The 288,358-nt window shown below is 38.9% G+C and overlaps 3 protein-coding genes and 1 long non-coding RNA gene across 7 annotated transcripts; 1 reads left to right on the forward strand and 3 right to left on the reverse strand.

Annotated features, from left to right (window-relative positions):
* Positions 1-9,011: 9,011 nt before the first annotated feature.
* LOC100139549 (DET1- and DDB1-associated protein 1) lies at positions 9,012-9,933 on the reverse strand. Its single transcript, XM_003587982.5, has one exon. It carries the CDS (start codon positions 9,916-9,918, stop codon positions 9,562-9,564), a length of 357 nt encoding a protein of 118 aa, XP_003588030.4. The 5' UTR covers positions 9,919-9,933; the 3' UTR covers positions 9,012-9,561.
* A 9,055-nt stretch (positions 9,934-18,988) lies between these two features.
* Positions 18,989-133,327, reverse strand: RTKN2 (rhotekin 2). Of its 4 annotated transcripts, XM_059882569.1 has the most exons (14): positions 131,988-133,091; positions 127,235-127,441; positions 123,705-123,901; positions 102,577-102,632; positions 86,455-86,508; positions 85,101-85,218; positions 82,458-82,655; positions 69,997-70,091; positions 56,095-56,201; positions 55,084-55,215; positions 31,311-31,476; positions 24,863-24,970; positions 23,497-23,627; positions 18,989-21,693 (listed from the first exon to the last, which is right to left on the reverse strand). In XM_059882569.1, exons 2-14 carry the CDS (start codon positions 127,325-127,327, stop codon positions 21,685-21,687), a joined length of 1,464 nt encoding a protein of 487 aa, XP_059738552.1. In that variant the 5' UTR covers positions 127,328-127,441; positions 131,988-133,091; the 3' UTR covers positions 18,989-21,684. The 4 variants fall into 4 exon arrangements, with proteins under 4 accessions (XP_059738552.1, XP_059738551.1, XP_024842495.1 ...); XM_059882568.1 differs by having other exon boundaries at positions 18,989-23,627; positions 131,988-133,327; XM_024986727.2 differs by lacking the exon at positions 127,235-127,441 and having other exon boundaries at positions 18,989-23,627; positions 123,705-123,893; positions 131,988-133,323.
* Positions 133,328-139,899: 6,572 nt separating this feature from the next.
* LOC132344132 (uncharacterized) lies at positions 139,900-210,329 on the reverse strand. Its single transcript, XR_009493252.1, has 5 exons — positions 210,247-210,329; positions 179,405-179,523; positions 178,533-178,674; positions 175,954-176,021; positions 139,900-140,081 (listed from the first exon to the last, which is right to left on the reverse strand). It is a non-coding gene; the product is annotated as an uncharacterized lncRNA (long non-coding RNA).
* On the forward strand, positions 209,696-235,370 carry ZNF365 (zinc finger protein 365). Its single transcript, XM_059882666.1, has 4 exons — positions 209,696-210,438; positions 225,510-225,690; positions 231,817-231,854; positions 232,584-235,370. Exons 1-4 carry the CDS (start codon positions 209,696-209,698, stop codon positions 232,837-232,839), a joined length of 1,218 nt encoding a protein of 405 aa, XP_059738649.1. The 3' UTR covers positions 232,840-235,370.
* Positions 235,371-288,358: the final 52,988 nt, after the last annotated feature.

Raw genomic sequence — 288,358 nt, forward strand, 5'->3', positions numbered from 1 at the left:
TAAATACAAATATTATACATGTGATGGAATTAATACAGTTTCTTATTAAAAAATCTGGTCTGTCTCTTCTGTGTGGGTGGGTTTTGTTGGATTGAGTGGTGCTTATTTTTGCCTACTGAGTCATCCAGTCCTGAGCAGTGAAAATGTAAGGTTCTAGAAGGCCAATTAATTTTAAAAAAGAAAAAAAGTTAATCTAAAGCTCATCGTCTTCTAAAGTAAATGTCCAGCAATACTTCACCGACTCAAACAATACACTAGATGAGCCATTCTCCAACTGTTTTGGGGAACCCCAAGTTCCTAGTCCCAAATAGCAAGAAGAGATGAGAAAGCCTTCCTCAGTGATCAATGCAAAGAAATAGAGGAAAACAACAGAATGGGAAAGACTAGAGATCTCTTCAAGAAAATTAGAGATACCAAGGGAACATTTCATGTAAAGATGGGCTCGATAAAGGACAGAAATGGTATGGACCTAACAGAAGCAGAAGATATTAAAGAGATGGCAAGAATACACAGAAGAACTGTACAAAAAAGATCTTCACGACCCAGATAATCATGATGGTGTGATCACTGACCTAGAGCCAGACATCCTGGAATGTGAAGTCAAGTGGGCCTTAGAAAGCATCACTACGAACAAGCTAGTGGAGGTGATGGAATTCCAGTTGAGCTCTTTCAAATCCTGAGAGATGATGCTGTGAAAGTGCTGCACTCAATATGCCAGCAAATTTGGAAAACTCAGCAGTGGCCACAGGACTGGAAAAGGTCAGTTTTCATTCCAATCCCAAAGAAAGGCAATGCCAAAGAATGCTCAAACTACCGCACAATTGCACTCATCTCACACGCTAGTAAAGTAATACTCAAAATTCTCCAAGCTAGGCTTCAGCAATATGTGAACTGTGAACTTCCAGATGTTCAAGCTGGTTTTAGAAAAGGCAAAGGACCCAGAGATCAAATTGCCAACATCCGCTGAATCATGGAAAAAGAGAGTTTCAGAAAAACATCCATTTCTGCTTTATTGACTATGCCAAAGCCTTTGACTGTGTGGATCACAATCAAACTGTGGAAAATTCTGAAAGAGATGGGAATACCAGACCACCTGATCTGCCTCTTGAGAAATTTGTATGCAGGTCAGGAAGCAACAGTTAGAACTGGACATGGAACAACAGACTGGTTCCAAATAGGAAAAGGAGTACGTCAAGGCTATATATTGTCACTCTGCTTATTTAACTTATATGCAGGGTACATCATGAGAAACGCTGGACTGGAAGAAACACAAGCTGGAATCAAGACGGCTGGGAGAAATATCAATAACCTCAGATATGCAGATGACACCACCCTTATGGCAGAAAGTGAAGAGGAACTAAAAAGCCTCTTGATGAAAGTGAAAGTGGAGAGGAAAAAGTTGGCTTAAAGCTCAATATTCAGAAAATGAAGATCATGGCATCCGTCCCATTACTTCATGGGAAATAGATGAGGAAATAGTGGAAACAGTGTCAGACTGTATGATTTTGGGCTCCAAAATCACTGCAGATGGTGATTGCAGCCATGAAATTAAAAGACGCTTACTCCTTGGAAGGAAAGTTATGACCAACCTAGATAGCGTATTCAAAAGCAGAGACATTACTTTGCCAACAAAGGTTCGTCTAGTCAAGGCTATGGTTTTTCCTGTGGTCATGTATGGATGTGAGAGTTGGACTGTGAAGAAGGCTGAGCGCCGAAAAATTGATGCTTTTGAACTGTGGTGTTGGAGAAGACTCTTGAGAGTTGCTGGATTGCAAGGAGATCCAACCAGTCCATTCTGAAGGAGATCAGCCCTGGGATTTCTTTGGAGGGAATGATGCTAAAGCTGAAACTCCAGTACTTTGGCCACCTCATGTGAAGAGTTGACTCACTGGAAAAGACTCTGATGCTGGGAGGGATTGGGGGCAGGAGGAGAAGGGGACGACAGAGGATGAGATGGCTGGATGGCATCACTGACTCGATGGCCGTGAGTCTCAGTGAACTCCAGGAGTTGGTGATGGACAGGGAGGCCTGGCGTGCTGGGATTCATGGGGTCGCAAAGAGTCAGACATGACTGAGCGACTGAACTGAACTGAAGGTCCTACGAGAAGGTTCTAGGCCTGCTAGGAAGTGCGATGGATGACGAAGTAGGATAGAAGTCAAGGACCCTGCACTCCCTTCCCACCCCAGGGTAGCTCCGCTTTGACCTATTTTACATATTAAAAAGCCTACAGAAGATTTTATATGGAAATGGGGCTCTGAGGCTGAAACAAAACTAAACCCACTGTACCACTGTTATTTCAATGCTGGTTATTGGTCAGACAAATACTTTTTTTCCCTGACAGGAACTAAACCCCATGAATCAATGCAATGAATCTATAAACTCTGTGAGGACAAAGACAAGCCTTCATCCTCCTCTTCATACACCCAGGCAGCTAACGAAGTCCCACCTTTAATGGGGACTAGCAAAGTGCTGGCTGAATTCATACCTTTATTCCCCCCCTCCCCAAAATAGTATATAAATTGTACAACTTATCAACTGATTCCCAGGAAGTTCATGGCAGAAAATTAAACAGACTATTTTCACTGGAATTGATAAGACTCATGGCACATTTAGTCTAACCCTTTCTGGGTTCTTCAGTCTAAGTACTTTATTTTAATAATTGATTTGGCCGAAATCAATCTCAAGCATAATCCTATCTCCAAATTTTCATTGAATTTACTTTTTTTGGGATGTTGCTGCATGACTTCATAAAGGTGTTGAAATATACTGGGCATATTATTCTCATTTTCCTGAGATACTCTGAGTGATTCTGGGATGATATGATAGCAGGCCTGCTCTCACAAGTCACTATTTAAAAAGCACTTTTGGTACCACAAATTATAAAAACAAGCAACAAAAATCCAGCCAAGTCAAACAAAATACACAGTTGAATTTCCCCCAGAGGGGAATAGGAATCATGGAATCTATTCAAGTGGACACATATAAATGAGGTTTGCCCTGAGCCCCTGAATAGTTTCCTCCTTTCAATCTGATGACTGCTCTGTCACTCTTCACAGCCCTCTAAGGCTCTCCTTCCCTCTTGCCTACTGAAGAGAGAGTTTGATAAATCTAGTCATACTAAGATGTTGCAGGTGAAAGCAATTTAATGTGTCACCATCTTCTTGCAAAAAGGCTGGCAGGTAAGAAAAAATCGAGTCAATGGTGTCACATTAGTGACCTGGATACATTTGAGAAGTTTTTCTCTTCTTTAAAAAATATCTTTATAAACCCAGGGGAGGCTTGATCTTCTCAGCACCTTTATATTGACAAAGCAGGACTAATGAAGTGGTCCTTTATTAGTCTTTCATGAACTTAACACGTAGGGGTGGCATTTATAGGTTATTCATTTTTCTTCTTCTAAAGACTTTATTTTGGGGGGCTCCAAAATCACTGCAGATGGTGAGTTCAACCATGAAATTAAAAGACGCTTACTCCTTGGAAGGAAAGTTATGACCAACCTAGATAGCATATTCAAAAGCAGAGACATTACTTTGCCAACAAAGGTCCGTCTAGTTAAGGCTATGGTTTTTCCAGTGGTCATGTATGGATATGAGAGTTGGACTGTGAAGAAAGCTGAGAGCCAAAGAATTGATGCTTTTGAACTGTTGGAGAAACACTGTGGTGTTGGAGAAGACTCTTGAGAGTCCCTTGGACTGCAAGGAGATCCAACCAGTCCATTCTAAAGGAAGTCAGTCCTGGGTGTACTTTGGAAGGACTGATGCTAAAGCTGAAACTCCAATACTTTGGCCACCTCATGCGAAGAGTTGACTCATTGGAAAAGACTCTGATGCTGGGAGAGATTGGGGACAGGAGGAGAAGGGGACGACCGAGGATGAGATGGCTGGATGGCATCACTGACTCGATGGACGTGAGTTTGGGTGAACTCTGGGAGTTGGTGATGGACAGGGAGGTCTGGCGTGCTGCAATTCATGGGGTCGCAAAGAGTCAGACACAACTGAGTGACTGAACTGAACTGAAAGACAATTTAATGAGCACGGTCCCCAATACTAACTGTAGCTACTTCTGCCCTTTCTACTCTAACAGTGAATAAGCCAGATGTGATCTGCACATACTAGGCCCATATGGCAGATTTCTTCAGCTACCAAATAAAAGGCAAATGCTTAGGTCTGACATTCAAGGCCTTCCATGAACTGACTACTTGTCCAGTCAATCTTATTTCTCACTAATTCCCAACCATACACAATTCAACCATTTCAAGCCCTTGGCATACCCACACTTGTTTTGCTTTTTAAAAATATACACTGCCATGGAAACAAATCCACCCAAGCCTACTGATTGAAATAATAGGGTTCTGATCTGGAATTTCTCAAGAGGCTGCCATTACCTAGGCTTCTGGATCTGCATGTGAGTACTCATTCAAAACTTGGTGTTGGTTGTTGAGAGGAAGTCTGTTTCTCTTCACATGGGTCTCTTCCAGGAGTGTAACTGCTGCTTCCCTCAAAGTGAGTAATCCTAGACAGACTGCTTAGGTATGAGTTATCCTTTCTCCCTAGCTTCACAAGATCTCTAGATTTAAGGGACTAGATCTGATAGACAGAGTGCCTGATGAACTATAGATGGAGGTCCATGACACTGTACAGGAGACAAGGATCAAGACCATCCCCAAGAAAAAGAAATGCAAAAACTAAAATGGCTGTCTGAGGAGCCCTTACTACTGGCTGCGAAAAGAAGTGAAGTGAAAAGCAAAAGAGGAAAGGGAAGATATACCCATCTGAATGCAGAGTTCCAAAGAATAGCAAGGAGAGATAAGAAACCCTTCCTCAGGGATCAGTGAAAAGAAATAGAGAAAAATAATAGAATGGGAAAGACTAGAGATCTCTTCAAGAAAATTAGAGATACAAAGGGAATATTTCATGCAAAGATGGGCTCAATAAAGGACAGAAGTAATGCGGAACTAACAGAAGCAGAAGATATTAAGAAGAGGTGGCAAGAATACAGAGAAGAACTATAAAAAAAAAAAAACCTTTATGACCCATATAATTACGATGGTATGATCACTCACCTGGAGCCAGACATCCTGGAATGTGAAGTTAAGTGGGGCTTAGGAAGCATCACTACAAACAAAGCTAGTGGAGGTGATGGAATTCCAGTTGAGCTATTTCAAATCCTAAAAGATGATGCTGTGAAAGTGCTGCACTCACTATGCCAGCAAATTTGGAAAACTCAGCAGTGGCCACAAGACTGGAAAAGGTCAGTTTTAATTCCAGTCCCTAAGAAAGGCAATGCCAAAGAATGTTCAAACTACCACACAATTGCACTCATCTCACACACTAGTGAAGTAATGCTCAAAATTCCCCAAGCCATGCTTCAACAGTATGTGAACAGTGAACTTCCAGACGTTCAAGCTGGTTTTATAAAGGGTAGAGGAACCAGAGAGCAAATTGCCAACATCTGTTGGATCATCGAAAAAGCAAGAGAGTTCCAGAAAAACATCTGCTTTATTGACTATGCCAAATCCTTTGACTGTGTGGATTACAGCAAACTGTGGAAAATTCTTAAAGACATGGGAACACCAGACCCCCTGACCTGCCTCTTGATAAATCTGTATGCAGGTCAGGAAGAAACAGAACTGGTCATGGAACAATAGACTGGTTCCAAATTGAAAGGAGTATGTCAAGGCTGTATACTGTCACTCTGCTTATTTAACTTCTATGCAGAGTAAATCATGAGAAATGCTGGGCTGGATGAAGCACAAGCTGGAATCAAGATTGCCGGGAGAAATATCAATAACCTCAGATATGCAGATGACACCACCCTTAAGGCAGAAAGCGAAGAAGAACTAAAGAGTCTCTTGATGAAAGTGAAAGAGAAAAGTGAACAGTTTGGCTTAAAACTCAACATTCAGAAAACTAAGATCATGGCATCTGGTCCCATCGATTCATGGCAAATAGATGGAGAAACAGTGGAAACAGTGACAGACTATTTTTGGGGGCTCCAAAATCACTGCAGATGATGACTGCAGCCATGAAATTAAAAGACGCTTGCTCCTTGGAAGGAAAGTTATGACCAACCTAGACAGCATATTAAAAAGCAGAGACATTACTCTGCCAACAAAGGTCTGTATAGTCAAGGCTATGGTTTTTCCAGTGGTCATGTATGGGATGTGAGGTTGGGACTATAAAGAAAGGTGAGCACTGAAGAACTGATGCTTTTGAACTGTGTGTTGGAGAAGACTCTTGAGAGTCCCTTGGACTGCAAGGAGATCCAACCAGTCCATCCTAAAGGAGATCAGTCCCGAGTGTTATTGGAAGGACTGATGCTGAAGCTGAAGCTCCAATATTTTGGCCACTTGATGCGAAGAACTGACTCATTTGAAAAGACCCTGATGCTGGGAAAGATTGAAGGCAGGAGAAGGGGGCAACAGAGGATGAGATGGTTGGATGGCATCACCAACTCAATGGACATGAGTTTGAGTAAACTCCGGGAGTAGGTGATGGACAGGGAGGCCTGGCATGCTGCAGTCCATGGGGTCACAAAGAGTCAGACATAACTGAGTGACTAAACTGAACTGAACTAGCTTCACAAGTCACATAGCACCACTTCCACCATACTCTATTTATTACAAGTGAATCCTGGAATCCAAATTAAAAGGGAGGAGAATCAGTCTCTACCTTTGAAGATGTGTCAAAGCATCTGTGAAACTGAAAATGAAAGTCGCTATACAATCCATGAATTCTCTAGGCCAGAATACTGGAATGGGTAGCGTATCCCTTCTCCAAGGGATCATCCCGACCTGGAATCGAACCAGGGTCTCCTGCAATGCATGCAGATTCTTTACCAGCTGAGCTATCAGGGAAGCCCTCAAAGTGTTAGGGGAAGCACACTGGTTGAATCCGCCCACCCTGGCTAGGCACCATAGTAACTATTTGCATGAGTTGTTTTACGACAGGAGGTCCTGGTAAGGAACAGGGAACTAATAAGCCTCCACCAACCAGAAAAGTTCGGGAAAGGTCAAAAGGAGACACCACCTGTCCAACCACCTCCCAGAATCCTTCTCTCTGACATCCATCTTGGCTGAACAAGTCAGAATGATTGGCTAAGGACAACCTGGAAATTAATCCCATCACTATAAAACCCAAGACTGCAAGCCATGTGACAGAGCTGTTCTCCTGGGTTCCCTTACCCTACTGCTCTCCACCCGGGTGCCCTTTCCCAATAAAATCTCTTGCTTTGTCAGCATATGTGTCTCCTCGGACAATTCATTTCCGAGTGTTAGACAAGAGCCCAGTTTTTAGACAAGAGCCCCCTTCCTGCAACAAAAGCATCTGTGGACATATGTTAAACCACCTCAATGCTCCTGCCCCATTGTTCTTTCTGTTCCCTTGCTCAGAAAACTCTCTCCCGTATCTGCAGAGCCCAATCCTACAAGACTTTCATATACATTTAACAGCATTCCTGGTCTCTTGCCACCAGACTCAAGGAGTATTCTGAATCCACATGAGGGCAATCGAAAATGTCTCCAGACATTGCCAAATTTTCCATGGAACACACATTACTCCTGGCTTAGAACCACAGTTCTTAAGATCTTAAGTTCTGTATTCATTTTTTCACCTCAATATTAAAATATGTTGATGTAGTCAACACTCTAGGAAAACAAAACTTTATTCTTTCAATCAGTATCCTGCTGAGGACCCCACTTTTCCTGTCCAAACTTTCTTAGTATCCCTTCACTCCTCTGGATTATTCAGCCAACTTATTTTTCTTATCTTCTGCTGTTTTTTTTTTTTTTAAACAATTATTGTCTCTTGCTTTTTTACCAAAAAGAAATGCAATTAATGAAAACCAACTCGTATTTTAAGCCTGGCTCAAATACTCATTCTCCCAGAAGTCCTTAGATGGAATCTTTTCCTCCCTTTCATATTTCTATTGTAATGCTCTCCATAGCCTGCTAGTAGAGTTAGGTTTATAAAAACCCAGACCTTCCCTCCCAAATGCCTCCTAGGGCCAGACATGATACCCAAATAGTATAGGCTGGATCTAACTGTCAATGACACTGATTTTCATTAGGGTCTTTAATATGAACAGATACTTCAAGTGATCACATCACTAGGGAAAAAGAGTTTAGAGGTTAGTATGGCAAAACTTCCTCTCAATGCTTTTTTTTTTTTTTTTTTTTGCTATTTCACCTTTATTAGAGGCTATAGTACAATGAAGTTGATCACTCACTTTGGATCATTACTGATTACTTTCAAATCCTGTCTCATAAACCATGAGATCGTGGGCAAGTTACTGAATTGTTCTGTCCCTCAAATCTCATCTGTAAAATGATGGCTTTTATAATACTAGCTCACGGGGTTTAATCACAAAACAGATCAACTTAGAGCTGTTCCAGCTGAATTAGGAGGAGGAGAAACACTTGGCATCACCCCCACAGACTGCAGTCTCTAAAGGCATGAACTCAGGAACCTACTGCTCTCTAGATTTGTTGGAGACAAACACCATTTTAGCGGTTCTACTGATAAACATATTGAAAAGGTAAATAATAGCTCAAGACAACATGGCTAGTGATTTTTTCCAAGGACTAGAATCCAGTTCCCCAATTCATAAACTAAGTGGTCTTTCCACTAAATCTGCCAACTGTGGTACTTTCCCAGCATCAGGGTCTTTTCAAATGAGTCAGTTCTTCACATCAGGTGGCCAAAGCATTGGAGTTTCAGCTTCAGCATCAGTCCTTCCAGTGAATATTCAGGACTAATTTCCTTTAGGATGGACTAGTTGGATCTCCTTGCAGTCCAAGCAACTCTTGAGTCTTCTCCAACACCATAGTTCAAAAGCATCAGCTCTTCGGTGCTCAGAATTCTTTATAGTCCAACTCTCACATCCATATACGACTACTGGAAAAACCATAGCTTTGACCAGACAGACCTTTGTTGGCAAAGTAATGTCTCTGCTTTTCTTTTTTTTTTTTTGGGGGGGTAGGAAAGATCCTCTTATTGGGGTGGACACGGAGCACGCACTAGTCCATGATAAAATGACTTAAGAGAAAGATCCAGAAGGGCTGACTTCTCCCCCTTACTCGAGCTCAGAGCAAGGTCTGGGCACAGAATAGGTCCCGGTGGAACTCGAGACAAGGCAAAGTCTTTAAGGCCCGGACCGGGAGGTGGGCGCTGGGAGAAGGGCCCCCACCCTTGCCGGCCGGCCGCAGCGGGGTCCCGGCTCTGGACCCTTGTAGACACGCTCCAGTTTTCCAGAGGAGAACTGGGGGGCAAGAGGAGGAAGGGGAGGGGACAGGGGGAGGTGAGTAACAACGTTTTTGTTTTTGTTTTAAAGCGTCTACCAACATCACACTACTGGGTCTGGCGTCCCCTGTAACCATCGCTTGGTGCGTTTTACAGCATAAATAAAAACTCAAGGAAAATAAATACATTGGCTCCTATGAGGTTGGAAGTGGTGTGGAAGGGGTATGGGCGGGCCGGCGAAGGGGTGGGGCGGGGTCGCTTACACAAGGCAGGTGGGCAAGGAGCAGACAAGATGGGAGGCGCCTGAGGGGGGCGTGAGTCTTAAGTGTCCTCGTGCATGTCCGGGCTGTCGGTCCGCGCGACCTTGCGGGGCGGCGCCGAGCTCTCGCCCGCTAGCTCCACTTGCTCCTGGTCTCTCTTCTTGGCGGCATTCTTTTTGTCCCATTGCTGATGTAGGTAGCGCAAAAGAATGTTTGTTTTCTCTGTCACGATGATCTGTTCAGACGGGTACTCCCTAGTGGGCAGGTAGACTGAGGGACGTCGGTTCGAGGCTTTGCACACAGAGTCGGCATGAAATCTACTAAAATTGCTTGGAGCAAGTTTCTTAATTTCATGGTTGCAATCACCATCTGCAGTGATTTTGGAGCCCCCCAAAATAAAGTCTCTCCGAGTTTCCATTGTTTCTCCATCTATTTGCCGTGAATTGATGGGACAGATGCCATGATCTTAGTTTTATGAATGTTGAGTTTTAAGCCAACTTTTTCACTTTCACTTTCATCTTTCACTTTCATCAAAAGGCTCTTTAGTTCTTCTTTGCTTTCTACCATAAGGGTGGTGTCATCTGCATATCTGAGGTTATTTATATTTCTCCTGGCAATCTTGATTCCAGCTTGTGCTTCTTCCAGCCCAGTATTTCTCATGATGTGCTCTGCATGCAAGTTAAATAAGCAGGGTGACAATATACAGCCTTGAAGTACTCCTTTCCCAATAAGAAACCAGTCTGTTGTTTCATGTCCGGTTCTAACTGTTGCTTCCTGGCCTGATTACAGATTTCTCAGAAGGTAGGTAAGGTGGTATGGCATTCCCATTTCTAAGAATTTTCCACAGTTTTCTGTAATCCACAGTCAAAGGCTTTGGAGTAGTCAATAAAGCAGATGTTTTTTCTGGAACTCTCTTGCTTTTTCTATAACCCAAGGGATGTTGGCAATTTCATCTCTGGTTCCTCTGCCTTTACTAAATCCAGCTGGAACATCTGGAAATTCTCAATTCATGTACTGTTGAAGCCTAACTTGAAGGATTTTGAGCATTACTTTGCTAGCGTGTGAGATGAGAGCAATTGTGCGGTAGTTTGAGCATTTTTTGGCATTGCCTTTCTTTGGGATTGGAATGAAAACTGACCTTTTCCAGTCCTGTGGCCACTGCTGAGTTTTCCAAATTTGCTGGCATATTGAGTGCAGCACTTTCACAGCATCATCTTTTAGGATTTGAAATAGCTCAACTGGAATTCCATCACCTCCACTAGCTTTGTTTGTAGTGATGCTTCCTAAGCCCCACTTGACTTCATATTCCAGGATGTCTGGCTCTAGGTGAGTGATCACACCATTGTGGTTATCTGGGTAGTGAAGATGTTTATTGTACAGCTCTTCTGTGTATTCTTGCCACCTCTTCTTAATATCTTCTGCTTCTGTTAGGTCTATACCATTTCTGTCCTTTATTGAACCCATTTTTGCATGAAATGTTCCCTTGGTATCTCTAATTTTCTTGAAGAGATCTCTAGTCTTTCCCTTTCTATTGTTTTCCTCTATTTCTTTGCACTGGTCGCTGAGGAAGACTTTCTTATCTCTCCTTGCTATTCTTTGGAATTCTGCATTCTAATGAGTGTATCTTTCCTTTTCTCCTGTGCCTTTCACTTCTCTTTTCACAGCTAGTTGTAAGGGCTCCTCAGACAGCCATTTTGCCTTTTTTGCTTTTCTTTTTCTTGGCGATGGTTTTGTTCACTGCCTGTACAAAGTCATGAACCTCCATCCATAGTTCTTCAGGCACTCTGTTAGATCTAATCCCTTGAACCTATTTGTCACTTCCACTGTATAATCGCAAGGGATTTGATTTAGGTCATACCTGAATGGTCTAGTGGTTTTCCCTACTTCCTTCAATTTAAGTCTGAATTTGGTAACAAGGAATTCATGTTCTGAGCCACAGTCAGCTCCTGGTCTTGTTTTTACTGACTGTATAGAGCTTCTCCATCTTTGGCTGCAAAGTACATACTCAATCTGATTACAGTATTGACCATCTGGTGATGTCCATGTGTAGAGTATTCTCTAGTGTTGTTGGAAGAAGGTGTTTGGTATGACCAGTGTGTTCTCTTGGCAAAACTCCATTAGCCTTTGCCCTGCTTCATTTTGTACTCCAAGGCCAAATTTGCCTATTTTACTCCAGGTATCTCTTGATGTCCTACTTTTGCATTCCAGTCCTCTATAATGAAAAGGATGTCTTTTGAGGGTGTTAGTTCTAGAAGGTTGTTGGTCTTCACAGAACCATTCAACTTCAGCTTCTTCAGCATTACTGGTTGGGGCACAGACTTTTATTACTGTGATATTGAATGGTTTGCCTTGGAAACAAACAGAGATCATCCTGTCATTTTTGAGATTGCACCAAAGTACTGCATTATGGACTCTTTTGTTGACTATGATGGTTATTCCATTTCTTCTAAGGGATTCTTGCTCACAGTAGTAGATATAATGGTCATCTGAATGAAATTCACCCATTCCCTTCCATTTTAGTTCAGATTCCTAAAATGTCGATGTTCACTCTTGCCACCTCCTGTTTGACCACTTCCAACTTGCCTTCATTCATGGACCTAACATTCCAGGTGCACACCAGGAGAACCTCGAGACTGAGCCAGACCTGCCTTTGAGTGTTTGTTTCCTGTGGAGGTACGGGTCAGCAGTGGCTTGCCGAAGGGACAGGTGCTCTGGGAGCAACCTGGGTATGGCATATGGCATAAGCCCTCTTGGAGGAGGTCGACATTAACCCCATCATAGAGCCACTAGAACTTACACAGGACTGGGGAAACAGACTCTTGGAGGGTACAAACAAAACCCTGTGAACACCAGGACTCAGGAGAAGGGAGCAGTGACCCCACAAGAGACTGACCCAGACTTGCCCATGAGTGTCCAAGAGTCCTACTTAGTTTGACTTATTTTCTTGAGCTGGCATTAGCGCCTTGCTCATGGTCCAGCAGATGGTAACCTTTCCCTACTTCCATTTTTCCTTCAGCTGTACCAATCTGCTTGTTGATTCTTGCCTTAACAGTAAGTTAACCGCCCTATCCAATAATTCCTTTCTACAAACTTCCATGACAACTCATCTCCTTTAAATTTGAATGGTATAAAATTAAACTCCTATAGCCTGTTGAATAAATTGACTTCTACTTATTTCTCCTAGATGTGAAAAATCTTTTTGTGATATATTCTGACATCAAAGATATTCATAGTATGTAACTGTACACTGCTTAATTCATCATTTTAGTAGTAAAAAGATACAAAGGCCTTCTGCACTTGTTGAAAAATTGCTATGTACAAGTTGTCATACTCCCTGTGGATCTCTCACAGCACTTAAAATCAGATGCATAATCTTATTATTGTGATTGTTCTTTTATAGTACCCATCATTGTTTTATGTTTTAATCTTTTCAACTGATTTGTTAAGTTCGTTGATGGTAGGTAGAAACTGTTATAAGTGTCTGTATACAGATATGTTTATTATATATACTCGTGCTCAGTCACTCAGTCACGCCTGACTCTTTGTGAACCCATGGACTGTAGCCTGCCGGATCCTGTCAATGGAATTTTTAAGGCAAGAATACTGGAATGGGTTGCCATTTCCTTCTCCAGGGGATCTTCCCGACCCAAGGATCAAATCTGTGTGTCCTACATTGGTAAGTGGATTCTTTACCACTGAGCCACCTGGGAAGACTGGTTATGTATATATATGAGGCAGGCAAATTTAAGCAGTAAGCCATACCAATAGTCTCTTATAGTTGATCCCACCAACTAAACTGTGCACTTCTCAAGAATACGTATTTTTTTAATCTTATAAACTCCGAGTTTTATTAGAAGGACAATAAGAATATGGACATATGTTAAGTATCTTTTAAATTTTTGTTCATGGGTTTCCCTCGTGGCTCAGCAGTAAAGAATCTGCCTGGAATGCAGGAGTCAGAGGTTCAATTGGCAACCCATTTTAGTATTCTTGCCTGGGAAATCCCATGGACAGAGGAGCCTGGTGGGCTACAGTCTCTGGGGTCGAAAGAGTTGGACATGACTTAGCAACTAAACAACACGACAAATAAATTGTCATGCACTGTAATTCCAGTATGCGCTCATCAAGCATAAAGTGAAAATGAGGCAGGAGTTATCCTTTCTTTTAAAATGATACATCTGTATGTATGTACACATATCACACACACAAGTACCAGCTCTTTCTTCTCATTCCTCTTTTTTGTTCCTATATTTCCTATATATTCCTATATTTGTTACATGCTACGTGTCAAGTTTTAAAAACAATGGAAGAACATATGCCAGGCCCTGGGCTATGCGTTACATGCATTATCTTATTTAATAATCACAATTATCCTAGGGCAAGTCTTCTACATTACATTTGTTTAGTGGGGTCACTATGAGAACTATTTAAGGATTAAATGAGTTAAGTCACATGCTTAGCATAATACTTTACACATAATAAATACATAATCATTCTCCCTCATTATTATCATGACAGGGTTAAAAGTCAAATAAGACATGCTCCCTGCCCTTGAAAAATCTAGCTTGGGGTAGGTAGAATTTTAAAATGGCTTCCAAGATTTCCTGCCCTATTAATATGACATCATGCCCATGACTATATCATAGTCAAGAGATTTTTCCAAATGTGATTAAGCTTACTAATCAGTAGACCTTGAATTAATCAAAAGAGAGATTATCCCGATGTGCTATATCTAACTACATGAGCCCTTAAAAAGCAACTTTCTCTAGCTGATTGGACAGAGAGATTCAAATCCTCCTGAAGGAGAATTTGGATGTGTCAGGTTTAATGAGCTACTGCTGACTTTGAAGACTGAGGGTCCACATATAGGGAATGGAGAGTGACCCCTGGCCAATTAACAAGCATGAGGAATGGAATTCTGATGACAATCTGAAAAAGACTGGAAGCAGATTTTCCCAAGAGCATCTAGATTACAGTCCAGCCTGGCTGACACCTTGATATGAGTTTTGTGGTATCCTAAGCAGAGAACCCACTGAAACTCATACAGATTTCTAATTTAAAGAAAGGTGAATTACAATATATTTAAAGTGATGAAAGCGAAGAACCTACAACCAAGAATACTTTACCCAGCAAGACTCTTGTTCAGATTTGATGGACAAATTAAAAGCCTTCCAGACAAGCAAAAGTTAAGAGAATTCAGCACCACCAAACCAGCTTTTCAACAAATGCCAAAGGAACTTCTTCAGGCAGGAACCACAAAAGAAGGGAAAGACCCACACAGAATAAACCGAAGACAATTAAGAAAATGATAAGAGAATCATACATATAAACAATTTCTTAAGCATAAATGGATTAAATGCATCAACCAAAAGATCTATAGACAGGCTGGGCAGATGAAAACACACATGCATGTATGGACTTCCATTTACCACATCACTCTATCTAATCACCTAAATTGTATGTAATTATTTTATATTAAGTTAATCATGTTTCCATTATGGCTTGCAATTGTAATTATCTTTAATTTTTGTCTGGCTATTGGTGTAAAAACTGATAAACATCTTTTACTATTGTGATTATACAAATATTATTCACTTTTAGAAAAGGCAGAGGAACCAGAGATCAAATTGCCAACATCCGCTGGATCATGGAAAAAGCAAGAGAGTTCCAGAAAAACATCTATTTCTGCTTTATTGACTATGCCAAAGCCTTTGACTGTGTGGATCACAATCAACTGTGGAAAATTCTGAAAGAGATGGGAATACCAGACCACCTCACCTGCCTCTTGAGAAACCTATATGCAGGTCAGGAAGCAACAGTTAGAACTGGACATGGAACAACAGACTGGTTCCAAATAGGAAAAGGAGTACGTCAAGGCTGTATATTGTCACCCTGCTTATTTAACTTCTATGTAGAGTACATCATGAGAAACGCTGGCTGGAAGAAGCAGAAGCTGGAATCAAGATTGCCAGGAGAAATATCAATAACCTCAGATATGCAGATGTTACCACCCTTATGGCAGAAAATGAAGAGGAACTAAAAATCCTCTTGATGAAAGTGAAAGTGGAGAGTGAAAAGGTTGGCTTAAAGCTCAACATTCAGAAAACTAAGATCATGGCATCTGGTCCCATCACTTCATGGCAAATAGATGGGAAAACAGTGGAAACAGTGTCAGACTTTATTTTTTGGGCTCCAAAATCATTGCAGATGGTGACTGCAGCCATGAAATTAAAAGACACTTACTCCTTGGAAGGAAAGTTATGACCAACCTAGATAGCATATTCAAAAGCAGAGACATTACTTTGCCAACAAAGGTCCGTCTAGTCAAGGCTATGGTTTTTCCAGTTGTCATGTATGGATGTAAGAGTTGGGCTGTGAAGAAGGCTGAGCGCCGAAGAATTGATGCTTTTGAACTGTGGTGTTGGAGAAGACTCTTGAGAGTCCCTTGGACTGCAAGGAGATCCAACCAGCCCATTCTGAAGGAGATCAGCCCTGGGTCTTCTTTGGAAGGAATGATGCTAAAGGTGAAACTCCAGTGCTTTGGCCACCTCATGCAAAGAGTTGACTCATTGGAAAAGACTCTGATGCTGCGAGGGATTGGGGGCAGGAGAAGAAGGGGACGACAGAGGATGAGATGGTTCGATGGCATCACCAACTTGATGGACGTGAGTTTGAGTGAACTCCGGGAGTTGGTGATGGACAGGGAGGCCTGGCGTGCTGCGATTCATGGGGTCGCAGAGTCGGACACAACTGAGCGACTGAACTGAACTGAACTGAACATTGTATTAACAGTCAAGAGAAAATAACAGAATTCTATATCACTAAAACTACGATTTCGTGGAAAAAAACTGTAATCATTTTTTAAAATCCAGATGCATATCAGAATTATTTTGGAATTTTTGAAAAATACAAATGCCCAAGTATTGCTTTTATTCTCCAAAGCTCTAGATTTGTTTCTAATGAGCATCCATGTTTAAAAACAACTGGACTATATGATGGTTTTTTACTTTTATCTCGTTTGTTTTACTTTTTCTATTTCATATTGTTTTACCATTTCATTTAGCTTATGTTTTCCAATTTCTTTTTATTTTTTTGCTGTTGTTCTTTCTCAAGCCTGTATCAAGCATAGTAGAAAAGCTTTTGCACACATACGTATATATAAATGGTATGTATAATATATATATTTTAGAAAACTTGTGAATGTTTGCCTGGCTAAAAAAATTTATGACATATTGATTCCACTTGTTGTACTTAGTATGAATAGAATGCCAGATTTCTAATTTATATTTACTCAAAACTTTGATATAGTTCCATGTATTTTACATCTATTATTACTGCTAAAAGACTAGAAAGTTTATTATCTTCATGATTTAAAAAAAAAATTGAATGAGGCTGGAAACATCTAATCCAATTCCGAGAATATAAAGAAATGCTATGTTGTAAAACAAAACAAAACAAAAACTAACATGTGATATAGTATTATTAACTAAATTACAGATTTTGTTCAAATTTCACAAAATTTTATGCTAGTATCCATTATTTGTTTTCATACCTTCCTTATTCAAGATTCCACATTGTATTTTAACTGCATTGAGCAGCTGCAGCTGCACCCAATAAATTCTGATAAATTTTATTTTTGTTGTTACAAATATTTTCTGATTTTCAGGTCTACTATATCCTTCTACGTTTCTGTATATTCATTCTATTTATTTTTGAGAATTTTATATTGAAACTCCAACTGAAATATTCTATAAGGGTGTATCTATAGCTTCTTAGATACACCCATCATTTAAAAGTGGACACTTAATTTCTAAATACATATGGTTTTTAAAGTATCTTTGATATTAATTTCTCATTTTGATATTAATTTCTTATGTAAATGCTTTCTTCTCTGCAATCACACTCTGTTTTTTTAGTCTTCTAACTTTATTGAGGCTTTCAACGGCTAAGTCAAAGATCCCTCTTGGTAAATGTCACATAGAACTTGAAAATATGCGGCTTACTTTCAAATATCTTCGATATTGATTTCTAAACATAATTCTACAGTGTTAAGAGAACACACTCTGTATGATTTCAATACCTGTAGACCATGGAAGTTTTGCACCTTAAGTCCATAGATATGTTTCAGTGTCTTATAGTCTATTGGAATTTGAATAGAATTTGTATCCTACTATTGTGTGAAACAGAGAAGGCAATGGCACCCCACTCCAGTCCTTTTGCCTAGAAAATCCCATGGAGGGAGGAGCCTGGTAGGCTGCTGTCTACCAGTTCTACCCCAGTTCATGGGGTCGCTAGAGTCGGACACGACTAAGCGACTTCACTTTCACGCACTGGAGAAGGAAATGGCAACCCACTCCAGTGTTCTTGCCTGGAGAATCCCAGGGACGGGAAGCCTGGTTGGCTGCTGTCTATGGGGTCGCACAGAGTCGGACACGACTGAAGCGACACAGCAGCAGCAGCAGCGCAGCAGCAGCATTGTGTGAGTTGTATAAAGCTTAAAAATGTTGAATTGGTTCATGACGATTTTCAGGTCTATTACATCCTACTTTTCTGTATATTCATTCTATTTATTTTTAAGGATTTGATATTGAAACTCCAACTAAAATTTTAATGTATCTACTTAAAAAAAATAAGTATAAGATGTAGTGGAACTACATGTAACTCTGTTATGTATTTTCCAAGCCTCCTTCTGTAAAGGTATTACCATACTTTCATAATTTAAAATATAAAAGAGAAAAAATAAAGAAATGCTAGATAATGAAAAGGATTTTAAGTTGATGATAATGTGTTATGCAGAAGCAGCACATAACATTAATATGTAGGGGAACACAAAATACAAACAAGGACTCAGGCTATAAATGGAGTACATAGAGCACAAAGGAAGGAGTGTAAGGGCACAAAGCCTTTGTGAACTTAGTGGTGCTACTACTTGGAAAAATGAATAAAGTCTGCTGACTGTGGGTTGAGAGGAGAATGTGTGAAGAAGAGGAGAGGAAAGAGGAAAGATATTCTAGATAAAGAGAGGACAGCACAGATTGTTGAGGCCGTGTCCAAAGATGAGGACTACAGGAGGAGAGCACCGAGTAGGCCACGGTCGTTCCTGTAAATTGGGAAAGGTTTGGACTTTAACTCTGCTAGCACTGGCAGCACATTTTTAAAGAATCTTTTAAAATTAATTGGAAATATCTGGATTGAAGACTTGACAGAGTACAGACACATATGTATGTGTGTATATATAGATATATATATTTCTATTTCTACATGTAATAAATATAAAATAAATGTTTTAATACTTAAGATTAATAGATGGATAACTTAATACTTTTTCTCCCCTGTAAAATTAAAATCACTCCAACTAATTAAGCTGAAAACATGTTTCTAAACTGGCTAAATTCAACAAAAATACATCCATTCACAAAACCAAATTTTGTTTTCTTTTGAGTAAATAAAAATAAAATATACCCTGATACAACACTCAGGAAAGTATCCATTTTCAACAAAATTATCTATTTGGATATCTTGAAACATGTTTATGACAAAGCATAATTATGTATATATATCTTTTCAATATTTCTCTCCTTTAGTAGTTAACATTAAGAGATTACCACATCTCTCAAAGCAAATTGCTGCCATTTAAAACACAAGTTTAGCAAGATAGGAGATGATTTTGCCTATCAAACACACCAAGATTGGTATTTTTCCTATCTTGAGATAAATAAAAATGTTGGTTACTATTTCTTTAATAGTTAAAGTTATGTTATTTGAACATTAAGGTACTTTGTTCATTTGAGTACATTTCTTAGCACCAGCTGCTGGGTATGTCTTTTCTCTGTTTACCCTGATTTCACAACACTGTTTACTTCTATCAGTTTAGACTAGAGGACGTACCTAAAGGAAAAAGTCCAGAAAATGTTTTCATGAATCAGTCTTTTAAAGTATAGAAGTTTTAATCACATGACCTTGGTTTATCAATTTCTAATAGTTAAATATATATATGTGCATAATTAATACTTTTTTAATCCAGAATCCTGACCCACATTAAAAAGGTAAAAATTTTAAACAATGCCAATTATACAAATATGCCACAGAAAATAACATTCTACAATATTTTCAAATGAAATCTTGTTTTTAAAAATTCAAAAAATTCTTGTTTTTAGGAATTCAAAATTCCTAGTATTAACCAAGTAATAAGCACGATACAGAAGAGACCATTTTCATTATAACTATTACTAGCAACAATGCAGTTACACATGTGTAAGCATTTAAAAAGAGGAGTGTCTTTGAAATGTAAATGCAAAAAGTCAACTCTACTTACATTATAAGTTTAAGACCAATAGAACACTGAAGACAACTATGAGAATATAAAAGGTCACGAAAGTTTAAATACTGTGTGATAATTCACTCTTTAAAAAGACAGTTTTGACAAATTCTAACCACAGGGACAAATATTTTTCCTGCCAAACCACTTCTCTCATTCATGGTGCAGCATTTTACCTCTATCTAGTATGGTTGTTCCTTGTTCATGGTAACACAGGTGACTGCATTCAAATGGCATTTACCATAAATTGCACCGAAATGCCCTATAATTTCATTTGGACTGAATTAATTAACTTCTCAGTAGGTGGCTGAGGTACTGAACATAAGCCTAAAGAAATATTTGACTGCTTAACCTACCTTCCATGAATTGTCTCTAAATCAAGGCAGCTTCCATTTTAATAAACAGTACCAGGTAAAATATATTTAGTAGGACCTAAAGGGTAAAGATAAGGCATTTATAATAAATGGATTTAGTTTTCCACAAGCATGCATGTCCATTTAAAAGAAGTCAGGGGGCACGGCAGACAGTTAGGATTTAACAAAACTAATCAAGAGTTGGCATGCCTGATATTTTGAAAGTCTGTTTACCTTAGGAGGTATGCATTTATATTAACAAAATGCCTTCTCTGTCCTTGCAAGATTTTTAATAAAAAGCTCACTACTTTGTAGCAATTAAAATACTACTTTAATGCTGTTTTAAGTAATTTATATCTCAGGGCTTGAAATGTAAATCTAATTTTTAAAGATATTATCAGATCATCTGTATTATAATATCATAAAATACCTATTCTATTTATGATTCTCCAATTATAACATTATTAATATATGACAGTGAACTCTTTGTTTCAAATTTACAGTCTTCATATATCAAGAAGCAAATTAAAAGGACAAACAAGGAATGTGAAAAGTCAGCTCATAAAAAGCTGAAATGTTTTTTATTACGTGGCATATTTTTCTCTGTCATAAACTTCCAGTTTAGGAAAATGAGAAAACAAATAGTTCTTTTGGCAAACTCCTTGAAAAAGTGTTTAACTCAGTATTTTTAGATTTTTTTTTTAACTGTGGAAGAAAGAAAAGGAGGGAGGAAGAGAGGGATGAAAGGAGCCCCAACTTTGTATCATACCTTTTGCTGGGAATGGAGAGTGGGAAGAACTAACACTTAATGAGCAGTAGCTCAGAAGTACAGCTTAAGACTTCAACCTGATTTTAAAGGCTTTGTAACATATAGAAAGATGGGACCCCAGAAACAGTCTGAATAATTTTGGGGGAGATGGCCCTTGGTCAGGCTTCATCTAAATGGTTCTAGGAAGAAAGGCTTCAGCCTTATTTCAAAGTGCCCACTGAGGGCACAACTGCTAGGTAATTTCTCTAAGAACAAATTCTGGTTTCTGTACCATTTGAATCCTTCTTGATAATAATATGCATAAGCAGAAACAACAAGAATATAATTTGGAAGTTTTAAAACTGGTTTATTCTAAGGAAGGCTTTAACTTAACAAAAAAAGAATGCGTAGATGTCAGTTTCAGAAACAATTTTTCCTGCACATCTTCTAGCTTAGTAATTTAGTGGCAACAAGAGTCATTAATGCTGTCAAAAACAGCAGTGAGGTTTAAAAATAAAAATTCAAACAATAATATCCTTCACGTTTTTAATATGTCATTTACTGAATTGGCAATCACAACTGAGATTTACGACAGCCTTCTAGTTAGAAAAAACAAATGAATCGTACCTTTTTAGGTTTTCATTGTCTCTAAATTTTATCATGCAAGCATATAGGATTTCCTCCTCATCAAATGCTGTGTCTGTCCTGGTGTCTCCAGTCACAAGAGACCTTTTGTACCACTACTCCCTTGAGTCCCAATTCTTACTAGGAGTCCTGGGCAAACACAAAAGTAACCTGGCAGTTACATCATGCTACATAAATGAGAAAAGACTCTGCTATCTAAAAATAATGAAGGGATCCATTTAAATTAATGTTATTTTTTGTGAAGTAGTCATTTTACTTTGTAATAACATAATTCTGATTCAAATAGAGTTCTTATGAGCTTTAAAAAATCTCTAGAGATTATATACAAGGCAGTAATTTAATTCTTATATTTTCATTTCTTACAATGATATTTGAGATTTTTAGTGCTGCTGCTGACAGCTTACGGAAACTGTTTTATTTGGAAATTCTGATTTTTAAAACTGTCCAGCTCTTATTTATAAGAAGCATAATTATTAAGAAAAAGGTTTTTTTTGTTCCTTTAAGGTATTCATTCTTTTGCTATTTATTCCTCACTTGATTTCATAATTCTGTTTGTGTCACTATGATTAGTTGCTATGGAAATTACCTCTATGGAAATGATTCCAATGTCATTATTGTAATAATATGACTTTAATGACAAATATCAATAGCAGACACAAACCCCTGCTAGAAAAAGGAAATCTAAATAATATTTTTAGAAGGATTAATTCTGAAATTATCACGGCCAAATTTTCTGGTATTTTTAATAGGTCATCTGCTTTTTAAATAAGTATTAAATGAATTTTAAGGTGTTAACAGCTACTCATTTCCCCAAATGCCAACGTCACAATGGAAATTAATACCATGCATAGAAAAGTGGAAGTAAAGAACATTTCATCTACCTGTTACCTAAACTTAAAAAATGTTTTGCTTTACATATGAAAGGTAATGTCAATAGCATTTCAGGGATCATCAAGGAAACAACTTTGAATAACACATTACATATTCCCTTTAAAGATGAAGAATTTAATATTCCAAAATTTATCCCAGGAATTTGAAAGGTCAGTCAACTAGTGAGTAAAACAATAGATGAGAGCCAGTGGACTATTAGATGAGAATTCCAGAATGCTAAGAAGAAATCTTCTTGGGTGGATTCTATAATTTGTGGTTTGAATGAAACTTTTGAAACATTCCATTAGGATTAAAATTCTCACAATGAGAATATGGCTCTCATTTAACACATTTTAAATTACTAGACAATCTCTCCCCAAAGAAATTTTAATGCTTTCTTCTGCCTAGTGCTTGTTCACCATCTAGTACTAATTTAGGAATACATTAACCCTTCCAACAATTGAGATATTGTCTAGAAACTGCCTCTTATGCTCTGCTAGAGAAATAATTCTGAAAATTATAAAAGAGAAATCCATTTCCTAATTATAAAATATTTTATACCTATTAATTATTGATTTAAGTCACTATCATATTTACCTACATAATTCATATCACTATATCTACAGTGCTTCTGAATCAAGCTTCACAGTTATAGGTTTGTAAAATGTTTTGCACATTAAGGGTTTTCTATACTTGCGTCCACCACCATGATCTAGGGTCCAAAATGTCTTTGATAGTTTTCTGCCTTGGAGCTGGTACTGGCTTGGCTTCAATACTGGTTTTAGTGTCTGTGTGTTCACCATCAGTTGAACTACTTTTCCTGGCAGGAAGAAGTTTTCGAGGAGCAGCCACCGGTTTCTGTAAGTGATGCATTGGGGTTGACAGTTTGGTATCCAAAGGCGAGGTCTGAGATACACTTGTTTTTTCCCAGTTGCCCTGAACCAATTGATTTTTGTTGCTCTGTGTTTTTAAGTTGAATGGCACTTTATCAGAAGGAGGAAGGGGAGCTCGTCTCTTTTTCCCTTTCTCTTCATGTAACTGCTTGCTTGCAGGAGATAATACCTTTTTCAGTGTGGCCCAAGAAGGAGATGAGGATTCTTCATGCTGGCCAACTAGGAACTCTCCATTTGTCTCTTCAATTTTTTTTTGTATTATACCAGTTAAACTTTCAAGTTTCATAGGTGAATCAATGCCTGTAATAATTATTAGAAAAAATACATGGAACAAATTCTGAAGCAGTAAACCCTTTACCCAAGGACGTTATTCCACTATGTTATCTATATAATAGTTATCCAAACCAGACCAGGATAAGTTTTTTTTTTTTAATATGTTTACTTATAAAAATAACCATACTAATGGAACCAAAAAATAAGATCATGTACTGCATGCATGCACACACACACATACACACACATGCATAAGTATATTCCTAAATATACGTGGAAAATCCAGTTTTCAAAGGAGTTGAGCATCATCAGAATTTTTTTGAATTCTGCAGATTAAGTATTTATTAAATAACTTTTGTTGGGTTTAAAATCTATTCTGACTTATAGGTAAGAGTGGATTCCCTTTTATAAACCCCTGATAGGTAAACTAGGAAAATGTAACTGGATTAGTATTCCTTCCTGTAGACCAGCAAAGTCTTTGTAATAGGGAAAAAATCCAAAACAAAACCCCCATGGAAACAGAGTGAAGCCTTAATACCACTTTGGTGATTTTCCTTGGGAAAAATGGGAGACATTTATGTCAATTACATGATATTTTCAAATGTGTAAGCTCAAATGTTTCATTTTAAATCCAACATTTAAAGGTATATGTAAGTGTAGGAACACTGGTGGTAAAATACACTAGAATTTAGCACTGATTTGTGCTTGTTCACAACACTGCTCACTGAGGCAATCACACAAAGATAAATAAATACACTTCAAACTGTGGGGAAAATGGAATATTTATGAGTCTAGAAATCTAAAATTTTCCAAAGTATTAAACTTAACCAATTTTTTTGCCTGAGAGGAAAACTTCCATTTATTAATATTCATTTATCAACACTACTTTAAAACAAATTTAATAAAATATGGAAAAAATTACTGAACATAATTACATTTTAAAACGTCAAGGTTTATATCTTCAGAATTTTCATCAGCTACTCAGCTAATATTTATTTTCAGTGTACCCTTATTCATTTTGAAGTCTTAACATTTTTGTTTGATCTTAAGCATTCAAACTATGAAAAATGTGTATTCATTAATTTTGTATTAATTCATCTTTTAAACATGAGTTTCTTAGTCTATAATCATAGTCTTTTTTCATTCATTTTTGACTGTGGCTTGAAAATTTTAGCATTTTAATGTCAATAGAATAAGCTGCTTGTTTGAGGACAATGTCGTTTTTGTTACCCTGAAGCTTAGAAAAGACAAACCTCACTTACTCATATCATGATAGACTGAGGTTGCCTCTTTTGTCAAGAACAAAGGTGGTTTCCGTGGTGACATAATCTCAATTTTCATAAGTTCTTCACAACAATGCTTCCATTGGCCTAAGAAAGAAAAAGGTAGGCTAGTTTAAAACAAATGTGAAATATATATTTAATTTTTAACAGATTATCAACACGTTTTTTGCTTTGAAAAAATAAGTGAATTCATGAAGTATTAGCTTAAAGAAGTTATAAAAACCTAGTACTACCCATTATTTCTAAGTCTAGGCACAAATGTACTCTATTTTAAATATAAATCTCTATGAACAGATATTAAGCTAAGTTCTGTAGGCTACTAAATACTATATTACTTCTCTAAATGGTCAATAACTAAAATGTTTATGGTAAAAGTTTGTGTAAGTTCTCTTAAATATTATATAAAAACATTCAGTATTTAAAACAGTTGAAAAGTAAAGATTAACTGAAATATAGTTAACTTGAAGGAAGCAAAAAAATATATAAGTAGTATTTCTCAGAAAATGATTTTAATTTTGAAAATTTTAATTAAGAAATAAGAATTGCTTACAAAAAATTCTTTTAAGATAATAATCATGCCCTCCTAAAAATCAGGAAAACTAGAAAAATGCTGTATTTTCATTTTATTTTGGGTACATAAAAACCTGTTACTATAAAGACAGATCATTCAAAATTCTAACTGGACGCGATGGACTTGAGTTTGAGTAGGCTCCGGGCGTTGGTGATGGACAGGGAAGCCTGGCATGCTGCACTCCATGGGGTCACAAAGAGTCAGATATGACTGAACTGAAATGAATTTATTTTAGGAAGGACACTTTAAAGCCATTAGGCATTCAAAATAATACTCAATAATAAAAATACTCTTGAGTAAGTTGTTTTAATATTTAAAATTGAAAAGTGTGGACCATAATAATTTTTCTTGTAATTACGGTTTACTACGTTCATCTCAAAATAAAATTCTCAGATTTATTTCTCCTGAGTGGATATAAAAAAATATTTAGCCTTTCCATCTTTATTGTGGACTTGTATGCTGAGTTTTGCCATTCTTACATGCTATTTTACATTAGCAAAGAAGTAAATGTAATAAACACGTGCCTTTTTATACTGATTTATGATCTGTATTTCTTTTTATTATATTCTCAACCTCTACATTCAACATCCAGCTTATTTCCCATGGCTTAAAAATTAAAGATACTTCATGTTTACTCAAATTATCTATTTTTGTTATTTTATGTCTAATTTATGTCATGTTAATATGGTAATATATACATAAATTTTAGATCCATCACTTTAAATAGTTAAGAAATAAAAAAAACCCCTTTCAATATGTTTTATTACAATGCTAAGTATAGAATATGGTAAAAAAATTTCAAAATATCTCATATAGCAATATATAAAGGGAATAAAATCTTGAGTTTAAGCCTCAAAGGTTGCTTTGTAGAATTTAAATCTAGTAGGATCTGAGATTTGATAACTTATTCCTCCTTTCTACTTCCTTTTTTAGATAAATACAGAAGCGCCAGCCTTTTCTTTTGGGGGGGCATGAAAAAATGGCCTTAAAATGGAAAAGTAATGAAACACTTTAAACCAGCAAACAATTCTCTGTCAAACCTTAGATAAGGAATATAGTACAGCATTGTTTCAATATTGATAGTTCAAAGCTTTTCATCGTTTAACTGATAGCAGAATACTATGTTGAAAACTGCAATATAAAGCCACATTATCCCATGTGTTACACAAGTCAGAGATATAAATGTGGCATGTTCACTGATCAAGACATTACAATTAAACACTTTACCAGTAAATAAATTAGCAAGCATAGGTATATGTAATATGAACATGCTAACAATAAAGGCCCAGTATGAGATATTAAATGGGTATATTTTGCTCACATAAAATCTGTATATTGAAGATGTTTCCTACCACATATACTATTATAATGCTCCCATTCAAAATAATCTATTATGTTGAGCTGCTTATGAATGTCAGGTCCATGAATCAAGGCAAATTGGAAGTGGTCAAACAAGAGATGGCAAGAGTGAATGTCGACATTCTAGGAATCAGCGAACTCAAATGGACTGGAATGGGTGAATTTAACTCAGATGACCATTATATCTACTACTGCGGGCAGGAATCCCTCAGAAGAAATGGAGTAGCCATCATGGTCAACAAAAGAGTCCGAAATGCAGTACGTGGATGCAATCTCTAAAATGACAGAATGATCTCTTTATTTCCAAGGTAAACCATTCAATATCACAGTAATCCAAGTCTATGCCCCAACCAGTAATGCTGAAGAAGCTGAAGTTGAACGGTTCTGTGAAGACCTACAAGACCTTTTAGAACTAACACCCAAAAAAGATGTCCTTTTCATTATAGGGGACTGGAATGCAAAAGTAGGAAGTCAAGAAACACCTGGAGTAACAGGCAAATTTGGCCTTGGAATACGGAATGAAGCAGGGCAAAGACTAATAGAGTTTTGCCAAGAAAATGCACTGGTCATAACAAACACCCTCTTCCAACAACACAAGAGAAGACTCTACACATGGACATCACCAGATGGGCAACACCGAAATCAGATTGATTATATTCTTTGCAGCCAAAGATGGAGAAGCTCTATACAGTCAGCAAAAACAAGACCAGGAGCTGACTGTGGCTCAGACCATGAACTCCTTATTGCCAAATTCAGACTTAAATTGAAGAAAGTAGGGAAAACCACTAGACCATTCAGGTATGACCTAAATCAAATCCCTTATGATTATACAGTGGAAGTGAGAAATAGATTTAAGGGCCTAGATCTGATAGATAAAGTGCCTGATGAACTATAGACAGAGGTTTGTGACATTGTACAGGAGACAGGGATCAAGACCATCCCCATGGAAAAGAAATGTGAAAAAGCAAAATGGCTGTCTGGGGAGGCCTTACAAATAGCTGTGAAAAGAAGAGAAGCAAAAAGCAAAGGAGAAAAGGAAAGATATAAACATCTGAATGCAGAGTTCCAAAGAATAGCAAGAAGAGATAAGAAAGCCTTCTTCAGCAATCAATGCAAAGAAATAGAGGAAAACAACAGAATGGGAAAGACTAGAGATCTCTTCAAGAAAATTAGAGGAACACTTCATGCAAAGATGGGCTCAATAAAGGACAGAAATGGTATGGACCTAACAGAAGCAGAAGATATTAAGAAGAGATGGCAAGAATACACAGAAGAACTGTACAAAAAAGATCTTCACGACCCAGATAATCACGATGGTGTGATCACTGACCTAGAGCCAGACATCCTGGAATGTGAAGTCAAGTGGGCCTTGGAAAGCATCACTACAAACAAAACTAGTGGAGGTGATGGAATTCCAGTTGAGCTATTCCAAATCCTGAAAGATGATGCTGTGAAAGTGCTGCACTCAATATGCCAGCAAATTTGGAAAACTCGGCAGTGGCCACAGGACTGGAAAAGGTCAGTTTTCATTCCAATCCCAAAGAAAGGCAACGCCAAAGAGTGCTTAAACTACTGCACAATTGCACTCATCTCACATGCTAGTAAAGTAATGCTCAAATTTAACTTAGTATATATTATTAAATATTTGAAAAAATCTTTCACTATTCCAAGCAGTAACCTATTTGATGGTCTAAAACAGGTGTCATTCCTCTTTTACATGTTAGCTCTCAGATATTAAAAATTAGCGATTACCTCCCCACTGCCTCCCAACCTCCTTCTCAAGCTGTCCTTCCACAGGCTAAACACACCTAGCTCCATTAGTGTTTTCTCATCATTTCCAGTTTTCTCAGCCTCATGATTTTCTAACTCTCAAGCTAAGTCAAGTAATTGAAATATGTTCTAAGTATTACATTACTCTTACTTTATTCTGCCCTAGATATTTATCCTCTATTTTGTTGCATATATCACATTTCACTGAAGATTACAAGAGGCTACACTTATTACGAGGAGAGTAAAAATTCTAAAGCACAAGTCACTCTTTGGGATAATATATGCACTTCCATTTTTGCTTCAGATCTTCATATCTTACACAATGAATTCTAAACAGCAAATGTAATACTATTTATACTTTAAAAATTAGACTGGCAGATTTTATCTCCAAAGCATTAAATACTAAAGAAGTAGCCAGACCTGAGAACCTAGTTGTCATCACTTTATTACTTTGACAGTACAAAAATGTCATGAGATTCTTTAAGTTAATTTTTATTGGAGTATAGTTGCTTTATAATATTTAGTTTCTACTGTACAGCAAAGTGAAAGGACAGAATATACATATACGTATATTCCCTCTTTTTTGATTTCCTTCCCATTTAGGAAGGAACCATAGAAACAACTGAGTAGAATTCCTTGTGCTATACAATAGGCTCTCATTAGTTATCTATTTTATACATAGTATCAACAGTATCAATCCCAATCTCCCAATTCATTTCTCCTCAGATGTCATGAGATTCTTACCCCACCAACTGCCTCTTTTAGCATAATAAATTATTTTACATAATTTGAGGAATGAAAACACGAAATCATCTAACAGTAGTTGATATCTAGACTATATATACTATTCTCACATTTTTACTCCTCTTTCCTGTTTTTGTCTATACAAAAATTTTAAAATGCCAATGTGGATGTGTGCATACTAAGTTGCTTCGGCCATGTCTGACTCTTTCCGACCCTATGGGCTGTAGCCCACAAAATACTGGAGTGGGTAGCCATGTCCTCCTCCAGGGGATAGTCCTAATCCAGGGATCAAACCCATGTCTCCTGCAACACCTGCATTGAAGGCAGATTCTCTAATGCTAAGCCACTGGGGAAGCCCTTAAAATGCCAGAATCATTTCTAAAAGTAACACGGTCTTCTATAAGACAGACTCTATAAATCAAGAGCAGTTAGGTAAGTAGTTAAAATTTTAGCTGTAATCAACAAATGAGAGGAAGTTGTTGTCTTTTAAGTTACATACCTAAGATCAGCTAAAATTTTAAAATAAAGAAATGCAGTACATGCAGGTAAATGTATAACAAATATTTAAACATCTACTAGTGTTAGTTGCTCAGTCGTGCGCAACTCTTTGCAACCCCATGGACTGTAGCCCACCCAGTTCCTCTATCTATGGAATTCTCCAGGCAAGAATGTTGGAGTGAGTTGCCATTCCCTTCTCCAGGGGATTTTCCCAACCCAGGGATCAAACCCAGGTTTCCTGTATTGCAGGCAGATTCTTTACCATCTGAGCCATCAGGGAAGACCCATTTAAACATCTACTGAGTGCCAAGGGACAATACTTAAGGAAAACAAGTTCTGAAAAATCCAAGAAAGCCCTGGAAGGAGTCCTCTGGTTCCCTGCAATAAGCATGAAACCTATTCAGGATTCAATTTTCTCATCTTAAAAGCAGAGAGAAATAATTTCTACTTCACTGGGTTGTTATGAAAAATAAATGAAGCCATATGGTATTTGGAAGCTAATCAATAAATTTATTTCCCTTTTCTGCCCCCTCCCCAACCATCACTGTAATAACTGGCCAAGCCATGGATCAGAGTATGCTTACAAAAATTAACCTGAGGACTGCAGATATTAACTATTTTAGAGAATTCTCAGCAACAGCTCCTAAAATGTCTAGGATTAGGATCTAATCCTAGATCCTAAAATAACTCTAGGATTATCTCGAAGAGCTGCAGAAATAACTTCCTATTGTTTAAAAATGGTTTTACTTTGCAATTCTATAGAAAAGTATCATAAAGACAGAAAATACTGATTGAATCTAACAGTAGGCTTAGTTTGCTTAGAAATAGCCATTATCAATAGTCTACATTTTCAATATACAGTTTCAATATTTTTGTTGATAAAATTCCTCCTTAAATTGAGAATATTAGAACCTCGTATATTTTACATACTATAACTCCATTACATTACTATCACATTGTTTTTATAATCCATGCCATTGAACTGTATTATTGAAACTGAAAAACCGTATGTGCTGTTTAAAAAAAAAATCTCTTTGGATGATGTCCAAAATGATAGAATGAATCGGGAGTTAACAGAAGTCTACATAAAAATGAATCTCCTTCTGAACATTTCACTTATTTTATGATCATCACTATCCTAGAGAAGCTTTTTTTACTCATATAGCTTATTATCCTTTTGATTGGAGAGACTGCCTTAAGCCATTCAACCTAATATTTTGAGAAAAGGTGGTTTACTTGTTTTAGGGACCAGAACTTAAAAGTAACAGGCAATGATACTAGGAATTCACAGGTATTATCAGTCATGCACTGGGGAAAAATGGACAGAAAAAAGCATCAATGCATTGATGATATACTACCATTTTATTCAAGAGCATACAAATTCTTAATACAAACTATACAATTGTAATTTTAATATTTAGTTTGCTATGTACATCCTTTCATGCTACATGAATATACTATTAGAGAATCCAAATGTCAGCTTACTAAGATCAAAGAAATGCTGCCAGAAGGCTTCCATCCACTTCTGAAGATCTTCTCTATTGTCAGCTGAAAATATATGAGTTTCAGCCTGTCCAGCAACAGGGTTGATGACAGAGAAATTATTAATTCTTTTCGTTTTATCCTTATCCACTGCCCGAATTCTGGTTTCCTAAAAATAAGACAAAACTGATGTTTAACAAGAGACTATTTCTGTAATGATCAAATAAATGTGTTATTGCATAGCTACCATGTTTATACCAGATGCAATTACAATCTTATTGCTGATCAGTTGAAATTTAAAATACGTAATTTTGAGAATTTTCAACATACAAGCTCAAATCAAGAAAGTTTTTAAAAAAATACTTAAAAATACTGAGTAATGTTTCAAAGTATACTACACGTAGCACTAATGTTAAATTACATGAGATTAAAACATAACCTCTGTTGATCTCTCAGTTTAAGTAGGAGTTTGCTGTCTTTTATATACATCTTAAAATTTGTAATAAAACAAGTAAGCATGTTATAACTGTAATAAGTTATGTTAACTGTACTTCCAACAGTAATAAAATAATCAGTAAAGTATGTTTCTTACTCTAATATTCACTCATAGAATACAGTGTTATCAGTTAAAGCAGTAAAATCATAATGTAACATTTACATAATGTAGTAAAGTTAGGCTTTCATCATTAACATTTATTTCATATGTAACATTCATTTACCAAGCTCATAGCTAAAGATCCATAAAGTAATATAAATTTGAAAATGGTAAAAAAATTATTTTTTAAAATGATGAATGCACCACTTTATAACAAAGGCAACCGCTTCATACATACTGATACTCTAAACCTTTTCTTTAAATTTTTTTCAGTATTTATTTTTGGCTGTGTTGGGTCTTGTACTGGACATGGGCTTTTCTCTAGCTTCAGCAAGCAGGGCGGAGGGAGTGGGGTGTTAACTCTTCATTGTGGTGCACGGGCTTCTCACTGAGGTGGCTTCTCACATTGGGGAGCACAGGCTCTAGGCAAACAGCATTCAGGAGTTGCAGCTCAAGAGCTTTAGAGCACAGGCTCGGTTGTTCCATGGCATGTGGATTCTTCCCAGATCAGGGATCAAATCCATGCTTCCTGCCTTGGCAGGCAGATTCTTATTCACTGTGCCACCAGGAAGTCCCAAAAAAGGAAAGTCCCTTTTTTCTGAGCGCTAGTAGGTATGACACCGTGTGATCCGTCTTGTGTTTATGGGTAGAAGAGACTATTCCCAAGTCACATATATGCATTGCTATGTCATGTGATAAGCTAGCAACTACAAGTAGTTTCCAAGGAACTATGGAAAAAAAGTCTGAAATAGACCTATAAAGCAAAGATAGTGATCTGGCTGCCTGGATAATGACTGACACTTACATTTTTCTAGCACAATGCTGTTCACTAGAAATATGTTGTGTGCCACATAAGGAACTTAAGATTTTCCAGTAACCAAATTTAAAAAAGGTAAAATGAAACTAGTGAAAATAATTATGTAATAATTAATATATTATTTTAAAATAATATATTTTTGTAACCCAGATATTGAAAATATTTTAATATGTAATTAACTAAAAATGTTGAGATATTTTACATTGTTTTTTTCATACTAAAGTCTCAAAAAATTCCAGTCTGTATTTTTAGTTACACTATATGTCAACTTGGACTGGCCACATCTTAAGTACCTAACAGACACAAGTGGCTAGTGGCAACTGTACCGAGTAGAGCAGTTCTAGAGCTGGATGGCTAAGCCTACTGTAATGAATGCAGAATACTTGGCTGGCAGTTACAAAGGCTGGTTCAGAGTGGGAAGACATTATTCACTTTATACTGAATATAGAATGAAGAGAATCTGTGTGTAGAGTCACACACCAAAACCGATATATACATTTAATCATGTCCTATGTAGACATTTTAGAACTAGCAAAGAGTTTGGAAGAAAAGCTATCCATTCTCTGACAAACAGATAAATATGAGCAGGTGAACACCATACAGATGACATAAATTCTTTTCTGAAGGAACTCCTATTTAAATATCATGAGAAAAAATGTATGCTATATAAAGTAGTTCAGTTCAGTCGCTCAGTCGTGTCTGACTCTTTGCAACCCTATGGATTGCGGCACATCAGGCTTCCCTGTCTATCACCAACTCCCGGAGCTTACTCAAAATCATGCCCATCGAGTCAGTGATGCCATCCAACCAATCATCCTCCATTGTCCCCTTACTTCCTGCCTTCAATCTCTTCCAGCGTCAGGGCTTTTCCAATGAGTCACATCTTCGCATCAGGTGGTCAAAGTATTGCAGTTTCAGCTTCAACATCAGTCCTTCCAGTGAATATTCAGGACTGATTTCCTTTAGGATTGACTGATTGGATCTCCTTGTGGCCCAGGGGACTCTCAAGAGTCTTTTCCAACACCAAAGTTCAAAAGCATCAGTTCTTTGGCACTCAGCTTTACTTATAGTCCAACTCTCACATCCATGGAAAAACCATAGCTTTGACTAGATGGACCTTTGTTGACAAAGTAACGTCTCTGCTTTTTAATATGCTGTCTAGTTTGGTCATAGCTTTTCTTCCAAGGAGCAAGCATCTTTTAATTTCATGGCTGTAGTCACCATCTGCAGTGATTTTGGAGTCCAAGAAAATAAAGTCTCTCACTGTTTCCATTGTTTCCCCATCTATTTGCCATGAAGTGATGGGACCAGGTGTCATGATCCTAGTTTTCTAAATGTTGAGTTTAAAGCCAACTTTTTCACTCTCCTCTTTCACCTCATCAAGAGGCTCTTTAGTTCTTCTTTGCATTCTGCCGTAAGGGTGGTGTCATCTGCATATCTGAGGTTATTGATATTTCTCCTGGCAATCTTGATTGTTTCTCATGATGTACTCTGCATATAAGTTAAATAAGCAGGGTGACAATATACAGCCTTGATGTACTCCTTTCCCAATTTGGAACCAGTCTGTTATTCCATGTCCAGTTCTAACTGTTGCTTCCTGACCTGCATATAGGTTTCGCAAGAGGCAGGTCAGGTGGTCTGGTAGTCCCATCTCTTGAAGAATTTTTCAGTTTGTTGTGATCCACAGAGTCAAAGGCTTTGGCATAGTCAATAAAGCAGAAATAGATGTTTTTCTGGAACTCCCTCATTTCTTCAATGATCCAGCGGATGTTGGCAATTTGATCTCTGGTTCCTCTTCCTTTCCTAAATCCAGCTTGGACATCTGGAAGTTCACAGTTCATGTACTGTTGAAGTCTGGCTTGGAGAATTTTGAGCATTACTTTGCTAGTGTGTGAAATGAGTGCAACTGTGCAGTAGTTTGAACATTCTTTGGCATTGCTTTTCTTTGAGACTGGAATGAAAAATGACCTGGAATTTTGAGCATTACTTTGCTAGTGTGTGAGAGGAGTGCAATTGTGCAGCAGTTTGAACATTCTTTGGCATTGCCTTTCTTTGGAATTGGAATGAAAACTGACCTGGAAAATGTTGAGTAGAAGGACATGTGCTCATTTTCTCCTGTAAGAACTCCAAAACTACAACTCCTTGCTGAACAACTGTCGACTGGAGAATGTTGGATCCCACCAGAAAAGATACCCCATGTCCAAGGGCAAAGGAGAAGCCCCAGAAAGATGATAGGAGGAGCGAAATTGCGTTTATAATCAAACCCCTTATCCACCAGAGACGCTCAGAGGGCTCAAACAAACCTTGTGAGCACCAGGACCCATAGACCCCACAGAGACTGAGCCAGAACTGTGTTTTGAGTGTCTCCTGCAAAGTGCCTGCTGCAGGGGCAGGGGCTCTGGGTGCAGCAGACCTGGGTATGGCATAAGCACTCTTGGAGGTCACCATTAACCCCACCATAGAGCCACCAGAACTTAACACAGGACTGGGGAAACAGACTCTTGGAGGGCAGAAACAGAACCTTGTATGCATCAGGACCAGGAGAAAAGAGGAGTGACCCCACAAGAGACTGACCCAGACTTGCCCGTGAGTGTCCAGGAAACTCAGGCAGAGGCGTGGGTCAACGATGGCCTACTGCAGGGTCGGGGGCACTGAGTGCAGCAGTGGGTGCATGGGACCTTTAGAATAGTGGGTCACCATTACCTTCATTACCACCACCATTGGCCTCAGGTCAAACAACTGGGAAGGAACACAGCCCCACCCAACAACAGAAAATTGGATTAAAGATTTACTGAGCATGGCCCTGCCCATCAGAACAAGACCCAGTTTCCCCCTTAGTCAGTCTCTCGCATCAGGAAGCTTCCATAAGCCTCTTATCCTTATCCATCAGAGGGCAGTTCAGTCCAGTCCAGTCACTCGGTCCTATCACACTCTTTGTGACCCCATGGACTGCAGCACGCCAGGCCTCCCTGTTCATCACCAACTCCCGGAGTTTACTCAAACTCATGTCCACTGAGTCAGTGATGCCATCCAACCATCTCAACCTCTGTCATCCCCTTCTCCTCTTGTCTTCAATCTTTTCCAGCATCAGGGTCTTTTCCAATGAGTCAGATCTTCGCATCAGGTGGCCAAAGTATTGCAGTTTCAGGTTCGGCATCAGTCCTTCCAATGAATATTCAGGACAGATTTCCTTTAGGATTGACTGGTTGGATCTCTGTGCAGTCCAAAGAACTCTCAAGAGTATTCTCCAACACCACAGTTCAAAAGCATCAATTCTTCGGTGCTCAGCTTTCTTTATAGTCCAACTCTCACATCCATAGATGACTACTGGAAAAACCATAGCCTTGACTAGACGGACCTTTGTTGGCAAAGTAACATCTCTGCTTTTTCATATACTGTCTAGGTTTCGATCCCTGGGTCAGGGAGATCCCCTGGAGAAGGAAAAGGCAATCCACTCCAGTATTCTTGCTTGGACAATCCCATGGATGGAGGAGCCTAGTGGGCCACAGTCCACAGGGTCGCAAAGAGTTGGACACGACTGAGCGACTTCACTTCACTTCAGGTTGGTCATAACTTTTCTTCCAAGGAGTAAGCATCTTTTAATTTCATGGCTACAGTTACCATCTGCAGTGATTTTGGAGCCCCCCAAAATAGTGTCTGCCACTATTTCCACTGTTTCTCCATCTATTTGCCATGAAGTGATGGGATCAGAGGGCAGACAGAATGAAAACCACAATCACAGAAAACTAATCAAACTGATCACATGGACCACAGCCTTGTCTAACTCAATGAAACTATGAGCTATGCCCTGTAGGGCCACCCAAAATGGATGGGTCATGGTGGAGAGTTCTGATAAAATATGGTCCACTGGAGAAGGGAATGGCAAACCATTTCAGTATTCTTGCCTTGAGAACCCCATGTAGTTACAAAGCTTTGAAATTTTCAAATATCGTAAAATATAAGGATTGGTAACTTAGAGACAGTCTATCCTGTAGTTTTTTTAAAAAGAATGTATCTTCAGAGGATTATTATTTATGGCCAATATTGTAATTTTATTGTAATAGGATCTTTTTACACTCTTATGCCTTGGAATAAACTTCAGGAGTTAAGTTCATTAAGTAATTACTTATACAGTATTCAATAATGCTGCCCTAAATGGCATCTGGAGCCTTTGAATACATGTAATCAACCTTTTCAAATATAAACCTTATTATCATTAGCAGAGAATGACTTAAATCTCAAAATAATCTTTGATATATTCCTTTCAACCTAAATAAAAGCTGTTGCAGATATGGAGGGCTGCAGTGACAACCCTCTATTGCTGTTAATATTTAAAAACAAACCTGAATGATAAAACACAAACTACTCTTATTTCGCATTGTTGCTGAAACTGTGATTCCCTCCATTCAAATCGATCTTAATACAAATTCTGACTATCTTTTGTATTAGGTTGGTACAAAAGTAATTGTGGTTTTGAACCATGAACTGAAAATCATTATAACTAGGCTTAAACACATCTTTATTAATCAAAATAGGAACCATTACAATAACACATTTTTGCCAATGAGAACTAAGTTTGTTATTCCTACAAAGTAAAAATTCACGCTTTACAATTCAATGAACTCTTGGAAAGCATTTTCTGCCTCCTACTGGTTGTGCAAGTGTTTTGCCTGCAAAAAGTTATCAAGGTACTTGAAGAAGTGGTAATCTGCTGCCAAGCCGTCAGGTGAATATGGCAGACGAGACAAAACTTTATAGCCCAATTCATTCAACTTGAAGCACTGGTTGTGTGACGTGAGGTCGGACGCTGTCATGGAGAAGAACTGGGACCTTTCTGTTGACCAGTGCCAGCTGTAGGCATTGCAGTTTTTGGTCCATCTCATTGAATTGCTGAGCACACTTCTCAGATGTAATGGTTTCACTGGGATTCAGAAAGGTGTATTAGATCAGACTGGAAGCAGACCACCAGTGACCATGATCCTTTTTGGGGTACAAGTTTGGCTTTGGAAAGTGCTTTGGAGCCTCTTCTCGGTCCAATCACTGAGTCAGCTGTTGCTGGTTGTCACATAAAATCCACTTTTTGTCACATGTCATAATCCAGTTAAGAAATGGTTCATTGTTGCTGCATAGAATAAGAGAAGCTGAAACTTTAAAATGACGATTTCTTTTGATTCGCGGTCGGCTCATGAGGCACCCACTTATCAAGCTTTTTCACTTTCCAATCTGCTTTAAATGCCAAATGACCATAGAATGGCTGAAACTGAGTTCTTCAGCAACATCTCCTGTGGGTTTAAGAGGATCAACTTCTATGATCCTTTCAACTGGTAGTCGTCAACTTCAGATGGCCAGCCACTGTGTTCCTCATCTTCCAAGCTCTCGTCTCCTTTGCAAAACTTCTTGACCTACCCCTACACTGGATGTTTGTTAGCAGTTCCTGGGCCAAATGCATTTTGTTGATGTTGCGAGCTGTCTGTGCTGCTTTCTGATCCACTTTGAACTCAACCAAGAAAAAAAAAAAAACACTAGAATTTGCTTTTTGTTTAACACCATTTTTATAATCTAAAATAAACATAAAATAAACAAGTAATGTCATTGGTAAAAAGATATAAAGCAAGATATGCACATTAAAATGATGTATAACCTAACCACATTTATTTAAGAATGTATTCCAATATCAAATGACAAAGTTCAACAATGCAAAACCACAATTAAATTTGTACCAACCTAATATACAGACTTAAAATGGATTTAATTTTTAAATAAGATTTTTATAGATGAATAGGCAGAATTTTTAATAATACCAATATACAATTTCAAACAAAAATAGCTATGTGGAAAATCTGACAACTTGATCATTTATATCCTTCTACAAGAAAACAGTACAACATAGAAATACTGAGCACTCCATTAACTCTGATAGCCATCAGTTCAGTTCAGTTACTTAGTCGTGTCTGACTCTTTGCAATCCCACGAATCACAGCACTCCAGGCCTCTCTGTCCATCACAACTCCCGGAGTTTACCCAAACTCATGTCCATCGAGTCGGTGATGCCATCCAGCCATCTCATCCTCTGTCGTCCCCTTCTCCTCTTGCCCCCAACCCCTCCCAGCATCAGGGTCTTTTCCAATGAGTCAACTCTTCACATGAGGTGGCCAAAGTATTGGAGTTTGAGCTTCAGCATCAGCCCTTCCAATGGCCGATAGCCATAAGTACCACTAAATCTTTATAACACAAGAGGATTTTTAAAGGTACAAATGAAACAGAAGATATCATCTGAATTAACTTCAATATGTTATCATCCAAAATAATTTAACTAGTGAGAAACTTTTTTCAACCAAGAAAGTGTATATCAAAGAAAAAGTGATTAAAAAGTTTCTGATAATGTCAGAAAGTTCATGCAATCAGTTTTTCACTGTGGAAAAAGTATCAGTAATAGTGCTCAGGACTTCACTTCCCAACAAGGAATGAATTAGAAAATACATGGTGCATTTTAGGCCTGGCAGTCACTACGGGCTTGCACAATGTGTACATGTGGTGAGTTTCTCCTCTCAGCAGGGTGTGAAGGCGAACAACGTGGGTATTCTTGCCCCCATTATTTACACCAACTAAAACACTGCCTGGTACCCACTAACTGATTGAGAAATATTTGATGAATAAATGCATAACAAAAGAGTCACTCTGATAGCAATTAAAAGTTTGCTACTGAAAGACTCAGATCCTAGAGATAATCCATAGTCAGTCTTTATAGATGAGCAAACATGTTCTGAGATAAGTGTTCTCTCCTAGGTCAATTTCTTGTTTTGCTTTTGCTAATTCCAAAACTTTTAGCTGATCTGAGAGGCTTTAGAATAATACAAATACAATCTGAGAAGTCAATTTTGTAACAAAATACAATTAACTCAAGTCAAAAAGTTTTTCATTATTTTAAGTTAAAACTGTACTTTAACTTCTCTGTTTCTGTGGTAATGGAAAAATACCATATCAGAAATAGATGTATAATTTGTTTATCTTACTTTTGAATATGTGACTTTTAAAATGTCTACTATATACTCCGATTTTTATACTATATACTATGATTTTTAAATACTCTTTCCTACTAAATGGAATCAGAGTTCTTTAGAGAAATGGTTCATTTCCAGCCTGGCTCAAGAAATAGAATAAGCCTGGAACATCTTTCCTACCAGAAATCAAAGATTACTAAGGTTGTATCAAAAAGACTCAAGACTAAACTTGAAGACGCTTCCAGTAGCCAATTAGAGGGCAACTGAACGTCAATAAGAATTACTACAGAAATGGTTTGATGCATGGAAAGTCTTAAAATCCACAAATTCATGATATTTAAAAACTAATTCATTGATCACCTCTGAAGGATGCTTGGGAACCACCTCATAGTTTTGGTAACTAGTGTATTAACTGTTGGAGAAGACTCTTTAGAGCCCCTTGGATTGCAAGGAGATCAACCCAGTCAACCCTAAAGGAAATCAACCCTGAATATTCATTGGAAGGACTGATCCTGAAGCTCCAACACTTTGGTCACCTGATACAGACAGTCAACTGATTAGAAAAGACCCTGATGCTGAGAAAGATTGAAGGCAGGAGAAGTGGACGATAGAGGATGAAATGGTTGGATGGCATCACTAAGTCAAAGGACATGAGTTTGAGCAAGCTCTGGGATATGGTGACGGATAGAGAACCCCGGTATCCTGCAGTCCATGGATATGCTGCAGAGTCGGACACGACTGAGTGACTGAACAACAATGAAGTATATAAATGCAAAAATACAAGCGTTTATCCCGCCTTTCCTTTAAGAATTGTCCTTCAACCTAATAGCTGATAAAGCTGAGATATGCCAGCAAATAAACGAAAGAATGTTAAAAACAGCACCAGTTTGGAATCCCTGATGAAATAAAGAATTTATATAATGTTCATCAACAGACATTAACATGACTGGAAGACCCAGACAGTATTATACATCTATTGATAAAAATAGTCACATATATTCTTACCAACAAACCAACTGTTGTTATTGCTTAGTCACTAAGTCATATCCGATTCTTTGTGACCCCATGGACTGCAGCACACTGGGATTCATTTGTCCTTCATTATCTCCCAGAGTTTCCTCAAACTCATATTCATTGAGTTGGTGATGTCATCCAATCATCTCATCCTCTGTCGCCCCCTTCTCCTTTTGCCTTCAATCTTTCCCAGCATCAGGGTCTTTTCCAATGAGTCTGCTCTTTGCATCAGGAGACCAAAGTATTGCAGCTTCAGCATCAGTCCTTCTAATGAAAATTTAGGGTTGATTTCCTTTAGGATTGACTGGTTTGATCTCCTTGCTGTCCAAGGGACTCTCAAGAGTCTTCTCCAACACCACAGTTAAAAAGCCTCAATTCTTCAGTGCTCAGCTTTCTTTATAGTCCAACTCCCACATTCGTACATGACTACTGGAAAAACCATTGCTTTAACTACACGTACCTTCGTCGTCAAAGTGATGTCTCTGTGTTTTAATAAGCTGTCTAGGTTTGTCATAGCTTTTTTTCTAAGGAGCAAGCATCTTTTAATTTCATGATTGCAGTCACTGTCCACAGTGATTCTGAAGCCCAAAAAAATAAACTCTGTCACTTTCTACTTTTTCCCCATCTATTTGCCATGAAATGATGGGACTGGATGCCATGATTTCAGTTTTATGAATGCTGAGGTTCAAGCCAGCTTTTTCACTCTCCTCTTTCACTCACCCTCATCAAGAGACTTTTTAAGTCCTCTTCTCTTTCTGCCATTAGGGTGGTATCATCTGCATATTTGAGGTTGTTGATATTTCTCCTGGCAATCTTGATTCCAGCTTGCGATTCATCCAGCCTGGCATTTCACATGATGTACTCTGCACAGAAGTTATATAAGCAGGGTGATGATATACAGCCTTGATGTATTCCTTTCCAAATTTAACAAGTCTGTTGTTCCATGTTCAGTTCTACCTGTTGCTTCTTGACCTGCATAAAGGTTTCTCAGGAGGCAGGTAAGATGGTCTGGTATTCCTATCTCTTCAAGAATTTTCCACAGTTTATTGTGACACAAAGGCTTCAGTGTAGTCAGTGAAGCAGAAGTAGATTTTTTCTGGAACTCTCTTGCTTTTTCCATGATCCAATGGATGTTGGCAATTTGATCTCTGGTTCCTCTGCCTTTTCTAAATCCAGTTGTATGTCTGGAGGTTCTCAGTTCACATACTGTTGAAGTCTAGGTTGACAGACTTTGAGCATTACCTTGCTAGCATGTGAAATAAGCACAATTGCACAGTAGTTTGAACATTCTTTGGCACTGTCTTTCTTTGGGATTGGAATGAAAACTAACCAATGAACAAACCTAAACCTACTTCAGAAACAGAAAGAAAAAAGACAACTTGAAGATGCAATCAGCAAACTCTGGACTATAAAAACTGTGTAAGATAAATGACCAAATTTCTTCAACAAACAAATTGTGTGTAATTGTGTGTGTGTGTATATGTAAGAGAGAAAGCAGGGTGATGGTGGAATGAATGCCAACTGATTAAGAAATTTAGGAGACCTAATCAGTCAACTGCAGTATATGGGCCTTATTTGGATCCTGATTCAAAAAGCTGTTAAAAAAATCACAAGACAGAAATTTGAACACTGTCTGGATTTTTGATAACACACTATCTTTATATATAACTATAGATTTTCTTAAGTATGGCAATAGTAATATTTACAAGTAAAATGATATGATTGCTAGAATTTGCTTCAAAATAATCCTATGGTGGAGGTAATATTCTTTCTACATTTTGTCTTGAAATTTTTTCCAAAAAAAAAAACAAACCATAAAATACAACTACAAAAATGAACTGCCTGCTTTCTTACTTATAATACAAAGATAAGATTGCACTCACATCTTCCTCAGAAACATGTTGTAAAGATAAATGAGTTCTTTGAAAGATGTCTGGGCTAAAGTCTTATTAATCAGGCATGAAGACAAAATTGTTGATGGCTAAAAACAAGCTTTAGAACTTATACATGCTCTAATGACAAAGAAGGCATACCTTCTACAAACATATGGCAAGGAATGTTTGAAATAAAGCATAACCATAAGTTAAAATAAGTACTGGGTGTAATTAGCATTAGTGTGATATAATTATTTTCAATTTATGTCAGTGAAATTAGATGCAAACTCTGAAGAAAAAGGTTGCTTAAAAAATTATTTTTGCTGTATTTAATAAAGGAAAATCTAAATAGTTGATAGGGTTCATACATTAAAAGGACTAACATAATCAGAAGAAAATCCCGTGTGCTTCATGATAATTTTACTTGCTAGGGTCCATGACAAATATAATGGTTAAAAGCCATTTCAAGACGTTTAACAAAGGACTATCACACCAACTAGTGTTATTGACTTGTTTAGTACAGATTTTATTATTCATTAAAATGAAGTCATGCATAGTATTTAAATCAAGAAAAGACTACTGATCTCAAAGACTCACACTTCTTTTCCATTCCACTCCCCACCCCACTGGCAATGGATAAAACTTTGGCTAATAAAATGCTTTCAACAATGTATAGGAGATTCAGTGGCTCCAGTTAAGTACCCTTTATTGAGGATGTCTAGCTCAACAACATTCATAGGGAAGTTTTTTGAAGTTAAACAATCACTTTGAAGTAAATCATCCTTTCAAATTTGGATTGAAAAGAAAAGGGGAATAGCTTTTAGGCTTTTCTTTTCTTAATGTGACTATTTCCACAGATGGCTCCCTCTGAAAATTAATGAACTGACTTAGCCTTACAGGAAATGCCATTTAGAAGGACAAGAATTATAGTCATAGAAAAGATCCTATGATCAAAATAGCAGAGCTATTATTTAAATACCTTAGCAACTGTAAAATTTATGCTTTCACATAATTTTTAAAGCAGCATTAAGCAAAATTACTATTTTCTAAATCATGAGAGAAGACAATCAAAAGAAAGGAATTTTGCTTTGTATTTAATATTTAACATTGTTAAGCATAAAAAGAAAGATCTTAGAGACCCAGTATTGGAAATACACTAACAAGTGAAACAGAAACACTATTCTTAAAAGTTTTATGTGGTGCTTATCTGCTCTACCTATGAGAAAATACCAACTTGGCATTTATCAATGATCCTATTTATTTAAGAACACATTAATAGCACATCTTCCCTTAGAAATTTACAAATTAAGCAAAATAATTAAAACATCTACGTTATACTTCCCTCACGGCTCAGACAGTAAAGAGTCTGCCTACAATGTGGGAGACCAGGGTTCAGTCCCTGGGTCAGGAAGATCCCCTGGAGAAGAAAATGGCACCCCACTCCAGTACTCTTGCCTGGAAAATTCCATGGATGGAGGAGCCTGGTGGGCTACAGCCCATAGTGTCGCAAAGAGTCAGACACGACTGAGCGACTTCACTTACTTACTTACCTTATATTTAAAACCAAGGGAGGAGGGTTCAGGATGGGGAACACATGTATACTAATTAAATAAAAATTAAAAAAAAAAATGCTGACTTACTTTCCTGAAAAAAATAAAATAAAATAAAACCAAGTAATTTAAAACACTGAGTAGACTGCATGGATTGAAATTTATGAGTTTATCATAATATTGGAGGTGGGACAGGACAATAGAAATGACACTCATATGCTACATCTGGGGGAGGTAATTCTACTCTAATACATGTTGCCAATGTCAATATAATGTCAACATGTAAGACTAACTCCTTATTCTGAAAATTGGTCATTAACATTAAACATGAATCTAGCCTTTTCAGGAGTGACATAATTCATTCTTCTTTAAAAAAGAGCATCAGCTAACACATATAGAGGAAGCACAGTAGGGAGAAAAACATATGCAATCTCCAAAGTAATAAGTGATCTAGATAAGGGCAATCAGTTCATTAAAACCATGTGAAAGGTTGTTGGACAACAAACATATTTACACTCTGGCTAAATCACCGAACTGACTACTTGCTAACTATAAAGACAAAAGTTAACATTTACTTTGAAGACAGCTAGCAGTCATCACCTTAATCAAGTCATTAAACTTGTCATTGCCAACAGTGAGACAACCTGACATCATGTGACTCTGAACATAATGTCCTATAAAGTATTTGACATTATCCCTGAAATATTTTAATAAAAATGTGTAAAATGAATTTAATCAAGTCTCTAGACCTAATTTACAGTTTAGAAGAAGTTAGGATGCATAACTGTTGAAGTGGCCTAGATTGAAAGTGAAAGCTAAAAAGATGTTTTAGCGACAATTGGGGAAGCGTGATTATGGACTGGACACTAGATGATACATAGGAAACCCTCCTAATCTGCCCAGCTGGGGTGATAGAATTATATATACACACATAATTCCATACATATAAATATAAATTACATAATTTGAGAGGCTCCTGTTTTTAAAAGGTGCGTGTTGAAATATTCAGGGATGAATTAACAATACTGGAGACTTACGTTCAAATGTCTCCAGAAAAAAAAAATAGATAAAAGATTTTATAAAACTTTCAGCTAAATTAGGTCCAATAATCCAATGTAAAACATGGTGACTATAGTTGATAACAGTACTGTATAAGTGAAACTTTCTAAGAGAATAGACTTAATGTTCTCCTAAAAAATATCTAAACAAACTATAATCCAATAATGATTTTAATAATGATTACATAACTGTATCTTATTTGTCAAAATTATCAAACTATACCCTTAAAGACTTCCCTGGTGACTCAGAGGGTAAGGAGTCTGCCTGCAATGCCGGAGACCCAGGTTTGATCCCTGGGTTGGGAAGATCCCCTGGAGAAGGAAATGGCAACCCACTCCAGTATTCTTGCCCGGAAAATCCCATGGACGGAGGAGCCTGGCAGGCTACAGTCCATGGGGTCACAAAGAGTCAGACATGACTGAGCGATTTCACTTCTATACCCTTAAAATTGGTGAATTTTATTTTATGTAAAGTATACAACCATAAAGCTGACTAAAAATTAAATACTACAAAAAGTGTTTAACCCACTCCCAAAAAAAGAAAAATAAAGAAATAAAGCAAATATGACAAAATTGTTAATGGGTGACTCTAGATGAAACACAAGTGTTCACTGAGGTGTTTTTTTTACAACTTTTCTATAAATCTGAATAATCTTATAAGTTGAAAAAATAAGTAAAAATTGCTTTAATAAAAAATGTATCTACCTCTATTTAATTTTGTATATATATTCTTTCTGTCTTTTCTTTCCTCTCAACGTATTTGTTACTTTTGTTTGCATTGCTTTATTCCCCACTTGGCACCTTGCTTTAGTTTTGTTTTCCAGTTTGTGCTTTAGTTAGTTTTGTTCTTAACTGGTAGATGTAATTTTTGATTTCCTTTGTTTGCCAGGTCAATCTACTGTACTTTATTTTTGCTGGACTGTTTTGATTTTGCTTATGGGTGTGTGTATATATATATATGTATATTCCATTATTTTAATTATTATTTGACTGATTTTGTAACTGCCATTTGTATGGGATTCAGCTTTGGTTTCTTGTTTTCGGGTATTTGTTTTAATCTCACTTAATGCCATAACAAACCATTTCTGAAATCTTCATTCCTGACCAGAGATCAAGCCCTGAGCCTTTGGAGTGGGAGCACTGACTACAAAATCCTAGACTACCAGAGAACTAACCCTCGGGAGTATCAAATAGTGAGAACTCACACAAAGGAAACCCCTTGAATACAAGACTTGGCATCACCCAACCATCAGTAGCACCCTGTGCAGGATGTCTCATCTAAACAACAAACGAAATAAAAGTACAAACCCAATCACCAAGCAGACAGGATCACCACCTCACTCAGCCTTGCCCACCAGAGGAAAAACAAAACAAACAACAACAACAAAACTCAGCACAAATCTTATGCTATAGGAAACTCACACAAACCAATGGACCAAACTTAGGAGGGCAGAAACCAAAAGGAAGACAGAATTCAACCTTGAAGCCTGGGAAAAGGAGACCTCAAATCCAATAAATTAAAAAAAAAAAATGTAAAGACAGAGAAACACTACACAAATGAAGGAACAAGCTAGAAACACAGAAGTCCAAATAAATGAAAATAGGCAAACTACCTAAAAAGGAATTCAGAATAGTGATAGTAAAGATGATCAAAAACCTTGAAAACAGAATGGAGAAAATGCAAGAATCAATTAACAAAGACCTAGAAGAATTAAAGAATAAACGGAGAAACAACACAATTACTGAAATTAAAAATACTCCAGAAGGAATCAATAGGAGAATATCTGAAGCAGAAGAACAAATCAGTGAGCTGGAAGATAAAATGGTGGAAATAATTTCTGAAGAGCAGAACAAAGTAAAAAGAATGAAAAAAACTGAGGATAGTCTCAAAGACCTCTGGTATAATATCAAACACACCAACATTCAAATTATAGGGGTCCCAGAGGAAGAAGAGAAAAAGAAAGGGTACGAGAAAATTTTTGAAGAGATTATAGCTGAAAATTTCCCTAACATGGAGAAGGAAATAGTCAATCAAGTCAAGGAGCTACAGTAATCAAAGCAGTACGGTACTGGCATAAAAACAGAAATACAGACCAATGGACCAGACAGCAAGTCCAGAGATAAACCCACACCTCTGGTTGAACTAAGCTATTACAGACGAGACAAGACTATACAATGGAGAAAAGAAAGTGGCTTCAATAAGTGGTGCTGGAAAAACTGGGCAGCTACATGTAAAAGAATGAAATTACAATACTCCCTCACACTATACACAAAAATAAACTCAAAATAGACTAAAGACCTAAATGTAAGGCCGAATACTGTAAGACTCTTAGAGGAATACACAGGCAAAACACTCTCTGACTGTAAATCAAAGCAATCTTTTTGAACAACACCCTAGAGTAATGAAAATAAAAACAATAATAAACAAATGAGACCTAATTAAACTTAAAAGCTTTTGTATAGCAAAGGAAACCATAAACAGAACTAAAAGAATACCCACAGAATGGGAGAAAATATTTGCAAACAATGAGACTGACAAATAGACAAAAAAAACATGCAGTTCAATTAAAAAAAAAAACACACACAACAAAAAACCCAATTAAAAACTGGACAGAAGCTCTAGACAGACATTTCTCCAGAGAAAACAAACAAATGACCAAAAAAGCATGTGAAAATATGCCCAACATCACTAATTATTAGAGAAATGCAAATCAAAACTACAATGAGTATCACTTCACACTGGTCAGAATCAAAGTGAAAGTGTTAATCGCTCAATCGTGTAAGCCTCTTTGCGACCCCATGGACGGTAGCCCACCAAGCTCCTCTATCCATAGAATTATCCAGGCAAGAATACTGGAGTAGGTAGCCATTGCCTTCTCCAGGGTATCTCCCCCAGCAAGGATCAAATCCCAGGTCTCCTGGATTGCAGGCAGATTCTTACCATCTGAGCCACCAGGGAAGCCCCCACTGGTCAGAATGGTCACCATCAAAAAATCTACAAACAATAGATTGGAGACAGAGTGGAGAAAAGGGAACTCTCCGGTGCTGTTTGGGAATATAAATTGGTAGAACCACTGTGGAGAACAGTATGGAGGTTTCTTAAAAAACCAAAAATAAAGCCATCATATGATCCAGCAATTTTGCTCCTGGGCATCTACCCAGTTCAATTCAGTCGTTCAGTCGTGTCTGATTCTTTGTGACCCCATGGACTGCAACACACCAGGCCTCCCTGTCCATCACAAACTCCACGAGTTTACCCAAACTCATGTCCATTGAGTTGGTGATGCCATCCAACCATCTCATCCTCTGTCATCCCCTTGTCCTCCTGCCCTCAATCTTTCCCAGCACCAGGGTCTTTTCAAATGAGTCAGCTCTTCGCATCAGGTGGCCATGTATTGGAGTTTCAGCTTCAACAATAGTCCTTCCAATGAACGCCCAGGACTGGTCTCCTTTAGGATGGACTGGTTGGATCTCCTTGCAGTCCAAGGGACTCTCAAGAGTCTTCTCCAACACCACAGTTCAAAAGCATCAATTCTTCGGCGCTCAGCTTTCTTTACAGTCTAACTCTCACATCCATACATGACCATTGGAAAAACCATAGCCTTGACTAGATGGACCTTTGTTGGAAAAGTAATGTCTCTGCTTTTGAATATGCTATCTAGGTTGGTCATAAGTTTCCTTCCAAGGAGTAAGCGTCTTTTAATTTCATGGCTGCAATCACCATCTGCAGTGATTTTGAAGCACAGAAAAATAAAGTCTGACACTGTTTCCACTGTTTCCCCATTCATTTCCCATGAAGTGATGGGACCAGATGCCACATTGAGCTTTAAGCCAACTTTTTCACTTTCCTCTTTCACTTTCATCAAGAGGCTTTTTAGTTCCTCTTCACTTTCTGCCATAAGGGTGGTGTCATCAGCATATCTGAGGTTATTGATATTTATCCTGGCAATCTTGATTCCAGCTTGTGCTTCTTCCAGCCCAGCGTCTCTCATGATGTACTCTGCATATAAGTTAAATAAGCAGGGTGACAGTATACAGCCTTGACGAACTCCTTTTCCTATTTGGAACCAGTCCGTTGTTCCATGTCCAGTTCTAACTGTTGCTTCCTGACCTGCATATAGGTTTCTCAAGAGGCAGGTCAGGTGGTCTGGTATTCCCATCTCTTGAAGAATTTTCCACAGTTGATTGTGATCCACACAGTCAAAGGCTTTGGCATAGTCAATAAAGCAGTAATAGATATTTTTCTGGAACTCTCTTGCTTTTTCCATGCCAACGGATGTTTGATCTCTGGTTCCTCTGCCTTTCCTAAAACCAGCTTGAACATCTGGAAGTTCACGATTCACGTGTTACTGAAGCCTGGCTTGAAGAATTTTGAGCATTACTTTACTAGCGTGTGAGATGAGTGTAACTGTGTGGTAGTTTGAGCATTCTTAGGCATTGCCTTTCTTTGGGATTGGAATGAAAACTGACCTTTTCCAGTCCTGTGGCCACTGCTGAGTTTTCCAAATTTGCTGGCATATTAAGTGCAGCACTTTCACAGCATCATCTTTCAGGATTTGAAATAGCTCAACTGGAATTTCATCACCTCCACTAGCTTTGTTCATAGTGATACTTTCTAAGGCCCACTTGACTTCACATTCCAGGATGTCTGGCTCTAGGTCAGTGATCACACCATCGTGATTATCTTGGTCATGAAGCTCTTTTTTTGTACAGTTCTTCCGTGTATTCTTGCCACCTCTTCTTAATATCTTCTGCTTGTGTTAGGTCCATACCATGTCTGTCCTTTATTGAGCCCATCTTTGCATGAAATGTTCCCTTGGTATCTCTAATTTTCTTGAAGAAATCTCTAGTCTTTCCCATTCTGTTGTTTTCCTCTATTTCTTTGCATTGATCACTGAGGAAGGCTTTCTTATCTCTCCTTGCTATTCTTTGGAACTCTGCATTCAGATGGGTATATCTTCCCTTTTCTCCTTTGCTTTTCGCTTCTCTTCTTTTCACAGCTATTTGTAAGGCCTCCCCAGACAGCCATTTTGCTTTTTTGCATTTCTTTTCCATGGGGATGGTCTTGATCCCTGTCTCCTGTACAGTGTCTCAAACCTCTGTCCATAGTCCATCAGGTACTCTGTCTATCAGATCTAGTCCCTTAAATCTATTTCTTACTTCCACTATAAAATCACAAGGGATTTGATTTAGGTCATACCTGAATGGTCTAGTGGTTTTCCCTACTTTCTTCGATTTAAGTCTGAATTTGGCAATAAGGAGTTCATGATCTGAGCCACAGTCAGCTCCTGGTCTTGTTTTTGCTGACTGTATAGAGCTTCTCCATCTTTGGCTGCAAAGAATGTAATCAATCTGATTTTGGTGTTGCCCATCTGGTGATGTCCATGTGTAGGGTCTTCTCTTATGTTGTTGGAAGAGGGTGTTTGCTATGACCAGTGGGTTCTCTTGGCAAAACTCTATTAGCCTTTGCCCTGCTTCATTCCGTATTCCAAGGCCAAATTAGCGTGTTACTTCAGGTGTTTCTTGACTTCCTACTTTTGCATTCCAGTCCCCTATAATGAAAAGGACATCTTTTTTGGGTGTTAGTTCTAAAAGGTCTTGTAGGTCTTCATAGAACCATTCAACTTCAGCTTCTTCAGTATTACTGGTTGGGGCATAGACTTGGATTACTGTGATATTGAATGGTTTGCCTTGGAAACAAACAGAGATCATTCTGTCGTTTTTGAGATTGCATCCAAGTACTGCATTCGGATTCTTTAGTTGACCATGATGGCTACCTCATTCCTTCTAAGGAATTCTTGCCCACAGTAGTAGATATAATGGTCATCTGAGTTAAATTCACCCATTCCAGTCCATTTTAGTTCGCTGATTCCTAGAATGTCAACGTTCACTCTTGCCATCTCTTGTTTGACCACTTCCAATTTGCCTTGATTCATGGACCTGACATTCCAGGTTCCTATGCAATATTGCTCTTTACAGCATTGGACCTTGCTTCTATCACTAGTCACATCCACAACTGGGTATTGTTTTTGCTTTGGCTCCTTCCCTTCATTCTTTCTGGAGTTACTTCTCCACCGACCTCCAGTAGCATACTGGGCACCTGGGGAGTTCTTCTTTCAGTGTCCTATCATTTTGCTTTTTCATACTGTTCATGGGGTTCTCAAGGCAAGAACACTGAAGGTTTGCTATTCCCTTCTCCAGTGGACCACATTCTGTCACACTGAAACCATAATCACACAAAAGTTGCCAACCTGACCACACGGACCACAGCCTTGTCTAACTCAATGATACTAAGCCATGACAGAAGTTAGATATTTAAAAATAAATGTCATATGGTGTTGCTTATTTTGGGAATCTTGAAAAGTGGTACAAATGAACTTATTTACAACACAGATAAAGAAGTAGAAAATAATCTTATGGTTGCCAGGAGAAAAGCAGGAGGAGGGATAAATTGAAATATTGGTATTGATGTATACACACCTACATAGAAAATAGATAACTAATAAGGACCTACTATATAGCACAGGGGACTCTACTCAATATACTGCAAATGACCTATATGGGAAAAGAATCTAAAAAAAGAGTGGATATACGTATATGTATAACTGATTCACTTTGCTGTACACCTGAAACTAACACAGTGTATAAATTAATTATACTTTCATACAAAAATTTTTTTTAAGTAAGAAATGCAAAGGAAAAATTTCTACTGAGAAAGGGCAGGAATCAGTGCTGGAATCAGCACTGGAGAAAATTAAGATGGAAATATTGCAAAGTTAGGTAATTTAACACTTTGTCATCAATTTAATTTTTGAGATAAGCAACTAAATTACATTAATCTTCCCAACCTTAACCTTACGATTTAATATTAAAATTCTTTTTGGTACTTTAGACAACAGTCATATTCACTGGTGGAGAAGGCAATGGCACCCGACTCCAGAGCTCTCGCCTAGAAAATCCCATGGATGGAGGAGCCTGGTAGGCTGCAGTCCATGGGGTCGTGAAGAGTCGGACACGACTGAGCGACTTCACTGTCACTTTTCACTTTCATGCATTGGAGAAGGAAATGGCAACCCACTCCAGGGTTCTTGCCTGGAGAATCCCAGGGACGGGGGAGCCTGGTGGGCTGCTGTCTCTGGGGTCGCTTAGTTGGACACGACTGAAACGACTTAGCAGCAGCAGCAGCAGCATATTCACTGGAAGCAGTAATTGTGTCATCAGTCCTCAGGGTCAAATACAGCTCATGTTGTACCAAGCCTAAGGCTGAGTCTATACAAATTATTAGATAAATAATATTCCTGTGAATCTGCAATGCTTAATTGTGGAGCCACCACGGGATTTCTAAATATGCTGATTTCAGTGATCATAATAATGGAGCTGATTGACTACAGAATCCCATCAGTTGCCAGGTCATCAGCCTTTATTACCACAGGAAAAATGAGTCAATTGAAAAAGGTCAATTTAGTCAGGCCATGTAAATACTGTTAACCACTTTTTGGAAATAGACTCATCATCAAACAAGAAAATACATATGCACTGACTACAGTAACCAAGAAGTTCTATTATAATTGTCCTCTTAAATTTAAATCGTAAAGTTTCAATAGATTCATAAGTTACTGCCAACAGGTAACTTGGCTTTGGACTGAGAACCTCATTTCAAAGCTACTTTATACTTTCAAAACTGATTCAAAGTGGATTTGGAGATAGGAAAGTTTAATTTTGCTTCATTAGCAGTATGACTATGAAGAAAAAAAAAATCCATGAATTTTTAATCTATGTTTTCTACCCATTAGGAAAAAAGTGACCCATACAATTTTATTTACTAGCTAGACAAGTTCTATCTGATCTCTGAGTACGGGTTTTCACTTGTAAAACAGAAATAAGATACCTGTAAAACAGGGTTGACCTACCTGCTCTGCCTCCCTTAAAGGGCTGCGATAAGAAAAATGAATACCCTGAAGGCTGTTTTCAAATCTAACTTTTAAAATATCACTTGTTTGGATTACATTTTAATTTAGTTTATAGCTATCCATATTCCACTGTACAACATACAAGAAAAAAATTGGTAGGATTTCTTTTTTATTACTTAACGACCTAGTGAAAATAAGGTTACACAAAATCATCTATGTATCAGAAGAGTTCTAGCCAAAAGTATTTAACATGAATAAAGCAAAACAATTAGTCAAAAACAAATTTGGGAACTTGCCTGGACTTTTCAAAAATGTCAATGTCATGATAAATTTTTTTAAGAATGGCAAGTGAAGGGTACAATTTAGATAAAAAGGAAACAAATGACATGGTGACCAGATGCAATCTGTAATCCTTGATGGAGTCTTGGATAAAACAAAAAATAAAAATTGGAACATTTTGGAGACAATTGAGGCAATTTGCTCGGTATATTAGATAGCATTATTTCATCAACAATAAATGTATTGACTATGATAATAATATTACAGATATGAAGGAAATGTCCTTGTTTTCAGGAGAAACATGCTAATACATACTAGGAAAGAGATTTCATGCTGCTTGCTGCTTACTTTCAAATGGTTCAGAAAAAAATTTTTTTAAGTATCTAGAGAGAAAGCAAATGTGGTAAAATGTTAAGAACAGCTGAATAATCTAGGAGATGGGTACCAGGTTTTATTTTTCTATTCTTTCAACTTTTCTATACATCTGAAATTTTAAAAAAACTCTGGCGGGGAAGTGAACACTATGTTCAACAAAAAGTTGACAAACAAAGGAATAATTACATCAATTTTCCAATAATAAAAAGACACTGTAACCTAATTTTTAAATGAAAATAAGTTCACTGTTATACTATTTGAGGTGTATTATTTAAGAGCAACATTAATCTTTCTAATACAACAGATAAATTAAGTGGACTTAATTACATAATAAAAGGTCTCACTATAGGATTTCCTTTAAGAAAAAGTGGCATCATCTCTAAAAGCAGGGCAGAAACAGATCAAATGTCATTACTGGAAAGATCATAGAAATTAACTAAATCTTTATACACTAGCAGACCAGTATCTACATGTTTTTTCAGGACATATACTAACATTTTTTCTCAAAAGATAACTTACAGGCAAGTAGAACATGTATATTACAGTTAACAAATGTGATGGCTCATGTTTTACCACACACTGAAGGCAAGCAAAGTTAAACAACTAGAAACAATTGAAGTTCATGGGCAGAAAACATGATCTTCTAATCTAGAAATGCTAATTTAATTCTAGAGTTGGAATGCTATAAAGGAGGAGGAAAAACTCTCTAATAAACCCTAGACTTGGAGGATAGACAAACTTAAGATGGTGAGATAAAATAAGTCTGCCTTAGACTGAAAAATTTTCCTGCAGATTTCTGGGTAAAAACTTTCAAACTAAAATTTTATAATCTCCTTTTTATCAAACCAGTATATTTATATGTATGTGTATTCTTCTGGCAGAAGGCTGAACAACTGTCCATCAATCCCATAAGAAATCACAAAGTATACTCAGGAATTTCTTTTTATGGGTTCATTTAAGCATTAACTAGAAAGAGCATATTACTGTAACATGATGTTTATATGATATCTTAATTATACATTCATAAAAAATTTAAACCACCTGTTAACGTCAGGTCACCTTCTCTGCTTTAAGATCTATTTGCTGGTATAGATCTCCAATTACTACACTTTCTTAGAAAATATACAGTACTTCCTTTACCAGATAAGTTTTATAAATAGAAAAATAAGATTAAATTATCTTTATGAACTATTTTTAGCAGTTCTTCCCATTTTTATAAATAAGATGACAACAGTGTGAACTGTAATAGAAAATAATTTTATAAAATATTATACCTTTATCTTCAAAATAGCATTTTATTTACCTTGTTAATAGACACTATCAAAGCTGGTTCCACTTTAGCTTCAATTTCTTCTGGAGTGTAAAAACAATAGAGTTTACCCCCTCTTAAAACACAGTACAACCTTCTCCAACGAATTAGACCTCCTACCATTTGCTGAAAAAGAAAAATCAAGAAATTCTCAACTTTAAATCATTATTTATCATCTTAACCCTAAACTCAACAAAATACTTGAATTATCAGTTAGTTTTTAAAGATGTTTTAATATGATAGCTACCCAATTAATTTAATATACAATAAGTTAGTAGCCCAAAGTCAAAAAGTTAGTATCAGAGAAGAAATGTTTTGAATTCTCAAAAACATTATACATAAAGGAAGTAATGATTATCACATAACTCATACACATAAAATCATAAATCAACGCAATTTAAGAGAAGCTAGCCTATTAAAAATTAGTGCTTGGAATTCCACAGAAATTCACCGAATGACTCAGGAAAATTATAAAAATAACTCAATGTTCAAAATATAACTTTCCCTTACTGTTCTCAGAACACGGACTTCCCTGTATAAATGCAAATTTTCTTTCCCCTTAATGGAATCTTTTTTAAAAAGCTATTGATTGACGCCCATAATTAATTATTTACTGAATATAAATAACTATAGTTATAAATAAATAAGGAGTAGGTTGCACAGAGGCAGCTTTGGAAGCCTAGAGGCCAAAACTGTGCTGAAAGCTGTCCTCATCAGTTTCCCCAAGTAGTCCTCTGTTACCGATTATCCTGTTGCTGCTATTAATGAAGCAGAGGAACCTGGAGAGGCAGCTCCCTAGCCATCAGAATTGCATTAAGACCCTTCCCCTTCCCGCCTTATCACTCCCAGCCATAACTCCTATTCTAACAATGAGGAAGCTGCCATTCAAGAGACAGTTTTATATACAAAAAAAGAAAATACTTCTCAATATCAAAATGCCAAACAATTGCCACTGAGATCTAAATTAGAGCTATAATTGTTGTAGGATATTTAAAGTCTTCTAACCTGCTCATTAAGAAATCCCACAAATACATCCTCAGCCATACAGGTTGGTTGGGCGACTAGTCGGCAGCACATGTTACCATATAAGGGAAGCCAAAATGAAGATTCTTCTATTTAAATGAGAAAAAAAGTCAAGGTATAAATATGTGTTTATTTAAGGTCATTATACATTTCAATTATTTTTACAATTTTTTTTGCTTTATATAAGAACATATGTAAAGGTCCCTCCTACTCATATTACCATATTCAATGACAACATCAAATGAAAGAAAGCAGTCAGGACAGGATGATATTAAACTAATAGTTTGTAGTAGTGGTCCCCAACATTTTGGGCACCAGGGACCGGTTTTGTGGAAGACAATTTTGCTACACACTGCGAGGGTGGAATGGTTTTAGGATGATTCAAACACATTACTTATATTGTGCATTTTACTTATATTATTATTATTATTATTACATCAACTCCATCTCAGATCATCAGGCATTAGATTCTGGAGTTTGGGGATCCCTGGTTTATAGCATGCTGTCACCTGGAATAGACATGGAACTTTTAGTCTCTTGATCTCTTTCTTCTTAAAACAATTAATCAATGGAGGTAGTTCAGGGCATATAAGTAAACTCAGGTAATTTAAAAAAAATCCTAATAAAATGATTTTTGTATGTCACATTCTACTTTTTACTCTGGTTTTCATTATAGTAATTAGCAAATTGATCCTCTGAATAAAACACTTCATAGCACAACTTAATTTAATAATAAACCTTTAGGCCCTTCCCCTTCTCCCTTTCCTTACAGTTGTAAGCCATTATGTGAAGCCCACCAAGATGGGGATCTGTGCCAAGAGTTGGGGGGAGGGGAACAGTAGTGGGCAGAGCTAGGTGCTGGAGCCAGGCAGGATAAGAAGGGTGAGTGAGAAAGCTTCCTGGCATGAGGCGGCAGAGCCTAAATGGGCTGAGGACGATGGATCACATGGGCAATCTAGAACCCAAGGGGAATCTCTTTTCAGTGGTTGGCCTGGCATGGAGAGTTGGGGTCCAGGTAGAGCAAGGAGGGTATCTATGCGCAGTGGCTGACCAAGTGAGGTGTCAGAATCCAAGGAGAGTAAGAGAAGTGTGCACATTTCGGGGGTGGTCCAGACATGGGTGTCAGCTTGAGGAGTGAGGAAGCCGTTCACACATCTGGTAAACCAGAGGAGTGCATCAGAGTCCAGGAAGAAGGAAACCCAAGCACAGGGGCAGCTGCGTATGGGGTGTCAGAGCACAGGGAGGCTGACGAGGGTGTCCACATGGGGTAATGAGGGCAGCCAGGCACGTGGGGTTAAAACCCGAGTCAGGTGAGGAAGGCAATTATGTGAGGAAGATGGGAAAAAGGTTGCTTTTAAGGAGACTAATCAAAGAATAAAAGACAGTAGATAATATAAAGATAATAGAAGACAGGTTTCTCACTATCACAGAAAGGAAATACAAATATGCAGAATGAACTCTTTGGTATTGGTTTAGAACTAGATGTACTGGTATGAACTCATGGTTTTCAACATATAGAGATTAAGAAATCCATGACAAAAAATATATACGTGTATGTCCACTAAGAGGGCCTAGGAAAAGTGACAGCTAATGGTGACAGTCTAATAGCGGTGAATTTACCTAAAGCTCCATGTCTTCTAAATAGTATTTCTATTCAAAAGAACCAGTCTTCTTTGGAGAAATGGCTGATTCCAGGACTGGGGCAGGTAAAGTACATGAAGAGTCTGAAATATTTTGTCATGCCTGAAGCAAGGAAGTACTCAATGAATGAGGAGGACATGGAAAAAGACAGAGACCCATCTTGAATGTAATCCCACTGGCCAAAACGGAGACAATTTTAATCTCAAAATAAACAAGATGTTAACAGATTATAATGCACTGAGTAAAACTATAAAACACGAATCCATGTTATTATATAAATAAATCAGTGAATAAGTTGGAAGTCTAATAAATATTATACTTAGTTTCAAAGTATCCTCATTCCACACACAAATTATATATTAATTACAAAAGGGGGAAACAAAAGGAGTAACTGTACAGTAGAGAAGCTTGACAGACACCCTAAATCAAGCGACCGAGGCGCACATCATCAGTAATGGGATGAATCAAAATATGCCACCTGATAGAGCAATGAGAATGCAGCACTTCTGTGACATTTCTGCCAAAGACGCATATCCTGAGTCTTAGCACCAGAAAACATTCAACAAACCTAAACACAGAGAACTTCTACAAAATAACTATGATATTTTAAAATGTCATAGTTATGAAAGCCAAGGAAAGACTGCAGAACTGATCTAGATTGAAAGAAACTAAAGAAGCATGATGATTAAATGCAGTAAGTGAATCTACACTGGATCCTTTGGTCATAGGGACGTTACTGGAAAAATATTTGAATGGCGTCTGTTTAATAGGAATAACAGTAATACATTAATATTCATTTTCTGACTTAGATAGCTGTAATGATGTAGCTGGATGTCTTTTAGCAGGAAATAGATACTAACATAGTTGAGAGTAATGAAGCATCAGGTAAGCACCTTGCTCTCATATACTTCTTGAGAAAAACAAAAAGACCTTGATATTCAACTTTTAACTTTTCTATAAGTTTGCAATTGTTTAATATTCCGTTCTTTCAAAAAACATTAAGATATTCCTCTAATGTGCAGGTGGGTATACAGCCTTTATAACTGTATGGAAGGAAAGCACTGTATAATCTATTGTGTGTATCAGGGTATAAATAAAAATGCAACATATGGCCAGTCCTTTTTCACACTGGACCACACAAAAAAAGATTTATAAAGTTTTCACTGCACCCCTGTTGGTAAATGCCTATTAAATGACTAACCATTGGCTGTTACTATTATTAACCAAAAAGTAAGTTCAGAAAATAAAATACTTTTGGTAAAAATACAATTATTTAATATATATTTAATAGATGTAGCCAAGGTTTGGTACATCAGTTAAAAGAAAAAGACCAGCCTAAATGAAGAGCATATGTGTGGATGCTAAGTTGCTTCAGTAGTGACCAATTTCTGTGCAACCCTATGGACTGTAGCCCGCCAGGCTCCTCTGTCCATGGGATTCTCCAGGCAAAAATACCAGAGTGGGTTGCCATGCCCTCCTCCAGGGGGATCTTCCTGACCCAGGGATTGAACCCCAGTCTCTTACCTCTAACCTGCATCAGCAGGCAGGTTCTTTACCACTAGCACCACCTGAGAAGCCCAAATGAACAGCACAAAATAAAATAATTGTTATCAATGTACCTGCTCAAGCTTCTACTAAAGAATAGCACACAACAAAATTTCTGGGCCTATTCTTTTTTATTATTACCTCGTTAAAGCTGCTATCTTGTAGAAATGAAGGGCTTCATCTGAGAGAATTAAGTGTATAAATACAACACAGCCAATGATTTTAAAATGAAGATATAAATAAATGAGAATCTCCTTTCTTAAAATAGGCAGGAAATGAAAGAAACATTATATAAAAGCATGGATTTAAGAAATATATCTGAAATCAAATTTGTGATTTATGAATTTAAAGTTTCAAAGTGAATTTCTTTACATACGAGATTTATGGATGACTTGTCTTTAAGTTAGGATGTAACTCCTAAAGAAATAGAATCATAAGTGATTAGTTTTTCAGACCAGTTCATAAAGTTTGTTCAAACAACAATGTACCTGGAACCTAAACACCACATGTAACAGTTTCTCCAGCAAAATAACTTCAGATTTCATGGCACACCAAGAAAAATAATTCCTTCCTAGTTGTAGTCCTTGAAAAAAGATATTCAATGTAAAATTCTTTGCTCTACAGATCACATGCCACATAGGCTGCAATCAGCTGCTACTTCCCATGTAGATTTCTCTACAGCTCATGACCACTGGAGAATAAAGCACAGAGCTACAGCTTCTACTTTTAACAAGAAGGATGGCATCTATGCTGGTCACTTAACTTGCCCAAGTATCAACTCTCATTCTTAAAAATACTACCTATAAAGTACTAGGGTTGTGAAATCAAATAAGAAAATGCATATATATGACATTTATCACTGTATCCGGCATGTAACAGATGCTTCTTATAATTTCATATCCAGGGCACTCTCAGTCCCGAAGCCATATCCTTTCCATTTTTCAATGCTGTCTTTCCAGTCTTGTGCAACACATTTAATCAAAATACTTTATTCTTCTTTTCTAACCAAGGGTGATATTAGGGCAAGATGAAATGAAACAGGAAGTGAAAGAACAGTTTGACTTTTCATTACTCGAGGATTTTATCTAATTCATCTGTAGTTTCAGAAGGGGAACAAAATGGAGTTTTAAAATGACAGCGACAACAAAACAAAGGCAGAGAAAGAATCCAGATAACATCTCAGTTCCATGTCAGTCAATCTTTACAATGTAACGTCATTGTTTTATAAAAAGTATAAAAATTTCTTGATGACAAATACAAGCCTTATGATACCATTTTGGCTTTTTCCTTCTTGGGAGAAAATAATAGCAAATGAAGCAACTGACAAACAACTAATCTCAAAAATATACAAGCAACTCCTGCAGCTCAATTCCAGAAAAATAAACGACTCAATCAAAAAATGGGCCAAAGAACTAAATAGACATTTCTTCAAAGAAGACATACAGATGGCTAACAAACATATGAAAAGATGCTCAACATCACTCATTATCAGAGAAATGCAAATCAAAACCACTATGACATACCATTTCACGCCAGTCAGAATGCCTGCGATCCAAAAGTCTACAAGCAATAAATGCTGGAGAGGGTGTGGAGAAAAGGGAACCCTCTTACACTGTTGGTGGGAATGCAAACTAGTACAGCCACTATGGAGAACAGTGTGGTGATTCCTTAAAAAACTGGAAATAGAACTGCCATACGACCCAGCAATCCCACTGCTGGGCATTCACACTGAGGAAACCAGAAGGGAAAGAGACACGTGTACCCCAGTGTTCATCGCAGCACTGTTTATAATAGCCAGGACATGGAAGCAACCTAGATGCCCATTAGCAGATGAATGGATAAGAAAGCTGTGGTACATATATACAATGGAGTATTACTCAGCCATTAAAAAGAATACATTTGAATCAGTTCTAATGAGGTGGATGAAACTGGAGCCTATTATACAGAGTGAAGTAAGCCAGAAAGAAAAACACCAATACAGTACACTAACGCATATATATGGAATTTAGAAAGATGGTAACAATAACCCTGTATACGAGACAGCAAAAGAGACACTGATGTATAGATCAGTCTTTTGGACTCTGTGGGAGAGGGAGCGGGGGATGATTTGGGAGAATGGCATTAAAATATGTATAATATAAGAAACAAATCGCCGGTCCAGGTTCGATGCAAGATACAGGAAGCTTGGGGCTGATGCACTGGAATGTCCCAGAGGGATAGTATAGGGAGGGAGGTGGGAGGGGGGTTCAGGATGGGGAACACGGGTACACCCGTGGCAGATGCATGTTGATTTATGGCAAAACCAATACAATATTGTAAAGTAAAATAATAATAATTAAAAAAAATAAAGACAGCTTTGAAAAAGAAAAAAGAGCAATAAAATTGAGTTATAAATTTCAAAAATCTTGTATATCCTCTTTATAGTATTTGGGAGACACTGACATAACTTTTTTTGGGGGTGTTAGTTCTAAAAGGTCTTGTAGGTCTTCATAGAACCGTTCAACTTTAGCTTCTTCAGCATTACTGGCTGGGGCATAGGCTTGGATTACTGTGATATTGAGTGGTTTGCCTTGGAAACAAACAGAGATCATTCTGTCATTTTTGAGATTGCATCCAAGTACTGCATTTCGGACTCTTTTGTTGACCATGATGGCTACTCCATTTCTTCTGAGGGATTCCTGCCCGCAGTAGTAGATATAATGGTCATCTGAGTTAAATTCACCCATTCCAGTCCATTTGAGTTCGCTGATTCCTAGAATGTCAACATTCACTCTTGCCATCTCTTGTTTGACCACTTCCAATTTGCCTTGATTCATGGACCTGACATTCCAGGTTCCTATGCAATATTGCTCTTTACAGCATCAGACCTTGCTTCTATCACCAGTCACATCCACAGCTGGGTATTGTTTTTGCTTTGGCTCCATCCCTTCTTTCTTTCTGGAGTTATTTCTCCACTGATCTCCAGTAGCATATTGGGCACCTACTGACCTGGGGAGTTTCTCTTTCAGTATCCTATCATTTTGCCTTTTCATACTGTTCATGGGTTTCTAAAGGCAAGAATACTGAAGTGGTTTGCCATTCCCTTCTCCAGTGGACCACATTCTGTCAAATCTCTCCACCATGACCCGCCCATCTTGGGTTGCCCCACAGGCATGGCTTAGTTTCAGTGAATTAGACAAGGCTGTGGTCCTAGTGTGATTAGATTGACTAGTTTTCTGTGAGTATGGTTTCAGTGTGTTTGCCCTCTGATGCCCTCTTGCAAAACCGAACGTCTTACTTGGGTTTCTCTTACCTTGGGCATGGGGTATCTCTTCACGGCTGCTCTGGCAAAGGGCAGCCACTGCTCCTTACCTTGGACGATGGATATCTCCTCACCGCCGCCCTTCCTGACCTTCAATGTGGGATAGCTGCTCTAGGCCCTCCTGCGCCCGTGCAGCCACAGCTCCTTGGACGTGGGGTTGGTCCTCCTGGCCAACGCCCCTGGACTCACGTCCATCAGTCAGTGATGCCATCCAGCCATCACATCCTCTGTCATCCCCTTCTCCTCCTGCCCCCAATCCCTCCCAGCATCAGAGTCTTTTCCAATGAGTCAACTCTTCACATGAGGTGGCCAAAGTACTGGAGTTTCAGCTTTAGCATCATTCCTTCCAAAGAAATCCCAGGGCTATCTCCTTCAGAATGGACTGGTTGGATCTCCTTGCAGTCCAAGGGACTCTCAAGAGTCTTCTCCAACACCACAGTTCAAAAGCATCAATTCTTCGGCGCTCAGCCTTCTTCACAGTCCAACTCTCACATCCATACATGAACACAGGAAAAATCATAGCCTTGACTAGACGAACATTTGTTGGCAAAGTAATGTCTCTGCTTCTGAACATGCTATCTAGGTTGGTCATAACTTTCCTTCCAAGGAGTAAGCGTCTTTTAATTTCATGGCTGCAGTCACCATCTGCAGTGATTTTGGAGCCCAGAAAAATAAAGTCTGACACTGTTTCCACTGTTTCCCCATCTATTTCCCATGAAGTGGTGGGACCGGATGCCATGATCTTCATTTTCTGAATGTTGAGCCTTAAGCTAACTTTTTCACTCTCCACTTTTACTTTCATCAAGAGGCTTTTGAGTTCCTCTTCACTCTCTGCCATAAGGGTGGTGTCATCTGCATATCTGAGGTTATTGATATTTCTCCCGGCAATCTTGATTCCAGCTTGTGTTTCTTCCAGTCCAGCGTTTCTCATGATGTACTCTGCATATAAGTTAAATAAACAGGGTGACAATATACAGCCTTGACGAACTCCTTTTCCTATTTGGAACCAGTCTGTTGTTCCATGTCCAGTTCTAACTGTTGCTTCCTGACCTGCATACAAATTTCTCAAGAGGCAGATCAGGTGGTCTGGTATTCCCATGTCTTTCAGAATTTTCCACAGTTGATTGTGATCCACACAGTCAAAGGCTTTGGCATAGTCAATAAAGCAGAAATAGATGTGTTTCTGGAACTCTCTTGCTTTTTCCATGATCCAGTGGATGTTGGCAATTTGATCTCTCATTCCTCTGCCTTTTCTAAAACCAGCTTGAACATCAGGAAGTTCACGGTTCACATATTGCTGAAGCCTGGCTTGGAGAATTTTGAGCATTACTTTACTAGCGTGTGAGATGAGTGCAATTGTGCAGCAGTTTGAGCATTCTTTGGCATTGCCTTCCCGGGAGGCCTGGAGTGCTGCGATTCACGGGGTCGCAAAGAGTCGGACATGACTGAGTGACTGATCTGATCTGATCTGACAGAACTTTATTTAGGAAAACCTTATTAAACATAGATTTATTAACAAATAAATCAAAGGGTGACTTTTTCCTGCATAAAATTGTGTTTATTTTTAATTACGTACTTTTTTTCCCAAAATATAATTGATTTACAAGATTTTCATTTCCATACATTTCTAGGAATATACCTATCACATCAAAAGAGTTTGGCATATAGGCTAGTGTTCTTAAATTTTCTCCAGTGGAAGCTACAAGTTTGGTTGTCAACCATTTTGGGGTGTTACTGCTGTAAGCACAGGCCTTTTCATAGTCTTTAATATTCTCCTCGGGCTTCCCAGGTGGTACTAGTGCCAACTCAGGAGACAGAAGAGATGTGGGTTCAATCCCTGGGTCAGGAAGATCCCCTGGAGCACAGCATGGCCACCTACTCCAGTATTCTTGCCTGGAGAACCCATGGACAGAAGAGCCTGGTGGCCAACAGTCCACAGGGTCACAGAGTCAGACATGACTGAGGCGACTTAGCGTGAATGCTCAATATGCTAATCTCTATTGTGTTTCTCTTAGAAAGAAATATACCACATAGTCCTCATGCTTATTTGCTCATGAGCATTTTTATTAAAGGAAAATCTAGTAATATCTTAAAGAACACTAACTACAAGGGACACTGATGAAATAGATGCTTTCTTGTGAATTTTATTCATTTCAACGGTCTTTCTGATGATTTAGTTGAAAGAATAGGATCTTTCATCATCAATTCCATTATTAACAAATCGATAGTATTTTGAATTTTCAGGTGCTTTATCAGTAATAATATATGCCTAACCAGAACACGATAAAGGACAGAAATGGTATGGACCTAACAGAAGCAGAAGATACTAAGAAGAGGTGGCAAGAATACACAGAAGAACTGTACAAAAAAGATCTTCATGACCCAGATAATCACAATGGTGTGATCACTGACCTAGAGCCAGACATCCTGGAATGTGAAGTCAGGTGGGCCTTAGAAAGCATCACTACGAACAAAGCTAGTGGAGGTGATGGAATTCCAGTTGAGCTATTCCAAATCCTGAAAGATGATGCTGTGGAAGTGCTGCACTCAATATGCCAGCAAATTTGGAAAACTCAGCAGTGGCCACAGGACTGGAAAAGGTCAGTTTTCATTCCAATCCCAAAGAAAGGCAATGCCAAAGAATGCTCAAACTACTGCACAATTGCACTCATCTCACACGCTAGTAAAGTAATGCTCAAAATTCTCCAAGCCAGGCTTCAGCAATATGTGAACCGTGAACTTCCTGATGTTCAAGCTGGTTTTAGAAAAGGCAGAGGAACCAGAGATCAAATTGCCAACATCTGCTGGATCATGGAAAAAGCAAGAGAGTTCCAGAAACACATCCATTTCTGCTTTATTGACTATGCCAAAGCCTTTGACTGTGTGGATCACAATCAACTGTGGAAAATTCTGAAAGAGATGGGAATACCAGACCACCTGATCTGCCTCTTGAGAAATTTGTATGCAGGTCAGGAAGCAACAGTTAGAACTGGACATGGAACAACAGACTGGTTCCAAATAAGAAAAGGAGTTCGTCAAGGCTGTATATTGTCACCCTGTTTATTTAACTTATATGCAGAGTACATCATGAGAAATGCTGGACTGGAAGAAACACAAACTGGAATCAAGATTGCCGGGAGAAATATCAATAACCTCAGATATGCAGATGACACCACCCTTATGGCAGAAAGTGAAGAGGAACTCAAAAGCCTCTTGATGAAAGTGAAAGTGGAGAGTGAAAAAGTTAGCTTAAGGCTCAACATTCAGAAAATGAAGATCATGGCATCCGGTCCCACCACTTCATGGGAAATAGATGGGGAAACAGTGGAAACAGTGTCAGACTTTATTTTTCTGGGCTCCAAAATCACTGCAGATGGTGACTGCAGCCATGAAATTAAAAGACGCTTACTCCTTGGAAGGAAAGTTATGACCAACCTAGATAGCATGTTCAAAAGCAGAGACATTACTTTGCCAACAAATGTTCGTCTAGTCAAGGCTATGATTTTTCCTGTGTTCATGTATGGATGTGAGAGTTGGACTGTGAAGAAGGCTGAGCACTGAAGAATTGATGCTTTTGAACTGTGGTGTTGGAGAAGACTCTTGAGAGTCCCTTGGACTACAAGGAGATCCAACCCAACCAGTCCATTCTGAAGGAGATAGCCCTGGGATTTCTTTGGAAGGAATGATGCTAAAGCTGAAACTCCAGTACTTTGGCCACCTCATGTGAAGAGTTGACTCACTGGATGCTGGGAGGGATTGGGGGCAAGAGAAAAAGGTGACGACAGAGGATGAGATGGCTGGATGGCATCACTGACTCGATGGACGTGAGTCTGAGTGAACTCCAGGAGTTGGTGATGGACAGGGAGGCCTGGCGTGCTGCGATTCATGGGGTCGCAAAGAGTCGGACACGACTGAGCGACTGATATGATCTGAACCAGAACACATGGCAGAACAAGCACCGCCTGTCCTCGATTATTTAAAGTCTGGCTTGAACACTAGCTAGCTACACAATCTGGCACATTACATTCTCTAAGCTATGTTTTATTCATCTGTAAAATGTAAATGATAACAAAATAAGGAACTTCGGAAGGTCAGAGAGTTAGCCAGTGGTAGAACTAGAATACGAATCCAAGGCTGATGGCTCCACAGTCTCCATTATTAATCACTTCATTGTAATGCTCCCTAATAACTATATCTCACAGAGACTAAAAATAAAAACTGCTTTAGCATAAGGACATGTAATAGGATACCCCACTCAACAGATTTTGGGGAGAACAATACAGTATTGTTAGCCTATGTCACATGTTGTACAGCAGATCTCTAGAACTTATTCACCTTGTATAACAGAAGGTTTATACCAGTTTATTAGCACCCCCTTTCTCTTCTTCCAAACCCCTAGTCACTGCCATAGTAACTCCCATAGTAAACTACGCTCTGCTTCTAACAGTCTGTCTATTTGAGGGAGAAGGCAATGGCACCCCACTCCAGTACTCTTGTCTGGAGAATCCATGGATGGAGGAGCCTGGTAGGCTGCAGTCCACCATGGGGTTGCTAAAGACACTTCATATAAGTGGAAGCAGGTAGTATTTGTCCTTCTGTGACTGGTTATTTCAGTTAGCATAATGTCAAAGATCATTCATGAGGTCACATATTACAGAATTTTCTTTCTCAAGGCTGAATATGTCTGGAACATAACAGGCACTCAATATATGGTGATAACATCAATAATTCTAGAGAACTGACACAAAATGGAATTAAAACTTAATTTGCCAAGTTTTCCAATTTGCCAACTGATAATGCTAATACTATTACAAACTTGAAGTTGTGGGCGAAAGAAAGCTCAATTGAATTGTTCAGACCAATCCTCCCACTGAAAACTACTATAAAATGCTGAACCAAATCTATTTAAAAAACTTTAGAGCAACAAAGAGGTAACAAAACTAAAAGAAACTACCAGTACAAATCTGATAAATGAGAACCAGTAAGTTAAATGAGCACAGAATCTGTTTGTCTTGAGAGCATTTGCTAATCCCAGCAAATCCAATTTATGATTTAAAGATCCTGCAAGATGAGGGAAATAGATCAGAAATCAGCCTAGGACTTTAACAACAAAGGCAGATTAATGGGAGGATTCCTCATATTAAGCTGAGAGCCCAAAGGAATCACCAACGGGTAGTGAAAGTAAAGTCACTCAGTTGTGTCCAACTCTTTGCAACCCCCTGTGGACTGTAGCCTACCAGGCTTCTCTGTCCATGGGATTTTCCAGGCAAGAAAACTGGAATGGGTTGCCATTTCCTTCCATAAATAAACCAGTCTAACTGCCCAGGATTCCCACTGCCTGGAAGTGGGGATGAAGGGATCCAGAGAAATTCAGACATGGTCTTTGGATAAAGTGAGCCTAGTCTCTCCAAGTTCCTGCCTGAAGCAGACACTAAGCATTAATTTATTCTGCTTTGTAAACAGTGAATTATAATGACTAGTACATGAAAATAACTATACATGAAGAAACTGAGTGGTAACCATTTACAAAAAAAAAAAAAAATAGAAACTGACCAAGAAAGACTTTATATGTCTGAATTATTAGCCATAGACTATAAAATAGCTATACTCACTCTTTTAATAAAAACCTGAAAGATAATATTAACAGTGCATGCAGGGAATACAAAGTGGCATAGCAGATTTAAGAAAAAAATCAAACAGAACTTCTAGAAATAAGAAGTACAATAAATGAAATGAAGAACTTGGTATACAGATTCAACAGCAGATCAGACAGAGCTGCAAAGAGAATAAAGGAAATAAAAGAGTGCATTAAAAATTCTAGGAAAAGTGGCAAAGGGAAAAAAAGATGAGGAATAGATCATAAATGATAATAAAAATAGAGAACACAGTCAGAAAGACTAACATAGGTTTAATAAGAATGCTAGAGGAAGAAAGGCAAAAGAATGGACCAGAGGCTGTCTGAATAGACAAGAAGTTCAAGATTTCCAAAAACATCATAAATAAAACTAAATTCTTCACCTATAGCATGGTGAAGCTTCAGAAAACCAAAGACAAAGAAAAAAATGAAAAGTTACCATCACAGAAGCAACATGCTGACAAATGATTTTTAATAGCCAGTTCAAGACCCTGATAGCTCAGTTGGTAAAGAATCCACCTGCAATGCAGGAGACCCCGGTTCAATCCCTGGGTTGGGAAGATCCCCTGGAGACGGGAAAGGCTACCCACTCCAGTATTCTGGCCTGGAGAATTCCATGGACTATATAGTCCATGGGGTCACAAAGAGTTGGACACGCCTGAGCCGCTTTCACTTTCACCTTTCACAAGACACCAGAAGGTAGTGGAACTGTAGCTTTAATGCTCAAAAATAAAAATATTAAAGTGCCAAGCTTCTACACCATGTAAAAAATGCCTTTTAAGAGTGAAGCTAAGCAAAGTCATCTTCAGACAAACACAAAGAATCAAGAGGTATGATACTAACATAATATACTAAAATAAATACTAAGGATTATACTTCAAGTGGCAGGAAAATGATCCCAGATGTAATAAGGTATTATATAACACACAAGGATTTTTAACCTCTGAGCCACCAGGGAAGCCCCATTCATATCATAATTATTTGTTAAACTGCACATTTACATTTTATGAACTTTTCTCTATTTTTAATGTAATATTTTAGTGTGAAATTTAAAAAATGTATAGAGTCTCTCTCCTTACAACAAAAAGTATAAGTAAGGTAGTACATAATTTATATATTCTACCTTGAAAAATGAAAAAATAAATAACCCAAATCATATTTCTAATCTACTTTACCAACACTACTGTATATGTTTCATCATAGGTAAAAGTAATCTGGGAGTGTAGAGAGTGCTTATGGTAAGTTTTACAAATCTTCCTAATCACTCACCTCCCTTCTTCACCCTGCTATCTATTTCTATTTAACAAATTTTAACTACCAATTATCATCTAGAGAAAAATGTTTAAGATTAATTTAGCCCCACTTTTCCCTTATATCCTCTGCTTTCTACCAACAGACAGGTTGGTTTCCTCAATTACAAATTCAAAAATAAGATAGGTCTTTGACAATTATTAACAGAAGAGTGGTGAAGTCACCCATTTCAAGTCAAAGAAAAGGATTCAGAAAATGCAAAACCTTTCTGTTCTTAACAAGCAAGCCTCACAAACAAATCTCTAGCAAATAGGAGACAGAGAGAAAAATAAACTTTTCACTTTTGGGGAAAAGGGACACACATATTTGAAAGAATCCACAGAATCACTCATGCCTATGTCCTAGAAGCCAATAGTCACTTCAGAGGAACACATTAAAATCAGCAATTATTACTGTCACACGCATATATTGACATAACATTTATAATAAGTAAAATAAACACCATACGTACCATTCCCATTAACAGAGAGATTGTGGGTCTTGAAGCCATCCTCAGCGCTTTCCAAGCTCAGGGTAGTATGAGCTAGCAAACTGTACTTTGCATCACTAATAGTGAGAAAAAAGACAGGTGTCAAGAAGTGTAGTGTATTTTCTACTACATAAAATATTTAGATGTTCAACAACAACAAAATAAACAACCTGATTTAAAAATGGCAAAGGTCTTGAATAGACATTTCTTCAAATAAAATATACAAATGGCCAATAAAAATATGAAGCGATACTCAAGAATATTAATCATTAGAAAAACACAAATCGAAACCACTTCACATCCATTGGAACGACCATTATTAAAACACAACAAAACAGAAAGTAACAAGTTATTGGCAAGGATGTGTACAAACTGGAATCATTCTCCATTGTTGGTGGAAATGTAAAATGTTAACCACTACGGAAAACAGTATGGTCATTCTTCGAAAAATAAAATAGAATTACCATGTAAAGTCTGATGAGAATTTTTACTAATTGGGCCAGGTGATATGTTTCATAAATCTTCTTTGTCTCTTACTATATATGTAATAAAATAAACATTACAAAAAATATGTATAAATGTAGCAATAATGCAACACATGCATGCACTTCATTAATAAATAATGGCACACTCCACAGAATGTTGTTCCCTGGTGAAGGCGTCTTGGTTTTGGATTTTTCAGTTTTATTGAAAAACAATTGCCATACATTACTGTATAAGTTTAAGGTTTATAGCACTTGATTTTATTGGTTTGGTTTATCTGGACAGAGAAGCCTGGCAGGCCACAGTCTAAGGGGTCTCAAAGAGTTGGACACAACTCAGCAACTGAGCATGCACATGGTGGTTTTCAATATACACCCATCATAGACAAGAGATACATCTTACTAGCCAATGTTTTTCTGTCAGTGTTTACATAAGAAAATGGATGCTTGTCTCCAAAACTTGACCAAATAAAAAAATTAACAAAACAACTCGTAAGTACATTTTTAAGTTACATTCTGAATACAACTGGTATAATTCAGACTTCTATTCAGAGTATTGGGAAGGTTGCTAGAGCAAAGACACACTATGAGAACCTCATTTTTAGTGTGGGCATTCTCTGCTATTTTCACTTGTCCTGACAAATTTCTACAGTGAGTTTTATTATTAGCTCTTATTTTTCCCTACTGTTACATAATAAGTGCCCCACAAAAGTTGAGGAAGTATTTTTTTAAAATGGTGAAGAATAAAAGCAATTGAGAACAACAATTATAATAGAAGAGCAAATATTACTACACACAAAATTGCCTATTAACAATCATATGAGTTGCTTGGTGATGGGGCACAATATTTAAGCACTATCTCAACATAATAATTGGTCATTGATACATGGATTTTATGCAACTACAATTTTTCCCATGCTAAACAATGGTAAATAGACTCCCTATTAGTGTTTTAGTGCAAAATGTGTTATTTTCAGGAAGAGATTATTGACAAGAAGTGGATAAGTGATGCAAGAGAGTGACGCTAGGTGCATCTGACACACAACAAGGCCGTCAGTGCGGCAGGATTACAGTGACAGAGAGGGAGACACAATGTCTACAAGCCGAGGACAGGCAGACACCCTACACTGCAGGAGGGCATGCCTTGTAGGGCGTGATGAGGCCCTTGGATTTTATTCTCAGTGAGACAGGAAGCAAGTGGTAGGTTTTGAGTAGAGGCATGTGCTATGATCTGACTTATATTTTTTAATGATCCCTCTGGGGCTATGTAGACAAAAGACCAAAGAGGCCAAGAGAGAAATGGAGATGCCAACCAGAAAGCTACTGCACCTCACCAATCAAGAGCTGATGTAGGCCTGGAATGGGGTGGTAGTTGATGGGATGGTGAGAAGTGGTAAGATTTTTGATATATTCTAGAGTTGACCCAATGTGGACACGGGATGCAAAAGAAAGGAAAGAATCAAGGACAACTCCAAAGAGTTTGGCCTGAGCAACTAGCAAAAGCGAATTCTTATTAACTGCAAAGAGGCTGACTGAGAAAAGAAGGGATATGGGGAGTAAAAATTTAGTTTTGAACAGATTAGGTTTGAGACTGGGTTGTAGAGTAGGCAGGTGGATAATGAATCTGGAGTTATGAGAGGAAAAAGTATTAAAGAATGAAATTTGGGAGTTACCAATATATAAATGATATTTAATAAAAGTTACATAAAATGTGACAACTGAGTATTTGGACACAAGTACTCCATCATTTCAGATTAAGTTGAAGCACAATGAACAAAGGAGACAGGCAAGCAACAGTCACTGAGGCAGAAGAAAAATCACAAAAGTGGTGTCCAAGGAAGCCAAGTTCAAAGTGTTTCAAGGAGGGTGATCAACTGTGTTGAATACTGAAAATTCCAGGAGGAGGAACACTGGTAAATGACCATGGTATTTGGCAACATGAAGATCACTGCTGACCTTGATAAGAGCAGTTTCTATAGGATGGGATAGAAGTTAACATGGTGAAACCTGACTGAACTGGTTCAAGACAATGAAGGACAGGAAGTGGAGACAGAGTATGTAAAAACTTTTCTGTAAAGGACAGCTGTTCAATGGGGCAAGAGAAATGCGAGGAACTTCAGCATGTTTATGTTTTTGGAAATGATGTAGTAGAAGAAAAACTGATGATAGAGAAGGGGGGACATGTGCAGGAGCCAACTTTTGAGAACTTGAGAAGATGATCGAATGCATAGGTGGGTGGTCTCAGATGGAGTAAGGGCAGTTCAAAAGGAAGGAAAGCAGCAAATGAAGATAAAAATGCAGGTAGGCTGAAAGATACGGTTGACAGAGGATACACAAGTTCTTTTCTGATTACTTCAGCATCATCAATGCTGTATCAAATGAAGTCATCAGCTTTGACTATAGAGACCTCTGTCAGCAAAGTGATGTCTCTGCCTTTTAATACGCTGTCTAGGTTTGTCATTGCTTTCCTTCCAAGGAGCAAGTGTCTTTTAAAGTTATGGTTTTTCCAGCAGTCACATATAGATGTGAGAGTTGAACCATAAAGAAGGCTGAGTGCCAAAGAATTACTGCTTTCAAACTGTGTGCTGGAAAAGATTCTTCAGAGTACCATGGACTGCAAGGAGATCAAGCCAGTCAATCCTAAAGAAAATCAGCCCTTCACATTCATTTGAAGGACTGTTGCTAAAGCTCCAATACTTTGGCTACCTAATGCAAAGAGCTAGTTCACTAGAAAAGACCCTGTTGCTGGGAAAGATTGAAGGCAAAAGAAGAAGGGGTCAGAGAGAATGTGATGGTTAGATAGCGTCACCAAATTAATGGATACAAATCTGAGCAAACTCCAGGAGATAGTGGAGCACAGGGGAACCTAGAGTGTATGTCCATGGGGTCACAAAGAGTTCAACATGACTCAGCAACTGAACAATGACAACAACATCAGCTTTGAATCAGATCAGATCAGATCAGTCGCTCAGTCGTGTCTGACTCTTTGTGATCCCATGAATTGCAGCACGCCAGGCCTCCCTGTCCATCACCAACTCCTGGAGTTCACTCAGACTCACATCCATCGAGTCAGTGATGCCATCCAGCCATCTCATCCTCTGTCGTCTCCTTCTCCTCTTGCCCTCAATCCCTCCCAGCATCAGAGTCTTTTCCAATGAGTCAACTCTTCGCATGAGGTGGCCAAAGTACTGGAGTTTCAGCTTTAGCATCATTCCTTCCAAAGAAATCCCAGGACTAATCTCCTTCAGAATGGACTGGTTGGATCTCTTTGCAGTTCAAGGGACTCTCAAGAGTCTTCTCCAACACCACAGTTCAAAAGCATCAATAAGGAGTAGAAAAAGAAGTTCTATAAGAGAGAGTAATGTAATGTGAAATACTATTTCTGACAAGAGGTAAAGTGAAAGCCTGTGGACACTTCGGACGATTGCTCATATTGGAACTCACTTAAGATCAGTGATCCCTCTAAAGTGAGACCAGACAGTATTATTATTCTTATTTCCTCATCTATTCCTCATGAGTGCAGGTGCAGAGGAGCTAAAGGCAGGATTTAACCAAACCAGTCAATCCTAAAGGAAATCAGTCCTGAATATTCATTGGAAGGACTGACGCTGAAGCTAAAAAGCCAATACTTCAGCCATCTGATATGAAGAACTGACTCACTGGAAAAGACCCTGATACTGGGAAAGATTGAAGGCAGGAGGAGAAGGGGATGACAGAGGACGAGATGGTTGGATGGCATTACCAACTCGATGGACTTGACTTTGAGTAAGCTCCGGGAGTTGGTGATGGACAGGGAAGCCTAGCGTGAAGCGGTCCATGGGATCACAAAGCGTAGGACATGACTGAGTGACTGAACTGAACTGAAGTTTCCCCAAAGTAAGTATAACAAAAGGAGAGAAATAATAGAAAATAATAAAATGGTAAATCAAGGAATTTAAGCTAATTGGAGTCAGAATATTGAACAGAGAAAGCTGGAAATGTGAGAGGTGGTAGATATCATTTGATATTACTACACAGACCATGTGCAATTATTAGTAATGACAAGATCTAGGGTACAACTGTGGGATGGATGGCTAAAACAGGCACAAGATCACCAGAGGCAAGGAAGTCATGAAACTTAGAGGTCAAGGTATTAGATGAACAGTCTGCATGCATTTTAAATTCATCAAGAAATATTATCTGAAATGGTAAGAAGCAGAGACTGGGAGAGAAAGAATGAAGATAATTCGGTGTTTTACTTTTAGGAGTGATGTAATTTATTCTTACTGACCACTAAAAGTATTAAAGTATTCTTCACTTCAAGAACAGCATCATTTCCATACACAATGGAATATGAAATACTGCTTTTAGTGTACACAGGAAGTAGCGATGTTACAGGCTGTGCATTTGTACCAAGTGCATTGCAGAGGTGGCAACCTGTGTGGCAGAATAGGCTAAAATTGTGTGATGATCCAAATATCTGTTGATTTTTTTCTCAGGCCTTATAAAATAATTGTGGCTAAGACATCTTTTCCTCAACTATTTGAGATAAACATGTAATACATTTGCCTCTGTTTCCAATGAATTACACATCTTAAAATAACAATACAAAAAAAAGTTATTGATAACCTCCCCCAAGAATAAAGTATGATAGAACCAATTGATAGATAATGTGGTCTTTAAAATGATCATATAAAGACTCTGTAATAACTCAAGGAAAAAACGTGTGTGTGTACATATATACACATGTATATATATATGAATGTATAGCATAATTATGAATATATATATACCTCACAAAGCTAGTTACTTTAAAACCTGGAGGAAAAATATCAGTTCAAAATTATAAAAACTATGCACAAGCTGGAATCAAGATTGCTGGGAGAAATATCAATAATCTCAGATAAGCAGATGATACCACCCTCATGGCAAAGTGAAGAAGAACTAAAGAGCCTCTTGATGAAAGTGAAAGAGGAGAGTGAAAAAGTTGCCTTAAAACACAATATTCAGAAAACTAAGATCATGGCATCTGGTCCCATCACTTTATGGCAAATAGATGGCAAAACAATGAGAGACTTTATTTTGGGGGGCTACAAAATCACTACAGATGGTGACTGCAGCCATGAAATTAAAAGACACTTCCTCCTTGGAAGAAAAGCTATGACCAACCTAGACAGCATATTAAAAAGCAGAGAAATTACTTTGCCAAAAAAAGGTCCATCTAGTCAAAGCTATGGTTTTTCCAGAAGTCACGTATGGATGTGAGAGTTGGACTATAAAGAAAGGTGAGTGCCGAAGAATTAATGCTTTTGAACAGTGGTGCTGGAGAAGACTCTTGAGAGTCCCTTGGACTGCAAGGAGATCCAACTGATACTAAAGGAAATCAGTCCTGAATGTTCATTGCAAGGATTGATGCTGAAGCTGAAACTCCAATACTTTGGCCACCTGATGTGAAAAACTGACTCATTGGAAAAGACCCTAATGTTGGGAAAGAATGAAGGCAGGAGGAAAATGGAACAACTGAGGATGAGATGGTTGGAGAGCATCACCAACTCGATGGACATGAGCTTGAGCAAGCTCTGGGAGCTGATGGACAGGGAGGCCTGGCGTGCTGCAGTCCATGACATCGCAGAGTCGGACACAACTGAGTGAGTGAACTGAACTGACTGGATCTATAAAGTAAAAGTGAAAGTCACTCAGGTATGTCCAACTCTTTGTGACCCCATGGACTATACAGTCTATGGAATTCTCCAGGTCAGAATACTGGGGTGGGTAGCCTTTCCCTTCTCCAGAGGATCTTCCCAACCAAGGGATCACACCCAGATTTCCCGCATTGCAGGCAGATTCTTTACCAGCTGAGCCACAAGGGAAACCCAAGAACACTGGAGTGGATAGCCTATCTCTTCTCCAGCAGATCTTCCTGACCCAGGAATCGAACTGGGGTCTCCTGCATTGCAGTCAGACTCTTTACCAACTGAGCAATTAGGGAAGCCCAATTGATCTATAATAAACTGAATACACTTTTTTCTCTGTCTAGGTTCTATTTCTAAAGTTTATATTACTTTTATAATGAAGTAACTGGGTTTCCCCAATGACTCAGCAGGTAAAGAATCCACCTGCAATGCAGGAGACACAGGAGATGCAGGTTTGATCCCTGGGACAGGAAGATTCCCTGGAGGAGGAAATGGCAAACTGCTCCAGTATTCTTGCCTGAAAAATCCCATGGACAGAGGAGTTTGGCAGGCTACAGTCCGAGTCGGACACGACTGAGCAACTAAGTGCACACACAATGAAATAAACAATGTTGTAGGATTTGTGAAGTAGCAGGATGAAAACCCTCCCCTAAAAATCAAAACATGCAAAGCATTACAATACTACATCTACCTATGTGCAGTTTAACTGACTTGCCTGTAGTTAGCAAGTAGTACACTGGAAACAGAATCCCATTACACTATACTTACTACCACTACCCTTTATACTTCATTAACAGTTTAATTAAGGTAATTGTCTATTAAAACAGATACATACTATCTTTTACTATTGCAAGAATTCTGAGTGCAGGAAACATGGCTTACTAAGCTTTAAATCCAAAGTACCACATGATACAACTGCTGAATAATCATTTCTAAAATGATTAAACGAATAAATAAATAAAATTATACCCCATAGCTGAGTAATTCCTTAGTTAATCTTGAACACTGCATCATCTTTCACACTACCAAACCATCAACATCACCGTTTCTCAAAACATAAATAATCCAGTTATTCTGCACAAAGATATTTGCTTAATTAATTTAAAATGTAGTATAATGGCCTATTTTTTTAGTTAATATTTAGTTATTTTTCAGTTAATACTTTTCTGTCAAGTAAATAATCACTCTCAATTATACTAGTTTCCACAAGATAATTGTTTAAAATGATGTATATTTATACAGTGAAGAATAATGTACTAATTGGTTCTCAAGGTACATAAAATAGTTAATTCAGCTCTTAGAAACACTGGGAAAAATCTAGTTACAGGAATTTCAGTAAGCTAAATTCCACAAATAAAACGAATAAATGAATCACACCAGGGAGCATGCTAAGAATTACCAAAAATGTTCACTGTCTTCTTTCAGATCAAACAATACTTTATGATGATATTTCAAGTTACTTCATTTTTAAACCATGACTAATTACAATGCCAATGCTTCCAAAATCAACAATGATCTCACTTTTAAAGCATTCTTGTCAGGATAACATTTTCTTACTAAAACATTACACTCATTCTTTTAAGCCAACCCTAATATTGAGTTCCCAAAAGTTTAATCAGCTACATTTTTTTAACAAATAGGCCAATTGTTGTAACATTTGATGCAGCAAGGGTTCCAAAAACATTATGAAAAAATAAATGACTACTTTAAATGGAAGTCTGAAAAAAAAATGTACTCTTTGTAAGGAAGAACAGCTATATTTGGTCACATGACATATTACTAGAGAAGATATATTTTGCCCATTTTGGTTAAAAATTAAAAGCTATGTTAGGAATCTTCTCATTCAACTAAATCACTATTAAAGAAATAAAAGCTGATCCTTTTAGGAATTTTGATCACTACTGCTATTCTGAAACTCCTACCAGGGTGCTGAAGTGGTCAGTTAAGGAAGGATCAGGTAAGACTGGTCCTGGGCTATGAGTTTAACTTGGCACACTCAGCATTCACACCAAAAGCTCAAAAGAAATGCTGGTATTAAAAGAATATAAATTGGTAAAATGCTATAAAAGGTTTTACCCTATCTTTTGATCAGCTTCAATGATATAAATAAGCAAATTCCATACAAGTTTCATGGGAAATGTTGATAAGGAAAACTGATATTTTGATTTAGGAATAAACCAAATAGAATTATCCTTGGGTCAGGAGGATTCTCTGGAGAAGGAAATGGTAACCCACTCCACTGTTCTTGCCTGCAAAATCCCATGGACAGAGAAGCCTGGTGGGCTACCGCCCACAGGGTCACAAAAGAGTTGGACATGACTTAGCGACTAAACAACAACAAAACAGAATGACGAACCTGAATAGAATAATGAACACTTCAAGACAAATATGTCAGTCCCTGTTACAAAGAACTTAATATCAACAATGTTATTCTCAAAAACACTTCTAGTCATTGAAGAAGAGTATAGGTTAAATATAAGTTATAATATCACTTAGATTCAATTCATTTCAGTCGTTCAGTCATGTCCAACTCTTTGCAACCCCATGAACTGCAGCACACCAGGCCTCCCTGTCCATCACCAACTCCCAGAGTACACCCAAACCCATGTCCATAGAGTTGGTGATGCCATCCAACCATCTCATCCTCTGTCGTCCCCTTCTCCTCCTGCCCTCAATCTTTCCCAGCATCAGGATCTTTTCAAATGAGTCAGCTCTTCTCATCAGGTGGCCAAAGTACTGGAGTTTCAGCTTCAATATCATGCCCTCCAATGAACACCTAGGACTGATCTCCTTTAGGATGGACTGGTTGGATCTCCTTGCAGTCCAAGGGACTCTCAAGAGTCTTCTCCAACACCACAGTTCAAAAGTATCAATTTTTCAGCGCTCAGCCTTCTTTATAGTCCAACTCTCACATCCATACATGACCACTGGAAAAACCATAGCCTTGACTAGATAGACCTTTGCTGGCAAATCACTTAGATTTATTCACTTAGATTATCTTCTGTGAAATTATAATCATTGGATTTAAATGTTAAAATATCTGCCTACATTTTTAAATATAGTTGTATTTATTTATTGGCTGTGCTGGGTCTTTGTTGCTGTGTGGGCTTTTCTCTAGTTGTGGTGAATGGGGACCACTCTTCACTGTGGTTGGTGGGCTTCTCATTGCCCGCGGTGGCTTCTCTTGTTGGGGAGCACAGGCTCTGGGGCACACGAGCTTCAGTACTTGTAGCAAATGGGTTCGTGTGTGGTCTTAGCTGTTTTGCAGCATGTGGGATCCTCCCAAACTAGGGATCAAACCCATGTCTTCTGCATTGGCAGGTGGATTCTTTACCACTAAGCCACCAGGGAAGACCCTGCCTACATTTTATAATCCTAGCAATGTTTCTTCATGCAGTGCTTCAGCATGAATTTTTTTAAATAAAATTTTTCAGAAAAAGCATTGATCGCAGAACAGTAAAAACAGTAACAATAATGGTAAGAGCTACATTCATTAAATGCTCACAACATACCAAGTTCATGAATTATCTTTCTGAATCTCATAATGATCCTATGGAGTTAAATATTATTCCATTATTATTATTCCCTTTTTACAGAGGGAAAAAGAAAAACCCAGAGAGTAGATTAACCTGTCCTGGGTCACACAAATAATAAATGACAGGATAAAAAATCAAGTACTGAAACCATGACGTTTTGAACTGTGTGAAAAGCCCAAGTATTGTTTTTACATGCTTGAAAGGTCCAGGAAACCCTAAAATGTCTCTAAGGAGGCTTCTATACTTGATCTTAGCCAAAAGGCCAAGAAGCGATCTAGGGAGCCTTCTTAAAATAAATGATTATGCCTAAGCATCCTTACCTTTCGTATTAGAAAACTGAGGCCCAGGAAATACTTGTTCAGGACACTGCTAGTACTGCCATTTTCTAAATAAAGAATTTTGCTGCTTAAAAACATTTTAAAACTACTGAATTTGGTGATTATCTCTAAGGTCTCTTTCAATTCTAAAATCTGTGTTTCAAACTAGAAATATAATTGCTCATTTATTCATCAAAAAGTATAGTTTCATTACCTTACATTTGAATTAAAACATTTTCTAGCAAATATTTGATATAATCTTAATCTAGAAAAGTTTTAAGTTGGCCTTAAAATTCTAAAGAGGGAAAATTAAAGGGTCTCGCTTCCTCCTTTTTAATGACATTTATATTATAAAGACATATCTTCTATGACTGTTCTTCAATAGATGGCACCCATTCAAGAATCATGAAATCAATTTACTGATTCATAAACAGCATTTTAAAAAAACTGAAGATACCTAGAATAAAAGAAGTCTAATGGCTATACTATAAATAGCAAGAGCTAAGTATTGTTTCATGAAATCTGACTGCTGATGGTACTGTGTATTCAGTAATGATATAAAATGCATTTTTTACTCGTGGTCTCAATCAAAATAAACTGAAAGCCACATTGCTGAAGTCCCAAGGCATTTTTCACATGTAATATAACTGATATGAAAAGCTAATTAGCTATATTCTGATGACTGAGATTTCCAGGTTGTACGCCTAAAATATTTTGCTTTATAATTATAGTAAAATTATTGACATGCTGAAGAGCCAACATGCAAAGAAATTCTAGGAATGCCGCCTGTACAACAGTTTTCCTAAGGAAAAAAGATAAAACCACTTGTAAAGCAACAAACACAATGTTTAAAGAAAGTATCTGAAAGAAACCAGGGCTCCTTGTAGAGGTGGTGATTCTAGTGTGAGCTGAAAAATAAAACATGAACACGGAACATGTTCCCTGGTCACAAAGCAAAGAAGCTAATTAGAGATTGTATGTGCCTGCTGAGTCGCTTCAGTCATGTCCAACTCTGCGACCCTATGGACTGCAGACTGCCAGGCTCCTCTGATTAGGCTGTGGCAAAAAGATGCTGAGTCAGCTTAGGGGTTCCTATTGATCAAAGATGGGGCAATTTGCCTTCGAAGAGAATAACAACTGCATTAGATTGAAACACAAATAAAACTTCAGGAGTTCAAATAAAACAAAACACTAATCACCTCCATGCAAGGATATCAAATTATTATTCTAAAACTGGGTAAATAAGGCTTCCCTCGTGGCTCAGACAGTAAAATTGGGTAAATAAAAGAATCAAGTATATTTTTTCCTCCTTTTCCTTCATCAATTTTTTGCATTTATACAGAGTTCATGAAGGAAAGTTATTGAGAGAATTCCAGATTTAAAAATAAATCCGTGATATTGGAAAGCAGTTATCCTTCAACTAAAAATAAATAAAACTTTTAAAAATGACTGCATATAGAAAAATAAATAAATAAATGTAGGACAAATTTAGAAAGCCACTAAATTATAATCCTTAATGTAATAATGATCAGTCACAGCTGCTAAAACTATTACATGTAACATTGATAGGGAACTTGACAATGGATGTATCAGGCTAACAACACCTGAACCCACTGATCAGTTTTAACACACCTGAAGGTGAAACAAGACCTACAAATGGGATACAGTAGAAAGTACATATAATCAATATGAAATATTACTGCCCTAAAAGAGAATCTGAAACTAATCAGTCCTCTAGATCTAACTGCAAGCTATAGGAGCACAAGGGATAGAAAAAGATGTTTTAAAAAGACCACAAAGATGTAATCAGATAAATTGAAAATTTAGGAAATCTACAAGATCTAGCTTCTTCAATACATGTTGGCAAAGGAACAGAAACTTGTTAAAGAGTACAAGAAACTTAAAAGATTCACGTAAATGCAATGTTACAGACCTTGTTTGGACCTTGACTTGCACAAATCAGAAGAGAACTTCAGAATTGGGGCAATTTGAACAAAAAATTGGCTATAAGATCATATTTAGGACTAATTTTTTATTTTGTTAGGTGTGATAATGGTAATGTGATTTTGCTATAGTAAGATATTTTTTAAAAATCTGTAAGACTGAAAGCATGACATATATTCAGAAATTCAATTAGTAGACTGATACGGAGCAAACAGTTTGATTTATAGCTAGTTCCTTTTCAAGAAAAAAATGTCATCTTTCTGGTAGATCTTGGAATTTCAAATCACTAAAAACACACTGTCACCCAACTTTCTACTTTCAAAGGAACATACCACCTCAGCTGGGTAAATGTCAGACAACCAAGTTTTGTTACTGCTTCAGGATGTCTTTTCCCATTTAAAATGTAAACATATTCACCACATACAATACTCTAAAATGTCACAAATACATAATTATACTATGTCTCTATAAATACTGTATTAGAAAACTTACTAAATTGAAGAACTGAAGGACAAGCACGTGATTTCATGATCTTCTTGAAGCACTGAACTGATTTTCTTCCCTGTAGCTTTGCTTATAGATGTTTTCAGTTTCTTAGCTAATTTTTTTGGTGTATTAGTTATAGAAGATGCTTCTGTACAGCAACTATATACTTCCACCTTTATCTGAAAGTCTGGCCCTGCTTCATTACTAAAAACAAGGACAATCATAATGTTAGAAATTTAACTTAGAAGAAAATAAAATTACAACACCCTCTGATGTTTTTGTAACTTCTCAAAGCAGCATTTGGAACAGGTTTATGTTAATATATATTAATAAGATAGAATCTCCCTGAGTTTATTTAGTATCTAAATGACTTGAGAGGGTCACTGCAACTTCTAGAGCTACCAGCTTCTGAAGTAGGGCGATTTTAACTCAATGTAAACAATATATTCAGGCAAATTACTTAAAGAAAAAGAATAAAATGCCCTGGTCGTTTTGTTGCCAATGCTATTGTTCCTTTTTGTTCCCTTAATATAATTATTTTAAGGCATTTACATTATATGTGTGATTTCCTGAAATGACCATTCCTCAAAAGGAAAAGATGTGAAAACAAAAAGGAAAGAAAATTAAACAAAAGGCTTCTTCTGCTGAAACCTTGAGTTTTCGTTATCTTTTTCATAAAGTGCTTACAGTCCACTCAACAATGTGCCCCTCCTTCCTGCTCCACCTTTGTACCTAATAACTCTAACATTTCACTACTTGGTTATACAGGAGAAAACAAACGAATATAAAGAGATATACTTCACCAAACATTAGATGTATCTGTAAAAATGCACAATGCTACAACAAATAAACTTTGTGCATTAGCACCCAGCATAAATATAAACAGTACCAATCTTAAAAAAGAGAGAGAGACTTCAAGGCATGAACTCCTTGAGGTGGAGTGAAGTCTTGATAATATTTGTATTCTTAATCTAGCATAAAATATATTCAGTATGTATTAAAAAAATATGCATAAAATATTCAATGTCAAGACTGGCTTTGTTCTTTCTCAGACACAATGAACTATCTTTACAATAAAAGACTGTGGTGATATTACTACTAATAAAATATACTTAAAATTGCAAAAGAGGTCCATCAGCAGATTTTGCCTGTAAAGGAAGATCCATCAGTCTCAGAGATTTTAAATACACAGAATAGACTTTTTAAGATTTAAATAGCCAATCTATAGTTTGAATAAATCCAAGGAATAATTGAATTTGAAATACTTTTATAGTTTATTATTTGGCAAATTTTAAACATACAGTATTCCTGGTAATGACTAACAAATGTCAATATTTAGAGAAAAACCAGGGATTCATAAATACTGAATACTTATTAAAACAATCATAACAAAAAGCACATTTTAAAACAACATTTAGAACATTTGTGAGCAGTTATTTTTAGAACAATTTGAAATATTTACAGAATTATTAAAAAATTATAAATCATGAGTTGTCTTCCCAAGGAACTTGCACTATTCTGTGAAAAAAATTATGATTTTTTTCCTTTGTGGTGAAAATAAACAAAAGCAAATTGTTGTGAAGAAGAGTCCATTAACAGGACAATTTTGCCATGAAAAAATGCACTATAATAGTTGATAATGGAAATAAATATATTTAGATATATAATAAAAATTAATTTTTTAGTCTCCATTATGTAAACATGTGGTAATATTTGGGGGATCCTAAGTAAATTCCTTTGGTTCAACAGAGCTTATAAGATGGTCTACACTACTAATTACACACAAAAAAAGTACTTTATTTTTCTGTGTTGTACAATTACTTAGGGAACAGTGAACCAAAGCCCCAAAACATGGTTGTAATAGTTCTTTTTTTAATGCTACATGCGTGGCAAAACTAGTACTTTCAATCTCAACTGTATATAGTTCCATAACTAAAGATTGGAAAAATCATATATATGGATTTCATTTTAATTGATAAGTAGTTAGTAGTATTTCAATATGAAGATACTGTCTTTGAAACCCTGTAAGAAATATAAATCGCATACTGATTTAGGCCAATAGAAAAAAATGCCAGGAAAAACTTATATTAGTTAAAAATGATTTCTATGGCTACCAGAAGAGTTCTTTCTGGTTCTATATTATGACCACAATAAAATAAGCTTGTAAAAGAGCAGGGCAATAAAAATGGCCCTGAGGATCACCCAATTTTTTATTGTTTTGGAGTACATGAAAGAAGTGTACCATAAGAAAAAGAACATCTTGAAATTTTACTAAAGTGCTTTTCCTACAGTACATATTTCAGAACTATCTAATAAAGTTGTTACACTATTTTAGTATTTCTGTAAGTAAACCTCCTATATGAGATGTAAGAATCTGTTTTATGCTCAAACTCATTCTATATAAAATCATGTTATAATGATATGCCACTGTATTCATAGTTTTACTACTAATATTATATGATTTCCACTTTATTTTACATTGGAAAAATTTCAAATCCAGAAATGGCTTATAAATAATGCAACGTTCAAAATCAATTTGAACAGTTAAAGATTTTAATGCTTCAAAAATAAGTCAATAACTTTGCCTTCCTCTGAAAAAGGTAGAATTTTAGGTTCTTTTCCTTCAAATAAGATTAAAAAAATACTTACAATATGGTCACATTTTCAAAACATATATCTGTGATTGTTTTATCCACAATCACCATCTCAGTATCAAAAACTTCAGCTCCCAGTTTGAATAAACAAAAAATGGCATAGTGCTGTGATCCTAGAGAAGAAAAACAACATTAAAACGATGACTCATGTGATGAGTCATGCCTATATTATGTTAAAATCTACTTGAAAAAATAGCCTAAATATTTGCTAATAGATTCTTATTTTCATACATTGTACACTGTAGTCCTTTAACTTTTTATTGAGACTGTTTTGTCAGTATATATTAATTGCTTGCCCAACTCAAATACAACTAAACTACGGAGTATCAAAAAATAAAGTTAAAAATATAGGCCTCTCAGCAGTCTAAAGTAACCACCAAACTCATAAATTGTATTCCTAGGAAACTCCTTAAGCTTTAATTAATAGCAAATTTAGCACTACATATATACTATTACCCCTGTCATTTTGGCTTCCAAATATACTTAATAAAAATAAGTTTTCTATTTTAAGAGGTTAGGAGCAGACACATTAACAACAAAACATTTTCCACCAAATAGAGAGGGGGGAAACTACAAAAACAATAAAAAGTAGAGATGTGAACACAAAAACCATAGCTGCTGGACTTTCTAATTTAATATACATATTTTTTAAGTATTAGGTGATTAAAAGACTAAATCCTCATTACTGAGAAAATGGAGCTCTTCAGATAAACTTAATTCTCTATAGTAATCAGAAAGATACACTTAATTCCCACATGTATTCCTTTATAAACTAATATATTTCTTAAATGAATAACAAATATACTAACTTGATTTTGTATTTTTCATATAAAACTAATTATGCTCAATATGATTCAGGCTTAAAGTATGAGGAACAAAGCTATCATAATAGACAAGAAAGATAAAGGATTGTCATAACTTTTCTGCATTGCCTCTAACAGCTACAAATCATTTGAGGTTAATTTCCACGACCCAAGCCATGCATGGATTTGTTAAGACTATATAAAGCTATATAACGCTGAAGGGGAAGAAAAATTAGATCAAGATAAAAATCTTTTTCTCTTATATCCCATTAAATAATCTGAAGGAAGAGAACAAGGCAAAAAAAATCTCCAATATTTCTGGTCAAACAATGTGGCCTTTACTACTTCACTCAAACATCTCCTTTTGTTTCACAATTTCCTTCTCTATTACCTGTTGGCATCCTTGCACAGGTTCCTATCAATAAGATTGTGCTTATTCCGTCAAATGACATTTATTTCAGTGTGGATGCAGCTTTTTCTCCCAATTATCTCAAATTTACTACATACTAAAGAAAATACATCAATTACAATCAAAATCATACATACGTTCTTTATTGCTGAAGTGATCAGAGTCTTTCCACATTAGTGGTATACGAATATCTATAATGGAGGGGAAAAAGAAATGACAAGGAATAATTTTGGTAAATATCATTTCTTAGCATAACATAAACCTCTGTATTCCATAATGGATTCTGACCATCAAAACCAATATTTATTTATTATTAAATATACTAACATAGTAATATTTTCTCTTAAACATAGCTTAGACTATGAATATAAAATCTTACACTTAAACCTCACCAAGTATTACTCAAGAAATTAATTTATTAAGTAGCACCTATAATAAGCTTTTGTTATAAAATTTTTGTGATTTACGCTTTTGAAACAGGCAAAATTTGGGTAACCTAGTGTTGAATTTATATTTTGGGTAAGCAGTAGCAGCACATGTAGTTAAATAAATTTCAAAATCATAGAACAGAAGAGGTAGAAATGACTTTAGAACTAACTTTTATCCACTATGTAAACTTTAAAGATGAAAAAAATTAAGTGACTTATATAAGATTACTGGTTTCTGGAAGAGACCCAACTCTTGACAAACAAATCCAAGATCTTTCCATTAGGAAGATTTAACTTGTCTACAAAAGAATTTGCAGATCTTTATATATTCATGCTACAAACTGTAGCATTTTCCTTAAGAAATAAAACTAAAAAGAGGAATGTATTACTTCTTTCAGGCCAAGAAAGGGCCTATATTCTAAAAGTGATCTAAACATACTTCTCTCATTCACATATTCTTCAAATTCTAAGTTTAATAAATAATAAATTTATTCCAGAAATTAATCTAGAGCTTTCAAATAGTCAACATTTGTTCTTCCTAGTTTCCTCCATTCTTCCTTTTACTTTTAATACTAAGTTAACCTTATGGAGTAACAACTTTCCTTTGACATTCTTATGCTATCTGCATATTTTCAAAGTTTGAGAATTAAGATTTTACCAAATAGATTAAGATGAGCAATTATAGCATAACACAGCACAGTAGAGATCTCAATGGTAAAGTTAAGTTAGTTTTAATTTTGTACTCAGAGTACAAATTTCCAAATTTTGTGGAAATTTTCTGTTTAAAACATTTCCCTATTACACTTTGGAGTTTATGTGCCAATTTTTTCATACCTATTAATTAAGCCACTTTCAAATAATTAAATTCTTTATGAACATAAGCTATATGGCTATCTTTATGCTGTGCTTCACTTTTAGATTCCATGATCTTTTGTCTACAATTTTGTTTAGAATTCTTTCTAAGGTTCTTAGTTCCTATTTTCAATTTCCTTTCTAGAAAAGCTTTATATTACTCTATTCTTATGCTTCCTAACTAGGTAGACATGTATGAGTGTTATTCCCACTGCTGGTTTAGCACTAATTTTTATCAAAAAGTGAGAAAAATAAAACATTATTCTATTGAGTTCTTCTTGTGTCAAACCAAATACTTTACATATATCTCATCCAACAATAATTTTGAAAATATATCTACTAATTTATGATTGTGTTTTCACTGTCATTTATCTCAAACTATTTTTTTATTTCCTCTTTGATTTCATCATCAACCCATTAGTCTTTTAGTATCATGTTGTCTAGTCTCCATCTAATTGCTTTTTCTTGTTTCTTTGTGTGGTTTACTTCCAGTTTCATGCCATTGTGTACAGAAAAGATGCTTGAAAAAGTTTCCATCCTCTTAAATTTGTTGAGGCTTGCTTTGTATCCAAGTATGTGGGTCTATCCTAGAGAATGCTGCATGTGCACTTGGAAAGAATATATATTCTGGATTTTTTGAATATAATATCCTCAAAATATCAACTAAGTTTAACTGTGAAAACACAACCATACAAAGTCTATAGGATGCAGCAATACAGATCTTCCTCAAAAAAAACAAAGATCTCAAATGAACAACCTCATCTACCAACTCAAAGTATTAGAAAAAGAAGAGCAAACAAAACCTAATGTCAGCAGAAGGAAGAAAACAATAAATATCAAAGAGGAAATATATTAAATAGATATTTTAAAACTATAGGGGAAAAAATCAATAAAACCAAGAGCTGTTTTTTTGAAAGGGTAAACAAAATCAACAAACCTCTGGTCAGGCTCACTAAGAAAGAGGATCCAAATTAAAAAAAAAAAAAAACAAGAAATGAAAGAGGAGAAATAACAGATACTGCAGAAATACAGAAACCCATAAGAGAACACTATGCACAATTATATGCCAACAGATTGGACAACCTGAAAGAAGTAGACAACTTCCAAAAACATACAGTCCACCAAAATGGAATCATGAAGAAATATAATTTGAAGAGATCAATCACTAGAAGTGACATTTGTTGTTGTTGCTGTCAGTTGTTAAATTGTGTCCTACTCTTTGCAATCCCATGGACTGCAGCTCCCCAGGCTCCTCTGTTATCACTATCTCCCAGAGTTTGCTCAAATTTGTGTTCACTGAGTCAGTGACACTATGTAACCATCTCATCTTCTGCCACCCTCTTCTCCTTTTGCTGTCAATCTTTCCCAGAAGTCAAACAGAATCTGTAAAAAACAAAATAAAAACTCCCCACAAAACAATCCAGGACTGGATGGTTTCACTGGGGAATTCTACCAAACATAAAAAGAACTTACACTGATCCTTCTCAAACTCAACCACAAGACTGAAGAGGAGGGAATACTTTCAAAGTCATTCTATGAAGCCACCATCACCCTTATATCAAAATCAGACAAAGACACTAACAAAAGAGAAAGTTACAGGCCAATAACTTTGATAAATATAGATCCAAAAATTCTCAACAAAATGGTTCTGATGGTAAAGAGTCTGCCTACAATACGGAGACCCAGGTTCAACCCTTGGGTTGAGGAGATCCCCTGCAGAAGGGAATGGCCGCCCACTCCAGTATTCTTGCTTAGAGAATCGCATGGAAAAACAGTCAGACACAACTGAGTGACTAAGCACAGAGCACATCCTTGATAAACACAGATCCAAAATCTATCAACAAAATACTAACAAACCAAATCAAACAACACATAAAAAAGATCATACACCACAATCAAGTTGGATTTATCCCAGGGTCACAACGATGGTTCAACATATGCAAATCAATCAATGTGATACACCATATCAACCAAAGGACAAAAACACATGATCATCTATCTCAATGGATGCAGAAAAAACACCTGATAAAATTCAACATCCATTTATGATTAAAAAAAAAACAACTCTTACCACAGTAGCGGGAACATAACTCGACATAATAAAACCTATTTATGACAAATCTATAGCCAACATAATATTCAACAATAAAAAGTTGAAAGCCTTCCCACTAAATTCTAGAACAAGACAATGCAACCCACTTCCACCACTTAGTTTGTTTTTTTTTTTTTTTTTTTGGCTGCACCTCATGGCTTGTGGGATCTTAGTTCCCCAACCAGGGCTTAAACCCAAGTCCATGGCAGTGAAAGCACTGAGACTTAACCACGGGACTGCCAGGAAATTCTGTCACCACTTCTATTCAACATAGCATTGGAAGTCCTAGCCACAGCGATCAGACAACAACAACGAAAAGAAATACGAGATATCCAAATTGGAAGGAAAAGGGGTAAAATTATCATTATATGCAGAAGACAGGATACTACAGAGAACCTTAAAAGACTCCACCCAAAAACATTAGAACTAACAAATTCATCAAGGTAGCAGGATACAAAATTAACATAAAGAAATCTGTTGCATTTCTCTACAATTAACAATGAAATATCAGAAAGGGAAAGTTTTAAAAAGGTGCTTTTAAAATCACATCAAAAAAATAAAAATATTTAGAAATAAACCTGATCAAGGAGGTAATTTATATGCTGAGAATTAGAAAAATACTGATAAAGGAAATTAAAGATGACTTAAAGAAGTGACCTGGAGAAGGAAACGGCAACCCACTCCAGTATTCATGCCTGGAAAATCCCATGGACTGAGGAGCCTCGTGGGCTACAATCCATGGGGTCTCAAAGAGTCGGACATGACCGAGCGACTTCTGTGTGTGTGTGTGTGTGTGTGTGTGTGTGTGTGTTAAAGTGAAAAGGTATACCATGCTCTTGAATTATAATTTATAGTGTTAAAATGGCCTTATAGTTAATGTAAGCCCTGTCAAATTACCCATCATTTTACACAAAACTAGAAAAACCCTAAAATTTATATAGGACCATAAAAGACCCAGAATTGCCAAAGCAATCCTGAGGAAAAAGAACAAAGCTGGAGGCATAAACCTTCCAGATTCAGATGAGACCTCAAAGTTACAGTCAAAAACAGTGTGGCATCGGGACAAAAACAGACATATGGATCAGTGTAACAGAAAAGAGTCCGAAAATAAACCCACACACCTATGGCCAATTAATTTTCAACAAAGGACGTAAGAATATGCAATGGAGAAAAGTTTCTTCAACAACTGATGGTGGGAAAATGGACAGCTACCTGTAAATCAACGAAACTCGAATACTTCCTTCACACCATATACAAAAATAAACTAGAAATGGCTTAAATACTTAAACATAAAACAGGACACAATAAAACTCCTAGAAAAGAACATAGGCAAAACATTCTCCGACATTTATTGTACCAATGTTATCTTAGGTCTCCCAAGGCAGTAGAAATAAAAGCAAAAAATAAACAAATGGGACCTAATCAAACTTTAAGCTTTTGCACAGCAAAGGAAATCGTAAAAAAGAAAAGAAAAGGTAACCTACAGACTGGGAGAAAATATTTGTAAATAATATGACCAACAAGAGTTTAATTTCCAAAATACACAAACAGCTCATACAACTCAGTAACAAAAAAGCTAAACAACTCAATCAGAAAATGAGTAGAAAATCTAAATAGACATTTCTCCAAAGAAGACATACAGATGACCAAGAGGTGCATCAAAAGATGCTCAACATCACTTTTTATTAGAGAAATCTATGTCAGAACTTAAATATTATCTGACCAGTGAAGTACTATCTCACCCTGGACAGGATGGCCATCATTAAAATGTCTACAAATAATAAATGCCGGAGGCAGTGTGGGGTAAAGGGAACCCTCCTCACTGCTGGTGGGAATATAAATTGCTGCAGCCACTATGGAAAACAGTATGGGAGGTTCCACACACAAAAAAAATAAAAATAGAGTTGCTATGTGATCCAGCAATTCCACTCCTGGGCATACATTCAGACAAAATTATAATTCAAAAAAAAATACACACTCAACAATGTTCATAGCAGCACTATTTACAATAGTCAAGACACAGAAGCAGCTTAAATATCACCAACAGATAAATGGGTAAAAAAGATGTGGTGTGTGTATATGTATATATATATTTACATGTATATACACACATACATAATGAAATACTGCTGTTGCTGCTGCTAAGTCGCTTCAGTCGTGTCCGACTCTATGCGACCCCATAGACGGAAGCCCACCAGGCTCCCCCGTCCCTGGGATTCTCCAGGCAAGAACACTGGAGTGGGTTGCCATTTCCTTCTCCAATGAAATACTACTCAGCCATAAAAAGGAAATAATATAATGCCATCTTCAGAAACATGAATATATCCAGACATTACCATAAGTGAGGTAAGTGAAAAAGGGAAACACAAATACTATATAGTATTACTTACACGTGGGATCTATAATGACACAGATGAACTTATTTACAAAACAGAAACAGAGTCACAGACATAGAAAACAAACTTGCAGTTACCACAGGGGAAATGGGGCGGGAAAGGGATAAATTAGGAGTTTGGGATCAGCAGATCCCATTATAATACAAACTATATATATATAAAATAGATGAACAAGGTCCTACTACAGAGCCCAGGGAACTATATTCATACCTTATATGGAGCAGAATATGAAAAAGAATATATAGAGGGATTGAACCCAGGTCTCCTGCATTGCAGGCTGATTCCTACCATCTGAGCCACCAGGGAAACCATGGTTGTTCAGCCAGCCAGTCGTGGCAGATGCTTTGCGACCCCATGGACTGTAGCACGCCAGGCCTCGCTGTCCCTCACCATCTCCCAGAGTTTGCCCAGGTTCATGTTCATTCTATCAGTGATATTGTCCAGCCATCTCATCTTCTGATGCCCTCTTCTCCTTCTGCCCTTGATCCGTGCCAGCATCAGGGACTTTTCCAGTGAGTCATCTGTGCGCATCAGATGACCAAAATACTGGTGCTTCAGCTTCAGCATCAGTCCTTCCAGTGAATATTCAGGGATGATCTCCCTTAAGATTGGCTGGTTTGATCTCCTTGCTCTCCAAGGGATTTTCAGGAGCCTTCTCCAGCACCACAGTTCGAAGGCATCAACTTTTTGGCATTCTGCATTTTTTACGGTCCAGCTCTCACAACTGTATGTGACCACTGGGAAGACCATAGCCTTGACTATACAGACCTTTGTCAGCCGAGTAATGTCTCTCCTTTTCAACATACTGTCTAGGTTTGTCATAGCTTTCCTGCCAAGCAATCATCTTCTGACTTCATGGCTGCAGCCACCGTCTGCAGTGATTTTGGAGCCCCAAAAGAGGAAATCTGTCACTACTTCCACCTTTTCCCCTTCTATGTGCTGTGCAATAATGGGACCAGATGCCATGATCTTAGTTTCTTAACATTTAGTCTTATGTTTAGCCTTAGCCAGTGAAAGCTGGCTCTTTCACTCTTCTTCACCCTCATTATCAAGAGACTCTTTAGCTCCTCTTTGCTTTCTGCCATTAGAGTGGTACCATCTGCATATCTGAGGTTGTTGATGTTTCTCCCACTTATCTTGATTCCAGCTTATAACTCGTCCAGCCCAGCATTTCTCATGATGTGCTCAGTGTATAGATTAAACAAACAAGGTGACAGCAGACAGCCCTGAAGTACTCCTTTCTCAATCCTGAACTAATCAGTTGTTCCATACAGGGTTCTAACTATTGCCTCTTGACCTGCATACAGGCTTCTCAGGAGACAGGTAAGATAGTCTGGTATTCCCATCTCTCTAAGAGCTTTCCACAGTTTGTCATGATCCACACAGTCAAAGGCTTTAGTGTAGCTGATGAAACACATAGATGTTTTTCTGAAATCCCCTTGCTTTCTCTATAATTCAGCAAATGTTGGCAATTTTATCTCTTCCTTTTCTAAACCCAGCTTGGACATCTGGAAGTTCTTGGTTCACATAATGCTGAAGCCAAGCATGCAAGATTTTACGTATGACCTTACTGGCATGGGAGATGAGTACAACTGTCCAATGGTCAGCACATTCTCTGGTACTACCCTTCTTAGGAACTGGGATGAGGACTGACCTTTTCCAGTACTGTGGCCACTGCTGGGTCTTCCAGATTTGCTGACATAATGAATACAAAACCTTGATGGCATCCTCCTTTGGGGATTTGAATAGTTCTGCTAGACTTTCATCACATTCACTAGCTTTATTAACAGCAGTGCTTCTTAAGGCCCATTTGTCACACTCCACAATGTCTGGCTTTGGGTGACTACCATCATAATCCAGTTCATTAAGATCTGTTTTATACAATTCTTCCATTTACACACACACACACACACACACACACACACGCAGAGCTAACACTCCTTCAGTTACAAGAACAACAAACTATAGGGAGACTGAAGTCTTTGGAAGCTCTTATAAGGCAGCTAAAACTGGAAAACTGTGTATCTGAAGAAAATGTCAAGATTATAGAAAACCATTTCACAACAAAAGTTACTATGATATGGACTAAAGAGGTTTTAAAGTTTGTAACTTTTATGCAAGGTTTGTTTGCCAAATTAAATTATATGTAAAGTAAACCTTTTCCTGTGTAAAGTTCTTAACCTTAATGAAGCTAAGCAAGTGCTCTAATGTTATGAACTGCATCCTGTTCTCATTATGCTCATTTTTGAGAAAAACTAGAGAGTTGCTGGGCAGAAGACATTTCATTCCTTGTTAATTTTCCAAATTTAAAGGAAAAATGTAGTGAATAAATAATATGATTAAGTTTTAAAATGAGAGAACACAGATACGGTAAATAAGAGCCCAGCACGAGAGTCAGGCTCAGGCATCAGTCCTGGTTCTACACTGAGAAGTGGCTTGGACAAGTTAGTTACAAGACTGAGTCTCAGTCTCTAATTTGTAAAAGGAGGGCATTTGACTAGATCTCTAACACAGTCTGTTTCTTTATAGTTCCTTCTCTTTCCATATGATAATCTTATACTTACACAAAACCACATGCTGGCTAGAATTTTATATTATTAACTGTTGGATTCTTCTCAATATTTACTAAATTCCATGTTACATAACCTTTTATATTGTACAGGAAAATACTCCTGTTATCATTTTATTCCAGTAGAACTAAAAATAAGGAATCAACCATTAGCCCAGTCCTTAGGAGAGGTACTTTAAACTTCAAAGAATATGTACCTTATATGTGGCTGACCATCATTAGTTCAGTTCAGTTGCTCAGTCGTGTCTGACTTTTTGAGACCCCATGAACCGCAGCACACCAGGCCTCCCTGTCCATCAATTCCTGGAGTTCACCCAAACTAATGTCCATCGAGTTGGTGAGGCCATCTAACCATCTCATCCCGTGTCGTCCCATTCTCCTCCTGCCTTCAATCTTTCCCAACATCAGGGTCTTTTCAAATGAGTCAGCTCTTTGTATGAGGTAGCCAAAGTACTGGAGTTTCAGCTTCAACATCAATCCTTCCAATGAACACCCAGGACTGATCTCCTTTAGGATGGACTGGTTGAGAGTCCAAGGGACTCTCAAGAATCTTCTCGAACTCCCCAATTCAAAAGCATCAATTTGCTGGCACTCAGCTCTCTTTATAGTCCAACTCTCACATCCATACATGACCACTGGAAAAACCATAGCCTTTGCTGACAAAGTAATGTCTCTGGTTTTTAATATGCTGTCTGCTGCTGCTGCTACTGCTGCTAAGTCGCTTCAGTAGTGTCCGACTCTGTGCGACCCCATAGACGGCAGCCCACCAGGCTCCCCTGTCCCTGGGACAATCCAGGCAAGAACACTGGAGTGGGTTGCCATTTCGTTGTCCAATGCATGAAAGTGAAAAGTGAAAATGAAGTCGCTCAGTCGTGTCCAACTCTTTGCGACCCCATGGAATATGCTGTCTAGGTTGGTCATAACTTTCCTTCCAAGGAGTAAGCGTCTTTTAATTTCATGGCTGCAGTCACCATCTGCAGTGATTTTGGAGCCCCAAAAAATAAAGTCTGACACTGTTTCCACTGTTTCCCCATCTATTTGCCATGAAGTGATGGGACCAGATGCTATGATCTTACTTTTCTGAATGTTAAGCTTTAAGCCAACTTTTTCACTCTGCTCTTTCACTTTCATCAAGAGGCTCTTTAGTTCTTTTTCACTTTTTGCCATAAGGGTGGTGTCATCTGCATATCTGAGGTTATTGATATTTCTCCCGGCAATCTTGATTCTAGCTTGTACTTCCTCCAGCCCAGCATTTCTCATGATGTACTCTGCATGTAAGTTAAATAAGCAGGGTGACAATATACAGCCTTGACGTACTCCTTTTCTTATTTGGAACCAGTCTGTTGTTCCATGTCTAGTTCTAACTGTTGTCTGACTCTTTGAGACCCCATGAACCACAGCACGCCAGGCCTCCCTGTCCATCACCAACTCCTGGAGTTCACCCAAACTCATGTCCATCGAGTCGGTGGTGCCATCTAACCATCTCATCCTCTGTTGTCCCATTCTCCTCCTGCCTTCAACTTTTCCCAGCATAAGGGTCTTTTCCAATGAATCAGCTCTTTGTATCATGTGGCCAAAGTACTGGAGTTTCAGCTTCAGCGTCAGTCCTTCCAATCAATATTCAGGACTGATTTCCTTTAGGATTAACTGGTTTGATCTTCCTGCAGTCCAAGGGACTCTCAAGAGTCTTCTCCAGCGCCACCATTTAAAAGCATTAATTCTTCAGCACTCAGCTTTCTTTATAGTCCAACACTCACATCCATACATGACTTCTGGAAAAACAATAGCTTTGACTAGACAGACCTTTGTTGGCAAAGTAATGTCTCTGCTTTTTAATATGCTGTCTAGGTTTGTCAAAGCTTTTTTTCCAAGGAACAAGCGTCTTTTAATTTCATGGCTGCAGTCACCATCTACAGTGATTCACCATCAGAAATATACCCTTCCAAACATACTGTTCTCACTTGCTAATTTCTTTAAGTAAATCTTAGAAATACTGTGTCAGAATCCCCCCTCCAAAATGTTTTATTAGAATTCTATTACCCAAAATGGGCTTTCCCAGGTGGCTCAGTCATAGAGAATCGCCTGCCAATGCAGGAGACGCAGGTTCGATCACTGAGTTAGGAAGACCCCTGGAGGAGTAAATGGCATCCCACTCCAGTATTCTTGCCTGGAGAATCCCATGGACAGAGGAGCCTGGTAGGTTGCAGTCAAGAGTCACAAAGAGTCAGACACAACTGAGTGACTGAGCACACATATTAGCCAAAGTCACTTGGGAACTGTTAATTTTACAAATATACTACTTACATAGAGTAGTATAATACAATTACTCTTACATCTTTATTAAGGTTATTCTTGGGATATTTATTATTTGTTTTTTTTGCTGATTTTATTGTAAAGGAGATAATTTTTGCCATCATATTTTATAACTAGTTTTGCTGACTCTGAGAGCAACTACCACCTTTTGTAAATGTCTCAGTAAATTCCCTTTGTTTTCTAGGTCTGCAATCTATTATCTTCAAATAGTACTTAATTTATCTGTATCTTTTCAGTAGTTTCAACTTTCATTCTTAGTATTTTAGCTAGAATTTCTAAAACTCTGTTGTAAAATTGATATAATACACATGCCATTTTGTTCTTGATTTTAATAGGATTGCCTTTATTGTTTTCTATGACTTCACTGATGTCCTGTCAAAGGGCTTGCTGCTTTCTTGACCATAGTTGATGACTCACTGCATTTCACAACTGTTCTTTTTCATGGCTGTTCTTTTTCTTCTAGGGTGGTATTAACTACTTACACCACCTTGAAAGAAACACTGGACCCTTGCTTCTCTTGCCATACAACCACAGCTATTTAGTCAGTGTGCCCTTTCCCATGCCTAGCTATGTCAGATCCTCAAGAAGAGAAGGTGGACATTTCTTATCTATTTCCCAGGCGGTCATGTACTGTTCAGATGGCAAAAAAAAAAAAAATGTATAAGTTAGTAATTATTTTTAAATTCAGTGTCAAAGAGTAGAATTCCTTCCACGTTCTTGTAAACGATTGACTCAGTTTTAGTTTACAGTACTCTTACCTTCTTTTATAATGTCTTAATTGACACTTTATTGTTGAAACTGATTAGGATAGCTAAATTGATGCTATTAGGTCCTAGAAGTCTGTCATTTTCAAAAGTGAAATCCAAGTTACTTTTGTGAACTGATTTGGCTTTAGTCATGAATTAGTAGTCTGCCTATTTACCATGTGCAAGTTTTTTATGTTTAGCAGAAATAATCAGGATAAACCTCAATTACTCTTCTAACTTTCCTAAAGATCTGGCCTACAAGACCTTTTAGAACTAACACCCAAAAAAGATGTCCTTTTCATTATAGGGGACTGTAATGCTGGAGTAACAGGCAAATTTGGCCTTGGAATACGCAATGAAGCAGAGCAAAGGTTAATAGACTTTTGCCAAGAGAACACACTGGTCATAGCAAACACCCTCTTCCAACAACACAAGAGAAGACTCTACACATGGACATCACCAGATGGTTAACATTGATTGGTCTTCATCAATCAGACTGATTATATTCTTTGCAGCCAAAGATGGAGAAGCTCTATACAGTCAGCAAAAACAAGACCGGGAGCTGACTGTGGCTCAGATCATGAACTCCTTATTGCCAAATTCAGACTTAAATCGAAGAAAGTAGGGAAAACCACTAGACCATTCAGGTATGACTTAAATCAAATCCCTTATGATTATACAGTGGAAGTGAGAAATAGAGTTAAGGGACTAGATCTGATAGATAAGAGTGCCTGATGAACTATGGACTGAGGTTCGTGACATTGTACAGGAGACAGGGATCAAGACCATCCCCATGGAAAAGAAATGCAAAAAAGCAAAATGGCTGTCTGGGGAGGCCTTACAAATAGCTTTGAAAAGAAGAGAAGCGAAAAGCAAAGGAGAAAAGGAAAGATATAAACATCTGAATGCAGAGTTCCAAAGAATAGCAAGAAGAGATAAGAAAGCCTTCTTCAGCAATCAAGGCAAAAAAATGGAGGAAAACAACAGAATGGGAAAGACTAGAGGTCTCTTCAAGAAAATTAGAGATACCAAGGGAACATTTCATGCAAAGATGAGGTCCATAAAGGACAGAAATGGTATGGACCTAACACAAGCAGAAGATATTAAGAAGAGGTGGCAAGAATACACAGAAGAACTGTACAAAAAAGATCTTCACAACCCAGATAATCATGATGGTTTGACCACGCACCTAGAGCCAGACATCCTGGAATGTGAAGTCAAGTGGGCCTTAGAAAGCATCACTACGAACAAAGCTAGTGGAGGTGATGGAATTCCAGTTGACCTTTCAAATCCTGATAGATAATGCTGTGAAAGTGCTGCACTCAATATGCCAGCAAATTTGGAAAACTCAGCAGTGGCCACAGGACTGGAAAAGGTCAGTTTTCATTCCAATCCCAAAGAAAGGCAATGCCAAAGAATGCTCAAACGACCACACAATTGCACTCATCTCACACACTAGTAAAGTAATGCTCAAAATTCTCCAAGCCAAGCTTCAGCAGTACATGAACCGTAAACTTCCAGATGTTCAAGATGGTATTAGAAAAGGCAGAGGAACCAGAGATCAAATTGCCAACATCTGCTGGATCATGGAAAAAGCAAGAGAGTTCCAGAAAAACATCTATTTCTGCTTTATTGACTATGCCAAAGCCTTTGACTGTGTGGATCACAACAAACTGTGGAAAATTCTGAAAGAGATGGGAATACCAGACCACCTCACCTGCCTCTTGAGAAACCTATATGCAGGTCAGGAAGCAACAGTTAGAACTGGACATGGAACAACAGACTGGTTCCAAATAGGAAAAGGAGTACATCAAGGCTGTATATTGTCACCCTGCTTATTTAACTTCTATGCAGAGTACATCATGAGAAATGCTGGGCTGGAAGAAACACAATCTGGAATCAAGATTGCCAGGATAGATATCAATAACCTCAGATATGCAGATGACACCACCCTTATGGCAGAAAGTGAAGAGGAACTAAAAAGCCTCTTGATGAAAGTGAAAGAGGAAAGTGAAAAAGTTGGCTTAAAGCTCAAAATTCAGAAAACTAAGATCATGGCATCTGGTCCCATCACTTCATGGCAAATAGATGGGAAAACAGTGGAAACAGTGTCAGACTTTATTTTTTGGGCTCCAAAATCACTGCAGATGGTGACTGCAGCCATGAAATTAAAAGACGCTTACTTCTTGGAAGGAAAGTTATGACCAGTCTAGATAGCATATTCAAAAACAGAGACATTACTTTGCTAACAAAGGTCTGTCTAGTCAAGGCTATGGTTTTTCCAGTGGTCATATATGGATGTGAGAGTTGGACTGTGAAGAAAGCTGAGTGCCGAAGAACTGATGCTTTTGAACTGTGGTGTTGGAGAAGACTCTTGAGAGTCCCTTGGACTGCAAGGAGATCCAACCAGTCCATTCTAAAGGAGATCAGTCCTGGGTGTTCTTTGGAAGGAATGATGCTAAAGCTGAAACTCCAGTACTTTGGCCACCTCATGCAAAGAGTTGACTCATTGGAAAAGACTGTGATGGTGGGAGGGATTGGGGGCAGGAGGAGAAGGGGACGACAGACGATGAGATGGCTGGATGGCATCACCGACTCGATGGACTTGAGTTTGAGTGAACTCCGGGAGTTGGTGATGGACAGGGAGGCCTGGCGTGCTGCTATTTATGGAGTCGCAAAGAGTCGGACATGATTAAGCGACTGAACTGAACTGAAGTGAAAGATGTGGCCAGTGAGTGGTGAAGCTGGAAACAGAAAATCCAAGTATCTTCTGGAAAACAATGTAATCTCAGAAACGCTATGAAATTTTGTTGCAAATATTCATTTTGACCAAAACGAGTCATATTTTCATTCCCCTATCAAAACAAAATGGATTTATAAAGGTGAATTCATTTTTAACGTTCTTTGTTTTTATCTTTTACAAATACAGAGACAGGGTATGATTAAGCCTAAGCAAAGATGAGAAGAAATTTTGTAGGAGAAAATGTATCCCATTTTCTGAGAATTTTGGCTCCTTAATTTAAAATTATCATTTATAATAAGAACACATGAAATAAGATTAATTTCTACACTCAAGTATTCATGGTTAAGAAAATAGTTTTCTCTCTTAAATGGTTTTATTTAAACACTCTTCTAAATGGACAGTTAATGCTAATTTCATGAACTGCTGCCGTCAATAACCTATTATGAAATGACAATAGAGGCTAACTCTATCATGGCATTCAGTCTTCAACAACAATTTAACACATCTCATTTGTGTACTGAGTGGTACTACAGCATAAGCAAGGAATTATATTTAATTATTTAAGGATTATATTTAAGTATTTTTAGAATCCTCTTTAAAAATCTGTAATATTTTGTTTTTTCACATTAAAATTTATTGAACATAGTTAACAACAGTATAATATGTAAAAGTGCTGTTTGGCATCAGAAGCATAAATAAGATATAAAACATGTTTTATTCCACTCATAATTTCAAAGAGGAAAACATAAATAACTATACAGCAAACAATAGATTTTTATATATAGTTATTTTCTGAAGAATTTCTGCTAAGAATAATTCCTCTGATTTAGGACAATTATGTCATATGTAAAATACAGGTCTACCCGTCCTGTAGTAGAATTTTTGTTTATCATGAAGACATTTCTAAAAACAGTTCCTTGGGTGACATGGCCTGAAATGCAGCAGCAGGCTTCCTGGAGCTAAGAGAATAAGGCTTTCAGCCAATGAAACAAACTAGTTATTACTTAAGGACTGCTGGAGGTCTGTTGTTTCTAAAATGTATCAGTGAGATAATAATTATAAAAGATACATTATCTAACTACCAGACACATGAGTCAGTCATGTATTTATTCACTCCAATCTGTGGTATCTCCAAGCCATTGTCTTTAGCTTCCTTAAACACTTTGGAGAAACTGAGACAACACTGCATAAGTGCCATCTAGTGGTAAAAGGTTTCCTAACTGCATTAAGAATTCAGAGAAGGAAAACATCATTTCTAGGGGAATGATAACAGGGAAGGCTTTATAGGTGAGCTATTAGATCCTGAAGATACTATAGTTATTTCAAGAGTTAACTGGGGGTCAGGAGCATACGGTGTATTTACAGAATACAGAGAAAAATATATGGCTAATACAGACAGCTTATGTATAGGAATAGTGGACGATATGACTAGAAAAATAGTTGTGAGTGTGAAAGTCACTCAGTCGTGTCCAACTCTTTGCAACCCCATGGACTACACAATCTAAGGAAAAATGGTTGGATCGAAATATAAAACTCTGGTGGGGGAGAGTCTACTCTCTATCCTATGGGCAACAGAGTGCAGTCATCATCCAATCAATATTCACTGAATAGTAACTACGTACGAGCGCTGTATTCGTTTCTGGGTATACAGTGACAAACCAAGCAAACACGGTTCCAACCCTCATGGAAATTTCAGGGTAGACAGACATTAAGAGGAAGCGGTACTCAAACTTCCGAGCAGAAAAGGAACGGAGAGTCAAAAGACTAGAGTTTGTAGCCCAGCTCAACTACTTACAGGAAGTCATTTAACCTCTGCTGCTGCTGCTAAGTGAGTCTGTAGAAAAACAGAACTACCCTGCTTATTTCACAGTGTTGCACTGAAGAGAAAACTACATTAATGTATGCAATATACATGAATCAGTTTTCTCAGACTGTAATAGTCTACACAAATGTAGAGCATAATGATGAAAACAGTGTTTTAGAACAAATATTCTGGTAGAGGTATGCAAAATAAAATGAAAAATGAAAATGGATATAAGGAATTAAAAAAAACCACTAACTCTAGGAAGTTACTTTATAGAATTTACTCAGCAATATAAAAATGATCCATTACAGCATACCTGATATGGCAATCTTTCCTCTACAAGCTGTCCGTTCTTTACTTTCAAAATTCTCACTGTCAAAAGAAAATGAAAACCTAATGAAAAAACAAAGATCTTCTCTAATAAGCAATTGTTTTAACAATCTTTCATAAATGCCTAAATATTAAAAACAAACACGTATCCTGGAATAACAATGACTTCCAGTTAATATAAACTATTTGACTCAAATTTTGTGATGTTTAGTCAACAGCTAGCTGACTTTAAAAGAAATAGAGCCATTCTCTCTTTGATTTTTTCATTTAACCTGTACTTTCCCTGATGATTGCATATCAGCTTACTCTACAATGAAAGTCTTTTGTGACCTCTTACATTTATAAACAAGATATGCCATATTTACACAAGTCCTAGGAAGTATATCTTGGGTAACCATTTCATAAATTACATTTCTAGCTTACCAGATTATAGTCATCTGAAAAAGTTAATAAATAAACTTTCTAACCATGAGCTTGCCACCAAAGAGTATATTATCCCTATAAAATCTCCAACAAACATTTAAAAAATTATTCTCTGCTACATATTCATGTGCAAGTAATATTGTAATTTATTTCCTTGAAGCTTTAAACACTAAGCATATATCAAAACAATAAATTAACTAAGGTGGCAAAGGAAGGGAGTGGCCCTCTAGAGAGAATAAATGTGGAGAGGAAAATATTAGCATGACAATAGAAAATGTCTCAAAGGAAATTCTTGGGATATAAGACACTTCCAGGTTTGAATGTAGACTATACTATTATCACAAATTTTTTTTTCAAAATAATTATTTCCATGCAGTTCAGTTCAGTTGCTCAGTCGTGTCCGACTCTTTGCGACCCCATGAATCGCAGCACGCCAGGCCTCCCTGTCCATCACCAACTCCCAGAGTTCACTCAAACTCACGTCCATTGAGTCGGTGATGCCATCCAGCCACCTCATCGTCTGTCGTCCCCTTCTCCTCCTGCCCCCAATCCTTCCCACCATCAGAGTCTTTTCCAATGAGTCAACTCTTTGCATGAGGTGGCCAAAGTACTGGAGTTTCAGCTTTAGCATCATTCCTTCCAAAGAAATCCCAGGGCTGATCTCCTTCAGAATGGACTGGTTGGATCTCCTTGCAGTCCAAGGGACTCTATTTCCATTACACCAAATCAATCCCATCTCTAAACAGTTCTCCAATATCCTGTTTCCTAATAAATAACCTACATTTAGAGATTAGCATTCCATTTCTAGAGCAATGTATCCAGGAGTAGTCTTCTGTGCACTGTTTTTTTCTTTTTCTTTTTTTCTTTTGTCTCTATTCAATTTGGTTAGCCAATTAACTGCCAGTTAATTTAATTAGGTACCTCAAGTATGTGATAAGATAGAAGCTTCATTTGAATACTGTTTTGATTCTAAAAGGGCTTTTGGAGAAAGATTGAGTGGGAGTGTGAAGTGTATCTAAGTTTCAGAAGAGTATGACACATTTTATACACATCAGTAGCCTTGCTAAAAAGACTGCACATAATATTCATTATCACGCATCAAATTTTAAAACAAAATATATCATCCTACTTTTTTTTTAATTCTTTTATTGGATTAAGCCCATAAGTATTACAGCTGAAATATATTCCAAAGGAGCAAAAATAATTTACTGAGGTACTTATGGTCAGTAAGCCTATATGGGACATTTATATATATAGTTATTTATAGAATTTATATATGTAGAATTTACAGAATCTAGCACTAGGTATAACTTAAGTAATATAGTAGACTTAAAGCCATAAATTCTCAGGATCCCATCTAATAATTTTGTGGTTACACTGGTATTTAAATTAAAACAGGGAATTCACTCAGTGAAAAATAAAAGTACTCATTATTTCAAAATAATGTTTTGTTGAATCATAAATTTTAGAGAGTCAAGTTCAATATTTCATAGACAAGTTCAGTTTGTCATGTTGGGGAATACCAGCTGGCTTATTAGGTCATCAGAGTGAAAAATTCAACTGAATAGTCTACTATGCTTTGAAATTATATACTGAAAGGCCAACTAGAAATCAAACACAAATCTCAATTTCCTCAAATTGGTACAAGAAATATAGTATAAACACAGTTGGCTGGCATTTGTAAGTAAATATTTCTAAAAATATCTCCTATATGAGCAATGCATAAATTCTTCAAATTATTTATTTCAATGAAAAAATACAAGGAAGCTCTAACACAGTGAGTAACTTCAGTATTATGGAATAGATCATAGATTATGCTAAAATTTAAATCCATTAGGCATTATTAAATTGGATTAAATTTAAGGCTTTGGCAGACAAGTGAAATTCTAAAATACTAGAAACACCAAAAGCAACTGGCTGAATATTTACCAAAAAAATTTTCCCACTCTAAATTATTCAACCACCTGGCAGGGTATAGCTTTTTCCCCCTATAACTGTAAATTACTTGAATAGAAAAGTCCTTTTCAGGACTAGTCAACACATTTATTATACACAAATATTATCAAACTATAATATAAATCCAATTAACCATATAATCTTACAGAATAATTAAGTCTGCCTTTAAAAAATTAAGAGATGAAGTAATCCAGCCTCATGTTTCACAAGCTTGAATTATTTTCAATTCAAATAACTCAATTGCTATTTAGGGTGCTAAAACGTTATGTTTTTCTAATTAATCCAAATTGACAACAAAATTGTTAAACATTATCTATTTAACAACGAGCTACTGTAGCTAAGAGTTTGCTACAGTTAAATAAATACTTGCTTTAAAATCTGCAATGTTAATGCCAATTCTAAATGCTACAATTAGCCAGTCTGAAGAAAAAGCAAATAACCATAAAAATCACTCACTCAAAAGCACAGCTATATAACAGTGTACCTTATTCTTACAAACCTGGTTTAGAGAATTATTTTGGTAAGATTTGTAAAAGCTAATTTAAAAGACAAATAAAAATATAAAAGTCAAATTTTTAACTATTTTATTAACATATTTCTGCCTGTAGGTAAATAAAATGACCAACAGAGGGTGCCAATCAGCCACTTTGTTGCTCTGTATTAAAATTAGCAGAGTAAATACAGATTACCTTATTTTATATTGTTCCATATTGGAATTTACAGTAACACTGCCTTCCAGAGTTAGCAAAATACATTAAGAAATGACACGATGAAAGTATTATTTTCTTAACAAAGCAATAGAAGAATTCTAAATAGGATTCTATTATTTAAAAGCAGGTTATAAAAATCCTTCACTTCTCACGGAAGTAAGTGAAGACTAAAACACTCAGAAATGTTTAACATGGAATTTTAAGCCATCTAAAACTATGTGGTATAAAATCAATACTTTCCTAAGTATGTTAAGTTGGGAAGATGAGTTTTCTACTTTAAATCTTGAAATAACAACCTATTTTCAACAGACATCAAACAATATAAAGTTTAAAAAAGTAAAACCAGTAATGTCTTTAATATACCATACTGTATTGCGGAAATACCAAGAGTACATAATTTCACTGGCAATCTACATTTTTAGCTTTTATTTTTGTTTATGTTATAGTATATAAGTAAACTAGTCAATTGGAGTGTAAGAAACTATTTAGCTTTGTGGCATTATTAAAATCACAATCACGTTGAATGATACATATAATTAGGTCCTATAAATACCTTTGACTAGTATTACTTTCACAAAGTCAAATAGTTTCAAGAAGATAGACTAGTGGGTTAGGCCAGGAGAGCACATTATTGCTAAAATGTAAGTTCTGTAAGAATAGGAATTTTGGGGGCTTCCCTGGCGGCTCACTGGTAAGGAATCCACCTGCCAATGCAGTAGACGTAGGTTCGATCCCTGATCCAGGAAGCTCCCACATGCCATGGAGCAGCTAAGCTCACGCACCACAACTATTAAGCCTGTGCTCCAAAGCCCAGGACCCACAACCACCAGAGCCATGTGCGTGCTCCACAAGAGAAGCCACTGCAATGAGAAGTCCAGGCACCTCAACAAAGTACAGCCCCCATCCGTGGCAACTAGAGAAAAGCTCATGCAGCAGTGATGACCCAGCACAGCCAAAAATAAATAAATAAAATTATTAAAAAAAAAAAAAAGGAATAGTATTTCAGCCTATTTTGTTCACTGCTCAATCACCAGTGCCTAATATATAACTCAGTACAGTCTAAGGAACTCAATAAATGTTTAGTGAATATCAAATGAAGTAAAATAGGATATGGTCATTTTGGTGGAGCAAGTCCTACAGGTGTGACTCTTACCCATTAATAACTAGTTAGTAAGTTGCTGTTAACCTCTCAGACTCAAAATCCTCATCTGTAAATGGTGGGAAGTATTTATCTAATAGCTACTGAATAAAATACTATTTTTAATGTATTCTGTATCATTTTTTGGAGAAGGCAATGGCAACCCACTCCAGTACTCTTGCCTGGGAAATCCTATGGATGGAGGAGCCTGGTAGGCTACAGTCCATGAGGTCTCGACAAGTCTGACATGACTGAGCGACTTCACTTTCACTTTTCACTTTCCTGCACTGGAGAAGGAAATGGCAACCCGCTCCAGTATGCTTGCCTGGAGAATCCCAGGGATGGGAGCCTGGTGGGCCGCTGTCTATGGGGTCACACAGAGTCAGACACAACTGACGTGCCTTAGCAGTAGCAGCAGCAGTATCATTTTTGTGTTAGTCGCTAAGTCATGTCCGACTCTGCGACCCCATGGACTGTAGCTCGCCAGGCTTCTCTATCCATGGAATTCTCCAGGCCAGAATACTGTAATGAGTAGCCATTTTCTTCTCCAGGGGATTTTTCCGACCCAGGGATTGAACCCAGGTCTCCTGCACGGCAGGCAGATTCTTTACCATCTGAACCACCAGAGAAGCCCTAGTATTTGTGTATCATTCTTAGAAAGGTCCATTAAAACTAGGATTATTTTGTGAGTATTTGTGGCTTCAGTATTAATTTGAAGCTTACATGGAAGAGGCACTAAATCGTTTGTTAAAGTGATCGGAGTATGACTTTCCAGTTTCTATAAGATAATGATAGACAGTGATAGTGATAGTGAAGTCGCTCAGTCGTGTCCAACTCTTTGCGATCCTGTGGACTATAGGCCACCAGGCTCCTCTGTCCATGGGATTTCCCAGGCAAGAATACTGGAGTGGGTTGCCATTTTCTTCTCCAGGGGATATTCCCGACCCAGGGATCAAACCCTGGTCTCCCTCACTGCAGGCAGATGCTTTAACCTCTGAGCCACCAGGGAAGATAATGATAGTCACCTAAATTGGAATCTTTTCTAGAATCCCATGAAAAGTTTCACATCAACAAGGAAAGCAAATAAAATCATCTATGGCCCAAGCCAACAGCATAACTGGAAAACAGACTTCAATTTACAACTGAAAACAACAGAGCCAGCTCTTGGAGGCCTTACCCAAATGGTCAGGTATTGCAAAACAATTGGCCACCTGATGCAAAGAGCTGACTCACTGGAAAAGGCCTGATCCTGGGAAAGATTGAAGGCAGGAGAAGGGGACAACAGAGGACAAGATGGTTGGATGGCATCACTGACTCAATGAACGTAAGTTTGAGCAAGCTGGGTGATGGTGAAGGCCAGGGAAGCCTGGCATGCTGCAGTCCATGGGGTCGCAAAGTGTTGGACATGACTGAGCAACTGAAAACCAACTGCAGAACACAAAATAAGATCAACTTATTTAATCCTCTCCTCTAGAAGATGGATACAAAATCTGGTGGCTACCATAGCCCTGGTAGGGGCTCCGAAAGCATTGTGGTTCAGAAGTTGTTAGTCTTGTGGAGAAGAGACACACACAATTGCCGAGGTATCCTTTGAAGGTTTGGCCATGAAAAAAAGAAGGAAGGAAGAAGACAAGGAAGAGGAGGGGAGAGGGAGCAAGAGGAGGCAGAGAAAGGGTGGGGATGAGGGGACGAGAAAGAAGAGGAGGAGGAGAAAGGAACTGAAATTAAAACCCCTTAGATATAAAATAGCATCAAACTATCCGAAAATCAACCGACCAACATCTCTAAACAAACCATTTATTAAAGAAACTACTATCCATCCTTCCAATAATAGAAAACAGTTTTGAACTATGAAACCAAGTAACTCCTTTTACCCACTCCCCTCCAGTATTACCACCTGACCCAGAAAAATACTGCATCCTACCTATTTCATTAGGAACAACAACAACAACAAAAGACTCAAACACCCGTAGAAAGTTACTATAAAATGAAAGTAGAATTCCAATGCTTCAGCTGATAAAAATACCCCACCAACCACTCTCCAAAAAACAAAGAACAAAAAAAAAGTAACATGATACTTCAAAATGAATTAAGTGTAGCTTAAAAAGCTACTGCAAATAGGAGAGAAACCAAGAATCTGAAATCTAACACCCCACACTAGTAAAGGATAAACTGCAGGTAAATGCTGCAAAAAGGGATACAGTGTATCAAAACAAAAAATATAAAATAAAGAATTTAAAAACATCAAAGAGAAAGTGATAGACATAAAAGACAGGCAAAGAAGATCCAATCTGCATGCAACTGGAGCCCTTAAATAATAAAAATAAAATAACAAGGATAGAATTAATGTTTCCCCCAGAGGATCCTGGTAGGCTGCAGCCCATGGGGTCGCTAGAGTCGGACATGACTGAGCGACTTAACTTTCACTTTTCACTTTCATGCATTGGAGAAGGAAATGGCAACCCACTCCAGTGTTCTTGCCTGGAGAATCCCAGGGACGGGGAGCCTGGTGGGCTGCCATCTATGGGGTTGCACAGAGTCGGACACGACTGAAGCGACTTAGCAGCAGCAGCAGCAGCCACCCCCACCCCTCGAGGCTTTAACTCCAGGAAAACTTTCTGAAAATAAAAGAACTGAATATTTTAAGTCACTCAGTCGTGTCCAACTCTTTGAAACCCCATGGACGGGTAGCCTGCCAGGCTCCTCTGTCCACGGAATTCTACAGGCAAGAATACTGGAGTGAGTTGCCATCCCCTTCTACAGGGGATCTTTCCAACCCAGTGATTGAACCTGAGTCTCCTCTATGGCAGGCAGATTCTTCACCATCTGAGTCAATATTTCAAAGGCACTAAATGAGCCAAAATGCTCAGCCTTAGTCATATACCAGATAAACGACCTGGTCTTTTTAAAAAAGGAAAAAAATCAGACGTGAATTTATTGATAACAATACAACAATGGAGCAAGGTATTCAGAGAATCTCAGTGAAAGAAAGTGTTGGCCAAGGATTTCGTATCCAATCAAGCTGTACTTTAGGTACCAACACTAAAGAAAAGCACTTTAAAGATACAAGAATGTGAAGAAAACTGTATTCACTTTAAGGAATCCACTAGCTCATGAGCTTCCTCTAAACAACAGATGATTTTAGAAAGCATAACAAAAAGACAGGTATCAAACATTTTATTTATTGAACTGCAGACCAAAGACTAAAATAAAGGTGAGGATACAAATGCAGGATTGGTATGTAAACACTATCTACTTAGCAAAACAGAAATACAACTCTAAAAAAAGAAGACAGAACGGTAGAAAAGGAAGAAATGGGAAAATAGAATAAGTTCATTGATTCCCACACAGAAAACTGTAAGTATAAACAAAATGGTATCATGTTGCTGCTGCTGCTCCTGCTAAGTCGCTTCAGTCTTGTCTGACTCTGTGCGACCCCATAGAGCAGCCCACTAGGCTCCCCCGTCCCTGGGATTCTCCAGGCAAGAACACTGGAGTGGGTTGCCATTTCCTTCTCCAATGCATGAAAGTGAAAAGTGAAAGTGAAGTCACTTAGTCGTGTCTGACTCTTAGTGACCCCGTGGACTGCAGCCTACCAGGCTCCTCCGTCCATGGGATTTTCCAGGCAAGAGTACTGGAGTAGGTTGCCATTGCCTTCTCCAAAATGATATCATATAAAGCAGAAAAACAAAATAGGAGAAGCCTAAGAAAAAAAAGAATTAAGGTCATTATAAAGCTAACAGTATATAGTTTTTAAACATACAAAGTTCCAGTACTACAATGACAATCAATCTTCTTAAATCAAAAAAAGAATAAGGAAAACAGGCCACATATAAAAGACAAGCTATAATTATAATACACATAAGTTAACATATAAGAATATGACAAAACTGAAATCAAGTATATCAGCTATATATATATAAAATATATATATTATATATATATATAAAACATATATTTTAAAGTATATCAGCTATATATATATATATAAAATCAAACCCAGTTCTCCTGCATCACAGGAGGATTCTTTACCATCTGAGCCACCAGGGAAGCCCTAATTTCTCCAGTAAAAGGATTTTCAGATAGGCTCATAATGTAAAACTCATGAATACAAGAAACACACTTTCAACAAACAATTCACAAAGGCTATTTAGAGATGGACAAAGATATACCAAACAAATGCAAACAATAAGAAATCAGAGTATATAATCTTGTTATCAGGAAATTGTAGAACTCAGATCCAAAAGCTTTACAGGACAACAACAAAAGGAGACTCTGTAATGCTAAAGGCAGCAACTAGCAATGAATACATAACAAGTACTTAAGTACCAAATGTTTCATAAAACAGAAAGTATAGGATATAGAACAGTAACACAGCAAAACCTTAATAATAACAAAAATCTTAACCTCTTTTGGTCCAAGACAGTTCAAGTGGTCAAAAAATAAGTAAGGCAATAGAAGATCTTAAAAACGTAGCCAATAACACAGATCTTTTGCATATATATGAAAAAGTGAAGTGAAAGTCACTCGGTCACGCTGACTCTTTGCAACCCCATGAACTATATACAGTCCATGGAATTCTTCAGGGCAGAATACTAGAGCAGGTAGCCAGTTCATCCTTCTGGGGATCTTCCCAACCCAGGGATCGAACTCAGGTCTCCTGCACCACAGGCAGATTCTTTACTGTCTGAGCCACCAGGGAAGCACAAGAATACTAGAGTGGGTAGTCTATACCTTCTCCAGCAGATCTTGCTGACCCAGGAATCGAACTAGGGTCTCCTGCATTGCAGGCGGATTCCTGACCAGCTGAGCTACCAGAGAAGCCCCATTGCATATATGTAAGTATACATAGATATTGAACTTTGTTCAGTTCAGTGCCTCAGTTCAGTTCAGTTCAGTCACTCAGTCATGTCCGACTCTCTGCGACCCCATGAATCACAGCACGCCAGGCCTCCCTGTCCATCACCAACTCCCGGAGTTCACTCAAACTCATGTTCATCGAGTAGGTGATGGCATCCAGCCATCTCATCCTCTGTCATCCCCTTCTCCTCCTGCCCCCAATCCCTTCCAGCACCAGGGTCTTTTCCAATGAGTCAACTCTTCGCATAGGTGGCCAAATTATTGGAGTTTTGCATCAGTCCTTCCAATGAACACCAATGACTGATCTCTGTTAGGATGGACTGGTTGGATCTCCTTGCAGTCCAAGAGACTCTCAAGTGTCTTCTCCAACACCACAGTTCAAACCCATCAATTTTTTGGCACTCAGCTTTCTTCACAGTCCAACTCTCACATCCATACATGACACTGGAAAAACCATAGCCTTGACTAGATGGACCTTTGTTGGAAAAGTAATGTCTCTGCTTTTCAACATGCTATCTAGGTTGGTCAAAACTTTCCTGCCAAGGAGTAAGAGTCTTTTTATTTCATGGCTGCAATCACCATCTGCAGTGATTTTGGAGCCCAAACAAATAAAGTCTGACACTGTTTCCACTGTTTCCCCATCTATTTTCCATGAAGTGATGGGACCAGATACCATGATCTTACTTTTCTGAATGTTGAGCTTTAAGCCAACTTTTTCACTCTCCTCCTTCACTTTCATCAAGAGGCTTTTTAGTTCCTCTTCACTTTCTGCCATAAGGGTGGTGTCATCTGCATATATGAGGTTATCGATATTTCTCCCGGCAATCTTGATTCCAGCTTGTGCTTCTTCCAGCTCAGTGTTTCTCATGATGTACTCTGCATAGAAGTTAAATAAACAGGGTGACAATATACAGCCTTGATGTACTCCTTTTCCTATTTGGACCAGTCTGTTGTTCCATGTCCAGTTCTAACTGTTGCTTCCTGACCTGCATACAAATTTCTCAAGAGGCAGGTCAAGTGGTCTGGTATTCCCATCTCTTTCAGAATTTTCCACAGTTTGTTGTGATCCACACAGTCAAAGGCTTTGGCATAGTCAATAAAGCAGAAATAGATGTTTTTCTGGAACTCTCTTGCTTTTTCCATGATCCAGCAGATGTTGGCAATTTGATCTCTGGTTCCTCTGCCTTTCCTAAAACCAGCTTGAACATCAGGAAGTTCACGGTTCACGTATTGCTGAAGCCCGGCTTGGAGAATTTTGAGCATTACTTTACTAGTGTGTGAGATGAGTGCAATTGTGTGGTAGTTTGAGCATTCTTTGGCATTGCCTTTCTTTGGGATTGGAAAGAAAACTGACCTTTTCCAGTCCTGTGGCCACTGCTGAGTTTTCCAAATTTGCTGGCATATTGAGTGCAGCACTTTCACAGCATCATCTCTCAGGATTTGAAAGAGCTCAACTGGAATTCCATCACCTCCACTAGCTTTGTTCGTAGTGATGATTTCTAAGGTCCACTTGACTTCACTTGAATTCCAGGATGTCTGGCTCTAGGTGAGTGATCACACCATCGTGATTATCTTGGTTGTGAAGATCTTTTTTGTACAGTTCTTCTGTGTATTCTTGCCACCTCTTCTTAATATCTTCTGCTTCTATTATGTCCATACCATTTCTGTCCTTTATTGACCTCATCTTTGCATGAACTGTTCCCTTAGTATCTCTAATTTTCTTGAAGAGACCTCTAGTCTTTCCCATTCTATTGTTTTCCTCTATTTCTTTGCACTAACCACTGAGGAAGGCTTTCTTATCTCTTCTTGCTATTCTTTGGAACTCTGCATTCAAATGGGTGTATCTCTCCTTTTCTCCTTTACTTTTCACTTCTCTTCTCTTCACAGCTATTTCTAAGGCCTCCTCAGACAGCCATTTTGCTTTTTTGCATTTCTTTTTCCTGGAGATGGTTTTGATCCTTGTCTCCTGTACAATGTCACAAACCTCTGTCCATAGTTCATCAGGCACTCTGTCTATCGGATCTAATCCCTTGAATCTATTTCTCACTTCCACTGTATAATCATAAGGGATTTGATTTAGACCATGTCTGAATGGTCTAGTGGTTTTCCCTACTTTCCTCAATTTAAGTCTGAATTTGGCAATAAGGAGTTCATGATCTGAGCCACAGTCAGCTCCCAGTCTTGTTTTTACTGACTGTATAGAGTTTCTCCATTTTGCCTGCAAAGAATATAATCCATCTGATTTTGGTGTTGACCATCTGGTGATGTCCATGTGTAGAGTCTTCTCTTGTGTTGTTGGAAGAGGGTGTTTGTTATAACCAGTGCATTCTTTTGGCAAAACTCTATTAGCCTTTGCTCTGCTTCCTTCTGTACTCCAAGGCCAAATTTGCCTGTTACTCCAGGTGTTTCTTGACTTCCTACTTTGGCATTCCACTCCCCTATATTGAAAAGGACATCTTTTTCAGGTGTTAGTTCTAGAAGGTCTTGTAGGTCTTCACGAACCATTCAACTTCCAGCCTGAACTCTGTACTTTGATTAAAATAAATTCAACTTCAAAAATCTGTAAGACAGTCATGAAAGCTGACCACATGAAGTCAGAGAGAAAATGTCAAAGCATTTTGTAAAGTAGGAAAAAATAAAAATTTATCTGATCAAGATGCAATGTTAAGAGTAACTCATATCCGAGAAAGTCTCCCAGAGAAAACAATTTAAAATATGGACAAACTATTTAAAACACAACTAGGAATAAATTGGACAGAGAAGGAAGTGGCACCATGGTATATTCATACAGAGAAATACTTATCAATAAAAAGGAACAATACATGCTAGTTACTGAAGAGTCTCACTGATGTATGCTAGTTAGTGAAGAATCTCAAAAATATTATGCTAATGAAAAAAACAGGGTATGCACTGGACAAATTCTATTTTTATTAATTTCTAGAGGCAAAATTAAGGCAAAATCTATGGTGAAAAAAAGAAAAAGAACAGTGTTTGCCTCTTCAAGTGGGAACAGAGGCAGGTACTACTCATCCAGCATTGAGGAAAAACAAACAAAGCATATACAGAAAGCATAGTTTATTCAAAGAGGGATAAAAGGCAACACCAAACTGACAGAAGTAATGAATGGCTGTTTATGAAACTGATAACATAAAACACAGAGAGAGAGAGAGCTATTTTAAGTAACTTTTAAACTTTTAACCTTTTATCCACAAGAATGTATATATATATATATATATATATATATATATATTTGTATGTATACACACACACATATGCAAAAAAAGAACTTTCATCATAAAAAATAATCTGAACTGATAGATGAATAGATATAAGACAAAGCAAATATAGTAAAATATTAATTGCAGAGTCTAGGTTGCAGATATATCAGTCTTCACAGTATAATTCTTTCAACTTTTATGTACACTGTAAAGTTTTAATAATTCCTATAGGTCAGAAAAGAACTACAAGGACATCTTGAACTTGCTCAGATGGATTTATATCAGCAATCATGCTGGTATTATAATTATGAAACTGTTTTATATAATCACAGTATAAAACAAATATATATACAAATCAAATAAGGAAATATATTGCTGTTTCTTAGGAATTAAGATATTTAGTATAAGAAAAAGAGATACAAAGTAATTCAGTTTTTAAGTCTTTCCCATAGTTATACCATTTTCAAGGCCTAAAATTAGCAATCCCAATAAAAGTGAGCATACCTAATGCTCATATCTTGGTTTAAAATCACCACTGACACTTAAAGCAGATCAAGATTCATTAAAGAAATGGCAGACTCTAGGTCTAATGCACAGAAAATACAAGGCAAACCTGGGTCTCCTTTTGTGCCAGAAAGTAAGACAGTTTCTAATGACTAATAGAGAGACAAGTCAAAAGGACAAAGAAGCCAGTTTAAAGGACCTTCCATTGAACAAAATTGGGACAATTTAATCTATAAAAAAGATTAATGAATATAAATGAAAATAACACACTGGATTAAAAACCCCCACAAATCTACGGAGACAGAAAGAAGAGGAATGCCCTTCCTTACAAAAGAATATTAGCCAAAAGTTATAGGAAAACAGAGTATTATTAATAGATAATGACTGTCTTGTAAAGTCCTAATAATTTAGGCAAGGATCATAAATGGATATAATCATTAAATGAAAGCTTGTTGGATAACAGAATATTCTCCCAGCTACAATGTAACAGCCCAAAGATTACTTATGAATCATGAAGGGAAAGCTATTATAGTATCACAGAGGAGAAATGTGGCAACTGCTATTTAAACCAAGCGATCAAACTCAACATTATTTAAAGCAGTAAAAATCAGTATCATATTGTTACACATTGCAGAATATACAGTATCCAATCTCACTTAGAAAAATTATTGAAAAATACGTTTAATCAGAATCTGACTAAGATCCAACTTTCAGTTACAGCAAAAAATGAGAAAAAGTTCAGTAATACCATAAACAATGAACTGATAGGAATTGGGGGATGCAACCCCAAAATACGCCAAAATGGCATACTATTTTGAATTAAAGTTACCTAAGAAATAGTTCATGCAAGAACACCCTAACCCTCCTTTGTTCCCCTGAAAGCAGGAAACAAGGCTCCTATGGGAAGATCTCCTCCCTGTGCTGGAGGACGGAGGCATCCTTATTGCCAGAGACACATAGTTTGGGGCAGAGAAGCTATATATGCAAACTTCATTACTTCTTCATTAATTTGCTACTCTAAGCTCAAATCTCTTTGTTTTCTCAAATCCTCACAAATAATTTACTCTTTGTCCAAAAAGGTATATAAAATAAACAACCTGCTTTGGTCAATTTTTGAATCTTTTAGTTATGTTCAGTTTAGTTCAGTCTCTCAGTCATGTCCGATTCTTGGCGACCCACGAACCGCAGCACGCCAGGCCTCCCTGTCCATCACCAACTCCCGGAGTCCACCCAAACCTATGTCCATCGAGTTGGTGATGCCATCCAACCATCTCATCCTCTGCCGTCCCCTTCTCCTCCTGCCTTCAATCTTTCCCAGCATCAGGGTCTTTTCAAATGAGTCAGCTCTTCTCATTAGGTGGCCAAAGTATTGGAATTTCAGCTTCAACATCACGCCCTCCAATAAACACCCAGGACCGATCTCCTTTAGGATGGACAGGTTGGATCTCCTTGCAGTCCAAGGGACTCTCAAGAGTCTTCTCCAACACCACAGTTTAAAAGCATCAATTCGCTGGCGCTCAGCTTTCTTTATAGTCCAACTGTCTCATCCATACATGACCACTGGAAAAACCATAGCCTTGACTAGAGATGTCTCTGCTTTTTAATATGCTATCTAGGTTGGTCATAACTTTCCTTCCAAGGAGTAAGCGTCTTTTAATTTCATGGCTGCAATCACCATCTGCAGTGATTTTGGAGCCCAAACAAATAAAGTCTGACACTGTTTCCACTGCTTCCCCATCTATTTGCCATGAAGTGATGAGACAAGATGCCATGATCTTACTTTTCTGAATGCTGAGCTTTAAGCCAACTTTTTCACTCTCCTCTTTCACCTTCATCAAAAGGCTCTTTAGTTCTTCTTCACTTTCTGCCATAAGGGTGGTGTCATCTGCGTATCTGAGGTTATTGATATTTCTCCCAACAATCTTGATTCCAGCTTGTGCTTCCTCCAGCCCAGCGTTTCTCATGATGTACTCTGCATATGAGTTAAGTAAGTAGGGTGACAATATACAGCCTTGATGTACTCCTTTTCCTATCTGGAACCAGTCTGTTGTTCCATGTCCAGTTCTAACTGTTGCTTCCTGACCTGCATACAGGTTTCTCAAGAGGCAGGTCAGGTGGTCTGGTATGGGACCACCATATATACAAAATTAAATTTGCTTTTCTTTTACTAATCTGTCTTGTATTAGACCAGTCAAAAGAAATCAGAGGGGCAAATGGAAAAATTTTCCCTCCCCTGTACAGACAAATATAAAATGCAGAATATTTTTAGAGGATATTTTTTAAAGTCTAGAATCTTCAAAGCATCAATGACAAGTAGTTTTTAGAAAATGGTAAAATGATAAAAGAAACTAAAGAGACATAATCAAATGAATCTTGATTGAATTCTTGTTTGAGAAAAGCAATTATAAAGAATTTTCTTTTGACAACCAGGATAAACTGAATATTGACTGAATATTAGTTGATTATTATGGAATTCCTGTCAGTATTTTACATATGATAATCGTACTTTGGTTATGTAGGAAAATGTTCTTGTTTTTAGATGATACATGCTGAACTATTGAAATATACATCCCATGTTGTCTGCAACTTATTTTCAAATGCTTAAACACAGACAAAGAAAAATGTGTGTGTGTACGTATGCATGCATGTGTGCATGTGAGCGAAAAAGAAAAATGTGCATGTGTGCACATGCAGGCATGCAAGTGTATATGAGTACAAAGATAAAGACGGAGAAAGAGCGAATGTATTTGGCAAACTTCCAGGTGGAGAATAAAGATGATGTCTATCATACTATTCTTATAAGTTTTTACATCTGAAATTTCACAATAAAAAATTGATTTTAAAAAAGTTAACAAAGTAGAGAATAAAAAAGGACAATCGAGAACATGGCAAGCATAGAGGCCAGCAAAAACATTAAGAACCTAAGAACAAGGAATAAAGTAACAAGAAGAATAAGAAGTAACTGCCATACAATTAACAATTATTCAATTATAAGCCCTATTTGTTCATCATACACATGGAAGGGAGAATGACACAAAGCATTATGAAGCACAAGTTAAACTGTTCTTAAATAATTACACGGCACTATTAGGTGTTCTGGGGGATACAAAGGTGAAAGAGAAAAGAATCAACATCAGGTGAATTGCCTTCAAGCTCTAGGCATCATTTCTATTTCACCAGTAAGTATGAACCAGACATTGTCCCTGTCTCCGAAAGTTTATCATGTAATTGAAAATACATATTCCAAAGAGAATATAGTATGTTACAGTGAGATATTCATGGCTCAAATGTTACTAGAACTAAGAGGAAGCAAATAATCATTTTTTGAATCCTTACTGTGAGCATAAGTAAGAAATTATCTTTTTCTGAACTCACTTATGAAGGAAACTTTGATGATGCAAGTAAGGTATAGCAGAACAAAAAAGGTCTATAAAATGGAAACAGAAGATAGGACACTTCAGTATAAACAAAAGCAGGGGCAGGAAAATTCAAAATCCATTTCGGGGATACAGACCAAGCATTTGGCTGAAATAAATTTGCAAAGTAGAAATTAACAAACTAATTTGTAAACTATTATGGAAGTAGTTTGAGATCAGACCACAAATGCAGTGTCTATCTAAAGAATTTTAGTAAATGGAAACCATTAGCTGTCTTTAAGAAGTGAACCAATATAAGCAATTCTTTATGGCTATACGGGCTTCCCAGGTGGCACAGTGTTAAAGAATCCACCTGATAACGCAGGACACATAAGAGATACAGGTTTGATCCCTGGGTTGGGAAGATCCCCTGGAGTAGGAAATGGCAACCCACTCCAGTATTTGCCTGGAAAATTCCACAGACAGAGGAGTCAGGCATAAGGGTCAGAACAGTGCAATGAACTAGGCACAATTCACATTGCACGCGTATGTGTGTGTGTGCGTGCACATACAGGAAAAGGTGGTGAGTTTGACTCACCAATTAAACGACTAGCATATTGACAGACTGCTATAAACAAGCAATCCTATCCTCTAAACTAATGTCGTAAGCTGTCCACACTCTACCTCTCACCCCTACTACTACTGTCTACTCAACCTAGAAAGCTTTCTATATTTCACTTTTTTGGGGGGTGGGGGGCTGCACTGGGTCTTCATTGCTGTGCGCAGGCTTTCTCTAGTGTGGCAAGTGGGGGCTACACTTCATTGAGGTACATGGGCTTTTCATTCTGGCGACTTCTCTTGTTGCAGAGCACAGGCTCTAGGGCTCACAGACTTCAGGTATCGTGGGTTCCTGGGCTCTAGAGCACAGGCTCAGTAGCTGTGACACATGGGCTCAGTCGCTCTGAAGCATGTGGGATCTCCGCAAACCAGGGATTAAACCCATATCCCCTGCACAGGCAGGTCGATTCTTAACCAGGTAAGTCCCTTCACTTTTTCCTGAGTCACTCTGACTCTACTATGAATTTTATACAAACCTAAACATTTTTTGCATATCTAGATGTAAAAAATGGATAATATACCAGAAGTTAAAGAGAACAAGGCTTGTTACATTATTAGAATATTATAGTAAGGCAACATTTAACCCATTATCAATATTCCCAGGTGGTTAAAAAAAGAGCTAATGATATGACTATATCACAGATTTATCAAGTAGGGTTCCTCAACTAAACCGGAAAATGACTACTATTTTCTCAGTTCTCCTAAGAACGGTACCAAACTAGCACTGTTCCCCATATACAGACGTTAAGCCATTGTATAGAATGCATGTCTTGGAGCATCAGGGCTTGTTTCTTGAAACCTCAGTTAACCAGACTATAAAATGAAGCAAGACTATTTGTTTACTTATAAGACAATTCCTAATAAATTAAGAAATAACTGAAACTGTTTGCAGAACGCTTGTTTCTGTGTAGAGAGCACCTCGCGTGAACATCAGAAAAATCCAAAACTCATGTATTAGTTTTTATAAAACTCTCATCAAAAGTTACTTATTTGATCACTTCATCTGTCTATTCTTAAATTTGTTGTTCAGTTGCTCAGTCGTATCCAACTCTTTGTTCTTAAATATTTTCCTTAAAAATTGATTATTTCATTATTTTGTCTCACCATCGTTTTCAATAGTCTGCCAGATAACCTTCCCAAAAACCCATTTTATCATACCTCTTTCTTGTTGAAAATAAAATGATAAAAGATAAGCAAACAATGAACTAAACATAAAGCCTTCAAATAACTTACTAGAGTAGCTTAGGGTAGTACAGAGTACATGGCTTCTTTGGGGAGGGTGAAGTTTTCTCTGGCATTTAAGTCATTTGGGTTCACGTCCCAAACAGAGAGACACTACTGGGTGCCCTTTGAAACAGGTGCTTAGTATTTCTAAGTCCCTATCCCAAATCTTCAATAAAGTAGTTTATACCTTTCTCAGCTTGTGATGTGGTATTTATAAACGCCCTGGCACACAATATGCCAGCTAGAAAGACTATCAGGAAATAACAATTAAATTTCTATCATTGTAAACTTTCTTGACTCTTTGCTATCCACATCCTTTCCCACTTTGGCTTGATCTTCAGCTTCATCCAAACACATCTTTTCACTGCAATTGAATAATTCATGCTCATCTTTCATCCCAAACTTTTGAGATTTTTCTTTCTTGGAATCCTGCTTTCCTCCTACTCAACAAACCAAACTCTATCTATCCAATTATTCCATTAGACCTTCCTTAACTACACCATTTTATACTGATTTAACTCTTCTTTGAAAAACTCTAGATGTAGTCCATTAATTTTTTGACATTTTACCATAAAATTTTAGAGAAGGTAGACTAGTGTTAGGCAGTAGGCTCATTAAAGTGCTATTTAAGTTCTGGCAGCAAAGTAAAACTGGAATACTTTTCTACCTTGAAGACCACCAAAACGAAGAAAGGTACAGACTGCTGAATCTCTGAAGGTAAAGTATTTGACTGCTGAATATACAAATATACTCACACTTTGACAAATTCTGTTCTTTGAATTTGAATTCACTAGCACAATATTTAGTAAATGTTCTACAAGTAGTAGATATTTGATAAATACTGGAGTGATTAATCAAATGCCATAATTTACATAACTTTCTTGAAGGAACTAAAAAAAAAACTATCATGGGATTCTTTTTTATCTTTAGGCTCTTTTATATAATAAGAAAGCGAGTACTGTAATTTTCAGGTACATTTGATCAGTGACCTTGGGTTATATGTGCACATAACAAAAAGAAGTTGTAAACAAAATAATTCATACAGAATATTCAGATTTTTAAAGAAATAATAATTAACAGATGCAATGTTTCTATATGAGTGATAAACAAATATAAATGTTGAATAAAAGAAATATACCATCAAAGCTATTTTTATCAAAGATAATAAGTAAAGAAACTGAAGGTTGTACACATTTTCAGGTGAGAGTTCCAGATATTTTTTCTTATCTTTGTTATATAAATCCAACAGGGATTAAGAAAATTTAACATTTTTACAAATCAGCAACTTCAGGAAAGCTGTACTGTCAAATTAATAAAATGGCCAGTTCACAAATCATCGTATATATTTAAGAACATAAATATGAAGGGCAGATGTGATTCCCAGAGAACATTCTATGTAATTGTGAGTGATGACAAATACTGAGTGTTTAGTCCCACATTGTATACTTAAACCCGCTTCCCAGGTGGCCCAGTGGTAAAGAAGATGTGAGAGCCACAGGTTGGATCCCTAGGTCGGGAAGATCCTGTGGAGCAGGAAATGGCAATCCACTCCAGTATTCTTGCCTGGAAAATCCCATGGACAGAGGAGCCTGGCGGGCTACAGTCCATAGGGTCTCAAAGAGTTGGACACAACTGAGCATGCCTATATTTAAAATCCAGTGCTTCTCAAACTTTCCCACTTAAACAATCCTCCTAAACAAAATATTGTTACAAATCCTCCTTGACAAAATATTGCTAGGAGAAGGAATATATACCCCCGTGAGTAGCATAATACAAAACTAAGCCACACTTCTAAATTTCTTACACTTTATCTTAAAAAATCATGCTACAAAAAGATATGCCATAGTTTTTCTTTGGCTTTGCCTGTCTTCTGACACATAATCATGTACTCTAAGTAATATATTTGGCCCATTTGGGAAGCACTGACTTATTCCAGTATTATGGGTATCTGAAAAATATTTTCCTAGATTATGATACTGGAATAACTTCATTTTATAATGCCAGGGATAAATAATAGTGAAAATTATTTGACATATTATGAATACTAATTATATAAAAGGTGTTTTTAGGTTTTTAATATATATATATTAATTTTCAAAATGTAAATATTATGTCAACTGTAGAAAAGAAATTTTTCTTTACTACAGAAATTAAACAGAGATTAAACAGCTATCCCAAGGGAATAAAGCTAATAAATACTAGCCACTTTGTACACAAGTGTTTATTATATGATTTCATCAATATTCTATTTTTACAGAAACTCTTTCTCTGATGTGTGACTTTACCTTACTTTTCAAGAATTTCATGGAGGAGTACTGTGAACATCCAAATCAATGGCCACTAAGGTCTAAAAAGAAACTTTTAACTAGTGCTATAGCTTTAACAATGATTAACCATGGATAATGTAAAACCATTTATATGATAAAGGAAGCCAGTATCTAGTCACTGAGTCAATTCTAAGGTCCAAATAAAACCTGGCACTGTAAAAGGCAGCACAAATCGACAGAGAGAACAAGGACCAGGAGTTACTTAGCAAATCATAAGTAACCTCTCATTAGCTTCTGTCACTAGTTAAAATATGAGTTGAGTGACTTGCTTCACTAGAACTTACACTCACCATGCAAAAGGAATGTGCGTGCTGATTTTTAAGTTCCCTCCCGTTGATATCTTTAATTCTATTCATAGCTTTAATTTTGTTGCCCACTCATTTCAACTTCTATACCTAAGTTTCCCTTTCTCTCAGATAGTACCTTTTTAACAGTTTAAGTAATTAGCTTTTTAAAATTTACATTTGTACACATTAATACTCTAGTATCAATCTTGATCCTTCTCAAAATATTTCCTCACTCCTTGCTTCTTAACCACTTCATTTTACAACCTTAAAGTAATGAAAACAATAAAACTGCCCAGTAAAAACTGCTGCCTTAATAGTACGTTTACTCTGAGCCCTACTGTCAAAACATTTATGATACTAGAGGCTACTTCAGTATATTTTTTAAAAACTTTGGTGATTTGACATTTAGATTAAATTTAAGGTTGAATCACACAGTGTTTTTAATGTAAATATTTAAGTATATTAAAAACCAAAGGTAAACAATGCCACTAACCATTTTCCAGCTTGATTTGCAATCTGCTCTTCTAACTTCTGCAGCTCCAATGTGTAAGCCATTATTCGAGCATTGCACACCATGAGATTCTTAACTGCCTGCAAAATCTGGCCTTTTTGAGTGCTCAAAGAAAGGAGTTTCCATATTCCTTCTCGTATTCGAATTTCCAAATCCATTTTTTCTTGAATGCTGCAGTTCTTAGAAAAGAGAGAGGGGGAAAAAAAGCATTTTAAAAGGCAGCAAAACACAGAATAATATTTCTTTATATTCCTAAAAAATGAAACGTACTATCTAGTATTATAATTTTATAACATATCAGGAAAGTAATAAAGTTTAATATGTGATAGTATAAAAATTGTTAAATACGCTCTGCAAAATCTTAATTTCTTGCTTTATTAGGGAGCCTTTATAATCTACTAGAAAAACAGAACAGAAACAAAAGTGAGAAATACTACATATTTTTACTGTAATTGTACAAGGTTGAATAGTGCCCCCCAAACATTCTTGTCCTCCCAGAACCTCAGAATGGGACCTTATCTGGACAGTTTTGCAGATATAATTAGTTAAGATGAGGTCATACTAGGTTCATTTTGGCCCTAAATCCAATAACTATTGGCCTCATAGCAAAGTCAGACGGAGAAACAGAGGAACACACAGAGAACTCGATGTGAAGATGCAGGTAAAGACTGCAGTAATGAGTCTACAAGCCAAGGAACACCAATATTGCCAGCAACCATCAGAAGCTGGAAAAGGCAATGACAGATTCTTCTCTAGTCCCTTCAGCAGGAACATAGCCCTGCAGATACTTCTGGACTCCAGAACTATGACAGAAAAAATTTCTATTGTTTTAAGCCATTCAATTTTCGTACCTTGTTATGGCAACCTCAGGAAACTAACACAAAAATATAATAACCAAGGTGAAAAGTATAGCATATATATGTTTCATGTAAGTTGCACTGTGAAATGGCAAGATGTTAACTGATGATACTGAATTAACCAAGGAAAAACTTTCTAAAAGAACAGATGCTGAATAAAGGAACTAAGGTTTAGCAGCAGAGAGGTTAACAGGCTATTTGTTAGAGTAAGCAATGTAAATAAAATCTCAGAAGCAAGAGAGTGAAAGCACCATGCTAAGAAAATGTCAGGAGCTTTAGCTTCCTGGACCAGAGATTTAGAACATAGTTTTGTATACATTTATTTTAGTTTTAAGAGTCACCATGAAACTACTAAATTATTTTAGTTCTGAAAGTCTTTCTTTCATTCTGTACAATGATCTTATAACATCCTGGCTCTAAAAGCAAGTTTCAGATATAACATCAAAATTCTGTAAATTGATATGTACTCTTCTGATTTAATTCAGTGACTTTAAAAAAAATTATAAATCGCTAGATACTCTGTTATTTTGTTGTTTCGTTGCTAAGTTGTTACTTTTTACTATCCTACAAACATGTGTTAATGCTTCAGTATGTCTACTTCTAAAAACAGATCGCCCTGGTTTCTGTGGTTAAAAAAAAAGAATGCTATAATTTGCCTTTTAAATGAAATAAAATCTGTATCAAAAATATTAATGAATCTAATAACATAAGTTTCAGATACTGAAAAGACAATCTTTTTAAAAAGCAGAAAAGTTAGAGCAATAGATTCAGTTCAGTTCAGTCGCTCAGTCATGTCCGACTCCTTGCGACCCCATGAATCGCAGCACACACCAACTCCTGGAGTTTACCCAAACTCATGTCCATAGAGTCGGTGATGCCGTCCAGCCATCTCATCCTCTGTGGTCCCCCCTTCTCCTTCTGCCCCCAATCCCTCCCAGCATCAAGGTCTTTTCCAATGAGTCAACTCTTCACATGAGGTGGCCAAAGTACTGGAGTTTCAGCTTTAGCATCAGTCCTTCCAATGAACACCCAGGACTGATCTCCTTTAGAACGGACTGGTTGGATCTCCTTGCAGTCCAAGGGACTCTCAAGAGTCTTCTCCAACACCACAGTTCAACCCATCAATTCTTCAGCACTCAGCTTTCTTCACAGTCCAACTCTCACATCCATACATGACCACTGGAAAAACCATAGCCTTGACTAGACGGACCTTTGTTGGTAAAGTAGTATCTCTGCTTTTGAGTATGCTGTCTAGGTTGCTCATAAGTTTCCTTCCAAGGAGTAAGCGTCTTTTAATTTCATGGCTGCAATCACCATCTGCAGTGATTTTGGAGCCCAAAAAAGTAAAGTCTGACACTGTTTCCACTGTTTCCCCATCTATTTCCCATGAAGTGATGGGACCAGATGCCATGATTTTAGTTTTCTAAATGTTGAGCTTTAAGCCAACTTTTTCACTCTCCTCTTTCACTTTCATCAAGAGGCTTTTTAGTTTCTCTTCACTTTCTGCCATGATGGTGGTATCATCTGCATATCTGAGGTTATCGATATTTCTCCCGGCAATCTTGATTCCAGCTTGTGCTTCTTCCAGCCCAGCATTTCTCATGATGTACTTTGCATATGAAGATTACTCGAAAAGAAAAACTGCAGATGATTTAACTTGACTATCCAAATCCAGCAAATGTACTATTCACATGCAGAAACAGACTTGTTTAATTATGTTCTGTAATTACATCATGTAATCACTATATAAAAACCTTCTTTTGTAGCATAACTCAAAACTGATGTACTATATAAATGTAGTCATTTGCTACTTTTCCTTCTTTACACGTGACTGAATTTCAACAACTCCATCTCATCTTTTTATGACTTGTCAGTCCCAAAGTAAATTCCTTTTTAATGTAATTAGTAATTAATTATAAGAGTTATCTGTGTGACCCACATGTCTATAGAAATAAACTCTGGCAGGCAGGTTAGTATTGGAGAGCGCACTTACAGAGCAACTTGAAACTGGGATGAAAAACTACCCCACAACTCAAATATAAACAAGTACCATCTGGTGCCATTAAATTCAAGTTTGCTTTTTAAACAGGAGAATGAGGCAGCCAGTTGAACTAGCACAGTCATTCTTAAAGCTGGCTACACATTAGAATCACCTCAGGCAAAGAAAAACAAACAATTAGGATTTTTGGAAGTGGAACCTGCACATTTTTTGTTTTTTAAAGTTCCTTTGGTGATTCAGCGCACAGTTCAGGTAGAGAACCAGCGTTGGACTGCTTGATATCCCCCAGCAATCTGGGAAATTGCAGAAACCTTAAGGAACCAGCAGGTGGCCACAAAAACACTAAGGAATTGGTTTCTAAGGTTTCTATCCTGTAAATGAAGATTGTCTCTCTTCATCAATTATTGATCAAGACTTCATAAAACTGGAGAGGCTTGGGATAGAGTGGAGAAAGGAAATGTACAGTCAGGGCTTAAAAAAATTTTACAGTATTTGTAGGATTAAAAGTTCATTAAAGAAATGAGATATAGCTGGCAGATACTAGAATTCTAATGTGAAGGACAGACTCATTGGAAAAGACCCTAACACCGGGAAAGACTGAAGGCGGGAGGAGAAAGGGACAACAGAGGATGAGATAGTTGGATGGCATCACCGACTCGATGGACACGAGTTTGACCAAGCTTCGGGAGTTGGGTGATGGACAGGGAAGTCTGGCATGCTGCAGTCCATGGGGTCTCAGAGTCGGACATGACTGAGCGACTGAACTGAACTGATCCTTTAGATCAGACTTCCCAGTGGCTCAGTGATAAACTGCCTGCCAATGCAGGAAACGCAAGTTCGACCCCCCGGGTCAGGAAGATCACCTGGAAAAAGAAATGGCAAACCATTTCAGTATTCTTGCCTGGAAAATCCCATGGACAGAGGAGCTTAGAGGACTACATACAGTCCATGGGGTTGCAAAGAGTCACAACTGAGTTACTGAGCACACACATCCTTTAGAGCGGGGGGCGGGGGGGACGCTAACTATAGTTAACCTAGTGCCTGTTTTTGTAAATAAAGTTGTACTGGCGCACAGTCACGCCCATTTCTATTGTCTATGGCTACTTTCAAACTGCAAAGGCAGAACTGAATAATTTCAAGAGAGACTACGTGGCCCACAAAGCTGAAAATGTTTACCATGTGTCCCTTTACAGAAGTGGTTTGCTGATCCCTAACCCAGCCAAATTAACATACATAGTGAACTGTGACCTTACCTCTCTTACTCTACAGTGAGTGGATGTGGATCTTGGAGGGCTGATACAAGTGGGATAAATTAAGTGTATTTTTTTTTTTCTGGAGAATCCCAGGGACGAGGGAGCCTGGTGGGCTGCCGTCTATGGGGTCACACAGAGTTGGACACGACTGAAGTGACTTAGCATAGCATAGCATAGTTGATTTAAAATGTTGTGTTAGCTTCTGTTTTTAATGTATTCATGGAGAAACAAAAGGACCAGTTTTGTGTTCTTCATGCAAGTTCTCTTACTGTAGTATATACTATATGATCTCTGGGTCAAGAAGATCCCCTGGAGAAGGAAATGTCAACGCACTCCAGTATTCTGGCCTGGGAAATCCCATGGACAGGGGAGCCTGGTGGGCTATAGCCCATGGGATTACAAGAGTCGGACATGACTTAGCGACTAAACCACCACTACCAGACTAGAATGTACAGTACACATCTATGCTTTATATACAGAGAAAACATCTCTGGTCAAGGAAACTACTCTAACCAAGAAAAGCTTCATGGAGTCAAAGGACTTGGTTTTAGTTAAGAAGGGGTACAAAGCGCTCCAAGGCTAGGAGTGATGTCTAGTGCCAACCACAGTGAGAACAGTGATTGTGTAATGACATAAGCATTCGATGGTGATGCTTACTGACCTCAGAGAGGAAGAGTAGGCAACTAAAATCATATTGGCAGAGTCAAGACCGACTAGGACACATGACAAAAGCATGTCTCTAAATAAGGGCTTGCTATCGAGTCAAACAGAAGCCTTATCTCATAGGTATTTAAAGTTAGGTTGATAAGACTAACCGGCTAGAGCAAGGCTAAGAAGGAAATTGATGACTTAAATGTGAAAACTTAGATAATGTAGGAAACAGAAATATACTAAATTTTAAGAGCTAGAATGGCACACAAAGGAAAAACAAAGAAAATGCCAGAGCGGTGGAATCAAGCACTGACTAAAAAAAAGAAAAAGAAAAACGAAGCTGGCAGCTGGTAAAAAAAAAACAAAACTGCATGAATCCAGATAGAACCTACACCCACCTAATGCATATAGTTAAACCATGTTAAGGGAGAGACTACAATGAAAAAGACTCCAAAATGGCATATACAGATACACTGTTTCCAAAAGAAACTGTGTGTATTTTAAGAATTGTTTATGTACAGAGAAAAGTCTGGAAATTGTTAACAATGCTCATTCTGGGGAATGGAACTAGAGGAAGAGTTCATAAATTCATTTTTCTATGATTACTTTTCTGCAATGAGAAAGTATGCCTTGAATTTTAATTTTTATAAAGACTGCAAAAGCTTAAACATTTATAAGAAAAGGTAGGTGGCTGTTCCAAGTATTCGGATAAATGGGACAAAGGTAGTAACAAAACCAGTCATCTTTCAAGCATGTATGAGTGCTAGGTACTGTTAAGTGGAGTCGCTCAGTCGTGTCCAACTCTTTGCGACCCTATGGAGTGTAGCCTACCAGGCTCCTCCATCCGTCCATGGAATTTTCCAGGCAAGAGCACTGGAGTGGGTTGCCATTTCCTTCTCCAGGAGGATATTCCTGACCCAGGGATCGAACTGGGGTCTCCTGCATTGTAGGCAGACACTTTTACCATCTGAGCCACAAGGGAAGTCCATTAAGTACTTTAAAGAGGTTCTCAAATTCCAACAACTCTCTAGAATAAGCAATTTTCCCATTCCGCAACTGCAGAAACTGCAACTTAGAAAAGACAGCTAACTTATGCAAGGTTCCACAACAAGCAGAATTTTACCTTAATCAGACTTCAAAGACAATATTCTATGCTGTGAGTAGTGACAGATAACTCTAATGTTCAAGTAGAGAAGTTATACTAGTGAGTGATGATCTCAGAATCTTTGGGCCTATCTTATGGCAGGTTCATTAATATCAAAGGAAATACAAAAATTCAGTGTTAGTCAAGTATAAAATTTTTTTACTGACCCTCAATATTCCTGTTAGATTACAGCCTGTTACTATTTGCAATTTTTCTCCACGATCCAAACAGAAGGAATTCCACAACTCAATTATCTTAATTTGTTGCTACCTATGAAATCATTAAGTATTGTACTTTCCTACATGTAAATAATCTCACCTTTATGTATATTTAAGTATTTCTTGTCATTCCACATAAAACTTCTTTAATGACCTTATTCTCATCTCTTTTGTACCATTCCAAAATACTGTTGCTACACACAACTCAATAAGTACGCCTGATCAGCCCCACCAACACCTATGTGATAAATGCAAGAGCCTCAAGATACCACCAATTCACTAGAAATCAAATTTTAAAAAATAATTAGTACAATCGAAGTGAAACAGAGCAGGACCCTTAAGGTCCCTGCCCCCCACGTCCTCAGCTTGCCTTTTTTGCCTGTGAAACATCTTTAGCTTAACAATAAGTTTAATCAGAGAAGTAAGAAAATACAGAAGCAAAGAAAAGCTTGAAAACAGGACAAAACAATAATATCAATAATTTAGTTAGTAAGGAAAGTCAATGCCATTTAGTTCCTTCTCAAGGGCTATAGATAATATTCTAAGCCATATCCCATGAGCTGTCTTATGGATACTGAAACCCCAACCAGGCAGAACAAGCTGTCAATACAAGACCAGACAGTAGCCATTACAGAAGCCGCCATAACTCCAAGAACTGGTCTCAAAGAAATGAGAACAAACCTACCCTGGAAGTGAAGCTTAACTATTTAAAACAATCAAGATGCCACTGGTCAGACTACCAATGACAATTTCAAGATGACTGTCAAAGCTGACTGTGCTATTTCTGCATGCAGCCCCCTCCCTCTGCCTATAAAAGCTTTTGGCCACTTGTCACTGGGGTGAAGTCAGCCTTTGGATACGAGTCTGCCCTCCCCCAGGGCTTCTCTGGTGGCTCAGAGGTAAAGAATCTGCCTTCCATTGCAGGAGACACAGGTTTGATCCCTGGGTCAGGAAGATCCCCTGAAGAAGGAAATACTAGAGTGGATACCGCTCTAGTATTCCTGCCTGAGAAATCCCATGGATGGAGGAGCCTGGTGGGCTACAGCCCATAGTGTCACAAAAGAGTGGAAGGACTGAGGGACTAAAGAACAACAACTGCCCTCCCCAACTCTTTGTTGGCCTCCAAAATGAAGTAAACTTTCCTTTCCACCAACCTTGCCTCTTTATTGGCTTTTAAGCAGTGAGCGACCCAGCTGGATACCAAATTTACAGTTTAAAAAAGGTACACAACGAGATAGAAAAAGGAACACTGCGTCGAAATGTTAGAAACTTTTTAAATGCTGCCATAAAGCAGTATAAATTACCGATAAAGCTACTGCACTCTCTGCAGAAAGACTAAATGTCATGCTTTAGTTTTCACACCATTATGAACACTTTCTAATAATTTTTGTATCTGCTGAGGATTCTAAGATTTCCAGAAAAGAAAATCGGTTTCTAAGCAAAGATAATAGGTTGGACCATACGAAATTGCTAATATTCTACCAATTCTGATCTACAAAACTGGGAATTTCATATGGTTTAACCTACTTCAGAAGTAGATAAAACTGGAGATTAAATTGGAAGTGGATATCCCATTCAAAGGCAGAGTTTTCTTTCAAGCCCCATCTTTTAAGTATTCTTTAAAGGTTGAGAGTGGAAAGTATAATCTTTCAATAAATGCCAAGAAATAATAAAAGAATCCACTAGCAGACCAACTGTTTCTCAAGTTCAGATGTTCCAGTTTGCTTCTCCATCCCGCCCCACAGCATCTACAGTAACTATGCTTTACATCAAATCTAGTAACAAGCAAACTGTTCTCCACTGGCCTCGGGTGGGCTTCCGGAAAATCCTGGGGCTCCCAGTCCCCCGAGTCAGCCACACTTGCAAAAAGACAAGGTCCCAATCCTGGGAGGAGGGGTGAGGGGCAGGTGCGTCCAAAAGTCGCTTCCCGCTTCCAGGCCAGTTTCCTAAGAAACTGGGGGCGAGGGTGGGGAGGTGGGAATAGGGAGATCTCCAAGGTCCACTAGGGCCCCCAAAGTGCAGTCGCCTACTTTTTCCTTTTGTTTCTGACCTCGGCTGAATAGAGACGCGGACTGGGGCTTTTCCCGTCGTCCAGACAGAACAACCTCTTGAGGACCTGAAGCCGGGCCCCTCCCTCACTCACCTGCTGGGCCGCAGGCCCCGCCGCGCGGAGTTCGTGTCCCCTCAGGAGGTGCCGCTCCATCTCCAGTGTCACAGCTAGGGCCGCCGGCACAACTCCGAAGCTAAGGTTTGAAAAGCCCGCCCCTGGCTGGAGCCGCGGAGGACGCCAACCGCCGCCACGGCTGTACCAAGTCCCAGCGCAGGGGAGGGGGCGAGGGGGCTGAGAGCCGCCGTGCGCGCACGCGCAGAGGGTACCCCGCGCAGCCCGTGTCTCGAGTTTGCCGAGACCCGAGTTCCCGGCGCCGGCTGGGAAGTAGGGAGCAGCTGGCCCACTTAAGGGAGAGGTTGCGGTGTGGGCGGGCCTGGGACAGGAGTGGGCGGGGTCGTGGGGAAAGCAAAGCCCACTGAACGCACCTGACGGGAAGCCTGGTTTAGGCTGGTGGTCTTCGAGGCAAGCCTTTTGCGCGCGGACCCTTCGGCCTGCATCTCACCCAAGGCCCGCCAGAGCTCTCAGGGTCAGCTGACCCAACGCTGCAGTCCTTGGACTCCCACAGACAACCTCAATTCCAGAAAACCAAGTGACACTACCCTCAGCGATCACTCTCTCAAACAACGCAGATTGTCACCCGAGGTCACTTAGAAACCACGGCCTTATTAATCAGGCTGGTGAGACGTCGTGACAGGCATTTCACAAGCCTTTTTCTTTTGTCCCCAATGTTTCTTTGTAATTCCAGATGCCCCTCCCCGCTGCTAAGTAGTCTGTTCTTTCTTGGAAAAAACCCTTCCATTACTCTTTCCCCACCAACATCCAAAGTGACAACAGAATGAGGTATTATTTCCCCAGACTCTGATTTCTTGCTGTCCCTAAAGACCAATATAAAGACCCTTTTAATTATATTGGGAAATTAATTATTGGGAATTAATTATAATGCCAAAATATGGAATCTTTAAAAGTCAAAATTGAAGTGCCAAAGATTTCAGGCCTTTGTAAGTTCTTTAAAACCCCACTGTCCTCTTGAAAAAGCAACAGAAGCTTCTTTGGCTTCTAACATGTTTTTTCTCCTAAGGGAAGAATCTATCAAAACAACCTTCCCACCCTCATCTCTTAAAGGCCTAGGGCACTTTTCATTCCATAAGTAAAATGAAACATTCAACATTTTTTGTTTGCCTGAGACAGTCCTTGTTTGCGTCTGTTGTCCCAATCAATATTCCACGGATCTTGGCTTGGCCTAGTTAGAGTGGATATAAAATTATGTGGTCACATCCACAAGGCTTTTTTAAACCAGTTAGTCTGAAGATGATCTTGTGAAAATATAAAGGATGCCCTTTCTCTCATAAGGGTAATTTGCCTCTCTGAGGCCCCGGACCAGTGATTCTAGAAGCTGCCCATCTAGGAATGGCCCTCTCCTTACATTAGGAATGTATGAGTCATTAAGGATGATGACCTACATCCTTACACAAAACCATAAAATACATAGAGCTCAAAGCTACTGATACAGAGTTCAACTCATTTTTTCCAAATACAGATCTGCATTCCAGAGTCATTAGGTACCCTTCTCTGAGTGCACACCTCTCTCTTATACTTACCACTTTGTGGTATAATTATCCCCTACTCAAAGTGAGCCTCATGAGCCTAGTATAGTACCTGACCCAGAAATATTGGATGCTCATATCAGCCATACATTATTTTTGATATATCACACACAGCTCTCGATCAAAATACTTAGAGAAACCATCACTTCATGGAAAAAGGACCAAGCCAGCCAATTATTTTTTGTTTTGGTTTGTCTTTTAAATAATTGCTTATTTACTGAACCTGGAGCACATTAGACATGCAACCAATTTTAAATTTGCATCTTTTAACTCAGTTTTGAAGTGTTTACACACACACACAAATTAGCATGCAACAGTTGTCCTAAGGTAAAATACAGTCACCTTAAACTGTTGCAAGTATTTTCACCCAAAGTTGAAAAATTGTTTACCCTGAACATATTTAAATATATTGCATAAAACTCATTTCTTGTAGTTTTCCCCTTGCAAAGATCAAAGATATATATATATATATATATATATGAGTAACCAATATACATCAGTCATAACATAATCCTCACACCAAAACCAGATGTTCCATTAATTTTAAATCCATCATCAGAGACCAAGAAAAGTCTCTAACAAAACAAAATTCACATGTGCCAAAAACGAAAAAGCCAAGAAAAATAAAAACCCTAGTACTAACAGTGATGCTCAGTACCTTTTTTATAGTGGCCAAAATGCCACTGATCAAAAATAAAATAGCAAGCCAACCAGTTTTAAATTGGACACTGAGGTAGGAATATTTGATGAGTAAATACCAGGTATATAATTGGAGATATACTAGGAAAAAGAGACCTAGGAAAGGTCATATTTATTAATTATCTGTAGAACAGACAGTTGCTATTAAAACTATTCTTTTTGGAGAAGATACAATGAGGTTCTGTCTCTTTATTATTCATCAAGGGATGTGCTCAGGAAGTGCTTAAGATACAACTATTATACAGTGGTTAAAATAGCTCAAAGTAGGAATGCTATTTCCTTAGTTATACTCAGGTCCTTTGGTATTGCTGCTAATTTCCTCAAACATAGTTTTCTCTGGTGTATGCGATGTACATGAAAATTGAATAATCCATGAAAACCAAAAAATTAAAGATATCACATGAAGTAGTTTGGTCAGCTTGAGGGTGAATGAATGAATGAATTTTAAAACTCCTAGAAAGTAAGAAGTGCTACCTTTCGCCATCTCAGATGTTTGAAAGGTAACACTTGGGGGGTCTCTCATTTGACAGCTAACAGCCCACCCTCCTTGGGTTCCCACAGTAGGTAGAGTCTCACCGAACTGCCCAGGCATAGGAGCTTCAGCCGGAGATTGAGTGATGGAATTACTGTCCTATCAATGTCACTTCCCATTGCAAGTTCAACATTTAATATAAGTATCAGTTATAGCTAATATAACAAATACTTAATAATTAATTAACAGAAAATCAGTTTGGCATAAATGGACAGCCAATTTAGATAATACTAATAAATATTAAAGTATATTTTTCTTCTCTTTATTAACCATACTCCTTTTGTTAACTCTCTAAAAGGCCAAGAGAAAGAAAAATAGTAAATTTGAACTCAACTCTTACATAATAGACCCATTTTTTAAAAATGTGATTTGCCCCAGAACAGGTAACTTGCGGTTTCTAATATCCTCCTGAACATTCTTTTTTTTTTTTTAATCCCATTAAAAAACATTGTCTTGGTGCTTCCTTTACTCATCTGTTACCTTGAAGGTAATGAACTTAGAATGAACCTCACAGACTAGAGCTGTATCTTGAATTATATACATAAAAAAGAAGGAACTGAAGTAAAGATGCTAAGCAGAGGTGCAACATTTTCTGAAATGAATAAGCCATAATCTACAAACAGCTGAAGCATCATATAATCATAAGAAGAATATGCACAGAGTCTGAGGACTTATGAGCCCTATGACCTTGGGCAAGCTACTCAGTGTCCTTATCTATAAAACAAGTATAATAATACCCAGCTTGTCTTTTAAAAGTTGTTGAGGTACTCAAATGAGGTAAGATTTGTGAGAGTGCTTTGTAAACTGATTATCCAACACAAACATGAGGGATTGTTAGGCAGGAAGAAAACACCAATGCCTATGAGCGACCCAAGGAACACTGAGAACTGAATGAGAAAAGCTTATATGAATGGGGTTGGATATAGTCAAAATATATCATTCACCACTGAAAAATAATTAATACCTAGATTATATAGACAAAATTCCTGCAGATCAGAAAAGTCCAACTGGAAAATGATCAAAAGTTATGGTAGGCACGTATCACAGGACAGTAAATCCAAATGACAAAATGTGTAAAAAGTTGCTCGACTTTATCATTAGTTTTAATCTGTACATGGAGGTACTATTTTATAGTCACTAGACTGGTAGATAATAAGTTTGATAATACTAAGGATTGGTGAAGATACAAATCAAGAAGATACTATATACTGATAGAGGGGATGTAAATTTGTTAAATTACTTTGGAAAAAAACTTCAGAGCTATCTTGTAAAGTTGAAAATGCAAATGCCCAGCAGTTCCACTCTTAGGCCTGTACATCCTGAGATAACTTTTTGCAATCATGTGCCAGAAACATTGCTTGCAATCACAAAAATATTAAGGCAAGCCAAAAGTTCATTTCAGGAGAACGGGTAAAAAAAAATTGTGGTGATTTACCCAATGAAATATTATATATCAATAAAAATGTATAAACCGTAGATACATGTAATGTCATGGTTGAATCTTAGAAATACTGAATGAAGCAAGTTAAAGAGGAGTATATAAAATATATAATTTCTGTAAGACTAAGAGAATCTAAACAGTACACTGTTTAGGAATACATACATATGGTAGAGGTTTATATTATAAGAAAGTGCTAGAAGCAAAGCTCAGGACTGTAACAATCCCTGGGAGAGAGGCAATGGGATGGAATCAGAACACACTTTAGTAATGCTAATGCTTTAGTTCTTAAGTTAGGTGATGGGTTCACATTTTAATGTTTACCTGGTAGGTAACTTACCTAAATATTCTTTTATATGTCTCAAACATTTCATAATAAGAAATATTGCTACAATATTTACAGTATTCTTATATAAGTTAAATAATGGTGATAATGTATGGTATTTTAAAAGATACTTACCAAAATAATAATACATTTTTTGGCTTACAAAATTAGATTTACATTTAATTCATTTCCGGTACATATTATCCTATGTGAAAGTTACAAGTACAGCTGTAATACATTGGTGCCTGTGCCCAGTGAGAGACGAGAACTGGCCATCTGGCCATCTGGCCATCTGGCCATGTGGATTTATCTGTGAACACTTAAGAGACATTCTTTAAAAGCTTGGGTGAGAGGAGGGGGTGGAATTTGCAAAGGATGAGAGGTTTTGTCAGTAGGTGGGGATGAAATTAAGTGCAATTTGAGTTATTACTGTTAATAGGACCTGCATATTACACAGAGGCCTTAGGATATTCGAATGGCATTAAAATCGGAGGGCTCCATACCAAGCAAGCAATCAGCCAGAGGAATTAGTTTTAAGATTTTAATCAATGATCCTCAAACTATAGCACACAAAGACTTTTCAAGGTTTATAAAGACATGGGCACTTTTAAAGGAATCATCATCATGGTCTTCAACTTATGTTCTCCATCCTAAAATTGATCTACATAACAACCTGCCTGCTCTCTAGGCTTCATGTAGGTCCCGTTTTCACAGCCACCTTTTCCCACTTGACAAAAGAAGGGCATCACGTTCACCCATTCCTATTGTGTGCCCCAGGGTATAAAAACCATCTGGGAGCCAAAGGGACAATTAAATGTATTGGTGTTGATGTTGCTGTAAGCAATGAACCACAGGCTTAGGGCTTACATTCATAAAAATGAAAACCAGATGTAGACGTGATATTAAAAGCTGTCTCATTCTAGCATTATTTAATATTCACCCGTGGATACATAAACTAACTGGAGGGAAGAAAAGGCTCATCCATCTCATCATGAGATTCATTTCCGGGAAAATTTTACTTTTGATGTTTAATATTGATTCATCATAATCTGTAATCAACTTATTTTGTTTTTATCAGCTAGGTACTACTAATAATTTTAATAATGCAACCCAAAAGAAAACTCTTGACAATGAAATCTAAAATTCCAATTAACATGTGTATGTTTGTGGCAGAGAAACATGATAGGATGAGCAATAATTTTTACTCTTAAGCGTAAAAATATTTTATACAAGCACAAAATTTTGTGGAGGAAGTGGAATAAAAATACAAGTTCAAGTAGGAAGAGGAACACTAAAACTTACAGATGAAGTTGTTCATGTATTTAAATGGTGGCTGAGTCTTTGGCATTTTGGGTTCCATTGGACACAGTAAATATAATGTTTTAATTTTAAATTATAATTTTTCAATACATCAGCAATTGCATCGTTTGTAACTATTTAGATGTCTGCTAAAACATAACAGATGACACCTTAAAATATATGTAAGGGATCAAATTTTTTTAGGTGTTTTACACAAAAATGTTTTAAAAAAATTCTGATTTGGATATCTAATAGCATCACGCTATAGTACCCAAACACATCTATGTTTAACAGAGGACGTACACCTGCAAACTCACCTCCTCAAATATTTCTCTAATTCTTCTTCCACTTTGCACCCACCCCTACATGGTCTCTCATACGGACCTCTAGTTTCCAGAATGGACCCAGCTCCTTCTCTAGGTAACTGTTTTTCTTTACGTACCTTAGTGCCATGAGTTAGGCTAAACCTTTTTCTTCCTACTTTGGTTCTTTAATGGTTCTCCTTATGAATATTCACCATTGTCTTCTTTTCAAAAGTGGCCAAGATACTGCTCACATAACATTTTTAATCAGCTTTTCAAGTTCTGACAAAATAAAAAAGCCTGTTGGAATTTTTATTAGAATCTCACTGAATTTAGAAGGAAATGATATATTTAGGATATTGGCATTCCTATCTATGAACATCACATATGCTGCAAATTTAGATCTTCTTTAATGTCTTTCACTGAAGTTTTACAGTTTTTTCTACATAAGCCTTCCATATCTTTTGTTCCATTTTTAGATTCCTATATCTCGATATTGGAAATAAAGCTTTAAAGATATGTATTCTATTTGTGATTAGTGTATAGAAATAAAACTGATTTTCATCTGTTGATTTTATATCCAGCTACCATGCTAAAGGCAATGGCACCCCACTCCAGTACTCTTGCCTGGAAAATCCCATGGACGGAGGAGCCTGGTGGGCTGCAGTCCATGGGGTCACACAGAGTCGGACACAACTGAAGTGACTTAGCAGCAGCAGCAGCAGCAACCATGCTAAAGGGCTTGTCTGGTCGCTCAATTGGTAAAGAATTCTCCTGTGATACAGGAGTACGTAGGATAGACGGGTTCAGTCCCTGGGTTGGGAAGATCTCAAGGGCACGGCAACTCATTTCAGTATTCTTGCCTGAGATTCCCATGGACAGAAGACCCTGGCAGGCTGTAGTCCATGAGGTCACAGACACAAATGAAGTGACTGAGCGTGCATGCAGGCAGCATGCTAAATTCTCTTATCATTCCCAATAAACTATGGGTTTGGGCGGGCATTCTATGTAGATGACTAAGTGTGAATCATAACAATTTTGTTTCTTTCTTTTCTAATTCTTGTTATTCTTTTTACCTGACTTAACTGCAGTGGCTAAGGCAGGCGGCCATTATAGTGTTGAAGTGGTGATATCGGGCATTTTTGTTTTCTTCCTCAATTTGAAGGAAATGTTTCTAATGTTGATTTCTTTATCTCCGTAAGTATACATATTCACCCTGTAAGTTTTGATTTATGTTCTTCATTAAAGCATTAACTCTTCAAAAGTTGCCTCTCCTCTGTTCTCTCTATTCTGTCATTTCAGAACTGAAGTTTGTGTTCAAATTCAGCTAGCCTTCACTTTCTTCCAGAGAGGATTTGTCTTTGCTTCTTCTGGGAGCCAAAAGGCTCTAGGTACCTGAGACCAGTTAGGCCAGATTCTCAGGCTTACTATAAGGATCTCAGGTACAGGTCCTTCTACTTGCCACTGACAGCAAAACCCTTTGTGTATGTGAGTGTGTGTGTGTGTGTGTGTGTGTACATACACGTGTGCACATATAGCTTACAGCTCTGGTTTCAACTCAAGGTTTTTTGTTTGGTTGGTTACTATTATTCTGATTTTAGTCCCTTAGAGATTTTTCTTTCTGGAGATCTCAGCAATGCTATAAAAGTTATGTTTTATGCAAAATTTATGGTTCCTGCAAATTTATGTTTAATGGTTTCAGGAAACAAAATATTATTCACGAAATCCACTGTGCTGCTTATATTGAAGTCCACAAGTAAGGATATTTGAACAGCAAAAAATAGAAGAAGTAAATAATTACAGAATAAAAAGCAATCTTAAATTGCACATATTTGATTTTAAGAAAAACTCACCGTATTATCTCTTTCTCCTTCTGTAAATATAGCCACCAGGAACAGCTGCTCAATGTCCCAACAAGGTCATATTCCCTGATGTTCATTTTGAATGTGTCCAAAAAGGAAAATGGAAAGACAGAATTTTTAAAAGGTTATAACAGAGAGTCATGGAGAATAAATGGACTGGAAAGCCCCTTTCAGGTCTAATCAAGGAACATTTCTCTCCTCTTGGGATAAAGGATCCTTACAATATCTGCCTGCTGGGATTTCCCACCTGCTACATACCAGTAACTGCTGTGTCTCCCATTTTTCTCCAGGGAACAGTTATTGATGTTACCATGAGCACATTTTACCTGTGTGTATTGGATGTTTGGGGAACAAATGACTTGCCTTTTTAGTTCATAGGTTTTTAGTTCATAGTTCAAGAGAAGCCATACCCAGACATGAAGTGAATTTCTTCCTGATGTAGGAACTGTAATATATCACCCATAGAGCTTGCTCTTTGAACGTGATGACCTCATTGAAAGGCCCTTCGGGCACTGTTATTATCAGTGACGTTCACAAAATATTTCTGGTTTGGTACCCTTGTTCATAGATTTGCCTGTTTTTCATCTTGCAAAACTGAAACTCTATGCCCATTAAGCAAATATTCCCTATTCTCTCTCCTCCTAGCCCCTGCTAACCACATTCTTCTGTCTGTCTCTATGGTTTTGATTACTCTAGGTATCTCATATAAGTGGAATCATACACTATTTATCATTTTATGGTTAGCTTATTTTATATAGCTTAATGTCCTCAAGTTTCATCCACATTGTAGCGTATGTCAGAATTGCCTGAGAGTCATGTTTTGGCTGATGGATCGTGAGCAGAAGTGTCTGTCCAGCAGCTTTAAGAGCAAGTGTGTGATTTGATATAATTTTCTTTCCTTGTGTCCCAGTGACAGGCAACCTTACAGACAATGGATGGTACAATACCCTGGGTTTCAGAGTGAGAGAACTAGAGAACCCATAGACGTCTAGTGATGGACATGTATTATAAGCAAGAAATGCATCTTTGTTGTTTTGAGCCTCTGGACCTGGGGATTGTTTGTCACTACAGCATTACCCAGCCCATTTTGATAGATACAAGTACCAGACTAAGAGATGGTATTTACATTATAGTCTTAACCCTGCCACCTATCTATATGCCAAGTCACTTGACTTCTTTAAATGTAAGTTTTCTCACTTGTGATGGGATTAGTCATTCTCCCTTCTCTGCTTCACTGGATTTTTTTTTTTTTTTTTGGATCCAGTATTTGTGAAAGTGAAAAATGTAAAGCATGTGCAAATATATACCAGTAGTATCATTAACACCATTGGATTGGTTTATTCTCCCCTGTATAATGCCAATCTCCAGAAAAAAAAAATTAGAGAAATTATGAAAAGTCAAGAATATATTTAAATCAGGTAACAGTGAATGGATGACTTGATCATTTCAGCTTGAAGTGGTAATATTTCCACCTAAAGTAGCTAAATAACTATGCACACCTTCTTTTATAACCATGAAACCTCTTTAAAAAGTTTTTAATGCTTTTGAAATTTTATTGTAAGTTAAAGAGTTGTAACTAACAAAAGTAAAACCGAAGGTAATTTTAGAAGAAATAAAGTTTATTTTGGCCTTAGAAAATATGACAGTTTTGTGATATCAAGGTGAGAATTGAGATGGCTTGTTTACCAATATCAGTCAAGCTGATTAAACTTTGTTTTCAAACTCCATCTGCCTTTCCTTCACCCCCACTTTCTGAATTTCAAGGGCTTGACCCCTATCTTCCATTGTCATCCTCACATTAGAAAGAATGAATCATAGAGTCCTGTAAAAATGCCCTTTTCTATGGGCACCTAAAGACAGGAGAATCCGGTGACCGCTTTGCAGAGTGTGTGAGCATGTTGAGCAGTTCTGCACTGGTTAATGACAACCACAAACTGGTCACTAGAGGTGTTTGTGAGAGACATTCTGGGTCTTATGGGAATGTTGTTTTTGGCTTGCCGTTTGTTGTGTTATGAATGGCCAAGCAGGGAGGGCAGGGCTCCGTACTACTTCAGTAAAGTGCTATGCTGGCTGGTGCTGACATAGTAATGAAGATGATGTGATGAATAATTATATATGAAACTCTGAGTTACTTCTTCAATCATTTCTTTGTTACTTACAGAAAAAATATTCATTTGTAAAACATTCACTAAACTCTTTAGTTGAAATTTAAGTATAATAAGTATATAGTATCAACAAGAAACTGCTGCTGCTGCTGCTAAGTCGCTGCAGTCGTGTCCGACTCTGTGAGACCCCATAGACGGCAGCCCACCAGGCTCCCCCGTCCCTGGGATTCTCCAGGCAAGAACACTGGAGTGGGTTGCCATTTCCTTCTCCAACGCAAGAAAGTGAAAAATGGAAGTGAATTCGCTCAGTCATGTCCGACCCTCAGCGACCCCATGGACTGCAGCCTTCCAGGCTCCTCTGTCCATGGGATTTTCCAGGCAAGAATACTGGAGTGGGGTCCCATTGCCTTCTCTGCAACAAGAAACCAGTCACTTTTAACTCATATAATGTAGTTCTGAGTTCTTCAAAGGATATTTGTGCATGCTAGAGGATGTAGTCATCAGATATACATCTCTTTTTTATGTCCTGACAGTATGTTCACCTTTTGGGCTTTCATTTCTTTGCTTTGTAGATGTTAGCATAATGATGTCACTCTTTCTCCCTAGCATAGTATAAATAAAACCTGAGATTTTACCTGCAGGTTTAATGTGTAGCTTCCTTAATGTGTAGCTTTAAAACTTTGAAGAATTCTATGTACTAATCATACACTTGATTCATATTTGAAAAATATCTAACCAAAATATTCTTTTATATATAGCTGGGCTGAGAAAGGATATTTATATTAAATAGAAAAGGTGAATACTATAAAATAAAATGAACATATAAAATACAAAAAAAAAGAAAAAATGAGGTGATGTCCTTCTTGAAAGAACTTTCTTCTCAATGCCCAATATCTTATTTTTCTCCATGGTTTTTATTTAATTGAATTCTAGTTCACATCTTTGCTTAATAGTTTCTTATGTTCAAGATAATTATAGAAATTACATACAAAATGATATGTATTTTATTACCTAATGTGAAATTAGTTTCTACTTTTGAACATTACATTTGTTTACTGAAACTAAATTTGCCTCTATTAACTGTTTCAAATTCATAAGATTAAAAAAATTAAAAATAATGGTTAATGAAATCAGGATTGTCTTAAGTTACTTTTTAATATACTGCAGTTTAACAAAAATGAGCTTTATAAGTTGAAAATGTCTATAGAGACAATTTTCAAAATTCTTAAAAGCCCTTAGTGTATCTTTTTTTTCCTATATCTTAATTCATCAATAGGAGAAACCAATTGTTGATTAAGAATGTTAATCACCTTTTTTATTCAAACTGAGCATGTTAATCAACTTTTATCATTCAAACAAAATATTTCCCCCTGAAAAAATTGTAGGTAGTCCAGAAAATTTATTTTAATAGAATGCCAGGTTAGATTTGTTAAGTAAATAGAAGATCTTACAACATGTATTTTGAATTGGAGAATGATTAAGTAATTATCACCAAATGTATAAGATAGATGCTATACTATGTTTTCCTACCATACCAAGTAAAATCTATCCTGTAACAGTGTTAGCAAAAAAGAGATCTAGGTTGATGTTGATTCTTTATGGCTTATTAGGTCAGAATTTCTGTGACTATTGCTAAAATGGATCATAGGACTTTCAGAACAAAAAAGATTTATCACAGAATTTTAGAAATTAAAACAAGTTGTTAGAAATTATCTATCTAGTTCTAGTCCACAATTTTATAGAAGAGGATTAAAATAAGGTAATGATTATGAAGTGAAGTGAAAGTCGCAGTCGGGTCCGACTCTTTGCGACCCCATGGACTATATCCATGGAATTCTCCAGGCCAGAATACTGGAGTAGGTAGCGTTTCCCTTCTCCAGGGGATCTTCCCAACCCAGGAATCGAACCCAGGTCTGCTGCATTGCAGGCAGATTCTTTACCAGCTGAGCCACATAATGATTATAAAATGTTATAAAAATAGCAAAAGAATTTACTCCTTATTAGGTACAGTTAATATGCAACCAGGGCATACTGGCAATCTCTTCCTAAAGATCTTTAGTAATATGATAAATTGCTAGCTTTCACTTATTATGTACTTGTATGAACATTGATATATACTACTAAAGGCATTTTGGGGTGCAATTCCTATATCTGATAAAAGAACATTTCACAAAGTCAATTTCTGATGTGACCTTTTTGGTGACAACATTTACTGAAGGGCATGAATTGACTACTTACAGTATTGGCAAAGGTTTCACCCAGGTTGCAATTCATGATTTCACCAATGGCCATCTCCTCATGTTCATCAATTTCAATAGAAATATATGAAAAGTTCTTGCTACTGTTTCTCTTTCCAACTGTGAGTCCGAAAGTTCTAAGTCGTGTTGGACATGTAGACGGTTAAATGTAAAGAAGAGAGTGAGAAGGAAAAGACGCCTAGTATTGAAGATCCTGCTGGGCCACTTGTTCTCCTGCCTTCCGTACCCAGTTGTCGTAGTTTATAAATGATGCATTAATCAGCCAGGAGCTCAGGGGTTGTGACAGTTCCAAGTCTTTTAAATAAAACACCTCCCTTTACTGCACTGTGGTACAGCTGCACTTGCCAAAAAACAAATATATTAATTTATCCACTGAGAAAGTAATTTTTTTTCTTTCAAGAAGAAGCAGCAATTTTTCTTTTCAAATTTAAAGCAAAATCTAGCTTTTAAGATAGAGCTCTTGACCAAGAGTCACTTGTCTCTCAAGAGTCAGCCTCACTAGAGGAGAACATAGGCAAAACACTCTCTGACATACATAACAGCAGGATCTTCTATGACCCACCTCCCAGAATATCAGAAATAAAAGCAAAAATAAACAAATGGGACCTAATTAACCTTAAAAGCTTCTGCACATCAAAGGAAACTATCAGCAAGGTGAAAAGACAGCCTTCAGAATGGGAGAAAATAATAGCAAATGAAGCAACTGACAAACAACTAATCTCAAAAATATACAAGCAACTCCTACAGCTCAACTCCAGAAAAATAAATGACCCAATCAAAAAATGGGCCAAAGAACTAAATAGACATTTCTCCAAAGAAGACATACAGATGGCTAACAAACACATGAAAAGATGCTCAACATCACTCATTATCAGAGAAATGCAAATCAAAACCACTATGAGGTACCATTTCACACCAGTCAGAATGGCTGCGATCCAAAAGTCTATAAATAATAAATGCTGGAGAGGGTGTGGAGGAAAGGGAACCCTCTCACACTGTTGGTGGGAATGCTAACTAGTACAGCCACTATGGAGAACAGTGTGGAGATTCCTTAAAAAACTGGAAATAGAACTGCCTTATGATCCAGCAATCCCACTGCTAGGCATACACACTGAGGAAACCAGAAGGGAAAGAGACATGTGTACCCCAATGTTCATCGCAGCACTGTTTATAATAGCCAGGACATGGAAGCAACCTAGATGTCCATCAGCAGATGAATGGATAAGAAAGCAGTGGTACATATACACAATGGAGTATTACTCAGCCATTAAAAAGAATACATTTGAATCAGTTCTAATGAGGTGGGTGAAACTGGAGCCTATTATACAGAGTGAAGTAAGCCAGAAGGAAAAACACCAATACAGTATACTAACGCATATATATGGAATTTAGAAAGATGATAACAATAACCCTGTGTACGAGACAGCAAAAGTGACGCTGATGTATAGAACAGTCTTATGGACTCTGTGGGAGAGGGAGAGGGTGGGAAGATTTGGGAGAATGGCATTGAAACATGTGTAATATCATGTATGAAACGAGATGCCAGTCCAGGTTCAATGCACGATACTGGATGCTTGGGGCTGGTGCACTGGGACGACCTGGAGGGATGGTATGGGGAGGGAGGAGGGAGGAGGGTTCAGGATGGGGAGCACATGTATACCTGTGGCAGATTCATTTCGATATTTGGCAAAACTAATACAATTATGTAAAGTTTAAAAATAAAATAAAATTAAAAAAAAAAAAGAGTCAGCCTCAGTGTTGTTAAATTCATTTTCAGGTTTTATTAGAGAAATATTTCCATTAGAAGTATAGCCAGCATAGGATTTTACCTGCTTGATTTTACATATCTAATTTTTCAAATGGAAAGTACAACAAAAGACTTGCCACCTTTACCTTCACCATCAGCCTCAATACTTCCATAGAGAATTTGTAAATTTCTGTATGTTGAATTAAGTAATTCCTCAGCATCATTATAATTCTGTGGCAATAAACCCCAAATTAACAAGGTTAATATCAAAAGGTTATACAAAATTAGATAAAATGTCAGTCTGATGCCATAGTAATCAATTTAAAAAATGAGACTACAAATCTGAGTCTATTATTATGATCATCATATTTATGATTGTATGAATAAAGTTATTCATTCCAGAATGTTAACAAGATGTCTTTCATGTATCATTAAAATAACTTGTTTCAAATACTTGGCTAAATTATTGAAGTACTTTCAATATTAATAATTTCGTACAAATGTCTAGCAAGAATAACCAGTCAAAATTAAGTAACCATCAATTAGGATAGATTATTTCTGTTGGCTTTCATTTGCTTTCCTAATAATCAACTTGATTTTTTTCTAAAATAGGTCAATATGAAATGAGTGCTAGTCATTTCACACTTGTAGCTTTTAATAAACCAAAACTGTTTAAAGAAATTAGTGATTCTCTTGTAAGTTATTAATCTTTACAGATATATCATGTTTTCATCCTTTAAATTTGATATGCTCATTTTCTCTTTAATTATCATATACTAATATGATAATAGCACAGTAATTTTATTAGTTCTATTTCTAATAAATTTTGTAAAATTGATTTACTCTAAAATTAATCATATATGACTGTAGCACAAGCATCATTCTCATTATTACACTATTGATTAAGGGGAATTTATTTTCAAGATGTTTAGCTTAAAATATAAAAGAGGGCATTAACATCCTTAATTTTTGAATTATTTTGTACTCTGGTTTTGAGTTTTGTGACTCCATGTCTAATACCTAAATCTCTCATTAATTTAGGCTAAAGTCCAAGAGATAAAGAGTCAAACCCTTTGAATTTTCTTTTAGCAAGGGTATAATTCTAGCAAGAGTCATATTATTTAACAAGGTATAGGAAATAATACAGATCTGAAATGTCAAATAAGAAAATTAAACTTGAATCTTAGACATGTTGAAAGAGATGCTGGGTTTTTGACAGAAGCTGAAACTCCTCCATGGTTTCTATATTTGAGAAAGGTCATTCCCTTTATGTATTTATAGAATTTATCACTTCACTTAGCAATTGCTAAGTTACAGAAGAATAATAAAATAGAAAAAATTATGAAAATAACTGCAGAATAAAGATAAACAGAATCATTATCCTGAAAACATTATTCTTTTTTGAAAATTCTATCAACCAATTATTCTTAATGTTAAGTTTATCATTTAACTTAATTGGGGTCAATTCCTTTCTCACCTACATTACTCAAAAGCAGTACATATTTTCTTAATGGCTTTGTTTTAATGGCTTATTTTTCTTCTCTTAAATTATATCTATTGATCTTAGTATGCTAAATAAATGCTATGCTTAGGAAAGCATGCCATTTTTCTAACTGCTTTCTACACTTTCTAAATATTTCCCCTTTTAAAAATAGAGTTGGAATCTGTTTAGATAATACCTTAAACACTTCAGGAAACTTTTATAAAGTATGAGTTAGAAACTTTGCAAATACTAATTAATTAATTTGGAATTATTTAATTTGGAATGTAGAGTATCCTGATAGCAACTAATGGAGAGTCAGGTGGTAAATAAAACTCTCACAAGCCACTCCTTGGTAACAGCTTAGGCATACAGTTGTGAATACACCAGACATGATTCCTGACCTTATGGGACTTCTAACTGGAATGAATTTTCTAACGCATAAGACCTCATTGCTTGAAATGTGGTTCTGCCTCAGATGGACCTGGTATGATTGCTCAAACCTGATGTCCAGGTCTCACAGGGTCTCCTGATTACCTTTCCAAATGCTGAAAATATGTCATTCAGTTCACTTCGGTTGCTCAGTTGTGTCCGATTCTTTGCAACCCTATGGACTGCAGCATGACAGGCTTCCTTGTCCATCACCAACTCCCAGAGCTTGCTCAAACTCCTGTTCATCAAGTCGGTGATGCCATCCAACCATCTCATCCTCTGTTGTCCCCTTTTCATCATGCCTTCAATCTTTCCCAGCATCGGGTCTCTTCCAATGAGTCATCATTTGCATCAGGTGGCCAAAGTATTGGAGTTTCATCTTCAGCATCAGTCCTTCCAATGAATATTCAGGACTGATTTCCTTTATGATTGACTTGTTTGATCTCCTTGCAGTTCAAGGGACTCCAAAAGCATCAGTTCTATGGCACTCAGCTTTCTTTATGGACCAACTCTCACATCCACACATGACTACCGGAAAAACCATAGCTTTGACTAGACGGACCTTTGTCAGCAAAGTAATGTGTCAGATTTTTAATATGCTGTCTAGGTTGGTCATAGCTTTTCTTCCAAGGAGTAAGCATCTGTTAATTTCATGGCTGCAGTGATTTTGGTGCCCCCCAAAATAAAGTCTGTCACTATTTCCATTGTTTCCCCATCTATTAGTGTGTCTAGAAGATAAAATATTTTTTTAGGAATATGGCCACAATCTCAAAATTCCAATAATTCCATACTATTGTCAAACATCTATTCAGTTCAGAATAGAACTATCTACTCATAGTTCTCTTATTGTTGCATAATATTTTTAAAATCTATTTTTAATTGGTGGATAGTTGCATAATATTTTTATACTTTATAGGAATCAGGGTGAAAATGTGTTCCATACATTACTATTGGTTGATGCCTCTTAAGTCTCTTTTAATCTCTTTTTCTTTCTTTCTTACAGTTTATTCGTAGAATAAAGTCAGTTGATCTGCAGAATTTCCCACAGAGTAGATTTTTTTTATTGCATCTCCTGTTCTTCTGTCCTCTGAATTTCTTTTAAATTGGTAGTTGGATCCAGAGTAGTGATTCTCAGTGCGGGGGGTAGTCAGAGAGGAAGGAGCAATTTTGCCCTCAGGAGACATTTGTCAATGCCTGGAGACATTTTTAATTTTCACAATGGAGGTGAGTCTATTGGGATCTAGTGGGAAGAGACCTGGCATCCTGGTAATTATCCTACAATACATAGGAGAGGCCACCTGCCCAACAAGAGTTATCTGGCTCAAAGTGTCAGTAGTGCCAAGGTTAAGAAACTACAGAGGCATGATCAAGTTCAAGTTTGATTTTTTTACCCAACTTTTTCCAGTTCATCTAACTATTTTTATCATCTTCACATTTTAAGCAATAATTGTTGGCATTAATTACATCAGTTTTAATGATTTTTAACATATAATTTGAGATATGCCATAGATTTTAAAAAAATATTTGAATGACTTTAGAAAGAGTTCAAAACTGCAAATACGATTAACATTCACTTTGGTTCCCAGACCAGATTATATTTTTGTTCACTAAAATATAATTATACTCACAAGGGTTTGATATCTCAGTACAGTTGTGATACTGAGGTACAAAGCACATTTTTTAATACTATTCATTCCAAATTAGTCCAGCTGCCCCACTAATATATATTTTCTGAACCCATAAATTTAGTATTTATACAATTGTCTGTAAAATTTTGAGAAAATTCATGCAAAAGGCAGTGACAAGTTTGCTTCTCATATGTACAGCTATAATTAAATTTGAAAATAAAAAAGCCATCTGTCCCAGCTTTTGAAAAAAATAAAGCAACATCATTAAGAAAAAATTTGGAAAGAATATCTAATTTACAAATAGTTCAAGTCTTTAAAAGTTAGTCACTGAAAAATGCACTAAAGAAATACGTTTTTTACTGGAAGTAGCCTAGTTTTTTTTTTTTTTTTTTTTCTTGTGAAGTAAACTTCTGAGTCCCAATTCTGCCAGTCAACTGAGTGTAGCTTTTATGTCTTTATACTCTGTGTTCTTCTGTGTTTTTTTTTAAACAGTGAGCAACGGAATGACATGCATTTGCAGAATGTGTGGTGGATAAAAGAGCACGCTAATCTTAAATTCTAAAAATATTTTTATGTCAAATATTAAAAACAAGATAAGGGTGAATAACCTTTTAAAATATTAACTGATTTTATGCTGGAATTGTACCCAAGTTTTGTTTGTGAGGTAAAAGCGCATGAAGGTTCTACTTAACATACATGAATGTTTGGGTCAACCTGAAAATACAGATAGCAAAAAAAAAAAAAAAAAAAGAACAGCCTTTATAATCTGTATAATTTTTTTATTTCTTTGGATAGGGTATATAATTTGTAAGAAATTTCACTTAAATATTTTAAAATTATAATAAAAAGATAAGTGTGGTAAAATGATATATTTTGTTACCCATGATTTGTTGTAAGGGACAGAAACTGGCTCAAAAAATCTTAAATAAATGAACTATTTGTCCTCACATACCATAGAAAATCAGTGGTATAGAACCTGCCAATGGTCTACCTCCCCCTACTACCAATTTTATATTTTATTTTTTTGCTTGCTGGAACAGCCTGTCTCTCACTGAGGAGCTAAAAAATGAAATGACAGATCTGCACTTACTCAGCCTCCCTTGACCTAGATATGAACCTCTGACCCAATCCTGGCCAGTGAGACATATGGAGAAGTCCACTTGGGACCCTTAGAAAAACTTTCTTTCCTTATAAAAAGAAAAAGTCCTTGAGGAGAATCCACTTTTCTTTCTTCTCTCTGGACGTGGTTGTATGAGGCTGTGATGCTGCTGTGATTGGACAAGCTGTATGTACCAAGAACCCTATATTGATCAACTGAGTCATTGGTAGAACAACTTACTCCTAAACTCTTCAATATATGAGGAAAAATGTTTGTTTTTAAAGGAATGGTATAAATATATAGTCCAAAGCTATACTGTTGATTTCAAGCATTGCTATGTTCAGAAACTTGTGAAATATTAACAGATATTTATCTGTTTTTCTCACTACTCTATTTTCCTCAATATTGGATTCATGATCAGGCTCCAGCTAGTGGCCCCTGCTGCGGCTGCTGTTAAGTCGCTTCAGTCATGTCCAACTCTGTGTGACCCATAGACGGCAGCCCACCAGGCTCCCCCGTCCCTGGGATTCTCCAGGCAAGAACACTGGAGTGGGTTGCCATTTCCTTCTCCAATGCATGAAAGGGAAAAGTGAAAGTGAAGTCGCTCAGTCATGTCTGACTCTTAGTGACCCCATGGACTGCAGCCTACCAGGCTCCTCCGTCCATGGGATTTTCCAGGCAAGAGTACTGGAGTAGGTTGCCATTGCCTTCTCCAGCTACTGGCCCCAGGCAGGTTCAAATTAATATCATATTTACCACTATGGTTTCAGCCTAAGGATAACTTCCTTCAAAAAAGTTCTGAGAATAGTCCTGGGATTTAGTCAGATGAATCTGACTTCATTTCTGTATCCTTTCCCGGAAAAATCCTGGATATTACATAGGTGCCAAGGATACAGAATTTCAAAACACAAGACCTATCTTCCCAGTCTAAGGAGGGAGACAGAGGTAAATCCGTTATTACAGCTTAGCAGATAAATGTCATGTGCACTGCATGTCATAGTTTTAAAGATAAGATCAGATCAGTCGCTCAGTCGTGTCCCACTCTTTGCGACCCCATGAATTGCAGCACGCCAGGCCTCCCTGTCCCTCACCAACCCCCGGAGTTCACCCAGACTCACGTCCATCGAGTCAGTGATGCCATCCAGCCATCTCATCCTCAGTCGTCCCCTTCTCCTCCTGACCCCAATCCCTCCCAGCATCAGAGTCTTTTCCAATGAGTCAACTCTTCTCATGAGGTGGCCAAAGTACTGGAGTTTCAGCTTTAGCATCATTCCTTCCAAAGAAATCCCAGGGCTGATCTCCTTCAGAATGGACTGGTTGGGTCTCCTTGCAGTCCAAGGGACTCTCAAGAGTCTTCTCTAACACCACAGTTCAAAAGCATCAATTCTTCGGCGCTCAGCCTTCTTCACAGTCCAACTCTCACATCCATACATGACCACAGGAAAAACCATAGCCTTGACTAGACGAACCTTTGTTGGCAAAGTAATGTCTCTGCTTTTGAATATGCTATCTAGATTGGTCATAACTTTCCTTCCAAGGAGTAAGTGTCTTTTAATTTATGGCTGCAGTCAGCATCTGCAGTGATTTTGGAGCCCAGAAAAATAAAGTCTGACACTGTTTCCACTGTTTCCCCATCTATTTCCCATGAAGTGGTGGGACCGGATGCCATGATCTTCATTTTCTGAATGTTGAGCTTTAAGCCAACTTTTTCACTCTCCACTTTCACTTTCATCAAGAGGCTTTTGAGTTCCTCTTCACTTTTCTGCCATAAGGGTGGTGTCATCTGCATATCTGAGGTTACTGATATTTCTCCTGGCAATCTTGATTCCAGCTTGTGCTTCTTACAGCCCAGCGTCTCTCATGAGGTATTCTGCATATAAGTTAAATAAACAGGGTGACAATATACAGCCTTGATGAACTCCTTTTCCTATTTGGAACCAGTCTGTTGTTCCATGTCCAATTCTAACTGTTGCTTCCTGACCTGCATACAAATTTCTTAAGAGGCAGATCAGGTGGTCTGGTATTCCCATCTCTTGAAGAATTTCCCACAGTTTATTGTGATCCACACAGTCAAAGGCTTTGACATAGTCAATAAAGCAGAAATAGATGTTTTTCTGGAACTCTCTTGCTTTTTCTATGATCCAGCGGATGTTGGCAATTTGATCTCTGGGTCCTCTGCCTTTTCTAATACCAGCTTGAACATCAGGAAGTTCACAGTTCACGTATTGCTGAAGCCTGGCTTGGAGAATTTTGAGCATTACTTTACTAGCGTGTGAGATGAGTGCAATTGTGTGGTAGTTTGAGCATTCTTTGGCATTGCCTTTCTTTGGGATTGGAATGAAAACTGACCTTTTCCAGTCCTGTGGCCACTGCTGAGTTTTCCAAATTTGCTGGCATATTGAGTGCAGCACTTTCACAGCATCATCTTTCAGGATTTGGAATAGCTCAACTGGAATTCCATCACCTCCACTAGCTTTGTTCGTAGTGATGATTTCTAAGGCCCACTTGACTTCACATTCCAGGATGTCTGGCTCTAGGTGAGTGATCACACCATCGTGATTATCTTGGTTGTGAAGATCTTCTTTGTACAGTTCTTCTGTGTATTCTTGCCATCTCTTCTTAATATCTTCTGCTTCTGTTAGGTCCATACCATTTCTGTCCTTTATCGAGCTCATCTTTGCATGAAATATTCCTTTGATATCTCTGATTTTCTTGAAGAGATCCCTAGTCTTTCCCATTCTGTTGTTTTCCTCTATTACTTTGCATTGATCGCTGAAGAAGGCTTTCTTATCTCTTCTTGCTATTCTTTGGAACTCTGCATTCAGATGTTTATATCTTTTCCTTTTCTCCTTTGCTTTTCACTTCTCTTCTTTTCACAGCTATTTGTAAGGCCTCCCCAGACAGCCATTTTGCTTTTTTGCATTTCTTTTCTATGGGAATGGTCTTGATCCCTGTCTCCTGTACAATGTCACGAACCTCATTCCATAGTTCATCAGGCACTCTATCTATCAGATCTAGGCCCTTAAATCTATTTCTCACTTCCACTGTATAATGATAACTGATTTGATTTAGGTCATACCTGAATGGTCTAGTGGTTTTCCCTACTTTCTTCAATTTAAGTCTGAATTTGGCAATAAGGAGTTCACAAGGCAACCACAAAAGAGGGGCATTGATTTCTACCAAAAAACTTTGCAAGAGTGGATGAAATAAAGGCCAAGTTTTTAAAAGCTGAGATGATATGAGCTAAGTCAGAATGTCTGGTAAATTCTTGATGCTCTTTGCTAATTCTAGACTACTTCCAACTATGCCAGTGGCCTGAGACAAGTCTTCTAGCCTCTCTGTATTCATGTCAGGAAATTAACAGGGGGTGGGGTGAGAAATAGGGAAAGGGTGGGTAGGGCTTTTCCAAAGTGCTTTACAGATTTAGAATATGATTATTCTACCTTCTTGTTACAAGTATCTCCAATTGATATGACAAACACCTAAAAACAAATAATTACTAATTTTAATCTACCATGAAATGACAACTGACCTAGTTTTCTAATTATTTCCAGGAAAAAGACTTAAACATTGAATAACATGATTAAAATTATCCCCCAATTAACTGCCTTATATTTAACAACTAATTTCCTAGGGATACATTTTACTATTTTTCTCTCAAGTGAGTTCGTCAAAAAGCTATGTTGTTAAAGTCAAAAGTTCATTTAGTGTTTTCCTGAGTTGTTTTGTTTTGATTATACATCCGTTTAAAGCTAAAAATCTCTTGGCCTTCCTTTGAGGCTTCAAGGATCCATTCATGCTCATTTACCTACATGCTGGAACATGTTTACTATACTTAATGTGAAAATCTGAATTACTAAGCTCCTATAGCACCCTCACTGCGTAGTACCGTAAAGTTCGGAAAGTGAAGAGAGAAAATAAGGGAACAGAAATTATATAAGGAGGTTAAAGTTGAGAAAAGAAAGATCTGGGACAGGTCTTATGGTAACAGGTTAAGAACACCCCGGTCAGATTACTGATCAACCTGAAAAAGTTAAAGCGAAAGTGTTAGTCATTCAGTTGTGTCCGACTTTTTGAGACCCCATGAACTGTAGCCCGTGAGGATCCTCTGTCCATGGGATTGTCCAGGCAAGAATACTGGAGTGGATTGCCATTACCTTCTCCAGGGGATCTTCCTGACCCAGAGATTGAACCTGGGTCTCCCACATTGCAGGCTAATTCTTTACCATCTGAGCCACCAGGGATCATCCTGAGTTTGGCACCAATTTATTCTTAAAAAAGAAAGATCACTTTATCTCTTAATACCTTTTGTTTAGTAAGTACTGATTTATTCTTCATCTTGACTATCAACTTCGGTTATGTTATCAAAGAAGGACTTTTGCAAAATAACCACCACTCCCCATCCCCTTTTTTTGCCACACCACAAAGTATGCAGAACCTTAGTCCCCGACCAGAGATCAAGCCCGTGCCCCCTGCAATGGAAGCCTGGAGTCTTAACCGCTGGACCACCAGGGAAGTTCCAACTCCCCTTTTAAACTTATATTATTCTAAAACGTGTTTTAATGTGTATACTAACTTGGAATAGATCTAAATTTATATACATTTTAAATTTCATCATAGAAAACAATTTCCTCTATAGGAAAGAAATTTCTCATCTCTTTTCACCTCTCTAAAATACCAACAGCAATGGAAAATCCCACTGTCTATTACATGGGACAAAAGCTAGTGTTCGTTGGACAAATATTGAAAGATTTCAGTTTTGAGGCTTGGCATGCTTAGTGTCCTATATTTCTTACTAGCTTCAAGAAATTATGTTCAAGAAAGCAGGCATTTATTATGTTTCTGCTATCTTCTCAGAAGTTAGCCTGGTAGGAGAAGAAATAAACTTTGAAAATATCTGAAAATGTATAGTTCTATTCTGCTGCCATGGGCCTGTTTATTTCAAAGTTTGATAGTAAGTTTATGAGAAAACAACAATGCCATACATAGTAACTATGTGATACATTAATTTGAAAATATTTATTATGACAAATAATGAGAGGAACAGGATGCTCTATTTGTTTAAGTGATCAAAAAACTCATTTGGAGGAATAATGAATTTTCCCTGGGAATTTGACATAAGAAACTATGGGAGGACATACACAGCTTATCTAAAGCACATCTCTGTATTTCCTTTTATTGGAAAGCTTCAATCTTTTGTAGATGAACTCAAGGTAATTATTTTAGAAAACAGAGTGTTCTTAGGTTGTACTAAGCTAACAGTATGGTCACCTTGCTGCAGCTGGTGAAGTGGAACACCCAGGACAAGAAAAAGGAAATTAATACAGAACTTATCTTAGTTTTGGAGAAGGCAATGGCACCCCATTCCAGTACTCTTGCCTGGAAAATCCCATGGATGGAGGAGCCCAGAAGGCTGCAGTCCATGGGGTCACTGAAGGTTGGACACGACTGAGCGACTTCACTTTCACTTTTCACTTTCATGCATTGGAGAAGGAAATGGCAACTCACTCCAGTGTTCTTGCCTGGAGAATCCCAGGGACGGGGGAGCCTGGTGGGCTTCCGTCTATGGAGTCCCACAGAGTCGGACACGACTGAAGCGACTTAGCAGCAGCAGCAGCATCTTAGTTTACCACTCTGCACAAAAGGGACCTCCCCCTCCACTGAATCCCATGCCATTAAGGGAGGTCTGTTAAGATGTCACTCTGTAAACCCCAGACAGTATTTTTCTAATCTGTTCTCTCACCATCTGGGCTGCTGCTGCTTGCTGTTCAGGTGATTGGGTTGCAGTTAGAGGGTAAGACCTTGACAGTGACCACTTAAAATCACTTGTAGGTCTTCCCTACAACTACCATCACAGCACCCCTGGCACAATATCGCCCTGAGGCTACCAGGGAATTTTACCACAACATGCTTCAACTTGCTTTGGCAGCACCACCAGCATCAAAGTTCTCACTCAAATTAAAAACTTTTGCTCTGTGACAGATATAGTTAAGAGGATGAAAAGACAAGTTACAGATGAACATAACATACTTTCAAATCACATAGCCTTCAAAAAAGACTTGTGTCCAATATAGAGAGAGAATTTGTTAAGCTCAAAAATAAAAGAATAAGCTCTGAAAATTAAAGAAAAATAACTAAAGCATAAGACTTGAATAGACACTTCACCAAAGAGAAGAAGGCTGATACATACATAAAAAGATACTCAGCATCACTACTCACTTGGTTGTTGTTCAGCTGCTAAGTTGTGTTGGACTCTTTTCAACCCCGTGAACTGCAGCATGCCGGGCTTCCCTGTCCTTCACTGTCTTCAACCCTTGTTGCTAAAACCCATGTCCATTGAGTCAGTGATGCTATCCAACCATCTCCTTCTCTGTTGCCCCCTTCTCCTCCTGCCCTCAATCATTCCCAGCATCAGAGCTTTTTCCAATGAGTTGGCACAGTGAGTTGGGAAATGCCAATTAAAACCACAATGACATATCTCTTCCAACTATTATAATAGAATGACTTTAAAAAAAGACAATGTCAAGTGCTCCACCACTGGAACTATTGCTAATGGGAATACAAAATGGTACAAGCACTCTGGAGAACAGTTTGGCAGTTTCTTACAAAGTTTAACATCATACTATTATTGTCCCTCAATCCACTCCCAGGTATTCACCCTAATTAAATGACTGTCTATGGTCACACAAAAACCCATACACAAATATTTATAGCAACTTTCCTTATAATCAGTAAAAACTGAAAACAACTCAAATATCCTCCAAAGGGTGGATATTTAAGCAGATTTTGGTACAAACAAAGGACTACTGCTCAGCAATAAAAAGGAGCAAGGAACAACTTGGATGAATATCAAAGACATTGTCCTGAGTGAAAGAAATTAGTTTCAAAAGGTTGCATACTGTATGTTTCCGTTTATTAAATGATGACTTTCTCAAAAAAGAAAAAGTTTATCAATAGAGAAGAGATTAGTGATTACCAGGGAGTGCACTGGAAAAGAAGGTGAAAGAAGGTGGCTGCAAAGGAATAGCTTGAGAGAGTTTTTAGGGTCATGAAACCATCAATATCTGGACTTGAGTGGTAATAACATGAATCCTTAGTTGTTCTAACATTAATAAAACCATATCCCTCAAAAATCCAACATTATTTGTTCATTTAAAAAATAAAAGCAAAGAGGAAACTCATAAACTCCACTCACCTTCCTAAAATAAAATAAAAGAAAAGAATAGCCAAGACAATTTGGTAAAAAGAAGAGCTAAGGATAAAGACTCACTGTACTAGATGTCAAGACGTATTATAAAATTATGTTAATTCAACAATATAGTATTGACACAAAATAAATAAACCAATGGAGCAGATCAAAGTCTGGAATTAAACCTATGTATGTATGGACATGTAATTTATGAAAAAGGTGGCCCTGCAGATTCAAGGAAGAAAGGATTATCACTCAAATCAATAGTGTTGGGACAGTTTGGGTGTCCATGTAAAAGAAAATTCCACTAAAGTTATACTGTTCAACTAGACTCTTGAGAGTCCCTTGGACTGCAAGGAGATCCAACCAGTCCATTCTGAAGGAGATCAGCCCTGGGATTTCTTTGGAAGGAATGATGCTAAAGCTGAAACTCCAGTACTTTGGCCACCTCATGAGAAGAGTTGACTCATTGGAAAAGACTCTGACGGTGGGAGGGATTGGGGGCAGGAGAAGAAGGGGACAACAGAGGATGAGATGGCTGGATGGCATCACTGACTCGATGGACGTGAGTCTCAGTGAACTCCGGGAGTTGGTGATGGACAGGCAGGCCTGGCATGCTGTGATTCATGGGGTCGCAAAGAGTCGGACACAACTGAGCGACTGATCTGATCTGAAATATGAAGGCAAAACAATAAAGCTTTAGATGATAATATGGGAGAATATTTTAATAACCTGAGAATAAGGAAAGAGCTTTTTAATCAGAAAAGTAGGAATATAGATATTATTCATTACATGACAGCAAGAATTTGGAGATAATTTAAGTGTTCAATAAGTGCTGACCACTTAAATCATTAATAGAAAGATATTACCATGCAAGTAATATTTTCAAATAATAGTTAATAATATGGGAAGATATAATATTAAGTGACAAAAACATGATTCAAACTATATGCTAGTTACTGGAACTATATTAGAAATAAATACAGAAAATATTATCTCTAGTCTATCAATCAGGTTTCTGACAGGATACAATGGACACTCTCAGGCCAGGTATTTTGAAGGAATTTGATAAAGGGACTATTTACAAAGATGTGGTCAAGATTTAAAGAGAACCAGTTGTTAGAACTCAGAGAGTGGCTATATGGAGAAGGCTGCCGAACAGAGCTGAGGCCTTTTATAGAGAGATACAGCCAACTCACGTAGATCTAGCAAGCGGTGAACAAGGAGAATAAATACCTTGATTTCTCTCTCCTCCATCCTTCCAGTCTCTGACTGGTGCCTGCTCTTAGCCAAATCTAACAGGAAGCCAGAAGGCAAAGGGGCTGGTTAATGCAGCCCACACAGATCGGGCTCCCAGAGCTCAAAGCAGGGAGACACGTGGATGCGCAGAAACGAAGGGAAGGTATCCAGCGCATCTGGGTGACAGGGTACGGGGGATGATGATTTTCTTCCTTAGAGTTTTCCCCTCTAGATTTCAAGAAAGAACGTGTTTTACTTTGAAAATGTAAAGACGTGGTATCAAGCCCTGGATATGTTTTCTTATTATCTAAACAATGGTGTTAGGTGTTAGAGGGGTATGCCTTTTCAAAGCTGTTAGGAAGGTACAGATATCCCCTTTCATTATAAAATCCTTTATCACAGCATTGGAAACAATTCAGTGTCTATCAACAGTCAAATAAAATGAATCCTGTATGGCAAGGAGCAGAATAAAGTCCAGATTCCCTACCTCAGCTGACAAAGTCCTGGCTCTGCCCACCTCACTAACATCATCCCCCTCCTTCTTTTTTGCTTTAGTCATTGATCTTCCTGCTCCTTAAGTATGTCACTTATTCTCCCTTAGAGCCTTTGACCTAGATATTCCCTCTCCCTGGAATGAAGATCTCCTGATCTTTCTGTGGCTGGCTGCTTCTTAGATTTCATCTTAAATGACACCTCTTTAGAGATGGCTTCTTACCACCCAATCTAAAGTAACTCTCAAATCTGCTTTCCAGGCAAGACTACTGGAGTGGGTTGCCATTCCCTTCTCCAGGGGATCTTCCCAACCCAGGGATCAAACCCACATCTCCTGCCTTGCAGGCAGATTCTTTACCATCTGAGCCACCAGGAAAGCCCACCTTAATTATATATATGCTGTATATATTTTAATATTATATATGTGTGTGTGTATTATTTGCTCAGTCGTGTCTGACTTTTTGCGACCCCATGGACTGTAGCCCTCCAGGCTCCTCTGTCCACGGAATTCTCCAGGCAAGAATACTGGAGTGGGTTGCCATTCCCTTCTCCAGGAATATTATATGTGAATAGTTCTAATTTTATTCAACATACATTTTTCATATATAATACAGGATGTAGCATTCAGCTATATCTATATATTTTTTGCTTATGCATTTACTGTATGATGTTTATTTATAGTCACATGCCACTAGACTATAATCTCCCTGGATGCAGGAATTTTGCTGGCCTTGAACATTATCATCTCCACCTGCAGTGTCCAGCTCATGATAGACAGTCAGCTCCTATCTGTGTAATGAATGTGTGTGCACCTCATACATCTACACATGCATATACACCCCAGGAACGGAGCAGGGAGGTGGGGAGGAGAGGACCGTCAATCTGTTTTCCATGGTAAGGCCAACTGAAATAAGAATTATGTTTGTTTTGAAATCCACTGTTGAAATGGTGAAAAGAAATTATTTAATCTTATACAAAATTTCAATAGTAATGTCCCACTTGCCATGAGAAAATTGTTTTTACAGAGCATACTCTTTCTTTTGAACACTACCCACCCAATTATGCCTCAGAAGTTGGTTTGTGGTGCTGTGGGGAGTCTGATGTTCCATTTAATATACAGAAACAGATATTCTGTGCATGCCAGGGACAGGGGACTCTGTCTCCCTTTCTCTTGTCTCCCTCCCACAACACCACTGACTATTCTCCACATTGTGGGCACATCCACTCTCCAAGCTGCAACACAGAATCAGGCAGCTTGCTATCAATTTCCTAACATTTGATCATCATTTTGCTAAAAAAAAATTTTAGGCTAATAATAGAGGTGAACTCCCAATATGAGTTTGGAACAACCCAGGGAGAAGCAGAGACGGAGGAGTAAAGTTTAGAGGCAGAGAACAACTTGTGAGAGTTAAAAGACTAATTTAGAATATGTTATTTTGAATCTAATTACATTTCCGATGGTGATTGCTAACCAAGGACTTTGGAGAAGGCAATGGCACCCCACTCCAGTACTCTTGCCTGGAAAATCCCATGGACGGAGGGCCTGGTGGGCTGCAGTCCATGGAGTCGCTAAGAGTCAGACACGACTGAGCGACTTCACTTTCACTTTTCACTTTCATGCATTGGAGAAGGAAATGGCAACCCACTCCAGTGTTCTTGCCTGGAGAATCCCAGGGACGGGGGAGCCTGGTGGGCTGCTGTCTATGGGGTTGCACAGAGTCGGATACGACTGAAGCGACTTAGCAAACTTAAAGGTTTTTTCACAGCAAAGGAAGCCATTGATAGAACAAAAACACAATCTACTGAATGGAAGAAAATATTTGCAAATGATATGACTGATAAGAGGTGAATATTCAAAATATATAAACAGCTCATACAACTGAACAGCAACAAAACAAACAACTCAATTTAAAAATCAACAGAAGAACCGTATCATCATTTCTCCAAAGAAGACATGCAAATGGCCAACAGGCAAATGAAAAGGTGCTCAACATCACTACCCATCAGGGAAATGCAAATCAAAACTACGAGCAGATATCATCTGAGTCAGAATATCATCAAAAAGAACACAAATAACAAGTGTTAGCAAGGATGTGGAGAAAAGGGAATCCTTGTACACTGTTGGTAAACCCTTGTACACTGGTGTAAATTGGTGCAGCCACTGTAGAAAACAGTTTGGAAGTTTCTCAAAAAAATAAAAACAGACCTACCATATCACCCAGCAATTCCACTCCTGGGTATATATCCCAAAAAAAGCCAAAAAAAAAAATTAATTCAAAAAGATACACACAATCCAATGTTTATAGCATCATTATTTACAACAGCCAAGATATGGAAACAACTCAAACGTCCATCAACAGATGAATGGATAAAGAAGATGTGGTACATACACACAATGGAATACCACTCAGTCACAAAAAAGGAATGAAATTTTGCCGTTTACAAAAACATGGATGGATTTGGTATTATGGTAAGTGAACTATGTCAGACAGAGGAAGAGAAATACAAGACGATATCACTTACATGTGGAATCTAAAAAATACAACAAACTAGTAAATATAACAATAAAGAAACAGATTCACAGATATAGAGATCAAACTAGTGGTTCCCAGTGGGAAGAAGAAAGGGGGTAGGGGCAAGATAGGGGCAGAGGATTAAGAGGTATGAACTATTATGTATAAAATAACCACAAGGATATATTGTACAACACAGGAAGTATAGCCAATATTTTATAATAACTATAAATGGAGTTGTTTTCATTTAGTCATTAAGTCGTGGTCAACTCTTTTGTGACCGTGGACTGTAACCCGCCAGGGTCCTCTGACCATAGGATTGCCCAAGCAAGAATACTGGAGTGAGTAGTCATTTTCTTCTCCAGGGAATCTTCCCGAGACAGGGATCAAACCTGCGTCTCCTGCATTACAAGTGGATTCTTTACTGGTGAGCCACCAGGCAAGTCCATAAATGGAGTACAATCTTTAAAAATTGTGAATTCTGGTGAGTTCTGGCTTTTATTCTGGCTGTAAAAGTGATAAATATTCTAAGCCTCATGTTTTTAGTTGACATTATTTAGTCATAAGATTGTTGTAAGAAAGCAAAACAAAATTAAACAATGTAAGTGAAATGTAAAGTGTTGTTTATTATCTATTCTCTCAACAAACATTTACTGAGTACCATCTTTGGGATGTGCTTCTGTTCTAGGAACTTAATATATAAAGCTTTAAGATATAGGCTGTAATCACAAGTTTCATCTCTAATTTGGAGAGAGAGAGAAATATATGTAACTATATTTATGTATTTGTGTATGTATGAAGTTTATTTTTTTAGGATGCTTTCTAGACAAATGGAAGTAAAAAACTCATATAAAAATTTTATTTTAAAAGACTTCAAAATTTTGCTTACGTGTTGTCATTGTTGTTCAGTCAGTAAGTCATGTCTGACTCTTTGCGACCTCATAGAGTGCAGCACGCCAGGCTTCCTTATCCTTCACTATCTTCCAGAGTATGCTCATACTCATGTCCGTTGAGTCAGTGATGCCAGCCAACCATCTTATCTTCCCTCACCCCTTTTCTTCCTACCTTCAATCTTGGCAACCATCAAGGTCTTTTCCAATAAGTTGGCTTTTCCCATCAGGTGGCCCAAGTACTGGAGCTTCAGCTTCAGCATCAGTCCTTCCAGTGAATATTCAGGGTTTATTTCCTTTAGGATTGACTGATTTGACCTCCTTGCTTTCTAAGGGATTCTCAAAAGCCTTCTCCAGCATCACATGTTAGTGGCCCATTATTTGCCATCACTTATATCTATTATTGCAATCAATGGAACTAAATGTTTACAACATCATGTGTGTACTAAGTTGCTTCAGTTGTGTCTGATTCTGTGATCCTATCAACTGCAGCCCACCAGGTTCTTCTGTCCATGGGATTCTCCAGGCAAGAATACTGAAGTGGGTTACCCTGGCCTCCTCCAGGGGATCTTCCCCGCCCAGGGATCAAACCCATGTCTCATGTCTCCTGAAATGGCAGGCAGGCTCTCTACCACTAGAGTCAGCTGGGAAGCCCACAGTGTGATACTGAGGCTCAGTCTTTTTTGTGCCATTTGAACCACCAAACATTAAATCATCATCAGTCTACATTTGTATGAGACATTTTGGTTTGTTTTTTATAGATATGAAAATTAGTAGTTCATATGTAGTATAAATGACCACTCTCTGAAATTTTAGTTTGTCATAACACAATATTTCCAGAGAAGGCAATGGCACCCCACTCCAGTAATTTTGCCTAGAAGATCCCATGGACGGAGGAGCCTGGTAGGCTGCAGTCCATGGGGTCGATAGAGTCGGACACTACTGAGAGACTTCACTTTCACTTTTCACTTTCATGCATTGGAGAAGGAAATGGCAACCCACTCCAGTGTTCTTGCCTGGAGAATCCCAGGGACGGGGAAGCCTGGTGGGCTGCCGTCTATGGGGTCTCACAGAGTCAGACACGACTGAAGTGACTTAACAGCAGTAGCAGCAACACAATATTTCATGATGACAATGCCAGATAAATGAGCTCTCTCTATTAAAAAAGAAAAACATTTTTGTATTGAAATTAGGGACTATGAAAAGTAAATGATTCGTGGATGAACTGAAAATGATTGTGTCAAAACTGAAGTCTTTCAAAGAAGAGAATGAGTTGGGAAGATTGTTCCTACAGCTAGATTTTCTCAGGTGTTCAAACAGATCCTTAATCGATTTAAATTTAAATTAAAATAGAAAGCTTAAACCATCCCTCTTGAATCTTTAAAGATTCAGTGGTGTTAACTCAGGGGTTAAAAGTTATTTTGTTCACAGTTTCTACAGTTGGTTTGCCTAAAGAGATTGCCAATCAATCCCAAAGAAAGGCAATGCCAAAGAATGCTCAAACTACCGCACAACTGCACTCATCTCACACGCTAGTAAGGTAATGCTCAAAATTCCCCAAGCCAGGCTTCAGCGATGCGTGAACTGTGAACTTCCAGATGTTCAAGCTGGTTTTAGAAAAGGCAGAGGACCCAGAGATCAAATTGCCAACATCCGCTGGATCGTGGAAAAAGCAAGAGAGTTCCAGAAAAAACATCTATTTCTGCTTTATTGACTATGCCAAAGCCTTTGACTGTGTGGATCACAATAAACTGTGGAAAATTCTGAAAGACATGGGAATACCAGACCACCTGACCTGCCTCTTGAGAAACCTGTATGCAGGTCAGGAAGCAACAGTTAGAACTGGACATGGAACAACAGACTGGTTCCAAATAGGAAAAGGAGTACGTCAAAGCCGTATATTGTCATCCTGCTTATTTAACTTATATGCAGAGTACATCATGAGAAATGCTGGGCTGGAGGAAGCACAAGCTGGAATTAAGATTGCCAGGAGAAATATCAATAACCTCAGATATGCAGATGACACCACCCTTATGGCAGAAAGTGAAGAAGAACTAAGAGCCTCTTGATGAAAGTGAAAGAGGAGAGTGAAAAAGTTGGTTTAAAGCTCAATATTCAGAAAACCAAGATCATAGCATCCGGTCTCATCACTTCATGGGAATAGATAGGGAAACAGTGGAAACAGTGGCTGACTTTATTTTTGGGAGCTACAAAATCACTGCAGATGGTGACCTCAGCCATAAATTAAAAGACTCTTACTCCTTGGAAGGAAAGTTATGACCAAACTAGATAGCATATTAAAAAGCAGAGACATTACTTTGTCAGCAAATGTCCGTCTAGTCAAGGCTATGGTTTTTCCAATGGTCATGTATGGATGTGAGAGTTGGACTGTGAAGAAAGCTGAGCGCAGAAGAATTGATGCTTTTGAACTGTGGTGTTGGTGAAGACTCTTAAGAGTCCCTTGGAGTGCAAGGAGATCCAACCAGTGCATCCTAAAGGAGACCAGTCCTGGGTGTTCATTGGAAGGAAGGATGTTGAGGCTGAAACTCCAATACTTTGGCCACCTGAAGAGGAGAGCTGACTCATTTGAAAAGACGCTGATGCTGGGAAAGTTTGAGAGCAGGAGAAGAAGGAGACGACAGAGGATGAGATGTTTGGATGGCATCACTGACTCAATGGACATGGGTTTGGGTGGACTCCGGGAGTTGGTGTGGTGCAGGGAGGCTTGGAGTGCTGCAGTCCATGGGGGGGGGCAAAGAGTCAGACACGACTGATGACTGAACTGAACTGAACTGAAAGAGATTGAATTTTAAGACTGAACTGATGAGATATTTCATTTGTTAGCTTTACACCTGTAGATGCTCAGAAATTACACATATCCATTTTCCCCCTCAAGTAGCCTATTTCTCTTTCAAAACAGTCTCACATTCCAACCTTTGTTTAGTTTGATCTTTATAAAGTATGTTATAGAAATGCTACCTGAAATCTGTAGCACTTAAAGCTTATTAGTCTTGGAGTAACTAAGGAGATGCTCTAACAAAATTCCTTAAACAACACAAAGAAGTAAGTAAGACTTCTTGAAAATTTATTTTGGCAATTTTATTGCAATTAAAAAAACTCTAGTTTGCTTTGTCTTTTGTATACATGGCCCTACTCTGCTTAATTAGAACCTAGTTATTCCTGTTTCTAGATTATTACAGTTCCCTGCTTCCCTCCTTTTCCTCTTTTGTCCTCAACCAGAAACTAAATGATCTGACTTTTAATATTTTGTTTATTGATAGCTCTTGTTATGAGTAAGATGGAGACAGAAGCCAAAGCCATTTATGGAAAGGAAGTCTATGGATTATCGGTTGATAATGATTTCCTGCTGAGTGGTAACCCCAATAAGAGCAATGACCATGCCCATCATGTTCAACATCACATCTCCATGACCTGGTAAGGGAGCTGGAACCCAGGAGGACTGCTCTGCCATGTGGCTTGCAGTCTCAGGTTTTATGGTGATAGGATTGGTTGCCAGGTTGTCTCTGACCAACAATTCTGACTCAGGGTCCTTCCTGGTGTCACACACATTGCTCAGCCAAGATGGATTCCAAAGAGGAGGATTCTGGGAAGTCAGTAGGAAATGTGGTGTCTCCTTTTGACCTTTCCCAAACTCTTCCATGAAATTAAAAGACGCTTACTCCTTGGAAGGAAAGTTATGACAAACCTAGATAGCATATTCAAAAGCAGAGATATTAATCTGCCAACAAAGGTCCATCTAGTCAAGGCTGTGGTTTTTCCAGTGGTCATGTATGGATGTGAGAGTTGGACTGTGAAGAAAGCTGAGTGCTGAAGAATTGATGCTTTTGAACTGTGGTGTTGGAGAAGACTCTTGTGAGTCCCTTGGACTGCAAGGATATCCAACCAGTCCATCCTAAAGGAGACCAGTCCTGGGTGTTCATTGGAAGGACTGATGCTAAGGCTGAAACTCCAATACTTTGGCCACCTCATGAGAAGAGTTGACTCATTGGAAAAGACCCTGATGCTGGGAGGGATTGGAGGCAGAAGGAGAAGCGGACGACAGAGGATGAGATGGCTGGATGGCATCACTGACTCGATGGACATGAGTTTGGGTGAACTCCGGGAGTTGGTGATGGACAGGGAGGCCTGGCGTGCTGCTATTCATGGGGTCGCAAAGAGTTGGACACGACTGAGCGACTGAACTGAACTGAAACTCTTCCAGTTGGTAGTGGCTTGTTAGTTCTGTGTTCCTTACCAGGACCTCCTGTCGTAAAATAACTATGGTGTCTGGCCAGGATGGGCAGTGTCATTCAGTGTGTTTCCCCAACAACTCGATAAATAAATTCATCTCTGTCTTGGGTTTTGCTAACATGTGTGACATAGGCTAACCGTACAATCATGATAAAATCACAATAATGGGAATCATTGAACTTGATTGGCCAGTAACTAGGTATAACTCTGGGTGAGAAACAATACTTTGTTTCTCAGGACATGGATTTTTAATTTTAAAATGAGTTTTCCATGACATCACTACCCTGAAAACATTTTTGTTAGTCCTGTTTCAGTAATGAAACATATTTGTTAAAAGATAACATAAGTGTATCAACACACTCTATACATCTACTAAAAGCAGAACAAACTTGGTTTGAAACAGGGCCGGAACCTCCCTTGCTTGGCCATTCTACCCACACTGCTTCCTCATCCAGGATGAGCCTTGAGTCATCTTTTCTGGAACCCTAAGTCTCCAGGGAATACAATTTGAAAGTCAATAACCTTCAATAAGCAATAACCAATGACTTAGCTATTTTTAATATTCTAGTTTGAAAAATTTATGGCCAGCATGAAAAGATGCCATAGTGAAGAAGGAACGTAGCTGTCAATAAGAGCTGAAATCAAGTTGTAGCCCTGCTACGGTGTGACTTTGTGGTTCAGTTTCTTACTATCAAACAGATTATGTTGCTTAATAATGGCATGGTGATCAATGACTGGATAACTTGAGAGATAATTGTCCTAGTTACCTATTGCTACAGAACAAACTTCCCCAAATGTTATTTGCTTGATGGTATTCAGCATGGCAGACTCAAGGCAGTCAGATTCTTACATGGTGGCTCAAGGCTCTAGGAAGAATGTGCCAGCAAACAAAGCGTAAGCTGCGTGGCCTTTTATGACACAGCTTTGGAAATCGCATAGCATCCCTGTGCCATATTCTATTTCTCAGAGCTGTCACAAGCTTGTCAGATTCAAGGGGAGGGGCTGAGACCCCCACATCTCAATGGGAGGAGTGTCAAAGAGTTTGCAGCCATGTTTTAAACTGCCAGACTTACTCAACTCTGCGGTCTCTGCGTTATTAATGCAGAAGTCAAGGAAGATTGGTAGGAGTGAGTAATGTATTTCTCTCCACAGTCTTAAGGGGAGAATATTACAAGGGATTCCACACTTGCTTCAAAATTCCATATTGGGATTAAAGGTACCAAGCCAAATGACTCCTGGGTTTCTATGCTGGAGTCTTATGCTTCAAGCAAGCCTCGGGACTGTGCAACAGAATGTTTTGGCAGAATTTTTTGCTATTGGTATCATTCACTATAAACAAGGCTTCTCTAGTTAGGACATACTAAACTGAGACAGGCTAAACTTGGGACTTTTTGCTGCAGTGCTGTGGTGTTTGCATCTGGACATATCTTTCCTACAGAAACAAAATACAAAGAAACTATACGGAACTAAAAATAACTGCATGCATGCACAGTTGGGGCAAATTCTGGACCCAAAAGATACAAAGAAGCCAAAAAACAAAACAAAACACAAAAAACCCAAACTGCTACTTTTGAGGAGCCTGGTGCAAAAACAGGGTACGGTACATGCCCCCTATACTCAAGACCACGTAAGGGGTAGGCAAACACCTATGCCACCCCTCTGGCCTGACCCCTGGCCATATCCCAACCCTCACCCCATATAAGGAACAAGCTTGGGGAGAGAGCAAGCAAGGAACCTTGATGTTTGCTCTTGATCCCCCTTGCCACAGCAGGGGCCCCAATAAAATCTTGCCTGAATTTCTTATCTGGCCTCTAGTCAATTTCCATTGTTTGGGGAAGTCCAAGAGCCCAGTTGGTAACAAAACCACTCAAGCATTATTTGGATAATGACAACAGGACACGCACATTTGGAGGGCTGCTTCTGGAACTATGATTCTAAGAATTCCTGGCATGTAGGTTTTGTTACGTAACTAGAACTATTTGAATTTTTTTCCCCCTGCTTCCCAGTAATACTAGAAACAAATAAGTTGAAGATATAGAATGTACGTTGTCTGGGGAAACATACTGATGCACTTTTGGACATAGATCTTTTCCTAAAAATGTGTTATAACTTGGAAAGAGAATGTGAAAGTGGTTAGGAGGCTAAATTTCTTATTTTCCTTTGTACTAATAAATGGACTTGGCTGGACTTTTTCCATACAAAGGAAAGGTAGCAGGGACTATTTTTTCACCATCAAAAATGATCTTTTTTTTTTTTTTTTTAACCTACATTAACTCTACATGTTGCCTGGAGAATTCCTCTCCTCCTATATATGTGGAATATATAACTTGGAATTTTAAAAGATACATAAGGGAAAATAAATTCAGGAATCAAATTACTTTGGTGGAAAACTGCCATAAAACAAATATGAGATATTTTCCTAGTGTCTTGCATAAGACTACTTTATACCAAGTGGATCTGCAGTCAATAAAGATATAACTACCATAATGTCTCTTCTAATCATCACAGCCCTCTCTAAAATTACTGGTACAGGTTAAACCCTTTGTTTAGATGAAGGTAATGAATCAACTAGAGTTCTTGCTACCCCTCAGAGAGGTAATAATGACTAATTATTGGCAAGTATTGCAGTATTACTATTTAGATAACTTGCGTTATTGGAGAGGAAGGAGGGCAGTGTTTTGAAAGCTTGAGGCTCAGGGAAGGTAACTGTGGCCAAAGCCTGGAGCACTGCTGGGCCAGCCAAGTAGAGAGAGACACCAGGAAGGGAATGCTGAGCCCCAGGAGGCAGCACCAGGATACTGAGAGCCAGAGGCGCAGAAAGGAAAACGGCAGTGAGGAACAGGATGGAGGGGTTCAATCATGATAAACACTGGCTGTGCTGATATCTGTGAGCCTATTTCTGTAAGTTTCTTGGTTACAAAAATAAAATAACCTAGTTAACAACTTGGGCTCTTCCCAGGTGCCTCAGCAGTAAAGAATCTGCCTGCCAATGCAGGAGATGTGGGTTTGATCCCTGGGTTGGGAAGATCTGCTGGAGAAGGAAATGGAAAACCACTCCAGTATTCTTGCCTGGGAAATCCTGTGGACAGAGGAGCCTCGTGGGCTACAGAAAGGTCTCATGGGGCGCAAAGAGTTGGACGTGACTGAGCAACTGAGCACACAGTTAACAACTTGGTTATAGTCCGTTCTACTCTTCAGTCTTACTTGGTAAAGTGTGGACAAGACTGTAATGATTCAATGAAATGGCACATGACAGTTTCTTAGCACAAAGTTTCTTGATAAATGATAGCTATGTCATTAGAAAGAAAAAGATGGCCCATCCAATAGATTAATTTGGGAATATTTTTAAAAGGAGCTCTTTATAAAGGCCTGGGGTGTGGTGAAACCCTAAGCTTAGTACAACTGTACTATTCACCTGAGACCTAAATAAGTAAGAAAAGGGGACGTTTACAAGAACCTGAGGCTTCCCAGGTGGCACCGGTGGTAAAGAACCTGCCTGCCAATGCAGGAGACACAAGAGATGTGGGTTCAGTTTCTAAGTTGGGAAGATCCCCTGGAGGAGGGCATGACAACCCACTCCAGTATTCTTGCCTAGAGAAACCCATGGACAGAGGAGCCTGGTGGGCTCTAGTCCATAGGGTCGCAAAGAGTCAGACATGACTAAAGCGACTTAGCACGCACCAGAACCCAGGGACAGAGAGAATAGCTGGAGAGGGCTTCCTAAGAGCATCTGGAACTTTCAGTAGACAGACCAAGTCAGTGTGTAGCAATCCCACAGGAAGGGAGCTGGGGGAATAAATAATCCCACTGGAGCCAAAGAATAAGGGAGCTCACTGATGACATCCATATAGCCAGCCTCCCAGGGGTACAAAGCAGGGTGCATGCAGAGTGGACTTGGGGAGTGGGGGGCAGATGGAAAAAAGAACTTTGCATAACTGTAATTATAATTACTTTTCCCCTCATTTTTCCAGTATCTGCTGCCAGAATACTCAATACTTGGCACAATGCCTAGGACCTGGATTCTCAATAACACTCTATTGAATGAATGAACAAATTCAAATTCCTGCCCATGATTGTATCAGCTAGGAATTAAGTCAGGTTGATGTTAAAAGAAACCCAACTACAGTGGCTTAAAAACACAGGAGTTATTTTTTACATGAATGAAATCTGGAGGCAAATTTCTGAAGAGGCAGTATTTTTCTGAGTACATTTTTACCTCAAATAAAATCTGCTGTTACTAATAAAGAAGGTCAACATTCACTTGACCAAACAGGATGGACATCAAGAACCAAATTTTGATATCCAAGAAAAGTGAATTATGGAAGAACCATATAAGCTTTATATTTCTTGTGTTAGTCGCTCAGTCATGTCCGACCCTTCACAACCCATGGACTGTGGCCCGCCAGGCTCCTGTGTCCATGGAATTTCCCAGGCAAGAATACTGGAGTGGGTTGCCATTTCCTTCTCCAGAGGATCTTCCCCACCCAGGGATCAAACCCAGCTCTCCTGCATTACAGGCAGATTCCGACATCTGTTTCCTAGGCCTGGTCTGAACTAGCCAAAAAAACTTGCGATTTGCAACAACTTCAGTGGAAGAGAAAGAAACAAAGTCTGAGGTATTGTGTTTGTGTATGTATGTATGTGTTTGTGTGTGGGGGGGTGGAATTATCTTCCATTTTTAATTTTTTAAACCCCTCCCATCACCGATTCAATGGACATGAATTTGAGCAAACACTGGGAGATAGAAAGAAGCCTCGTGTGCTGCAGTCCATGTGATTGCAAAGAGTCAGACATGACTTAGCCTCTGAGCAACAACAAAACCCCTCCCCACCTCACTTTTTGTGCAGCTCACAAACCAATGATGATACTGAATCAAATCCCAGCTTGTCCCCCAAAAATCGTTCTAAAAATGGCCTTGAAACATCAGTAAACCTACAGCTTGACTGAATTGTTGTCTTTAAATTTTAAAAAATAATATTAAGAAAAAATAAGAAAAGTACAAAAGGCAATACATCCAGCTCCCACGTTCTCACCACTCATAACAGAAAATTAACACATAAGCACTTGCTACTTTTAAATGTAAAAACTATGAAACAAAATCCCCCTCTAGACCATGTAAGAAAAGTGGACAAGATGCTAACGGCAGGTCCTTCCGCCAGAACCTCTTCCTGGGTCTCTTGGGAAGATAGACTTGCAAGTTTCCCACACACTAGTGTGGAAGCTGACCGCATTAGTGTGAACCGGGATGTTCTCTCCCTGGGAGATACACGCAGGAAGGTTTAGCTTTCCTGTGTGCCCCTAATTGGGTTCAGAGTTTCCAGATAGTAGAGATGGGAAGTGGGGTGTGGGGTGGGGTCAAATCAGAAGATTTCTCTGTAGAAGTCAGCAGGCCTGGAAGGAATGATCTTTTAGGAGGGGCTGTTGGATCAGACTCAAAGCAGAGCCAGACAGAGGCTATGGGAGAGACCCAGGAATGCTAGAGCACTATCAAGCTCTAAGTTAAGACCAACTCAGGCTGGCAGCACCACTGGGCCAGACCACATTGAGACCAGACTGTACGGGATGTTTGCCAACTTCAGCTGCAGTGCCAGAGGGAAGGCATGACCAATCACCAACCTGCAGATTGAATAAATTATGATCACCAACCTCCAAGTTCACCGCACTCCACCGCTATGAGATAACTTTATCTATCCTGCTGCTAAGTCACTTCAGTCGTGTCCAGCTCTGTGCGACCCCATAGACGGCAGCCCACTAAGCTCCCCTGTCCCTGGGATTCTCCAGGCAAGAACACTGGAGTGGGTTGCCGTTTCCTTCTCCAATGCATGAAAGTGAAAAGTGAAAGTGAAGTCGCTCAGTCGTGTCCAACTGTTAGCAACCCCATGGACTGCAGCCTACCAGGCTCCTCCATCCATGGGATTTTCCAGGCAAGAGTACTGGAGTGGGGTGCCATTGCCTTCTCCATAATCTACACTAACCAGATGCTATCCAGGGAAAATTAGGGTAAATCTGAGGGGTGGGTCATTTCACTCAGAGTCACACAAAAGATAACTATCTGAAATCACAGATTGAATGCTATTGTTTACACAGTATGCTGCATTTTTATAGTAATATAGTTATATTATCCATATATTACAGCAATGTACGGAAAAGACTTTTCCACCCACCCCATTCCTAATCTCCCAATAGTATTCTCAAAGAGCACAATTTTAATTGGTTTCTTGTGTATCTTTTCAGAGTTTCTTTATGCTATTACTAGAGAAGCTAATACATATTTTCAATCTTATTTTTTCATTTTCTTAAAGCAAAGGTAACATAACTATTTTGACCTTTCTTCCCATTTAAAATGTATCACTGGATTTCTGTTTCAGGGCTGTATACAGGGTACTCATTCTTTTGTTGTTTGTTTGGAGAGTAGTGTGTAAGGATATTTCACAATTTATTCAACTCTTTACTGATGGACATAGATAAAATTTTGCTATTACAAGTAATGCTGCAATGAATAGCCTTACAAATATGCTATTTTGTTTACACGCAGGTATATTTTTTAACAAAAACCTAGGGGGTTGAACTTTTTTTGTTTGACTGCACTGGATCTTCATTACTGTACATGGGCTTTTCTCTGGTTGTGGTTAGCAGGGGCTGCTCTCTCGTGGAGCATGAGCTCTAGGGCGCACGAGCTTCAGTAGTTGGACCAGTGGGCACAGCAGCTGTGAGGCATGGGTTTAGTTGCTCCAGAGCATGTGGGATCTTCCCAGAACATGGATCAAACCTGTGTTCCCTGCTTTGGTAGGTGGATTTTTAATCACTGGACAACCAGGGAGGTCCTGAACTTTAAATAAATGTGTAAAGTAGATGGAGACACTTATGCCACAGAAGACTGGAACACTACCAAGTAGAATTGTCCCAGGTACCCACTGAGAAGTATCTTTTAGGGAATCAGCTCAGTTAATGGACAAATAAGGAAGCCACATAATCTTGGTACATTTAAGAATTTTATTAGTAAATTGGTGACTTTGCCTCATATCCATAGATACATGTGAGCACACATTACAAATATAAAATTGGGCTCATAGCCTATACACCCCTGTAACAGTTCCAAGACAGAAATCCACTGAGGACATTCCTGAAAGGATTTACAAAGAATGACAAGCAAACTCTCTTGGAAATCTAAGAGCAGGGGCCAGTTCCTTGCACAAAAGCCTGGACTTCAGATCTGGATCCCAAGCATCTGCCAAGACCTCCACAGCAGGAGCTGGAGTCCCTGCTGCAGGGGTGTGTTGACAATTTGGCTGGCTGCTCTCCATCTGACTTTTTGTCCCACTTTCAATTGCTCTGTCTACTTAAGAATTTCTGCTTCCTCATAGTTTCAGTCTACTGCTTCTTACAGCAATTTCTCAATCTTCAACTCAACCCTATGACCTTTTAACTGAGCTCTCGTTCTTATTGTCTCATAGTTTTTGAGTCTTTAGTACAAGTTTCAAACTTTATCCTGTTCATTTTTTCATTATGTCCATACAGACAATAGGTTGCTGTCAAGTCTACTGAGTGGTTACTCTTGGATCTGTTACTCTCCTGAGGCAATCAACAATGATAGAATGAGGAACCATGTGGTAAAACAAGGCCCTGCTCTCGGTTGCGAGATACCTGGGTGGGGCTATTTACCTCACAATGTGAATGGCAAGTGTATTAACATTTCCAATGTACAGAATCATGATAACATTTTCCCATGTTGTTTAATAAATTAAAATATTTCATTGATTATAAATAACTGCATAGCTGTCTATCATATGAAAATTCTGTAATTTATGGAATAAATTCCTATTGCAGGACCTTTACATTGTCTTAAGTTATTTTGATAAGACTTTTAAAATAAAATGAAATGAAAACCAGGTTTAAAAATCCCTAAAGCTGACAAAAACCACTTAAGCCATTTACACAAAACTTAATCTAGTTTATTTCATGAATATAAGTGAAATGTAACTTAGGTTACTTCTTGTCAATGCCTTTGATAATCATAAAACTTAAGTCATCTTCCCCAAATGGTATAAGATAACCACTTTTGACCAATTTCCTGCAGTCTGGAATCCCCCAATAACTGATAATGGGAAAGGCTAAAGAGCATCCTTCTTTGCATTTAAAAACCATCTTGTAACTCCACGCCTCTGTACTTCACACAAGTTTTGGGAAGCTCCGTGGTCTCATTTCTCATTCAAAAAAGTTATTCATATCTAGTAAAGGTCTTTGAATTTTCTTTTGACAATACAAACAATACTCCAATAAAAGTCAAGGAAAGAGATCCTTTAAGGGTTAGAAACGGGGCTGGCTTCATGGATGTGACCCAGGCCATTGTGTTCAAATGGGCCCCGTGCTTGGTTTAATGTTCTGCCATAGCTGTCTTGAAATTAGTAGTAATTTTTGAACGAGAGGACTTGCATTTTTATTTTGTGCTGGGCTCCTTGAATTATAGAGCATGTCCCAGTTAGAGAATACATGCAACAAGGAGGAAGGGATGAAACAGTGATAAGAATTGAAGAGAGGTCAAGCAGTTGATCAGAGCCTGATCAGTATTTCCCCCTTACGTATGTGTAGGAAGATATGATATTAAGGTATATTACCAGATGCATTGTTTTCCTCTGTCCACTCTTGCCTCTTTTCACTCTCCTCACCTCCACTGGAGTAGCTTCTGGGAAGAGATGACACCAGAGAAAGGAAGAATAAGCAGGCAGTTCTACTGTTGAGTATTAAAATAGGTCTTTGGAAAGACAGCAAAAATAGCTGTCTTGAGATAAAAGGTGTTCTGAGTTGCAAGAGCCTGGATTCTGAATGCTTTAGAACAGAATAATGGCTCTCAAAGAAAATATTCTCAATTCAAGACAGTTTTCCCACCCTCTCAACTATGATAATTCATAAAGGGAGAAGAATCAGAGCACACTTAGACACTTTCATTTTCTGCAGAGGCTCTTGTACCTTGGTCTCCACTGCTGGGGCATGTCCTCAAAAAGATCTGGGGCTCCAAAGAAGAGCCATGCCTCACTCACTTCCTGTGTGAAACAGAGAGAGGCAGCAAGCTTTATGGGTCTCCCCTCAGCAGCATGGTGAGGAAGCAGTACACTTGGTGGAGGAGTGTCTGCCCAGGGGAGCCTGAGACACCCTGTCATGGTCCCCCAAACACAGGAAGGCTGGGGAAACAGCAGAATGCTTTCCTGTTTTCCTGAGAGGCCGAGTGATGGGGACAGGCTACTAATAGAGAGCTGGACCTAAGACACTGTGTGGTTAGGAGTAAACAGGACACACACGTACCCATGACCTGAAGCCAGATGGGAAAGATGTTATTTCAAAGGATGCCATTGAGGGCAGATAGGATCAGGGATCAAAGTCCCTCTGTGATACCTTGTAATTACCTAAATACCTTGAACAGGGTCAAAGTGTATCAGATATCAGGGCAATAGAAGATAAAAATAGTACTTAAGTCAGTTGTATAAAAATGAAATGCATTTTAAAAACCTGCACTTGTGGTCTGAGATTCTTACTTGCTACACATATTTCTCATAGGTGCAAAGATTTGAGATTAGATAGTCTCTTAGAGCTAATCAAACACATGGAAAACAATGTGATTTAAGAATGAACACTCTTCTGTTTTCACATTTCACTAATAGTTGAACTGGTGTCTGCCTCCTGAGATACACTCCTTTGTAGAGAAGTTATTTTTGAGACTTGGCATATCTTTATTTTATTTATTTTTTTTGGCATATCTTTAGAAGTTGAACCCTCTCTTTAAATGAAACATGAAGAACCTTGATAAACGAACAATTAGGTGGGGGCCCTCCCTCATTATCCTCCTTTCAGCCAGAGATGGTCTTGGAGACACCCCCAACACACACACATAGTTATAATCCTAGTGACTTGTGCACACCTGGAAAACCACCCCTTGTTCAGACTGTTCGATGTTTTGATGGCTTCATAAATAAGAAACAAAATGATGACATTGGTCCCACTTAGCAAGCTGGTCCTTCGTCTACCTGTGTGTAGAGTGAGCAGGATGAACTAGCTTAAAGGTGTAACTGTCATTAGAATCCCCAAAAGTGGCTTTAAGGGTATCTAAGCCTGCTTCTCCTCCCCCTGCTCAGATTTGTCTGGAGTGGGGCCCAGGAATCTGTATTTTTAAAACTACCCCTTCCCCGACCTCATCCTAATATGCAGCCAACAAAAGAACATGGAGGAAGATGATCTTTGAGGATTGCCGTTGACAATAAAGTTCCATGTACAGGAATTTGGGGAAAAGAGATATCTTCTCACATCTTAACCAGATCTTTAAGTGACTGGAATAATCTGCTGGTTCACCTTAATTTGATGAACCAATTGGAAAAAACTCCAGAGGATGAGAGAGTATTCTGAGGGCACAGAGGCAATAGAAATAAAACATTTTCAGTTTCACTGCTGTTAAATCAGACAGTAAAGCAGAACAAATTCTATTCTAAGAAAGTAAGAATTTCTTTCCAGCAAAAAAAGAGTCCCTGAAATAATTATTTGTCCTTGGCTCTTTGGAAAACCATTACTGCCAGATGGGTATAGAAGAAGAATGGTTTTTATTCATATGAATGTCAATATTGCCTTCAGGAGGTAGGAATGTTAAAAACAATGTTTGAAAATTTTGGAGCCTAGGTATCATATAATTAAATTAAATCTCAGTTACAATCTTGGCTTCTCTGAGAAAAGTATTATTCTATTTTTGTTAAATATTTTAAAATTAACCCATAAGGAAATGAAAATCATCATTTTAATCTTGCCTCATATTTGTTTAATAATCTCAAATGATAAATTTCCTAATTAAGGAAATGGAATTGATTTTGGAAAGTTATCATGTAGTATTCATGGTTGAAGTGTTCAATATTTCATTATGACATTTAGCCCAGTTTAATAAAAATTCTGCAGTTTTCTAGAAGGGCATTCCTCAAATGTGTCCTATGGCTGCTGTTAAGAGGTTAATAGAGGTCACAAACACAAAATATTTCTATATTAAAGAAGTTTGGGAAACCCCACATACATATGTATAAGTTTGGGTTTGCATTTCCATACCCTAATTAAAGTTCTTAGAAATTTCCTTTATAGTAGGTGCTTTTACCTCAAGACTATTTATAGACATAGAATAAAAGGCAAAGACAGATTTTTTAAAAGCTATTATTCTCAGTCCTACCTCTGTTTATGCAGGGACCATAATAAGGGGAATTCTAATTCTTGGTTCTCCAAGTGGAAATGTTGACAGATTATACAGTCATTTTCAGCTGAGACTGCTAAGCAGATCAAGGTCTGAGTAGAATGAGGTCCGTCTCAGAATCCTAAGGAGCACAGATGAAAAGACACAATTTGGGGTTGAGTTATCGATTTTTATCTCTTCATCAGGATGAAGGCTGACATGTAATGTAGCAGCTACCCTGTCCAAAATGGTGGTCACTAGCAACATGGACCTATTTCAATTTAAATGTAATTAATTAAAATTTAATAAAATTTAAAATTCAGCTCCATGGATGAATGCATTTAAAATTTAAATTTAAAATTGTCAATAGGCACAGATGAACATTTCCATCATTGAAAAAAGTTATACTGGAAACACATGTCTAGAACGCTAGTCCCAGCCACTGAACCCCAACTTGAATTCTGTACTCTCCTGTTTGTTTGGGGTCTTCCCTGTCCATCTACACTGAGCTCCTTTGTCTTGACAATTGGTTTTTATTTTATTTTATTTATTTATTTATTTTTTTTTGCTATTGTCTTTATTTTTTTAAATTTTATTTTATTTTTTAACTTTACAATATTGTATTGGTTTTGCCATATATCGAAATGAATCCACCACAGGTATACATGTGTTCCCCATCTGAACCCTCCTCCCTCCTCCCTCCCCATACTATCCCTCTGGGTCGTCCCAGTGCACCAGCCCCAAGCATCCAGTATCGTGCATCGAACCTGGACTGGCAACTCGTTTCATACATGATAATTATACATTGAAATATGTGGTTTTTACTTTATATTTCACAATATTTTCTCTCTAGGTACTATTTTAGTACTTACCTTAGTGTTTCAATTTTTTATTTTCATGATTCTGAGAAGTGAGCCGTCTCAGTTGGTGGTTCTTCCTCTTCACTAGGGTCCCTAATGTGACTGCAGTCAGCCGGGAGCTTCACATGAACCTGGAATGTCCAAGATAATTTCACCTACATGTTGGGAACCTCCGCAAAGAATGACTGGGAGCCGCGGGGGTCTCTCTTCCTCTCCTACAATTATGGTTCAATTCTTGTTTTACTCTATAAAAACAAGCGAAATGAGAACCTGCCAGAACTCTTGGGTGCAGACCCTAGAACTTGCCCACCATTGCTCCGGTCACATTTTATAGGTCACAGCAAGTCACAAGGTCAACTGGAGTCAAGGGGAGGGGAAACAGTCTTCAATGCTCAATGGAAGATAATCAATTATACTATCCAACCCCCTTTTTGATCATCACATAAGATAGTTGTTGAAGATAAAAATATAGCAGAACTGTATAGTGAGTAACAAATAAACTTCTACTTTACAGTTTGTAGAAATATATATTCATAAATAATATTTCCACAGCATTTAGGAATGAGAGGTGAAGTAATTATAACTGCTGTGGTAAGGGTCCTAAGTGCCACAAATAAGACTGGGTGAAGCCAAATAAACAAACAAATAAATATTTAAATCAAAACCAAAACTATTGTGGTAAGAAAGGTTACAGGTGAGGAGGAGTGTGAAATGATTTTCCTTCCAACCCATTCCTTTCCTTAGAGAGTCACAGTGCTCGTGAATGTACTAAAATATCTGAGCTGTCCTACAGAAAAGAAGCTGGTTTGCAAAGAGAATTTGGACTTATCTCCCTTCATATTTACCCATCATGGGATGATTTTCCCACTTTCCTTTGAGAGGCTTAACAGAAATTCTCAGTTGGGAAGTTCATAAGTAAAAGAAATATGTGATGCCAGAACACATTCATAAGTTCAAGATGCAATTGAAAACCAAGACTTCATATTATACAAATACTATTTTCCACAATTAGAATTAGTAACTTCCAGAATGTGTATGTGGAGACAGGTAAGGGTTCAGAGTACTGTAAACTTGTGAGAATATATATTTAAATGATATTAGATAGCATTTTAACAATACTTATCAAAATTTAGAAGGCATACCATTGAAGACAGCATTTTTACTTGTAGGAATTTACCCTCATTCCAACAAATCCTTAGTCAAATCACTCCCTTAATACATTCCATGTATTTAACAACCTTTTTGTCTCTTGAAGAAAAAGAGAAATATGAAACTATGAGATAATAGTTGTTCACAAATAAGATGTATTGGGAAGAACATGCTTCTTTCTTAGCAAAAAAAAAAACCACTTCACGTTATTGCCACAAATTCGCTGGGTAAAGACTGCAGAGTTTGTGGAAAATCTCTGTTCAGTAAACAGATCCAGAATGCTGAACTATTACTTTAACAATTAGGATGAGGGAGTTGGGGTACCCGCAATGATTTTACCTCAGAGAAGGTAATTAAAAGAATTAAAACTTACTTGCCCTTTGGAGATGTCATTCGCTTGGAGGCAAAACCCTCCATGGTCATCTTGGTAAAACACAGTGAGTCAGACAGCTCAGATATTTGAAAGAATTCTGCTGACTGGCAGTGGACTGAAGTCAATGCGGGAATATATGACTATCGACTAAATTTGCTTTCAGTAGAGACTGAAGGTGCTATATAGTAAATGTTTTTAACTGACTTCTGGGTTTTTTGGATCCCTTTAAGTTTTTGTCTCAGTACTTATTATAATCAAAATTAGGACATGCTTAGAAGGTAATGTTGATTTTCAAGCACCTCATTCAATTTGACAGTGTCAGACTTTATTTTCTTGGGCTCCAAAATCACTGCAGATGGTGACTGCAGACATAAAATTAAAAGATGTTTACTCCTTGGAAGAAAAGCTATGACCAATCTAGACAGCATATTAAAAGCAGCGACATTACCGCTTTTCCAGCGGTCGTGTATGGATGTGAGAGTTGGACCATAAGAAAGCTGAGCACCAAAGAATTGATACTTTTGAATTGTGGTGTTGGACAAGACTCTTGAGAGTCCCTTGGACAGAAAGGAGATCAAACCAGTCAATCCTAAAGGAAATCAACCCTAAATATTCATTGGAAGGACTGATGCTGAAGCTGAAGCTCTAATACTTTGGCCATTTGATGTGAAGAACTGACTCACTGGAAACGACCCTGATGCTGGGAAAGATTGAAGGCAAGAGGAGAAGGGGACGACAGAAGGTGAGATGGTTGGATGGCATCACTGACTCAATGGACATGAGTTTGAGCAAGCTCTGGGAGTTGGTGATGGACAGGGAAGCCTAGTGTGCTGCAGTCCACGGGATCGCAAAGAGTTAGACACAATTGCATGACTGAACTGACTGAATTCAATTTGACAGATACATAAGTATGCAAAGATATCCATACAGCACTGATCATTGCAGAATGTTAGTCAGTCTTGACCAACTCTTTGCAACCCCATAGACTGTAGCCTGCCAGCCTCCTCCATCCATGTAGTTCTCCAGGCAAGAAACTGGAGTGGATTGCCATTCCCTTCTCCAGGGGATCTTCCTGACCCAGGGATCAAATCTATGTCTCCTGCATGCCAGGTACACTCTTTAACACTGAGCCACCAGGGAAGCCCATTGCAGTATGGTTAGCAATTTAAAAAAAAAAAAAAAAAGGAAGTAATTCTAATAGGGATTGGTTACCTGGATGACATACATCCATACAAAGGAATGTGGATATATGTAGCCATTAAAATGAAAATACAGGGGCTTCTCTGATGGCTCAGTCATAAAGAATCTGCCTGCCAATTCAGGGGCCATGGGTTTGATAACTGGCCCAGGAAGATCTCATATGCCACAGGACAGCTAAGCCTGTGTGCAACAACTATTGAACCAGAGCTGGTGAGCTACAATTACTGAGCCCACGTGCTGCAACACTGAAGCCCATGTGCCTAGAGCCTGTGATTTGCAACAAGAGAAGTCACTGCAGTGAGAAGCCCTTGCACTGCAAATAGAGAATAGCAACTAGAGTCACACAACTACAGCCTTTGCACAATAGCAAAGACCCAAAAAAGCCATAAATAAATAATGAAAATATAGAACTACATCTATATTTATGTGGAAATATATGTAAGATATGTTAAATGAAAAAGGAAAGGGACAGAGAAATTTGCAAAATATACATTCATCCAAGCCAAAAAAAAATACGTGTGTGTTTTTGAATATAGAGAGAAAATTTCTGATATGGACTATATAAGAAACATAACAGTGGTCATCTATAGGAGAGGGCTTCCCAGATGGCGCAGTGGTAAAACTGCCTGCCAATGCAGGAGACACAAGAGACTCAGTTTGATCCCTGAGTCATGAAGATCCCCTGGAGAAGGAAATGCCAACCCGTTCTAGTATTCTCGCCTGGAAACTTCTATAGACAGAGAAGCCTGACAGGCTACAGTCCATGGGGCTGCAAAGAGTCAGACACGACCGAGTGACTGAGCACACATCTATAGGAAGGGCATGGGATGTTAATAGGGGAATTAACTATACTTTTTTTATTATTTGATCTTAAAAAAAATAATGTAAGCAAGCGTACTTTTATCATTTTTAAAAAATAATTAAATGGCAAATAAAATAATTATCAAGGAAAAGAAAAAAATTAGCATGTTTTAAAACAATCCCATATGAATGTAATTAAATGATCATTTTAATCTGAAGCACATGGCAGTCAATAGTTTTATGATACAAGAAAGAATACAGGGTTTGGGGCCAGACGGATCTATGATTAAATCCCAGCTGTTGGACTCAGTTGAGCAATTAAACAACTACACCCAGCACTAGAGTAGAGCTTTGGACAGGTCATTTACACTTTCAGAAACTCAGTTTTCACATATGTCAAATGAATATAACCACGCCTTCCTTACAAGGACATATATAAGAAAATTTGTCATAGGAACTGGCTTACACAGTTATGGAAGCCAAGATGGCCCATGGTCTGCTGTCTGTAAACTGGAGAACCAGGTAAATTGGAGGTGTAATTCAGTCCAAGTCAGAAGGCCTGAGAACCAGGGGAGCCCATGGTGTCAGCCCTAATGCAAAGCCAAAGGCCTGAAAACTGGAGGCCCACTAGTGTAAGTCCCAGAGCCCAAAGGCCAGACAACCAGGAGCTCTGATGTCTGAAAGCAAGATATATGGATGTCCAATATATCTTGGACATATTTTCTTTCTTTCTCGAGAGAGAAAGAGGGAATTCCTTTATCCTCCTCCCTTTTGTCCTATTCATGCTCTCAATGGATCAGGTGATGCCCACCCACACTGGTGAGGGCCAATCTTCTTAACTCAATTTATGGAATCAAATGCTAATCTCTTCCAGAAACACCCTGGACAACGCAGACAACACTCCAGAATAATGTTTTACTAGCTACCTAGGCATCTCTCAGCCCAGTCAGGTTGACACATAAATTAACCATTACATGAGTTTCCTGATTTCACTCTGAAAATATTCCTACCCACCCGTGACTGCATTTCTATATTTTTTTTCCAAAAATACTTGTTGGCTCATGTTTAGAAAAAGATAGAACGAAAAATCATCTATTAGTGGCTTAAAAAAAAAATGAAATCTATGTCTACGTTTGACTAAACGCCTCTGACAAACTCCCAAGCCAACTTGCCATGGGAAGCCAAGCAGCTCTATTTGTTTAGCATGTGATAAATCGTATCCTTGTCAATCATGTCTCTATGATATCTTCGTGAGTAACAAGAGACCTTTGTTCTAAAAATCTAAAGGAAATATATTTCTCAGTCTTCTCAGTTTATTCTATGAGCAAATTCTTTTTTTAATATTTAATAATACCCATTTGGCTGCCCCAGGTCTTAGTTGTCACACACGGGATCTTCGTGGCAGCATGTGAACCCTTAGTTGTGGCATGTGGGATCTAGTTCCCTGACCAGGGATCTAACCTGGGCCCCTTGCATTGGGAGAAAGGAGTCTCAGCCACTGGACCACCAGGGAAGTCCCTATAAGCAAATTCTATAAAATGTAAAACAGCCCATAATCCTTTTAGCTGCTATTGCTAGTAGATATCACTACATCTAACAAATTTAGCAATGACTCCTTAATATCATCCAATGCACAGCCTATGTTCAAATGTCCCTTAAAATATCCCCAGGTGTGGATGTGTCTGTTGGTGAAAGTAAAGTCCAATGTTGTAAAGAATAATATTGCATAAGAACCTGGAATGTTAGGTCCATGAATCAAGGTAAATTAGATGTGGTCAAACAGGAGATGGCAAAGTGAATAACGACAGGAATCAGCAAACTAAAATGGATGGGAATGGGTGAATTTAATTTAGATGACCATTATATCTACTACTATGGGCAAGAATCCCTTAGAAGAAATGGAGTAACCCTCATAGTCAACAGGAGTCTAAAATGCAGTACTTCAGTGCAATCTCAAAAACAACAGAATGATCTCTGTTCGTCTCCAAGGCAAACCATTCAACATCACAGTAATCCAAGTCTGTTCCCCTTACCACTAATGCCAAAGAAGCAGAAGTCGAATGATTCTATGAAGACCTACAAGAACTTCCAGAACTAACACCAAAAAAAAGATGTCCTTTTCATCACAGGGGACTGGAATTCAAAAGTAGGACGTCAAGAGATACCTGGAGTGACAGGCAAGTTGGCCTTGGAGTACAAAATGAAGCACTGCAAAGGATAACAGAGTTTTGCCAAGAGAACACACTGGTCACAGCAAACACCATCTTCCAAGAACACAAGAGATGTCTCTACACATGGACATCACCAGACGGTTAATACCAAAATCAGATTGATTATATTCTTTGCAACAGAAGATGGAGAAGCTTTACACAGTCAGCAAAAACAAGACCTGGAGCTGACTGTGGCTCAGATTATGAGCTTTTTATTGCAAAATTTGGTCTCAAATTGAAGAAGGTAGGGCAAATCACTAGGCTATTCAGATATGACCTAAATCAAATTCTTATTATTATACAATGGACAGATGAATTGATTCAAGGGATTAGATCTGGTAATCTACAGAATGCCTGAAGAACTATGGACAGAGGTTCATAACATTGTTTAGGAGGTAGTGACAAAAACCATCCCCAAGGAAAAGAAATGCAGAAAGGCAAAGTGATTGTTTGAGGAGGCCTGACAAATAGTTGAGAAAAGAAGAAAAGTAAAAGGCAAAAGAGAAAGGGAAAGATATACCCAACTGAATGCAGAGTTACAGAGAATGGCAAGGAGAGATAAGAAAGCCTTCTAAAGAAAACAATGCAAAAAATAGAGAAAAACAATAGAATGGGAAAGACTAGCGATCTCTTCAAGAAAATTAGAGATACCAAGGGAACATTTCATGCAAAGATGGGCACAGTAAAGGACAGAAATGGTATGGACCTAACAGAAGCAGAAGAGATTAAGAAGAGGTGGCAAGAATACACAGAAGAACTGTACAAAAAAGATCTTAATGACTCGGATAACCACGATGATGTAGTCTCTCACCCAGCCAGACATTTTGGAGTGTGAAGTCAAGTGGGCCTTAGGAAGTATTACTACAAGCAAAGCTAGTGGAGGTGATGGAATTCCAGCTGAACTATTTCAAATTCTAAGAGATGATGCTATTAAAGTGCTGTACTCAATAAGGCAGCAAATCTGAAAAATTCAGCAGTAGCCAGATGACTGGAAGAGGTCAGTTTTCATTGCAATCCCAAAGAAAGACAATGCCAAAGAATATTTAGATTACCGAACAACTGCACTCATTTCACATGCTAGCAAGATTATGCTCAAAATTCTTCAAGCTAGGTTTCAGCAGTATGTGAATCAAGAACTTACAGCTGTACAAACTAGATTTAGAAAAGGCAGAGGAACCAGAGATCAAATTGCCAACATCCTCTGGATCATAGAAAAAGCAAGGAAATTAAAAAAAAATCTACTTCTGCTTCATTGACTACATTAAAGCTTTTGACTGTGTGGATCACAACAAACTGTGGAAAATTCTTAAAGAGATGAGAATACTTGACCCTTACCTGCCCCCTAAAAACCTGTATGCAGAACAAGAAACAACAGTTAGTACTGGACAGACTGGTTCAAAACTGGGAAAGGAGTACATCAGGGCTGTATTTTGTCACCCTGCTTATTTAACTTATATGCAGAGTACGTCATGAGAAATGCTGGGCTGGATGAATCACAAGCTGGAATCAAGATAGTTGGGAGAAATATCAACAATCTCAGATATGCAGATGACACCACTTTAATGGAAAAAAAAGTGAAGAGGAACTAAAGAGCCTCTTGATGAAAGTGAAAGAGGAGAGTGAAAAAGTTGGCTTAAAACTCAACATTCAAAAAACTAAAATCATGGCATCTGGTCCCATCACTTCATATCAAATAGATGGGGGAAAAGTGGAGAGAGTGACAGATTTTATTTTCTTGGGTCCAAAATCTCTGCAGATAGTGGCTTACGTCTTAAAAGATGTTTGCTCCTTGTAAGAAAAGCTATGACAGACCTCTACAGGTATTAAAAAGCTGAGATATCCTTTACTGATAAAGGTTCATATGGTCAAAGTTATGGTTTTTCTAGTAGTCATGTATAGATGTGAGAGTTGGACCATAAAGAAGGCTGAGTACCGAAAAATTGATGCTATCAAATTGTGGTGCTGGAGAAGACTCTTGAGAGTCCCTTGGAAAGCAAGGAGATCAAACCAGTCAATCTCAAAGAAACTCAGTCCCAAATATTCATTGGAAAGACTGATGCTGAAGCTGATGCTCCAATACTTTGGCCACCTAATACGAAGAGCCTATTCACTGGAAAAGACCCTGATGGTGGGGAAGATTGAGGGCAAGAGGAGAAGGGGGTGACAGAGGATAAGATGGTTGGATGGCATCACTGACACAATGGATATGAGTTTGAGCAGACTCTGGGAGATAGTGAAGGACAGGGAAGCCTTGTGTGCTGAAGCCCATGGGGTTGCAAAGAGATGGACACGGCTTGGTGACTGAACAACAATAGCCTATGTTTTAATATCTCTGGTGTCTTAAAATACATCTTCCTATCACATACAAACAAGTTCTGCATAATATATTTGGCTATAAGTCTCTTTATAAAGCAAAACTTATAGACCTAAAAGTAGGAGTATCCAAGTCTACAAAGATAGTTGGAGAATTTATATATTTTTTTGCTAGGTGACAAAACAAGCAGTCAAAAATTCATCTTTGATAATGTTGGTAGGAATATAAATTTCTATAGCCATTCTGGAAAACAGTTCTTCAAAGAATTAATAATTCTTTGATCCAGAAATCCCACTCCTGTATATATTCAAAGGAAAGGAAATCACAAGTGATATCTATACTCCCATCTTTCATTGCAGCATCATTCCTCACACTAAGCCAAAATATGAAAGCAACCTAAGTGTCCATCAATGAATGTATGGATAAAGAAGATGTGTATATACAATGGGATCTTATTCATCATGAGAACGAAGGAAATACTACAATTTGGGACAACCTGGATGAGTCTAGAGGGCATTTTGCTAAGTAAAATACGCCAGACAGAGAAAGACAAATAATATATGGTATCACTTTATATATGAAATCTAAAAAAACCAAACTTATGAGAGACAGAGGGTAGAATAGTGTTTGCCAGGAGCTGGGGATGGGAGAAATGAGGATATCTTGATCCAATGGTACACACATCCGTTTATAAGATGAATAAAATCTGAGGATCTAAATATACAGCATAGTGACTATAGTTAGTAATACTGAATTATATACTTGAAATCTGCTAAGATTGTAGGTCTTAGGCATTCTCACCAAAAAAGAAAAAAAATTTAAGGTGAAAATATCATTCAAGGTAAAGAAGAATTGACCTAACAGACATAGGCAGAACATTCTACCTGACAGTGAGAGAATTCACATTCTTCCAGGTGTACATGGAACAAAACTTAATTAATCCCATGCTGGATAATAGAGCAAGCCTCTACAAATTTGACAAGACTAAAATTAATCATGGCAGGATTAAACTAGAAATCAATAATAGGAAGAAAATTAGAAAATAACACCAATTTCTGGAGATGAATCACATACACTTATATAATTTGTGAGTCAAAGATGTCACAATGGAAACATCTGAAACATAATAACAAAGGAGAATACTTTAAGAAACTTGGGAAGGAGATTTCTTTAACTGGGAACAAAAAGCATTAATTTATAATGGAAGCACTGTAAAACTGAGTTACATTAAAATTACACATTAAATAAGTAGTTTCTTATGTGAAGAGGGTAAAGTCAGTGAATTAGAAGGAATACAAAGAAAACTTCTTAAGGGGTGGGGTTGGTAATGTTCTATTCCTTGATTTGGTTAGTTATTTATATGAGCATATTCACCTGTGTTAATTCATCAAGCCATAAATTTATGACATATTCTTTTATGTATGTATATGAATATTTGCCAAAAATTATTGTAAAATATAAAGTTCTTTTTTAAAATTAAAAAAAAAATTTTCTGCTTTACAATATTGTATTGGTTTTGCCATACATCAACACGCATCCGCCACGGGTGTACACATGTTTCCCATCCTGAACCCCCCTTAAGCATAAAAATAACCCTCCAAAAAGCAACTCCTTTAAAGACAAAAAAATGTAAAACTAAAAAAAAGTCTAAAGGGAACTTAGAGACTTACTCTGTATTAAAAGATTAGGATTCAATGATGTTATGTCAAAGATATTGATAGGATATTTTCCATTTAAAATTTTATGTGGAGAAGCCATGACCTAAAATGAACATGGATAACTTTTTTCACTGAATTTTTTTTATTGTGGAAAAATACATATACATAGAAGGATATGTAAGGAGATCACATCAAAATCTATGAAACATTGCAGCAAAAGCTATACTAAAAACTAAAAGTATTAGCCTTTAAATGCTTGTATCATTAAGGAAAAGATAACAAAAAAAGGACACATTTTTAGTATATCTCTTAAGAACATTGGAAAAAATCAATAAAATAAACTGAAAGAACTAGAAATATGGAATTTAAAGATAGGAGATAAGAAAGTTAATAAATGTAAAATAAAAAAGAAAGAAAGATAATAATGCTCTCAAAATATAGAATAGTAACAAAATTAAACTCTTCTTGAGTCTGATTAAGGAAAAATAGAGTAGTCCCCAAAGGTCTTTCAGCCAATCACCCTGGGATGTGGCCCCTCTCATCAGTGGGCAGAACCAGCCCTCAGTCCTCCAGGCTGCAAAACCAGCCATGCCAAGAACTGGACCTGCCTACCAGTGGGCCAGAACCAGCCAAGGACACCCCAGGCTATGCAGAAAACTGCCAGGGCCCAGCCCTGCCCAATAGCAGGTCAGCAGCTGGTCCTACCACAACAGAAGGACCCATGCAGTACATAGGGGGCACTCCCAGAGCATACAGCTCTGGTTACCAGCACACTGCTGAGCTTCTTAGGAAGTCTCCCATAGGAGGCCACTTCTCCAAGATCTAAAACCATAAGCAACTCACTTAATACATAGAAATAAACACAGAGAATTAGGGAAAATGAGAAGATGGAGAAATACACTCTAAACGAGGGAACAAGACAAAACCTCAGAAAAAGAACTAAATGAAGTGAGATAAGCAATCAACCTGATAAATGGTTTAAGGTAATGATTGTAAAAAATGCTCAACAAACTAAGGGGAAGAGTGGATGAACACAGTGAGAATTTAACAGGGTCAGAAAATACAAAGAAGAATCAAATGAAGTGGAAAGACAAAGACTAAAAGAGTTTACTACAAATAATTATATACCAATAAAATGGGCAACCTAGAAGAAAGGGATACATCTTTAGAAATACACAATTTTCCAAGACTGAATGAGGAAGAAATAGAAAATATGAGCAGACTGACTGAAAATATGAGCAGGAGTGAAATTGAATCATTAATTTAAAAACTCCCATCGAAGGAAAGTCCAAATCTTCTGGCTTCCCAGATGAATTCTACTAAATATTTAAAGAAGAGTTAACACCTATCCTCAAACTATTTCCCCCAAAGTTGAAGAAGAAATTCTTCTTAACACATTCCATGAGGCCAGCCTCACCCTAATACCAAACCAGACAAAGACCCAACCTCCTCCCAAAAAAGAAAATTATAGACCAATGTTGATATTGGATTTAAAACTGAATGAAATAGAGTCAAAACTCCTCAACAAAACACTGGCAAACCAAATTCAACAACACTTCAAAAGGATCATATACCAAGATCAAGTGGGATTCATCCCAGGTTTGGTTTAATATCTGCAAATCAATGTGATGAAGTGAAAGTCACCCAATTGTGTCCAACTCTTTGCAATCCAATGGACTATACAATCCATGAAATTCTCCAGGCCAGAATACTGGAGTGGGTAGCCTTTCCCTTCTCCAGGGGATCTTCCTAACCCAGGGATTGAACCCAGGTCTTCTGTATTGCAGGTGGATTCTTTTCTGACTGAGCCACAAGGGAAGCCATAAAGGAAGATACATCTATTTAACAAATTAAAGAATCTCAATGATCAGAAAGAGCTTTTGATAAAATTCAATACCCATTTTTTTTCAATAAAAACTCTCCAGAAAGTGGGTATAGAATAAAATACCTCAAAACAATAAAGGTCATATATGACAAACCTGCCTCTTGAGAAACCTATATACAGGTCAGGAAGCAACAGTTAGAACTGGACATGGAACAACAGACTGGTTCCAAATAGGAAAAGGAGTTCATCAAGGCTGTATATTGTCACCCTGTTTATTTAACTTATATGCAGAGTACATCATGAGAAAAGCTGGGCTGGAAGAAGCACAAGCTGGAATCAAGATTGCCGGGAGAAGTATCAGTAACCTCAGATATGCAGATGACACCACCCTTATGGCAGAAAGTGAAGAGGAACTAAAAAGCCTCTTGATGAAAGTGAAAGAGAAGAGTGAAAAAGTTGGCTTAAAGCTCAACATTCAGAAAAGTAAGATCATGGCATCTGGTGCCATCACTTCATGGCAAATAGATGGCGAAACAGTGGAAACAGTGTCAGACTTTATTTTTTTGGGCTCCAAAATCACTGCAGATGATGATTGCAGCCATGAAATTAAAAGACGCTTACTCCTTGGAAGGAAAGTTATGACCAACCTAGATAGCATATTCAAAAGCAGAGACATTACTTTGCCAACAAAGGTCCATCTAGTCAAGGGTATGGTTTTTCCATTGGTCTTGTATGGTTGTGAGAGTTGGACTGTGAAGAAAGCTGAGCACAGAAGAATTGATGCTTTTGAACTGTGGTATTGGAGAAGACTCTTGAGAGTCCCTTGGACTGCAAGGAGATCCAACCAGTCTATCCTAAAGGAGATCAGTCCTGGGTATTCATTGGAAAGACTGATGCTGAAGCTGAAACTCCAATACTTTGGCCACCTCATGTGAAGAGCTGACTCATTGGAAAAGACCCTGATGCTGGGAGGGATTGGGGGCAGGAGGAGAAGGGGATGACAGAGGATGAGATGGCTGGATGGCATCACCGACTCGATAGACACGAGTTTGGGTAAAATCCAGGAGCTGATGATGGACAGGGAGGCCTGGCATGCTGCAATTCATGGGGTTGCAAAGAGTTGGACACGACTGAGCGACTGAACTGACTGACTGACTCATGACAAACCAACAGCTAAGACCATACTCAATGATGAAAATCTGACAGCATTTACTCAAAGATCAAGAACAAGAGAAGGATGTATGCTCTTGCCACTTTTACTCAACATAGTATTGGAAGTTCTAGCCACAGCAATCAGACAAGGAAAAAATAACAGACACCCAAATTGTAAAGGAAGACAGTTTGCAGATGATGTAATATCATATATAGAAAATCCTAAAGATGTCACCAAAAACTATTAGAACTAATAAATGATTCAGTAAAGTTTCAGACAAATAGATGGCAGATAAATGGGGAAACAACGAAAACAGTGAGAGACTTTATTTTTTGGGGCTCCAAAATCACTACAGGTGGTGACTGCAGCCATGACATTAAAAGATGCTTGCTCCTTGGAAGAAAAGCTATGACCAACCTAGACAGCATATTAAGAAGCAAAGACATTACTTTGCCAACGAAGGTCCATCTAGTCAGAGCTATGGTTTTTCCAGTAGTCATGTATGGCTGTGAGAGTTGGACTATAAACAAAGCTGAGTGCCAAAGAATCATTGCTTTTGAATGGTGGTGTTGGAGAAGACTCTTGAGAGTCCCTTGGACTGCAAGGAGATCAAACCAGTCAATCTTAAAGGAAATCAGTCCTGAATATTCATTGGAAGGACTGATGCTGAAGCTGAAACTCCAATACTTTGGTCACCTGATGTGAAGAACTGCCTGATTGGAAAAGACCCTGATGCTAGGAAAGATTGAAGGTGGGAGGAGAAGTGGACAACAGAGGATGAGCTAGTTGGATGGCATCACCGACATGATGGACATGAGTTTGAGTAAGCTCCAGGAGTTGGTGATGGACAGGGAAGCCTGGTGTGCTGCAGTCCATCGGGTCACAAATAGTCGGAGATGACTGAGCGACTGAACTGAACTGAACTGAAAGTTTCAGATTACAAAATTAATATACAAAAAGTTGTTGTGTTTCTATATATTAATAACAAACTATCAGATAGAGATATTAAGAATACAATCCTATTTAAAATTATATCAAAAAGAATAAAATACCTAGGAGATAACCCAACCAAGGAAGTAAAAGCCTTATACTTAGCTAACCATAAGCCACTGATGAAAGAAACTAAAGACACAGACAAATCGAAAAATACACTGTGCTGAAAAATTTGAAAAATTGATATTGATAAAATGTCCATACTACCCAAGACAATCTATAGATTTAATATAATTTCTACAAAAATACTTTTGCAAAACTACAGCAAATAATTCTAAAATTTGCATGGAAACACAGAAGACTCCAAATAGCCAAATCAATCTTGAGAAAAGAAGAACAAAGTTGGAGGTATCATGCTCCCTGATTTCAAATTAAACCACAAAGCTACAATAATCAAAGCTCTACTGTACTGGCACAAAAACCAACACATAGATCAACTGAACAGAATAGAGAATCCAGAAATATACTTACCTAATCAATTAGCCTATTTCAAAGGAGATAAAAATATATTAATACAATATATAATAATATAATACAAAATAATAATAATATAAAATTACCAAACTATATTAATAAATATATTAAACAATTCATACCCTCTTAATAAATAGCATTAGGAAAAACATGACAGTTAATACAGAAGTGGCAAACTGAAATACTTTGTCACACTGTATACAAAAATAAACTCAAAATGGATTAAAGACAAATGTAAGACATGAAACCGTAGAACTTTTAGAAGAAAACATGGGCAGTATATTCTCAGACACTGGTCTTACAGTATTTTTTTTGGATATGCCTCTTTGGGCCTGGGAAACAACAGCAAAAATAAACAAATGGGACTACATCAAACTAAAAGCCTTTTGCACAGTGGAAGATATTAGCAACAAAACAAAAAGGCAGTCTACTGAATGGCAGAAGATATTTGCAAATGATATATCTGATGAGGTTAATATACAAAATATAGAAAGAACTCATGCAACTCAACATCGTAAAACAAACAACCTGATTAAGAAATTAGCAGAGGACCTGAATAGGTATTTTTTCAAAGAAGACACATGAAAAGATGCTCAACATCACTAATCATCAGAGAAATGCAAATGAAGGCCACAAGGGGATACTACCTCACTCCTGCCAGAATGGCTATTATCAAAAAGACAAGAAATAACAAATGCTGGTGAGAATGTGTAGAAAAGGGGACCTTAGTACCCTGTTGATGCAGATGTAAATTGCTGCAGTCACTGTGGAAGATAGTACAGAGGTGTGTCATAGAACTAAAATAGAGTGAATATATGATACAGCAGTTTCACTTGTGAAAACAAGATATTAACTTGAAAGATATATGTACTCCAGTGTTCCTTGTAGCATTATTTATTCAGTGTGATGGCTAAGGTATGAAAGCAATCTCAGTGTCCATCCACAGATGAATGGATAAAGGAAATGTGGTATAGATGTTACAAGAGCAGACTACTCAGCCATTAGAAAAATGAAATCTCACCATTTGCAAAAATATGGATGGGTCAAGAAGGTATTATGCTTAGTGAAATAAATCAGACAGAGAAAGATAAATACCACATGATCTTATTTACACGTGGAATCTTAAAACCAAAACAAATAAACAAGCAAAATGAAAACAGACTCAAAGATAGAGTGAAAAATGGGTTTTGCCGGAAGGGAGAGGGCTTGTAAAATCAGTGAAATAGGTGAAGGGGGTTAAGAGGTACAAACCTCTATGTATATAATAAATAAGTCATGGGGATATAATACACAGCATAAAGAATATGGTCAATAGTATTGCAATAACTTTGTATGGGGACAGATGGTTACCAGACTTACGGCGATCTTTTCATCATGTATGCAAATGTCAGATCATTATGTAGTACACCTGAAACTAACATATTTCAGTATTTCAGTTTAAAAAAGAAAAAAGAATAGAACAGATAATATAGGTTTTACTTGATTCTAAGAAGGAATCATAGGATTCTGTGATGAGAAAAAAAAAACTTAGGTGAACCAGCAGAGATAACACAGTACGGGGAAAGTCTTCCTAATCTAAGCGTGAAGACAACCTAGATGGAGGATATTTGGGTCCAGCGAAGGGAAGATTTCTAGGATGTTCTTGAGGTTAGAAAGAGCATCGTGTGTTCAAAACCACTCAGTTTCCATATTCAGGACAGATGAGGATCATATGGGGTAGAACTTTGCTTGAATGTATGCATAATGTCACAGAATCTGTTTTTCTTTGCCAATAACCACAGGGTGGCAACAACAGGAAAAAGAAGAAACATCTTTTTATCAAGATATATACTATGGTAATATATTATGTGATATTACACGTAGATATAAACTGGATAAACAAGCCCTGTATAATATCTGAATACTATTTGAAAGAGAGATTTTTTTTTCTTGCTCTTATAAGCTTTCAACTCAGAGAATTCTACCTGTTTAGCTTATTTCATCATGCAACTTAACACCACATACATTAGTCATTTCCTGTGTGTCCAATCTACTATGTGGCTAAATTGGATCTCCAGCAACCAGAAAGTATATGAATAATCTCTGTGAAGCTCTTACTCACTATGCCTTAGTGATTTGAATACTAATTAGTATTTGTAAAGTAGGAGGAGAAACAGGAGTTAAATAGTGGTTGATTTTCATTACCTGATAGTAACAAACATCATCACAATATTATTGCAGAGAATAGCATCCTACTGTCCTTTCATCTTGTCAGTTTAAAGAAAATGAGTCTTTACCTCATTCTGCTAGGAAAGATTTGAAACAGATAAGGATAATTAAAACATGGTCTTCAAAAGGTATAAAAATAATAGTGAATAATAATAGTGAAACACTTGATATCTTTTCTAATTGTCACACCCACCCACACAAGGGCTTATTCAATAGATTCAATTGTATATCTACAACTCAAACTTGTTCAGTATGTTAGTTATTATCCTACTCCCATCTCAGAAGGTACTCCATGGACCTCTCCATCTTTCCCTCTGAATCTACTCTCCTGCATTTTCTATCTTCATATTCCTTCATTTTCTATGTTCATATTGCACAAACATTGACCCACTTTCCAACAGAAATAAAGGAGTCATCTTATCTCTTCAACGTTTGTCACATTCACTAAAACAAAAAGACCTCCTGGGACTTCCCTGGTGGTCCAGTGGTTAGGAATCTGCCTGCCACTGCAGGGGACATGGGTTCAATCCCAGGTCAGGAAGATCCCACACACCGTGAGGCAACTGAGACTCTGTGCCGCAACTACCGAAGCCCATGCTGTAGAGCCTGAGTTCTGCAACAAGAGAAGACACTGCTGTGAGAAGCCCATGGACCACAGCTAAAGAGCAGCCCCTGCTTGTTGCAACTAGAGAAGGCCCTCACACAACAATGAAGACCCAGCACAGCCAGGGGAAAATAAATCTCCCTGTCTTATTGATTCCACCTCCGAAATTGTATTTAAATGCCATATCTTCTTCATCTTCACTGCTACCACTTCAGGCCCTCATTCCAACTTTCAGATTCTTGTAATAGCCACTTAATTTCCTTCTGACTCATTTTGCGCCCTTCTCCAATTTATTTGGTGTGTACTGGTTCCGATCAATCCTTACAAAATGGAAATCTCATTGCCTCTCTCCCCAGTTTAAAATTCATCATTGTTCCCTATAGTACTTTGGATTAAATATGAAAGTTTTCATTTTGTCTCTAAAGTTATTCATGATCTGCACTTTACCTCTCTGCCATATGTACCTGACACAATAGCCAGGCTGAGCTATCATACTTGCATTTAACTACATACCACACTGTGTATTCTACTGGGCCCTTGCATACACTGCTATTGCCTCTCTTGAAGTTTTTTCCCTCTTTTTTATACTCTCATATCTTTCAAACACTCCCCAGACCTGGCCACATTGTATTCAATCTTAAAGATTCAGCTCAAATGTCACCTTTCCCCAGGAATATGTATGTCTTTGATCTCCTGCCTTCATCAATCTGGGTTATATGGCCTTCTTTGTACTACTCTATGATGAAGGTTGGCAACTGTTTTCTGTGAAGGGCCAAATAATAAATATTTTAGGTTCTGATAGCGTCCACAGGATTCTCCAGGCAAGAATACTGGAGTGGGTTGCCATTTCCTTCTCTCAGTAGGCTACACAGTGGACCCTAAAAAGATCCATGTCTTAAAACCAGGAAACTACGAATGTTACTTTATTTGAAAAAAGGATTGTTGCAGATGTAATGGGTTGTGAGATGAAACCATCCTGAACCATCCAGGTGGAGACTAAATTTAATGATGTGTCCTTATAAAAGAAACATATAGGAGAAGATAGGTAGAAAGGGAGGATGCAATGTGACCATAGAGACAGAGGTTGGAGTGGAGTGATGCTGCCATGAATTAAGCAATGCTGACAGCCACTGGAAGCTGGATATGGCAAAAAAAAAAAAAAAAAAAATGGACAGCTCTGGAACCCTGTGGGGAGTGTAGTCCTGTCAACACCTTGACTTTGGATTCTGACCTACACGATGTGACAGAATCAATTTCTATTATTTCAGCCACCCAATTTAGCTAATCCAGGAACACATGTAGCAAGCTGTACAATCTCAGCCACCACTATACAAGTCTGCCACAGTAGGGTGAAGATACAGACAATATGTAAACAAACGGGCATGACTGTGTTCCAGTAAAAACTTTATTCACCAAAACAAACAGTAGGACAGATTTGACCCACAGGTTGTAGATTGGCACTTACAGAGCAGTGATTATCATACTCGATTATTTCTCCTCAAGCATATTGAAAGCAAGAACTATGACATATATCTTAGAATTTCTAACTTAAGAATCTCAAATTTTAATTCCTATAGTGGCCAGGCAGGTGAATTAAGTGAGTGAAGTAGACTGGATGCAAAAGTGAAAGTGTCACCTAATGATGGCGACATCTGCTAGGATCCTGGCGAATATTGCCATGCTAGTGCATGCTAGCGCTTCCCTCGTAGCCCAATCAGTAAAGAATCCACCTGCAGTGTACAAGACCAGGGTGCAGTTCCTGGGTTGGGAAGATCCCCTGGAGAAGGAAATGGCTACCCACTCCAGTATTCATGCGTGGGAAATTCCATGGACAGAGGAGCCTGGCAGGCTACAGTCTATGGGGTCACAAGAGTCAGACACGACTGAGAGACTAAACCCCCACCAGGGCTGCATATCTAGGAGGACCACTCTATGAATTGTTAATGATAAATATAAATATAAATATATATATAGGGTTGGCCAAAAAATTCATTTGGGATTTTCCATAACATTTTGGGCAACCCAATAATTACAAGATAATAGAAGGGATAAATGAAGTAATAATTTTAAAAGTTTAGTCCTAAAGAAGGAAAGAAAAATAGAAAAAGTAGTAACAAAACAGCCTTAATAGAACACAGATAGCAACATGATATATACACCAAACTATGTCAGTTATTATTTTAACTGTAAATGAACTAAATACACCCAGTAAAGGTTTATGGTTGTCAGATTGGATTAAACAACAACAATATCGTGTTTAAAGTGTCACACTTTAGGTATATACAGGAATGTTAACAGTAAAAAACAAACAAAACATATGCCATGCAAATAATAGACAAAACAAAGGTAGTGTATCTATAGTAAAATAAGATAAAATAGATTTAATGCAAAAAGAATTACCAAATTTGCAGATATAAAGTAAAAAGAATAATTAAGAAACCTCATAATTGTAAAAGGATCAATTCAGCAGGAAGTTATTTACAGTCCTGAGTTTTTCTGTACTCCATAACAGAGCTCCAAATATTAAAGGAGAAATGAACAGAATGAAAAGGCTCAGTGAACAGATCCATAATCTTAAAGAAACACTTCAGCATACTTTATTTAATAGCTCATAAGACAGTATAACAAAAAAACTGTAAAAACAATACCCAATTGACCAACTTGGCCTAACTGGCTTATATAGAATACTGCCTTGAACTATGACAGAATTCACCTTTTCAAGTGAACATGGATTTTTTACCAAAATAATGAAGAAAATCTCAACAAATCTAAAAAAAGCAGTCAATCTCAGAGTTCTCTTTAGACAACAGAATCAAGATAGAAATCACTAACAAAATATAACTGGCATAATCCCAACTGCTTGGTAATTAAATATTTGGCTGTTTTTCAGTTGCTCAGGTGTCTGACTCATTGTGATGCCATGGACTGCAGCAGATTCTTAACGACTGAACCACCTGGAAGTCCCAGTTAAATATTTTAACACCTATTAATATGACAATTTGGGTGAAATGCATAAGTTTCTAAAGCTATATACATAATTTACCAAAATAGAAGCAGAAAATTTGACTAGCTCAGTATTTAAGCCAGTAGTTGACTAGCTTAGACATATTTTCTCTATTATTTAAAAATCTCTCCTAAAGAAAACTCTAGGCTCACATGGTTTCACTGGCAAATTCTTACAAAAATCTAAGGGAAAAAAAAATATGCACAATTTCGTCTAGAAAACAAAAAGACATCTGTTTCTAATGCAACTCTTTAAGAGCAATATAACTAGAATTCAAAAATCTGACAAGGACATTACAAGAAAGAGAATTAACAGAACCAATCTTTCATAAACACAGATGAAAAATCTTTAACAAAATATTAGACAATTGAATCTAATGATATATAAGTTGAGCTTATTCTAGGAATGCAAGATTGGCTTAACATTTAAAAATTAACCCAATCATATTAATGTAAATAAAAGATAAAGATGATATGACCATCTTGATAGATGCAGCAAAACAATTTGACAAAAATTTTCTCTTCGGCATGTATTCTGTATTTAAAAACAGACTTCACAAACTTGAAATAAAAGGCAACTTTCTTAAACAATTAAAGAATATTACCAAAATAACAACAATAGCAAACATCATATCCACTGGTGAAAAACTGAATACTTTCCTTCTAACCTTGGGAATGAGATAAGGATGCCATTCTTACTATTTATAACTGAGGTTAGAAGTAGTGGAGGTCCCAGCCATTGTGGTATATTAAATGTGTGTGTGTTTGTGTATATATATATACATATACATATATATGAATTTGAAAAGAAAGAAAAGTTGTCATTATTTGTAGGCAGCATGATTATATGGTAGAAAATCCAAAAGAATCTATAAATTCTGTGACCTAATATTGAATCTGCAACATTGCTGGATAAAAGATCATTCTTAAAAAATCATTTGTATTTCTATATATCATTTGTAAATAGAACATTATATTTTAAAATATATTATTTATAATAGCATATTCTGACTACATAAAAATAATTCTCATAAAATAAATATCATATAAAATATTGGGTTAGCCAAAAAGTTTGTTTGGGTTTTTGTAAGGTGATATGAAAAGCCGAAGAACTGATGCTTTTGAACTGTGGTGTTGGAGAAGACTCTTGAGAGTCCCTTGGACTGCAAGGGAGATCCAACCAGTTCATTCTGAAGGAGATCAGCCCTGGGATTTCTTTGGAAGGAATGATGCTAAAGCTGAAACTCCAGTACTTTGGCCACCTCACGCGAAGAGTTGACTCACTGGAAAAGACTCTGATGCTGGGAGGGATTGGGGGCAGGAGGAGAAGGGGACGACAGAGGATGAGATGGCTGGATGGCATCACTGACTCGATGGACGTGAGTCTCAGTGAACTCTGAGAGTTGGTGATGGACAGGGAGGCCTGGCGTGCTGCAATTCATGGGGTTGCAAAGAGTCGGACAGGACTGAGCGACTGATCTGATCTGATGAAAAGCCTGAGTGAACTTTTTGGCCAACCCAATATTTATAATTCCCCAACACTGGAAACGAAAAAACTCCTTGAGGGAAGCTAAATATTTAAATAAATTTAGAAATAAACATTTCAGAAAGCTTTTAACATTCAGAAATCTCAATATTGTAAAGATGTCAATTTTTCCCAAATAAATCTATAAATTAATACTACCCCAATCAAAATTCTAACAGGATTTTTGGAAAAGCTGACAAAGCTGATTCTAAAATTCATATGGAAATGCAAAGGGCCAAGAATACCTAAGGCAACTGAAGAAGAAGAGCAAAGCTGAAGATTCATTCTACCTGAGAACAAAACCAATCATAAAGCTATAGTTAATGAGGACCTCATGGGATTGACTTATTTTAAAGTTATATAAACTAACCAGTGAACTAGATTAGAGGTCTATACATGAATAGTCATCTGATTCATGATAAAGGTAACAATGTAATGGGTGAAAGAAGAGTATTCTCAATAAATGTTGCTGGATTAACAGGATATGTTAAAAATACAAACACACACACACACACACACACACATATATATATATGTACCTCTTCCTATACCATTACTCAAAAATTAATTCCAGATGGATTGCCAATCTAACTGTGAAAATACAACAATAAAGCTTTTAGAGGAGAACACAGGAAGACATCCTTCTGATCTTGGAGTAAGTAGATTTCTTAAACAAGACATAAAGTGCATTAACACAGAGAATAACATCCCTATATATATATATATATACACACATATATATACACACACACATATATATCTAACAAAGGAGTAATATCTAGAATGTGTACAAACTTTTATTAATCAGTAAGACAGATGACCCAAGAGAAAACCGAAAAAAAAAAAAAAATCTGGACACATCATGAGAGGATATCCAAGTATCCTAAAATCGTGTAAAAAGGTACTTCAATCCCATGAGCCATCAGTTCAGTTCAGTCGCTCAGTCGTGTCTAACTCTTTGTGACCCCATGGACAGCAGCACGCCAGGCCTCCCTGTCCATCACCAGATCCCGGAGTTTACCCAAACTCGTGTCCATTGAGTCAGTGATGCCATCCAACCATCTCATCCTCTGTCATCCTCTTCTCCTCCCGCCTTCAATCTTTCCCAGCATCAGGGTCTTTTCAAATGAGTCAGTTCTTCGCATCAGGTGGCCAAAGTATTGGAGTTTCAGCCTCAGCTTCAGCTTCAGTTTCAGCTTCAGGAATATTCATTCCTTCCAATGAATATTCGGGACGGATTTCCTTTAGGATTGACTGGTTGGATCTCCTTGCTGTCCAAGGGACTCTCAAGAGTCTTCTCCAACACCACAGTTCAAAAGCATCCATTCTTTGGCACTCAGCTTTCTTTACAGTCCAACTCTCACATCCATACATGACTACTGGAAAAACCATTGCTTTGACTAGATGGACCTTTGTTGGCAAAGTAATGCTTTTTAATATGCTGTCTAGTTTAGTCATAACTTTTCTTCCAAGGAAAAAGCGTCTTTTAATGTCATGGCTGCAGTCACCATTTGCAGTGAGTTTGGAGCCCCCCAAAACAAAGTCTGTCATTGTTTCCATGGTTCCCCATCTATTTGCCATGAAATGATGGGACCAGATGCCATGATCTTAGTTTTCTGAATGTTGAGTGTTAAGCCAACTTTTTCACTCTCCTCTTTCACTTTCATCAAGAGGCTCTAGTTCCTCTTCACTTTCTGCCAATAAGTGTGGTATCACCTGCATATCTGAGGTTATTGATACTTCTCCCAGCAATCTTGATTCCAGCTTGTGCATCATCCAGCCCAGCATTTCACATGATGTACTCTGCATATAAGTTAAATAAGCAGGGTGACAATATACAGCCTTGACATACTCCTTTCACGATTTGGCACCATTCTGTTGTTCCACATCCAGTTCTAACTGTTGCTTTTTGACCTGCATAGAGATTTCTCAAGAGGCAGGTCAGGTGGTCTGGTATTCCCATATCTTGAAGAATTTCCAGTTTGTTGTGATCTTCACAGTCAAAGGCTTTGGCATAGTCAATAAAGCAGAAGTAGATGTTTTTCTGAAACTCTCTTGCTTTTTCGATGATCCAACTGCTGCTGCTGCTAAGTCGCTTCAGTCGTGTCCGACTCTGTGCGACCCCATAGACGGCAGCCCACCAGGCTCCCCCGTCCCTGGGATTCTCCAGGCAAGAACACTGGAGTGGGTTGCCATTTCCTTCTCCAATGCATGAAAGTGAAAAGTGAAAGTGAAGTCGCTCAGTCGTGTCTGACTCTCAGCGACCCCATAGACTGCAGCCTACCAGGCTCCTCCGTCCATGGGATTTTCCAGGCAAGAGTACTGGAGTGGGGTGCCATTGTCTTCTCCAATGCATGAAAGTGAAAAGTGAAAGTGAAGCCGCTCAGTCATATCTGACTCTTAGTGACCCCATGGACTGCAGTCTACCAGGCTCCTCCATCCATGGGATTTTTCAGGCAAGAGTACTGGAGTGGGGTGCCATTGCCTTCTCCGATGATCCAACAGATGTTGGCAATTTGATCTCTGTTTCCTCTCTGCCTTTTCTAAATCCAGTTTGAACATCTGGAAGATCATGTTTCACGTACTGTTGAAGTCTGGCTTGGAGAATTTTGAGCATTACTTTGCTAGCGTGTGAGATGAGTGCAATTGCATGGTAGTTGGAGCATTCTTTAGCATTCTTCAGTATTCTTGTCTTGAGGACCCCATGAACAGTATGGAAAGGCCATCAGGAACTTCTAAATTAAACCACAGCTTGAGATTACTACTACACACTCACCAGAATGGCTAAAGTCAGAAAATGCCAAGAGTTGAAAGGGATGTGTAGGTACCATTTGGAACTCTCATACATTGTTAGAAGGTTTGTAAACTGGTACATTCTTGACTACTATTAGGCAGTATCTACTAAAACCAAAAAGGGTCCATACAATAGGATTTTATTTACATGAAGCACACAGAGGCAAGCCTAAGCCCCTCTGTGATACAAGTCAGGACGATGGTTACACTAATGGAGGAGGGTACAAGTGTTTAATAGGAATACCAAGGAGTGTTGTGAGAAGCAGGAAATCACCCTGTTTCCTGATCTAGATGTTGGTCACAGGAATGTATCTGGTTGTGAAATTCGTTAGGATTTACACTTACCATATGAAAAACTATTATATGTATACTTGTCTCCAATAAAAAGTTCAAAATACACTAACAACTCATTTTTAGAGAGGAATTAAACTAGAAGGTCAAGACTGATGTACATCATTAATTTCACCTTACAATAATAATGTTCCAAAGAAGTTATCTTTTTAATTCACCTTATGATCTTAGTTCTGAGCCACCTGATAAAATACCTCTCTCTTAACCCTAGAAAACCACTCCTGTACTGCCGTGGAAGGCTGAGATGGGGCAGGTGGGGGGAATTCTTCTTCCCAATCAGAAGATTTATTTCTATAGCCTATATGTTATTCTCAAGTTCAGTTCTCCATGCCTATACTTATAAGTGCCCACTTCCCCCCTCTTGCTTTTAGAAACAAATATAACTTTCAACTAAAACAGAAGAAAATGGCCTAGGTGTAGGTCCTAGAAAATAGGCCCTATTTTGACAAAACATCAGTTGCATAATTCATTTTTCACGTAATCCAAACTCATTACCTAACAATACTTGTATTTTAACTGTATCTTTTTCTGTATATTTTATTCCATAGCAATATGTTTTCTACCCGCCCCCAACCATTTTCTTAGGGGAGACGTCTCAAAGGTTTATTTTCATATTATAAACTACTAAGAAAGGAACACCGGGCTTTGAAGTTTTGTGAATAATACTCACTGAGAATCTTCTAACATAGCAGTCATGCATTGCACATTCAACAGTTAGTTTTTGAGGACCCTTGGGGGGTCAGGCAATGATCTGAGCACTAGGGGTACAATGGAATAATGGTCAAGCATAGGTTCTGAATTTAGGTAGTCTGTGTTTAAATTGGAGAAGGCAATGGCACCCCATTCCTGTCCTCTTGCCTGGAAAATCCCATGGGCGGAGGAGCCTGGTGGGCTGCAGTCCATGGGGTTGCTAAGAGTCAGACATGACTGAGCGACTTCACTTTCACTTCTCACTTTCACGTGTTGGAGAAGGCAATGGCAACCCACTCCAGTGTTCTTGCCTGGAGAATCCCAGGGACAGGGGAGCCTGGTGGGCTGCTGTCTTTGGGATCACACGTGACTGAAGAGACTTAGCAGCAGCAGCAGCAGCAGTGTTTAAATTCCAACTAAATAATTTACCACTAGCGGCACCTGGGAAGCCCAAATAATTTACTACTTGTGTAAATATGATCTATTAATTATATTATTTTTATGACTCAGCTTACTCATTTATGGGGCTTCCCTGATGGCTCAAATGGTAAAGAATCCACTTGCAGTGCAGGAGACCCATGTTTGATCCCTGGGTTGGGAAGATCCCCTAGAGAATGGAATGGCAACCCACTCCAGTATTCTTGCCTGGAGAATTCCATGGACAGAGGAGGTCTGTCAGGATGCCAAGAGTTGGACATGACTCAGCAACTAAGCATGTATGCTTGCACACTCACACACTCATACACACACTCTCACTTATGAAATAGGGACACCAGTAATTTCTCTCTTGGCCCAGTTAGGAAGGTTAAATGGCATATTATGTGAAAATCACTTAGAACCTTCCTTAGCATGTGGTAAACATGCCATATGTCAGCTGTTATTACCAGAGATGACCTCATTTTTGCCAAATCGCCTGTTGACAAATGACAAACTGTATCACCACCACACCTGCCTGCCATGCCCTCTTTGCTAGACACCCCATCCATACTAGCAAGGAAATGACAAACACATTAACTGAACTAGCAACTAAGATTGTAGCACTGGAGAGCCCTTGGTCCATTCCAGGCCCTGCCTTTTATAAGTAATGGCACTAAAGCCCAGAGATGTTGCCCCTCTTGGACTGAATCTCACACAGCTAATGAGGGAGTGAAACTGGTGTTAGACCTTGAGTCTGCACATTTCCAGTCCAGGTGTTGGGGTGAAGAAACCTGTAAACTGGAAAATTTGAGCACTCTCTCAATTGGCTCATGTTTGATCCCACCAAAGTGTTAGTTGCTCAGTTGTGTCCGACTCTTTGTGACCCCATGGACTGTAGTCCAAGTTCCTCTGTCCATGGTATTCTTCAGACAAGAATACTGCGTTGCCATTTCCTCCTTCAGGGGATCTTCCGGACACAGGGATCAAACTCAAGTCTTCTGCATTGCAGGTGGATTCTTTACTTCTGAGCCACCAGGGAAGACTTGACTCCACTAAAGGGAGCAAGTAAGTTGCACTCCTCCTAGTGGGGAAGGGGAAACCTCCCTGTAAATTGCCTATTTTTAGCCTCCGTATACTCTGTGCTCTTTCACTCACTCTGGCTAACAGACTGCTGTGGGATTTAAGGCACTTTCCATGGTGTTGCTTGGTGGTTGCCATGCCAACGAAATTTAACAGAAATAGAGTGCTCTAGTAGATTATTCTGGTGAAGGCTAAAAAGCCAGATTACAGCTCTGACTCTGAAGCTTAAATGATGCAAGTGATTAACTGATGCAAGTGATGCAAGTACTGGCACATAGTAGGTACACCATTACACTGGTGGAAAAACAAAACATGAATGCAATTAGTTGCATTAGGGAGATGAAGACCTAGCAGCAGATGCTACTTAAATCAATCCTCAGTCAGCCTGAAACAAGTTCACTCATAATCACCCTGGATTTTCGTAATTACCTGACAGTGTGTGAAATGCTTTGTCTGATTCCAAAGGACTGTCTCTGCTCTTCAGGTCACTTACTTCTGCAACCCAGGGGACTCTGCATACACATGCCTGTTGCAGACATGCAGAAGGAACAGTAATCTGACCTGCATTCCCTTCACAGGAGCTTTATACAAACAGGGGGCCCTGTTCAGTTCTTCTAAGGTCAATTTCTGGTAAATGTAATCACCATATTTACTATAAAACACATTTGAATTCCAGAACTAGGATTTGAATCAAGCCTAACTCCAGAGCCTGGACTCTTAATTACATTGATGTGATAATTCATTTGCACCCCTCCCCCAAATCTGAGATAATTACTGAGATATTTACAGTTAAAATCAAGGTTGAAATGAGTAACAGTACCTTCTGAGAATAGAGACACCCTGTGGAGTTAAGATTCATCAGAGTAACTGCAGATGAACAAAATCTCTTTTTGACAAGAAAACCCAATGGTAACTTTTATTCTGGTTTCATTTCAACAGTTAGACTAGGAATATTCCAAAAGAGGTTAAAAAAAAAAAAAAGCTGAGTCATCTGTGTCCTTTAGAAAGGAAGAAACCTCTCTTTAGGATGGGAAATCTTCCCTTCTGCTTGGGGGGACAGGGGGAGGGTGTATCTCAGAGATGGGAGTGCGAATGGTAGGGGTCTCATTTCTTTATTCACAACCCATATACTTTTCTAGACTTAGTTCTGCCAGTTAACTCAGCACCAGCATACTCCGCTAGGAAGTATGGACTATCGAGGCTAGTTATTCTGGGATGACAGAATGAAGAGGTCCTAACATAAACACCCGCATCTTCCTGCCGGCAGATTTTCAAAGAAGATGCCCGGCCGTGCTTCATCCTGACGCACACTCTCCCGCTCCCCGATAACTGTAAAGTCCAAACAAACCCTGCCAGGGCCTGCAGAAAGCGCAGCGCTTCAGAGGCTGGCACGCTTTCCCCCTTCCTCCCCCGGAGCGGGGAGAGATCCCGGCACCTCTGCCGGTGATGTCAGTGGAATCCTGAGCCCCATCCCGCTCCGCGGCTGGGAGAGGGCAGACGGTGCTCTCGGCAGCCGGGAAGAGCTGGGGTGTCCCCCGCGGGACCACGGCGGTCCGGGACCCCCGAGGCGAAAGCTCTCTCCGCGCGCGGGGTCCCGGCAACCGCGCACGCCGCCCCAGCTGGCACGCGCCACGCTCCGCCCTGGAAGCCGCTTTGGTCCCGGCGCGGGGGTGCGCGGGGGGTGAGAGCAGGCCCGCTCAGCCTGATTTACGGCTCTGCTGAAAACCGCTTCGTTCCCGCAGCAGTAGCACCGTCGTGGCAGCAGCAGCAGCTGCAGCAACAAGTCGGGTAAGTGGGCATCTGCGCCCGCGGCCCGGCCCAGGGGGCGCGGCAGAGGGGGCCGTCCGGGCTGGGCAGCAGGTCCCGTCCCGCACCACGGCGGGGAGCTGGGCATCTCGGCCCTCGCCTGCGGGCACTCGTGTGCGCACGTATCCACTCTGGCACCGGCGGGCTGGCACGCAGAGGAGCTGGGGTGGGGAGAGCCGGGACCCCTGAGGCACACTCATTTCCAGCCTGCCCCGCTTAAGGCAGAGGAAATTAGGGCTTGTCTGCCAACCCTGTGAACTGGGGCCCCCGCTGGGCCCTTGAAAGCTGGCGCACTCCCGGGGTGCATCAGCACGGGTTTCCCCATCCGGGGATGCCATTCCTTCCCCATTGCTCCCTGGAATTCTGGTACCCCTTCTTTCACGTCTGGCCTGCGTTTTCGGCCAGAGTTGGCCTCCTGTCCCCAGAACACGCGTGTTTAAACAGCTTGCTGTAGCACAGGAAGAGGTTCCCCTCTTTGGGGGCAGAGGCTTATTAACATGGAAGCTTTGTCTACTGTGTGGGGACCACTGGCACCTCTGTTTTCAAAGAGGTTGAGGGCCCAATAATAGTACTTTTTAGCCAAGACCCTTGGCTCCCTCCCTTTGGGGTCCCGTGCTTATTACTTACATTTAAGAAACCATTCCTGGAGGGACTAGATATGCCCTGCTGGCAGAATTGGGCTGCTAACAGTCATCTGTTGCTAGGGTTAAGAAAATAAATTTCTACGAGGAAATAAGAACTTCCCTTTACTAAGAGTTATGCTGTTACCTACATGGTTCAAACTTTGGCCACCCTAGAGGTCGTCATGTTAAAACAGGATCAGAGTCGAGACAAATCCATCCAGAACACTCTGTTTTAGTAAAACCTTATCTGTGGCCCCACTTAGTATTTTGATACATTGGGTTTCCAGATTTCAGTAAATCTGGAGTATTAGGGGAGCAGCATTATTACGATAACACTTTGATTTAAATCATCACAGCAATAATTTTAAAATTAAGGGCAGAAATCTCAGATTGAAAATTTTTCAGCTGATAGTGTGCTTAATGCCACTGCACTAGTTTGAGTGATACTTTTCCTATATTTGAGAAAGGTTGCTGAGTTTGCTGTCTTAGGACCTGTTTTGACAATTCATATGAGTTTCTCTCTCTCTCTCTCTCTTTTTTTTTTCATGTTTATCAGGGTCCTCAGTAAAATAGTGTGTGTTTTTGCAGTGACTGTACTAAATTCAGGAGGGCAGGAAAGTTGAATTCCGTGTGGGAATCTGACACTTCCTTTTGGCCTTGGATTAATTGCTTTACCTCCTTGCTCCAGTTTCCTCATCTGTGAAAAGGGAGTGATAACCATCTTTTTTATCTTTAAGTAGGGGTTGGCAGACTTCTTCTGTAAAGACCAAGTAGAAAGTATTTTGAATTAGCCTGCTATAGGGCCTCCATCTCAACTATTCACCTCCATCCTTTAGCGCAAAGCAGCAGTAGACAATATGGAAATGAGTGGAATGTTGTTGGATTTGGCCCGTGGATTATACGTTTTAATTTTAATTAGTTATTATATGTAAAAGTAATTTGGAATTTCAAAGCCTCTGTCCCCATGGAGATCAGCTCATTTCAGTAGTATTTTTTTAAACAGACATGCAAACTACTTGTTTTATTCTTCCCTGCCCAGGAACTTTTAGAGTAATGCAACAGAAGGCCTTTGAGGAAAGCAGATACCCCTGGCAGGAGTCCTTTGAGAATGTCGCTGTGTGCCTGCCCTTCCGTTGCCCGAGGTGTGGGGACCATACCAGATTTAGAAGCCTGTCCTCGTTGAGGGCCCATCTGGAATTTAGTCACAGCTACCAGGAGAGAACCCTCTTGACAAAATGCAGCCTCTTTCCATCCCTCAAAGACACAGACCTGGTCACTTCCTCCGAACCCCCGAAACAGGGAAAATTGCAGAGCTGTGGCAACATAGTAAAGCAGAAACCGAGCTATGTTAACTTGTATAGTATTTCGCACGAACACTCCAAGGACAGGAAGCCATTCGAGATGGTGGCAGAGAGGCCTGTGTCGTATGTGCAAACCTACACTACAGTAGACCTACGTGCAGACTCGCCGGATGCCCCGAGGGCCAGTCCAGGCCTTCCTGCCCCAGACACCAAAGCAGCTTTCGAGGCACATGTCAGAGAAAAGTTCAGTCGGATGGTCGAGGCTGTGGACAGGACCATAGAGAAGAGGATTGATAAACTCACCAAAGAACTGGCCCAGAAAACTGCTGAACTGTTGGAAGTTCGGGCGGCATTTGTGCAACTGACGCAGAAGAAGCAGGAAGTTCAGAGACGAGAGCGAGCCCTGAACAGACAGGTGGATGTGGCCGTGGAGATGATCGCAGCCCTGAGGCAACGCCTGACGGAATCCGAAGAGGAGCTTCTCAGGAAAGAAGAGTAAGTGGCGTTGAAAATGGATGCTAACCCCCTTGCTTTAGACACTTCCCACCCACTCCCACGTTACACTCAAGTGTGAAGCATAGTTTGGTTTTAATTGCTTGCAGGTACCTTGCTGCAGTCTCCCATTGATATAGTTGAATGTGGGAGACTCAAGACTTTTAATACAGTTTACCGTCTCTGCTATGGCCTCCAGCTCAGCAACCTGAAAGTTGAAATATTGTATTCCTTCTCACCTTAGAAACTGTAGACATTACAAATGTCTACTACAAGTGTCCTCTGTCCATGGTGGGATCCATTCCTGGTGTATGTGTGTGTGTGTGTGTGTGTGTGAGGGGAGTAGGGGGTGGGGGGATAGGGGTGTTGAGTTGAATGGGAAGGCAGAAAGGGAGTGCTGGGCACCCTGTCTTATTGACAACTCCATGTAATAAAATCAAGAACATGAGATGTTGTCTTATTCAAATATAAAAATATAGTCTGCTGTTGCTGCTAAGTCGCTTCAGTCGTGTCCGACTCTGTGCGACCCCATAGATGGCAGCCTACCAAGCTCCCCCATCCCTGGGATTCTCCAGACAAGAACACTGGAGTGGGTTGCCATTTTCTTCTCCAATATGGTCTAAATATAAATAATTTTTGCTTCTTAGCCATTTTGTATTACCTGTCTGTGTTAATTAAATATTAGTAGCTGAGAATCTATTAATAATAATTTTTATTTCAAAGAAGCAGACATTAGGGAACCCAGAGGAAGCATCTGAGATTGCCATACTTTTATGATTTAAGTTTGAGAATTTTCTTTTTGTAAAATACTAGACTTAGTCATGCCTGCTTGCAGAGTTGACGCTGGTTTTTACAAATTACAGGTGATTGGAGAAGCTGTTAGTTTAAAAATTATCATACTTGGAAAAGCATTTCCTTATCAATAAGTATGGATTCATCTCAAACTAGAAAAGTATATGTAACAATGCAGTGTTATATCCCAAATGCAGAATGTTGGGTTTAATTTTAAGTGGAGGCTCAGAATTCATAGAACCAAAGGAAGTAAAAATTGATTGACTGAAACAGCCTAAAAGGAAGGTTTTCAAATAATTTGAGGTGTGCTATACAGATTGACTTAATTTCATGCTTTCTTTGTCCTCTGGCACTCTTCTATCTGGTGTTGTCTCTTAAAATGTAGTAATTAAAGCTTCCTCCACTTGGTAAGAGGCTGAGAAATCCTATGTATTAAAGAGATCATCACTTGCTATTACTAAATGCTTACCGCCTGCCTGGAGAAAAAGCCTGCACTGCTCAACTAGATACTTTTTTTAAATCATGTGGTGAGGACAGATTTGAATCAGCCACTGATTTACTTTACTCCTATGGAAATGATCTCCTTTGAAAAATGTCTCGCTCTTGGCTCTTGGTATTTCCTGGTGGGAAGTTAGTGCCTTGACTTGCTGTAGCACAAGGGTGAGTAACACTGCACCACTGAGGAAACGGCAGATGGCCTTGCTTTACGTGCAGAGAAGAGCGTGGAGCTAAATTTGTGACATTTCTGTTTGGTGGAAGAGCAGTCAGTTTAAAAGGCAACCAAATTAATTGTGTGCATTTATTTATTTGTCATGTTTTATTTATTAAGTACAGAAGTAATAAGGGAGATGGGCTTTGGGGTGGTGGTTGCCTGGAGCATGGGAAAACAATACGATGGTAGGGAGGAGCATATGGTTAGATCTGGGTGATTGTCGGAGAAGGCAATGGCACCCCACTCCAGTACTCCTGCCTGGAAAATCCCATGGGCGGAGGAGCCTGGAAGGCTGCAGTCCATGGGGTCGCTGAGGGTTGGACCCGACTGAGCGACTTCACTTTCACTTTTCACTTTCTTTTTTTTTAAATTTTATTTTATTTTTAAACTTTACATACTTGTATTAGTTTTGCCAAATATCAAAACACTGGAGAAGGAAATGGCAACCCACTCCAGTGTTCTTGCCTGGAGAATCCCATGGACGGGGGAGCCTGGTGGGCTGCCGTCTATGGGGTCACACAGAGTCGGACACGACTGAAGTGACTTAGCAGCAGCAGGTTATTGTCAAGGATCTAACTTTCATTTTGTGTTCGAGGGTGCTTTATTATTAGAAAAATCACTGGTCAAATAACTTCAATAAAAGTGGGCCACGCATGAATCAGCAGTGATAATATGTTATATATGGTTAATCCAGTGCTGTTACCAGAGGACCAATTAGAAAACTAAATATATTCGTAAAAATAAGATTTAACAGGGCAAAATTGTATGTGTTAAAGTCCTCCCTCCTCTTCAGGTATCCCCCTCCCCATTCTCTGGAGACAGCCACTGTTTAGGTCAGTGGATATCCTTATGGACCTTTCCCGCATGCATACAGTCATAGGTACTTTATGTGCACGTATAGAGTTACTGTGTTTTCCCAGTGGAATCATGACACATACTGTTCTAATCTGTTTGCTACTGAGGAGTACATGGGTTTTGTTCCATTTTCCTGGTATTAAAAAGTAATGTCTCAGTTAATGTCCGTGTACATATATCTTTGTTCACATTTTGGGGTGTATACCTAAGGATAAATTATGAGTTGAGTTTTAGTATGACATTTTTGGACTACCAGGGGAAAAACAGCAGTGACAAAAACGGAACAAAAACCACTTTAAGTGAAAATGTAGTGAAACTGCCTTAAACTTTTAAACATAAGATAAACAAAGTCTTCATTTTGTTACGCATTCGTTTGGCCTGTCCCATTAATTTCTGTATTCATGCCTCAAATAATCACTCTTTCTGTACATAAAATAGGACTGAAAGAGTGTTCTTTCCAGGAAGGACAGTGGAGCCCTTGGTCTGAGAGAGCAACTGTAGCCAGCAGCCTCGGTGGCTAGAGCTAGCCCCACCCCCACCCCAGGGTGGGGAGCAGAGCAGGCCAGCTGTCCATTTGTCATGCCAGGGTGACTGACCAGATGAGCCTGGCTCAGCCACGCTCCTTCCCCCCTCACCACTCCCTCCCAGTGCTGTGGCTTCCACCAGAGAAAAGAGGTGACCTTTCAGGTACGGAAGGCCCTGCCTGCCCAACAAACACATCAAGAGCTGTGCTCTCCTGTTTGTTGTTGTTATTGTTTGTTCACTAAGTCTCCAACTCTCGCAACCTCATGGACTATAGCCTGCCAGGCTCCTCTGTCCATAGGATTTCCCAGCTCAGAATACTGGAGTAGGTTGCCATGTCCTCCTTCAGGGAATCTTCCCAACCCAGGGATCGAACCCACGTCTCCTCAGCTCTCAAGGCTCATTTGTGAGAAAAAGTAGGTTGTTACAGTCCCATTTGAAATTGACTTAAACTCCAGGGACCCTTTAAGATGCAGATGGTATATTTGGTTTAAAACATAAGCAGACTTCTAGTATTTTGACATTTCACATGAGGTTCTCTTGATTATGGATTTCCCCTTCAACTTTAAAATCCTTTTTGGGACTTACCTGGTAGTCCAGTGGTTAAAACACCGGACTTCCCCTGCAGAGGACACAATTCCATCTCTGGTCTGTGTTTGGGAACTAAGATCTCACAACCCGTGCAGCATGGCTGAAGTAAAAAAAAAAAAAAAAAATCCTTTTCTTCATACTGAAATAAAAGACTTAAGGGCTGATTCTGCCTTGAGGCCATCTATAGGCTGAACCAGCTGGGATATAGAAGTCATCTATATGCTGTGTAAGAGATTGTTTGAATTGGCAGAGTTTTGCACTTCTGAGCGAGTCTCATTGTACCTCCACAGAGAGGTATCTCTGTTTTTGGAGTGCACATCCGAGAAAGAAACTGCCCATTGTTTTCAGTCTGTGCAATTTTAAAAGTCTTATGCAAACAGATACTGTATTTACTTGTCCCAGAATATTTAGAGCTTGTAGGTAGCACTGTCCATGATCAGGTAAATCGACCCTGGCCAGCCTTGCAGTAGGGTATCCCTTAATTAGAAAGATAGACATGGATTGGATTGTAGCTGACTCCTGGCCGATTTGGTTACCTGGGGTTCAGAGGACATCAGTGTAGTAGCAGTAATCCTAAATTTACTTCATACTCAGGTGCTGGCAAGGTTGGAAAGCCCTGCCTGAGCACCTGTGATGTGCCCGGCGCTGTGCTAGGTGTGTGTGTGTGGTGTGGGGGCGGGGGGAACGCATAACATTCTTGGTCCTTGTCCCTAAGAAGCTTCCACACTACATAGGAAGAATAAGTCGTACCCATGTTCAAACTCACTGCTTAAATACAAACCACGGTTTCAAGCTGATGAACATTGGAGAAAGGGTTTTCCCTTGTGTTGAGGCCACACTGAAGAGTGAGGAGGAAAGGTGGGATTTGCACTGGTAGTCGGAGGACAGTGACATTGAAGGACATCAGAGAGGTGACTATTAGAGATGAACCCCGAGGGCACTGTGTACTTTCCGTTCTGGAAAGAAACCATGTTCATTTTACACATGTCAGAAATAACGCCTGAAACAGTAGAATGACAGGGACAAAAATTTAGTAACAAACCTGAAATGGGAACCCGAATTTCTTGTCTCTTTGCTGAGTGCCTTTTCCATTAATTCACTCAGCCAGACTTTTGAAAATGGGTTATTTGCCCAGAGCATCAAGACTTAGGTAATACCAAATCTGGCCTGTTTTGGAATGGGCTTACTTCTCTGCTGTGTTGAGAGGCCTGGCATGGTGACATCATTTAGCATCAGAAGTGTTGGGAAATGGGGAATGGCGGCATCATCAGTATAGTTATGATATGAAGCTTCTGGAACACCAGCTCAGGACTTCTAGCTTCCAACAAGGGCTGTGAACGTGGCCCTCTAGATGTTCATGCCCAGTCAGGGTGGAGTATGTGCCACTGCCAGCCTTGGATGGCAGTGAGGGGGACTCTTTGTAGTTCCATGTCGTTCCATACTCCTCCCTTGCAAGCTGCCATAGATATGACCTTTACTTTCTTCCTTCATCATTTGTCCTGTTCCCAGGCTGGTGTCAGCCAGAAGACAACTCTTTATTGAGTGCCTACTGAGTGCCAGGTACTGTTCTGGGTTCTGGTCATACAGTGATAACCAAAGGAGTCCAGTTCCTGCTTCTATGACAGGAGTAGATGAGCAGATAAGTCAGACATTAAACATCATGAGGGGTGTGTTAAAAGAGACATCCCAGGGGTGGCTCGAGCTAGGAATGTCCATTTAGGTTTCTATCCAGAGCTGGCTGTCGAATGCTGTCCTTTGAAAGACAAGTTTGACTTGGTAACTTCCTTTGCACAACTGAACCCACTTTCCCATCTTTGATCAACTAAAGCAGTGAGCGGGCAACTTGGTCTCCAGACTGACCCATAGCTAGGAAGCAGGCTTAGAAAATTCACGTTAGATGGAGAGTTCAGTGGAACAGCGAGGTGTCTGCTCCATGTTTTAATGCATTTATTTGAATGGAGTCCTCCCTATGCAGGCTGTGCTCCGTGCAGACTTACAGACTAATGTAGGAAAAAACAGGATGTCAAACATGCCCTCTTAGATCTCTGATAAAATTTGGAGACCCCCCCCAAAATTTTCAAATTTTGTAAAAGAGATCCCACCTCTATTTCTGTAGTAGGTACCTTTGTTGTAGGTCACTTACTTGTTTTATGCCCCAGTACTTGTCTGGAAAAAGAGACAAAGAAACCTCAGAATCTTTTAGTCAGTTACAGATTTTTGACTAAAGATGGAGTTATTAATAACACATTTCATGCATTCAGCAGAAATTTGTGGAGCCCCTTATGTGTCTCTCTCATGTCCGTCCTCCCTTCCCCTTCCACCCTCTCTGTCTGGACTGAGGGGCTTAGGATGTGGTTTTGATCTATTTAGAGCAAATAAGAATAATTTGATTTTCTTTTTATTTTTTTTTTAAGTCCTTAATTAGAATTGTATTCTTTTTGGTGTGTTCCAGGAGGTCATGAAAGAAAGATGAGGCAAAGGGCTGACCCGAGTAGAAGTGTGATGTGGCTCCTGACGTGTAGCAGGTGTGGATTCCACCTTGTGGGCCCCTCCAGGGACACAGGAGCTGACCCCGAGCTCTGAGTGAGCAGCCAGGCTTCCAGCACTCGGAGGCGGTTGGCTCTAGTTTTAGGATTTGCCTCATGGGTGACATTACAGTCTGTCTGAGGTGCTCTGTGATCAATAGCTAGGCTATTTTTAACCAGGGGTATTTTTACCGTTTCGTATACTCTGAAGAGGTTCATAAATCAGTAATGCAAAATGAAATTTAAATAACGGGGTAGAGCTTTGCCCTTGGGATGGAAGCTGTTAAAGTGTTGTTTAAGAATAGAAAAGAGGCATCAATTTTAGATCCCACCTCTATTTCTGTAGCAGGTACCTTTGTTGTAGGTCACTTTGTTTTATGGCCTAATAATTGTCTGGCAAAAGAGACAAACAAACCTCAGAATCTTTTAGTCAGTTCAAGATTTTTGACTAAAGATGGAGTTATTAATAACACATTTCACGCATTCAGCAGAAGTTTGTGGAGACCCTGATGTGTTCTGGTGTCATGCTAGGGGCTGTGGGAGTCGCAGTGAAGAGGCAGGCCAGGACCCCGAAGTCCCTGGTTTTGTGGTTGATGGTGTCGATGGCACACTAGTCCCTGGAGTGTGGTGTGGCAGGCTACCAGGTTCTGCGGAAGAACACAGCAGATCGCCTCGCCCACGTCTAGGGGCCGGCCTGTTGGGAGCCTGAGGCTAGAAGGATCATTAAGAGGGGGCCTTGTGAAGGGACCCTGGTGGAGGGAACAGCGTGTGCAGAAGTAAGCATCTGGCTTGGAGGCTGAGGGGAGTGAACTAATGCTGGAGCAGAGAGGAGGTGATGTGCCTTGATGAGGCCCGAGGTGAACCGAAGGCTCACAGGATGGCCGTGAAAGCTGGAAATGGTTTGTTGACAGTAGATTACAGTGGGTGATATGATCAGTGTGCCGTCCCTCAGTAACAATGCACGGTTCACTGCCAGTGTAAAACCGCAGTGAACACCACGGAGCGTTCACATGCATTTCCCTCTGTCTCTCCACCTGCTTCTAGACAGTGTATCTTTGATTTTTCTGAAATTAACCTGTCTGTAACCTACTTCTGACGGAGAAGGCAATGGCACCCCACTCCAGTACTCTTGCCTGGAAAATCCCATGGACGGAGGAGCCTGGAAGGCTGCAGTCTATGGGGTCGCTGAGAGTTGGACACGACTGAGCGACTTCACTTTCACTTTTCATGTTCATGCATTGGAGAAGGCAATGGCAACCCACTCCAGTGTTCTTGCCTGGAGAATCCCAGGGACGGAGGAGCCGGGTGGGCTGCTGTCTATGGGGTCGCACAGAGTTGGACAGGACTAAAGTGACTTAGTAGTAGTAGTAGTAACCTACTTCTGAAGAAGTAACTGAAGGGATTCATTCTGTAATAAAATGAAGTATGACCTATGTTTTAGAGCTTATAGCTATCCTGCAAATGAATGAGTGCATGAGTGAACAGATATTTCTTTCTAAATAAAATTTTGTACTGAAGGGGCTTTTTCCCTTCATGCCTCCTTCTAGACTTTTTCTGTATACCTGTGCATCTCAGGATACTGACAGATTTCTAGGTCTGCAAATCATTCAGCATGATAACAAGCTTCAGGCCAGTTTCTTGTACTGTATACTGGTATCTTTTTCCTTTAGTATCAGATATTGCTTTAAATAAAAGTATTCTCCGCTGAAGCTTAAAACCTTGATTTCAATCATATTTAACCTTTAAAAAAAATAAATAATAAGTCAAAAATAGGGCTGGAAGCAGCTTAGAATCAGTTAATTTTCCCAGAGCTGGTCTGCACCCACACCTGGGTTGAATTTCAGGTTTGCCCTTATCTTCTCATCTGCCTTCCACCTTTGCACTGTATTCTGAGTCAGTATTGAGAACTTAAAACCACACGTCTTTTACTCCGCTTTCTGATAGCATCATGTTGTTACTCTTTTTCTTAGTCACATTCAGCTTTGTAACTTCATGTTTGTTTCTTTGAATGTCTGCGTCCCTACTCTGTGGGGAGTCTGCCTTACCACAGCTGGATCCAGCCCACCACCTGCTTTTGTGGAGCCCCTGTGCTAAGAATAGTTTGGTTTTTTTTTTTTTTTGAATGCTTGAAAAAAATTCAAAAGGCAAATAATAATTCATGACATTTGAAAATTATATGAAATTCAAAATTCAGTGTCCATAAATGAAGTTTTATTGTTACACAGCCTCTGTGGCTCTTTTGTGCTAGGCAGACTTGAATACTTGCAACAGAGACCATATGAACTGCAGAGGTTAAAATATTTACTTCCTGGCCCTTTACAGAAAAAGTTGGCTGACCCTTGGGTTAGACAGTAAGCTTCATGAGGACGGCCACTGGTTCATAAGTGCTGTTGCACTAATCCCAAACCTGGTAGCATTCAGTAAATGTTTGCTGAGTTACTGAATAGTGGAGTAAATAAATTTAGGGATTCTGGCTGCACTGTACAGGGTTCTAGCCTGTGTTGTCCACCCTCATCTGAGTTCTGAGATTTAGGATCTCTGTGTATATGGTAGGGCTTCCCAGGTGGCGCTAGTAGTAAAGAACCCACCTGCCAATGCAGGAGACGTAAGAGATGCAGGGTCAGTCCCTCCAGCATGGGAAGGTCTGCTGGAGAAGGAAATGGTAACCCACTCCAGTACTCTTGCCTGGAGAATTCCAGTGGACATAAGAGCCTGGTGGGCTACAGTCCATAGGGTCGCAAAGAGTCGGACACGAGTGAAGTGACTTAGCATGCACTGTACATGGTATTGCCAAATTCAGGCTTAAATTGAAGAAAGCAGGGAAAACCACTAGACCATTCAGGTATGACCTAAAACAAATCCTTAATGATTATACAGTGAAGTGAGAAGTAGATTTAAGGGACTAGATCTGATAGACAGAGTGCCTGATGAACTATGGACAGAGGTTTATGACATGGTACAGGTGACAGGGATCAAGACCATCCCTAAGAAAAAGAAATGCAAAAAGGCAAAATGGTTGTTTGAGGAGGCCTTACAAATAGCTGTGAAAAGAAGAGAAGTGAAAAGCAAAGGAGAAAAGGAAAGATATAAGCATCTGAATGCAGAGTTCCAAAGAATAGCAAGGAGAGATAAGAAACCCTTCCTCAGTGATCAGTGCAGAGAAATAGAAGAAAATGATAGAATGGGAAAGACTAGAGATCTCTTCAAGAAAATTCGAGATAGCAAGAGAATATTTCATGCAAAGATGGGCTCAGTAAAGGACAGAAATGGTATGGACCTAACAGAAGCAGAGGATATTAAGAAGAGGTGGCAAGAACACAGAAGAACTGTACAAAAAAGATCTTCACGACCAAGATAATCACGATGGTGTGATCACTGACCTAGAGCCAGACATCCTGGAATGTGAAGTCAAGTGGGCCTTATGAAGCCTCACTACCAACAAAGCTAGTGGAGGTGATAGAATTCCAGTTGAGCTATTTCAAATCCTAAAAGATAATGCTGTGAAAGTGTTGCACTCAATATGCCAGCAAATTTGGAAAACTCAGCAGTGGCCACAGGACTGGGAAAGGTCAGTTTTCATTCCAATCCCAAAGAAAGGCAATGCCAAAGAATGCTCAAACTACCACACAATTGCACTCATCTCATACACTAGTAAAGTAATGCTCAAAATTCTCCAAGCCAGGCTTCAACAATACGTGAACCATGAACTTCCAGATGTTCAAGCTGGTTTTAGAAAAGGAAGAGAACAGAGATCATATTGCCAGCATCTGCTGCATCATGGAAAAAGCAAGAGAGTTCCAGAAAAACATCTATGTCTGCTTTATTGACTATGCCAAAGCCTTTGACTATGTGGATCACAATAAACTGTGGAAAATTCTGAATACCAGACCACCTGACCTGCCTCTTGAGAAATCTGTATGCAGGTCAGGAAGCAACAGTTAGAGCTGGACATGGATCAACGAACTAGTTCCAAATAGGAAAAGGAGTACGTCAAGGCTGTATATTGTCACCCTGCTTATTTAAATTCTATGCAGAGTACATCATGAGAAACGCTGGGCTGGATGAAGCACAAGCTGGAATCAAGATTGCTGGGAGAAATATCAATAACCTCAGATATGCAGATGACACCACCCTTATGGCAGAAAGTGAAGAACTAAAGAGCCTCTTGATGATAGTGAAAGAGGAGGTTGAAAAAGTTGGCTTAAAGCTCAACATTCAGAAAACAAAAATCATGGCATCCAGTCCCATCACTTCATGGCAAATAGATGGATAAACAGTGGAAACAGTGAGACTTTATTTTGGGGGGCTCCAAAATCACTGCAGATGATGACTGCAGCCATGAAATAAAAAGACTGTTACTCCTTGGAAGAAAAGTTATGACCAACCTGGACAGCATATTAAAAAGCAGACACATTACTTTGCCAAGAAAGGTGCATCTAGTCAAAGCAATGGTTTTTCCAGTAGTCATGTATGGATGTGAGAGTTGGGCTATAAAGAAAGCTGAGCACCGAAGAATTGATGCTTTTGAACTGTGGTGTTGGAGAAGACTCTTGAGAGTCCCTTGGACTGCATGGAGATCCAACCAGTCAATCCTAAAGGAAATCCGTCCTGAATATTCATTGGAAGGACTGATGTTGAAGCTGAAACTCCAATACTTTGGCCACATGATGCAAAGAGCTGAGTCTTTTGAAAAGACCCTGATGCTGGGAAAGTTTGAAGGTAGGAGGAGAAGGGGATGACTGAGGATGAGATAGTTGGATGGTATCACTGACTCAATGAACAGGAGTTTGAGTAAACTCCGGGAGTTGGTGATGGACAGGGAGGCCTGGCGTTCTTCAGTCCATGGGGTCGCAAAGAGTCGGATATGACTGAGCGACTGAACTGAACTGAACTGTACATGGTATGGCAGCAGTTCTCAAACTCTTTGGCTTTAGTTCCCCCTACACTCCTAAAAAATCTGAGGACCCCAAGAAACTTTTCTCTGTGGAGGTTTTATCTATCAAGGTTTACTATATTAAAAATTAAAATTTAGTGAAGTAAAAAGGATAGTTATTAATTCATATAAAAATAATAATATTAAATCCATTACTTGTTTAACACAATGAAAATATTTCAAAAAAGAACAATTTTCCCAAAAACAATTTAGTGAAAAGAATGGTTTTGTTTTCGAAATTTTGGAAATACTTTTAATGTCTGGCTTAACAGGAGGCAGCTGAACTTCCTTAGTTCTGCCTTTAATCTGTTGCAAATTTGTTGTTTTGGTTGAAGTAGCTGAAGGAAATCTAGTCTCACACAGATAGGTAGTAGGAAAGTGGAGAGGTACGTTAATAGCCTTTTAGAGAATGGTGGCTATTCTGCTCTGATACTGTGCCAAAGCTTGACAATTGGTAGTTTCTCAAAGGTTAATTGCAGTGTGGAATCTGAAACCACACCAGTGAACAAACATTTCCTCCTCCCCTCCATTGAAATCCATTGGTCTGCCTTGCACTTTGAATGGATATTTTACTGTTAGGAGTATAATTATTTTAAAAAGCACAAATGCAAAGTAGTTAAAGCTCTTTCTCTTTCATTCAGGAAGTTCACAAGATTCCTTGGGGAAATAGGTGTTTCTGGATATTGTTAATCCAGACTGAACAGGATGTGAAAAGGGGGATGTGAATATGTGCACACATATTATTCCACTGTTAATCACCAGCTTTTATTCCTGTTTTTATCTAATACAGATACCCAAACACAGTCTCAGTATGATGAACTTCTCCAGCCCTTTTCTCGTGTAACTTCTCTTTTAGAATTAAATCATCACTGGTTTTTTTTTTTCTTAGTTGATGTGAAACATCCATAAACCGAAATTGGGTTAGTATTGATGCCAGGTTGTTTGGAAAAAAGGGTATTAATGTCTTAGCTTTAGGGCACAAGATAATTGGATGAGGGAGGTTAGAAAAAGATGCTTCTTTTTTACAACATGACATAACACTACATAATCAACTAGTGGCATTAATGTTTTAAAAACTTTTATATGAAATAAAAAAGTTTCATATGGAACCAGTTATAAAACATCACATGATGTAAAAATACAGCCGCAATCATAAGCTGCAGTGCATTCAGATTTGTTTTCTTGCTTTTGAGATGTTGATCCTGTGGGATTAAGCTGTCAAATACTGATGTCTTATACTCTAAACTGTATAGCCTGAGAGCCCAAGAATAGTAAATATGCACAGGAAAAAAAAAAAAAAAAGACTGGAAAAAGTACACCAGAATCTTGACAGTAGTGACCTCTGGGTTATGGGACTATGGGTCACATTTTGTTTCTTCTTTGTCCTTTTTAAACATTGATTACGATAAATATTTATTGAGTATTATGTGTCATGTATTGAATGGTGGAGTTACAGTGAAAAGGTGATTGAGCTTCTGCTCAGTTGGGTCTTCCATAGATCACTTTTTATATTTCTCATAATAAATGTGAAATACTTCTGTAATGAGATAAATATAGTAAATATTTAAACCAAAATAAACTGAAAAAATACACTGGCTCTTTTTTCTACGTTTTTGGTTTTGGTGGGCAAGAGGGTTGTGGGTTTCTGGTTGTTTCTCCTTTAAGTACCAGTGTGGAGATGCTTCAAGAGTCAGTTATCCTGAATATCACTCTCTTTCTAGAGGACTCTTTATTACGGGCTTGATTCCACATAAATTGAAGCCGTGATTTTGGAAAGAGGAAGGAGTAGCCATTTCCTGGGCTTTGTTTTTGGTGGTGCTTTTGAGCCGTATGAAGATGTTCCATCCAAAGGTTCTCTACTATAACTAAGGACCATGACAGGGCTGCATGTGACACCTGGATGGACCCTCACTGTTTTGCTGCTGGTTAGGGGTTTTGTGACTCACCTAGGAGGCAGAGCAAAGGCAGATGACAGCAGAACTTGAAAATTGGCGTCTCTCTGTGGCTTGAACAGCTTTGAAAGTGTACATCTTATATTCAGGGCTCATGGGAAACATCTGGAAATAGAATTGGAACTTAATTACAAAAGAGAACTTTCCAAAAGGACTCTTACTTCTTATATGTGAATACTTCTTAGCTACTGAAAGATAATGGAATTCTTACGGGCTCTGAGTTTATATTTGATCTGGATAGGAAACTAGAACAAGTTTGATGAGCAGTTTTTTGGAGTGAATCATTGTTAGAACCAGTCTCTTTTCTGTTTGTATAAATATATAATTGTGAAAGTTTTGCAGAGATGCTTGACTGTGTAGGAAGTGTCAGAAACTTTTCAGTATGGCAAAATATAATGTAATATATTTGTGAGAGAAAAATCATTACTAATTGTAAAAGTGGCCACCTGACTAGTTGTACAGAATAAAGGAGTTGGAAGTCACCACCAACTTCCTGAGCTGAACATCCATGAAGTTGTACTCTCAAGAAATTATGGAGCTTAGCAGAAAATAAAAATCAAGTAGAGGCCGAGAAGATTCAGAGAAGGAATAGAATTTAATTGATTATCTAGAACAAATGCCTGAGGTTAGATTTAAAAAAAAAATAGGATTTGTTCATCTAAAATGAAAGAGGTTTAGGGGACAATGATCAGATTCTTTAGAATCTTGGTTCTGCATGAGTAGAACATGGCCAGAAAAATGAGGGACCACTCCTTGAAGGTTGAGAGTTCAAAGACACATAAATATTGTATCCAACAGGTAGTGAAATTATTGAAGTCATTTGCTCCAATGGGTGTGACAAAACATACAAAGAGGATGGCCAGAAAGATCATGATTTGTTATTGCGTGAGGCAAATCAAATGAGAGAATTGTGATACTGTGTACCTACTGTTGGTGCTGACTAGTGTGTGTGTGTATTTGTAGAGATGTTTGTGAGGACGATTACCAAATGTAAATGGTGATGGTCTTGGGATAATGGGATTTTAGGTGATATTTTCCTTATATATTTAATGTGTTCGAATTTTTAATAAACAACTTATTTAGTTGTAACTCAGGGAAGTATTATTTTCATACTTGCATTAGAAATAAGATATAAAGTAGTAATACAGTTATTAAAATTTTTCTGGATTTGTGAATCACAATGAATTATGTAGATAAAGGTATTTTGCTCAACTTTTTAGGGAGGGGCAGCCTGCAGGTTGCTTCTCCTATGTCAGCTATAGTAGCTTCCTCAACATACCTTGGATCTACTCAAGATGGCAGTTCTTGGACTGTTTTATTCTTAGCTCAAAATATGCTATCAGACATAGACTATTTTATATGTTCTGGTGCTCAGTGTGGCATCTTGCTTCCATACTTCCCTACCTGTAGTCTTTTCTTCCCTAATAGCCAGACTTTTAAAATACAGGACAGAACTTTTCTCAGAAGCGGCCAGTGGTTTCCCGTCTCATAATAAAATCTGGAGTCCTCATGCTGACCTGGGAGACCCTACCTGGTCCCGGCCTCAGCTGATCCGCCCTTCCCCGCTCTGCTCTGTACCTGAGACCATTCTGCATGTTCCCGCCAAGGACCCGGCTTGCTCTTCCCAGCTGTCTTCACGGCTGTGCTTGCTTCCTGGTGTCCATTCAAATGCTGCCCCATCCAAAAGGTGGATGTCTTTGCTGTCTACAGTATCACTTACTCCTTTCCTTCCTCTGTCAGTCTTTGTCCCCTTACACCCAGTTTCCATTTCCTCCTTAGCACTAATCACCAACTGACACATATGTTTATTTTATAGTGACTATCTTCTACTAAAATGTAACCTCTCAATGCAATCACTAAAATGTAATTTTATGTCTTTTATCATGGCTATGGCCATACCATGTAGGGCAGTGCCTGACACATAGTAGGCTCTCAGTAAATATGAGTTGAATGAATGAATTCACAACCCACTCCAGTATTCTTGCTGAAAAAATCCCATAGACGGGGGCCTGACGGGCTGTGGTCCATGGGGTCGCAAAGAGTCAGACACAGCTGAAGTGACTGAGCACAACACACACGGCCATACTACATAGGGCGGTGCCTGACAGGGTAGGCTCTCGGTAAATATTCACTGAATGAATGAATTCCTGTCTCAGTTCTCCATTTTGTGTTCTGACATTTTTGCCTTGCAGAGAGGTGGTTACGTTCAACCATTTCCTGGAAACAGCAGCTGAGAAGGAGGTTCAAGGAAAAGCTCGGCTGCAGGACTTCATAGAGAATCTGCTGCACCGGGTCGAGCTAGCGGAAAAGCAGCTGGAGTACTACCACAGCCGGCAGGGGGCCGGCCCCTGCGGGGACCCCCGAGAGCACGCGGTGAGTCCTGCAGGCCCGGCGTGAGGGTTGTGATGCGACAGGTGGGGTCAAGGACAGAAGAAAAGGGTGCTGAGGAATGACTTGCAGGAATTTCCTAGGCATCATTTGAAAGCATGGCCCCAGCCACACCTGTGTCGCGGAAGTGAACAGGTGAGTCTAGGACACTTGGGAGTAAGTGAGACCCTGGATGCCTGGTCTCCAGTTCTTCACCTCCAACTCCACACCAGGCTGAGGTGGTAGAAATACGTTTATGTTGCAGCGTAACAGTTTGAAGTATCCAAAGAAATCATCTGTCCCAATCATGTGTCAGGTGGATAGGAAGTTATTAGTATTATCCTGTTTTTGAGCTTGTCAAGGAATCGTCTGAAAACTTTCATGCTTCTTAGTTAGCGAAAGATTTAATCACTTTTTCCCCCCTTAATAGGAAGGAAAACACTTGTTGGTATTCTCTCTAGGTGAAAGATTCTTTAAATAGATTTTTAAAAAGACTAAGCAAAATTCCCAAATGGTATTCTATAATAGGATTTTGCATATGATTTTATATATGGTTGCAGGGACTTAAACCCCCAGAGCCCAAATGAGAACCCTGAGTATAGATGAAGGTCCAACTCTCATAAGTGGCTTGATCAAGGTTGCCTGGACTCTTTGGAGGGTGGGTGGGAGGTGGGTGGTTTACAAATAAGCACACTTCAGATGAGGGATGTGGGTGGTCACATTTACCGCCCATACAGTTTCCTTGATGGTATAAACAACAAAGCCAAAGAATGGATTTTTGAAAACCTAAAGTGGTTTATTTATAACATTTTCATTATCAATTGAATTCTATTTATGCTTACCATCTTCTCAGAAGATTTAAAAAGATTCTTTTACTAACCCTGAAATGAGGAAAAGATTAGTAAGGTGTCTGTTGGTTGATTGAAAAATTTAGGCTGAGCAGTCTGGAAGCCAAGATTTAACAGGAAACATGATTAAATAAACAAAGAAGGAATGAAATGAAAGGCAGGTGGATAAAGAAGGAAGACCAGAGGGAGAGACACAGATAGCAGGAAAGTACAGAGACAAGGAGGAAGGGAAGAAATGAAGACTTACACAGTGCTTACTGTAGTAACATTTACTCAGCCTTACAGCTGTGCAGTTGTGCAAGCCCCTGTGCAAGCAACTGTGCAAGCGGTTGAGAACAAAGTAGATTGGAAGGAAGTCAGTGTGTTATGCCTATGAGCTTTCCGTAACTGTCATCAAAACAGTTTTAGCTACCTGACGTATTTGTTATTTTCTGGGTGGGTGTCTGTGGTCTCCTGAGAAGGAAGCTTTATTCCCCTCCTTGGTTCCCTAGTCACCTCCTTGGGAAACTACAAGTCCAGTCATAGACAGAGGGACACTCTGAGCTCTTCCCTGCCTCTTCCTTCCACTTTGCCCTCTCTCAGGAGTGAGGTGTGGCATGAGATCATGGAGACCAGATGTGAGGTGAGCCCACCTGGCTTCTAGATCATTCCCACCCTGCTTCTGACTGGGTGAGACAGTTTGTCTTCCTGGGCCCATCATTCTTCTATAAAATGAAGTAGTTGGACTAGATGCTCTATAAGGCTTTAAACTTCTCAGATTCTCTGATCATCACCTGACTTTGGTGGTTAGGAGTTCTAAAATTAAAATGTAGCCATAATATTTTCAGTACTTAGGCTTATAAGTAACGCAGAGCTACGAAATGTATAAATTTTTATTGTACAAAATTAAGAAGTTCTTAAAGAAAGAGAAAAATAATAGAAGGCAAGGAGAGAGAAAGGAAGCCCATTAGTTCTTGCCTTTATTTGTATTTCTGTGTTCACTTCCTCTGCTCACTTTACTTTTCCAGCTTGGAAACTGAACACCTTTTAAAAGACATAGCCAATCATTAGTTCTTACCTGCTTTATCATATAATCAAAAGTCAAACAGCTCCCAGCTCTTGTAGTCAAATGTATAGATATAAAATTATATGTGTGTGTGCTGCTGCTAAGTCACTTCAGTCGTGTCCAACTCTGTGTGACCCCATAGACGGCAGCCCACCAGGCTCCCCTGTCCCTGGGATTCTCCAGGCAAGAACACTGGAGTGGGTTGCCAGTTCCCTCTCCAATGCATGAAAGTGAAAAGTGAAAGTGAAGTCGCTTAGTCGTGTCCAACTCTTAGCGACCCCATGGACTGCAGCCTACCAGGCTCCTCCGTCCATGGGATTTTCCAGGCAAGAATACTGGAGTGGTGTGCCATTGCCTTCTCCTATACGTGTGTGTAGGTACACATAATGTATATATGCACACATGTACACATAAATATATGTATATATGTATACATGTACATACAAATATGGTAGGACATGTAATAGTAAATATTTATGTTTTTGTTCTTTATGTCCCAAACATGACACCATCTGCCTTTTTCAGATTTAATCCACATAGGAAAGAATTTAATTCAAGTCAAATAAAATACAGTTGAGACTGAGTGGGAATTTAGAAATGAGAGATGTCTGTAAGCAGGGCATGATCAGGCTGTAGCGAGGTAAGCTGACTTTTGGAGGGAGGACACATCGCCCTGAGAGGTGTCAAGGATGAGATGTTTGATTTCTGAAAGAATGGGCAGATGTGGTTTTCCCTGTTTTCACGTATAGTCCTCTTAACTCTACTTTGGGCCATAATGTGCCATGTTATGAGACAGTCTACGAATCCTAAAATCATTTTTCCTTTTAACTTAGTCTATTTTACATAATAAAATACATTTACCATGTCTTTGATGTAATCTAACTACTCAGTCTGGCCATGGAAGAACTTGGACGCTTTTAGCAGGATAAGCCATGGGTCATATCTGTAGTAACCTGTTTGGTTCAGCTTAGAGAAGGTGCAGGCCTCTGGAGCCTCAGCTGTGCCTGGGAGAGCTTCTTGCCCGGGTGCACCCCAGGATGGAGCAGAAATTTCAACTCCCGGCACCTAAACTCCCTCCTCCAGAACCGTAGGTAATGCCATCCCCAGCCTGGCCGGCTCTCCCCATTTCCACCAAGGCTGCTCTGCAGAAACAACACTGCCTCTTCCTCTCCCTTCTTCCCTGCCTCCCTCCCTCCCTCTCTCCTCCTCCCTCTTTTTCTCATTACCCCTCCAGAGAGTAATGACATCTTTAGATTGATGTGTACCTCTATTCTTTCTAGCTTTAAGATTCTTTTGTGCACTAGAAAAATTTCCTTCCCCCTCACAATTAGCGCCTTTTCTGAAATAATGTTTCGGCATTAATCCCCTTGAGCATTTATGTTCTTTTTCACCTGGCTGATTTCTAAAAATGCAATGTGCTTACTCAGATAATTTGTCTGTATGCTCTGAAACATGCTGTCGAATTAGACACAAAGTGACCTAATATACCATCTGCCAGAATTACTCACAGACCTGCTCAAATAGAAGGTCATGAAATAGCTTGGATAATCTTATTTTAAGCATTGCATTTATTTCCTGCAGGTTGCTAAATTAGTGCTAGCAGTAATTCATTTACCGTATTTATTGGGGACGCAGCGCTTACTGGGTGCTGATGAAACTGCTGTGAACGAGATCGATGAGGTCCCTGGTCTCAGGGAGGAGGGACACACAATAAGCAAACACATAAGGAAGATAATTCCGTATAGTGAATAACTACTATGAAGAAAAAAGTAAGATGACACGTTTGAGATGGTCACTTTAGCTTTAGCAAAAGGCTTTCGAGAAAAGCCCCGCTGAGAAGGCAGCATTTGCACTGTGACCTAAATGGCAAGGAGGCAGTTCTGGAAAATTTGGAAGTGGAGCATTCTAGGCAGAGAAATAGAAAGTGCAGCTGCCTCAGGAGGGAATAAGCTTGGCACATTTGAGTGGCGGGAGATAAGTTGGAAAGGCAGGAGGGGTCCAGATCAGGCAGGAGCTTCTTGGTCGTATAAGGAGTGTGGATCTGTTCCATCACACGTAGGGAAAAACCATTGGAAGGTTTTAAGTAGGAGATGATCTATGTTTTAGCAGAACCACTGTGCCGCTCTGGAGGAACTGATGGAGGGATGCAAGAATAAGACATGGGTTATGTTGTGGCTGGTGAGAGGGGACAGCAGCTCAGATAGAGCCAAAGTAGAAATAAAAGGTATAGGGTATGTTCTTGGAGGAGAATTAACAGGACCAATTGGCCTGGATGAAGGATTAGATTTAGCTGGTGAGGGAAACTGAGGAGTCAAGAACAAATTCATGGTTTTGGCCTAAAAAGTTGGGTATATACAGAGAGGAAAGTTGGAGGAGGGCTAGGTTTCCAGTTTCCCAAAAGCTGTCATATCCTGAGACACCATGTTTGTGCTTTAGAAGTACTTAGATTGGCTCTCAGTACAAGGTTATTTATATTTTTTTCAACCAGAAATGTTGACCAGGGCCTCTCTTGATACCTATTGTCATACCCTTCTCTCCCTAAATAAAAAGACAGAGTAGTTGGACCAGGAAAAAATGGAGGTAGGTGGATTGACTGAGTGGGAAGAGCGTTTCCATCTGCCTACAGCTGTGGATCCAGAAGGAACACTGGCCTCTTGTGTTCACAGGGAGGAGAGCAGAGGAAATTCGTTATCACAGGCACCACCTCTACCCACAAACCTCATAATCCGTCAGATCACTGTTGGCCTTTTCCCCAGTAAGGGAACATGTGTGTGTGTGTATGTGTGGGCATGCGCAAACGCATGTGCATGCACGCACACACACACACACACACACACACTTTTGAATAAAATTCCAAAGGGAATTATGTACCCATATGCAGCAAATCATCACATTATGTGTTTACATACACACATAAAGTTGAAAACATTTTGTTATATCTCTATAACAATGATTTTTTTAAGTGGGGAAGTATTTAAAGGAAGAAAAACCCTGTAAGTTTTTACAGTTTATAGAGACACTGAATCCATTCAAGGAGCCCAACTGATTGGAGCAGGGAGTATGGGCGGACTGCAGGAAAGAGAGTAGAAATGCTGATGCCTCCAGAGTTCCCAGAAGCTGCCAGTCTGGTGTTTGCTGGGGCCTTCTTTGTATATTACAAGACCTCAGGACCCTCATGCAAGGAAGGTGCCTTTTGCTGTTCAAATTTACTAATCCCATGCCAAACCCAGCCAGCGTGGACAGGGTTGGCAATAATGTGTCATTCAATTGTGTCCCAAGGCAGAAGGCAGGAATTCTATCTCACCTTCTTGGCCACCAAGAAGTCTGTTTAAGAACCCTTTCTGATTTGCTGCTGTCTACGGCTTAAGCTGCATACAGAAAACTTGGAGGAAGATCCTGTTCTGTCAGGCTTGGCTTTTTGGGTGACTTGAGTATAGCAGGGGTGGATGTTGGCCATCCTGGGCCAGGATGGCCTTTTCTCCACATTCTCTTTGTCACCCTCTTCTTCTGTCAATCTGCCTGTTAATGTGACAGCACTTCTTTTAGTTGAAGGCTGCATGCGGGAGGTTGGGAACTGAAGCTTGGGAATACACTGAAAATACACTTGCCTATAAAGTGTTTGGTGACATCTGGAACACAAAATGATAATTATCAATTTATTCTGCAAATGGTATTCTGAGCCCAGCCACAAAAGTGCATGCAGATATTTCAATGAGAGTGGAAAATTATCTCAATGATAGATGGCCTCAGGACAGTTGTGGAGTTGGGTTTTTGTGTGCTCTCATTTTAGAAATGATGTATTTTAGGCAATAAATAAATTTGTGCCAATTTTCCCTTTAGTTGATACACTGTGACCAGTCATAGCTGTGTAAATTAGCTGCAAATACAGCTTGAATCAATCGAGAAATAATGGCACATCATTCCAGTTTTTAAAAACATGTTTCTTCAAATGTTGTTCTCTTGAGGGGCTGTTTAACTTTTTGAAATTTTTGAGATCTGCTGATACTGGCTTCTTGGAATTCTCAGAACAGGGAGCCACAGAGGCTTCCTGAGTAAGCAGAGCTGAGCACGAACTGTTCTTGTTCACTGCAGTGATGGATGGTGCCATGGGCTGTGCTCCTGATAACAGTCACTGGCTTCCTTAATGGGAATACAGTTTATCAAAAACATAAGGAGGAGTTTTATAAAACCAAACCCAACCTTTAAGTGAAAGTAATATTTTGTCTTGTTTTCCTTCAGCTTACAGATATCTCCTCAAATAGGAAGCCCAAATACCTGTATGTATATCTTTTTATACTTAGACCATTTGATTAATGTTTGCATGACATGCCTTCCTGTTACACTTTTTATGGTATCTATAATATAAATGTATTTGAGAGCTTCAGGTGAAAATTTACCTGCTTATTTACCTTTCTAAAAATGTGGATGTGACTTTTATGCTAATGGTCTATGAGTATATGGCAGTATGATAGTACTACAGGAGTCTTTTTAAAGTATTGTGTAATAGAACTTTCTCGTATTGTGCTATCGTGTAGTCATAGTAACCCTATAGTGCTATTAATGTAGTGTGCACACTGATATATATATATATTTTATACATAAATTTATACTGTGAATCATATACTTTATGATAGCTGTACTACAGATTTGTTTGAATCCCCTAGAAGTCACTTAAATAGTCAAAAGGTTTAGGTTCTGGTCTCATCTTCTCCATAGACCGCTGTTTGTTACCCTCGATAGTCATTTAGGTTTTCTATGCCTCAGGTTCTATCACTGGTAAATAAGACTAGTAATATCTCCCTGGGAATTTAGTATCATGAAATCATTTTCATGAAGGCCATCGTATCAATGTGGAAGGAAAAGTATCAGTATACAATATATTACTTGTTTTACTGGAGCATTACTGCCACCTTAGCACGTAGAAGTGATTGTGCCATGAGTAGTTTTTATTCTATTAAAGACTTAAATCTTTCTGCTTATCTACCTCCTCCCACAATCATCTGTAGAAGCCGAGGGCACCTGCATTCTGTGTATAACCACCCTGATCTCAAGACCCATTTCCATCCAAAGGGAAGGATGAAAAAAGCCAAGGATGACAGAGCCAGCGTGCAGCCCGCTAAGTCCCTGCATGAGCAGACCGAGTCGCCAAGAGAACTCTGCAGACCAGCAAAGAAAGGGGAGCCTCTGGGGTTTGGCCGGAAAGGCAACATCAGACCCAAAATGGCCAAAAAAAAGCCGACAGCCATCGTGAACATCATCTAAAACGGTGGGTGGTTCTGGACCACAGCACTGGGCTTTGGGAATTGTGTTCTAGGGGCATCAGTAGTGTCCTTTTGGACATACTGCATTATAAAACATATTTCATGTCAATGTGGGCATTGACCTGGATTAACCAGAATTTAACAAATGGGAATCTTGGTGAACCAGGCTTTTTTACAAGTCCCTTTTGGAAGCAGGAGGCAGATTACAGAATTGTTTTTAAAATAATGAAATCAGTCTTATTCCAAAGTTTTAGTAAAATGAAGCTAGCTCCAGCTCTTAAAATAATTGGCCCAGTAAAATTCTATGAAATAAAAATATTTTTGTTTTTAACCTCACTGTCAGTTAATTTGGGAGCCTCCAAAATAAAGCTTCTTGTTTCCCTGAAAATTCTGGTTAATTGAGATTCCAGTTTTTGGGTTGCTTCAAGAACTCATCCCATTAGACTTCAGTTGTCATCTCGACAGACTGTTTTCCAGTTTGTTCGATTCAGGTTTTTTGTTTCTCTGGATGCATGTTCATTCTTATTTTGGTGCCTCTCTGCTTTCTTCCTTGGCTGAGTATTCTGCACTCTAAGACTGTGCTGCCAGCCTCTATCTTAATAGCTGCTTATACTGCTGAGGTTGGGGAGGACAGTAAAACCCTTATGCTCAGCACCCGTCGGCAGTTCAGGGTCAGAAAGGTTAGATACCAGTGGACTACCCAGTTAGTGCATTGAGAGCCACCCAGGAGACACCACAGATGTTACTCAGCTCTTTCCTAAGACCTGCTCCTCCGGGTGGTGGGGGGAGAGGTGGTTTATTAGCAGCCTCTCTGTCAGCTACAGGCATGACTTTCTCCTTGCTGGCCTGACTTTTCCATCTCTTGCTGCTTCTGTGCCATTTTATGACTAAAACACACGTTCTTACCTTTCAGCCGAGTACCTGATGTATTTGTTGTATATGGCTTTCTAAAGTGATTTCCGAAATAAACAGTGCATGTGGGATCCAGAATCTGAAATCATCCTCCCCTCTCTGCCTCCCTAAAATGGCCTTTGTTTCCATAAAGAACCATCTGTCATGAACCTCCTGCTTTATAGTTTTCTTCAAGAATAAATTTCTGTGTTAGTTTTTAAAATTTAGCAATATCATCAGGTCTCCCGCAGAGTTTATAAGTGCTGACATTCCTTTGGAAACAAGAACAGTTATGTCCACAACTATATACATATAATATATATATAACAAATACAAAATGTATATGTCAAGTATATTAATAATTTATTTTTAAATACTCATGAAAAAGGTGTATGTTTGTGGTGGGTGATTTTTAAACTATATATGTTCATGTAAATTGAATTCTCTGATTTTAGAAATTAAAGCTTAACCTAATTAACATTAGTAGGATTATGATTGTTACTGCAATAAGCATCAGATTAGCAGTGCATTAAAAATAGGTAACAAAACAATTACGTAAAATGCCAGTAAATTGAAAAGTGTAATTTATACAAATACTTTGAGCCTATCATAGTGAAAATGTTGATTTTTGAATCTTCACTTGACTTTCAACTCATGGGGATAGGCCCTTCACGTGGTGTATAGGCAGCTATCAAGTGGTAAAAAACATTGCTGTGAATATCACTGTTAGGATGACACGGTAAAAACTGTAATGTTAAAATAACTGTTTATTTGGAGAATTAACCTCTTCCAAGGTTATTTATTATTGATGTTTATACCATGATTGCACTTACCTTTTACATACTAAAAATTTGACTGGTTTGTTGTATTGCATGCTCTTTGTCCCATAATGTGTGTGTGTAATGACAGTAGTTTGCTTTTAAAGGTAGTATAAGCCAGATTTTTTTCCCATTTTATTTAATGTAACTTACGTTTTCAGTTTTCATTTAATATGCCTTGAGGGCATGACAGCTCTCTCTGACAGTGGTACCCAGTGATCTTCAGAAAGCACCGTAATGCCCTATCTACTCTGTGTACATTATACAAGACAAATGATTTTAAGGTTTATTATATTAAACTTTTTTTAAGTTGCAACTAAATTCTGATCCTTATATAAGGAAATGCATTATGCATATTGTGCTTCCTTAGAGACATAAATTTGGTTTTGAAACATGCGAGCCCCCTCATTCTAAGGGATATCCCATTTACCTGCCATGGGCCTGAGCCTTGTGCCATGTCCCACTTGGGTGTTATTTTTAAATGCATTCTTTGTGCTCATGGGTAGTCAACCTCAGAGTTGGTCTTTTTCAGAAATCACCAAAGTTTTCTAGGAAAACATGTTAGAGTTTAAACTGAAGAATGGATCTAATTTTATTATTTGTTTTGTAAGGAGGAAGTCTTTGTTTCAACCTGCTTTCATTCTCTTTTCCCAAAACTAGGTTACAGATTCTTAACTGAAAAGTTCAGACTACTTAGACACTGTTTTCCGGTATTCTGCAGGGTCATTTTGTTGTATGGAAGTTGGAATATTTGTTCCTGGATTTTAAATAAAGGTTTTTAGATTATAAAATATTATAATAATAAAACTATATTTATGACTAATGTGTTGGTATGTTTTGTCTAGCTGAAATGTTTCTGGGGAGCCAAGCTGGTTCTTCATGAATAAGCTGTTCATTGTACATATACACACCATGATCTTGTACCTGTAAGTTTTCTTAAGAGCTTAGCTGGATCATTTTTGTTTATCACAATGCCTCTATCCAAAGGTTCTTTTTACATATGTTCACACTGAGAAGTCCTCATTAAAAGCTCATTTGGCACTTTTCTCCCATCTTCCTCCACAACCATGAGTAACTTTCCTACAATGTATTTTTAAACTTGTCAGCTCTTAGCAAAAACCATGAACAGATTTCACAGTGTGTATCTCAGATGGTATGTGCTATACATCCTAGTCATTATAAGGCTCAGAAAGTGATCAGGATAGTTAACCGAGTTGTGTCACAAGTAGAATTACTCAGCCATGGTCTTTTAAGAACCATGGAATTAGGAAAATGCAGGGGATTCCGTTTGTTCAGGAGCTGTTAGAGCCGTTAGGGAGATGACTCGGTCTGTTCTTATGCTTACTTGTGTTGAAGTTAATGGGTTCACCAGGTTATAATGCTCCTGAGAAATAACTGTGACATTCTTGATTATCTGTGGCCATTAGAAAACATAAATAAATCCCCGTATCTCAATTCTGTTCAGTCTGGGTCCTTGAAAACTGAATTCCAGAGATGGCATGCATGCAGGAACCAAACACAATCCCTGGAAACATTTCAAATATTTAAAAGGGTGGGAGACTTCAGAAATTGTTTTTCTTATGGTGAATTTTTTTCTTTTCTTTTTTCTTTTTTGTCCGTGTTTTCTCTGAGTAAAAAATGCACACATCTGAATTTTTTATTTAAAAAAAGGATCTTCAACCTGTAGCCCAATGATATGTTTACTCCGGGTTTGCAGCCATTATTCCATACCAGAAATGAATTTTTTCCATTCAAGGAAGCTCACGCAGAGGCAAGATTGGCGATCCTGCCCACCCTATAATGGCTATGCTATGCTACGTTGCTTTAGTCATGTCTGACTTTATGACCTTGTGGACTGTAGCCGACTAGGCTCCTTTGTCCATGGAATTCTCCAGGCAAGATTACTAGTGTGCGTTGCAATGCCCTTCTCCAGGGGATCTTCCCAACCCAGGGATCGAATCCACATCTCATTATGTCTCCTGCAATGACAGGTGGGTTCTTCACCGCTAGCTGTACCTGGAAAGCCCCGCCCTGGGACAGGGATGCTGGTAAATAAATTTTGTGTATGTGCAGGCAGGTGTCTGGGCTGGTGAATGAGAGCTTTGGTACCCATGTGCTATGAGGCGAGGCGAGGAGACACAGCTGCTGCCCTTGAATATCTGAAGTGTTGCCATAAGCAAGAATACTAATTTTTTGTGGTTGCAAAAGACATTACTAAGACAGTGAGTGGAAGTCCTGAAGGAGCAGGTATTAAGTCATTAACGGAAAAATGTCTGAGTGCAACATGGAGTGGGTCACCTTGTTGAAAAGTGAGGATTCTTCTAAGACCACTTGCAGCCCTAGGATTCTGTCGTATGTGATACTGCATTATTGTAAATATTGGCTGCGGTAAAACTCAGTGTTGACATGACATTGATCTTGGAGATTTTCCCCACTGGCTTGGACTTTGTAAAGGTTTCTGTAAGGCGTATCCACAGTTATCCTCATAGAATGCTTTTGAGGCAGGCAGGGATGAGGTGGTATCAGTTGCTTCTCTTAGCAGATACAGGAACAGCAGTGGGGGAAATGAGAGAGACACATGTGGCGGCGTTACCTCAGTCAGAATCAGGTGCTTCCCAGGAAGCATCTCACCTTGCTAAAACGTCGTTTCAGTGTTTAAAGAGAAGGTACATTCCTTGCTTACAACATGGCTTCTGAATGCAGGCCAACCACTTCATCTGGCGTTCAGTTGAGTCAACAGCAGTTCTGTCCGACGCTGGGAGAGAAATTGGCAGCATTGGACTTGGTAGGAGATGGTGCAGTGTGTCAAGCTCAGCAATGTGCCCTCCTCGGGCATCTTTTTCCTCAGCCATCTTTCAGATAGTGTTGGTGATATTTAACTTTAGCCTTTCTTCTTAAGGCAAATTTAAGTCACATACTTAAGAAGGTGATTTTATCATATTTAACAATGAAGGTGAGGCTTATAGTGGTTTGAAAGAGTTGTCTAGGGGCCAAAATCTCCTTCATGCTGGAGCCAGAGTGAGAACCAGAATACTGTCTTCATGAGCCTCAGCTAGTGCTCTTCACAACTTTGTGCCACTCCTTGATGAGAGTCCCAGAACATGGTCCTTAATATCTGCATTCGCTGATTATACAGTGGCTCTCAATGTCCTAAAAGTCAACTTAGTATTTATTATCAGTTATTGCACCTACTTAATGCAAGCCACTGTGGAGGATATAAATATCACCAATCTGTACATTCTACACAATCTGTACATTCCCTGCCTTATAACAGAGCCACCCCAACTTGCCAAGGAATTCCAAAGTTTCAGATTCTAAAGTCTGTTAAGAGTTCAATGCACACATGTTTGGATCCTTCAGATTGGTAGTTTACTGATTGATGAGAGGGGTACTGCGTTTTCCTTGGTCAGATATATCGTAGAGAAATAGCTGATTATATATCTCAATCCTTTTTGTTCAAGGTGGAGCATCCATTTCCCTCATTCTCAAGAACCACCACTTTATTTTTATCCTTATTTAAGTCTGCTTGTAACTTGACACCATAGCTGAATTCTTTATACTATAATCCTAAACACAGAGGGCTGGTGGAAGAAACTGTGGTTCCTTATTAGGTGAGGGACACCCTAGCATAAACACAAGGGAGCTTACAGGGAGTAAGGGCAAATGAGAGAACACACAGCCAGCTACTAGGATTCAGAACAAAGCCCTGAGCTTGCCTGCAGACTCTGGACTGGCCTGCCTCTCCCACCCCGCCTCGCCCCATAATTCCGATTTGCCTCTGTCCAGACCAGCTTCCTTCCAGAGGCTCGCCTGGACCTGCTGTTCCCCCTGCATCACAGGTATGCTGGGTTATGCCTTCTGCCTGAAATGCCCTTCTCTTTCTTACCCTGATTAATTTCTACTCAACCTTCAGATTTCCAATAAGTTATCACTTTCCCAAGGCAGCCTCATAAGGCTTAGACCACCATGTACCTTCAGAGTCAGATGTAGTGAATCTCACCATTTGCCTTATCATGTAGAAGAAGCTATTCATCAAAGTGAATTCCCAGTTTGGCCCAAGTGAAAGTGAAGTCGCTCAGGCGTGTCTGACTCTTTGCGACCCCGTGGACTGCAGCCCACCAGGCTCCTCCATCCATGGGATTCTCCAGGCAAGAATACTGGAGTGGGTTGCCATTTCCTTCTCCAGGGGATCTTCCTGACCCGGGGATCAAACCCAGGTCTCCCGCATTGCAGGCAGACGCTTTAACCTCTGAGCCACCAGGGAAGCCTGTTTGGCCCAATGGCTTAAACAAATCCTGCTTTAAGTTCTCACCAGAGAAATTTTGTCAGAATTACTGAAACTAACTATACATCCAACAATCCACTCATCCATCCATCCATGCATGCATCGAACCAACCGTTCACCAACATTCACCAGGAGTCCTGTAGGAACTAGTCACTAAGGGATACAGGCTGCCTCCTGACCAGATATATTTGGAATAGCTAAGGAAGTTTTCTCAACCTTTAAGGCCAATCCCAACACTATTGGCCTTTCTGGAATGGTGTCTACATTACCCTGGCTGGCCCTAGGGCTTTTGCTGTCTTTCAGGACCACATCTAAACAGAGTACCTGACTCAGTCATGCTCCATCTCATGATATGTGGCTGAACCACTCTGCCACCACTTTGTTAGCTCCAGCTTAGGCCCACAGTCCTACCCCTTCCCTTTTTCTGAGTGACTGAGCTTTAGCCTCACTCACAAGGAATGCACCAAATCAGATGAGTCCCCATTTAGCTTTTTTTCAGGAAAATTTAAAGACTGCCTTTTGCTGACACAGATGGTTGATGGTCATGAGATGCCCTCAGGGAGTGGGGGAAAAAGCCCTCATTCCAATTGGTGTGGACTTGGTTCCAATTGCTCTTCACTTGGTCAGTCAGTTTAGTAGCTTGTTTGTGTCTGACTGTTTTCGACCACATGGACTGCAGCACATCAGGCCTCCCTGTCCATCACCAACTCCTGGAGCTTGCTCAAACTCATGTCCATCGAGTTGGTGATGCCATCCAACCATCTCATCCTCTGTCATCCCCTTCTCCCCCTGTCTTCAATCTTCCCTGGAATCAGGGTCTTTTCCAGTGAGTCAGCTCTTCGCATCAGGTGGCCAAAGTATTGGAGCTTCAGTATCAGTCCTTCCAATGAATATTCAGGGTTGATTTCCTTTAGGATGGACTGGTTGGATCTCCTTGCTGTCCAAGAGACTCTCAAGAGTCTTCTCCAACACCACAGTTCAAAGGCATCAATTCTTTGACACTCAGCTTTCTTTATGGACCAACTCTCCCATCCATACATGACTACTGGAAAAACCATAGCTTTGACTAGACAGACCTTTGTTGGTAAAGTAATGTGTCTGCTTTTTAATATGCTGTCTAGGTTGGTCATAGCTTTCCTTCCAAGGAGAAAGCATCTTTTAATTTCATGGCTGCAGTCACCATCCACAGTGATTTTGGAGCACAAGAAAATAAAATCTGTCACTGTTTCCATTGTTTACCCATCTATTTGCCATGAAGTGATGGGACTGGATGGCATGATCTTAGTTTTTTGAATGCTGAGTTTTAAGCCAGCTTTTTCATTCTCCTCTTTCACTTTCATTAAGAGGCTCTTTAGCTCTTCTTTGCTTTCTGCCATAAAGGTGGTGTCATCTGCATATCTGTGATTATTGATATTTCTCCTAGCAGTCTTGATTCCAGCTTGTGCTTCATCCAGTCTGGCATTTAGCATGAGGTACTCTGAATGTAAGTTAAATAAGCAGGGTGACAATATAAGCCTTGACATACTCCTTTCCCAATTTGGAACCAGTCTGTTCTATGTCCAGTTCTAACTGTTGCTTCTTGACCTGTATACAGATTTCTCAGGAGGCAGATAAGGTGGTCTGGTATTCCCATCACTTTAAGAATTTTCCACAGTTTTCTTGACTACAAATTGGCACTTACCAGGAGCATTGCCAATGGCTGAAAACAGAGGCATTTGCCATCTGCTATGGAGATTGAATCCCTTGCTGCTATAGCTGTTGACCTTCAACAACCCCTGAGGGAGTTCGGGATGGAGTGAGGCACTCTGGGCTCCAGGGAATCTGGTGGGACATGTCTTTAGATAGTTGGATGTTTTTAGGAACAGATTTTATGATCTCAATCCTTGCATCTCCTCATATCTAGAGAAGCACTAAATCCCTTCATGGTGACATCAGATCCTCATAACTAACAAACCTTCTGTAAAATGCATGCTTCATGGAATTGAACTCCCTCTTCACCAAAACCTTATATATTGACTTTCCCCCACGGCCGCTTTAGAGAAGTCTCTCAGACCTATCTGAGATGCTGCCTCCTGGGCTGCAATCTCCATTTTGCTCCAAATAAAACTCAACTCGCCGCTCTCAAGTTGTACATCTTTTTTAGTTGATAGTTTGCCGTGATCCACACAGTCAAAGCCCTTAGAGTAGTCAGTGTAGCAGAAGTAGATGTTTTTCTGGAATTCTCTTGGTTTTTCTATGATCCAATGGATGTTGGCAATTTGATCTGGTTCCTCTACCTTTTCTAAATCCAGCTTGAACATCTGGAAGTTCTCAGTTCATGTACTGTTGAAGCCTAGCTTGGAGAATTTTGAGCATTATTTTGCTAGCATATAAGGTGAGTGCGATTAGTCCCTTTGCCAGATCCCCAGGTTTGGAAATCTGTTGTGGGCCCAGAACTTTAACAGAGTGTGAGAACTTCTTTGATACAACTGCTCTCCAGTTTGTGGGTTTCTGCTTGATGGCTCTATGGTGGGGCTCACGTGCTGTACCTCCCAGGTCTGCCGCAGCCAGAGCCCAGGCCCCTGGGGCAGGCCACTGCTGACCTGTGCCTCTGCAGGAGGCAGGTCTGACTCAGTCTCTTGTGGGGTCCCTGGGTTCTGGTGTGCACAAGGTTTTGTTTGAGCCTTCCGAGCATCTCTGGTGAGTATGGGGTTTTGCCCCTCCTACCTTCTTTCTGGGGCTTCTCCTTTGCCCTTGGACATGGGGTATCTTTTTTGGTGGGATCAAACATTCTCCTGCTAATGGTTGTTCAGCACTTAGTTGCAATTTTGGAGTTCTCCCAGGAGAAGATGAGCACATGTGCTTCTACTCTGCCATCTTGGTCCCTCCTTCACTTGGTCGTCAGATTCTGTTTTTAGCCTTAGCCCCTCTAAATTACTCTGCGCCCCTTTGGCAGTGTGGGGTGAAGCTGCAAATGCTTCTGGATCCTCTGTATGCCTCAACCTGTCTATCTGAATGTAAGGCACCCACAATAAATTGCACTTTATGGAGCTGCCTGCTTTGTTTTCAGCCACAAGATCATTCTCAGTTCAAGTGATGATATGATCCAATAACCCTGCTTCCCAACCTGTAACACTTTATTTGCTTCACAGCATTGATTACTATCTGAAGTTATTTACTCATTTATTCCCTACCCCACCTTGTGGAAGTGCCATATTGTTTATTGAGTACTGCCCCAATACTGATTGATGAAAATGTGTTCAGTGAATTAGTGAATTGGTTCTAGACAGAAAGTCCTTCTCCTGAGCTCTGATTTGGAGCAAGGCTAATAAATAGCCATTGATGACTGGGAGGTTATAGTGAAAAGACTTGGAGGAATCCCTGTGGCATGTAGGATACATGGAGGAATCTTTGGGGTACCCCATCTGGTCTGAATGTTCTTCCTTAGATGAAGGCAGTTTGTAACCAATGTTTGTCCTCCCAGGGATAACATAGGCTTCTGCAAAAGGGAAGCGGGCTAACAGGCAACCCTCCCTCTCCAGATGGTAACAGAAATGTATATTCCTCAGGGAATGTATATAACAGTGTAATGCATATCTTTGAGTTGTGCAGAAACTAACAGCCCTGCCCAGGTGGAGGATGGTGACTACATGTTGACTGCAAGCACACAGACCCCAGACTGGTCAGAACCAGAAGGTTGATGATTAAGACTCTTAAAACACCATCCTGTTTCTTCACTGTGAACCAATCAGAAGGAATTCATGTACCCTGCAACCCTCACCCACAATGTTGCCTTAAAAAACCCTTCCCTGAAAGCCATCAGGGAGTTTGGGTCTTCTGAGCATGAGCTGCCTGTTCTCCTTGTTTGGTGCTAGCAATAAATGCTGTATTCTCCTTCACTACACCCCAGAGTCAATAAGTTAGCTTTGCTGCATGGTGAGTGAGCAGACTCAAGTTCCGCTCAGTAACAGTATCTGTGTTCTCTATTAACTCTCTAGCTAATTCTGATACACACCAAAGTTTGACAGCCACTGCACTGTATGGCTGCATTTCCCAATGTTTGTTCCATGGAACACTAGATCTCAGAGTGTTAACAGTTAATTAAATAAATTATCAGATGAAATAAGTTATCCTACTGCAGATGGTTCAGAATCATTAAATGGGAATGTGCATCACGAATCTCTTCAGAGGGGGAAAAGTGTCTGATGCTTCCGAAACTTATTTAGCCATGGAACTATTTCTTCTTGAGAACGTGCATCTTCTGCAACTGCTACAGTTAGTGTTCAGAATATACATTGGTAAATATTTGAAAATTACAATCACTCCCCACTACCCCCACTTCATGAGAGAACTTCAGATCTTTTATCTAAAGGCAGTACACATTTAACAGCCCAAGTGGCCAATTTTAGGTGATTTGGGGGTCACCTGAAACCTTGTTTCTCCAAGTGGTCTGTGAAACAACTTCCTGCCTCCCTTGGGAGTTTGTTAGAAAAACAGAATCCCAGGTCCCACCCCAGAGCTACAGAGTTGGAATCTGCATTTTAATAGGATCCTTGAGTGATTCATTAGCATAAGTATAGAGAAGTGGCTCTTAATGGGGTCAGGGGTAGGGATAGGGGAGGCAGAAATACAAGGGGAGCTATTCAATATGCAATGAGGCCTTTTGCTGAGGCCCCACCAAGGTGGCACAGTCTTAAAGAATCCACCTGCAATACAGGAGACACGGGTTCAATTCCTGGGTGGAGAAGATCCCCAGGAGAAGGAAATAGTAACCCATTCCAGTATTCTTGCCTGGGAAATTTCATGGACAGAGGAGCCTGGTGGGCTACAGTCCATGGGATCACAAAAGAGTCAGATTCAACTTAGCAAGTAAACAAAACAACAATCAAGAAGCAGACTCTTCCTGATACTTAAAGCATTTATCAAACAATAAACTATATAAAAAAACATGCATTGCAGGTGGATTCTTTATCGTCAGAGTCACCAGGGAAGCCCTATAAATTAATATATTTGTATATAACAGAGAAAATACTTGATGGTGACTCTACTAAGTGTACAAATTGCTTGAGATTTCATTGTTGTTCTTAGGCTTCTTAGCACTAGTGAACTAAAAGTGAAACTCAAAAGTTCCTTTGTCTCTTTATTCTTAAGAGCTTTCATCTCCACCTCTGAAATACTTTGCCAAGTGTACCACCCTGTGGATCATCCAGGTAATCCAGCTTCCTTTTCTCTGTTCATATGGCCTCTCTTGTGTCTGGATTTTTGTGGTATATCTAGATTCTCTCTTTGCCTTGCCTTCTGGTTTTTAGCAGCATTAACATGATGTCCCCAAGTGTGGTTTTCTTTGTATTTATTTTGCTTATGGCTGCTTCTTGAATCTGTGGCAGAGTTTCATGAATTTGTGTATTGCTATCACTCTTCATTAGGAAAATTCTTGGCCATTTTATCTTCAAACATTGCTTTTGCTTCATTCTCTCCTGTCCTTCTAGAGTTTATATGTATTACATATTTTCATTCTGTCCTACATGTCTTTTGTGCTTTTTTCTATGTTTTTCATTCCTACTTTCATTGTGCTTCAGTTTGGACATTTTCTTTTTTCTTTTCTTTCTTCCTTTTTTTTTGCCTCGTGGTGTGGTTTGCAGATTCTTAATTCCTGGCCAGGGATGGAACCCATACCCCCTGCAGTGGAACCATGGAGTCCTAACCACTGGACCACTGGGGAATTTCCTATTGGTCATTTTTGCTGTTCATTAGTCCTGTCTTCTGTTTCTAATCTCTATTAAATCCATAATATCACATATTTTTAAATTCTTAAATTTCCATTTGATTCCATTTAGAGATTATAATTCTCTGAAAATTTCCCATGTTAAAATTGATATTGTCTGTTTTCTTAAACATACTACACAGATATTTTAAAGTTCTATTTTCTTGAACATATTAATCGTAGTTAAAGTCCTTCTCTGCTAACTACAATATCTATGTCATCTGTGGTCCTATTCCTACTGAATGGTTTTTCTTGTGGTTTTAGTAATATAGTCCTGAGTCACAGCATGTATACAATTTTTTTTTTTATTAAATGTTGGTCATGTGTCTAAAAATTATATCACTCCAAGTGGCTTTTTTTTCTTGAGTGGGTTTATCTTTTCCTCTGCTAGGTAGGTGAAATTTCTTAAACCACTCAGGGAATGAACTGAGTTGAGGCTAACTGACAGTTCTGGCAAGGTTCAGTCTGCCTCTGAACCTTGTCTTTTACTAAGATATTGCCCTTCAGGATTTTCTCAACTAAATGTCTCGTGTGTTCACTGTTGCCCCTCTTCCTGGCAGGATCTTTTTTTTTTTTTTTTCTCTTTTGCATTATGAAACAGTGGGAAATTCCTTTTTGATTTTCAGACATTTCTGATACAACTTGCAAGTCCTAAAGTCTTCTCTTTGTTTGGCCAGTACCATACATGCTTGCTAAGTTGCTTCAGTCTTGTCTGACTCTTTGCAACCCTCTGGACCATAGCCTGCCAGGCTCCTCTGTCCATGGGATTCTCCAGGCAAGAATACTGGAGTGGGTTGCCCTGTCCTCCTCCGGGGAATCTTCCGGACCCAGGGATCGAACCCGTGTCTCCTGCATTGGCAGCCAGGTGCTCTATCATTAGTGCCGCCTGGGAAGCCCCCAGTACCATCAGTCTATGAAAACATGTTAGTGTTTTAGACGTTTTCTGCTAGGCTTTTCAATTACCTGCCCTGCCACTTCAGAAACTGGCAAATATCAAATGTCTTGAGGGTTTTGCATTTGAGGTCCCTTGAAGTGAAGTGAAGTGAAGTGAAGTGAAGTCACTCCGTCGTGTCCAACTCTTTGCGACCCCATGGACTATAGTCTACCGGGCTCCTCCATCCGTGGGATTTTCCAGGCAAGAGTACTGGAGTGGGTTGCCATTTCCTTCTCCAGGGGATCTTCCCAACCCAGGAATTGAACCCAGGTCTCCTGCATTGCAGGCAGATGCTTTACTGCCTGAGCCACCGGGGAAGCCTGAAGTCCCTTAAGCCTTTAATTATGTCTCTATAGCACCACTGCTGCTGCTACTGCTGCTAAGTCGCTTCAGTCGTGTCCGACTCTGTGTGACCCCGTAGACGGCAGCCCACCAGGCTCCTCTGTCCATGGGATTCTCCAGGCAAGAACACTGGAGTGGGTTGCCATTTCCTCCTTCAATGCATGAAAGTGAAAAGTCAAAGTGAAGTTGTTCAGTCGGGTCCAACTCTTAGCGACCCCATGGACTGCAGCCTACCAGGCTCCTCCGTCCATGGGATTTTCCAGGCAAGAGTACTGGAGTGGGGTGCCATAGCATCACAAGACCATTCAAATCTCTGCTAGTTTTTCTTCCTCCTGGCACTCTGGAAAAATCTCAGACTGACAATCTCTTACAATCTGCATATATCCCAAGGAAAAAAGTGATTGTACATGCCAGAGGGCTGAGGTTCTTTCCTCTTGAGAAATTTAGATTTTTACCCTCTTTGATTCAGCAGTTGTCTATCTTTAAACAAGTGACCTTGTCTTACCAAGAATTTCTGGTTGTTTTTGAAGGAAGTACTGGTCAACCACAAATTATACCATCCTACCCAGAACTAAACTATGGAAAATTCTGAAAGAGATAGGAATACCAGACCACCTGACCTGCCTCTTGAGAAACCTATATGCAGGTCAGGAAGCAACAGTTAGAACTGGACATGGAACAACAGACTGGTTCCAAATAGGAAACGGAGTACATCAAGGCTGTATATTGTCACTCTGCTTATTTAACTGTTATGCAGAGTACATCATAAGAAATGCTGGGCTGGAAGAAGCATAAGCTGGAATCAGGATTGCCAGGAGAATATCAATAACCTCAGATATGCAGATGACACCACCCTTATGGCAGAAAGTGAAGAGGAACTAAAAAGCCTCTTGCTGAAAGTGAAAGAGGAGAGTTAAAAAGTTGGCTTAAAGCTCAACATTCAGAAAATGAAGATCATGGCATCTGGTCCCATCACTTCATGGGAAATAGATGGGGAAACAGTGGAAACAATGTCAGACTTTATTTTTTTGGGCTCCAAAATCACTGCAGATGGTGACTGCAGCCATGAAATTAAAAGACGCTTACTCCTTGGAAGGAAAGTTATGACCAACCTAGATAGCATATTGAAAAGCAGAGACATTACTTTGCCAACAAAGGTCCATCTAGTCAAGGCTATGGTTTTTCCAGTGGTCATGTATGGATGTGAGAGTTGGACTGTGAAGAAGGCTGAATGCCGAAGAATTGATGCTTTTGAACTGTGGTGTTGGAGAAGACTCTTGAGAGTCCCTTGGACTGCAAAGAGATCCAACCAGTCCAGTCTAAAAGAGATCAGCCCTGGGATTTCTTTGGAAGGAATGATGCTAAAGCTGAAACTCCAGTACTTTGGCCACCTCATGTGAAGAGTTGACTCATTGGAAAAGACTCTGATGCTGGGAGGGATTGGGGTCAGGAGGAGAAGGGGATGACAGAGGATGAGATGGCTGGATGGCATCACCAACTTGATGGACGTGAGTTTGAGTGAACTCTGGGAGTTGGTGATGGACAGGGAGGCCTGGCATGCTGCGATTCATGGGGTCGCAAAGAGTCGGACATGACTGAGCAACTGAACTGAATTGAACTGAACCCAGAACTGAATATTCTTATCTCGACTTCTGAATTGACACTTTGGTTTTTTTTTCTCCCTAGTCAGTTTTTTTGGGGTTTTTTTTTTTTTTTTTTTTTTTACCTTTTTATTTTTTACTGGAGTACAGACAGCTAACAATGTTGTGCTAGTTTCAGGTATACAGCAAAGGGACTCAGCCATACATATGCATATTGGTTTTGACATTTTGATCACATAATTTCTCTGACTTTTCATTTTGACTTCACCCATGGATGCTATTTCTTGGATCACCCTCAGCTCTGAGGCATGCAGATCTCGCAATCCCTTCCCCAGTAGGGTTCCTAACACAGATTAAGTGTCTTAGGCTTCTACTTGATCAGATGGAAGATCACCAGGAAAAAACTATGAAATTAAAATAGTATGAGCTGAACACAGAGTGAGCCAAATGCAAGAAATCGCTTTTGGTGGAAGAATGATTATTTGCATCCATAATTAATGTTCACCTAACAAAAGAAAAGGAAATGTTTTCTCTAGATATTTTATTATTTGAAGAATGGTTTACATCTGAAACATTCCCATGCTTTCCTAATACTGAATCCAAAAGCACATGTCTGATATCTTGAAGGCAGAGCCTATTACTTCCAATCTCTTGATGACAGAAAATAGAAAAAATAATAGATTGAAGATTTTTGAGTGGCCACGGATCCTGAAATATTAGGTGGCAATTTAGAATTCACAATAAACTTTTCCTATTCACCCTGACATCTTATGAGAAAAAGAAGGAGATAGAGAGAGAAAAGGAAGTTGAAGAGACATGTAACCATACAGCATGAACTATTACTGTAATCTGATGTGCTTCCTCAAACCAATTATAAGAACCTTTGAAGGCAAGGTCCCTCTGGAACTCAGTAATCCAGACAATTTCAGATGATTTGAGATCTAATAGACCTATTTTGTTAGCAGAAGAACTATTGGAAATAATATTAAAAGATGTATTTCTATTTGAGAGAATCAACCTCAATAAATGTACTTACTTTGTTTACCAAATGACCATTTATATTGTTCCTAAAAATTTCTAACATTGGTCATCAACTCCTTGAGTCTATTTGAGGTAAACATACTATTCTTTCTCCTTATTTTGTGTCATTTTTATTAATACATTAGCCCAACGCTGATTATTACTGTGCATCCTGTCTAAAGTGCTTAGAGTAGTTTATTTTAGTACTTTGTACCATGGCAGTCATTTAAAAAAAATACCAGTAATGATTACAGCGGATAAAACATTCAGTAGTCTTTCATAAATAGAAACTGCTCTAAACATGAACAAAATGTCAGTTTCATTTCTTTGCTAATATCATGCTTTATTCAACTAAAGTTATTTCCTCCAGCCTTTACCTCTAAAGAGTTGGCATAGAAAGTAAGAGATGATGAAAATAAGCTCATCTTAATCAAAACCTTGGAAATTTTGCTAATTTTCCTCAGAGCCATCATACAGGAGGAAAAATAATTTTCCCTCTACCCTTGTATGTTCTGGGCTGAGACTCCCTTATAATAAAAGACAGATTAACAAGAGGAAAAACAACTTAAAATACATATGCAGTTTTGTAAAGATATGAGAGTCCACAAAGATAGGAGACTCAGAAGGGACCAAAGCACACAAAGGCACAGTAAATGCGTGAAGAACTGACAAGACAATGCAGCTTTAGGATAGGACTCTGTGGATCACAACAAACTGTGGAATATTCTTAAGGAGATGGGAATACCAGACCGCCTTACCTGTCTCCTGAGAAACCTGTATGCAGAACAAGAAGCAATGATTAGAACTGGACATGGAACAACAGACTCGTTCCAAATTGGGAAAGGAGTACTTCAAGGCTGTATATTGTCACCCTGCTTATTTAACTTATATGCAGAGTACATCATGAGAAATGCTGGGCTGGATGACTCACAAGCTGGAATCAAGATTGCCAGGAGAAATAACAACAACCTCAGATATGCAGATGATACCACTCTAATGACAAAAAGTGAAGAGGAACTAAAGAGCCTCTTGATGAAAGTGAAAGAGCAGGGTGGAAAAGTTGGTTGAAAACTCAACACTCCAAAAACAAAGATCATGGCAACTGGTCCCATCACTTCATGGCAAATAGATGGGGAAAAAGCGGAAACTTTTTTTTTCCCCTTGGGCTCCAAAATCACTGTGGATGCTGCCTGCAGCCATGAAATCAAAAGATGCTTGCTCCATGGGAAAAAAAGCTATGACAAACCTAGACAGTGTATTAAAAAGCAGAAACATCACTTCGCTGACAAAGGAGTGTATAGTCAAAGCTATGGATTTTCCTGTAATCATGGTACAGATGTGAGAGTTGGACCATAAAGAAGGTGGATCACCGAAGAGTTGACGCTTTCAAATTGTGGTGACTCTCAAGAGTCCCTTAGACAGCAAGGAGACCAATCCAGTCAATCCTCAACGAAATCAACCCTGAATATTCATTGGAAGGACTGATGCTGAAGCTGAAACTCCAATACTTTGGCCACCTGATGCAAAGAGCTGACTCACTGGAAAAGGCTCTGATGCAGAAAAAGACTGAGGGCAGGAGGAGAAGGGGATGACAGAGGATGGTTGGATGGCATCACTGACTTAATGGGCATGAGTTTGCGCAAACTCTGGGGGACAGTGAAGGACAGGAAAGCCTGGCTGCAATTCATGGGGTCGCAAAGAGTCAGACACGACTTAGCAACTGAACAACAACTAAAATGATGAAATAATGAGGTTTGTTTAATACAACCTTGTTGGCCCTAAACACCCTGAGTCTGGTGACAAGAATGCCTTTTACCCTCCTAATATAGGGGAAGGTACCTTTTACATGGAAGATTTATCTCCAGCTTTAAGGGGGATAAAAGGGTCAGAAGATCCTTTTTGCACCAGCTGTTTCTCAAATACCTTTATTCAAAATAATCAATATGTCTAAGTGGCATGTAAGGGACATTCTGAACCCCTACACTATTTGTCTAACTTAAGGTAGATGTGCTTCATCATCCACAGCCCAGACACGGTTGTGATATTTGCCTGAAAGATGGACAGGACTTCAGAGATCTTTAGTCTCCTTCCTGTTTTATACGTGGGGAAACTGAGATGTGGACTGACAGCGTGATTTTCCAAGGATCACCTAGACAGTTAGTAGCAGAGAAAGAAGGACAATCTGAATCTCTCAATTTTCTTAAACTGGAAGCTCCTTGAGAGTAAGTATCAGATTTACTTTTCTCAGAAACTTACTTTTTTCTTACATTGCATCTCTCTATTTTAAAAATACCTAAATCAAAAAAAAAAAAAAAAAACCTAAATCAGATTCAGTATGTATATTGTGCATTGTATGCTACCTTTGTGCAAAAAAGGAAAAGGAAAGAATAGGAAATATATATTTGTAAAAAAAAAAACAATGGAAAGATAAACTAAAAACTACAATATATTAGTTCCCTTTCTTAGGGGAGGAAGAGAATAGGAAGGAGAGAGATACAATGAAGACTTCTCCGAATTACTGTGTTTCATGATTTTGATTTTGAACCACCTGTTTTACATAACAAAAAAACAACTTAAACATGTAAAAATCGAAAATAATGAGAAAAATACACAAATAGCTAAAGGAATGAAAAATAGAAGCCAACATGATTACAGTCAGGAATAATTTTTAGTGGTCTACCCTCCAGTGGTGATTTTCAAACAGAATGATGAACTCAACACTGCTGAATATTTCTCACGAAAGGAAAGTCAGCAGCAAATGTCTGTATTCTGCTTTGGTGTGGTCTATTCATTCTCAAAGATTGTGTAACATGTTTCATGGCCAATCTCAGACTATGTCATTCTTAAAGATGGTATCTACTAGTTCTGCTTTGGGCTGTGTAGTAAGATTAAATTCAAATCCACTATTTACTACTCTTGTCACTTTGAGCAAAATACTTAACGTCTCTGGGCTTTCATTTGCATATATATAAAGTGCAAGCAATAATGATCCTTACCTCAAGGACTTGCTCTGAGCATTAATATAGATAATCCACATAAAGAGTTTAGCATGGTCTCAGATGCATACTGAGAGCTCAATAAATTTTAGCAGTTATTTAAAGAAATACTGCTTCAACAAGGAGAAATAACTAAGAAATAAAAGTCAATAGATCTATTTTTATATTAAAAAATGTAAACTACCATATACATACAAAAGAGTATATATAATATATAGGTATAATTTTTAAAATAATTAAGTAAATTCTCAGGAGCTCCTGCCTAGCTTAATGTATAGACCTCAATGAATTTTTAAGTCCTTGCAGATAATGTTCTCTTTAGTTTTGCTTACTTTAGAAATCTTTAAAAATAGGTTTTACTGTATCTTTTGTGATTAAACTTTCTCAACATTTCTTTATTTGGGATTCATGCTAGTTGCATTTCACTTTGTTTCATGGTTGCATTGATGCTTTCAAATTGTGGTGTTGGAGAAGACTCTTGAGAGTCCCTTTGAGAGTAAAGAGATCAAACCAGTCAATCCTTAAAGAAATCAACCCTGAATATTCATTGGAAGGACTGACGCTGAAGCTGAAACTCCAGTCCTTTGGTCACCTGATGCAAGGAGCCGACTCACTGGAAAAAACCTTGATGATGGGAAAGATTGAGGACAGGAGGAGAAGGAGACAACAGAGGATGAGATGGTGGGTGGTATCACCAACTCAGTGGACATGAGTTTGAGCAAACTCTGGGAGATCGTGAAGGACAGGGAAGCCTGGTGTGCTGCAGTCTATAGTGTTGCAAAGAGTCGGACATGACTGAGTGACTGAACAACAGCAACAGGGTTGCAAGGTGCTGCGTTATATGAACACACCACAACTATTTTAAAAATGTACTCTACCACCGACAAGTATTTGGGTTGACTTTTTTGCTATTAATAGTGTCAAATGACAAAAATAATGCAATTTAGTAATGAGTGGGATGACTTAATTTCCAGAGACAAAGTAGGTGTGGTTACAGTAGTGGGTGGTAGAGCCAGAGTAATAATCAGATTGTTTTACCATGGACATCTTTGGTGGTGCCTTATTGATGTCCCTTGGACTGTAATAGATAGGCAGCCATTTTGTTAGGTAACAGAGACCTCAGTCATCGACAACTGTGTTCTCATCCCCAATTTCCAGCCTGAGTGAGTTCACAGGACCCTGTGAATGGAGGGGAATCTAGTCAACCTGAAGAAGGATCCTACAACACTGGCACAGTTACTGTAAATCTGGTGATAGCCTTGCCCTCAAAAATCTGTGGCTATTTACCAGAGTTAACCCACAGCCGGTAAAGTAAATACCCAGATTTTTCAGGACTTACTTCTCACTGGCTCTGACCTGATACATATCACAAGGACCCAAAGGTCCTTGAGTTTTATTTATCAATAAGAGCAGAGACTTTGGAGTTCAGGTGAACAATGGAATTTTAACCTAAATCCATATCACAGTTGGCCCAGGGGGTCTGCAAAGCCAAACTGCGCTAATCTTTGAAAGCATGATTGAAATTGATTTAATCAGCTACTGGAAACATCCCCACATTGGCATCCTCACCTTTGGAGTAAAGCTTTTGTGACAGGAAAGGCCCAGTAGAAGTCCTTAGATTTGCTCCTCCCAAATAGTAAACAACAATTAATACTACCTCCCTGAGGTAACTGCAGAGATCAGTGCCACGATCAAATCTTGAAAGCTGTAGGGCCATTGATTCATTTCACATCAGCATTAATTCATCTGTGTGGTCCATGCAGAATATAGATGAATCTGGAATAATGACAATGGATTATTGCAATTACTACTGCAGATGTTACAGGTGTGGGCTGCTTGCTGAAACAATAGCTGGTATTAGCAATTGATCTGGATAATGTTCTTCCCGCTCTATTCTGAATAGCAAAAGAAATCAGAGGCAGTTTGCTTTCATCTATCAGGGATAGCACTATACTTCCATCATCTTCATTCAGAGCCCATGTCAACATTCTGGGTTTTGGCAAGAAATTAGTCCACAGAAACCAAAGTTGTCTCATCACCCTATAATATCGTTTTAGTGTGTTAGTCCATTACATGGATGACTCATACTTCTTGAACCAGTAAGTAGGAAGTAACAGGTACTTTAGATGCTGTGGTAAAATACTTGCATGCTGGAGGTGGGAAAAACACCTAATGAAAATTTAAGGTATGTCATCTTGGTGAAACTTCTAGTTGAGTGACTTGGGAAATGAGATATCTCCTAAAAAATAGAAGACAAATTGCTATATCTTATACGCTTATCACTAGGAAGGTTCAATGGATTTCTTTGGATTTTAAAGGCAACATACACCACATTTGAGTGCACTGTTCTGACACAATACCAGGTGATGACCTGTGAGTTCGCCAGCTTTGAATGCTCCCAGAATACAAGAAGCTCTGTAGCTGGTCTAGACTTCTGTGCAAGCTGTTCTGCTGTGAGTCTTATGACCCAGCAAACCAGAGGCTAGAGAGGCTGTAGTGAGCTCTGAGATATGCTCTAGAAGAATCAGCACGCAGATCCTCAAGATTTGAGAGGCAAGCCATGCCTTCTTCTGAATATAGTCATTCTCCTTTTATGAAATAATTCTTAGCTTTCTACTAGGTAGAAGAGACTAGGGTTTCCCAGGTGGCGCTAGTAGTAAAGAACCTGCCTGCCAAAGCAAGAGATGTAAGAGACGCAGGTTCAATCCCTGGGTCAGGAAGATCCCCTAGAGAAGGGAATGGCAACCCACTCCAGTATTCTTGCCTGGAGAATCCCATGGACAGAAGAGCCTGGTGGGCTATAGTTCATAGAGTCACAAAGAGTCAGACATTATTGAAGCGACTTAGCACACATAGAAGAGATTGAAGGCTGAAACAAACCACCATGTAAGCATGCAACCTTATGACTTTGTTATAAGTAGTCCCTTATGACTTTGTTAATACCTTATCCACCAAACCATAAAACTGGATGTTCATAGAACACTTCATGATCCCAGAAAAGAGAAAGTGCTATCTCAGAGACTGAAGGTCAGCAGATGTTGAGGACTGAACTGAGTTATGGGAGCATCTGGCTCAAGTGCCCAGGGCACCTGTTCCTGCTCTTACCAGCTTACACCTTTGGTCTTTTAAAGAGTTCCCCATGACTAGCTGTCTGAAGAAGGAGTTCCCTGTGACTAGTTATCTAGGCCTGGCTCTTGGGTGGTCTCATATAATGTATTAGCTAGGAAGAGACTTATTATAATGTTAAATGTCCTTATTGTGAGAACTCATATATATAGTAGGGCTTCCCTCATAGCTCAGTCGGTAAAGAATTTGCCTGCAGTGCACGAGACCTGGGTTGAATTCCTGGGTTGGGAAGATCCTCTGGAGAAGGAAATGGCAACCCACTCCAGTATTCTCGCTTGGAGAATCCCATGGACAGAGGAGCCTGGCGGGCTACAGTCCATGGGATCACAAGAGTCAGACACGACTTAGCAACTAAACCACCACCAACATATATAGTAGATGTTACATAAATGTTAGTCCAGCTCAGCAATTTCCAAACTATGTTCTGTAGGATGTCCCTAAATAAGATACTCTAAAAGAATTTCTGGTCTACCAAGTTTGAAGATTTTTGAATAGAAATTAAAAAAAAAAAATGCAGGCATGCTCAAGGAGATAAGATACCAAGATATACTTTACATTTCAGCATTTCCTAAACTTACTTGCCCCTAAAACCCCTTCTTTGCAAAGTATTTCACAGGAATAGTGCTTTCCAAAATCTACCTTGAGTTTTAATAATTTAGACTTTGACAGAATATTAGTTTTGATAGCCAGGAATGAAAGTGTTACATTTTAATACTAGCTCACTAGAATGTAAGATATGCTTATCCTGATTATTCTACAGGACTAGAATTCATAGTTCAGAAAGAAATTTTAATTGAATATCTTTGCCATGAGGGTAATATAGGTGACATTACCCAAAAGGAGCATATAAATCAAATTTAGTGATGATTTTTCCATTTTGTAATAGGGACTAGGGTTATAAGGAGATCACAGCTCTGTGAATTCAATTAGGATATAATGAAATGCACTCTTTGAGCTTTTTCATGCCAATTGATTTAGAAAGAGAAAAAATATGATAATAAGCATGATATTTGGCATTATGATTACACATCAGGTTATTCGGATTATTAAAATAATTCTTAATGTAAAAACTAAATGTACCTAATTTTGCATTGAAGTTCATGGAGTCAGCAGTTTATTATACTTTCTTTTGAGACACTGGTGGGAGGAAAGAATTGTAAACAAGATAAGGATATGGTACGATAAAGAAAAAATGAGATCTACTTACAGAAGACTTTTCTTTATTAATGAGGTTTTATAACAGGCCATATCAACATTATTATGTATAGATTAAAAGGCAGAGACAACAGTTTGCTGACAAAAGTCCATAGAGTCAAAGCTATGGTTTTTCTACTAGTCATGTATGGATGTGAGAGTTGGACCATAAAGAAGAATGCTGCTGCTGCAGCTAAGTTGCTTCAGCCTAAAGAATTGATGCTTTCAGCGAGAAAAACAGCGCGCGGTAACCAAAAGCACAGCGCCTACGCCTGTCTCAATTAGGGTTAGATGAGAAATGGCTGCCACCAACCCGGGGTACATATACACAATGGAGTATTACTCAGCCATTAAAAAGAATACATTTGAATCAGTTCTAACGAGGTGGATGAAACTGGAGCCTATTATGCAGAGTGAAGTAAGCCAGAAGGACAAACACCAATACAGTATACTAACGCATATATATGGAATTTAGAAAGATGGTAACGATAACCCTGTATACGAGACAGCAAAAGAGACACTGATGTATAGAACAGGCTTATGGACTCTGTGGGAGAGGGAGAGGGAGATGGTGGGAAGATTTGGGAGAATGGCAATGAAACATGTGAAATGTCATGTATGAAACGAGATGCCAGTCCAGGTTCAATGCACGATGCTGGATGCTTGGGGCTGGTGCACTGGGACGACCCAGAGGGATGGTATGGGGAGGGAGGAGGGAGGAGGGTTCAGGATGGGGAACACATGTATAATTTTTTTTTAATTAAAATTGAAAAAAAAATAAAATAAAAAAAAATAAAAATGATTCACATACCTAAAAAAAAAAAAAAAGAATTGATGCTTTCAAACTGTGGTGCTAGAGAAGATTCTTGAGAGTCTTTGGACAGCAAGGAGATCAAACCTGTCCATCCTAAAGGAAACTTTTTTGATCAGGGCTGCTCTGGACATCTGATTCTAGAAATTAAAAAAAGAACTTTTAATTAATTAACTTTCTTTTTGGCTGTGCTGGGCCTTCGTTGCTGCATGGGCTTTTTCTAGTTTCAGTGAGTGGGGTCTGCTCCCCAGTTGCAGTGCATGGGCTTCTCATCGCAGTGGCTTCTCTTGTTGCAGAGCACGAGCTCAAAGGCACAGGGGCCTCAGTAGTTGTGGCACCTGGGATCTGCCCGAACCAGGGGTCGAACCTGTGTCTCCTGCATTGGCGGGCAGATTCTTTACCACTGAGCCACCAGGGGAGCCCCGGACTACTGATTCTAAAACACCAGACAATGACAGCTTAAAAAGTTCCTACATATTCTGATTCAGTCGATCAGGAATGAGATTCAATAGTATGTGTTATAAATATTTCTCTAGGTATTTCTAATGTAACCAAGTCTGGGAACCACTGCTGCAGATACAAATATTGGTTACCAAGATTCTTTATGAAACAAGGATTCTATACCCAAAGTGATCCTGTTCATAGTTAAAAAATTATTCCTAGTTTATCACACTTATTTTAATATGGAAAGATTTTTTGCTGGATTTTATGGTCATCTTGTGGAACTAGAGTACCACAAAAACACTTTGGCAAGTGAGATGCTAGAGAATGACTGGAGACATCTGGGAAGGCTGACTTTGGTAGGATCTTTTCCAATTAATTTCAACCCAAACTGCTTGCTGTAGTACATTTAGAAATTCATCTTTGGGTCTTGGAAGTTGTCCAATTTCAAGTCCTTTGTTTTTTAAACAGTAAGCCTCGCCTTACTTATTAAAGGTTTCAGACATATCAAAGTTCTAAATGTTTTTTAATTCATATAATTAAATGAAGAAAAAAAAGAATAATTTAAAAAATTTGGGGGATGGAGACAGCCTTTCTAAATAAGACACAAAACCTATAAGCAATAAAGGGTTGATAAATTTATTACATAAAATTGAATACTTCTGTGCAGCAATTGTGTCTAAATATGACACACTCATATATGTATATATATGGCTATATACTCATAACATAAATGAAGAAAATATTTGTAATATATATGTTGTATATGCTCAGTCATGTTCTACCCTTCGAGGCCCCATGCATTGTAGCCGACCAGGTTTCTTTGCCAATGGAATTTTCTAGGCAAGAATACTGGAGTAGGGTGCCATTTCCTACTCCAGGGGATCTTCTTGACCCAGGGATCAAACACTCAGAGACTTTTGTGTCTCCTGCATTGGCACGTGGATTCTTGACCACTAGCCCCACCTGAGAAGCTAATATATATGCTAGGCAAGGGCTAATTTCTTTAACATGCAAAAAGCCTCTGACAATTCAGTAAGAAAAAGACGGCAACCCAAAAGAAAATATGCATATGAACAGTTCAGAGTACTAACTACAAATTCTTTATATTTGAAAACGGGTGAGCTAAATATGGTCCAGCCAAAGGTCTTTATTGTTCCATCTACCTAAATGGTTCTTTCCCCAGGTGTCCTTTACGCTCGCACCCTCACCTATGAAACTTTTGCTCAAATATCACTTTCTTATGAGGCAACCCCTACTCAAAATCGCATCTGACTGCCAGCATTTCCTATTCCTCTTCCCCACCTTACTTTTCTTCTGGCACTTATCACTATTGGATATACTATATTTATCTCATTTATTGAGTTATTATTCCCTTCTAATGTAGGTCAAAACAGCCAGATTTTCATTTTGACTCTATAATAGTAAGCTGTCAACAAACAGTCAAAATATACGAATCCTTCCTTTGATGCTAAAGCCTATATAGAGGTTTTATTCTTATAATTCAAGAAGCAAACTCTTCATATTTGTCTCCAACCCTGATTATGTAGTTCACTCTCTTTACTAATGATGTCACGGGTGTCTAGCTCCTGACGTCTCCTTCTCTCTCTCAGTGCCTTGAGGCATGCTCATCTGGGTGACTCCGGCTATTTTTGGTTTCCCATCTCCAGCCTCATCCAGTGTCACACTAACCACACAGCTCTGCACTTGCTGCTTCCTTGTTCAGATGCCTCAGTGGTCTGTTACTCATTACAGAAATCCGGGTCTTCCATGAGCTAGTCAGTTGCCCTTCAGCCTCCCCTCCTAAACATGCATAGACCAAGTCCCAGCCTCCTGAACATACCTAGAACTTCCTTCCCTTGTGATTGTTCAGGGCTCTTTTATGAGCCCTGGTCATAAGGTCAGGTATGGCCACAGAGGGGCACGGGAGACGCTCAGGAAAAGAAAGTGTGTTATAACGACTGAGCCTAGAGACAGAAGGCATGCCATGCCAGGTAGAGCCATCTGAGGAACACCAGGTTTTGGTCAACTGGCAGAAGACAGGAGCCAGAAGAAAGTCAGAACTAGAGGCTTTGAGGGGTTTCCGTGGGAAAGGCCGGGCAGGGCAGGAGAAGTAGTTTAGGACTGGCTAATTTGAATAATTTTGGCAAGCTCTAGGTCTTCATGGTCCCTAGTTGCCTGGCATCTGGCCCTGGGATGATTAAGGCAGAAGAAGGCTGTCTTCTGGGGTGTAGGGGCCAGAAAAGGGAGGCAGTGCTCTGGACAGGTAAATTTGCATGTCAAAGGCCTGCTCCCAGCTGGGTATTTTTGCTATCTCCACAGGTTAGCCCAAGAGGGGCAGATCTCTACACAGCCAAAAAGATGTTTATAAGATGTCAAACCATAATATACATAAAATGAATAATAGAAACAATACAATACTTCTGCCTATGTTGTTTTCATGATCTACAATACCTTTTGCCAAACCTTCCCTTTTCTCTATATTTCTTACTGAATATCTATTTAGCCTTTAAGCTCCAGTTCAAATATTAGTTTCCCTGGGAAGTCTTCTGATTCCCTCAGCAGGAAGCACTACTTCCCCCTGTGCTCCCATAACACTTTGTAATTTTTCTTTTACATCCCGCCTTGGTAATGTGTGTACTTGAGTTATCTCACTTGACAGTGTTACCCCAGTAGGAATGCTGACTCCCGTTAATCGCCCTGCATTTACTTGTGTTCGGTCTATGAGATGAGGAGGAAATGGCCCCTGTACCACACTGTTAATGAACATTCTATAGATGCTAGAAGGCAGCTCCTCAGTTCCATTGCTGTGGTAGGTTCCAGGGCTATAGATCAGAGCCTCCTTGTTGCAGAACAGTCTTCAGAGTTGCTGAAAAATCAATCATGGAAGACTTAAACTTACGAAAAATTTCTGCATTTACTTTATTTGAGTATCACAGAGGTCAGGATGATGGAAGAGCAAGGGTGGTACAGGAACTCTGTAGCTTCAACCACAGGTTAAGGCAGGAACCAGTTTTTATACCGTCCATCACCTGGATAGGCTTCCCTGGTTGCTCAGACGGTAAGGCGGCTGCCTGCAGTGCGGGAGACCCAGGTTCGATCCCTGGGTTGGGAAGATCCCCTGGAGAAGGAAATGGCAACCCACTCTTGCCTGGAAAATTCCATGGACTGAGGAGCCTGGTGGGCTACAGTCCATGGGGCCTCAAAGAGTCGGACACGACTGAGCGACTTCACTTTCACTTTCACCTGGATTGCTCTGTGATTGATCCTATGTGATTAATTCCCTTGGTCCTTCTGGAGACAGGATCTAGCAGGAGACATTTCAGGACCTGGATACAATGATATTCACCTTATGTGGCCTCTTCTGCCCCACCTCTTTAGTGAGAACGCTGATAGTGCTATTGTGAAACTGGAAATACGAGATTTTTAAAAGATCCGTGGGATGAAGACATAGACTCAAAGATACACGCTGGGTGTCATGCCCTTCCCTTCCAGCCCAACGTTAGAGGGTAGGGGTGAGGAAGGCCCTCATTTATAGCAATTGCCATTTTCCATGGTGTAAATGCTCACACCATGGCAAATTTCATGACTAAGAATCTGTCTGCAATGTGGGAGACCTGGATTTGATATCTGAGTTAGGAAGATCCCCTGGAGAAAAGAATGGCAACCCACTCCAGTATTCCTGCCTGGAGAATTCCATCAGAGGAGGCTGGCAGTCTACTGTTCATGGGGTTGCAAAGCGACAAACACTTTTATTCTCACTTTCACAATGTGCAGTCCCTGAATGAGGAGTTGGGAAGGGAGGCCCACATTGGGCTCTCTTTAACTGACAGGAACTGGCTGCAGCACGTTTCTGCATTCTCTGTCTCTCTGTGCAACTGGTTCTGTCTCCAACCAGAAACGCCTCTGTGTGCCAGCTCTGGTTATGGACACTGAGCTCTCTCAGGATGCTCCCCAGTGGATGCACAGAGCGAGAAGCAGGAGGACTTGTCTTCACTGTTGCCTGTCATGCACGTCCCAGTGTATGCCCCAATCTCAGCCTCGACCCACTGGAGAAATACTGTTTCACACATTGCTAGTGTTGATAAACACTGATTGCTATTAAATATTGATCTTCAAACATTTAACCTTGAGAATCGCAAAGTGGCTTTTGTTAGAAACCAAGTTATTATAGGCATATTTGCCATTTAAAGAAATTGTTTAAAATAAACTTCCTTATGGGTTTCTGAGTCCTTCTGATGTCATTTTACAAAATGCTTAAATGAGAATCTACTCTAAACAGGAGAAGTAGCTTTGACCTTTTTAATAAACTAGAAGATGAAAAAAATTATCTAACTGTAGGTAACAAGATAGGAATCAACTTTTTATTCAAACTGTTGTGTGTGACTCCCTGAATATCCATATCTTGGTTTTCCACAGCTCAGTTTATTGGGGACATTGTAACATCAAACATGCCATTCTTCTAACCACTATGGAAGTTTCAATATCTGGCTTATAACATCAGAGGGAGAAATAAGCTTCCTCTCTATTGATAGGTTTGGGGTTATTGTCTCTCTTGCCTGTCAGAAACTAAGACTGTTTGAAGCTGGATGTTTTGCCTACCACCAGGAGTCATAATTGGAGGCTTATTCATATCTTAGTTTAGAATGAGGTGATGCGAAAGGTTATGGTGCTGCTGCTGCTGCTGCTAAGTCGCTTCAGTCATGTCCGACTCTGTGCGACCCCATAGACGGCAGCCCACCAGGCTCCCCCGTCCCTGGGATTCTCCAGGCAAGAACACTGGAGTGGGTTGCCATTTCCTTCTCCAGCGCATGAAAGTGAAAAGTGAAAGGGAAGTCGCTCAGTCGTGTCCGACTCCCAGCAACCGGTGGGCCAACTCCTAGGTGAGGGCTGACTGGAGTCGATCACCAGTTCTCAAAGGGCAGGTAGTAATCACTAGGCAAACTCTCATGAATAGCAGTGACATATTTACATTTATTTTTTTCTGATGTGAAAGCAATAGTCATTGTAGGAAACTTACAATTATAGGAAAGCATGAAATCATCCCAAATTCAGAAAGAGCAACAGTTAACATTATAAATAATAAAATTAGACTGATATTGTATGTGCATAGTTTCTATAAATCTTGTTAATATTATTAATGATACTACATCATTCTACCATATGAATTAGTATCAGTTCAGTTCAGTTCAGTTGCTCAGTCATGTCGGACTCTTTGCGACCCCATGGACCACAGCACGCCAGGCCTCCCTGTCTATCACCAGCTCCTGGAGTTTACCCAACTCATGTCCGTTGAGTCAGTGATACCATCCAACCATCTCATCCTCTGTCATCCCCTTCTCCTCCTGCCTTCAATCTTTCCCAGCATCAGGGTCTTTACAAATGAGTCAGCTCTTCGTATGAGGTGGCCAAAGTATTGGAGTTTCAGCTTTAGCATCAGTCCTTCCAATGAACACCCAGGATTGATCTCCTTTAGGATGGACTGGTTGGATCTCCTTGCTTTCCAAGTGACTCTCAAGAGTCTTCTCCAACACCACAGTTCAAAAGTATCAATTCTTCAATGTTCAGCTTTCTTTATAGTCCAACTCTCACATCCATACAGGACTACTGGAAAAACCATAACTTTGACTAGACCAACCTTTTTTCTTAAACTAATGTCCCTGCTTTTTAATATGCTGTCTAGGTTGGCCACAGCTTTTCTTCCAAGGAGCAAACATCTTTTAATTTCATGGCTGAAGCCACCATCTGCAGTGATTTTGATTTTGGAGCTCAAAAAGATAAAGTCTCTCATTGTTTCCCCATCTATTTGCCATAAAGTGATAAGACTGGATGCCATGATCTTAGTTTTCGGAATGTTGAGTTTTAAGCCAACTTTTTCACTCTCCTCTTTCACTTTCATCAAGAGGGTCTTTAGTTCTTCTTCGCTTTCTGCCATAAGGGTGGTATCATCTGCATATCTGAGGTTATTGATATTTCTTCCAGCAATCTTGATTCCTGCTGTGCTTTATCCAGTCTGGCATTTCTCATGATGTATTCTGCATATAAATTAAATAAGCAGGGTGACCACATGCAGCCTTCATGTACTCCTTTCCCAATTTGGAACTAGTCTGTTGTTCTATGTCCAGTTCTAACTGTTGCTTCTTGACTTGCATACAGATTTCTCAGGAGGCATGTCAGGTGGTCTGTTATGCCCATCTCTTTAAGAATTTTCCACACAGTCAAAGACTTTGGCATAGTTAGTAAAGCAGAAGTAGATGTTTTTCTGGAACTCTCTTTTTTTCCAATGACTGGGCAGATGTTGCAATTCGACCTCTGGTTCCTCTGCCTTTTCTAAATCCACTGGAACATGGCCTGGCATGGAGAAGTTTGAGCATTACTTTGCTAGCGTGTGAGACAAGTGCAATTATGCGGTAGTTTGAGCATTCTTTGACATTGCCTTTATTTGGGATTGGAATGAAAACTGACCTTTTCCAGTCTTGTGGCCACCGCTGAGTTTTCCAAATTTGCTGGCATATTGAGTGCAACACTTTCACAGCATCATCTTTTAGGATTTGAAAGAGCTCAACTGGAATCCCATCACCTCCACTAGCTTTGTTTGTAGTGATGCTTCCTAAGGCCCACTTGACTTCGCATTGCAGGATATCTGGCTCTAGGTGAGTGATCACACCATCATGATTATCTGGGTCATGAAAATCTTTTTTCTATAGTTCTTCTGTGTATTCTTGCCACCTCTTCTTAATATCTTCTGAAGCTTCTGTTAGGTCCATACCATTTCTGTTATTTGTTGTGTCCATATTTGCATAAATATTCCCTTGGTATCTCTAATTTTCTTGAAGAGATCTCTAGTCTTTCCCATTCTATTGTTTTCCTCTATTTCTTTGTGAGGAAGGTTTTCTTATCTCTCCTTGCTATTCTTTGGAACTCTGCATTCAAATGGGTGTATCTTTCCTTTTCTCCTTGCCTTTCACTTCTCTCCTTTTCATACCTATTTGTAAGGCCTCCTCAGACAGCCATTTTTTCTTTTTGCATTTCTTTTTCTTGGAGATAGTCTTGATCCCTGTCTCCTGTACAATGTCATGAACCTCCATCCATAGTTCTTCAAGCACTCTGTCTATCGGATCTAATCCCTTGAACCTATTTGTCACTTCCACTGTATAATCGTAAGGGATTTAATTTAGGTCATACCTGAATGGTCTAGTGGTTTCCCCTACTTTCTTCAATTTAAGTTTGAATTTGGCAATAAGGAGTTCATGATCGGAGCCACAGTCAGCTCCAAGTCTTGTTTTTGTTGACTGTATAGAGCTTCTCCATCTTTGGCTGCAAAGACTATAATCAATCTGATTTTGTGTTTACCATCTGGTGATGTCCATATGTAGACTCTTGTCGTGTGTTGTTGGAAGAGGGTGTTTGCTATGATCAGTGTGTTCTCTTAGCAAAACTCTGTTAGTCTTTGACCTGCTTTTTCTATAGGTCAAGGCCAAATTTGCCTGTTACTCCAGGTATTTCTTGACTTCCTACTTTTGCATTCCAGTCCCCTATAATGAAAAGGACACCTTTATTGGGTATTAGTTCTAGAAGTTCTTGTAGGTCTTCATAGAACCATTTAACTTCAGCTTCTTCAGCATCACTGGTTGGGGCATAGACTTGGATTACTATGATATCAAATGGTTTGCCCTAGAAACGAACAGAGATTATTCTGTGATTTTTGAGATTGCATCCAAGTATTGTATTTTGGACTCTTTTGTTGACTGTGATGGCTACTTCATTTCCTTAAGGGATTCTTGCCCACAGTAGTAGATACAATGGTCATCTGAGTTAAATTCCCCCATTCCAGTCCATTTTAGTTTGCTGATTCCTAGATGTTGATGTTCAACCTTGCCATCTCTTGTTTGACGACTTCCAATTTGCCTTGATTCATGGACCTAACATGCCAGGTTCCTATGCAATCTTGCTGTTTAGAGTATATGACTTTACTTCCATCATGAGTCACATCCACAACTGGGTGTTGTTTTTGCTTTGGCTCCGTCTCTTCATTCTTTCTGGAGTTATTTCTCCACTGATCTCCAATAGCATATTGGGTACCTGCCAACCTGGGGAGTTCATCTTTCAGTGTCCTATCTTTTTGCCTTTTCATACTGTTCATAGCGTTCTCAAGGCAAGAATACTGAAGTGGTTTGCTATACTCTCCAGTGGACAAAGTTTCTGGGGCTATGCAAATGCTCAGCTAACCTGGATATCTTGTTGGATGTAATTTCTTTGGATATTTTTCTGTCTGTTGTAACATCAAGCATAAGGTATCTGACAAACAAGATGTAATATGACAAATAAGGTGTGGCCTCAGGTGTATGGTTGTCACACCCATCTTCTAAGAAAGTGGTAATAAGGATTAAGAGTCTAATCCTATCATTCTGCCACTGTTTCTATTTATCATGTAGGCTGTAATTATAGTGTTTCCTTTTTCAATGGCTCTTAATGTGTTTGGCCAAAGGGGAAAGCCAAAGCAGTTGGTAAAAGTCAAATGTTTCACCATCTGTCTCTATCAAGTTCCCTGATTACAGTTTCAGCCAGGGAGGACTAACTGTTTACAAATAGGTCAACAAATCTATTGATTTAAACCAGCATCTCCAGATTTTGAAAAACACAATGGCCTTCCCCCACCTGCTCTTTCCTACCACTTATGACATTATTATCAAGTAATAATGCTAATGGTATTATTAATAGTAAATACTACCGCTCTTAGGCATCCTCCGAGAATACTTTATGCAAAAACAAAGATATATGTATTTATATGAAGAACAAAGCCACATGGAGCCAGACCTACATGACTGCATATTGTTTTTAGTTCACTTTATAATATGTACTGAACCTCTGTTTTTCTTTACTTTTCTTTTTAATAGCAACATAGTCTATGCATATCTCTAATGTGATTTTTTAAACCAATCCCCTATTGATGGATATATCCTGTTTTTGATGGTTTCAATCAATGCTACATTGTAGATCCCGGGAAGTCTTTGGAGTATACATTTATGATGAAGAGTATATGTCACAAAATAATCTGTCAATGATAAAGACAAAGTATAAAAGAGCTTCTAGATATAAAAATAAAGAATGAGTAATATTTTCAGGAGGGTTTTACAAAAAGAACCATCTGATAAACTTTCCATTCTGCCATTATAGCTGGTGAGGCTTAAGTACATTTGTTCTTTTTTTGTTGTTGCTTTTTTTTTTTCTTAGTATCCTATGCAAACAGAGACTCCAGAAATGGCATTGAGATCTAAAAATTACACTTAAAAAAGATTTGATGTAGAGGAAAGAAGAGGAGACCCAAGGTCTTGTTATAGCTGGTCACAAACTATTATATATCATGATCTTGGATAAATCACCTTTTGAGAGCTCAGCTTTTCTGTCTGTAAAAACAAAGTCTTGGGACATCTTTAAACTGTCTTTTAGAATGGTTACATGTCATTTGGTGCCCCAGTAGTATTGTTCATGAGCAGATGCTGGTCAAATCTTGAAGTCAGGCCCTTTGAAAATGGGCTCTGTTGGCAAGGAGGTGATTCTTTGCCCAAATTAGCATTGCTGGATGCTGAGAGGCAAATATAAGATATTTTAGGAGAACATTTTTCATATTTTCCATATTGCCTTTGTGATTTGGCCCCAGACATACGTTCATCAGCTCTGGGAGGAATTTGAGTCAATAATCTAATTGACTTAATCCTCGGAATCTTCCATAGTAAGAAGCAATCTTAGGAATGATAGAATGTCAGTGTTGTTCCTGTATCTTGAACAGCTTTGGTCTTTTCCACCTTGGAATCTGATTTAGAAAGTGTTTCACTGGATGGGTGCCTTGGTATTTGCAAATCTAGCATAGAAGGACTGACCATTGACATTTTCTGGATTCTCTTTCTAAATCCCTCACTTAAACATATAAGTAATAGTTTAAAATTCCTTAAAAGACCACTGACTTTTTAGACCAGTGAGAATAAATTAGTACTTCCGTATTTTCAATTTACTGCAATGCTGGATAAAAAGTAATGTTCAAGAAACAATAGTAACTGCTGCTGCTGCTGCTAAGTCGCTTCAGTTGTGTCCGACTCTGTGCAACCTCATAGACCGCAGCCCACCAGGCTCCCCCGTCCCTGGGATTCTCCAGGCAAGAACACTGGAGTGGGTTGCCATTTCCTTCTCCAATACGTGAAAGTGAAAAGTGAAAGTCAAGTCGCTCAGTCGTGTCTGACTCTTAGTGACCCCATGGACTGCAGCCTACCAGGCTCCTCCGTCCATGGGATTTTCCAGGCAAGAGTACTGGAGTGGGGTGCCATTGCCTTCTCTGACAATAGTAACTATTACTATTATAATGACAGAAGCTGCGCAACTTTGCAATAGCAAATCAGGATAAGGTTCAAGGTCTGAAAGATTTTTCAAATGTATCAGTAAGACCAAAGAGAATCTAAATAGAAAATATAACTCCTTTGTCTCAAAAGGTATTAAAAAAAAATCAGTTCCCAGAATATTTTACAAGTTCTAAAATGTATATCAAGCCCTCTCTCAGTACGCCTAAACTAGGCATTTATTTCTACTTACTCTTCATTCACCATGAGCTTTAGCAAATCTAAGGATCTGTCCCCAGCAAAACCACTCCACACTTTGGGTTTCCCCTGACCACCCCAGATCACTGGGGGAATCAAACCAAATGGAAGTACAAGTTACCCTAGATGTGGGATGTTCCTTACAGGACCTAGTATTTGGCATCATTAAATTCAGCTTGGATTTTTCTGAGGAGGGATAAAAACTGAGGGTGAAGGAAAAGGCTAGGATTATTCACACAGAACCAATGAGTTACTAATGAGTTTAATTACCTTTTAGAGTTTCCTGGAATTAGAGTTCCTGAAATGAATTCCCTCAGATAGTAGACAGATGACTCACCAACTTTGGCCATGGAAGCAGGCTGAGTCATGTAAAGTCAGCTGAACCACCTGCTTTCAACTTTCTTTTATAAGAACTAGGACTGGTTGGATATTTCTCTCTCTTTGATTGTGAATATTAAGCATTTAAATGTATGGAGAATATGATGTCCTTCTTAGGAAAAAGCACATAAGCTTCTCATGCACAGATGGACTGCATTAGTAAAAGCAGATTAATAGTTGTTTTTAGTTCCTATTCAGAACACCTACCTTGCTAGATTCTTTACTCACAAGATAAACCAAGTGATAGTTGATTCGAAACCAGATAAGGATTTAAGAGACTGATGAGTGACTTCACAGAGCCATAAAACCTGTCCAGAGAACATCTTAAGATGTCATTTGCAGGATTCGCTTTTAAAGTATGAATGTTAATCTGGACCCCATATACAGTATGAGTGGAGCATTTTAGGGGGAAAAAAAAAGATGCTTCACAATGGGGGAATGTTGAAGGAAGTCAGCTAGTATTCTCATTGGAAACACTAAGGAAGCATTTTCAAGCGCTCAGTTCTCCTGCTGCACATGTTTTAAGAGTTGTTGTTTCCCACCCCCCCACCTCCCCCCTCGCCCCGCCACCCCAAGGAGCATGTGGTTTAGTGGAGGCAGGTTTGGCATAAAAGAGAGAATCCAGGTCAAAGAACATGAAGACTCTTGAGTCCTGTGACCCAGATGAACATTCGGGCCTTTCTAAGCTGCACTTTCTTTCTGATGAATGAAAAGGGTATTTTAGATTGGTATTTCCCAAACTTGCTTGAACAGAAGAATCCCCTGGGGCACTTTTTAAAACTACAGATATTCCCTCACCCCATCCAAGACTATTGAATCCAGATCAGCTGGGTGAGGCCTGTGAACTAGCATTTTAACCTGCCCCTTGGGTGATTCTTAAATTTAGACAAGTTGGGAAACAGTGTATTAGATGATCGGTATGATATCTTTCAGCTCTGAGATTGCTCGAAGGATCTTTTGAAATACCAAAACTTTTTTTTTTCTCCTTCCTCAAATTGGGAAGGTAAGAATCAAATGTAAAACAAATCAAGGTAGGTAATAGGTAGAGAGGTATTGGTGAGGTTGGTCTGCCCCTAAACTATAAGGCATAGATAGGAAGATGCTTTGGGTATACTCAACATTAGATACTCATGGATTGTGTGTTGTTCCCGATCTAAATGTCTTCTCTCAAGAAGAGCCTGATCAATTCATTCGCCCTGGAGTTTTAAAGAGCTCAAGAGCTTCCTTGAATTTTCAGATATATTAATAAGACCTGAAGCCAGCGGAATGAAGGCATTAAGAATATCAGGAAGCAGGGCAAGCACTAAGATCATGCACTGACCCCACCTGCTCAGAAAACTGTACTGAACTGTTTCCACATGAAGCAGGAGAGTCTGCATCAGTTCAAGTATGGTAGAATGGGACAGTAGTGACCCAAGCTAGGAAATATACTAGAAATCAGAACAAAATTAGTGTTTCCGTCACAGAGCACAAACTCTGGAGAGCCTCTTTGAGCAGTTTTAACCTTTTCATAAACCCATCTGCTAAGAAGAGACATTGGAACAAACTTGTTTAGAAGAGCAAAAGTTCATAAATCATACATTCATCCCTTCATGTACTCAACATTATTTATTGAGGAAATTCATTTATTCATGTATTCCACATTACTTACTGAGTCTTCTCATGCACCAGGCGCTGTTCTAGGTCTCCCAATATAGCAGAGAACAAGATGGGTTCCTGAGTAATCTGGATGTTCCAAGACTTGTATTCTAGAAGGTGAAAGGGATCAGAATATGCTATCCCAAAATATGCCACTTTGGCATAAAGATGATTTTGTGCTGATTTAAGAAAGCAGATGCAGGTAAAAGCTCTTTATCCTTCCCCATCTGTCTAAAGGCAAAGTATAAATGCCCTTTGTGAAGATGATCCCTACCCCTTCTCTTGTACCAGGAGAAGAAAAACAGCCTTAATCGCCTGACTTGGACAGTGCCAAGATGAACCTGCACAAACTAACCTCACTGAAATAGTTCTTGTCTTCCGTTAGCTTCTCCCATATATCTCACAATTTGCTTCTCCTAAACACCTAAACCCCTTTCCTTTGTTTTATCACTGTTTTACAAATGCACTGTTCTGTTAAAATGGTATTTAAGCCTCTGGATCTAACTGCTTCTTTGGGATTTTTACTTCATTTCTTGAGGCCCTCCCATATGCATATGAAATAAACCTTTTTCTCTTGTTAATCATTTCATCAGTTTAATTTCCAGGACCCAAGCATGAACCTAAGAGGGTAGAGGAAGAATTTTTTTCCTCCTCCTGAAAAGAAGACAGAGACAATAAGTAAGTGAACAAATAAATAAGACCATTTCAGAGGATAAGATGGTTGGATGGTATCAGTGATTCGATGGACATGAACTTGGGCAAACCCTGGGAGATTGTGGGGGACAAGAAGGTTTGGTGTGCACAGTCCATGGATTTGCAGAGTCAGACACAACTTAGTGATTGAACAACAGCAAGAGGATGATAGGTGTTATGATGGAAACACAGATAAATGGTCTTAAAGAGAGATTATAGGGGTAAAGTATGGAGTCTACCCAATAGGCCTTGCTAAGGAGATTTGGGAAGGACTATCAGACATGACTTTAACCCACTCCCAGATGAGCTCATGTCTCTGTGTCTCCAGAGAGGACAGAGGACCTACTCATGGAATGGTGAGACTAGAGCCCAGGTTTCCTAGTATTTGGAGGCAACTTTATTCTAACAAACTTAATTTTCTGAATGATACCCAATGAAGAGGTTTTACTTTTGCCTCACAAGTGTCTTAGATGTATTTCTCTGAGTCCCTTTATTTTTATTGTTTGCTGTGGCTTAAGTACTGAAATAGGTTTGGAGATCTGGAGCAGTGTAAGGCTCTCCATCCTAAGTGCTGAGCAGTCTCAGCCCATTTTTAAAAGTTTAAGGGACAACAGCAAGTCAATAATACTGAGGCATTGTAGACTTTTAACCTCACCTGACAAAGACTATTGGAAAATGGCTTGTTTCCAATCAAAGAAGATCTGGAATAGTTTAATCACCAGAAATGAAAGCAATCCTAATTCTCATCCATTAAGTTAACTAACATGAATGTTATTATTATTATTTATTTTCTTTATTTATTTTATTATATTTTATTATAATTTATTTTATTATAAAGATATATATTCATATATCTTTACAGTCACATTTCTATCCAGACTCCTGACAATGCTTGAATCCTTCCACAAGGAAACAAAGAAACTCATTTCTTTTCAAACATATTGACTCAGTCAACTCTATCCTGTTTCCCATAAGCCAAGTGGGTGAATGATATGCTCAAATATGATGCTGTTTCTGAAATATTTACCAGAATCACTGAAAGTAAAAGTCACTCAGTCATGTCCAACTCTTTGCTACCCCATGGTCTATACAGTCTATGGAATTCTCCAGGCCAGAATACTGGAGTGGGTAGCCTTTCCCTTCTCCAGGGAATCATTCCAACTAGAATGATTAGTTGTATTAAAAGTGATTTGGTGGGGTGGAGGGGGGGTGCTTCCCTGGTGGCTCAGAGGTAAAGAATTCGCCTTGCAATGCAAGGGGCCAGTTGGATCCCTGATCCAGCAAGATCCTGCATGCTACTGAGCACCTAAGCCCGTCACCACAACTGCCAAGCCTGTGCTTCAGAGCCCGGGGCTGCAGCTATGCAAGCCTGTGCGCACGAGAGCCCCTGCTCCACGACAAGAGAAGCCACCGCAGGGAGAAGCCCACGCACCACGTCTAGAGAGTAGCCCCCGCTGTCTGCAACTAGAGAAAAGCCCTCATAGCAACAAAGACCCAGCACAGCCAAAAATAAACACTTTTTTAAAAAGGTATTTTTCGGACTTAGTACAAGACAAGCTACCCAATCTTAACAGTCCAGTGGCATCTTGTGCTCCTTTTTCCTTGATGCTTAGAAGGTGAGATTTTGTATCTGAGGCTCATGGAGACTATTATTTCTTTGTTGTTTGGTTTTGTATAGTGTAATAATTTAAGACTAACTTTCCTTTCCTTACCAGCCTAACTAGTGCACTAGTCTGAATATCTCTGAGGTTCACTTACACACATATAAAGGAGCCATCGCCATCTTGTGTATCAGAGAAGATGCTACAATTAGCATGTTCCCGTCAATTCTACCAGGCAAGCAGCCAATTTTTCAGACCTTGGGAATTTTCTTCTAGATAGATGGGAAAGTCCCAATGGCTACAAGAATTCAGTAGAGAGGTGGATGAAACTGGAGCCTATTATAAAGAGTGAAGTAAGCCAGAAAGAAAAACACCAATACAGTATACTAACGCATATATATGGAATTTAGAAAGATGGTAACAATAACCCTGTGTACGAGACAGCAAAAGAGACGCTGATGTATAGAACAGTCTTAGGGACTCTGTGGGAGAGGGAGAGGGTGGGAAGATTTGGGAGAATGGCATTGAAACATGTATAATATCATATATGAAATGAGTTGCCAGTCCAGGTTCGATGCATGATACTGGATGCTTGGGGCTAGTGCACTGGGATGACCCAGAGGGGTGGTACAGGGAGGGAGGAGGGAGGAGGGTTCAGGATGGGGAACACATGTATACCTGTGGCAGATTCATTTCGATATTTGGCAAAACTAATACAATTTTGTAAAGTTTAAAAATAAAATAAAATAAAAAAAAAGAATTCAGTAGAATAAAATCCTGTTAATCGATACTAAAGTAACTAAAATATTTTTAAAAATTATCATTATTCTGGTGATTGAAAAGAAGCCACAGGGTGCAATACTTTGTATTGGAGCGGGGGAGGGGGGGGAAGCAAATGGCAACAAAGTAACTAATAACTGAGATTTGGTTAAATGAGAAAATTCTAGAACATATTCAGGTTATCAATGATAGCACATACAATGTAACATTAAGAATAATTTTTATGCCCTACAAGATTTTAGACATTAATTAGTTTCACGGCTTCTTAGAATGATTTTCATCAGTCAGCTTTTAGTCATTAGGAAATAAATATTTCCTGAAGCCTTTTGAATTCTGCTAAGACCCTTGACGACCAACACCATTGTACTTACTCAGCTCCCACCTGCTGAGTAGTACCAATTAACTTGTAAAAGTCATTGATCCCACAGTTGGTCACCTTGTGCCAGGAATTTAATATATCTGACTAGGTAGGCTGACCTGTAAAATGGCAATAACAGTAGTGTCTACTTCATAGGCTGGTTTGTAAGGTTATGTGCCAAATTCAACGAATGGTATGTGCTGTGCTGTGCTAAGTCGCTTCAGTCGTGTCCGACCCTGTGCGACCCCATAGGCGGCAGCCCACCAGGCTCCCCGGTCCCTGGGATTCTCCAGGCAAGAACACTGGAGTGGGGTGCCATTTCCTTCTCCAATGCATGAAAGTGAAAAGTGAAAGGGAAGTCGCTCCGTCGTATCCGACTCTTAGTGACCCCATGGACTGCAGCCTACCAGGCTCCTCCATCCATGGGGTTTTCCAGGCAAGAGTACTGGAGTGGGGTGCCATCGCCTTCTCCGTAATTGATGCTAAAAGAAATGTTGCTAGTACACATGCACACACACAAACACACACACACATACACCTCAAGCATTTCAAACAAGTCCTATGAGCAGATGATTTTCTCATTTCAAATTCACTTTTAAACTCTCTAGCTAAGAGGGAAAGTCAAATGCCAAACTGAAATATATGGATGAAAAATGTGTTCTCTGCTCTCTTAGTGATTTCAGAATTAAAGAGCATTTTGGATGCTTTATTTTATAAAAGCCTTCCTCAGTCTATACCCATGCGTACAAATATAGGTGTTTGTGGTTGTTTTGAGGACTAGGATTGGATGGAGGCAGGGAAATGTTGAATTCAGTTAAGCAACTTGCTGTTTTGCAACTAATGATTTTTAAGCACTGGTTTGGCTTGAATTTAACCGTTTTTTAAAAAATGTAGTTTTCTAAAATTCATCTTAAAAAGTTGATCTATATCAAGCTTTAGAGTAACTTGGTCATGGTTTTCTTGCTTTCTAGAAGACCTATTCATGTCATAGAGTAAATGTCAAGTTTTGCACAGGAAATCAATATTCCACTTTAAGAGGCTTTGCAAATAAATAGTTATTTTAAATCTTTCTTAGGAAAGTGTTCTGAAAGAAAGTGAAATTATAGACGCAGACAAGATTCAAAGGGAATTTTAAGCAAGTTATTTTCATCTTTAGCTATGTTTTCCAGTAAGTTAATAAACAGCCAAATTAAGGCAAGGTGTAATTCAAAAACCTTTTTCATTCTAAATTTACATGTATGTATGTGTGTGTGTGTGATATGTAATTCAAAGGTTGTGAGATTGGTAGCAAAAAGCCTTCCACAAAAGGCCTCTGGCTTCTTTCTTTTGACATTAACCAGGCCTGGTAGGCTGCCGTCTATGGGGTCGCACAGAGTCGGACACGACTGAAGCGACTTAGCAGCAGCAGCAGTCATGTGGAGCCCTGACAAGTATGTTTTTTACCACTAGGGGGTGACAACTGATAATGAACCAGCTTTTTCTGTGACAAACTTGGCTTGGTTCTGTAGGTGTTCAAGTTAATGTTTCTTCTTTGACTACCTGGTGATGTTTTTGTTTTTGTTTTTGTTTTTGTTTTTGTTTTTGTTTTTGTTTTTGCTGAACATGCTCCACAGCCAGTATCAAACCTTTTATCATATACAACAAGGGTCTGATGGAAGGACAACGAGTGCTGGATAGCTCTGTAGATTTCAAGTAAATGTCTGGAAAACTAGTTAACAAGTAGGAACACTTATTCATTCATGCATTCATTTGATAAATACTGAGAGTTCATAGGCCCTGTGACAGCAATGGGTGAACGAGAATATAATTTCTGTCCTCATGGAGGTTTATTGTAGGGGGAAAGATGACAAAAACCAGGCAAACAAACACATCCATAAGATAACTGTGAGCTGTAACAACACAGATAAAGGAAACACATGTGAGGGTGAGATGCAGACTAACCGGAATTAGAGGAGAGGTGTGACATGAGATCAAGTATTACTTTAGCTGAGGCTTTGCTATTCTCCACATAACCCGCAGATTTCAGAAATGCATCCATGTCTTTCTTTAGTTATCTCCACTTGCATAGATTCTGGCAAAATTCTCATAACTCAGCATTTTGGCACCTTGGAAGCTTGGACTATCACTGATGGTTGATCTCTGACACTTATCAGTACATCTTTCCCAGATACTTGGAAAGCCTCACTAGGAAAGTCCCTCAATGGAAAGAATATGCCTATCTCTCTCTATTATGCATTACAGAATGGAAACTTGTGTAACTGACTAGCTTGCCTCCATTCTGTCTCAACAGTTGGAACACTTCTTGAGAAATTACACACACATTTCAAACAAAATATACTGTTAATGTAAAGTTGGTCACTTAGCATGGAAAATGAGAAAATTCTAATGTTGATATAAATATTGGTTAGACTATTATCTTACTGCTATTAATACTGTACATTTTCTAGTCATTACAGACCACTTAATGTCATCTCCTATTTTAAAATTTCTCTCCTTACTTGAAAGGCCTCCCCCCCTTTTCTCTATCAATATAAGTCTGCCTCATCTTTCACCTTCTAATGAGTCTGTCTGTCTCTGTCTTTCTTTATATATCTCGACATACCATATGTATTCCTTCCTTTTCTTTATTCCAGAAGCACTAATTGTAATTGAGCAATTGGTTAAATAATATATACTTAGGATGATTATAATCATTTCATCTATGTTGGAAAAAAATGTTGATTCTTTTCTTTTCCAGCCTTCTTTGCAGCTGAGAATGAGACATGCGACTAGTTCTAGCCCATGTGATAAAAGGGGAAATATACCGGTATCGTATATATATTCATATATGTATAACTGTATATTCTCCATGTCAAAAGGGAAAAGGTACATGCGGAGGTTCTCTTATGGCCTTGGCTCTTCTGTTGCACTTCCTTTTGTTAAGGTTATGAGGGATATAATGTTTGGATGTTTTGAAGAAAATAGGAAACCCAAGAGACTCTTGGAGTTGCCAACCCAGAGCTCTTAGCATGTGAAGCTGCTGAACTAGCTCTGGAATGACCATCCTCCAGCTTCTTACTAGATAATTTAATGCCTTTATTATCCACCATTAGTTTGGTATACTGTTCCTGAGAGCCAAAGGGACTCTAACCAACACAGTATAAATATTAAAATCCCTCAGAAATATCATCTCACTTTCAATTTTGATACTCCTGAGAACTTGGTCCAGTGCTTCACACAAAGAAGCACCCCAATACATATGTGCACTCAGATGTTTTTTCTTTGTTCTCTTTTCACTTTTTTCCCTCACTAAAGAACTTTTGAGGATCAATCCCAGATTCTTATTTAAAAGACTGAAGGAACTTTTCCTATAACTTGGAAAAACTTTTCCTATAACTCCTATAACATGGGTCTGTTAATAGAAGATGTATATATGCCATGGTGTAGCTTATTTTCACTTCGCCAGGGCAAAATTCTTTTAGAGGACTGAGGTCTTCCTTTTTCATCTTTATATATACTGATGCCAGCCCTGAACCTTGCAGAGAGTACATAGACAACAGGTGAGTAAGTGTGGGAAGAGAGGAGGGAAGGAAACTAGAGGCAGGAAAATTCATTTGGCTATTTGAAGAGTATGAGATACATAAACTGTAGATTTACTGAAGCAGAAATTTTGCCTTATTCATCTTTGTGTCTTCTATGCTAGTATTTCTAAAAGTATAGTTTGATCATTCAGAACCCACTGGAGGTTTGCTAGTATTGACATTCCTGGGCCCTACTGCAGAACTCCAGGGAGACAAACCTCTGAAAGTAGATCCAGGAATCCATGATTTTACTCACTTGCAAATCATTGCTCTAGTGCCTAGCAAGGCATTTTGTATACGTTAGATACTCAGTAAATAACAGAATGAATAAATTAATGATGTAAAGATAGAACAATCTCACATACAGTCTCCAAAGTCATTCTTTTAAGATTATTTGATGAGGCAGAATATTTCATTTGAAAAGTGGAAAAGTACCCCCTTCAAGCAGGCAAAATATTTTTTGACAACCAACAAGACAAATTATTAAATGATTCACTTGGTCTCAAATATAAATAAATTGAAAGCAAGAATCAGGTTTCTTTTAAAATACTTGGACAATTAAGAATGAAGACAAAACACTCTGGGCCCCCAACTTCTTAAATATTCCTGCCTACTCCTCCTCAGAATCTGGGCGTGACTTGATTTGGCACAAGTTCATTGAAGAGTGAGCTCATTCTCTAGACAGGGATACAGCACATCTACAGAGAAAAATGGTAAGCACAGATTCCTCTTCGAAGTGGTAATCTGTCTGTTCCCAGCTCTTCAACACAAGTGGAAGGCTGAATCATTTCCATGACAGATACAGCCCTGATTCTTTCAAAGCTATGGTTAAGAGTTTGTGCTTTCCTGCTTTGCTGAAATAGGGTTATGCTACATATGATCTATCCTGGCATAAGCAGATCAGCTGTTTAAAGAGCCACCATCTGGATTCTTTCTATGCAGGAAGTGGAGTAAGCTCTTCTTGAAAAGCTGATGTTGGGGAGTCTGTTTTAATACAGTGTGGTTTCAAAAAAGTGAGAAAGCATCTGTTTGACTGGAGGGAGTGCAGAGGTCTTCTTTAGCCAAGTAGTTTGCACAACAAATTTGATGATCTAACTCTGCCCTAGCTATCCAGACTTATCTCTCTCCTCTTAACAGAGCCAAGCCAGTTTTCTTCTCTTGGCCTAATATCCCATGTTCCTTACAGCCCCTGTGGTCTTGCCCAAGATCTTTTGCCCCAGCTGGAATGCCTTACTTTCTTACTCTCTTATCTCCAGCAATAATAAGGAGGATAAAGCTCCTAATAATCATAGAGTGGTAATTATGTGCTTTACATACATTGTCTCATTTAATCCTCACATCTCCAAGAAGCAGGTATATAATTTGCTGTTAGTTGCTCATTCACTAAGTCATGTCCGACTCTTTGCGACTCCATGAACTGCAGCACATCAGTCCTCCCGTGTCCTCCACTATCTCCTGGAGTTTGCTCAGATTCATGTCCATTAAGTCAGTGATGTGATCTACCCATCTCATTCAGTGCTGCCCCCTTCTCCTCTTGCCTTCAATCTTTCCCAGCATCAGGGTCTTTTCTAATGAGTCAGCTCTTCACATCAGGTGGCCCAAGTATTGGAGCTTCAGCTTTAGCATCAGTCCTTCCAAAGAATATTCAGAACTGATTTCCTTTAGGATTGACTGGCTTGATATCCTTGTAAGGTATAAAATTGTCTTTATTTTTATAGGTAAGTAATAGATAAAACAAAGAGGTTAAATCACTTGGCTAAGGTCATCCTGTCGGTATGTTATAGAATTGAGATTCATATGCAAGGATGTTTGATCCTAGAGTCCATATTTGGAATCATAATGCACTCATTGAAACTGTTTTCGGGCCTTTGAGTCCGTTGTCCTCCCATGAAGCCCTCTTTTTTAAACTGATTTTTTTTAAACCCTATATATTGATATTTTAAGTAACAAAATCATAGATTGTCAGAGAAAGGACTTCAGAGGTTATCTCTACCACTTCTCTTCTTCTACAGATGAGAAAACAGACTCACAAAGAGGTGGTTCCTGTCAGAGGTCTTAGAGAACTCAGTTCTGGGGCCCCTTTCTAGAGTTTCTGATTCAGTAGGTCAAGTGCAAGGGCCTAGGAATATGTGTTTTAAAAATAGTTCCATGATTGAATCCAATCATTAGGCAAAGCTGGGAATCACTAATATCCTCTGTCACTTGGTGCTTTATCTGTGTTCAATGTTTCATCTGTTCATCTTATTTCTCAAACATAATGCTTTGGAGACCTTGTTATATACTTCAGTATCCCTTACAGTGTCTAGCCAGGAAGGAGCTAGATATATTTTAAGTTCCTGGCAAATGCTTGTGAGTCAAAATGAAGAAAGTTTTAGACGCTGAATATTTAACTAGGAAGTGGCAGGGAAATGGATTACGGCAATTAGGTACAAGGCCACGTACAGCAAATGCTCCACGCGGGAGGCAAAATAGGTGATAATTATAAGATTTGACTTTTTTCATTTGCTTCAGCTCATAATGACTTGGGAGTCAGGTTGGACAAAGATTTCAGGTGGCAGAGTACTGATTTCTGATTTTGTTTTGTCTTCCTGAGCTGGGTAGACATGCTGAATAAAGGTGACCCCCAGATGCTCAGGACATGTCTTGTTCTGCTGTGAGCACATGGAACAAAGCCCTATGACACTCTTGCCTTGGAGTGGCAGAGCCTTATATGGAAGCAGAGTGTACTTTTTACTTTACTGGGGGATCTTTAAATAGCAGGGAACAGCAACTCAAAGCTTTTCAAAGAGCTACTTAAGGTTATTTTTCTCCATGACAACAGTCTGCCAATAAGGATACAATTTAAAGAGCTAGGACCCTAGGAAGAAAGAGAAAAGGAAAATTTCCCTGCCAAAATGAATGCTCAGAGATGAACCACAGCCGGAGTATAAATTCTATACATTGAGTCACAACTAGAGAATAGAGGAGATGAGCAATCAGATTGCGTTCTTTAATTATCTGTGTGAAAAATCAGGAGGATATTTAAAGGTGTTCACTTGGTGGTAGATGGGGTGGAGGGAGATACTCAGAGGCATATACCATGATTGCTAGTGCTGAAATTCATTTCTTAAAGATTCAGAGGATTGATCTTGTTCTTAAAGATCAAGTTCTATGTAATCCTCTTGGTCTTCCTGTGTCCTAACCTTGCAAAAATAGCATTTTCTCTGCCTAGTGAAATCTTACTGCCAGGAGAGGCTATAGTAGACTCAACTCCTAATTCCCTCTTTTCCATCAAATGAAAATGTTCAGATGTTTTCTCCGGGAGCCCCCACACTGTTGTTGTTGTTTAAAATTAAAACTTTATTTTTTTTTAAGAGCAGATTTAAGTTCACAAAGTGAGGGAAAGATACAGAGATTTCCCATATTTCTCTGGTCCCTACACATGCCTCCTCATTATCAAAATCTTCCAGCAGAGTGGTATATTTATTACAGTTGGTGAGCCTACACCGACACATCATAATCACCCCAGGGCCTTAGTTTACGCTACGTGTGGTTCGCTCTTGGTGTTGTACACACTATGAGGTTGGACAAGTGTATAATGGCGTGTACACATCATTATTGTATCATACGAAGTATTTTCACTGCCCCCCAAATCCTCTGTGTTCCATCTATTCATCCCTTCCCCAATCTCTCAACTCCTGGAAACCGGTGATCGATCTTTTTACTGTCTTCACACTTTTGCCTTTTCCAGAAAGTCACATAGTTGAAATCACACAGTATGTGATTGGTTTCTATCAGTAATATGTATTTAAGTGTCCTCCATGTCTTTTCATGGCTTGATAGCTTATTTATCTTTTAGTGTTGAATAATATTCCATTGTCTAGGTGTACCACAGTTTATTTATCCATTCACCTACTGAAGGACATCTTGATTGCTTCCAGGTTTTGCAACTATGAATAAAGCTGCTATAAACATCCATGTGTGGACACAGGCTTTCAACTCCTTTGGGTAAATACCAAAGAACACGACTGCTGGATCAGCTGGATCACATAGAAGAGTATGTTTAGTTTTATAAGAAATTTTCAAAGTGGCTGCACTGTTCCGCACTGCCATTAGCAATGAATGAGGGTTCCTATTGCTCCTCATCCTCACCAGCATTTGGTGTTGTGTGTTTTGGATTTTGGCCACTGGAATCGGTGTGTAGGGGTATCTCGTTGTTTTAATCTTCATTTTCCTGATGACACATGAGGTGGTGCATCTTTTCATATGCTTACTTGCATCTGTGTAGCTTTTTTGGGTGAGGTGTCTGTTAAGGTCTTTGGTCCATTTTTTAAATCGGGTTATTTTGTTTTCTTATTGTTGAATCACATTGAGACTTTATTTCTCTGTTCTCAGAGGACACTTAATCCTCCAGGTTAGGGGGATTTATAAGATTTATCTTCTATTCCTAATTGTCCCCAAGAATAGGATACACTTGTCCTCATAACCTTCTTACTCTTCACCCCCAAACAAGTCCTAGATGAACTCAGCAGCATTAGCTTTAGAACTGATCAGTCCCGGAAAAGAACAGATTCATTTTCTATCTGATACAGGGATACCCTCTCCAGTGTTTCCTTCAAATGCTCATCTGGATTTTATTCAGTTGCAGGACTCCCTTTAGCTTGACAGTGGCAAGTTTCACCACTGATTCGTGCCAGGGATTGCCATTCATTTAAAAATATTATTGAGTGTATCTTATGTGTCAAGCTCTGAGCGAGTGAACAGTTAATCAGACAGCTATCAACTTCTTCCTTAAGGGGTAAAAGTGGTTTCCCTATAACAACCAGCTTTAATTCTGCCCATTGAAACTATAAAATTAGTCATTCTATTCCTTTGGAAATTTAAAGACAACCAGATTCCTCAAAGCCCATTGACATTTCTAGTCCCCGCCCTGCAACCCTCTACCCCCTGCTTCCTTTGTAATGTGCTCCCGTTGGTCAATGACCCTTTCAAAGGCTACTGCTGACATTTCACCTTACTTGGGCTCTTCTGGCCTGTGTTAGATGCTCAGGGCTTCTTACAGTTGCCTAAATCTGTGGAGTCACATTGCTTGACATGTTTCTAGACTCTAGAGGTGCAGGCTTGTATATGTATGTCTTCCTTGGGGAGAAGGAGTTAAAAACATTAACTTCAACCTGGGGAGTTGTTTTTCTTCTCCTGCTCTTTAACCAGAAAAATAGATGTGATTGTACCTTTGAAAACTGAAATGCTAGCTTTTAAACAACTTACAAATAATAGAGTTCAAGATTTCAAGGGGAAAACAGGCTCCATGAAATTTCTGTGATAGGAACCCCTATGTTGCCTTTTAGTTGGTAAATTAAGAATAAAAGGTAACCAGAATGTAATCGCCTCTAACTGCAGTTCACTGAGAACTAATGTCCTTTCTGACCGGGATATGTTAACAAAAAAATTAAGCCAGGTTTCTCCACGAAGACAATTTAAATAGGCAATGATTATAGTCCTTGAACTTTTGCTCCCCCTACCCCCAGGTCCAGCTTGACTTTGAGGGAAGGTGGGACAGGAATCTGGGGCCAGGCTGTCACGCCAAAACACACTGCTGCCCCCCCCCCCCCGACAAGGGCTTGCAGCTGGTATAACCACGGATCAGGCAATCCCTCTGCTCTTAGTCTTGGCTTCTTTAGGGCTGAAAGCATCAGACTAACTCTAGGAAGAGTTGACCATTTCTCTCTCTCTCTCTTTTTAAATTTGTAATTGGAGGATAATTGCTTTACCATGCTGTGTTAGTTTCTGCTGTACAACAATGCGAATCAGCTCTAAGTATACATATATCCCTCCCTCTGGAGCCTCGCTCCCTTCCCCTGGCCCCATCCAAGACCATTTCTCTAATTTCAGAGTCCGGAAGGAATGATTTGTTCTCCTGGCTGATTGTTCTCTGTTCCCATTTCCCACCTTGTTCTGCTCACGGGATATGTTCTCTGACTTCATCTGCCCTGCTCTTGACCCAGGAGGCTGGCCTCTGCAGGTTCATCTCCTGGCTCGCCACCTGGCTTCTAGCTCCACTTGCCCAGTGAGAGGCCCAGGTGAGAGGGTAGGAAGGGAAGAAGGTCGGTGTATATCTTCCAAGCCCCGTGCTTCTGCAGCGTGTCTTGGAACCCAATTACTTCAAACTGTGGCTACTATGGCTTCTGCCAAGCAGCCCTTCATCTGGGGTTCCAGCTCTAGTTAGGCTCTAGGTCTCTGGGCCCTGTTGGTAATGGCCTCCTTTCATTAAACCACTGGGTGCCTCAGCCACTCTAGCTTTTCCTGAACCCTGCCTTTATCTACGTCATATCGTTACATCCTTTTCATTAAGATCATCTGAAATAAATCCTTTCCCGCCAGGGCCCGGATAGTAAACCTCTGGGTGTTCAGGTCTCTTGTGTAGTCATGGAGCATTATGCCGTCAGCACCAGAGAAGACTTCTTATCTCTTCAGGCAGGTACAGTCCCCAGTTACAAGACCACAGGTTAGGCAGTCTCAACCTGGCAGCTCCTCAGAATCACTAGGAGATTTCAGAACCCAAATTATTATATGAAACTCTTCTGGGGTGGGGTCCTACAATTTCTACTTTTAAAAAAGATCCACGGGACGAGAATAGCAAGATAGCGGTAATTGTTCAACTTGGGCGATAAGTACCTGGGGATCATTATGCCATTTTCTCTACTTCTGTGTATGTTTGAAAATTTTCACTATAAAAAAGATTTAGGTATGTTAGCTTCTTCACTGAGAATCTCCGATTCAAAGCAGGGATTGGAAATTTTGTTTTGCTAGTCTCATCATTCCCTATCTCCACTGGCCCCCATCACCCCATGATAGGCCCTCCATCTGTGTAAACAGCTGAGATGAGACAGAGAGCTCCAGCATCTTTCATTTACTGTAGTCCTAGGTACCAGAGACACCGGACCCCAGAGACCCCAGTCCCTACCCCTACAGGATTCCTTTATAGATTGGGGTTGAGCAGATTTGGCCAAACATCTTGGTCCTTCTTAAACATTTCCCATTCACATAGACATGATTGGTGACTTTTAGTCAAGTTCTGGAAATGTAGTTAGAAGACCCAAGTCACCACACTCTGGTGTGGCTCTTTCCTCTGTCCCTCCTTCCGAGAAATTCCCCAGAAGCCGCAGAGTTCTATTTGACTCCTACCAGAAAAGGACTCAGAATTCTGAGGAAAAACATTCAGGCTTTTCAGTCTCTGCTCCTGTGTGATCTTGGGCAAGACACTTATCTTTTCAATTTCTTTGACTTCATAGCATAGTAGTTAAAAGTACATCTCTGGGTTTGAATCACAGTTCTGCCACTTCCTGGCCATGCAACTTGGGGCAAGTTGTTTTACTTCAGTATGCCTCAAATTCTTTTCATGTTTAGGATGAAAATATTGATAGAAACCACATCGTTGTGTTGCTGGGGAGATAAAATGAGCTATCACATGTAAAAGGAGTAAGCAGCATGGTGCCTGGTATGTAATGAGTTCTAAGTAGGTGCTAGCTGATGCTGTATCATTATTGCTAATTACATTTGTATTTATAATTTTGGAGGACTAGGCAGAAGGAAACACAGCAACAGTTTCAGATACAGAGTACCCAGGAGTGTTAAAAATCGCAATAAAATTTGACAGTTACTGCAGTAGATCTTGTAAAAATTAATGGCTACTAAATCTAGAGTTAAAAACGATCCATTCAAACAAGCCAGTGTGGCTGATTCCCTAGCTCCTAGTCATTTTGTATAGTTCTGGGCGTCAGCTTCAGTCTGGATGGAAGGTCTGGAATTGTTCTTACCCTGCTCAGGCCTGGACTGACATAGCAGCCTAAGTTATGGGGTTTGATGTGTGGGAGGTGGTAGTGAAGGGAAGCACAGAGGACCATGGAGAATGCTTCTAAATCAAATAGAAAAGCCAAAATGCCTAGTTGGCCTTGGTTCCTGTATGTCCATTCTCAGCCAACTTGAGGACACATGGCTTCATTTAGTAAATCTGACCTCATGTTCATGTCAATTAAAAACTATGCAAATGTGTTTTGAATTTTCTAGGCAAGGGTGTACTACCTCCTAATGCTGACTTTTAAAATTCCTGATAAAATCCAATCTCCAAAAGTTGGACAGCAAGAGAAAGAGAGAGAGTCAGAGAGGAAAAACAAAAATTAGCCCTTTTAATAATTTAGCACAAAAAAATATAGTACTGCATAATTATACCCTAAAAGAACAACTCCTTAAAGTCCTCCCTTGACTAGGAGGAGAAGGCTAGCTGGCCCCTCTTTTCCTCACCTCCTCTCATGTCACATGCTCAGTCGTGTCCAACTCTTTGCGACCCCATGGACTGTAACCCACCAGGCTCCTCCGTCCATGGAGTTCTCCAGGCAAGAATACTCGAGTGGGTAGCCAATATCTGTAGTCTCCAGTTTAAGACCCATTGTTTCAAACCTTTTTTTTTTTTTTTTTTTAATAGGAGCCAGGTACTGAGTGACATAAACTGATTCATTCTAACATCAGTGTCTGGCAAGTGGTTGAAAGCTAGCCTTTCCTTGGACAGGTATGTCTTTACTCTGAAACACTGGTCACTTAAACTCTTTGGCATATTCTGTTAATTGTTCTTACTTCTTGTGGCATGTGCTTAAAAGTCATTAGCTAAGAAAAGCCAGATATTCTATGGCTAGTATTGATTTGTGAATGGCAAGGAGAAATACAGTCATAGTGCAAGAACTCAATTATAACCCACCACCAGCTCTGTTGTCCTGAAGACTGCTGGCGAGTCAAATTGGGGTGACTGCCTATGTTCCAATAGCCAGGTGACGTCCCCTTTCTTTGGGGGAAATGCCTTTTCCTTCCAAATTCTCATCTCTCCACTCCCTGCTCTAGCGTATGTCCTGGTCAGAGCTGTGTGACAAATCCTTGCTGGCTACTGTGGATGGTTTAATGGTAGCCAACTGAGCTAAACTAAGCAGTTGGTGTCTCACACCTCACTTTGGGTCAGAGCTGGGAGGGGACACAAGCTGGTCTCACCAGAGTCCTTCCTCAGGACTTATTCTCCCTGCTCCCAACACTTTGTTATGAAAATTGTCAAACATAAACAAGGCTAAAAGAATTTTATAGTGAATACTCACCACCTAAACTCTACCATTAGCCATTAAAACTTTAGTATATCTGATTTATCATCCATCTGTCCATCCATCCATCCACCCCTGTAATCTAGCTATTAACTCAAATTATTTTTGGTGCATTTCAAAGTAGGTTGTAGATATCAGTACACTTCTCTATAAGTATTTCAGAATGTATTTAATAAGTAGGGCTCAAAGTTTGTTTGTAGTTTTTTGGGTATAAAAATCATATACAATGAAATGTGCAGATCTTGTACATTTACAGAGTTTTGACAAATGTATACACTCAGGATTTATTTCCATACAAGTAGAGAGAAAGCTTCTTTCCTCTTTGGAGAGTGAGGCTCAAAGATGTGAGCCTAGAGTGAGGTCAGTTATGACTCTGGCTTTGGATTCTGAAAGCCAGCTGGGGAAAGCTGACATACCAATATGGAGGCAGAGCTAAGAGATAAAAATACCTGTGAACGTATTGTAATCATTTCTGCCTTTTTTTGCAGCTTGGTTGTGTGAGCCCATAAATTCTTATATTTGCCCAAACTATTTTGAGTTGTTTTTCTTTTACTTGCATCTAGTTCTGATAAATATATGTAAACTGTCCCCTTCAATGTTAAATAAGACTTTATGTGTCTACTGCAAGTATCAGGATTAAGTTGGGGAGTGATTAAGAAAGTATAAGGTTTATTAAAAAATCTAAGAAGCTGTGGATCTAGTAAATTGAAAACATTGGCCTTAGCTAGGTTCTAGTTGTGGATCCACTGTATGTGCCAACAAAGGACAATTTTGCTCAGGCACTAGGGTCTTTATTCAAAGAAGAATTATTAACAAATAAAAACAAAAGCAAAAGCATGACATATGATAACCTTGATATTAAAAGTGTAGGTAGTGATATTAGGAGCAGGGCCCTAGTGGACTTGCTAAATATTCTTTCTAACTTTGAACATTACCTAGTATTTGTGGCTTTAGCTAAATAATTACAGAAACAGAGACAGTGTGTTTTCACTGTTAGAGGTGGAATAGATTGCAAAATGCCAAAATGGGTCCAATCTGGAAAATGTTGAGTCCATGTGTGAGAGAAAGGAAAAGAGAGGAAGACTCTCAATCATCCAAGGGGGAGTAAAGGAAGTGTTTTATTGCCCAAGAGAAATTTCTTTTCTGTTTTTTTTTCTTTTGGTCCTTACATATGATACTATTTATCAGTTGTTATTTTAGTATTTTATGGTCAGAAATTATTTCTTTTTCTCTGTTTGTCTCAAATCACAGTGCAAAGTTTTTCCTTGGTGATTTCTATAAACATCAGAATAGTGGTTATTTTGGGGAAAGGGAAGCACTTGTGAAAAGAAAGGGATCCTTGGGGTGTTTCCAGAAGAGGTGTTCAAGTTCTGTTCGAGTAGCTTTGCCTTTTCCAGAATGTCACATGGTTGGACTCACACAGTAGATAGCCTTATCAGATTGGTTTCTACCACTTAGTAATATGCAATTAAGGTTCCTCCATGTCTTTTCATCAGAGAAGGCAATGGCACCCCACTCCAGTACTCTTGCCTGGAAAAGCCCACAGACAGAGGAGCCTGGTAGGCTGCAGTCCATGGGGTCGCTGAGGGTCGGACACGACTGAGCGACTTCACTTTCACATTTCCCTTTCATGCATTGGAGAAGGAAATGGCAACCCACTCCAGTGTTCTTTCCCAGAGAATCCCAGGTTCGGGGGAGCCTGGTGGGCTGCCGTCTTCAGGGTCAGAGTCGGACACGACTGAAGTGACTTAGCAGCAGCAGCAGCAGCATGTCTTTTCATAGCTTTTTAGCTTATTTCTTTTTTAGTGTTGAATAATATTTTATTGCCTGCTGCTGCTAAGTCACTTCAGTCGTGTCCGACTCTGTGCAACCTCATAGACGGCAGCCCACCAGGTTCCTCTGTCCCTGGGATTCTCCAGGCAACAACACTGGAGTGGGTTTCCATTTCCTTCTCCAATGCATGAGAGTGAAAATTGAAAGTGAAGTCGCTCAGTCGTGTCCAACTCTTCACGACCCCATGGACTGTAGCCTACCAGGCTCCTCTGTCCATGGGATTTTCCAGGGAAGAGTATTGGAGTGGGTTGTCATTTCCTTCTCCATCTATTGTCTGGGTGTACCACAGTTATCTATTCACCTACTGAAAAACATCCTGGTTGTTTCCAATTTTTGGCAACTATGAATAAAGCTGATAGAAACATCTGTGTGCAAATTTTTATGTAGCTTTCAGGGTAAAGATAAGATGGTGATGATGGTGATGATGATGATTTTTCAACTCCTTTGGTTAAGGAATTGCAGTTGCTGAGTCTGCTGAATGATATGGTAAGAGTATGCTCGGTTTTGTAAGAAATAGCCAAACTCTTCCACAGTGGTTGTACTATTCTGCATTGCTATCAGCAGTGAAGGATTTCTCATTGCTCCACATCCTTATATTTAGTGTTGTGGTTCTGGATTCTGGCCATTGTAATAGGTGTGTAGTGGTATCATATTGGGTTTTTTTTTTTTCTTTTCCGTTATGATCTGTTATAGGATATTGAATATAGTTCCCTGTGCTATACAATGGGACTTTGTTGTTTATCCTTATTATTGTTTTAACTCAACTAAG

Source organism: Bos taurus, chromosome 28 (genome assembly GCF_002263795.3).
Source record: "Bos taurus isolate L1 Dominette 01449 registration number 42190680 breed Hereford chromosome 28, ARS-UCD2.0, whole genome shotgun sequence".
Taxonomy (NCBI): Eukaryota; Metazoa; Chordata; class Mammalia; order Artiodactyla; family Bovidae; genus Bos; species Bos taurus.

Bases quoted from the DNA above. Each gene is read 5' to 3' on its own strand.
- LOC100139549 (XM_003587982.5), bottom strand. From the start codon at position 9,918: ATGGAAACTCGGAGAGACTTTATTTTGGGGGGCTCCAAAATCACTGCA.
- RTKN2 (XM_059882568.1), bottom strand. From the start codon at position 127,327: ATGTCCGACTCTGAGACCCCATGGACTGCAGCATGCCAGACTTCCCTG. The intron at 86,509-102,576 runs GTATGCTGTAAT...CCTCCATTATAG, and splicing joins AGGAAAGATTGCCATATCAG to ATATTCGTATACCACTAATG. The intron at 24,971-31,310 runs GTAAGCTGACAT...TTTCTTTCTTAG, and splicing joins GCAGCATTTCTTTGATCTTA to GCCAATGGAAGCATTGTTGT.
- ZNF365 (XM_059882666.1), top strand. From the start codon at position 209,696: ATGCAACAGAAGGCCTTTGAGGAAAGCAGATACCCCTGGCAGGAGTCC. The intron at 225,691-231,816 runs GTGAGTCCTGCA...GTTTTCCTTCAG, and splicing joins GGGACCCCCGAGAGCACGCG to CTTACAGATATCTCCTCAAA. The intron at 231,855-232,583 runs GTATGTATATCT...AATCATCTGTAG, and splicing joins AATAGGAAGCCCAAATACCT to AAGCCGAGGGCACCTGCATT.